This window comes from Myotis nattereri (genome assembly GCF_964212035.1).
Source record: "Myotis nattereri genome assembly, chromosome: 6".
Taxonomy (NCBI): domain Eukaryota; kingdom Metazoa; phylum Chordata; class Mammalia; order Chiroptera; family Vespertilionidae; genus Myotis; species Myotis nattereri.
Genome location: NC_138081.1, coordinates 64247979 through 64536336, shown reverse-complemented (window position 1 = coordinate 64536336; position 288358 = coordinate 64247979). Strand labels below are relative to the sequence as shown.

General features: G+C 42.7%; 1 protein-coding gene and 1 pseudogene across 7 annotated transcripts; both read left to right on the top strand.

Annotated features, from left to right (window-relative positions):
* Positions 1–69855: 69855 nt before the first annotated feature.
* On the top strand, positions 69856–276415 carry FYN (FYN proto-oncogene, Src family tyrosine kinase). 6 transcript variants are annotated; one of them, XM_081094719.1, is made up of 14 exons: positions 69856–70365; positions 100698–100737; positions 168094–168163; positions 222854–223111; positions 227000–227096; positions 233949–234047; positions 236741–236844; positions 237765–237914; positions 240713–240877; positions 243919–244098; positions 245325–245401; positions 245498–245651; positions 263840–263971; positions 274808–276415. In XM_081094719.1, exons 4-14 carry the CDS (start codon positions 222865–222867, stop codon positions 275014–275016), a joined length of 1614 nt encoding a protein of 537 aa, XP_080950845.1. In that variant the 5' UTR covers positions 69856–70365; positions 100698–100737; positions 168094–168163; positions 222854–222864; the 3' UTR covers positions 275017–276415. The 6 variants fall into 6 exon arrangements, with proteins under 6 accessions (XP_080950845.1, XP_080950849.1, XP_080950848.1 ...); XM_081094722.1 differs by lacking the exon at positions 240713–240877 and adding an exon at positions 241296–241451 and having other exon boundaries at positions 69871–70365; XM_081094723.1 differs by lacking the exons at positions 168094–168163; positions 240713–240877 and adding an exon at positions 241296–241451.
* On the top strand, positions 172855–173370 carry LOC308520854 (U6 snRNA-associated Sm-like protein LSm4; annotated as a pseudogene). The gene has a single exon. The product of its transcript is annotated as a U6 snRNA-associated Sm-like protein LSm4 (transcript).
* Positions 276416–288358: the final 11943 nt, after the last annotated feature.

Sequence of the window (288358 nt, the reverse complement as noted above, 5' to 3'; positions counted from 1 at the left end):
CCACTTGATAAATAGCTAATGCCCCAATCAATTCCACTCTGAATTCTCCCACCAGCGCAGCTACCTCAGCCCCACCTCTGATATCTCTGGATGTTGGCATGACCCAAAACCTCAAGGGTTAGTGTTGGCCCAGCGGGGACCATGGTACCCATTGTGATGGATCAGTACCTGTGCTATACCAGTTGTTACATATTTTGAATACTCCCAACCCCTGCTTCTAAGTTAAAAACAACTACTCCCAACACCCTCATTTTAGACATTTCATCATTGCTAATTTATAGAGAAGGATGTAGTGGGATTGGGATTGGACCAAGGTCTTAATCCCATATAGAGGCAGGCCAGCCAACATCAGAATTAATTATTCAAGTGGTGATGCTATAAACATTTCCCTCCACTTTGAACATCTCTCCACCAGAGTGATATCCAATGATTCCCACAAGGAGAGAAATGTTTGTGTGGTATGTGCACTGCTATATTCCAGCATCCAGAGCAGTGCTCGGCACACGGAAAGTGCTCAGTGAATCAGTATAACTCTTGAATAAAGACATGAGCTCCTTGATCTGTTGGCCCAGTTGTTGCCTAACTTGACAAAGCTGGGAGAAGGTAAAGATTTTGGGGATTTCACAGTTTTGACATTTTTTTTCTTAATTATTCATTTGCTTTAGACATCAAGGCACAGGGGCCAGCATATCCACCAGGCACGCCACAGCTGAATTCCCCTATACACAGTGATGTGATGTTTGCAGCATTCTTCTGTGATCTGTAAGCCATTCAAGTTTCCCCAAGAGATTTTGATTTTCATTTCCAGAAAATTAGCCTCGCCTATGACATCACTCTGACTAATTCGGCAGAAGGCTATCCAGGATCTCAGCCAGCACAGGTGAAAACAAAGAGAGGACAGAGCACTCTGCAATCTCAGAGCTGTCACAGCACATCACTGTGGCTTCCTGTCCCACAGTGCCCCAGGGCAGTGGAATGGGGTCAGGAATGGAGGAGGTGGCTCTGGCGTCAAGCCTCTGAGAAAGGCTGTCTGGAGAGTGCGAAAGTGCTGCGTTTCCTTCGAGGGGCATGCCTTATCCCTACACCGCGCCCAGCTGCGCTCACCTGGCTGTGTTTCCTGTCAGCCAGATGTTTGCTGGGTTTGAATATTGAAGGAGCAAAGTCTCTGTAGGAAAACTTGAAATAGGTGACATTCGAGAATCAGCTGTCTTCACTGTTTGCAAAACTGCAGGGAAAAGTGTCAGCCGTGAACACACACACCCCGCGCAAATCCACATTTTCCTCTGGACTTCAGTTTGGGGACTCATGTGGCTGCTGATACACATTGTAAAATGGGACCCGTGCTCCGCAGAGCCTGTGTGCTAAGATAAATTCTGTCTCCTTCAACTCTAATCATGACCCAGACTGCACGTTTCCCTGCACAGGACACCACCCACCCTGCAGCACGATTGCACTTCAGTTTTAACCCCTTTCATCCCTGCATTGCCACGCGGTTTGCAAACTTTAATTAACACCCCCTTACTAAGTGGCGCGTATCATTATCCCTGTGTCAAGGCTTGAGAAGCCCACAGGCTGTGACCCACAGGCCACAGGCCACAGGCTGAGTCAGTGTGAGAGGGACAGTCCAAATTCCCGCCTACTAGCCGCTTGTGCCACTGGCGGGCCGCACACCCACCGCCGCCGTGCATTTCTTATTTGAGGCTGCTCCCTTTCCCCAGAGCCAGCCAGACAACCCGCCCTCCCCACTGAGGTCTCATTCTCATTCCCCAGCCAACAAGTACGTCTCTGCCCAGGAGTGACCAGTGGTTGAACACACATCAGAGAGCAGCTGAGGACCTCAGACATGGTCAAGAATCTAGGCCTGATCTGGAAGTTTTCTATCATGAATGTTCGGCCACAAAGCCCCATGTTGTTCCCTGAACCTTTCAGATGGCTCTTGTCATTCTCAGATCACACTGAAACAGTGGTTCTCAACCTTCCTAATGCCGTGGCCCTTTAATACAGTTCCTCATGTTGTGGTGACCCCCAATTTCATTGTTACAAATTGAACACAATTAAAGCATAGTCATTAATCACAAAAACAATATGTAATGACATATGTGTTTTCCAATGGTCGTTCGACCCCCAAAGGGTTCGCAACCCATAGGTTGAGAACCACTGCACTAAAACAATGCCTTTCTAGAGCCCCAATTTGCACTTCATTACCTCAATTCTGTATCATCCTTCTGGAAACTCCCTCCCAGCACACTCTCTCCTGCTGGCTGTCCTTGCTCAGAACAGAACTTGGAGCCTGGTCCCTCCCTGAATCTAGAAAAAGTTCTCACAGTCCATCCACCTTCATACATTGGAGGCAGGTAACCCACTAACATGGCAAGGCTGTTGATTTCCCCTACTCCCACAGACACCCTCAGTGTTGTTTTCCTTCTAACCCTACACAGCCAACCTTCTTCAACCCTCTCCTAGATGACCCTCTTACACTGAGTTGTTCTAAGTGACTAAATGAATGTTTTCAACCTTCATCCGTTTCTTCCTATCACCTGCTTGCAATCAGTCCCCTCCCTTTCCTTTCTGCGTTACATAGTACATGCCTTGCTTTCTCCTGTAAACCCGCAGACCCACACACCTTTGCCTAGAAGGCCTTGCCCCCCACTTACCTTCTGTATATGGGCCCACTCTGGCACTCTCTAGAAGAGGAGCCAGGAACCACTCCATAGTAACCAGCTCTCAGGGCATGGGAGATTCCTGGATACCTGGGAAAGTGTCTTGATTAGAAGTAGGGTTCCCAGATTTGCAAATAAGGACATGCTTTTTTTTTTTCCTGAAGGAGGAGAAACACAAGGAAGTGGAGTCCTGACAAGTTTTAATGTGTCAAGAAACAGTGTGGTGTAGTGACCAAAGAATGGGCTATGATTTAGCCAGTGTGGTTCAGTGGTTGAGCATTGACCTATGAACCAGGAGGTCATGATTCAATTCCCAGTCAGGAGATTGATTGCAGGCTTGATCCCCAATGTGGAGTATGCAGGAAGTAGATGATCAATTATTCTCTCTCATCATGGATGTTTCTATCTCTCTGTATATATTTTAAATATTTTAAAAAATATTTTTTAAAAAAGAATGGGCTATGAAGCCCAACAGCCAGAAAGCACATTCTGGCTCCTCATGGACCAACTGTGTGACTTACCCAACTTTCTTTATCATCTGGTGCTTCAGTTCAATCTTCTGTAAATTGGCTAAAATCGTACTTTCTCATCAGCATTGTTGAGATAAACAAATGACTTATGCATCTAAAATTCCTAGAACACTATCTACTTCTCAATCATTGTTAGAATCCAGCATTTTTTTTTTCAACAAAAATTTACTCGATGCCAAACACTGTACTAAATACAAGGAGTTGCGCCCTACCCCAGGGGCCTAGTAGGGGAAGTAGGTAAACAGATATTCACAGTACAGATATTCACAGTGAGGGGAATATGCACACGGCATTATGAGGCTGCCTTTATAGGAATTAGGAAAAATTTTAGCCTCGAAGGCACATGCTAGGCAGTGGAAGGGCTCAAATTCAGGACTTTATTTTGTCAGCTGGTGACATTGTGCAGTGAAAAACCTGCACAACTGCTGTACATGGTGCTACTGCAGAACAACATCTAACCCACCCTGGAAAAAAAAGGCATGGGTGAGAGGTAGGTTTGGAGAAGTGATGGCTGAATTTCTCCAGATTAGGGATTTATTCATTAAAATGGATAGGGGAATCAGTGGCATTCTAGGCAGAGAGAATAAAATAAACACAAGCAAAGAGGTAGGGAAGAGCACATTATACTATCTGCAGGGAAATATAAGTAACTTGGTCCTGCCTCAAGCAAGAGGCAAGGAACAGCAGTCAGTGTGTTAGACAGTGGCTAAGCAATATAGGGGCATGCCCACTATGTTAACAGCAGTCCACCTTGTCCAAAAGAAGACAACCACAGGTTCGCTTCTTTGTACTGTATTGACTCTGAGTTACTGACTTGAATATGGTTTTCTCCCCCTTCACTGTTCTGCACTGGGGTTTCAGTGAGTGTTGCTAACAGCTGGTATTCTGAGGATCAGTGATCTAACAACTTTGGGCTCCCATTCATTTTGGTTATTAGGATTAGACTGGACCCTGTGTCAAGAGAGAGTCTCTCTAATTTGTCAAAGAATACCAAATGAAAGTTTGATTATTTGTATCTTCTCTCATCTATAATTGCCTCTGAAATCCCAGAGGGGGGGGTGCCTCACTGAAATCACTTCAACAAAATGAAATGGAGACCTCTGAATATAGAAATAATACTGCCATAACAGTGTACATTTCTCACATGGTGCTATTCCACTGAAAATGAAACATATCATTTGATGGCAATGTGGGCATTCTTATTACAGCTTTGTTTTGGAGATCCAAGTCATATTTAGTGTTCTATTAATCTAATGCCATAGACTTAGTAAATATTTATTTTCTCATCCTGCAATAAGGGAAAGCAGAATGGATAAGTTTCCAGGGCAGCAATATACAGTTTATATGCAATACACAACCCTAGACATAAGAACTCCTAATTCATTTCAACCTAGAATTTGGGTTTTGGTCCTAGTGTCTTTCAATCATCTTATTCAATTACTTAGTAATTGTTTATTAAGTATCTCATGTGGGTCATAAGAGAGAAATGAACTCAGTTTCTAATCTACTAGAGAAGACCAATATGCAAAGGAATAAGTTAAACTTGCAGATGACCCATAAAGAGCTAGAAAAGAAATACGGGCAAAGCCTGTGGAAATCAGAGGACAGCTTGGCTGGGAGCTCTGGGGAAGGCTTGATACAAGAGAAGACTTTTGAGTTGACTCTCAGAGGTTGAGGAGTTTCTTAGAGAATGTGGAGAACATTTCAGACAGAAGAAACAAAAATTGTGAAAGAGTCTGGTGTTTCAGGAAACAACAATCTTCCATCAGCATGATGGTGGTGAAGGGTCAAAGGTCAGTGAGAGGAAATGAGCAATAGCTAGGTTGGAACTGGACTGTGATGAGTCTTGGAGTCTCGGGGTCAGGTCTGCTTTTTAGAAAGACACTTCTGGTGGCATTACACAGGGTGAACTGGAATTCAGCTCAAGTACAAAGATTCCATAGATGAAGCCATTTCAATCCCCTAGATCAGTGATGGTGAACTCATTTTTTTTGGTTGATTTTTCTTTGTTAAATGGCATTTAAATATATAAAATAAACATCAAAAATATAAGTCTTTGTTTTACTGTGGTTGCAAATATCAAAAAATTTCTGCAGAGACCGGTTTGGCTCAGTGGATAGAGCGTCGGCCTACGGACTGAAGGGTCCCAGGTTCGATTCCGGTCAAGGGCATGTACCTGGGTTGCGGGCACATCCCCGCTGGGGTGTGTGCAGGAGACGGCTGATCGATGTTTCTCTCTCATCGATGTTTCTGACTCTCTGTTTCTCTCCCTTCCTCTCTGTGGAAAAGCAATAAAATATATTTTTAAAAAAATTTCTATATGTGACACGGCACCAGAGTTAAGTTAGGGTTTTTCAAAATGCTGACATGCCGAGCTCAAAAGGTTTGCCATCACTGCCCTAGGTCAACAATGGTGATGGTCTGATCTAAGGTAGTACAGTGGGGATATTTATGAGGTGAAATCCCCTTACTTTGTGACTGACTGGCTATGGGCCTGAAAGAGAAGAGGAGTTCAAGAATGACTCCAAATTTTCTAACCTGGGAAACAGAGGAGGCGGTGACATCATAAACTAAGATTGAGAATACTCCAGGTAGAGAGGTTAGGGCTATAAGGGCCCAACTTGAGATGTATCAATTTTGAGGTAACTCAAAAGACAGTCCAGTTGGAAATATCTGGTTGATCTTTGGAAATATTTGTCTAAACTTGGGAAAAAGATCAGGACTGGAAATAGAGGTATGAGGAATTATTATGGATTGAACCATATGAAATTGCCAGCATTTTACCACATTTTACCTACAAAAATGGTAACTTCATTTGTAGAATCTTTCATATTGGAAAATATACAGAGTGAGAGAGAAGAGATGAGTACTGAGGCTAGAATATTATCTGGAAAACATTGACTTCTTAGGGAGGGCAAAAAAGAAGAATTTGAAGAAAATTGCAAAAAAAAAAATGGTAGAAAGTAAGATATACAGAGGAAATTCAAGAGAGTGTAGTGGTATAGAAACCAGAGTAGGAGCACTTATCAAAAAGGAGTGGGTGTTCAAGAGCCTCAGATGCTGCAGAGGGTACAAGTAGGAGGACAGAAGACAAGAATCTGGCAGTTGGGAGGCAACTGTAACCTCAGCAGGAACTTCAGCTGAAGGATGAGGCCAAAGCTCAACCACAAGAAGTCGAAAAAAGAGGCTGACCACAGGGTTTCACTTGTTTGTGCATTTCTCTTTTTTTTTTAATTTGGGGTGATTTTTACATATTTGTGATAAAAGGAGGGGGCCAAAGACAAGATGGAGACCAAAAGAATTATTGAGAGAGCCGGATTCTGGAGGTGGCAAAGGGAAAGGCTTAAGTACATAGGAGAGGCTCCAGACAGGGAATGGAGGTGGCTCACGAAAGGCAGTTTTATGTCCCTGACCATCATGTACATCTCCACCCAGGCACTCATAACAGGTCACACTTGTTAGGGCCATTATGTTGTCATGGGACAAAAACCTTTCTCAAAAGAAAAGATGGCAGAGATTTTAATGACCAGAACTTCTTCCCAGAGGTCAGTTCTAATGCATTTGATGCATTCTCAGGCACACCTATCTCACAGGCTGAAGCAGCACAACTAAGGCTTCCCCGGGGCCATCGGAGGCCGCCCTCACAAGAAGAGCCATCTCTTTAGAAAGACCTCAAAGTAGTCAGGTTGTTAGGGGAGACCAGAAGGAGGGTATCAGAATTCACTTTGCTTGTCAGTCTCTGGAGAGATGCTTGAACATTTCTAATGGTCCCAACTCCTATCTCTGAGGAGATTTGGGGAAAGGGCTTCCCTTCCAGTTTCTTACACAACCAAAAGGAGAAATTCATCACTCAGGAAAGCCAGGATTTGCTTAATGATGCATCACAAACATAGACGCTGTCTTAAAATTCCCAAATAAGCCTGTCATACTATTCATCACTTTGAAGCCAAAGCTCAAGGATTATGTTGTGTTCACCTAATCATCGTAGTAAGAGAAACAGGGTGAACACAAGTTTCCTCAACCATGGAAGTTAAGTGAAAGATCCAGCCCAACTCTCTAACAAAAGAGCTCACAAGCCGTGAGGAAAGAAACCCAAATTGCTGGATGAGCTGCCCACTGCTTGGGGGATGTGGGCTATGTTCACAGAGGGGTCCAGGTGAGAAACCTGGAAAATTTCCTTTAGGCTACTTATACATTACCCACATAGCGCGTACAGGTATCAAAATTATCACCTTAAGGCTTCGTCTCTGGTATGAGCACCCTATCTGTTATAAGAGATGCTCAATAAATATGTCTCTAATAAATGAGCAAGTGGATGAATGGAAAATGTTGCTAAGTAACATACTATTTATCCAAATAGAAGTTCAGCTTGTCTTAGTGCTTGTGTGTGGGTAAGAGAGAAAATGAGGTAAGTCATTTGAAATGTTATTTTGCTACCAGTTCCTGATCTAAGAAGATACCAGTTTTTTCAAAGAGCACAGATTTTCAGAGTGTGTGTCTAAAACTACAGCTTGGAATAAGATGGATCTTGATAGATTATGAGAACACAAACATAATTTACATGTAGAAGCATAAAGAGGACTTGGACTAGTCTTTTGAGATAAATAAATTAGTAATAAAAATTTCCCAGCATCCCAAGAAATTCTGACTTTAGCTCCTGTCTTTTGTTCCATTCAGATTTCCTCTTTTTTTCCCTATAATCGTCCACATGTTTCTTATACTATGAACTGATTTTGTTACTATGGAAACCAGAGGGTCTACATAAAGCTCAAATATGATGTCAACTTATAAAGTGATTTGGAATTTGTCCCATGGCTTGATAAAAAACATTTGGAGGAATTAACACACCCAAATATAGTGATGTGTCTATAACAAACACATATCTTTGAATGTCTTTTTTTATATGGGTGGGCAAACATGATTAATGAAGAAATATCTCACAGATGCTGTTCTGAGTGAAAATAAAGCTTGGTTAGGAAATTCCAGATTTATAAAATCACGGTAATTATGAGTTATAGCTTGTGGAGTTCATCCCTCATACCCAAAGCTTGTCTTGTTTGCAAAGCACTTAAGTCCCAACCTTCTGAAAGAGAGTTCCTAAAAATATTTGAGAACAGCACATCAACCATGTGAGGGAGATTTTTAAGTGGCTTTCTGCCTGGAGATAAGGAAGCTCACTTATTGGAGTCCTTTCTAGGCCAATGAAAGCCTAATATTCACCCCTGAATATCTGCTCTCAGTTTTGTAGGCCAAGTTCTGCCTTCAGATTCACACATATGTTTCTGATGTCATCATCTGGCCTTGAGTCTGTATGTGATTCAGTGGTAGTGGAATCTGCTCTAATACTCTGAAATCACTTATGACACTGATAACCGGACAGAGCCTGGGAACCCACAACCAAAAATCTACCTAGTTTATTTGAGGAAAAGCCACAGATCTGTGAGAGCTGTAAGACCACAAACACAGAATCAGTAGACTAGAAAGCAAGAAGGCAAGCAGCTCTGCTCCCCGCCTCCCACTCTTCCCCTCAGCCACCCTTCCCTCCGCCAAGTCACTTGCAAGCATATCATCACAACAACTCCTCAGAAAACATTCCTGTTGGGCAATAAGAAAGCCTAATTATATGCTTCAGAGCTGTGGAGGTTTTCTCTTATTTTCAAAACAATGACTATCCTGTGGAAAGATAGCGCCACTTGTGACTATGCTGAGATTCCTTCCCTTGAACACACAGACAGTGGTTTGGACAGTCCACATAATGGTCCTATGAATGCTTTCCCTTGGATCACCCAACCAGTTTGTTCTGTGGTGCCCTAGGAACAAACCTCTCTGCAATGTAATTAAAAGTGTAGCATCTTCAATCTCTCTCTCTCTCTCTCTCTCTCTCTCTCTCTCTCCCCCCCCCCCCCGATGGGCTAGCCACTGCTGAGAGAAATGGAGTTTATAAGTCATACTTTGCAAAACTCAAAACCAACATCCGCAAAGCACTGCCTTTGTTCACCTAGGGCAGTGGTTCTCAACCTTCCTAATGCCGCGACCCTTTAATACAGTTCCTCATATTGTTGTGACCCCCAATTTCACTGTTACAAATTGAACATAAAGCATAGTGATTAATCACAAAACAATATGTAATTATATATGTGTTTTCTGATGGTCTTAGGTGACCCCTGTGAAAGGGTCATTCGACCCCCAAAGGGGTCGCAACCCACAGGTTGAGAACCGCTGACCTAGGGATTCAGAATTCTCCCCTCCAATATGATCAGTGAAGAGATGGGAACTGTTTGAATGTCCTCTTGGGTTACAGAGTAGTCCTTCTGGGTGTGGAATCAGAGTGAAGACCCACAAATGTGCAGTAACAAATGGTTTCCAGAAGCAGAGGTTCTTTCCTCCAATTACCATACCAACATTCTTCAAAGTCCAGCAGAAAGTCACTGAGCACAGTTGTTGCTGGGGCTAAAGAAAACAGCATGTAGCATTTCAAAAATGCAAATCCTTTCAATAGTTCTGCTGACAAAGGATCCACATTTGATTTTACAGGTAAGAAACCAAGACCCGAAGAGAGTCATAGAAATGTGTATATCAAGTTCTTGTTCAGGCCGGACTGCCCAGAGTCCAGACTAAATCATGCTGTCCTTCAGAGAGGACATATTGCTTCTAATACCATGTAAGTGTGGTTATTTGTACCACAGACCACTAAACCAGTGATGGCGAACCTTCTGAGCTCGGCGTGTCAGCATTTTGAAAAACCCTAACTTCACTCTGGTGCCGTGTCACATATAGAAATTTTTTGATATTTGCAACCATAGTAAAACAAAGACTTATATTTTTGATATTTATTTTATATACTTAAATGCCATTTAACAAAGAAAAATCAACCCAAAAAATGAGTTCGCGTGTCACCTCTGACACGCGTGTCATAGGTTCGCCATCACTGCACTAAACTCACGGTTCCACTCAGATTGCCCTAAAGAGACATGCTTTCAAATAAAAACATCACACTGTTGCTTTTATAGGGCTTGGGTCAAGTTCTTTTGGCCATATGAACTCTGTCTGTCACGTGGAAATGAAAATTGCTGTTAACTGTCCGAAAATGTTGTCCCACAAGAGGAAGCAAAGCATTCTGGGCCTCACACAGCCACTAGCCACTGCCCCTCACAGACCGCAGCCTCATGGAGATTCTGAGGCAGACACGGGGCCGGATTCCTTCAAATACTTTAGTGATGGTTTGGGAAATATGATTTTTCTTCCTGAAAATTTGTTCTTGGGCAGTAAATACCAACCTTATGGGGCTGAGTCACCTTTCCTCATCTGACTTTGTGTTTTTCTTCTTAAACCAGTGGGAATTTTTGGAAAATCCAACTTTTATAAGTGTTCAAGTATGTGTGCGTGATTCTGTGTGTGTCTATGTGTGTGTGTGTGTGGGGGGGGTGGCTTGGGGAAGGAAATATATATATATCCTAGAGCCAATTTCTAGCAGATAATTCATATTCTTAGTCTGTGGCCTTGAAGAAGACTGTCATTCTATTGGCACAAATGACTTGCTATGCAGTTTGCTGGGCAAGTGTTTAAAAATAATGCAGGGGGAAAAAACCCCACCCAGCCATATTTGGAAAATGCCTTCACAGATACAACACATCTCCTCTGGAGATCATGTCCTTCACTACCGAGTCTCTTTCTTGGTGTTGGAGCCAATCACTGGTGGGAAAACAAATGCCAAGACTTTCCCAATAGCACCGCTGAGGATTTCTGAAATGGAGAGGAATCTGGAAACTGCTTCAATGAGCAGTAACTGAGGCTGAGCCTAAACAAAACAATGCTGCGTCTCCTTTGATTTGTGCTTGCTCTGAGCCTTGAGATGCAGGAATTCAGAGAAGATGTTTGTAACTAAACTTAACTTCTTAAATCTGAAGAGAGACCACATAAATAGGACTACACTTACAGGTAATAAGCATTTTCGTTTTGTCCCAAGAGCAGAACATGAGTTTATTTGGGAAACTTTTTGATTGCATCTATGGATGGGGACACGGTAAGGGACCTGCCAGTCCTCCTTAGCATCTGAGTCTCAATGTCCACAAATACTCAATTAACATGTACACATATACAATTTCTGTTCAATGTTTTGAATCATGTACATACGTTGGGGAGACAAAAACATACAAGATTCCTCATGCTGGTAAGTTGGCAGAGATTAGCATTGATACACGCGTGCATGGATAGCTGAAAATACAAAGGTAACCAGAGTGAGGTGTCACAACTCACCAGAGTCTAAACATATACTATTTTCCCTTTTAATGTATCCAGTCATTCAACAATATTAAATTGGCACCCATTACGTGTTAGGCACTGCTCAACTATGTCTCAAAGAAGCTCAGGGTAGCTTCTTTTTCTCTGAAAATAACTTTCATTGCTTTCTTTTTTTTCTTATAGCCAAAGAAATATTTGCTCATTGTAGAATAATACATAGAAAAGAGAAACATCTCCTAAAATGCTCCCCGCCCCCAGAGATTTTTTTCATCACATTGTGGTGCATTTTCTTTTTGTGAATATGTTAGTGTTCTTTGTCCCAAAATAGTATCCAACATTTCTTGTCATTTAATAATGCACCATAAAGAACTACCCACTGTCAGAATTGAGGACTATTTGGACCCTGCCTGTAGATAATCTCTCAGCCCTTCCAGGAATGGGATAGTTCTGCCCAGGCAGGTATGTTTGTTTGGCTCTTAATTTTCATTAAAAAAAGGCTCTGTTCTTATTCTCTACTTGACAGATTTTCCAACCACATTTCTCTGCTTTTCATAAACAACAGAGGGTATCCATACTCAGGGGCTTGCCTTGAACTCTACTTTCATACACTTTTCAAAAGCATGGTTGCCAGAAATAATATCTATAGAGGATTGCCTGAAGGACATGAGTCTATTTATTTCTCACTGGATTCTAAAATTTATCATTGTGGTATGCCAGGACTTGGAGAATTGCATACATAGAGCACACTGTTTTAGCTCCTTGAAAAAATGCTTTTACTGGATTGAACTTCAGCTGTATATCATCAGCTTTATTGAAGGGCATCATAAGAAACAGTTCTTTAAAGCTTATTATCATATCTTTATAAAAGTAGACTAGAGAGCATTTACTTACTGCACTCAACATTCCCCTTATGAGATTCCACAAAAGTGCTCAAGAAATGAACCACAATTTTTATATACTTCCTTAATCTCACACACCTCCCTACTCTTACTTGTCTCCATCTTTCCTTTGGCTGATAGGAAGCTCAGTAAAATGGTTAACCCAACTAGCACCTATGCCTAACCACTGTAGGCATTTAGGCATTTTCTCTTAACTCTGGCTTTACCTTACCTCCATCTCCTCATTTTCCTTCACTTTTTTCTCTTCAACTATTAATTTTAACTTTTTCTGTTGGCTATATTTTTCAAGTTTTTGTGGGATAGTGGAAGGGGCAAAAGAAAACAAGAAAGGTAAGAAAATATGAAAGGAGAAAGAGAGAGAGAGTGGTAGGAGGGAAAGAAGAGAGCAGGCAGAAAGACGAAGAAGGGAAGCCTAATACACGGTCTAACAGTTGTGCCACAGGGACTTTGAGGAGGAAGAGATCACCATCTGCCTCATCAGGCCGGTCCGCAAAGACCTGCAGAGGTGAATGACAAAGGGCAATCTCCCATAGAGAGCCTGCCCTCTGGGCCTTCTGCCAGGTACTTCACTTCTATTTATTTATTTTTATTTTTTATTGAGGTGACATTGGTTAATAACTTATAAATTTCAGTTCTACAACGTTATAATTCGATATCTGTATACTCTATTGCATGCTCACAAAAGTATAATTTCCATTCTTTAGCATATATGTAACCCCTTTTATCCATTTTTCCCTACCTTCACTCCTCCCCTCTGGTAACCACTATTCTGTTTTCTGCATTTGAGTTTGTTCTGACAGGTACTTTAAATGTATTATCTCATTTAGTACCTTTGAGGAAGGTACTATCGCCATACTCATTTCTCAGATTTAAAAAAACAACACACAAACAGACATATACAGAGAGGTGAAGTAACTAGCCCAGGTTTACACAATTTTCAACCCAGATCTGTTTGCTATATTCTACATCCAATAGTTTAAGTTTAAGATGATGCTTTAAAATGGACCATTAAAATCTTTTAAAGAAATTACAACTCCAGCCAAGAGACATTTTCTTCTATTAATAATCCCTTGCTTTACCATCATCCTGTGTGTATGCGTGTGCGTGTGCGTGTGCGTGTGCATGTGCGTGCGTGTGTGTGTGTGTGTGTGTGTTATGAAGGATAACTTGCCCCTTCATCCATTTATTTCCAACTCCCAAAGAAATGTAATTACATTGACAATGAGATCAGGAATGGAGGGAAATAGTACAGACTTGCTGGCAGGAAGAGCAAGCAGGGAAGCCAAAAGGGACAAAGAGAAAGCTAACAAGACCGAAGGAAAAGAGTGGACGCTCGAGAGCAGATGGGAAGAGATGCTTGCAAAGAACCAAAAACCGGACTGAAGGCCAGGAAAAAAAAACAAAGTTAATCTTGGCAGGAATCCTGGCATGAAAAGTGGCAAACTAGAGCTCAGATAACACTGACAGGCTCAGGAAAAGATGCAGCTCTAAGGAGAGAAAGAGGAAAGGCCTTTGTACCTCTCCTCCCGCCTCTGGGTCCTGGACACTGGGCAGGAGGTGGGCGAAGCCCAATGTCTGCCCAAAGCCCTCAACACTCCAATTATAACTCAACTCTTACATTTTAAAAATTGGAGATCCCACTATTCGCTTCTATTTTTAGGAATGAGATGAACCCCCCCCCACCCCCCTACCCCCCCACCCCCCCCGCTTATCTCTAATGATGCAGTTGTTCTGCAGAATCTTAACTTTCCAATTGCTCTAAGATCCAAGTAAAACTCAATATTTTTTAAAATCTCTAAATCCCCGAGGGAGCTTTCCACTAATGCACAGATCAAGATGGATTTGTGGACTCTCAGGTGCTGATGGACAGCTGTGCTGTGCAAAGCAAGGCCAGTCACAGATGCACCCATGCTGAGGACCTCGATCCGCGGTTCCAGTCACAGGAAAGGGAAAACTCATCCTTTTCCAGTGGATACAGGACAATCTCTATTGCACCTGGGCCTTTTGTAAATGATCCTAGTTACTACATAGCAGCCATAGAGTCAAAAGATGCCATTCAGGAAAGCACCAGAAGCCCAGCATTCAGAACCAGAAAGAAAATGATGACAACTCTTTTTTCTCCCCTCCATTGTTTTATTTTGAAAAATTTCAAACTTACAGGAAGGTCTCAAGAAAATTACAATGAATATCCATTTACCATTCACTTAGATTGATCAGTTATTAATATTTTGCCACATTTGTAACACATATACATACACATATAGACACATTCACTTTTGACAGAATCTTTGAACAGTTAAGGAGTTATTTGCAGATATTATAACCCTTCACTCCAAATACTTCACCATATATTGCCCTTGTTCATAACCACAGTATGATTATCATGCTCATAAAATTTCATAATTGATAGAATATTATCAATTGAATACAGTCTACATTCAACTTTCTCCATTTACCCCAAAACAATTTTTAGGGTTGCGTTTTTATATAATGTTATTTATATAATGTTAATAACCAGTGTTCCTTGATAAAAATTTAATTAATTTAATAAATAAATATAAAGCACTGGCAGCAGGTCCTGCAGTGGGCAGCTCCCTATAAGAGCTTGTTATTATCATTAACCTCTGCAGGCCTTTGCTGACCAGCCCCGTCCAGGATCTTACTTAGCAAAGAGCAATCATTATATTTGGTTGCCGTGACTCTTTAGTCTTCTCTAATCTAGAAGAGTCCTTCAGGTTTTTAAAAATTACTATTCTTTCATTATATTATCATTGTTTTAAGAATCCAGGCCAATTGTTTTACAGAATGCTTTGTTTGGGTTTATTGCTTATTCATGATTAAATTCATGCTAAACAACAGAAACACTTTTAGGTTAAATAATATGAAATTGTCATTTTCATAAATCAAAAACCAGCCAAATATCAGCAATTTCATATGATTCCATTTAATACATCACATCAGGACACATGATGCTTGTTTGTCCTATTATTGGTGATGTTAAGTTTGATCATGCGGTTAAGGTGGGGTTCATTAGCTATCTCCATTGTAGAGGTATCTTTTTTTCTTGGTAATTAATAAGAAATCTGAGGAGGATTCTTTCAGACTCTGTAAATATTCTGTTTCCCAACAGTCTTACACCCATTTGTCAATTGTTTCGTCATCCATTGATGATTCTTGTCTGACTCCATTGATACACTATGGTGGACTTAAAGTGGTGCTTTTATGCTTCTGTCACTGCTTCCACATTTACTAGCTGGCATTCTTCTGTAAAGCATTTTACTTCTCCTCTGTTTATAAATTTTTTAGTTAGTAAGGAGTCATAGACTCTTTTTTATTTTATTTGTTATAATTAATATTTTCCATTATTCATTATAATTCTTTCCACATTAAAGGTTTTTGGTTAAAACCTACCAAGTCACTCTTGCCTTTCTAATGCCAGTATACTTTCCTCCTACAACGTATGTCAGCTGCTTTGTTAAGTTTGATTCTACGTCTCCTGAAAGGCAGTTCCATGGAAGTGAGATTTTCAGCTTTTGTATTTGGTTGGACTTTCTCTCTTATAAACATTTTAAGTCAGTTTTCCAAATTGGATTAACTTTTATTGGGAGATTATTTTTAACTGTCACCATTTTTTAACTATCTGTAGTTATATGTAATGGAATCCTATATAATAAAAGCCCAGCGACCGAAAGGCGGAACAACCGGTCGACCAGTCGCTATGACGCTCACTGACCACCAGGGGGCAGACGCTCAATGCAGGAGCTGCTCGCTGGTGGTCAGTGCGCTCCTACAGTGGGAGTGCCGCTGGGCTGACCAGGATGAGTGGCACACCCACAGTGGGAGCAGCAGCTCAGAGGGTGGTCCATAGCCAGGATGAGTGGCACTCCCACAGTGGGAGCAGCAGCTCAGAGGGTGGTCCATAGCCAGGATGAGTGGTGCTCCCACAGTGGGAGCAGAAGCTCAGAGGGTGGTCCATAGCCAGGATGAGTGGTGCTCCCACAGTGGGAGCAGCAGCTCAGAGGGTGGTCCATAGCCAGGATGAGTGGTGCTCCCACAGTGGGAGCAGAAGCTCAGAGGGTGGTCCATAGCCAGGATGAGTGGTGCTCCCACAGTGGGAGCAGCAGCTCAGAGGGTGGTCCATAGCCAGGATGAGTGGTGCTCCCACAGTGGGAGCAGCAGCTCAGAGGGTGGTCCATAGCCAGGATGAGTGGTGCTCCCACAGTGGGAGCAGCAGCTCAGAGGGTGGTCCATAGCCAGGATGAGTGGTGCTCCCACAGTGGAAGCAGCAGCTCAGAGGGTGGTCCATACCTGGGATGAGTGGCACTCCCACAGTGGGAGCAGCAGCTCAGAGGGTGGTCCATAGCCGGGATGAGTGGCGCTCCCACAGCGAGTGATCCCTGCAGGCCACACACACCCCCACCACCAGTGTATGAATCCCGTGCACCAGGCCTCTAGTTATGTGATAAAGAGGAAAGTGCAGGCTTAGGAGGCACACAGATTTGTGTTGAAGCTGTGCAAGCTTGAGAAAGTAGTCTTAAATCTCAGCTTTCATTTCCTCAATTTTGTTTAAAAAAGATTTCAATCCCTGACATATAAGGTGGTTGTGAGTATTCAGGACAGTGATTAATTCAGTACTTGGTATATAGTAAGTGCTCAGCTAAGAAGTAGTTACTATTAACAGAATTTCTTTTGCTTGTTAGTAGACTAAATATATTTTAATAGAAGTGAAAAAGGCCATCTTCTAGAGGTGTTTGTGGTTGTTGCTGGTATGCTGGGTAATAGTTGTGGATGAAGTGTGAGCATTCACAGTTTCCCTCCCGCCCAAAATCAAACCCCACTAGAACTGACCTGCTTCTTCAGTGAGTGAAAATGAACCATCTGGCAGTACCTCACGGTATCTGAGCTTGTACCTACAGTGTCAGATTATTCTCAGCTGGGTCAACTATTATCCTGTTCAAGAAAATGTTGTCTTCGTTGTTTACAGAGCACATCTCAGTGCCACATTTAATTTCAAATGTAGAAAAGTCTATTGCTATCATTTATCTTTTCCATACAAGACCTGGGACACTATCTGATGTTATAAATACTAAATAAATAAATAAGCATCCTGGGTAATTTCTTCTGACCTATCTTCCAATTTACTAATTCTCTCTTTATCTTTATCGATTATTTTAAACCCATATGATGTGCTTTAATTTTAATTATGCTTTTTCTAAAAGTTCTACTTGGTCATTTTTCAAAATTGTCTAGTCTTTAAAATTTCTTATTCTATGTAGATGTTTTCCAGCTTGTCTTTTATTTCTTTCAACATAGCATGATGATTTTATATTCCTTAAGTAATAATCCATTATATGAAGCCTCTGTAGATCTTTTCCTCCCTTATGTTTTCCTATTGGGTTTACTTCCTGGTACCAATTTCCTTGTGTGCTGAGTTATTTTTTACTGTGATCTACTCATTTTGCATGGAAACTGTTTGTGGGACTTTTTATCTCCTGTTAAGAAGATGCTTTCATCCAGACAGAATTTGCTTTTCCTTCTACCCAGTTGCCTGAAGCTTATGCTAGCCTGCTTTAACCTAAAATTAGGCTTGAAGTTTTTTAACTATCCAAATTATATAAAATTTGATCTTAAAAAAAGATTCACAAGCGTAGATTTTTGTGGCTAAGATGTGTCAGGGCCAGTTTCCCCAACACTGGTTCTGCTCAGAACCAAGGTTACTTTCCTTACAGTTCATTGAAGGAGCGGGTGGTTAAGAATGATATGTATATTTCTGGTTGACGCTAGCCCCGAGGGTCTAGTCAGCCGTGGGCAAACTACGGCCTGCAGGCCGGATCCGGCCCATTTGAAATGAATGAAACTATTGAAAAAAAAGACCGTACCCTTTTATGTAATGATGTTTACTTTGAATTTATATTAGTTCACACAAACACTCCATCCATGCTTTTGTTCCAGCCCTCCGGTCCAGTTTAAGAACCCATTGTGGCCCTCGAGTCAAAAAGTTTGCCCACCCCTGCTAGCTCTTACCCTGAGCCTAACCTCAGTTTTACGAGTAGGGCTTCCCATCAGACCTCTACCTTGTTCAGGCCCTAGACTTTATTTTCTGTCACTTCAGCCCCTTGGACCATTAAAACAAATCTAATTTGCTGGGTTCAGCAGTTTGGGACATAATTTATCATTTTTTTTCCTTCCCTAAAATTAGCCTAATAATTTTTTACAAAATGTTAACCTTTTAAAAATATTTTTATATACATATTATCAATATTTTTAATTGCTTTTGATAAGAGTATGCCATCCCTAACTGGTTTGGCTCAGTGGATAGAGCTTCGACCTGTAGACTCAAGGGTCCCAGGTTTGATTCTAGTCAAGGGCATGTACCTGGGTTGCAGGCACATACCTAGTGGGGAGTGTGCAGGAGGCAGCTGATCGATGTTTCTCTCTCATTGATGTTTCTAAGTCTCTATCCCTATCCCTTCCTCTCTGTAAAAAAATCAATAAAATATATTTTAAAAAAATAAGAGTATGCCAATACCTAACCCACTGTACTCTATGAGATATAACTTTAAATCTATAGTAACTGTAGTAACTTCTCAGATACCATATGATCATTCTATTTCTAAAAAACAAAAAATTACTTTGCTTAAAATTTTTTCATCCATAAATATCTCAAGTTGTTTACTATCAATTATAAAACTTTTTATTTAAAATACATTCAATAATAGGTGTGTGTTCTGGCAAATTCTAGAAGATAAGACTTTAGACATTGATAGTTTATATGCTTTTATTTTTTACAATAAAATCTAAACTTCCTGGAGTAAATGGAGAATAAAGTATTCTGAGTAGTTACATTTTGGGTGTAATAACTGTCGATGAAAAAATTGTCACTTATTTTATTTTTATTATTAAAATCTTAATCATGCAAGTATACATTAGTTAAATGTACAAAGTACTGTTTCATGATTCAGATTCTTATAATATTTATGTTATTAAAAATTATCAGAGGTATTTAAAAATCTTTATTTACTCCAGAGTAGCCTCTAGAAGTTAAATTTAAATAGTATTCATTTAATACACAAACAGATCTAATGTGCATGTGCTATTTGATTGTCATCTAATTCTAATTCAAAAGGTGCGAGAAAGCAAATAGTGTTTGATTAATTCAGGGTAATAAACTAGGTGTGCTTCAATTGATTCTGGTTTTTATCCAAACAATTCTTACTTTTCAAACAGCATTGTGAAAATGGCCAGTACTATTCCGCTTCCACAGAGTGGCAAACAGTGTTACTGATTGATTCAAGAAGCAAATGACCAGTTCAATGTTTAGGTGATTGCTTTTATTTCCCCTGACACAGTTTTGGGGCAAAATTCAATCATTTTAAAAAGAAGGGTTGGCCAGAAAAGCCAACATATAAGCAGCAGTGGAGAAGGGCTTACAAAACCCTCCATCTCAATGGATCATTCAGTAATTATTTACTACGCACCTATCTGGAGGGCTTTAAAGTTAATGAAATCTCATGGTTATCCAAAGTTAGTGAGACCTGGGACATTCAGAACATGCGTTATCTTCCTGTCTCCAAAATGTAAATCAAAAAGAGAAAAGGGATTGGAAAATCCGCAGGAGGTCTTTTACTCTCTAATTCTCTCTTTTTTTAAAGCCACGTGACAGCGTTACAGTAGGGTGTGTGACAAGATTGCGTAGGCTCCATCCCACTGTGGGTCTTAGAGGAAAAAACTTGGTTAGAAGAGACAGATAGCATGGTTCCGGATAAAGTCAGAAGAAAGCAGGCATTGACTAGCTAAGAAACATGCCCACATATCTACGCCTGTGGAAGCCTGGACTTCCACCCCCACCTCCCACCTTCAACAGCACCTTGTTCCACCACCAACCCTACAGGCCCATGCTCTCCCCTGAATCCACCCACCAACTCCTCCTACTTCATTTTAAACCAACAACCAATTTACAAATTTTAGTATCATGGCTCTCAACCTTGGCAGCATATTAGAATTACCTGGGGAGCTTTTAAAAACCCCAATGCTCAGGCCAATTAAATCAGAAGTGAAACCCAGGCATCAGTAGGTTTTAAAACTCTCCTGGTGATTCCAATATGCAGCCAAAGTTGAGAATCTCTACTTTAGTAACACAACTGATTAATAATAAATTGAATACTGCCTAGCTTTTCATCAAAAGCAGAATGTCCAAGGAAAACAGACTGGCAGGAATAGGGCAGGGTGGACTGCAGAATATAGAATTTTTTATCAGGAGTGGAAGACAATGTGTGTATGTGGGGGGAGGCGGGGAGGGGGTGGCAATATGTGTGTATATACACATTCTATGAATAGTCCATTTAAATTTAGAACAAAAATATTGAGAACTTACAAAGGAAATGCACAAAGGTCATAAACAATTCAGATAGAGAAATTCAAGTAGACAAACATGGAAAAATCCTTTTTGCTAATAATCAAAAAACTAAATTAAAAGCAATCTTGAGATTGCATTTTTCTATCCACTAGTGTAAGAGGAAAAAGCTTAAGTGACTCTTAATTTTGATGAAATTGCAGAGAAACCAATATGCTCACAAGTTCTGATGGTATCATAAATTGGTTTTTAAAAACTCCTTCTGAATAGCAAATGGCCATAATGAAAAAAATGATAAAAGTGTTTAGACTCATGGACTACTAGAGCTTCAGGAGGTATTGAAACTGCAGCAAAAATATATGCACTTATAAACAATCTCTGCAACAAATTCTAAATAGCAAAAAATTGGAAACAACCTAAATTTGCAACATCAGGGTAATGCTTTAATAATTCATGGTATACCAGCCCCACAGAACATTATGCAGTCATTAAGCTGACAACTGTGAAGGCTGTGAGGAAACATGGGGGGAAAAACACTCCCTGGAGGGGGCCGTGCCCAGGCTCAGCACAGCCTTGCCTCTCCACAGCAAACTGCCTTCAGGGCCATCCAAGGATGAAGCTGTAATTTGACCTGATTTCCCAGCTTCCCTTGAGAGACCACCAGGAGAAGCTCCTGTCAGGTCTCACATCTCTGTTTCTGTCCATCACCACGGGGAGCCCAGCTTCTTGCCACCTGGGATCTTCTCCCCAGAGCTCTGAACATGCCCTCATATCATTGAGCCTTCCACCCTCCCACCCCCAAAGCCGCGCAGTGTGCCTCTGGAACCCGTTAGGTGGCATCAGCAAAACCCCTGTATCTCCAACTTTATCGCTGAGCCTTACCTTGTCACTCTAACTCAGTGATGAGGAAGCATTTTGAAAATTTGAAATGTTAGTCACCAAAATGATTGGGTTATGAGATTTGCTGCAATGATCCTAACAGCCCCTCATAATGAAGAATTGCTCTGTATCCTGACAGATAGTCACAGGATTTAGGAAACTATTTACAATGATCTGAAGCTAGAATTTACTAGTAACTCTACAGATAAGTCCAAAGTGTATTTCTCATGGCTTTAAAATACACTGAATTTTCCAGAAATAAATCTTCCGTGTAATAAGTGGAACATCGTGCTTTGTTTTATGCACTTTCTACAAGTTGTACAGCATTTGGGAAAATCACACTGGGGAAAGCTACACACCTCTCACGGTCTGCCTGCATCGCTAGCGCATCACACTGTTCACTTAATGGGTCCAAATAGCAAGCAACTTCTTTAGGCCTTTTATTTTTTTAAAATATATTTTTATTGATTTCAGAGAGGAAGGAAGAGGGTGAGGGAGATAGAAATATCAATGATGATAGAGAATCATTGATCGGCTGCCCTCTGCATGCCCCACACTGGTGATCAAGCCAGCAACCCAGGTATGTGCCCTGACCGGGAATCGAACCATAACCTCCTTTGGGTCATAGGTCTACGCTCAACCACTGAGCCACACCAGCCAGGCGTGGGCCTTTTAAAGGAATGATGACCAAATATTTTTCATGTCAAGATGAAATTATCTTAGTATAAATTACTTTGCTTTTGTCTTTGCATTGTATTACAGCTAGAGAGTTACAGGAGATTTGCTATAGAAAGGGAGCATAGCATTGGGTCTAATACAGTGGTTCTCAACCTTCTGGCCCTTTAAATACAGCTCCTCATGTTGTGACCCAACCATAAAATTAGTTTCGTTGCTACTTCATAACTGTAATGTTGCTACTGGTATGAATCGTAATGTAAATATCTGACATGCAGGATGGTCTTAGGCGACCCCTGTGAAAGGGTCGTTCGACCGCCAAAGGGGTCGTGACCCACAGGTTGAGAACCGCTGGTCTAATAGGAATGAGCACCAAGCCCCCATGTAGCTCTTGCAAGTGGAAATTGATTTTCCTCTCACCCTCTGGCACAGGGCCTCAGGCTGGTCCTCCATTGTTGCTTCCAGACCACGTCTGGTATCTCCTCTATTTAAAACCTCAGCTCTTTCTGAAGAATAGGCCATCAGACAATGGCACCATGACCCCTCTTCTGTGCTCTCACCACTGACTCCCAGGTCACTGCCTTTGTTTCCTGCCTTTCAGCATCTGGCTCAACCACCTTCCCTTTTTCTGATACTTCTGTCATCATTAATGGAAACTTCAACCTCTCTGAAAACAAGCTACCATCACCCTGGCTTTGCAGTTTCTTGATCGCCTCACTTCCAAAGACCTCTTTCTACAGCCCACCTGAGTCACCCACTAGCATGGCTATACCCCCAGTCTTCATTATCGCCAATAATGGTAACACCTCTGAAATCTCCGTTTAAAGCCTCCACCCTCTGACCACCACATTATTTCCTTCCAAGTTGCTTACTCCAGTATCCTCCCGCCAGCAAGTACGAGATCCCAATTCCTATTCATTAGTCCCAACGTCTTTCTACTCTCAATCCCCCTGCCTGCACTTCTACCCAATTTCATATATTTTACCTTTGTTCTTACTCTTGACTACATTCTGATGCCATGTTATACAATTTTATACACACACACACACACACACACACATCTATATCTATATCTATATTTACAGCTATATCTACATCCGTAATTCCTTAGTTGCTGGCTTCCTTCATTTTATTGTCTGATGAATCTCCCACCCCAGTTAAACACTTCACTTCCTGCTGATGTAGCTGAAATAAACACACCATCTGGCAAAAACTTTCAGGTATATGTTCAGCTCATTCAAATTAATCATACAATCCTAAAATATGTTTCAAAAAAATTGACTTTCTCACTTTCTAAGACAACTCTTTCACATTGTCTTCTTTCCTCAATCTTTCTCGTCTCACTCTCTGGTTTATTTGTTCACTGTTTGACAGTTTGGGTACCTCTGGTGGGAATGGCTCATCTCTGATCCACAGGCATCGGCTGGGGAGCTGGTCTGGGGCTGGCGGATCTACCTCCAACCTGGCTTCACTCACAAGCTTGGCAAGCTGGTGATAATCAGCTGAGATGTTCTTTACGAGGCTTCTCCCTGCAGCTTCTTGGATTTCTTCACAGCAGGGTAAGATCTAAGAAGAAGAAAATAGAAGTTTCCAGTCCTCTTAAAGGGTGGGTCTGAAAATAGCAAAAGGTCACTTCTATTGTATTCTATTGGTCAAACAGTCAGTGGATCAAGCAACATTTTAGGGGGTGGATAACAGATTCCAATGCTAGTGAGGGCCAGTGACAAAGCATTTCTGGCCACCTCTAACCCATACACCAGTCCTCTGAACTGTGGAACCGGCCTGTGGTTGATTTGGTTCTTTAGAAACAGAGTTGTGCTAGTAAATGTTTAACCATTGACTGGAGGGAAGGAGGAGCATGGCTGTTGATTTATAGTATTTGCCAATTTCCATGATGTAAACACTCCCACCATGGCTGATTTCAGACAATCAATGTGATATCTCCAAAACAACGTCAGAAAAATGCACAAAATCGGCTTTCACAAGCTTGCTCCAGAAATAACATTGATCGATTTTAAAAAGACCACAGAATTCTGCATGGTTGTCTGGACAATAAATGCTTGTTAAGGGCCTACTATATACAAGGCATTAGAAATATAGAGGTGATCAAAACAGACCCAAAAAATGCATCTAAGGAACTTACATTTTAATGGAGTCAGATAATAAGCAACAGAGTATCTATAATAATAATGGTAGGTGCTATTAAGAAAAATAAAATAGGGGGGAGAAACAGAGTGTGATGGATCATACTCTTAAGGCATTCAGAGAAGGCCTTTCTGGGGAGGAGACATTTAAGTAGGTTAGTAATCTATAATAGTTAGTAGATGCTAACTCTCATTTAGCACATGCTAGTTGCCACTCTTTGGATCAGATTACATGTATTAATTTATGAATTAGACTCCATAAGAAAATATCCAAATAAGAACAAATTTAATTCAACAGAACATGTTATGGCCCTTCAATCATATGTCTAGAGTGGAAGAAAATGTGACAAGGGCCAAACACTCAAAGAGAGAGACAAAAGCAGGCAACATGGGAAGAGTATGGTTTGCATTTGACCCTGACCCCATGCCATTAGCTGTGGTACCACCTTTGGCAGGGAAGCCAGTTGTGAAAGGATAACCTCAAAAAGTGTGTGTGTGTGTGTGTGTGTGTGTGTGTGTGTGTGTGTGTGTTGTGGAGGGAGGGTGTGGGGAAGTGGAGGCAAGAGTTACACCCATGTGCTCAGGCAGTTTAGGGGTTTATACTATCTTCAATTATGATGTCCACTGTCTTCCCAGCAGAAGCCATATTTGAGAAAACCACCCTAAATGTGTGGTATATTGGTATGGTCCAGGAACTCTCACATTTGTCCTCACAACCATTTCATGAGGCAGCTAGAGCAAGAAATAACACCCTCCCCATCCCCTACTCAGATTAGGAATCTTGGGCTCAGTAAACAAGAGAGTCAGGACAGGTTTTCTGGCTCTAAATCAAATTAATTCAATAAATATGTATTGCATGCCCACAAGGACTCAGGCGTGGCACAAGTGCTGGGGTGAGATTCATCCCTCCCCACTTCCCCACTATGCATCCACCGCCTGGGGGTTGTGATGCCCCACTCGCACTGGCTCCCACACATGTGCAGGGGTAGCGCACCCCGACTGATATTTCAAGCAGAGGAGGTCAGCAGAGAGAGATGAGACCCCTTCCATGCGTAGCAGTGGATATAAGATCTCGCACTTCCCCACCTCAGCCCCTTCCTTCAGCAAGAAAGAGCAGAGCTCATCTGTCCCTGACTTTTCTACTTACCCATCTGTAAAGCATTCTCAAAACTAGTTTCCCTCATAACTAAAAATCTTGCCAAAATACTATACACCAAAATACAGATTTTGTAATCCCCGCATTTTAGATCCTAAGAGATCTCCTCTCCTTAAATACATGCTCTCATTGCTGGAGCAGGCAAGAGGAACTGTGCTCCTGGCAGAGCCCTGAGCCTGATGAAAGGGCTGACTCAGTGGGTCAGGAGAACATGTCCCCAGAGACACCATCTGAGAGCGCACTGAGAAATCCGAGTTGAACTAGGTGTCAGAGGGCCCATTGAGAATTTTACATGGTTAAGGGAAGGCTGGGATCAGTGGAGCGAAGGGCTGCTGAAAGATCAAAGGCACGTTAGAGCAAGAGACTACCCAAATCAGCCGTGAATAATACATTTTCTTCCTTAAAGAGCAAAACATGCTAGGGCGAAAGCCAGAAGGAGTATTTTCAGGCTCCATCAAATATTACAGGAAATGCGTATGTGGATATGGGAGTGGGGGAAGGGATGCAGTAAACAACTAGTTTCTACGGTGCATAAACCTTCATTAAATCTCCTTTGGAACTGTGAAGAAAATGATTAGAATTAAACTTTTCATTTTGCAGTAAAAAGAGCTGATGTGCCGAAGCCGGTTTGGCTCAGTGGATGGAGCGTCGGCCTGCGGACTGAAGGGTCCCGGGTTCGATTCTGGTCAAGGGCATGTGCCTGGGTTGCGGGCGCTTCCCCAGTGGGGGATGTGCAGGAGGCAGCTGATCGATGTTTCTCTCTCATCGATGTTTCTAACCCTCTATCTCTCTCCCTTCCTCTCTGTAAAAAATCAATAAAATATATATATATATATATATATATATATATATAGCTGATGTTACAGGAGCAAATTGTTGAAACACTATTAAGCAGATGAACAGAAGCGGGGTGGGGGGGGGATCCCAAATATTTTATTCTCCTAGCCCAGTGGTCAGCAAACTCATTAGTCAACAGAGCCAAATATCAACAGTACAACGACTGAAATTTCTTTTGAGAGCCAAATTTTTTAAACTTAAACTATATAGGTAGGTACATTGTTATTAACTTAATTAGGGCACTCCTAAGGCTTAGGAAGAGCCACACTCAAGGGGCCAAAGAGCCACATGTGTCTCGCGAGCCAGTGGTCGGCAAACTGCGGCTCGCGAGCCACATGCGGCTGTTTGGCCCCTTGAGTGTGGCCACGAAGTTTCAATCGCACTGTACATGCGCACCCGCACATGGTATTTTGTGGAAAGAGCCACACTCAAGGGGCCACAGTTTGCCGACCACTGCCCTAGCCTATCCATCAGAGAACATGCCCTTTATCTTACACGATGGTTATCTAGTTACTTTCAGTTTGGAGAAAGATTTGAAAAATAGCAAAATGCCTAATCTATAGGCTCTCTTGGGAAAAGAGCAGGGGAGATAAGAGGTTTTCCTATCAATGGCATACCAAGACTGACTTTCAGCTAGGAACCCAGCCAATTTATTACTCCTTTCCCATTGTGAAGAAAAATAAGTGAACATCCTAAACCCTAAAGAAACTGGTTAGAAGAGAAAGAAAAGCCAAAACCGAAGTGTAGAAAGGCAGATAGGTAAGATCAGTTTGTGGGGTTTCTATCCAAAACCACCTAACTATGCGTGAGGTTTGGCTGGCAGCTTGAAATCAGCTCGACTGTCCCCAGGGTCCCAGGCTGAGCCTGCTCGGACAGGGAGCAGAGCCCCACACCAACCTTCTATAAGCAGCCCGGGTTTTCTGTCCTTGTGCCCAAAGGAGACCCCCCCAAAACTCTAAGTGGATTCTTTCTTTTAGAATTGTTTTCTCTGAAGAATGTCCAAGACCCAGTTACTCTTTGTTCCTGCTTACACACAGCTTTTCACAGTCCCTCCTCCCTGCCCTTGGCCTTATCCTCTTCCTTTTCCCACTGACTCCACCCAGAAGGGACTGTATTTCATTGTCTGTAACCAACGCAGTCATGCTTTCTGCACCAAGGACATTTTAGAAAGAAAAAAGATTATGATACTATAATAAATTTATAGGAGCAGCTGAAAAGAAATCTTGTGGACCTCAACCTTACTGTACACTCTGAGCAAGCAAAGCCAAGAACACCTTCTCCACTGTGGATACATTTTAAGTGGATGCATCTTCCCTCTGCTAGTTCTCTCTCCTCTACTTCTGTTTCACTCCTAGCCCCAGCCTCCAGCAGCAGAGTGGAAAGGGAGCTTGCTGTCCATGCCTTCCTCCCCTCTGACTGACCCTCAAGGGCAGAGGGTGACACTCCTCTGCAGACTGGGAGTCCAGGCATGGGCAGATTCCCAGGCTCAGGATAGTGTTCCTGGCCTGCCCCTCCTCTTCCTCTGTGTCAATCAGCCGCTTCTCCTCTGCCAAGCCAGCTGTCTGCACCTGGATGTATGTCTCTGTCATTCTGCTCCCTCACTCTGCCTGGCCAGAAGCCAGGTTGGCATGGTCCCTGCGGGGGTCTGGGCTCCACTGTGGGCAGCCAGCTGGAGCTGGGTGGGGGTGGGGAGGACTCTCAGGGAACCTCTGGCCTCACCAATGCCTGGAGCAGCAGGCCATGCTCTGGCTTCACCTAGCTTTTCACCCAGTGTAAACTAGCCTTCAGGCTACCAGAGCTTCAGAGCCTGTTCCCCGACCCAATGAACAGGCCTATTGCAAAGTATTTCTACTAGTGAACAATGTAACTGGCTTTATATGGATGGGTGGGCATATCTATGGATCAAATTCGATATTGTCATCACCTCTAAATAATGTCTTTAAAATGAATAAATTCTCAATAAGAATAGTAGATATTTTTCAATAACCTTAATCCACTTAAGGTTCTGAGACTTCCCAAAGTTCATCTACTCTCTCATGCAGCTTCACAGAGCCACAATTCCAGGTACCAGGTTGACACTGTGATACACATTATAGCAGGACACCCAAGTCTGCACTTCCTGATGTTAAGCCTTTTTGGTAATAAGCAACAGAAAAGCAAATTTACTGACTTCAGCAGAAAGAGGGAATTTTATTGGAAAATACTTTTATAGCCCATAAACCAAGTAAAGAAAGTGAAGGAGGGAAGGAATGAGTTTGTGCTGAGGCCCTGGGCTGCAGGAGGTTGCCACCCTCTCCAAATGCACTGCCGCCTCCCTGTGCATTCATTGCCTCCCTGGTGCATTCGTTTCTGTTGCTGCCATTAATGTATTACCATAAACACAGCGGCTTAAAGCAACATAGACTTCGTAGCTCACAGTTTCATAGGTCAGAAGTCTGGCATGACAACTGAACTCTCTGCTCAGGATCTCCTGAGGCCAAAACCGAGGTATGAGCCAGGCTGGGCTCTCTGGAAACTCTGGGGGAGAGTCCACTTTCAAGCTCATCAGGTTGATGGCTAAACCATGTTTTTGTGATTGTAGGAGTGAGTTCCCTGCTTCCTATCTGGCTGTCAGCTCTTAGAGGCCACTGTGGTTTCTGCACATATAGCCCCTTCTTGATTCTAGTCAGCAGTGGGGTGTCAAATTCCCCTCTCTCCTGTTTCAAATCTCCCCAGCTCCCGCTGCTTTTAAGAGACCAGATGATTAGCCGAGGCTCGAGGCTCACCCGGATACTCTCCCTATCTTAAGGTCAACCCTGCCACATAACAAAGCAATCATAAGGTATAGATGTGTTATCATCTCGCCTATTACAGTTTGGGAGACGGGGATTAGAAATTCTGCCTGCCACACTGGGACGTAGCACCAATAACTTTTAGTCCCTATCTATCTGGGTCCCATTGCAAGTTCTCAGGAGAGAAACTCAGATTGGCCAGTTTGGGTCAGGTGTCCACCCCCATCACTCAGCTGTGACCAGGGCACAGGCGCATCTAGAAGAGGGGCCGGCACCTGGATATCAGCGGCTGCTCTGAGAGAACGGGAGATGGTTGGGAGAAGGGCAAAGATCACAAGAGCATCCTTCTTGAAGAGGGAAATAAGGGAAGTGAAAGAAAGGAGAACCCCGTGTTGCACAGCGGCAGACAAACCCGCTTGCTAAATATGGGCAGAGCCGAAGAGGAGCAGGAGCGTGCTCTGTGTTCACATTTTGTCCTGGTGTTTCCCACCTGGGTTAAAAATCTGTGGTGTTGACACTACCAAAAAAACAGACCTGTAACTTGTCTTAGTTAACAATTACATTGCTGAGAGTTATCTGTTTTTCCTCTGAAGAGGTAAGCATTTGTGCGCCCCCCCACATGACCTTCCAGGGGATATGGTGTGTAACAGGACCCCCATTAACAGGGTCAGTAGGGAGCAGTCCAGAACCAAGTAGAAACCCTTTGGATTGATTAGGGTATTTCCAAAGCCTGTTTGCCACTCCCAAGAAAACCAGGATTTGGGGGAAATCATCCTTCTGATCTTGAAAATGTCACAAGGGAAGTTGCTGCCCAAATAGCAGTTCCCTGTGAGGTGAGTCAGCAAGGCTCTTGGAGCAAAGCCCTCAGGAGCATTTGACAGAGGCCTTCTCTGTGGTCATGGTGACAAATGAGTGCCCCACTTTTGTAGGGTAGCATTCTTACTTTTCAAAGTCAGAAGACATTGTCGAATTATATGCCTTGTTGGACTCATTTTGGGGGAAAATGTTCAGTTGGTAGCATTTGCCAAGTGCCACTTTGTGCAGAGGTCACGGGGAGAGCTGGAGAGTAGGAAAGAACTGGAGACCTTGGGAAATAGTGGAGGAAACAGACCCAATGCTAATCGTTTCTGAAGAAATGAAACAGCTTCTTCAGAAGTGATTCAAGCCCTCTGAAATTACCAAGTCAAATGAATTATTTTTAATCACTTTAAACATGTGCATGTCATACTGCACCTAGTGATTAGGATAAGTGCCAATGGAATCACGGCTCCAAGACCTGTGGGAATGACTTTCTCTTCGGCATTTACCTCTCTGATCTCAAAGGTAAATGTTCCTTCCGTGTTCCTTCCTGTCTCCCAAATTTTTCTGAAATGATTTATTCCTTTGCCCCTTCCTCTGCCTACTTATTCTTTCTTATCCTCGCCTCCCCAATTACTGTCAGAGACCAACCATTGGTCACCCAGCAAGAAAATCATGTACCATCTCATCTTGGGGAAGACAGACAGAACAGCTCCATCCACCCAGGCTTAGTCCCATCCTGTGAGATGACCAGAGGGTTATTAAACATGCCTTTTTCAATACTGGGTGGGCATTCTGTTTTGCTTTGAGGTTTATTTTGCCAACTTGAGAGCCCAAAAAACATCAACTTATATATTACTAGAGGCCCAGTGCACAGATTCGTGCACACTGAAAGAAAATTAATTAGAAGAAATATTTTAGAGGCCGGGGAGGGACCGCGGGAGGGCTCCAGAGCATGTCTGGCCTGTCTCGCCCAGTCCCCATTTGCTGGACCCCAGCAGCAAGCTAATCTACCAGTCAGAGCATCTGCCCCCTGGTGGTCAGTGCATGTCATAGCAACTGGTCAAACGGTCGAACAAACAGTTGGACATTTAGCATATTAGGCTTTTATCATATAGGATATTTTCTAGTTCTTCTGTAATAGACAGATATTGCTGTTATAACAAAGAAATTTTTTGTGTTTTTAAAAAAATATCATTTCAGGAACCTCAAAGTGCAAACAACTTTTCAAGTTCCCTGAATGGGCTATTTTGCAACCTGTTTTATTTTCTATCCCCTTGCTGGATCTTCTATAACAAATTCCATTCCCATAATCCCACACCCACCCATGTACCTCCTTACCCACATTAATTATTTTTAAGTGATTGTTTATTAATATAACAATGATACAATGAGCAAAAAACACTACAAATAGGCACATAACACTCCATTTCAACAATATAATGACAAAGAGATTCTGGAGCTCATTACCTAATGTTGGAGTAGAGTTTTGCAAAATAATCACTAAAGACAATAGCAAGCATTTGCTAAGTGCTTTCTCTATGCCAAACACTAGATTAGACTGAGTCCTTAACTTACATTAGGTCACTTTCATGTAAAATACACTATTTAACAAAGCAATATTCCCTTTGCCAACATAGCATTCTTACTAGATTCTATCTTTTCTGAAAAACAGATTCTTTCTCTTCCAAGGACCTCAAGGCATTCCATTCACATCAAGTATTACATTTAAATGCTCTCACTATTCCTAAGAGGAAAACACAGGATTGGATATTCATTTTTCTGTAGAGATGAGGAAGCTAATGAGATTTAATTTCCTCAAAATTTGCATGGCTATCAGAGGTATCTGAACATCTCTCCATTTATTGAGCTGAATGCATTGAGAAAACAATTATTTTGTTCAATAGACATATTTTGTGGTCCTACTTCGTGTCAAGCTTTGGAATTCAAAGACTGACTCCCTCATATACATTCATACTGTGTGCCAAGGCTGTGTCAGTTACCAGGAACAAGATGGACACAGTTCCAGGCCCCACAATGCAGGGGTCTTGCCTGTTCTCAAGGATTTTAGTCAGAGGATTAACAGGGGAGCATTTGCAAGTGAGGAATGTGGCTGAAGAAATAGAAGTGAAAGTTATGATCTCACACTGCCTCAGCCAAGGAGGGAGGGTGTATATTGATACAGCCTAGATGGGTCAGCTTCCTAGGCTGAGGGCAGGGTAGAAGAGGGTGGACATGAATCTGGAGGGTAAACAGAGGCTATCCAACACTTCCGGTGACGCTGCCAATTTGTGTTCTTTAACCAAGTCCTTTGGCCCCTTTTGACATCCGTTTCTTTAGCCTTCACAGAAGACCTCGTTCAAGTCATCTCTAAGGCATCTCCCAGGATGGGCACTGTACGAAGAAAGAAGCGTCATCCATCTGAGCCAGTCTCGTACTAAGAATTAGGGGAGATTTCCTTCTACCACCTACCAAGAGGCATTCTTTCCCCCCACCTGAGGCCTATTTGGTATTAAACCTGCTTGATAGAAACCCCTTCACTGGCGAATGGAAGAGTCTATGTGGACTGTGGACTGAAGCTCTGGGAATGTTAACTTTGGTGTGCATCTTGGGCGAGTCAGTCCTCCTGCCGTAGCAGCCAGTAAGCAGAGTTAGACACAGAATGTCATATCTTCCCTTTCAATGTGAATGCTGTTTTAAAACAAAATAACTGAAGAGCAAGGAGATGAGAGGGGAAGGGGAGATTATCATCATCACTATTGAAAGTGACCTCCACCAGCTCCTCTACAGATGCGAGGTAGTAATTAATACTGAGAAGTGTAAGACGCAGGCCAGCCCGCCACCAGACAGGACTGAGAAAAGGGATTGATGCTTAAATCAGGGAGCCTGCATCCAGGGGAAGCCCAGCAGATCTGATGGGCCTGCTACTGTCCAGTACAAAGCACAGTTCATTAAGCAATACTGTTTATTGAAGAGGACAAGACTTACCAATGTAAAGAGAGGGAAGGGCTGTTTCCCCCATCAAAACCAAAAAGACATCTTGGTTCATTTTATAAAGAGCTAATGAAGTTAATATAGGTAGTCTAGTAACTAATACATGAGAAACGCTGTATGTGTCTAATAAAATAAATGTTTCAATAGGAGGGCAAAGAATAGAATCCAGAAACCCTCTAACTTAAACCTCTGGTGGATGGCACAGGTGCCTAAATAAAATGGAAAAGAGCAACGTAATTCCTATTTGGTTTAAGCAAGTTCCCAAGTAAATTTGAGAGGGAATTTGCTATTTTTAAAAAAGTTTTACAGATGTTAAGAATTATCTTGCCAATGATTTTCACCTATTACAATTGCTATTCATTTATATTTATGTGTGTATAAATAGAGAGGTATACACATGGGCCAAAATTATCCAAGTACGTAACCTATTCTCTGAGGAATGTTATTCATTTGTAGTGGAAGCAATAATAAATCTGAAAGCACATTAGCGTTTTGGTTCTAGGTCATTTTGGGGAGACCTTAGATAAACCTAGCTTTGGGACATCTTTCACCATTCAGATATGAGGTGATATCTCCGAGTCTTATGAAATGAGTTCATACAAGCAAAGCACTTACAACAGTGCTTGGAACATGGTGAACACTTGAAAGTGTTAGCTATTTTTTTTATTATCTTCAATGTCCCTTCCAGGGTCAAACGGTGTCAGGTCACTTGTTCCTTGTTCACAAAGGAAAAGATTGGCTGGAGAAATCAGCTCAATGGACACTTCTTCCAGGGCTGGGAAAACAACGCCTGCTATAACCATGGGAAATACACATAAACAAACAAAACAGAAACAGACTCATAGATACAGGGAACAGACTGATGGCTGCCAGATGGGAGAGGGGTCGGAGGCTGGGTGAAAAAGGTGAGGGGATTAAAAATACACATTGGGCCGAAACCGGTTTGGCTCAGTGGATAGAGCGTCGGCCTGCGGACTGAAGGGTCCCAGGTTCGATTCCGGTCAAGGGCATGTACCTGGGTTGCGGGCGCATCCCCAGTGGGAGATGTGCAGGAGGCAGCTGATCAGTGTTTCTCTCTCATCGATGTTTCTAACTCTCTATCTCTCTCCCTTCCTCTCTGTAAAAAATCAATAAAATATATTAAAAATAAAAATAAACAATAAACACGACTATTTAAAAAAAAATTAATTAAAAAAAAATACACATTGGCAGTTACAAAACAGTCACAGGAGTGTAAAGTACAGCCTAGGGAATAGAGTCAATAATATTATAATAATTATGTATGGGCTCAGGTCGGTACTGGAGTTATCAAGAGGAAAACTTCATAAGTTATATAAATGTCTAACCACTATGCTGCACACCTGAAACTAATATAATATTGATTGTCAACTGTAATTGAAAAAAATATATATAAATATAAAAATTATTTTTAAAAAATAACAAAATTTTAAAATCAAAAGAATTGCTAGTGAAGAGCCTGCTGACTGACCCCTGGTCCCACTACCGTACCTGGGCCCCTCAAACGGGTGCTGCAGCTAAGGGCTAGGTTGCCTCTGCTGAGTGGCAGCAGGGACCCAGAAAAGTCACCATGATGGACCCTGTGCTCTGTGAATATTTAGCCCCCCCAAAATCACATGACATGCTCAGGTTTGCAATTCCAAACAGAATTAACCAAACAGAAATAGTCCCTGCCCTGGAGGCAGTCACAGTATAAAAAGTCTGAGGTGTCAGAATCATTTACTTATGATTTCTCATTTGTTGAGCCGTTGATCTAAAGCTAGCCTTGTCCAGACGTTCTTTCTCAGAGAAACTTGGTTGCTGCAATAGCTGCTGGCAGCTTTCCTTAAATAAATAATAATAATCATCTTCCTGATTTCACTCTTGGCCATCTAAGGTTGCTGCATTGCATTGCATTTTTGTTTTCTATGCTGTTTTGTCCTACATCGCTTTGACTTAATTTAAATAAATGCCTTGTTATTAATTTAAACTAGTTGGTGTATTGTTCTTGATTCTAAGTGTTTTGAGAGTTAATAATTTCTCTCGTTTTTTCTTTTTTTCTGTTAAACCAGTCAACCTGTTCTTCAGTTTTCATAGACTGGAAGGCTTTGGGAAGTAGGCAATAATTTCAGTGTCATTCAGGCTAAGTCAGAAATATACTCCTATACAGACTGAGAGGAAACTTACCTGTTTTGAACTTAACACTGAGTAAAATGGGGGAATACCACTTGAGAATTCATACTATGACCTGATTCTCACCTACATTTTTTAACCCCAATTCACACTACCAAGGTGTCTGAAAATCCTTAAGTTGAAACAACAGTCTATTAAAATATAACCAAGCATATTTTTAAAAGAATACATATAATTTCTATAAATAAAAATATAACAGCTGAAGTTATAAATTTAATAGATAAGGTTAACAGCAGAAAAGACAAAGTTGAGGAGATAATTAAAAAACTGGAAGTGAAATAAATTATCTAGAATGAAGCTCAGAGATATAAAGAGATAGAAAAAAAAGGCCGAGTATGGAAAATACAGTAAGGACACCTAACATAATCAGAATGAAAATGAGAGAGAGAGAGAGAGAGAGAGAGAGAGAGAGAGAGAGAGAGAGGGAATTGTGGGGCAGGGGCAATATTTGAAGAGATAATGGCTGAGGATCTTCAGAACTAATAAAATATGCTATTTATTCAAGAACCTCAATGAAACCCAAGCAGAATAAATAAAAAGAAACATGCACCTAGAAATGAACACTGAAACTGCAGAACACAAAATTTGGTTAGTTAAATAAACATGTGAAAGTGTCCAGGGTAAGTGCTAAAATAATAGAAATACAGTGTTCAGCCCTAACCGGTTTGGCTCAGTTGATAGAGTGTTGGCCTGCAGACTGAAGGGTCGTGGGTTAGGTTCTGGTCAAGGGCATGTACTTTGGCTGTGGGCACATCCCGAGTAGGGGGTGTGCAGGAGGCAGCTGATTGATGTTTCTAACTCTCTATCCCTCTCCCTTTCTCTCTGTAAAAAAATCAACAAAATATATATTTTTTTTAAAAAAAAGAAATACAGTGTTCAGTTTCCAAATTCATAGAGGAAAAAATGGAAAGAGAAAAAAAATCAATTCCAAAGAAGGCAAGAAAGAAGAGAAAAAGAAACATAGAAAATAATGAGATACTATAAAGTATAAAATAAGATTACTAATAACTCCAAATATATTAATAATTGTATTAGACAAAATGTTCCCATAAAAAGAAAAACGTAGTCAAACCAAATATTTTTAATTCCACTTATATACTTCTAACAAGAGACCCCCATCAAATTCAGGAATACAAAAAAGGTGCAAGGAAAGGAAAGAAATGTATACCAGGCAAATGCTTATCAAAAGGAAGCTATGCTATTAACAGCACCAACATATAATTTAAGTCAAAACCATAACTAGTTATAAAGAGACTCACTGTATTAAAAAAAGGTTAAATTTACCTGGAAAATATAATAATTATAAATATACACCTAATAATATTATCTTAAAGTATACAAAGAAAAATTGACAGAATAACATGGCATAAAAAGGTACATTTACAGTCATGATAGAACTTTTTAACACAATTCTCTTAGTAATCAATAGATCAAGCAAACAAAAAAAATGAGTAAGCTTAGGAAAGATTTGAACAAACAATTGGGAAACCCACCTATAAAACACTCAACCCAACAGCTGTCTTTTAAGCACATAGGAGGAGCAGTTACAAAATTGAACACCTAAAGGGCCCTTAAAGAAGTCTCAAGAATTTTCAAAGGACTGAAACCATACAGACTATATTCTCAGACCAAAATTCTCTTCCTCTTTAGTGTGGGCTAGACTTAATGACTCGTTTCCAACAATCTGGAAAAAAAGTAATGGTATGAGACTTTGAGGTCACATAAGGCACAGTGGCTTCCTGTGTTCACGCTGCATCACTCTCGGGAGGAAGCCAGCTGCCATGTTGTGAGGAAACCTGAGAAGCCCCGTGTGGAGCAGGGACATGGTAAGGCCCTGAGGCCTCCAGCCAACAGCCAAGTGAGTGAGCCTTCTTGGGAACAGATCCTTCAGGTGACTGCAGTCTGGCTGACATCTTGAAAGATTCTGTACTAGAAGCACCCAGCTAAGCTGCTCCTGGATTCCTGACCCATGAAAACTGTGTGAGATAATCCTTGTTGTTTGAAGCTGCTAAATTTGGGGGAAACATGTTGCATAGCAATAGACAACTATACAATACTAGGCCCAGGGCACAAATCCGTACACCTTGAAAGGAACTGTGGGCTGTAAGGCTGCAGTGGGCACAGGGGCGGGTCTTGGCCCATCCTCCGTTACGCCCCCCCCCCTCCTGTCATGCTCCCCTCACCCGCTCTCTCGCCTGCCTCCCCTTCCCCTGTCTGCTGGCAGCCCCGCTCCCACCTTCATTCCTACATGCTGACGGTGCCGTCCCGCTCGCACCCACTGACGGCACCCAGCAATTGGGACCAGCTCCGCCAGCAGGTGCAAGCACCAGGCGGGACCGTGGCACCTGGGAGCAAAGAATTTTCAGTAACCATCAGAAGCTCACCCCGATGACAGTGACTAGCCCCCCAACCTTGACATGGCACCCCCAGTCACCTGCTCCACCATCCCACCACAGATGATGCCCGCCATGCTCCACATACACCCCCTAGTGGTCATCACACGTCATAGTGACCAGCTGTTCCATTGTTCTGTTGTTCGGTCTATTTGCATATTAGGGTTTTATATATATAGATGGGTAAAGTTCCTGGTTTACCTATACTGGGACTCTAACAAGATACAAACACACATTAAAGAATAAAACCATAGTAAAGAAGGTGTTAAACTATATACTATAGAAAACAAGACTGTGTACAATGAAGTGGCAATTCTAAAATGAGAAAAACCAGTTAGAGAAGGAAGACATCAATTTTTCAAAAAGAAAGTAGAGTTGGAACTTACCGCTTTATTCACACACACACACACACACACACACACACACACACACACAAATTGAGTATTAAATGTGTTCTCTTCACTGAGGTAGGAAATTGAGACACAAAAAATAAATGTCTTAGCAATGTTTCCTGTGCTCAAAACAATCACAATTTAATGAAGAAGAGACAAATAAAAAATTACAACGTGGGTGACGAGTGCTATCTGATAGTACCCTACAATTTTTGCAGATTAGGGAAACCTTCCTAGACTAAGTAATCTCTATACAGAAACATGAACTTGGAGGTTGCATTAGCTAAGCAAAGAGGAGGAGGTGAGGGACAATGACCTAAGCCAAGGAAACAGCATGTGAAAAGACAGGAAGACAAGCGGGCACAGCACATTCTAGTATTCAAAATAAAGTTCAGGAAGTCTGTAGGTTTGGATTGAGAGAGTCCAGAGTGGGAAGAGATAAGGTTAGAGAGATAAGAGAAACTGGATCCCGCAGGCCTTGGAACCCCTTTAAAGAGTCTGTGCTACATCAAGAGCAAGGGGGAGCCACCAAAGGGTTTTAAACTCCAAAGTTTGGGCAGAATAAGAGGCAAGAGCAGCACCATGGGAAAGTACAGTTCTACCCAGTTTACCAGGCCTTCTAAGACAGGACTCCATCTCCTTAGTCCTAACAATGGGCGGACCCCCGGGTAGGCATAAGGAAGGGGTAACCGAGGCTCCCAGAGCTTTTGTGCTTCACACCAAATCCCACACTAGTTGTAGGGAGCAGGGGCAGGGCTTAAAGCTAAAGAAGAAAAGAACGAACAGGGAAGTAAAGAAAGGGCCAACAGCTAGGGAACCAGTCTGGCAGGGCAGCATAAAAGACAGTATTATATTTTAAAAGCCAACTTCAACTGTCTATTATTGTAATAGACTTTCTTTAAGAAGCATGTTGCCTTTCTGTAGGGGGAGTGAACATATGGGAATGCGTGTTAGACCCACTGTAATTACAGAGAACTGAAAGTAGCTCTGACAGGTTCCTGCTGCTTTCTTTATGATAGCATGTACCCTGTGATGTTTATCAGTGTCCCTGATCTAAATTAACATAATGACAATGCACAAGTGGTAAATACCACTCAGACGCCACTTTGCGCCATTCATTGATTCCACCTCAGCTGAGACCAGCAATGCCTCCACCCTCCTTGAGAAGGAGCCCCTACCCAGCTGGCCTGCCTGCCTCCAGACTGCTGCCCCCAACCCCCCCCCCCCCCACCACCCCCGGTCCCATGTCCCACCCCCAGGAGTGTTCTGTCTTGTTGTGGAGAGGAAACAAAAGCAGAAGCAGGCCAGCTGAGCAAAAGGACATTTTAAAAATCCTTAACTGAAAAGAAAAAATCCTTAGCTGCATTCCTGAGAGTGCTATTTATCATTTTTCCAGGTTCATTTACATAATTTACCTACGTATAAATTCTCAATTACTTTTAAGAATTTCCACCAAGAGGCTTACAAAACAGCAATGTGAAATTTATTTGTATCAATAACATTGAAATGAGCATCAGATTGTCCTTGCACCAAATCAAATGTCTGGGTATACATTTGAAGGTGTGGTGTTTTGTTTTGGGGTTGTTTTTTTTTTGTGTGTGTGTGTGTGTGTTTTTAAGAATACTGCTTTTCATTTTTCTTTAATTATTAGTGGTGGAAGAAGAAGAAAATGAGTATCTACCATGGGAAATAGGAAAAGACTGAAAAAGATGAAAGAGACTATGATAAAGGCAGATACATTTTGCTCTGTTGGCATGTAGACTGAAGAAGAGTGCAAATAAAAAATGACTATTTATAATGGAGGTCTCTTTGATAATATCTGAACCTTCTAATCAATTCTAGTCTTAGGATCACCAAAAAATGGCCAATCTGACCGTATGTGCCTCAAAATGTGCAATAGAAAGTACTTGGCACCAGCTATAAGTTAAAAAATTGAACATGGATCTGATCAAGCCTCTATCTCTACCTACTGATTTATAGGAATACAGAGGAGAGAGGTACAAGTAAAAGGACAGCACGAAGCAATCAGCTAACTCCAGAATATGAGACATTCTCCGAGACAAATGACTTGTTTTCTCCTACAGATCAATAGCGTGAGAAGAAAAAAAGAGCTAGAGGTGAGATGATACAGACTGAACAACCAAATACAATGTATGGACCTTGTTTGCATCCCTATCCAAATCAATCAACTATAAAACGACATCTTTGAGACAGTCAGTGAATTTGAATACATACTAGTAAGGAGTGAATTTTGTTAGGTGGGATATGGCATGGTGGGTTTTTTCGTGTATTTTTTTAATTCCTATCATTTAGAGAAGCATACCATGCTAAAATTTGTATTGGCCAATTAGTAAGATATCAGGGCTTTACTTTTTAAAAACTGCAGGTTTTTAAATTAAATTTTAAAAATATATATTTTATTGATTTCAGAAAAGAAGGTAGAGGGACAGAGAGATAGAAACATCAATGATGAGAGAGAATCATTGATCAGCTGCCTCCTGCATGCCCCCCACTGGGGACCAAGCCCACAGCTTGGACATGTGCCCTGACCAGGAATTGAATCATGACCTCCTGGTTCATAAGTTGATGTTCAAACACTGAGCCACGCTGTCTGTGCTGGGTTTTTTTAAATTAATTTTTAAAACATTTTAAATTACAGTTTTCATTCAACATTATTTTGTTTTAGTGTCAGGTGTACAACATAGTGGTTAGACAATCATATACTTTACAAAGTGTTCCCCTGATATTTCCAGTAATCAACTGGCACCATACATAGTTATTACAATGTTATTGACTATATTTCCTATGGTGTACAAAATACTGCTGATTTTTTAAAAGTCCAGAAGAAACAAGATGGGCAAAATGTTGGTCAGTGTTGAAGCTGGTTTCTGGGCTATGAGGGTTTATTATACTACTAGAGGCCTGTTGCATGAAAAGATTTGTGCAATAGGCCTTCCCTTCCCCTGGCTGCCGGCACCGGTTTTCCTCCGGCACCCGGGACCCAAGCCTTCACTCCAGCTGGAGCCGCCTTCAAGCCTTCCCTGCTCCGGCTGGAGCGTCCTTCAGTCTTTGCTCCACCACTTTGCACCTACATATGCAAATTAACCACCATCTTTGTTGGTGGTTAATTTGCATATCTCACTAATTAGCCAATGGGAGGCATAGCGAAGATATGGTCAATTACCATGTTTGTCTATTATTAGATAGGATTCTCTCTACTTTGTGTGTGTTTGAACATTTTCTGTCATTAAAATTAGGGGGAAAAATGAACTCACTTAAGGATCAATTTTTGTGCCAGGGCATGGCCATATGAGATTTAATCTCATTTAGATCACTTATAAACTAAGTGACCATGGAAATAAAGACTCTTGGAGCCCAAAAAACCTCGGGGATTATTTTTTCCCCCTTGAACGGCAGATGAGAAAGTTGATGCCAAAAGGGTGACATACAGCCAGCCTGTGGATGACCAGGAATGAGATCCAGATTCTCTGTCCAGCGTTCTTTCTTCTTCATCGTGTGGCAGACCAATTACTGAATTCTCCTGGAACTCGGTGTCTCTATCCCTAAAATGAGAACAACACAACTTTCTAATTCATTCAGAACTACCCTGGGGGGAGGTGAGAGGGCTTTGCAAAACTCTTTGCAACTGTAAGAAGTCATTATTTTTAAATAATAAATATTGTTAAATTTACCCAGTATAGAATAGCAAAATTTAGAGTTCACTGAAGAAGTTGGTGTGGGGATAGTAATAAAGAACAACAAAACAGCAGACTGCCTTTTATGCTGCCAAGACACATTCAGTGTAAACCACTTCCCCACCCCCACCCACCCATCCCCCCAACCCCCAGGGAATGGAGCAAGATGATTGGAAGTGAAGCAACAAGAGCTTCAAATTAAAACTGAGAAAAAAGACAGCTCATCTTGCCTCTTTACCTGAGAGATGTTTTCAGAGGGGGCCTCCCAGCAACTGGAGTTGCCCTCAGGGGTACTCCCTTGTTCCTCCCTGGCAAACCCTTTGCCCGAAAGCCATATGGCTCCCAGTGGTGTGCCTGCCAACCAAGAGGTGTGACTTCTCTAATTGGCAAAGTCTGTTCAAGTGTCTGGCCACCGGCTGACAGATGCCAATGTTGACAGTGGGGAGGAGGAACCTGATAGAGAGCAAGGGGGGAGGGGGAGCGTGTGATGTCTGAAAGGCAGAATTCTCCCATTACATTGACTCATCTTTTTCCCTCCCCCAGCTTTGGTGTCCAGGGACGTCGGCAGCATAATGGGCTGTTTGGGTAAATGACATTATAGAAAGAGATGCTGGATGCCCACTCAGGGACACCTGCTCTCAGACCACCTACAGTCATAACTCTGGGTTCGTGAGGGAAGGGCTGGGGTCAGTGAGTCCCAAAGAAAGGGAGAAGGAGGAAAGAAGTGCAGAGTTAGTTACCTGTTAACCACACCTACCACTCTCTGTGGCAAGTGATGGGCTGGTGGTGAGCGGGCTGAACCATGTCTCCAAGGGCAGCAGAGGAAGCCTTTCCGTGGAGAAGATCTGTGCCATGATTCAAACACTTGCACAGAGAAGTCCTCCGCGGAGTGCAAAGAGCCCGAGGGTGGGAGTCCAACAGCTTGGTCTCTTCCATTCATTTTGTCATTCCACAAGCATTTGTTTAGCATCTACTCCATGCCAGCGGCCACATTTGGTGCTGGGGACCCAAAGATAATGTGAGGTCTGGGAGGTGCAAGGAGTTTACTGGCTATTGAGAGAAACAGAAAAGAGCAGGGTTTTTACAGTATAACGAAACCCTGGTTTCTGCGGAGGCATCCAACTCAGACATGAGTATTTGAATGTAGGCTCCCCATGGACTTGCTGGGTGACCTTGTTTCAGCATCTAATCATCCTGAGCTTTTGTTTACTTACCTGTAAAACAGGAATAAAGCTGCTCTTCTCTTTTATAGGAGGCATAAGGGAGACTGTATCTATGAGAGGTTTGTAGAGGTTCATGTAAGGTAGCTTTACTAATGGCCGTATCTTTTTCTATGTAAGGAAGGCATTACATTTCCTGAAAATTATGCTTCAGTTTGGTCTCTATTTTCTGAAGTGTGTAAGACCTCAGAAAAGAAAAAAATTACATGATGAAGATGCCTCACATGAGGGAAAAAACAATTTTTCCATTGATGTGCCCCAGTTAAGTACATGATACACAGCATGGCAATGGCTGCCATTGGTTAGCATTTACTTCATGCCAGGCACTTTGCTCTGTGTCTCATACTCAGAAACACATCTCTTTTACTAGTAAGTTACAAAATAGTTCAATAAGAGGAAATTAGGACCCAGAGGATTAAGCAACTTGCCCAAGGTCATTAAGCTAGCAAGTGCTCCAAACCTACCTGACTCTGAAGCCCTTGTTTCTACACCCCAGACGGCACCATCTCAGGTCACAGAACAGAACTGTGACCCAAGGGAGCCAGGAGAGCAATGCAGGGAACCATGGACAGCAGGGCTGGAGGAGAAAGGCAAGGCCATTTGCTCTCCCTCTCCACCCCCCACTTATTTTATGGAGGATAAAAATGGGTCACAACAACGTGAAATATGCTGCTGGGGAAGGTAAATGTTCCATTTTCTGGAACATTTTCCATGGAAAATGTTTCCATTTTTCGCATGATCTTCCCATCATAAGGGATGGCCTTGGCTCTGGGTTACTGAGAGGAGCCTCGGTAAGAGGGATTTACAAGGGGGGCCTTCATTAGGACTGAAGCAGAAAAGGATCTGAAGCTGACCGTTTCTGCACCTCTCCTTGACTCCTATCCTCTTCTAATGGCCAGCCTCCCCTCTGGCTTTTGGGAAAAGCATACTCTAGACCAGGGGTTCTCCAGCTTTATCAGGCACCTAGGCTTGTTAAAACCCAGAGTGCTGGGCTCCACCCCCAATTTCTGATTCAGGAGTCTTGGGAAGGTGGAGTATGAGAATTTGAATTTTTATCAAATTTCCAGGTGATGCTGCTGCTGCTGGTTAAGGGACCTCACTTTAAGAACCACTGGTGTATAGATCTTCAGGATGGACAGAGGACTAGTGTTTGATAGAATATTTAGTCAAAAACACTAGTTTCTCCCTAATATCTATTTTCCCCTTCCACAGCAATAGAACCTTGATTATTTAGCTGAACACATAGCTGACCAAAAAAGAGACAATAATTTTTAGATCCTTTGCAGCAGGTGGTCGCTTGTAGACAACATGATCTAGTTAAGGCTCATGTGAGCAGTAGTGATGCATGCAGCTTCCAGGTGGTGCCCTTAAAGCAGTGGTTCTCAACCTTCAGGCCCATTAAATACAGTTCCTCATGTTGTGGTGACTCCCAATCATAAAATTATTTTCATTGCTACTTCATAACTGTAATTTTGCTACTGTTATGAATCATAACATAAATATCTGATATGCAGGATGGTCTTAGGCGAACCCTGTGAAAGGGTCATTCGACCCCCAAAGGGGTCGCTACCCACAGTTGAGAACCGCTGCCTTAAAGGGATACCACAGACCCTTCACCTCCTTCATGACTGGAATACAGCCATGGAGGGAAAGCCTCTTAGACTACTCAGAAAGAGCAGGAGCCACTGATAAGTTGGTGGAACCAGGTCTTTAACTATCTTGAACTTTTATATGAAAGAAAAATGAACTCCTATCTGTTATTTTGGGTCTCCATCACTTGCAGCCAAACCTATATCCTAATCCTAACACATAGGACATATCAACCAATCTTAGAATGCCAGAAAATAAGGTAGATGGGTAGATCATTAGAGTGGCTAAACAGATAGATAATTGAAGGAGATTATTGTTCAATAGTCAGAGACCAATATGTAATAGACATTTGATCTGTAGAGCTAGATAGTTACACACATATATTATCTATCAACTCCAGTTGGTTTGACCAGCGTTTAACTTTGCCAAAAGTCATTTAGCTGTTTCTAAAGATTTAATTTTCATCTACAATTGTAGAAAATGTCTTCTATTCATTTTATTATGTTTTTATTGTTTTTTATTTTTTATTTCTCTCTATTGTTGAAAGTATTACAAATGTCCCTCCCCCCCACCATTGACCTCCTCCACCCATTCCTGCCCCCTCCCCAAACTTTCCTCTCACTATTGTCTGTGTCCATGGGTTATTCATATGTGCATATAAATTCTTTGGTTAATCTCTTCCCCCTGTCACCCTTCCCTCTGAAATACATCAGTTTGTTGCATGCTTCAATGTCTCAGGATCTATTTTGTTCATCAGTTTATGTTGTTCATTAGATTCCACATATAAGTGAGATCATGTGATATTTATTTCACTTAGCATAATACTCTCCAGGTATGCTGTCTCAAAGAGTAAGATTCTTCTTCTTCTTCTTTTTCTTCTTCTTCTTCTTCTTCTTCTTCTTCTTCTTCTTCTTCTTCTTCTTCTTCTTCTTCTCCTTCTTCTTCTGTAATGCCCTGCCCTACATTATACCTATAATCTTCCTAACTTGGATTGTTATCTGATATACAATTATGTTTCTAGAAGACTAGAATCTCAGCAGATGATTTAAAATAAAAGTTAAATGGATATAATTTGTGGGTTTTTTTTGTCTTATTGAAACAAAATAGTATAGAATTGACCGTGTCTTTTTCACAGGGATGGTTTGAGCCAAGTAGATATAGTTTCCCTTTAAATAGCATCTTTGAGGAAAGCATGTGGGGATGAGACTATAAGTGTCCAAGGGAGGAAGAAAGGAAAGGGAAAAGGTCAGTTCTCACCCTGGCCAGATTGTGTCCCTGCAGATTTATTTTTACCCATATACTATTTTCCAACACCTTGGCCCCTATATTAATCTTTGACAAAATTCAAATCAAGAGTCAGAAGAAACAGCAAAAATCAGAGCATATCAATGTTGATGAATAACAACAAAAAACTTTATACATTTCTGTAGCATTTCATAATTTGCACAGCATTTCATAACATATTATTGTATCCTCAGATAAAAGAAGCCAGAATTTTTTTCCTTTTTAAATAAATTTCCAATTGTGATTGCACATGATTACATGAAGTTGCTGGCTGATGGTGCTACATGGAAGTTTTTGGAGCAATAAACTTATTCACAAGATTGATTGCCAGCTCCCCTTCTGTAATATGTGGCCCATCTTGAGTTGTTCCAAATTGAGGGTATTGGTTAATTGGATTTGGACTGAAAATTTTGAGTGAGCTGTTTTCTGACACTTCTGCCAATTCTTAGAACCTAGAACAATGCATGGTGTACAGATATCAGGAAGAAAGAAAAGGAAAAAGTGGAAGAAGAAAAAAAAGGAGGAGGCAGAGGAAGGGAGGGAGGGAGACTGAATAAACATACAAAGAAACAAACAAGAATTGAGATAAGCTTGAAATTTTAAACATCCCATAATGCAATGTACTTTATAAAGGATTACAGAGCTGTTTGAAAGAATCCCACCCTTTCCTTTGTAATTAAGTCTTTGGCAGAGCGGTGCAGTGATTAAAGGTGACCATGGACGTGGCTGGCATTCAGTTACTTGGAGTAATTATGAAGCAAATGTGTATTTACAAAAGCCACTGACAATACTCATGATATGACAGTACATCCATGCTAATTATAACTCATAAGCAGTACATAGGAATATTTAAAAGAATACACTAACTAAGCAGTTTCAAAATAATCTTCAAATTTCTGTAAGGGTGTCTCTTGCAATACCCGCTATGATTTCATCAGATTCTAACTGTTACTTTCAAATTAGACTGTGACCATGAACCTCCCATATCTGATGTCATCGATGGCAGATCATTCCCCTGCTCTGTAAATGTTTACCTAATAAACTAAAAATAAAGTATTTTTAACAACTTTGCAAATTACTGTGACTGGATGCCCTCCCAGAATATTAATCATTCTTGCTGAATATATAAATCTGTTTTTATTAAGGTTTAGAGAAAATAAATTAATGAAGGAAGAAACATAATTGGTAGTTAAGAGAAACAGGGTGAGTTAGGGTCAGACTCATGGAAAGATGACCAAGCCCTCCCACAATGCATTTCTTGTTGTGACAGTGAGAGATGAACAGGGTGGGCTGTGGAGGCACCTTTAAGGAGTTTATGTGATTATAGTATTGTTAAGAAAGTAAGTTTCCCTATAAACCAATGTCACTCCAATAAGTTTAACAATAAAAAAGTAAGCTCCATGAGAAAACACCGCTGAAAATTATTTCCAGAAAGTACTAGTCCATCACGAGTTTTAAATAAATTAATTAAAGGTTATTTGGCTAGAAGACACCACTCTCTTCACATATTTCTTGATCATTAAGCAACACGCACAGCAAAGCGCATCCTACTCCAAGAAGATGGAAAACAAGAGGGATAATTACAGGATCTTTCAAGAAATAATACTCAAGCAATTTTTTTATTTGTCAACTTGATTGTAAGCCATAAAAAAGTGATTAAAATACTTATTGTGCTGTAATTTCTGTATAATTTGGTATTTTTACAGTCATGTTTCCAAATGATGGCATCTAAGCGACTCTCAGAAATGAAATGCAAAATTAAAAAGCACTTTTACAACAAAACAAGTACTTACTGTTGCTGGTTCTTATCAATACAAAATGAAGCAGGTTTTGATTCTCATCAGGTGATAGGCAGTTAATTATCTCAAAGCAGGAAAGCTTTGAATGTGGTGCTTTTAACCAGGCTTCTAAATAAGTTGGTGACCAGCAGCCACAGGAACCCAACATCTGGCTGAGCTCTTAGATATTTACAAGCTGACAGAGACCTGGTGCTGGTAGGCACTTCTAAATGCTGAATGAATGAATGAATGAATGAATGAATGAATGAATGATCAGATATGGCTCAGAAGTCACTGACCCAAGGAGTAAAGGATTTTAGAGACTTTCTATTTGACTGGTGATGGATATTTCTACACTTATTTGCAAGTCTGACTTTAATGTCTAAATTTTGAAGTGACCCTTTCTAAAGTGGATCCTCAAACTCCCCCTAACTGGGTGCTCCTCCCCCAAGTGTCACAGTCCCCCTCCCCCACTCCCCCCCCCCCGCAACCCCCCCGCCAATCACTATAGTCATGCACTAAATGTTTATGCCACAGGATGAGCTTTTCTTCCTTCCACCTGCTCACCTGGGTCAGGAAGTTGTTCTGGCATCAGAGCCTAAGGGAGAAATTTGCAGGATTGTCCATCCAGGCTGGTGAAAGGCTGATTATTTTGCAGGTTCAGCTCCCTGAAAAGACATCATATAGTTCAGGACCCTCTACATTCTCCTGACACCAGACAGCCCCGGGCCACCAAGGAGAGGCCAGATGGAGCCACTGTGCTCTTGGGGGGAGCGGGGGCGGTAACCAAGGACAAAAGGACAGATGGATGCAGGGATGCAGGTGGGGGTAGGGAATAAGAGACAGGAGTTGGAAAGGAAAGAGAATGTTCCCTCTGCAGTCCTGAGACCAACTAGCAGGTTCATAGTAAGTTAAAATGTTTGCTTTAAATCTGAGGAAGTGGCCATTTCATACATTTTCAGATTCTTTCTGGGGGCTGCCCATTCCCTCCCTTCCATGATATAGGTTGAATTCTGGGGCCATGTTCAATTGTTAAAAATGCACAAATGTTCACCCATTTGAGTTAACTTTTTATAATAAATGAAAAGTCAATGTTTTCTGAAATAAATATTGGAGATACTGTAGTGGGAGACCCAACTGTAACACCAGTAAAGTGCTTTAGTCTTGGAGAGAGCTGCAAGACACCTGTTTACAAAGGAATCCAGTAGTTTTGAATTTCATGTAATCCTCCCAGCCAAGCTGTGAGGTAGGTATCATTCACTCCCCACCCTCCCACCTCCCCCCCACCTCCACCCCGCTCCATGCCCCTCTCACACACACCACCACTTAATGGAAGAGAAAATGCGAAGACAGAAGCCCAGCTAGGTTCAACGGCTTTCCTAACCAAGACCACTCAGCCAGCTCTGGCCCAGTGGTTCAGTTGGTTGGAGCATTATCCTGTGCACCAAAAGGTTTCAGGTTTGTTTCCCAGTCAGGGGACATACCCAGGTTTGGGGTTCATCCCCAGGTCGGAGCACATAGGGGAGGCAACCAATTGATGTTTCCCTCTGTTTCTCTCTCTCTCTCTCTCCCTTCTCCTTTCTAAAAATCAATAAAAACATATCCTCAGGTGAGGATTTAAAAAAAAAGTTTTAAAAATGTTTTCATTGCTATAGAATTTCATTTAGTCTTACATTTAGCAGCATCAAGTTACCAGTTAACCATAAATGACCTCATTGTTTTCACTGAATAAACTATTTAAATATATATTTTTATAAATAGATTTATTATTACCTTTAATTCATTGTTAACTTTTATGTTTTAATAACATCCTTTTGTTTTCATTAACTTGTTTTTACAGTAATGAGCTATCTTTGGCAAGTAACACTGGTTTTCATTCGTGAACATTATATAAACTTTAATTTAAATGAAATTATTTTAGTTTAAAAAGATAAGTCTATGTAAAGAAGATTATCAGCTAAATAATCATACAAAGGAAATGCCACTAAGTCCAAAATTATGGAGCTGCTACAAAGACTGAATTTTGGAAACAAACTAATTGCTTCCTAAGCCTGCTTTCCTTTTGCGCATCCTAATACTTCGTCTACTATTTCCCTTTTCTCCCTTGAGTCATATGTCCATTCATATGTTTACAATCTAACTATAATCAGAAACTAGTATTGTAAGTTTGCATCAGTTCCTCTTAGCTTCTCAATCCTAAATTTGTTTCCATCATTTTTATGACAGATGATTTTGTTTCCCTTCTGTTTCTTTCCTTTTTCTGAGGGCAGCTCAAATGACAGTGAAAGGGTTAAAAAGCAATATTTATTAGAAGGTAAAATGATGCACATGTTCCTGCTCAACTGGGAATCCGTTGTCTGCTGAGGCCCAAGTCAGGAAGGTATGTTTCCTATTAGAAGCTCTCCCTGCTGCCCAGAGAAATGGCAGGACTTGGGATCCAGGGGCAGCAGCATGGGAACCTGGCATAAAGGACATAAAAAAGCAAGCAACCATTGCCAGCATGCTAAGTGCCTAGCGGCAGGCATTTTGCAGCCCATACAGATGATCTCCTACTGTTACATGTAATGCATTCCTGAAAAGTCATTGAATTTGAATGTCTGAAAATCACGTATTAGGGCTTATGTTATGGATTTGGGGAAGCTGGTTTATACTCAAGGAGAAAAAAAAAGTGAATCTCTAGTGCTGGGTCCCGGAGGCATTGCCTGTCTCAAGCCCAGGCCATTCAGTGGACTGAAGAGAAAATATTGAGTCAAGTGTCTCCCCTTTCTTTGTACCCCTTCCCATGGTCCCCAGCAGAGGGTTATGAAGCCCTCAGTTTTTAGACTTGAACTCTGGGGCACACCAGCCCTCTGGAGCAGGGGTGCTACACTGCTTTCCTAGCGTGGAGACAGGCGCAAACCAATCCAAGCAAACAAATAGGCATGACACATGCAATAAAGGAGACAGAATGATGTAAGAAACAGCAACTTGGGGTGGTGCTATTTGAGATAAGATGGTCAGGAAGCGTGTCCTGGGGGATACAGCCTCCATGCTGGCAGTTTTCTGCACACAGACAGTAGAGAGATCGTTTTTCCCCCTTGATTTCCATTCCCAGAAAAGGAAAGTCTATTTTAGGCCTTCAGTTATATTCAGTGGGTGTTTTATATTAAACATTGAGGTCAGCATTCTGCAAGTGTTAGGGAGAATTACTATGTTATTATTACCCTAATGAAATATTATGAAAGTACAGTGTGTTAGGATCAAATTAAATATTAGGGGGAAGTACGCTGTGCTAACGCGGCAGAAAAGAGAAAACACTGCAATTCAGGAAAATAGGTCAAGAGGGCATATTTGGGGGGCCCAGGAAAGGGCCCAGAAGAACTGTTTGGCACCTTCATAACTTCTAGTGAAAATGAGCAAAATGATTCAAAGAATGCTTACAAAATCAACTGACTTGAAGTTCTCCACCTATATGGCAAAGGGTATCAAAAGAAATCTTCCGGCCCTAACCGGTTTGGCTCAGTGGATAGGGCATCGGCCTGCTGACTCAAGGATCCCAGGTTCGATTCTGGTCAAGGGCATGTACCTTGGTGCAGGCACATCCCCAGTAGGATGTGTGCAGGAGACAGCTGATCGATGTTTCTCTCTCATCGATGTTTCTAACTCTCTATCCCTCTCCCTTCCTTTCTGTAGAAAATCAATAAAATATATTAAAAAAAAAAAATCTTCCGAAAGCCAAAAGGGATTCCTGAGTTTACATTTAGTCTCCAATGTGACTGCATCTTCCTATAAAACTTGATACTAAGAAATTTTTCAGAATAGTCTTATGAATGTCAGTGAATAATGTGAGCAGACGCTTTCCTCTTTGGTGTCTAATTTGTGTTGAGTTTAGGTGCCTTGACTACATCGATGATATTTTTCCCCCTGGCTGCACACCAGATTCATGTACTCTAGCAAAGGTTGAGTGACCCAGTCAAATCAGGAAGGAGAAGCAAGCTGCTTATCTTCGCAAGCTTGTTTAGCACAGACTGTATTTAGACACATCTTTAATGATAATTTTGCCACTCCAGAAACTGGCTGAAAATGCATGGCAGCCCCACAAAACCCCACATGATGTTTGCAGTTTAGCTCTCATCTCTCGGTCTTAGTATTTCTCTGAACTGCTCATTGCTTATGCCCTGGCAGTTTCAGCCTCCAGCTGGGTCCAGTGCTTGCTTTCTTCTCGGGGTCCCACCATTCCAAGGAAGGAAAAACTCAGACCTTGATTTCTTGGCATGATTTCCGTTAGCCCTGCTCAAGCCCAGCTCGCTTTAAAAAAAAAAGTGTAAAAACATTTGTAAAGTTTCATTTGAAATTTAAATTTAAAAAATATGTTTCTAATCCAAAGTTGCACATGTCAGAAAGAATACAGAACTGTCAGAGGAACTGGATCCTGTCCTGGGGCTGCAGTGAGTAGCAGCTGTGTTACCTTCGGCAAATCACTTAGTGCTTTGGGGGCTCATGTTTTCATCTGTAAAATGGTGAGTCCCTACCAATTCTATCATCGACACCCACTCATTCACCAGCAGTTTGGGTGCCCACTGTGGGCCAAACTCTCTGCTGGGTGCTAGGAAAATCACAGAGATGACAAAGGCATGACTTATGTGGTCATGGAATCTTCATTCCTGGCTTCACGGGTCCCTGACTGACCTCGAGCTCTACTGAAACAAAGCAGCCAGAGCAACCTGCTGATTATTTTTACACACACACACACACACACACACACACACACCAAAAAAGCCATATTTGGAGAGAAATTTTTAGCCTATTTTTCCCAATTCCAAGTATAAATGGGGCCATATGCTAATCTATTATTATATCATGCATGTCATATACAAGGATGCTGGATCAGATTTAGGGAAGGGAGCATCCCATTATGAATCCCAAGCATTCTGCTCTACTCCCCAAAAGGCCCATTTGATACCATTTAGGGGCAGCTTTTCTCTAGATGTGTCCCATAGTGCACCAGTTCCTCATCATGTTGGAAGGTCCCAGCATTATAGAGGCTGGGGGATATAGGCATACAAATTAAGGAGGTTTCCTTAGCATAGGTTTTCCTGGTGCTTTGTTGTGTGATGTGACTCTAAAAGAGCACAGAGATACGTCTTGAAACACTAAGGAAACCTATTTGACCACAGAACGTGTCTGTTTTGCAGAGCATTTCATGGGGCCAGTCCTCTATAGGACCAGTCATTAGGACACTTGTGAAAATAGTTATTTATTTTAAAATGCATGACCTTCACACAAAAACTTGTACAGGAACATTCGTTAGCATCTTATTCATAATAGTCCAAAAGTAGAAACAACCTGTTTCCATCGGTTAATGAATGAATGGATAACTAAAATGTGATACAGCCATGCAATGGAATATAATTCAGCCATAAAAAGGAATGAAGTATGGCTACAAAATAAATGAACCTCAAAAAAATGGTAAGTGGAAAGATGCCAGACACAAAAAGCCACATAGTTGATGAAATGCCAAATCCATAGGGATTGAACATAGATTTGTATTTATTAGGTATTGGAGAGGGGAGAGAATATGAAATAACAGCTAATGGATATGGGTTTTTTGGGGGGGCGTGGGTGCTGAAAATGTTCCAAAACTACATTGTGGTGCAACTCTGAGTATACTAAAAACCGTTGAAGTGTATATTGTAAATGGAACATGTTATGGCATATGAATTGCACCTCGATAAAGCTGTTAAGTACACGTTTTTGTGAAAAAAGATAAGCTGAAACAGGTTCAAGCTTGTCTTTTGGGTGCTAGCCATTCCTAGTTATGATTTATCTTCTTAGATGTTTGCTGCTGTAGTGGAAGGACTGGTTTAAAACCCACTTGTATCATTTCCTGATTCGGCAAACATGGAAAAGTCCTAACCTCGCCCCTTCCTTACCTAAAAACAGGAATAATGACAGAACTGTTGTGAGACTAATGCAATCATGTGTATACATTCTTTTGAAAAGTGTACACATTTTATAGATGCACATTTATTATTTAACTGTAAATAGTAAATAGACTGCTTAAGCGTAAAACCTGTGAGACATTCAGCAGGTTCCTGAACCTTACTAGGGCTCAGTATTTTCCTCTGAGATAATAATCTTCCTCACTGAGTTATGAGAATTTAATGGGTTAATTCAGTAACACTCTTGGATAGTGCCTGACATTTAGTAAGCATTCAATATTTAAAGCTTAATTTCTTATTTTTCCTGCTAAGCTATTTACCAACATAGTTTTTATACATTACATTTTTTTTATTTCATTCTTCCCTTATCTTGACTTTATCTACTTGATCATTTCTAATATATCATTCCTCTCTCGTTTTTTAGTGGCTCTTAGTTATTTATAAATCCCCATATCCTTGTTTTCCTGCCATTCTTCTAAGTTATGCATGCCAAATTATTCTTGTTGCTTCTTAAACATAGGCTTTTTAACTGATATTGTATTGGGGGTTTTTTGGCTGGTCTCCAATGTGTTAGCAATCTCTCTGCTCATTGATTTGCTTCTCTGGAAGATGTGATGATGATGAAGATGATGATTAGGAAAAAAAAGACTAAAAATAAATGGGAAAAGAAAAATGAAAATTCTACCTGGGAAATACTCATTATCTGCTCTTTTTTAAAATAAAGAATAGTTCTAAAATGGTAATATCACCAAAGAAAAGTGGCATGCTAACTACTGGCAGGACATCCTGTGTATTTATAAAAATGAGCTAAACCTAGAAGAATAGTAAGGATACTATGCATCTCATCTAACAGTCACTATATTTATACCTTTGGATAACTTTGGTCACTTCCTAGTTAAAACTTCATAACAAATATATCTAACTTTAATCAGTTGAGAAATATGAAAATACAAATTTCAGAAGTAATGAAAAGGAGATGAGAGCTACATGCTAGCTTTAGATTTTTACTCTGTAAAATAGATATTCAAGAAGATTCTTTGGGACATTACAACTCTATGATTCCAACATAAATTAGGAGATTATGGTCACTACTCATTCAATAAACACTTTTTGAGTATCTATAGCAGTGATGGCGAACCTATGACATGCGTGTCAGAGGTGACATGCGAACTCATTTTTTTGGTTGATTTTTCTTTGTTAAATGGCATTTAAATATATAAAATAAATATCAAAAATATAAATATTTGTTTTACTATGGTTGCAAATATCAAAAAATTTCTATATGTGACACGGCACCAGAGTTAAGTTAGGGTTTTTCAAAATGCTGACACGCCGAGCTCAAAGGTTCGCCATCACTGATCTATAGTATATACAGGAATATAATGTATGTACTGAGTCCTATGTGAGAGGAAACGTCACAGCAGGGAACCTCATTCAGACTGATGGTTTAGCAAGATTTCCTGGTCAACATGACACTGAGTTAGCTCTTCAAGAAAAAATGGGAATTAGACAGTTGAGAAGAAGAAGAGCATTCCAAGAAAAGGAAGATTTTATGCAAGGCACAAGGCCTGAGAGCAGCTAACATGTTCTGGGGACACATTAGTACGTATTTATAAATATGCACTACAATATGGCAGGTATGTAAGTTTGTGAAGCACAGAACATCATCTGTTATGTGTGCCTAGTATGTTGCTTAACATGTCATGCTTCCAAGTTTGGGTGTTGTCCAGCAAGCAACAGGGAACAGAGGTTTTTAAATGGACAAGTGATGGGATTACACTTGCCTTTCAGAACTATTTGGGAAACATATAGTAAAGAAATAAGAGGATAGACATAGAGGCTGGAAGATGAGTTAGGAGGCAAGAAATTATAAGGGTTTAAATGATGGTGGACACATTGGGATTGGAAAGCATTAAGGGCAGATATGAGCCATGCTCATAAAGATACAACTGACCTGGGTGACAAAATGGATGCAAAGGCTAAAGGAAAAGAAGGAGCCAAGAAATTTTCTCCCAAGTTGCCATTGGTGACTGAGTAGACAGCCACCAACCTCTAAAAAAGAGAGTGTTTGGGTAAGAATGGAAAGAGGAACAATTCTATTTTAAGCATGTTTAGTTTTAAATGCTTGAGTCATGCAAGTAGAAATGTCTAGCAGGTGTTGATTCTATGAGTCTACAATTGAAAAGAAAGGTCTGGGCTGGATTTCTCATCCTACTGACCAATAGCACATCCTATATAATAAAAGCATAGTATGTAAATTGTTCCCTTGACTGAGAGTTCATCCGGGAGTTTGATAAGGGGGCAGGGCCAACCAGGGGAAGGGAGGGAGGCCCTGGCCAGAAACGGCAGGTGGCCAGGGGAAGGGAGGGAGTACTCAGCCGGCAGCCGGCAGCTGGCAGCTGCTAGGGACCCTACCAGTGCACAAATTTCGTGCACGGGGCCTCTAGTGTGTAATAAAGTCACTATCACTAAACTGTAAGCTGTGAAAGGGAGGAGACAGGGCAAGAAACATTTGGGGAAAAGGGTTCTTTTTTTGTTTTAAGATAAAGTTGTCTATTTGATAAGAAGGAAAAACGAGTAGAATGAAAAATTCTGAGGCATATAAGAGAGAAGAGAAAACTAATAAAATGAGTTTTACAAATACATTCCTAATTAGAGTCTTCTAAATGGGAAGTTCCTCATGGAACTTCCTCATGGAAGTTCCCCATAAATCATTATATGATTTTCAAAAGAAATATATTTACATTTCTTTTGAGAAATACTTTAGTTGTAGAAATCAAAAAATGCTTGCAGTATTGCTGTGTTATCTATGAGAAATATCCATATATCTATTAGAGTGTCCTATGTTTAATTATAAAATGAGACCATGCCCATTAATTCCATCTATTATGCGTCCCTCTCTCCATGTTGTCCTCCTCAGAGCTAACCAGCATTTGTATTCCCAGTGCCAAATGGAAGAAGATGCATCTATTTCCAGTCTTCTGCATCTGAACCCACAGGCTTTTTAGTTTTCAATTTACATGTAGAAACTGGAACAGAAAGGAGAAATCCAATCGCAATCAAGCATGCAATCCTGTGAGAGGAAAGCTCCAGGAAACTAGTGAAACAATGGGATTCTAGAGAGCAAGACTCAAAGCTCCGTATGTTTGTAGGAAGGCTATATCACTAATCAAAAGCAAATGGAGAAACCTCAGAACAGAGAAAGAAAGAAACCCAATACAGTGCATTCATGTTTGTAGCACTGTGTTAAAGTTCAAATCCCCCTGCTTCTATGTACCACCGTTCTATTGTCCATCTTTCTACCTGAATGGACAGGTCTGGTATTTCATTCTTGGGTGGGGGGAGGACTCTAAAAAACGGAATTTCTTTAGTTCCTCTTTACTTCTCTTTATCTTTAGGTTCCACAATAAAGTAGTTCATGTTTAAATATCTTAATAACTTAAGTGTTGAATCACTATGTTAAAAAAAAATAACATATGGACTGTATAACAAGCTCCAACAGAACAGAGGATATTGAGCAAAAGATAAAAGTTCCTCTGCTCCTTCATTGCCCCATGCCTCTCCCCAGAGGTAACCCTCGACAGTAATTATTGGGAGCAAAAATATGATTACATTTCATGTGAAAGGAAGATGATGGCAGTGATGATCACCTGGACCCTATGTTGCCACAGTCCTAGGCTTCTGTCTAAATCTGCAAGTAGGCCTGTTTTTTTCCCTTTCCAACAGGATTAACTGAAATGTGCATACCAACTGTGCATTGTAGGTAGTCTTGGTTTGTTAGTGATAAAGTCCTCAGTAGGTTTTAGAAGTGCTGGAGGAAATTCAACCCTCTGATCCTCTGGCTCCTCCAAAAGGGACAAGCAACTCTGAAAAGTTAATCCCACACTAAGGTCTCTCTCTGCTTCCCCCTAGGGCTTCTCTCTAGCTCTGTCCTTTTCCCAGTAGGAGCCGCTTCCTCCTCAGATGCGGAAAGCATCCTGCTGCTGACTTACCTTGATTGAGAATCAGTTTAAATAGAAAACCCAAATCCTCCTTCCTAGAGACTAGAGGATAGACCTGAGCTGGCAAGGACTGTGAACTAGAAAGTAAAGGAGGAAGAATCAGAGTTTTGGTTAAAATAACAATTCTTTAAAAATTTTCCGAATGGCACTAGCTGGTTTTGCTCAGTGGATAGAGCATCAGCCTGCAGACTGAAAGGTCCCTGGTTCAATTCTGGTCAAAGTCATATGCCTGGGTTGCGGGCTTGACCGCCAGTAGGGGGCGTGCAGGAAGCAGCCAATCAATGATTCTGTCTCATCACTGATGTTTCTATCTCTCTCTCCCTTTCCCTTCCTCTCTGAAATCAATAAAAATACACATTAAAAAAATTCTCCGAATGATTTCCATACATACTTTTCATGAAACAGCTATCTGAGAGTGCTCTTTCGTAATATTGAATAGTTACAATACTGCTTAAAATGTGCACACTTGTGTGTTTGTTTGCTTATATTGACAAAAGATAACCCTCCTATGTTTTTTTGGCCTCAGACTTTCAAGTCTTCAGTGATCTGAGCAAGTAAATGAGCAAAGGCAGGGGTCTCTGGGGGCAGGGGGAGGGGGAGAGACAGGCAGGCTCATACTTTTTGGCATCGACCCAATTTTCCAATCTTCAAAATTCTCAGCCAGTTTCCCTCTCATCATCGTTGCATTGTGCTTCTTGAAAGACACAGTGGAAATAGCTGTGAGAACACAAAGAAAGAAAGAACACACACCATGGGGTTAGCAGAGAGGAAACCCTTTTAATAGATTTCAAAAGAATAAAAAGAGCAATCCTGAGTCTTTAAAGATTTACCAGAAAATGTAGGCAGAATTCCAGGATCCTGATCCTGGAAAACTTACAATATTGGGCATGTAAGATAGAAAATAAGGAGAAGAGAAATTCCAAGTGAATTAATAATTAAATTCATGCATGGCTCTTTTGTTAACAAGTCTCTACCAGGAACTGTAAGATCCAACCTTGCTGCTTTTAGTTGGAGTAAATATGGCATAGTATTTGCTAAAGTAATTTGCATCACCTTATTTCTAAAATAATTTCACACACTCTGGAATTTTCAGGCAGTCAAATCCTGTGCAAAGTAAAAATTTTTCAGTGTTTCGTTTTGTTTTTTAAACCAAGTATTTCCTATAGGTATATTACCTGGCCTGCCCTAAGTTCTGACTGCACTTGCCCAGGAATGTTGAATTCTATAGCTTGACTGAACCATGGCGGTGCCCTCAGTAATTACTCTCTATCTTATGAACTCATGAGGAATATATTCATAGCAAAGAAAACACTAAAAATTGAACTATAAGAAGAATTAACATTAATGATGTCTCAAAAATAAGTTGCATTCAGAAGTATACGTATTTTTCCTGTCTTCCAGTGGGCTTTGGCAGCATTTGGGGGCTTTTAATATGTAATCTTTAAAGGTTGCAAAGATAGATTCGTTTTATGGGTGTGTGTGACCATTATACACGTTTCAATAAACTTCAAGTTGCATTGAAATTTTAAGAGCTTGGCTGCAATCCAAAAACGCTCATCAAACATTCAGGGTTTACTTGCTTTTTTGGTGTTTGGAACTCTGGGGGTAATAAAAAAGGCATAACAGTATTTTTTTTATATATTGGCGAGCAGATTTGTCTAGAATAGGGGCTCAGTAATCTTGTCTGCAGAGTTCCTGTCAGAAATGCTATGGGAAATAGTCAGATTAACAGAGCATAGCAAGTTGTACTGGGGGACAGACAGGTGTCAGAGCAGAGAGACATCAGGGGACAGGGGAAAAGGTGCAGTGGCTCAGGTGTCCTAGATGGGGACTCTGGCAGACACTATAGTTGCTTTCCCAACAGCTCCTCATTTTGTTCGGCTATTGGCAGAGAGCCTTTGATACCAAGAAACATAGTTCTACCCTAACCGGTTTGGCTCAGTGGATAGAGTGTCGGCCTGGGGACTGAAAGGTCCCAGGTTCGATTCCGGTCAAGGGCATGTACCTTGGTTGCGGGCACATCCCCAGTAGGGAGTGTACAGGAGGCAGCTGATCGATGTTTCTCTCTCATCGATGTTTCTAACCCTCTATCCCTCTCCCTTCCTCTCTGTAAAAAAATCAGTAAAATATATTTGGGGAAAAAAAGAAACATAGTTCTGGCCTCTGGTCTGGGGAGAGATGAACATGTGATCTCTTTCCCTCCCAATGATATGTAAGGGGACGTTTGCTGGGCATTCTCCTCCTTCTAAAAGGCTGAAGGTGTATGAGTAGAAGGTTGCTTTCTGCCTGGCTGACCCTAGGCTAATTCCCCACCCATCCTCCACCATTTCTGACCTCATTGAGTTGATGAACCAATGCCAGCAACTGCCTATCTCCAGACTTCTTGAAATGAGAACAATAAATCTATTTGCTTTAGCCACTGTTCATCAGGTTTTCTATTATTTGTAGTTGAAAGCATTCCTAATTACCAAAGGAATTAAAACCAAACCACCACATGACCTTCAGCAAAAATAAATGAATTTTTTTTAAAAAATAAAATAAAACGAATGACCTCACAAATCCTTGGTTTCCTTATTTGTAACGTGAGGAATAAGAAACCAAAAAATCACTATGCTTTTCAAGATAAACAAACAGACCACATTTTTGAAATAATTAAAAACACATATTTTGAGCTCCTACCTAACAGATTATGAAGTCTTTCCTGGCTGTATGCTAAGGGTTTAATCTACATTACCTCATTTAGTTTTCCCAATAACTCTTGAAAGTGAGTGCTCTTACCTCCATTTTATAAATGAGAAAGTTGTGATTGAGAGAGGCTGAGTAACATTCCCAAGTTCACACAGCGACTGAGGTGCAGAGCCAGGACTCATTTTTTGCCTTGGAAGCCATTTACTACCCAGAGAAATACAGCGTACATTCATCCTAACACTATCCCCCACTGGGAGTGAACACTTGGGTGAGGTGCATTGTTTTACATTTCAAGAAATAGGACTTGACCTCTGATGTAAACAAAGCCATGTAATAGTTACCCCATCTCACCACCATCTTCAGAGATGGGCTGAAGTTGCCCACGGGGAGGTCAAGATGATCTTAAGGAAATAATTTTGAACTTTTTCTGAAACATACACAAACAAGTCATTGAGGCACTTAAGTTCTGTGCCATAAAGTGTTATCTTTAACAATTTTAGTTTGGAAGAACTTTGAAAGCAGGAATAGTCAAAGCCTGCTTGTGTCTTATAAAGAACCCTCAGGAAATCCTCCCCACATAAAATGTCTGCCTTTGATGGTCTTTCTTGGTACACAGTTAAGATAAACTGCATAATCCACACTAGATAAATGAATGAATGGACCGGTGACAGGGGTTATTAACTACATCAGTGAGGAGGGAGGGGAACCTGAGCAAAAAAGATGACTTGGAATTATAATCAATTATCATTAAGGTCACTTTTTTTTCTGGCAGAAATTAGACCACAGGTCCGTTTGTCTATTAAGGCACGTCACAATTCATGATGTTAAAACCTTGTCCTTTGCTCATTCTCTGAAATTATTTTTCTTTAAATGATTAAAGCAGTATACATTTTTGTAGCAAATCTACAAAACATAGACAAGAAAAAAATACAAAAAATAAAAAAGATCACTCATAGTCCCACCACAAGAAGTACCCAATGGCAACATTTTTGTATGGATTTATTATCTCATTAATGCATGATATCATTGTTAGTAAAAATGGGATATTAGAAAAACAGCAACAGAGTGCTGGTTCCGTTACTTACCGGCTATACAACCTTGGGCAAGTTTCTTTAACCAATCTCAACTTGGGTTTCCTTACTTATAAAGTGAAAAGAAGAATAATATCTATTTCATAGTTTTTTAATGAGGTTTAAATGAGTTAATTTATCTAAAGCACTAAGAATGGTGCTGGTACATGCTAAGCACTGAATAAATGTGATCCGTTATGATATATTTTGTAATATATACTGTTATCTCTTCATATTGTTTCACAATCTTCAACAACATAATTTTTAGTAGCTGCAAAGATGTTTAGTAGCTGCAATTGTAAAGATCTATTACAATTTAACTAATTTCTTATTGTTAAATATTTCCATTGTTTCCAATATTTCACAATTTTATATGCTTTACACTGTGACAAAAACATTGATAGCCTAATTTTTGCACACTTTCCTGATTATTTCCTTTCAATGTCTTGTTAGGAATGAAATTGCTGAGTCAAATGGTTAATGCAAAGCTACATTTTCAGGCATCTTATATGAATTTACAACCCCTTCAGTAGTGTGTGGAAGAGTACATTGTCCCCTCTCCACCACCAAACTTAGAAAATACCTAGTATTTTGCCAATTTGATAGTTTAAAAAGATTTGCCTTTTTTGTTTTCATTTTTTTTCATGGGTTGCTACCGAGTTGAAATGCTTTTTGATTTGTTTACGGACCTTTGTGCTTAGTCCTTGAGAGTTGCGATTCCAGCGCTTTTGCAGGGCCACATTTCTTAGATATTGGATCTCTACCTTGTGTTCACTCACCTCTCAGCCCACTCCCATCTCCAGTAACCTACCCTTCACCAAATTCTGAGATCATTTTCCTGATCTCATTTCTCTAAACCTTTTGGTGATATTTGACGCCACTTACCACTTCCTCCTCAAAACCCTCCGCTGTCTTGCCTTCTGAGATCCCACCTCTTCCTGTTTCTCTACCTTTCCCTTCTCAGTCTCCTTTTCTCCTCTGCCTCATCTCTTGTGGCCTAGTCCCCAGACTGCTCTCAAGGTGATCTCATTCACTTGCTATATAATTACTGCATATACTTATTACCATATTTATAGTGACAACCCAAATCTCTACCCCTGTGCCTAGCTCCAGAATCAGACATTCAACTGATGGTAACATTACGACTTGGATCTCAAGTTTCACATATTCTTAAATAAACAGTCCTCCCTGTCGTAGAAAATGTTACCACCATTTTCAAAGCTAATTAGGTAAGAAACCTGAGGGTCATTTATTATGCTCTTTCCTTTCCCATTCATAAGCAAGTCCTATTATTTCTCCTTCCAAAATATACCTTCGTTCCTCTCTATCTCCTTTATAATCTTCAATCTATGTCAACATCGCCTAGCTTACTCTACACAAACACAATAACCTCCCAGCTTGTCATCCTGTTTATTCTCTTACATGCTTCTAGTCTGTTGTTCATAAAGCCGTCACAGGACATGTTTCATAACTGGACAATTTGATCACGTTATTTTTCTGCGTCAAGCCCTTCATGGGAGTCCCGTAAATTTTCCAGTGAAGTCCAAACTAGTTATCATGATGTAGAAGGCTCTGCATGACTTTATCCTTGCCTACCTCTTCCACTTCATTCCTCACCACTTTTTCTGCCCCTCCCTTACCACACGGGCCTCCTTCCCATTCATTGAAATTACTAAATGTTTTGCCATTTCAAGGCCTTTGCACATTTAACTTGTCCCAGTAATATTTATAATTATTACTTTCATTTATGGCTGATTTGCAATGCCATATGTAGTATATATTAAATGCTTATAAATGTTTGGGTATGTTCTTGTAATCTTTAGAATTTTTCCCTATGTTTGTCTCTATTCCTGCACAAGTACCACTCTATTTTATTAACAGATAAGGACAGTACCCTTTCATTAATTAAAGGATTTTTTAAAAATATTTTTAAAGATTTCAGTTGCCTCCTGCACACCCCCTACTGGGAAGTGAGCCCACAACTGGAACATGTGTCCTGAAAGGGAATCAAACTGTGTTCTCCTGGTTCATGGGTCGATGCTCAACCATTTAGCCACACCAGCTGGACTAATGGATTTTTAAGGGTAGTATTGACTACATGAAAGTTTTTAAATTTTTAAAACTATTCTCATTCATTTTTTCTTTCCAGATAAACTTAAAGGGAAGAAAAAGCCCCAGTAGAATTTTAATTGGAATTGTATTCGATTTATAGTTTAATTTTGGGGAAATTGAATCTTAACATTATTAAGTCTTTCCTCTCAGGAATATACTCCATCTTTCCATTTAAATTTTTATTCATGATTCTCAGTAGAAATGTGCAGTTTTTATATATAGGTCCCTTTCATTCTTTTTTTTTTTAAATATATTTTATTGACTTTTTACAGAGAGGAAGGGAGAGAGATAGAGAGCTAGAAACATTGATGAGAGAGAAACATCGATCAGCTGCCTCCTGCACATCCCCCACTGGGGATGTGCCCGCAACCCAGGTACATGCCCTTGACCAGAATCGAACCTGGGACCTTTCAGTCCGCAAGCCGACGTTCTATCCACTGAGCCAAACCGGTTTTGGCCCTTTCATTCTTTTATTAACATGTGGTAGACACTACCAGTGTCCTGCTCACCAAATACCTTTGATATTCCCATCTACTTGCCAAGGGATATTTACTGGACATCCCTTTGCCTCAGTGAGTCCAAGAAGAAATTGACTAAACCAAGTTAGAAGAAGGTAAGAAACCAAAATGCTGGAAGAGGCTCAGCAGCAGGGCTTTGTAGATGGTCTCCCCAGAGCACTGCTCAGTTTTACCATCTGCCAATTTAGTACGCTTAACGAGAGGCTACATTTCCCAGCTCCTTTGCATATACTAGTAGGTGTGGCCATATGACTATTTGTGGCGAATAGAATGTGAGCAGAAATGATATATTTCAGTTTTAGGTCTAGCTTCACAATTCATTCTCTCTCTCTCTCTCTCTCTCTCTCTCTCTCTCTCTCTCTCCCTCTCCCTCTCCCTCTCCCTCTCCCCCCCCCCCTCCCTCTCTCATTTCCCAGTGGTATGAAAATAATCCAGCAAAATCCTGGTTTAAGGGAGGCTGTGGCCTGTGTCCCTCAATCATTTTGTCAAAAGTTCCCCAACAAAAACCCAATTGGACTACTATTTGAGAGAAAATCTCTGTTGTGTAAAGCCACAGAGATTTGGGGGTTCTTTGTTTACAGCAGTTGGTTTTTCCTAACAAATACACCCAGGTCTGTATATCTCTGATCAAATTTTCAAATTCCTGGTAAATAATACTTGACTCATTCTGGAATAAGTGTCTACCCCTGATCATATGGCTATGGCTAGCTTGGGGTGTTAGAGGGTCACCCCACATAGACATGGCCTCCAGACACTCCCTCATGGGCATTGGGAGCTGTTTCAAAACCAGGAATCACTGTGAGCTGGGAAGCCACTATAAGAGTTCTTATACCTGAAGGATGATAACACACAGGAAGAGGCCAAGACTAGCAGAGCCTTTATGCTGGCTCTCAAGGTAGAAAGGAAGAAGGGTAAAAATTTCATCAATCTTCCTATTCCTCAGGAGCTTCAGATCTTATAAAACCATCATAAATCCTTCTCTGTCAAAGAGAATCAACTCTCCCATGGGAAATGCTGAATAAAGGAAAGTTAAACGATCACTCATGTGAGACATGTTCAAGCAGATATTGTGTACCTTGCTGTGGGACCTAGCATGTCATACTCTTGTGGGGAACAGAATCATTTCTGGAAAGGAAGAAATTCCTGTTAAATGAGTGGTGACAATCATGGAACATTGGTGTCCGCAGAGGTATGGGTGAACAATTGCAGAGGGGCATTAGTCATTTAAAAATTCTGGCCTACTCACATCCAACCTTTCCTCCTATTTTGGAAAGAATCCTATTACCTGAGTTGGTTGGGGACCAGGTCTCAACATTTTTTACAGAAACTGAAGAAAAACAAATACCCTCCCCCTCCTCTGCCTCTGGTTCCCCAACCCCCGCTGACTGCTAGAGCAAAGGAGAGGAGGATGAAGAGATAGCTTAGAATTCACCTCCAATAGTGGCAGAAGCCAATGAGGTCTCCACAGAGTGTTCTAGTCACTCCTCAGATATATCTCTGGCTATATCTGAGCCTGCTTATTTTCTGAGCCTGGGCCTTAAGTTTTCCCATTGATTATATAAGCCACTAATATCCTTATAAGACATCCCTTTCCTGCTTAAATTAGACATAGTTAGTTTCTAATGCTTGCAACCAAGAACCTTGACTGATATAATAATTTTCTCTTCCTTCTGTTTGTTTTTTCCCCTTGACAACCTGATAGATAGGTTATTGGAATTCTTTTTTTTTTTTAATATATTTTATTGATTTTTTACAGAGAAGAAGGGAGAGAGATAGAGAGTTAGAAACATCGATGAGAGAGAAACATCGATCAGCTGCCTCCTGCACATCTCCTACTGGGGATGTGCCCGCAACCCAGGCACATGCCCTTGACCGGAATCGAACCTGGGACCCTTCAGTCCGCAGGCCGATGCTCTATCCACTGAGCCAAACCGGTTTCGGCTATTGGAATTCTTAAAAGTAGTAAGACTGCCCTAGCCTCGATCCCCCCCACCCCCACCCAAGTAGGGGACATGCAAGAGGCAGCCAATCAATGATTATCTCTCATCATTGATGTTTCTATCTCTGTATTTCTCTCCCTTCCTCTCTGAAAGCAATAAAAAAATATATTAAAAAAACAAACTAAAAAAAGTGGTAAGATAATGTTATAAAATCCACGTCTCATACAGATGTAGATCCCTAAAATAATTAGAAAGCTGAAACATTACCTCTTTTTAATTTTCATTAGAACTACAATAGACTACAACCAGAAAAACATCTGATCACCAAGGGCAGACTCACACACACACACACACACACACACACACACACACACACCACCTGTTGGCCTCATTGCCTCATTGTGTGGCTCTTGAGTATCTTCCCAGGGGTGGCAAATCAGGCTCCCCTCACTCAAATAAGATAGGGCCTCACCAACCTACGCCTCCAAACAGGGGAATCTGAAGGCCTCTGGTCAAATTATCTGCACAAGGGTGGGGCTTTCTTATGTCTCAGCCGCACAGGATGAGTCTCAAGCACCATTGCTGCATAGAGTGGAGCCAGGAAGTAGATAAGAGTGGGTAGTCAAGAAAGGGTCAGAGTGGGAGGTACAACTAATTAGAATGTAAAGGAAAGGAACAGGCCATCTTATGACAAAAAAGCCTCCTTTGTTAGAATCCCACAACGATCCCTGTGAGATCTGTTGGAAGATAACTATTTCGTGAAATTAAATAGTATTTCTATGTATACCCTCAAAGTTGACCAAGTCTCATTTCCTGACATTAAAACCATATCAGGTAATAAACCAGGCCTTCCCTGGGAAGTCAGGCAAACAATCAAAGATGCCCATCGTCAATCACCACCATCTTTCCTACTTTCCCTGTGGCCTGGTTGGGATACAGGCCTCTTGTTCTGTAGGTCCAATCCTTCCTGACAGCCCGGCTTGCCCAGTATGGACACAGGCATGTTGAGAGCACCCACCAGCAGAGGTCCAGTGGACTTTGGCTCTAAAACCATGTTCATAATCACACTATTAAGTCTATTCATCTCAGTCTCCACCTCTTTAAAAAGGAAGAAAGCTGGAGAGCCACACAACAAGTGGTCTCTGCTGTGGCCCCGCCAGGAGAAGCAACTACCCAGTTTGGCCAAAATTTAATAAGAAAGAGCAGGTATGAAAGCAGTACCAGAATCCCAGCTTCAGACACTCTGCTGGGCCTCTTCCAAAGGCAGTTTTAACACCATCTACCCCTACCTCCTCCCAAGCTTGCACTGGGGTGGTGAATATAAAGGGTCCTTCTTTTTCCACATGAGATTTTCCCCAGATCAACTCCTTCTGGTCCAAGGCAAGAATTCCAAGGAGGTGTATATCTTAAGGGTGGTTTTCTGAGAATACCTGACAGTTCATCTTGAAAAAGGAGGAGGTGTGCACAAACTGCTTCCATGGCCATTTAGTCTTTATGAAAGTAGTGTGAGCTCCATCTCGCTATCTCCCCATGTTATGTATGTGAACATGTGATTTGCCTCATTTAGTGCTCTGAATAGTTGCACTGTGGAGCGGGAATCAAAAACTATTCTATTTGCATTTGATTAGGTACTGATTCTATATTTATTGAAAAAAATCAAAGAAAACTTGTCTTCTAAAAATTGAAAATCTCAGTACCTAATCAAATGATAATGGAGGTCATTGAGATCCAGTGCGATTCAGATTTGAAGGCAAAATTCAGTGAGGTTGGAATGCCTGAATTTTACAAATATTTACCTGCCAGGTTTGAAAATACTCAAAAATTCACATATGAAATTATTTCCATGTTTCGAAGTACTTATCTGTGTGAGCAGTTATTTATAATTATGAAAGGAAATAAGTCTTCTGTCAGATCCAGAATTAGTGACATTTACCTTGGGTCAGTTTTGTAAGTAATCACTGCGATCAAGATTTCCCCGGAAGCAGGAAAGACAGTAGAAAAGAAGAGATGCCAAGTGTCATGAAGAAGACATTAATTTTATCATTGCTCTTGTTCTTTTCAAAATAAACCTATGTTTCTATGAAAAAAACAACAACAAACTACTCTAGACCAGTGCTACCCATAGAAACATAAAGTAAGCCACATATGCTAATTTAAATTCTCTAGTAGCTTCATTAAAATTTAAAAGAAATAGGTGAATTAACTTTAATAATATATTTTATCTAGCACATTATAGCCAGACTATTATCTTCTTAGCATCTAATCAATATAAAATGTAGATGTTTTCTTTTCATGCTAAATCTCTGAAACCCATATACCTATTATGTTTACAGCACATCTCAATATAGGCTATACAAATACTCAAGTACATGTCAAATGCTTAATAACCACGTGTGGCCACTGGCTACCACATCGGACAGCCCGGTTCTAGACCAGTGGTTCTCAAGGTGTGGTACCCAGACCAGCAGCAACAGCAGCATCACCAGGGAACTGTTAGAAGTGCAAATTCTTGAGCCCCATTCCAAACCTACGAAACCAGACCCTCTGGAGGTGGGACCCTCCAGGCTGTGTTTTAACAAGTCCCATGGGGTCATTCTGATCCACACTAAGGTTTGACAATTGCATTCAGAAACACTTGGCTAGCCATGGCAGGCTAGCACTGAAGAAGAGGAGTATCTTCTTTTTAAACAATTCTCTTCTGTGGAAATCTGCTAGTCCTAGTTTTGGTTCCATTTCTTGGGACTATGGAATGAATTACCAACACATAATTTCACTTATCATTTTATTTAAGGAGAAAACAAAACACAGTAACTACCCTATGCTATCACCTTAAGTTCAGTTACTAACTTCTCTTGTCCTCGGTTTCCTCATCTGTAAAATAGGGATCCTTTAATATGTTAGCGACTTTTTAAAAAGTACTGCGTACAAAAAAAGACTCAGCAAAAGTGACTGATATTTTTAAAATACAGTTAAAAATTAGTGGGCAGGAAAGGCAATGTTACAGATATTGAGCACAGACAGAAGCCAATTCACTTATATTTCTCAGGACATTAGATTTGCTGGGGGGTGAGGGTGGGGGAGAAGGGTTCTTGCCAAAATCATTAAGGAGAATGAATCTGAGCATGCCTTAAAGCAGAACTTTCAGTAAACAGGAATTACCTATGAAGAAAATCAGGAAGCCAAAGCGTTTCTTTGTATGAAGTTACATCCTGCCATAGAAAAGCTGGATAGGAAATAAAGACTGATGCACTCCCAAATGTATGCAAAACTAGCTATTATTCCATCAAGGAAAATCTGAGCCAAAGCTCAGATTCAGTGAAGGGAAAAAAAACGTAAGAAGACATGAGAAGCCAAAGACAACCAATGGCTGCAATTAAACATGATTCAGAAAAAACTATACAAACAAATCTCCACTCAATGTTACAGATTCCTTAATCAACGCCTGTCTTCTCCGCCTTCTCCCCCCATTTCAGTACTAATTCCTCCAGACTTTTTGCTTGAAAATAAATATGTGTGTGTGTCCACGAAAATAAGAGACTAATAAATTAACCCTAATTCCCCCCTTCTCGTTCTTGTTATTAATCATATTAATTGTGCGTTCCCAAGGTTCTCTTCGCTTTTTCAGGGTTCTGTGATGAGATTCCACCTTGTACTGTACGCTTCAGTTTGATCAGAGAAAACACTTTCACCAGCCTAATACTTCCCCAATTTATCCTTCCACCTTCAAATAAAAAGACACCAGAAAGGCAAGCGAGCCCTTCCTCAGGCAGAGTCCCATGGCTTGAGGGAATGGCAGATGTCTCTCTGCAGTGACAACTGCAACCTTCCGCAAAGCAGAAACTGCAGTTCACTCTCGCCCCTCCTTCTCCCGCCCCAACTCCCTAGCTCGCAAGTCCACACAACCCTGAGGAACACACACACACAACTCCAGCCTCGCGTCTCTCCCCAAACACTCAATAAGCCAGGATGCCGGCTGCCACATAACGCTCTACCCACTCGGTGGCCCCACCCACTTCAGTACCGCCCCCGCCCCAGCACCAATGGTCGCCGCGCGAGGCTCCCGAGGGGCCCGTGGATAGGGTAGCGCTGCCTGCCACTCCGGGGGTGTGTCCCGCCCCCTTCTCACAGGGCTGAGGCTGGAGGGGCAGGCGCATCCAGCGCGAGTAGCTGGGAGCAGCCGCAGCAGCGGCAGCGCGTCGTTGCAGTCGCGCCATCTGTCAGAGCTGAGCCGGCGGGGAGGGGGCTGCCGCGGGTGAGGAGGAGGGGTCGTCGGGAGCCGAAGATCGTCGAGACCCGCCCGCCGGCCGGCCGCGGGAACGGAAGCGAAGCTGCCCTCGGAGCCGCGCGTCCTTCGCCGTCCCGGCGCGCGGCGCTTCACCCCGCGCCCCGAGGGCTCCCCGGGCGCACACAAAGCCGCCGCCCGCACCGCACCACCCGGCGGCCGCCGGCCGCGCCTGGGAAGGATCCGGCCTCCGGGCCGGGGAGACCCGGCGCCGCCCCCCTCAGCGCCCTCGGCAGGCCCACCGGCTCCCGAGCCCGCCGCAGCCACCGGATCCTCAGGAGCCGCCGCGGCCGCGCTGGAGGAGGGCGGAGAGCGGACCATGTGAATGGGCTCCGGAGCCTGAGTGCCGCACAGGTGAGCGTCCGGGGATGCGCGGCGAGGCCGCGGGGATGCTCCGGGGACCCGGCCGCCGGCGCCCCGCGCAGCGCTGCCCCCGCGGCGGGGCCCGGCGCTCAGGTCTCCTGGCCGCCGCCGGGTCCTGCGCGCCCTGCGGGGCTCGGGGAGTTGGCCCCGCTCTCGGTCTTCCCGCTGCCGAGCGGGAGGCGGGCGCTGCGCCTTCGGTAGCGCAGGAAGGGGAGCCCATTTTCCCGTCCGCGAGCGCGAGCGGGGCGAGAATGGGAATCGGCTTCGGGGCGAGGCTGCCCCAGACTCCGCCCCCGCCCTCCTTTCGGGGCCCCCCGCGGGGACCCGGGCTGTGTGTGTTGTTTTAATGTCAGGGATGATGTAATCACTTAATAATTGATGCCCCACGCTGCTTCCCTCGCCACCCCACCCCTGCCCCACTCCTCCACCTTTCGGCCTCCTCCTCCCTGGGCCGGCGCCTTCCCCAGCGCATCCTCCTGCCTATTTCTGGCACCTCCCTTGCACTTCCCCCATCCTCCCCTCCACTCTTCCTGTGCCGCCACCCACCCACCACCCTTTCCCTGTCCCCAGTGCCGGAGCCTTCGCTCCTCTTCCTCCGCTCCCCACTCTTGCTCCCCCAAGCTCCTTCCTCCTCCCTTCCCTGCTCGATGGATTTCCTCTCTACTTCCCTAGGTCGATGATTGTTGTTATTTGGTCACCTCCCCTCTCTTATCTCTTCGGCCACAGGCGGAGGGGACTGGGCCAGAAAGAGGCCACAGAGCTTGGGCCCAGGCGGAGATTTGCTGGGACTCAGTGAGAAGAGGGATAATAAAGTCACCCTTCTTGTCCCTCCTCCCCCAATAAATCACGCAGACTGCGTGTGTGTGTGTGTGTGTGTGTGTGTGTGTGTGTGTCACACAAAGAGCTCTTTCAGTGCCCAGAGAAGAGACGCACAAAGTACCCAAGGATGGGCGCAATGCTTCTTCTTTCTCTTGCTTGGGGCTTCCCTTTCTCTCAGATAAAGCAGTCTTTCCTGCCACATTTACCAAAAAAAATAAATGGCCCCAGATGCAGGGTAGCAGGTGCTAGCATTTTGCTGTAATCCTGGACTGGCAGTGTTGACGGGCAGCTGCAGTTATTTCTGAGATTCAAGGGGGAAATGATTCCAGCCATCTTAAGAGTTGTTTTACTTTCAAGGTAGCCCTCCCTACCCGTTTTAATCCCGTCTCTTTAGGCGCTAAGAGCTGAAGTGGGATAAATTAATGTGGGGGCAGAAAATGTTGTTACTGAATCAGAGAATTAAATTGGTGTTTGATAGGAGGGGAGCAGCCTGACTTGCTGCTGCTTCTCCAGCCTACAGAGTGCTGAAACTGAAGTCTTTTGAAATGAAATCTTGTCTTCCCAGTGTTTTTTGCTTTGCCCTTATATTAAAACAAGTTCTTGGGGCATTGATAACAGCATTGAATTGGTATTTGGAAGGTATTTGGAAGACCACTAGAAACTGTCTCTTATCTCGAGGTAGCCTTCAGAGGCCCACATCCTTCCTCTCCACCCAGGTGACTGCAATACTTTCCACCCTTCATGTTCTCTTTCTCCTGATCTCTGCCCCATGGGGACTGTGAGGAAGGGATTCACAGACTTTTGGAGGAAGTGGTTTGTTACTATCTCAAGGTTTTGGAGGCACTTAGCTTATGAGCAAAGGATGTAAAGAATCTTTTTGACTGAACCTTGAACCATCTGCTTGATGTTCCTCTTAGAGAGGAAATTGTTAATGTAAATCTGGGGGCTTGGTGTTACATTTTGTAAGCCAGTAACTATTACATGCTTAATTGATAACTGGTTTCAATTAGGTTGAAACCAGTGATTCCTACAAGCATGTTTCTTAAACTGTTTTAAGTAATAGAACTATCTCGTTTGCTCTTCAAGAATTTTATTAGAAAAAGGTTAAGATTAATATTAAACATTTATTTCTGCATTTTCTAAGGACATTCACTGTGGAACTTTTTATATTAAAAAAAAGCAATAGGGTTAATGAGTGTACTAGAAAAACAAAGAGTTGTTTGTTTGATGCCAGACCCAAGAAGGAAGGTCAGTGCACAGTAAATATGCATTCTGTTGACCAAGTAAGAGAGACTTCATGATAAGGCTGAATGTGAACAAATCTACATTCAGCTTTCTGTGCCTTTATCTGTGCTTTCTTCTGGGTATGGAATCTCCAACCCCATCTGATTTGCCTGGGTACCATTTAACCTTTAGGGCCCAGTTCAAAAGTCATCTCCTCTGTGAAGCTTTCTCCATCCTTTCTCCTCCAAAACACATCATGCTTCCAGTTTTGTTCTCAAACTTCAGTAGCAGACATTATGTTTGGCATGTGTCTGTTTCCATCATTAGTTGAGAGAAGGGACCTGGTCTTATTTATCTTTTCTCAACAAATGTGAGTTAGGTCTTTGATATGTGCTAGACATCTGGATTAATTAGGCTAATTTTAGTAGCTGTAACAAGTAGACCTGCAAAAATATAATGGCTCAACAGCAATAGATATTTATTATTCTTCATGTAATAGTCCAAAATGGGTGTTTGTGGTCGATGGGTGACTTTCTTCCAGGTAGTGATTCTGGGATCCATGTTGTACCATCTCATAGTGCTCCATTGTAACCTGCTTTCAGCTGGCAGAAAATAAAACAGGGAGTGGAGAGGGTGCACCCACTTTTTAAATACCTTGGTCTGGAAATGACACCCATCACTTCTACATACATTCTTTACATGAGGGCTAGTTCTGTGGCCACGTTTACCTGCAAGGGAGCCTGGGAAATATAGGTTAGCCATGTGAGTAGATGAAAGATCAAGAAGAAATGTATTTTTGGCCAGAAGCTTTGCCATATGCTGCCACTCAACAAGACATAGTCATGGCCCTCAAGGAGTTTGTAGGCTGATGACAAATTAATTGGAAACCTGGAGTCTATATCCATCATTGCTTTTGTTCTTTTGGTTTTAGAAGCTCAGATCATTTCATTTTGAACATGTTTCAAAACACTTTGCTTTTTGTCAGTTCAAGTGGCCAGTTTCCTTACAACAACCCCTTGTAATACACTGATGTGACAGCTCCTGTGTTGCCTTTGATATTTCATTTTTATTTTTTACTTCAGTAGCACCTTTCTTGGCCTAGTTTTTTATCTACTCATTTTAGAGACTCCCAAAGGGCCTGGGGCGGGGGGCAGTCCTTAGAAATCAGAGTCCTACCTTCTGTTAATTGAGAGAGGAAATTAAGCAGACTCCAAAGGAGAAACTTCTTGCCCCACGTCATGCTAATGGGAAGGGAGCCTCAGTCAGTCTAGCTCTTCAGTCCCACCTGAGTCCCCTCTGTCATACAGCTACCCTGACTATGTGACTGTGAGCCTTGTGTATTCCAAGGAGGCTAAGTGAGCTTCCAGACCTCCAGGAGCAGGGTGATCTGCTAATGTTCTACATAGTAGAGTCCCTGTTCTCCACAGGCCTCCAAATTATTGGAGCAATTCAGTCTATACTAGTCATCATACTTAATAATGTACATATTTTTGCTATGAACAGTTCATTATTTTCACCTGTTCAGCAAACATTAGGCCAGTATGTTATTGTGTGCAAGGCACTGGGAGATAAGGCCTTGAAAATGAATACATCTGCTGTCCTTGCTCTTCAGGAGCTCACAGTCTACTAGAGGAGATAAAAATGATTGATAATAGCTAACTTTTACTGAGCAGTTGCTATTGTCAAGCACTGTTTAAATTCTAGTCCTAACAATAATGATGTGAAGTAGTTTCATATATAATCCCCATTTTACAGATGGAAAATTGAAGCAAGGAAAGTTAAGTAACTAACTCAAGATCATATAGCCAGTAAGTGGTAGAGTCAGGATTCAGGCCTAATTAGTTTGGTTTCAAAGCCCTTGCTCTTAGCTGCTAGGCAATATGCAAAATACTATATATGGATGTAATGATGATATTAATTAAATGTGTTACATGCCATAAGGGGTGGAGAGGGGTGTAAATGCTTTGGAAATTAATACTCTGGTTGGGAATAGGACTTTATATTTCAACTAGAGGCCTGGTGCACAAAAATTTATGCACTCAGGGCAGTCTCTCAGCCCGGCCTGTGCCCTCTCACAGTCTGGGACCCCTCGGGGGATGTCCACTTGCCAGGAGGGAGCAGGCCTAAGCTGCAGTTGGACATCCTTAGCACTGCTAAGGAGGCGGGTGAGGCTCCCGCCACCACTGCCTTGCTGGCAGACATCAGCCTGGCTTGTGGCTGAGCAGAGCTACCCCTGTGGGAGCGCACTGACCACCAGGGGGCATCTCCTGCATTGAGCGTCTGCCCCCTGGTGGTCAGTGTGTGTCATAGTGACCAGTCATTCCCAGTCGTTCTGCGGTTAGGTTCAATTTGCATATTACCCTTTTATTATATAGGATAGAGGCCTGGTGCATGGGTGGGGGCCGGCTGGTTTGTCCTTAAGGGTGTCCCGGATCAGGGTGAGGGTCCCACTGGGGTGCCTGAACAGCTTGGGTAAGGGGCTGATGGCTGTTTGCAGGCTGGCCACAGCCCCTTCAGGGTGGGCAGGTCCCACTGGGGTGCCTGGCCAGCCTGGGTGAGAGGCTGATGGCTGTTTTCAGACTGGCCAAGCCCCCCAGTGGGGACACTCACCCCATGGGGGTGTGGCCAGCCTGGGTGAGGGGCCATGGGCCATTTTCAGGCTGCCCACAGCCCCTTCAGCGTGGGGGTCCCCACTGGGGTGCCTTGCCAACCTGGGTGAGGGGCTGATGGCCATTTTTAGGTTGGCCACGCCCCCCGGCCACCCACGTTCGCAGCCTCTCCTTTTTTTTTCTTTTTTCTGGGATTTATTTATCTTCTATAATTGAAACTTTGTAGCCTTGAGCAGAACCCAGGGCCGGCCAGGGAAGGTGAGAAGCTTGGCTTCCTCCATCTCCAGGGGCAACCCAAGCCTCCTGCTTGCTCCAGCTCCCTGGCTGCCACCATCTTAGTTGGGTTAATTTGCATACTTGCTCCGGATTGGCTGGTGGGCGTGGCTGGTGGGCGTGGCTGGTGGGCGTGGCTTGAGCATAGTGGAGGGACGGTTAATTTGCATGTTTCTTTTTTATTATATAGGATAAAAAATAAAATGTTCATTTCCACCTCTACTCCTTCCATTTAGACCAGTGGTTCCCACCGTGAGGCACATGCTCATGGGGGGCAATTCAGGAATGAGTTATTAACAGTTAATTTTTTGCATTTCTTACGGTTCTAGGGTCATATATATAGTATATAAATATATATTGTGACATATTTATGCATTTCAGTTCTCTATTCTATGTTTTGAAACTTTATATGCTATTTTTTCATATCAATTTATATTATTATTTTTTAAACAATTTCTTAGTGATTTCTTCCTCAGTACTTCAACTGTCCTTTTGTTCTTTTATTTTTCTCTTTCATGGAAGCCATGTTCTTTGGAAGCTTGTTTAGACTGAGTTAATGGCCTTTTAGGCTTCCTCCACATGAATAGGAGTTCACTTTTTGAATAAGAATTATATGTCACAGGGGGGCATCAGGATATTAGTGATGCTTAGGTGGGGCATGGCCAAAAAAAAGGTTGGAAACCATTGATTTAGATCCTCATCTGTTGTTCACCTAGAAAATAGAAAATAAAATTTTTAAATGAGAAAGCATAGCATGTTGATACTGGAAATACTTTTACTCAGTGTGATTATTTTAAGCTGGGTTCTTCTAGTGATCCACAGATAGGTCTCTGTAAGATTGTGGATTGTCCTTCTTACTTACTCATTCAGTAGCATTCATTTATTGCATCTACCACTTGCCAGGCATTGAACTAGATGATTGAGGGGCCAAAAGGTATGATCCTGCCTCAAGGAACTTACCTGCAGAAGGAAAACTCTGCCCACTATGATAATCTGCGATTCTAGGGATTCTCATAGGAGCATGGGCACATACAGGAGGGAGCATGGCCTCCACAAAGAGATGGTGGAGGAGGTGTCTTCGAGATGAAGAGTAACAGTCTGAAGAGTAGGAGTCACCTAGTTGAGTGTTGTGTGAAGGCTGTTGCCCCAGAAGGAGCAGCCCAGAGGGCCAATGCACAGACCTTCTGGGAAACTTCAAGAAGTTCAGGGTAGGTGGGAGGGAGATGGACAGAGGGAGAAGATGGGGCTGAAGGAAAAACTGAGAATGTTCTTGTATTTTTGTCAGGGATGCCATTTAAGAGTTGTAAGTGGAGATACTGCCTTGATCTGATTTTATTTTATTATTATTATTTTTTTTAATATATTTTATTGATTTTTTTACAGAGAGGAAGGGAGAGAGATAGTTAGAAACATCGATCAGCTGCCTCCTGCACATCTCCTAATGGGGAGGGAGATGGACAGAGGGAGAAGATGGGGCTGAAGGAAAAACTGAGAATGTTCTTGTATTTTTGTCAGGGATGCCATTTAAGAGTTGTAAGTGGAGATACTGCCTTGATCTGATTTTATTTTATTATTATTATTTTTTTTAATATATTTTATTGATTTTTTTTACAGAGAGGAAGGGAGAGAGATAGAGAGTTAGAAACATCGATCAGCTGCCTCCTGCACATCTCCTACTGGGGATATGCCCGCAACCCAGGTACATGCCCTTGACCGGAATCGAACCTGGGACCTTTCAGTCCGCAGGCCGATGCTCTATCCAGTGAGCCAAACCGGTTTCGGCCTGATTTTAATTTATAAAGATCCTTTGGCCACAGTGGGCTATTGATCAGTGGTGGTAAAGATGGAGGAAAGGTAATTATGGAAACTCAGATAAGCAATAGATGAGGGTCTGGATGGAGCAAAAGAGGCAGAATAAGATAGGGTGAGATAGACATGGAGGGGCCAGAAGAGGGGTCCTTGGGAATTAGGTGAAGAGAGACACTGAGACCCATCAGTTCAGTAAGAAAAGCTGGAGTATGTAAAGTGATGACTTTGCCATTAACACTTCTCACTTTCAGGTCCAGGTATCTCATTGGCCATTGAAGAGATGGGTCTGGAGTGAGGAATAAGACTGAATTATAAATGTATTAGCAGCAGATTACAAAATATTTGAAGCCCTAGATGTGGGTGGTATCACTCAGAGAGAGTGTAGAGATAGAGCAGTTAGGGCTGAGAGAGAGCCTGGGAACAGGAGAAGGGGAGGAGAAGACCAGGCCCTGAGTGGGAGAGGGACACCCGGAGGATTGGGCAGGCCCTGGGGAGAGAGGTGTCCCTGATCCCCAGGGGGAGGGGGTTATGCCCAGACATTAAGCAAGATTAATAGTGACAAGTACAGTTGCATTTAGCACCAAAGATCTCTGAATCCAGGCAGAGCAGCATCAGGAGAATAGGGGATGGAAGTCTAAAACTCTACTGCACCCCAGACCAAGGTAGAAATAGATGTCAAACCCTGCAGAACATACAACTCTAAAGGGCTTAGAGATCATGTAGTCCAACATGTCCATTTTAATTATGAGGGAAAGTGAGCTCTAGAGAGCTAAGTGACTTAACCAAGGTGGCAGAGTTACCACTGAGAGCCAGATTTCAAGCCTTTCAGCCCAGGGCCATACCCGGAGTATGGTCCTGGTTCAGTCCCTCTCAGTTCTGTGACCTGGATCAAGTTACCTAATTTCTCTGTGCCTCCCTTTCTTCACCTTTAAAATGGGGATAATGGTGTCTACCTCAAATATTTGCTGTTAGGATTCAATGAGTTAATAAATATAAAGCACTGAGAATAGTACCCCACACACAGGAAAAGCTGTGTGTTTGCTACTGTTGTTAAAGTGTATGTGTGTGTATACAAAACATTTACATATATACACATACATACATATAACATATATGGCCCCTTTAGGGAAGGGAGGATGAAAATGAATTGTGTGCATAAAAAGAAATTTTGAATATTTTAGAAAGGGATATGGGTGATTGCCAATTCTGGATCAAGAGTTATTGGGAAGCCAAAACCGGTTTGGCTCAGTGGATAGAGCGTCGGTCTGCAGACTGAAAGGTCCCAGGTTCGATTCCGGTCAAGGGCATGTACCTTGGTTGCAGGCATATCCCCAGTAGGAGATGTGCAGGAGGCAGCTGATCAATGTTTCTCTCTCATCGATGTTTCTAACTCTCTATCTCTCTCCCTTCCTCTCTGTAAAAAATCAATAAAATATATATATATATAAAAGAGTTATTGGGAAAATGTAGGAAATTAATTTATATGGTATGCTTGAAAACAGCATTTTTTTTTCTTTCTTTCTTTTTTTAATTAAATCTTTATTGTTCAGATTATTACATTTGTTCCTCTTTTTTCCCCCCATAACTCCCCTCCTCCCAGTTCCCGCCCCACCATCCACCCTCACTCCCACCCACTGTCCTCATCCGTAGGTGCACGATTTTTGTCCAGTCTCTTCCCGCATCTCCCACACCTCTTTCCCCCCCAAGAATAGTCAGTCCATTCCCTTTCTATGTCCCTGATTCTATTATAATCACCAGTTCATTCTGTTCATCGGATTATTTATTCACTTGATTCTTAGATTCACTTGTTGATAGATGCATATTTGTTGTTCATAATTTGTATCTTTACCTTTTTCTTCCTCTTCCTCTTCTTAAAGGATACCTTTCAGCATTTCATATAATCCTGGTTTGGTGGTGATGAACTCCTTTAGCTTTTCCTTATCTGTGAAGCTCTTTATCTGACCTTCAATTCTGAATGATAGCTTTGCTGGATAAAGTAATCTTGGTTGTAGGTTCTTGGTATTCATCACTTTGAATATTTCTTGCCACTCCCTTCTGGCCTGCAAAGTTTCTGTTGAGAAATCAGCTGACAGTTGTATGGGTATTCCCTTGTAGGTAACTGAGTTTCTTTCTCTTGCTGTTTTTAAGATTCTCTCTTTATCTTTTGCTCTTGGCATTTTAATTATGATGTGTCTTGGTGTGGTCCTCTTTGGATTCCTTTTGTTTGGGGTTCTCCGCTCTTCTTGGACCTGTAAGTCCATTTCTTTCACCAGGTGGGGGAAGTTTTCTGTCATTATTTCTTCAAATAGGTTTTCAATATCTTGCTCTCTCTCATCTTCTGGCACCCCTATAATTCTGATGTTGGTACGCCTAAAGCTGTCCCAGAGGCTCCTTACACTATCCTCGCATTTTTGGATTCTTTTTTCATTTTGCTTTTCCGGTTGGGTGTTTTTTGCTTCCTCGCATTTCAAATCATTGACTTGATTCTTGCGCTCCTCTGGCCTGCTGTCGGGAGTCTGTATAATATTCTTTATTTCAGTTAGTGTATGCTTAATTTCTAGTTGGTTCCCCAATATAACATCGAGGGTCTCATTAGTTTTCTTGTAGATCTCATTAAGTTTATCGGCGGCTTCTAAACAGTTCTTGAGAGACCTTAAAAGTGTGGTTCTGAACTCTAGATCTTCCATTGACAATTTTGTTCTGTTTCTTTGTCTCCGCATTTTGTTATGCTTCCTTGGTGCACCCCCTAGTGGTCTTTGTTCGTGGTCTTATAGTTAAATCTTGATTGTTGTAGCTAATTCCAGGGAGGGTTTGACCTCCAGGCCAAGTGGCTATGAGAATCAGCTGTGTCAGCAGTGAGAGAACTTCTGTCCTCTAGGGAGGTGCTAATCTAGCCTTTGCCTGAGGCTATCCGGCAAATGCCTCTGTGCAGGGCTTGGGCGGGGCGGGTCGCACAGGATCAACAGGGTGGGCCGGAGAGAGCAGTTATGGCCGCTCTCAGTCCTGTCCCCAGGGGCTCTGCCTCTCTGAGTCCCAGAACCCGCTGCAAAGCTCGGAGAGAAAGCTGCACTCGCTCTGACCGAAGCTAGGCAGTCCTGCTTCTCCCGTTTGAGTCTGGGTCCCTAAAGACTCGCCCGGATCTGGAGCTCAGAGTCTGCGACTCCCTCCCGATTGAAAACGCCCACCGCGCCCTCCGCCGCCAGCCCGCTCCGCGCACTCCGCACCTCAGAATTTGACTTCAGCACTGCGCCTCCTCTGAGTGTCCGTATGCGTTTCTCTTTCCTCCTAGTTGTAGGACTTCCACTCAGCCAGCGTTCCAGTGGTTTTGGGTGATGTCCGTTCCGTCTTTTAGTTTCACTTTTGAAGTAGTTGTTCAAAGCAGCAAACTCCGGCGTTAACCTATGCCGCCATCTTGGTTCTCTCGAAAACAGCATTTTTAGCAGGTTGTCTTAAGAAATGCAGAGCCTTCTTATTTTTGAGAATAGAAAACAAAAGCACTTTGAAGTTAGCCCTGCAAAAGGGTTTCTTTATTTTAGTCAGATAACTAGAATTTTAACCTATTTATAGTGTAAATCACTTGAGTTGGATTTTCTAAAGGTGGAATAAACTATGAAGTTGGAACTGTCCACCACCACCCACACGTTATGATTTTCATGTACTTGGTTCCTATAAAACGGGTGATTGGGTTATTTAGGGGAATATAATCTTTTTTTAATGTGTCTAGTTGAACAAATCTAATTATTAGCTGCTAAAACACATGAGGAGCCTGAACAGTATTATCCAAATGGACTTGGGTGACATGCAGTACACATAACTTAGGAATAAGTGGCACTCTGGACTTGATTAGAACACAGTAATCCTAGAAGGATATAAATTGAACTGGATTTATGGCCCAATAAAAACATGGGAAGAAAAGATAATGCTTACTGACTCATGAAACTTTAACAATGTTTGTAAGGCTCTGCGTTGTAGTATTTGGGTGAGAGCATTTTCCATTCATCTGAGCCTGCTTCCAGAATGACCTGCGTTGCCTCACTCCGAATGTGAGACAGACTTGGGTCCTTTTCCCGGGTATCCTCGGGAAGCCAAGAGCATCCTTACAGACCTGTGACCCCAAGCAACACCCACTTTGTTTGGGCAAATATGTATTGAGTGCCTGTTAACTGTAAGTTTTGGGGAAAATTTTAACGCATTGGTTATTTCAATTCAGAAAGCTTTTTCTGAAGGGTACTTATTTCTAGCCTATGGACACCACAGCTGCTCATGCCTCTCTAAGTACACCATAAAAATAATAATGCCTACCATTTTTATTGAGCCCCAGAGGCCTTAAGTGCTTTACTTAGAGTAATTTACTTAGTCATAACTCTGTGAGGCAGGTATTATTATCCCCATTGGTCAGATGGGAAGACTGAGGCTCAGAAAGGTAACTTGCCCATCGTCACACAGCTAATTACTAGAGAAGCCAGGTCTGTCTGGCTCCTAAGCTCATGCTTGCTTTTGTTCCAAAGCTGTGGTTGCTCACTCCCTGCCTGTTTTCAAGCCTCTTTGCCTTTGCATTGCACTTCCTTCTGTGTTCAGTGTTGGTGGTAGAAAGGCACCTTCACCTCCTGTAGAAACCTCATTCCTTGTGATGGCTCCATTCAAGGCTTACCTTCTGGAAAGTCCCCCCTTTGGGCTCCCATGGCACTTGGTTACCACCCCATTATCACCCTTGTCACAGGCTGACAAAGTGAAGTCAGCTGGGTAGGAGAGTGGACAGACACTTGTCTTTTTTATTATTACTTGTGGTGCTCTTTGTAAGTCAGGTATTGTATCTTTTTCTTGGTTTGATTTTCCCATCACAAAACCAGCACTTTTTGATGAGGTACTGCCATTATTATCCCCATTTAACAGGTGGGGAAACTGAGGCATGGAGGTTAAGTGATTTAGTCAGGGTCACAGAGCTAGTAAGCAGCAGAGCTAGGATCTGAACCCAGGCGATCAGTCTGGCTCCAGAGTCTGTGCTTTTAATACTAAATTTGTTCTGTCTCTCAAATGAGAGTATAAACTACCTCGCCCCGTACCTCATAGTCCACACATGGTAAACATCAGCCTTGGTACAACGACTAATAATCTATTGAACCAGCTCATAATAAGGAAAGAGCTTTAGGGTCATTGTTGCATGAATATCCTCTGAGGACCTTATAGAATGCATATTCCCAGACCCTATCCTCATTTAGTAAGTATGGAGCTGGCAGGTTGAACCCCAAAATCTTGTCTGTATATGAGAATGGCTGAGAGACGAGGAATGAAGCAAATGTAGTGAGTCTCAGCCACAGTGATGGGAGCAGGCCATGGAGTGGCAGAGAATCATCGATCAGCTGGAGCCAGAGGGAGCAGCACCCAGGGGAGGCTGGGGATTAGAAATCCATCACAGAAAGACCCCTTCCCTTGTATTTTTAAGATTTCTAAGTCCCTGCTCCTTTTGAATGTGCTGGTGGGATATTACCTGATGAATTTAAACACTTTTATTTTCTTCAGAGCTTCCATCTTTGAGGTACCCAAAAATAGTAGGCTTTTTTTGTGGAGTCGTATAAGGACTCCATCTGCTTTATACTGAAAAGCAGGACTTTAATGGAAAATTAAAAATGATCCAGATTGCCTTTCTCACAACAAAGCCCAGGGCACTTTTCCCAATCCTTTCTTCTCTGATCCCTAGAAAAAGTTACTGAATCTGGATTTCTGTGAAATCCTGCCCAATTTAAATTCTACTGAAGAGGCAAATAAATATGAACAGGTTCCTTCATTTCCACACATTGTAGTATCTATTTTAAAGCAATAACAATTTTAAATACTGTCACTTGTAAAATTTGATGTTAATTTTATTTTAGAAATTGTGATATGTTGCCTATAGCTAGGCACATGCACACAAGATAATTTGGAAAGTGCTGATTTCTCTTAATGTTTTCTCTTGTTTGCTCTCAGAGTTTGGAGGGTTTCACATTTTTGTTGCCTAGTTTATTGTCTAACCTCCTAGAACAGAGTGAGCACCTCATTATTTTCAGATATCAGTGAACTCTAGCATTCTGTCATTATGTATCTTTTATTATTGTCTCCTTGAAAATGTCAATTCTGTGGCTGTCCTCTATATATACCTTTGCCTGATCTATATTCTCTTGATATGTTATGTCCTTTAGGCTCCCCCACGATTTGCAAATAACAATACCAGTTGCTAAAAAACAAAGCGTGCACATACACACTCAAACACACACACAATTCCTGCTGTTACTCCTATATTTTCTAGATTGAGTGAGGAGGTTTGATCCATGTGAAAATGGATGTGCTGGCTGGTACTGGATATTGGTTCTTTTGCCTTGTTCCTTTATTAACAACCCAATGAATAAGAGAAAGACCAAATTTCTTAACTGGTTATTCAATGCCTCCCACTGTCTACACATTCTTAGTCATACCTGGCTGACATCATTCACCATGACATTAACACTTGATTAGCCAGATGTCAATCTGCTGTAACATTAATATGAATTATGTGTTCCAGCCTTTGTGCGGTTTTTTTTTGTTTTGTTTTTTTTTTTTCCCTCTTGGAATTCCCTAACCCTTCTTTCCCTCAGAATTCTATCCATTTTTCAAGGTCCAATTGGAAGCCCAACTCTGGGAAGATTCCCCTAGTCTTCTCATTCTCTTGCATTGAACATTTGTGCCTCTCAGTTACCTCCGAATATGTGATGCCTTATGTTGTTAGTTAATTCCTGGTGTGAGGAATCCAAGCTGTAAAGAAATTCTATGACTTGCCCATGGTTATACATCCAGTTATTAACTTAGTTTAGACTAAATCTAGGTTTCCTAGAAATATATATTTATGGGTCCTGTTTTCTCAAGAGACTGTTGGCTTCATGTGTGCAAAAATATTGTTTGCTGCTCCCCGCTTCCTTTTTTTTTTTTTTTTTTTTTGGTCCCCTATAGCATGTAGCAGGATGTCTTTCATAGTGTAGACAGTCAGCAGATGTTTACTCAGACAGGCCCTGGGGCAGGATACTGGAATGTATAGCTGGTTTCCGGCCATCTGAAGCTAGGCTGGCATCTCTTCAGATATTGAGCTTCTGTAGTTTCTGATGGCACCAGATTCACTTTCTACCAACCCACATGATTTAGGTTCGGTGATTGTCCTAGACTGTTTTAGGACCCATCATTGTGTTTCAGAATGGTATATGTTTAAAGATTTTTTTTGTTTATAATACTGAGCTTTTTGTTAAAAATTTAAGGTGGTCAAGGAAATAGTTACTTATTTGCCCTGTGCTGTCGGGCATTCATTAAGATTTTCACCAAAAAACAATAGGAAGTCACCAGTGCACAATAACATCTAAGACCAGAGTAAATGCAGAATATTTCAAAATCTGGCGGAAACTGGAAAAATACAGTAATGAGTGATGGGAAAGGGACCACCAGTGTATCCTGGGGGTATGAGAGAAGGCAGGTACTCACCTCTTATGTACCTGCCCATTTCTGGACCTCTCAAAGTAGCATTTAACTGCATTCCTCAGCCATAAGAAACCCAGCTTTGGCTGTGGGAGTGCCTTTCTCTCCATGCATTATTTCACTTGGTAGGAGCACCATTTGAAGAATCTCCTTAGCAGGGGAGGGGAGGGTTCCATCATATACATAAGGTCCTAAAAAGTAATTATTTCACAGTATATCCCCCAAAATATCACAGTCTCTGTTTATATATCCTTCAAAAGAATGATTGAAAATAAGCCTTATAAAATGTTTTCCATGGTTGAGGGGAGGCACTACTCAAGTAACATGTGTAACAAAAGACACAGCAGCACAATATGCAGTGTTTGCCAGCCACTCATTAAAGGTCTTCTTACCTACTTGGGAATAGCCCTCTGTGGTTCCTCTTTAATGGCTTCCCGTGCCCAGCCCTCACCTGGATGCCAGAGTTAATGTATCTGAAGGGTGGAGACCAAGAAGAACACTTTCTGAGGGTGTAGAGACCAACTACCTCCACCCAGATGGGCAAGGGGGTACCATTATGGTCTTTGGGAAGTAGTGGTGAACGGTTTTTCCTTCCTTAACCATTCACTATCTGTGATTTCAGTGCTTTTTCCACCCTCCTACCCATTGCCACAACCACTGCCTTAAGTGTAGGAGATCACATGCTACTGACAAAATGCTTTTTGCCCTTGGCTGGCATGTAATGTCACCACTTTTTCCAGTTTATTTATGTTCACTCACTTTCGTACATGTCAGCATCAAAATTGTCCATTTTCAGGAGCAAGCTACTAGAAGGCTAGAAGCTCACCCCATTTAATTTGCTTTGTGCTCAGTGTAATACTGAACTGTGCAAACTGGGAGGTTTCTCAAGTATTTTCAGTACTTGTAGAATGAGATGCATCTTGAATAAATTTTCTTCTTGTAGATAATACATTGGGTCCTCTGCACTGATAGATCCTCAAAGTCATGTTTAAAACCCATATTTTGGTTGTGCATAATATTTTAGGTTCCACCTCATATTACACGTCCTTAAGTTGAAATGCAGTGATCTCAAATCCTAGTCCTATCTTCAAGTTGGGTTCAAAGCATAGATTATGTGCCATACCACACCCTTTTCATACTAATGTGGTTAACCATACAATTCTCACTGTCTTATAGTCATTATTCAACTGATTCTTGATTTTAGAATGCTAAGAGGTCAAGAATTGCTAGTAAAAGCCGGTGAGGTGTGTCTGGGAAGAACCTCTAAGGACTGTGGTATAAGGAGCAAAACCAGATGCCTCTGTGGGTGCCAGTAATTCCTGGGAAGTTCTGGTTAGTTTATAGCTGGGTGTGATATAAAGGGGATTGCTACTTGGAAAACTGTAGCCCCAAACATTCTCTGATTGTACCTTGGTCACGTGGGGAGAGTCCAGTATGGGAGGCCCAAGGCAAGCCCCATTGCCTTCCCTGATCTCACCTCCCCAGATGTGACAGAGTCTGTTTCCAGGGATGAAGCATCCTGGCCTCTATCCCCACAGTAGCATTCCTGTGCACTTGAGATCCAGAACTGCTGCTGTGGCAAGAGCCCTGCTCCATGTCTCCCAGAACACCTAACTGCACTCTCAGTGTCTCCTGAATGAGCTAGAACATATGGAAATTATTCCCTAAAGAGAGTGATGTTGGTAAGGCTGGAAATAGAGGGAATAATGGATGGAAAGGAATCAACGAAGAGTTGTTATGGGCAAGATGATGGTGAGTATAGAAGGAGTCTTTGCATTAGTTTTCTGTAGCTGCCAAAACAAATTTTCCCCAACTGGGTGGCTTAAAACAACAACAAAAACTCTGACATTGAAGCCAGAAAGCTTGAAATTAAGATGCTAACAGGGTTGGTTCCTTCCAGAGGCTCTGAGAGAGACTGTTCCATGCCTCTTCCCTAGCTTCTGGTGGCTACTGGCAAACCTGGGCTTTCCTTGGCTTATAGACCAACAGTTTCTGCCTCCATCTTCATATGGCATTCTCCTCGCATAAGAGTACTTGTCAGTGAATTTAGGAACCACCCTAATCCAAGATGATCTCATCACTAGGTTCTTAATTACATTTTTAAAGACCCTTTTTCCAAATAAGGTCACACTCACAGTTTACAGATGGACGTTTTTTGGTTTGGGGGCGGGGGGCGTGGAGGAGGACATCATTCAATCCATGATAGCCCTCAGAGAGATAAAAATTATCAGCTTGGAGGGAGAAATAATAGAAGAGAAAGGTATTTATAGGTTTGAATGCTGAAAGTGAAGGCCCAGTACTTTCTATGTGTGATTTGTAACTATCACTCTGAGATAGATGAAGATACAGTGACATTTTTATGTGAAAAGAAAGAAGTTTGAAGGTGTGGAGTTTCCTGAACCTTTTCAGTAAAATTAGAGGCTAAGCCATCATCTGAGGGTCACAGATTTAGAGATGGGAGAGAGGCTTGGAGAATGCAGAAAAACTCCAGAGTAACAAAAATATAGGATAATCTGTTAATAAATAGATAGAAGGTATTACAGAGAAATTATGAGGTCCCATTGGAATCTGTAGGTATTTTTGATGGTTCTATTTAGCCCAGTTTTGTGACTTTGCCTGAAAGTTATCATGTTGGAGTGGAAAATCTGACTTTGGGGGTGACCTAGAGTTGAGAATTGGTTTAAATGGTCTTGTGAGGAGGATGTTCTAAGAGACTAGAGAACATATCAATTGAATCAGCTGAAGGTAGGTTCAGGTTGAATAGGGATTTGAGCTGGATTTGGGATGATGGCTAAGGTAAGGAAGGCTCTGAAGTTTAGGAATGTGATGAGTAAACATAGCAGGTGTGGAGGAGGAGAGACAGATGAGAAGGTCCTAGGAAGAGGGAACCCATAGAATTGGAGAGATCCAAAATGATAGTGAACAAGGGTCACTTCCTGTTGAATGGATTTCCACTGAACAAAACAGAAATTTAGGACTTTAGATATAAAGAATTCAAGAAACTGAAAGGCATAGGCCCCTTTAGTCCTTGATTTAAATAGGTATAAATGGTGTCTTCCAGAAGAATGTCTTGTTTTATGTGGCACATTTTAAAAACCCTGAATGAGTGTTCTGGGACCTCTGAGACCTTTTATTATGACCAGCCAATTTATTGGGGCTAACATTTTGAACTGGTATTCAATTTACTTTACTTTCCTCCTAATTCTTGTTGCCCTGGGAGTCTCCCCCATGGAGGCTAAGGATTCTATTACTTCAGGGAGAGAACAGACTATAGACTAGAACAAAGAAGACATTGTTCAGTTGTGGACTTTCAAAACAGGCACTTGAAGCATGTTTCAGAGATCAGAGTTAGCCCAGGCTTTCCTTTAAAAGAGGCAGACTTTGTTAGAAAAAAATTATTCCAAGGAGCCAGATCTCAGAAGGCCTGGTATATATTGTACAGTCAGCCATGCAGGAGGGAGGCTGCAGGAGGCAGGAAATACTTTTCTGGATTGGAGGATGGAGCTTGTAGAGATTTGGATGCAACTAGAGATGAGAAATGAATGGGTGGCTGGAATCCCCCACTCTAGGTGGGTGGAGGATAATCTGCATGCAGACAGCACTTGGACCCTGCATCCTGTCTGGAACTCTTGAAGGAAAGCACCTTGTGGAAACTAGCCCTGAGATGCTGTCCCCTCCTGGTTCCCCTGTGCCTGCATGTGGCATAGGAGAAATCCTGACAGCACTGCAGGCCTCCTCAGTTAGATGTGGAGGTGCTGAGAGAGCCGGGTGGGAGAGGCCTGGGGTCAGAATGAAGAGGGCACAGAACGGACTGTGCCAGCCTCACTGCTGAAGGCGGGCTGGAACCATGACTGCAGATATCCACCAGTCCCATCAGCAGAGCCAGGCCAACATTCAAAGACAAAGGGATGGCACCTCCCAAGGAGACCAGTGGGGGCTTGCAGGGCAGCACCTGGACCAGGTCCTCTCTCCATCCTGTGGTGGTCTGTAATTTTCCCCTGGGGAAGGAGGGAGAGAGAAATGAACACAGCCATGAGAGGCAGTTTGAGATTAATTAAATTTGACTGATTACCCTGAAGCAGCTCAAATTTTAAATCTGAAGAGATTAAGTTATCTGGAAGTAGCAAGATTGGTTTTTTTTCTTCATAAGCAGAAATGCGATGGTCATGAACAAGTTGAATTCAACTATAGAGAAATGAAGTAACATATTTAGTGTATATACTGCTAAGTAGTGAGTGTAAATTTCAAACCTGCCACACTGCATTTGAGCTATGTTTTAATAGTATGCTGCTGCTGCTGCATAGTATTAGTATGTTTTTTTCTTTGAGTAAGTTGTGGGTTAACATCCCTATGGTCAGTTCATCTTGGAGAAGAAGTGGGGCGATCTGCCTTTTGGAGGAGCAGAGTTGTCCACCAGATATTCCAAAATATAGTGGGGATTTGGGCTTCCCTCGTTTAGTAAAAGGCAGTCCTTCCTGGAAGGAAGGATCTCAGTTGCTATGGAGCCTCAGGTCAGAGGAAAGTGTTCGAATTTCAGGCCTTTCTCTAGTCAATATCCTGAGATGCTGGAGATAAGAATTTTCACTGGGTGTGACCCTTCAATTCCATATTTTAAAGGTATCAGGGTGAATACTAGGAATTGTAGTCTCTGACTGTGATGGAAGAAGCTCTTCATTTTTTTTTCCATCCTCATGGACTAAATAAAGCATGAGTTTATGAAAGGATTCATTTTCAAGTGTAATTCATAAGTAGTTACTAGAACACTCAAATGAGAGAGGTGGGGAAAAACCAGTTAGCTCTTTTTAAGTACATTTCATTCCTCTTTGACATTCATACAAGGATGATATTGCATTTAAGAAGATGTTTTCAACCCTGTTGTTTCCTGAAGTGCCTAGTAATTTTGGACGAGAAATCTTTAGTCTTGTTTAAAAAAGCGTGAGTTTGGCAGGGTGGAGTGAGGTGGGATGTTGCCTATTGGGATACCTACTATGTATTTTCCTACTAGAAAATTACTGTGATGTTTTGAGCACATCTTCTCAAAAGGTAAATACATTTCATATGTTCCCTCATCTGTCAGTGGGAGCCAAGAGAGCTAGAGATGGGGGACCATAACATTTTTTGAAAGGAGCCACTCAGCTGTCAGAGGGGAGGGAGGAGAGGGAGCTGGATGAAAGAAGGTGAAGGGATTAGCTAAAGAACAGAGTGTCCCCCAAATGTATACACACTTTAACAGCTGATAGCTCAATTTTGAAAATGAAATGTATTTTAATAAACATGCCTTTCTAATTATCCAAAGTGTGTGTATACATTTTTGGGGACACCCTGTATATATGAATAGCCCATAGACACAGACAACTGTGTGGTGATGGCCAGAGGGAAGAGGGGGCAGTAGGGGTTTGGTGGAAGTGGACAAAGGGGAGGAAAATGGGAACTTCTGTAATAGTGTCCACAAATTTTAAAAAGTAAAATAATTAAAATTATAGAATTTTTTAAATGTTGATTTATTAACCGACATCATTTTATAGTATTTATAGGTTTATTTGAAATCTCAAAAATAAAATTTCTAAAAATTATAATCATGCCCATATACATTAGAGCAAAAAAAGAACTATTTAGACATTAAAAAGAACATAAGACTAATTATTCTTGGTACATATTCACTCACCTTACTCAGCTTTTTAGCCATATGTTTCTAATATTCATGTCACTGGTTCTTTTTTGTGAAGAATGGTTTTTTATTTTTTCATAGAGCTGCTGTAATTTCCAAGTTGTGTTTTATAGTTAATATTTGAAATTGTTACTGTGTTCCGTTGGCATTTGTGTCTATGCCATAATATTCTTAACTGAGAAAGTAGCTCTTTCTACAGATACACTTCAGCTGAGAGCAAGTTCTACTAAGTGGAGACCTCTTTCAGAATAATTTTTTTTATATTGAAATTTGTAAATATTTTAGCACAAATATTATCACAGGTCTTTTACCCCATTCAGAATTCTTATCCTCCGTATTTTTACAAGACAAAACTTATGAAAATAAGTTCCCCTATTGTCCTTTCAGTTTTTTTTAATCACAGTTAGATGATACGAAATCATAGATCTTCATAATTTCACTCCATTCTGGTACAGAATATAAATGTATTTAATTAAAACTGGGAGCACCGCCATGGCTGGTGTTGGTTCAGTTGGTTGGGCGTCATCCCGTGCACCAAGAGGTTGCAGGTTGGATTCCTGGTCAGGGTACATTCATGCCCCGGTTGTGGGGTCGATCCCGGGTAGGGGGCATGCAGGAGGCAGCCTATCGATGTATTGCTCTCTTTATCAGTGTTTCTCTTTATCTCTCCCTCTCCCTTCCTCGTTCTCTAAAAATCAATAAAAACATTTAAAAAAACAAAAACAAAAAACTAGGAGCACCATCAAAAGATCACCACAAGTTGAGATACTCCAAAACATAATACAATTTCAGAATTAAATCTTGGACACTACTTGAGTTCTCATAATTTAGTGTGTTCTGTTCCTCCTTTGCTTTCTTTGGGATAAATTTCAACATCTTTCTATTAGCAAGTCTTGTTTTTTAATAACTGCTATTGGCTAAAGGCTTTAGAAGCAAAAGTGTCACTGCTTTGAACAAAGATTTCAACTGTTTTGGCACAGAATGCACCCAAACTTTATAGAATGCATCTATCATACCATTATGATACACCTACATTGATTCAGACATTTCTCAAACATTTTTAAAACCTGGTTGATGCTGACAGGCAGTAAAACAGAAGGCATGTACGAACATGCTGAATATTCACAGAACACTGCCACAAAAATTTTGTAGTTCAATATTTCTAACTTGTCAATTTCTTCATCTAGAGTTTATTTTTCATTTGGTAGGCTATAACCACTTGTTTGAATGCAGTTATGAGGTGTTCATATGCCATACCCAATTCCAAGTAACCTTTTTCTCCATAGGCTTTTTTTTTTATTTAGTAAGGGCAACTGCTTTTAGCATCACACATTTGTATTTATGGTACACAAAAAATTTCATCTCTTGTGTTAAACTTTTCACAAGTTAAGAGTAGCATTCACAATAACATGAGATGTTTTACCTGTGACAGGATGAACCTCCACTGCTTTATTTTGCTCTCAGGAAATAGAGAAAAATAAAACTATTATTAGAATTGATTAATTTTTCTTTTTAAAATACCTGTTAATACTAACACAAAGCTGGAATCACTTAACTGTTTGCTAAGTGTTTCCCTTCAGCTAATAAAATCAACACATTAAAGCTATCACTTCACTTTCCATATAAGCACAAAAAACCTGAACTCAAAAATAAGCAGAATCAACCCGGAAAAGCAGCCATTCGATCTAAAAGAAGAGTCGGGTTTCCTAGAGTGCGATTAGTGAGCTCTAAGAACATGTCATCCTCAGACACAGTGCTACTTACAATTACTGTTAACATTTCCAGTAGTTGCTGCTGCTGTTAGAGCAGATGTGTGACTTATGGTTTATTTAGTAAATGACATCACTATGGCTTCCATGGTAGATAATAAATATCAGTAAACATTTTGTGCCAGTTAGCATTCATCATCACCTTTCTTGAAAAACAAATTCAATTTTTCATTAAATATTGCAGAGTAAAATAGCATAACTATCAATAAATGACAAAAACACTGTAGTGAGAGCATGCACACCATTCTTGAGAAGGCCTGTTTCCCACAAATATTTCATGTAAACCTAACCTGTAACTTCCTATAATTCCTGTTGGTCGCTCTGCCTCGTGATTTCGGACATCTCAGGCTGCGGCATGGGTCATAGCGCAGCTGGCCAGTAGCATCCAGCGACTGGTAGACTTGACAGTTGGAGGAGTTGGCTGTCCTTAACTGCTCATGTCCAAGTGCTTTTTGTTTTATTGGTAAGCATCTTGCATGTTGTCCTTGAAAGGGGGTGTTTACTTAAGCCAAGGTTGGAAAGGACAGAAAAGGAGATGGATTGTCATTGGTCACCTTTCAGACTTAATCACATGTTATGGTGAACATTCTCTTCTCCATGCAGTTGTCTCGCCCACTAGTAAGACTATGGCAGAAGCTGGAAGTGCATGTGCACCAATGGTGGTACATTTTAATGCAACTATTAATAATATTGGTTTAAAAAATGAAACCTCTGGACAAATGCTTAATCCAACTGGCTGTTGGAACAATAGGTGTAAGCTAGCACTTCCACAAACAAGCCAAGGTGTAAGGCTACCCTAGTTAGAGATCACGTTTCTCCATCTCCTTTGCATCATCCTTTATTGTCTGGACTATTCTGATGACATTACTGTTCTGCCTTCCTTTACTGTTGACTTCCAATCCCACTCCCACAACAGCTGGGTGAGCTTTTAAATATCTATGTGAGATCACATTGCTGGGTAAAACCCTTCATTGTCTTCCTATGACTTAAAGTCCAGCTCCTCACTATGGCCCAGAAGGCTTTTCATGCTCCCACCCTCGTCCACCTGGTCCCACTGGATTTTAAGCTGTTAAGGGCCTTCTCCTTCAGTTTTCTTTGCCAATATTTCACAGGAGAGCTGCTCAGTATATTTTCTCAAAAGAATGAGCATGGTTTACTTTGAATTGATGAAAGAAAAGGAAGTGTCTTGCTAATCTATGGCTTTAAGGAAATTCAAGTCCAAATCTCTATGTCCTAAGTATCATTTCTATCTCTAATAACAAAGTTGGACAGCAGAATGTATCAGGATTAAATCATCCCCAATAACGGAGGTGTTGTCAAGCCTACAAGCCATTCTGATTCTGTAGTCTCCCAGCCCCTCCCTAATGGGGAGGTAAGTGTGAATTATAGGGACTCTATTGTTTTCCCTAACAGGTCAGAGATTAGGTACCACTTGGTGTACAGGAGGAGGAAAATGCTTCTCTGATTGATGTGGGCAAAACTGGGAATATGATATTGGTGGTAGAGGAATACTTTGAAGTCATGATTTTGAGATCTCGTGTTCTTACACAACTGCTTTCTGTTGGATCTCTCTTTTTTTTAAAACATACCACTGTTCAGTTTTATCATGAATGCCTTTCCAAGGACAGTAAATGGTTTCACACACTGTAACATCGTTTCCATGGCAACTAATGTATTTTAGCAAAGAGAGACTGTGCTAGAAGTAGGCTAAAAAGGACAAATACGGAAATGGCACAGTATAAAATGTGGGGCAATGTGTGTTATAGTAAAGATTTTTTCTCTTTTTTTCTGACTTCTTGTGTAGGAAAAACCTATGTTACTAGATCTTGGCTTCTTAATGCTTACTAATACAATTTTTACTGCACCCCACACTGTCCAGTATTTTGCAGACACAATTCCTTCAGTTGGTACTCATATTTGTTTGTTTGCTTTAACAGGATGTATTCCATCAACATACAAACATTTAGAATTCCATCAATTTTTAAAATATATTATCTTCACCTTCATTGCATTCTCTTCTGGCAACCACCCCACTTCCCCGCTGCCTTCTGTGGCAGTGCTTCCAGAGAGGTATTGTCTACATTACCTGTCTTTACACAGCGTTTGTTTAAAAAATTAGAGCTATTCCAGCCAGGCTTTCGCCCCACCACTTGAACCAGTTGGTCACACCCTCATCCTCTAAGGATATTACAGTTTTCCTCTTTTGTTTATTTAGAAGCTAACATGCCTGAGTACATATTTCAAATAATTCTACCAAATGTCAAGTCCATGTATGAACATTTATATAAATCGTGGTTTAAAAAGGGGCGGGGGGGTCAGATCATGTTACGCTGCTTTTTATTTCTGAATGTACTTGGATTATTTTGTTATATGATAATAAAACCCCTTCTGTGCTTTTAAATAAACCCTGAGTGGAGGGCAGATAGCAGTCAACGCCCTATTTAAAAGAAAGAGAAACCATGGAATGGATCTTATACAACTTATAAAGTAGTAGCAAACCAGTCAGTCTATAGGGTGGATAATACCCTCATTTATGTTTGTTTGGGCCACATGGTGCATTTAAAGAAATGTAAACTAGAACTTCAAAATTGCACAGTTTTGTATAAAAACTGATATTTCTAGCTTCTCTTGAAAATATTGGAAGTTCTGGCAAAACTAAGCCTGTATTCTCTCCTGACAACAGCCTACCCAAGCAGCATAGCAGCTGTCTTCTTGCGGGGGGGCGGGAGGGGGGTGCGCATCAGCTCCATCGTTTATTCTACCTGCTGGCCTGGCCCTGTGGGTGTTTTAATATCTCTTGCTGCACCCGCTTCCCTCCACTCATTCACAGAGCAGATAAATAGCTAGGGTTGGAACTTGGTTTCCAAACCACCTGCTCCCTCCCTGGCTGTGGACCAGAATTCTGTGTTTTAAAACACAGAATTTATAAGTCAGTGGTGAGAATTTATAGTTCAGTGGTAAGAGGCACCCTTAGGTGGTAGAGCCTATGTTTTGCACTTTACTAATAGCAAAAGGTCATGCAGCTAATTGATAGGGTACATACATTGTCATATTTGGGGTGCCTCCTACTCTTGTTTGCTTCGCTTCTATCAGAAGTCAATTTGTACCAGTATGTGCTGCCAGGTGTGATGTGCAAGATGGGGGTACTGCAAGCAAGTGTGACCACTTCTTTGTGTATAGAAAACTGGCCAACAGGGAAAAGCTCCAGTGTCTTACTAGGGGTGCAGATTTTCAATGAGCATATGTTACCTTTCCAGTGAGGTAAATGAATATTTACAGACAAGAAGTAAAAACAAGGCAGTAGGACAAAGTTTATACAACATTGGCTGAGCCCGGTGATGTCCTCCCAGTGTGGGAGACTCGGGATGTTCCCCGGTCATCTTTGCTGTCCTCTTCTAGACTAGACCCTTTCCTTGGAATTCCCTTGGCACCATGTCAGTGTGCTGAAGATTCCGGTGGGTGGCATCGACTTGTTACCAACTTTGTCACTGCTCTGGGCCCCGCCCCATTTTGAATGTGCACTTATCACTCACTGCACCGTTACCAGGGGCGAGTGAGATGGGATGAGAGGTTTCAGCTGCTGCCATCTCGGGCCCAGTTAGAAGGTTCGTTTGTGCAGGGGGACACAGGATAATGAGTTAGCCTAGGCCCAGAAGGAATGGCTAGAGGAAAATGCATTTTTCCTAGGGAAACAGGGCCATGAGGAATACCCCACAACAAAGGGCCTTCTCTGAGCTGGGTCCTGTCTCTGAGTCCTGCCCCAACTGTCAGACACACAGGAGATTGTGGCGCCCCTGAGCGTGGCTGGTCCCATACACTGCACTTCGTGTCTGTGCAGCTGTGGAGGCATCTGGGCGGCCACTGTGAGAATGGGCCTGTTCCTGGGCTTCAGGCTGGGAGCCAGGGGCCACCCCGCGCCAGAGAACATTGAGGAGCTTCTGTGTGCACTCTGTGTGTATCCCAGCTTTCTTTGGAATTGTGGCAGAGTCTGGCCCTGCCTGGTCTTTTTTGTGCCTTAGGTCCTAAGTTAAGAATAACTGAAGGAACACTGCCTCCGTTGACACGCTTTATATAGAAGTTGCTATCAAATGACTATTTTATCCTCAGTCGCCACTGACATCACGCCACGTACAGTTCTGAAGATCTCACTTAAATTTTGATTGAATAGAGCCATGATCGTTGGAGCAGAAAGAAGCCATTCAGATGTGAATGTGTGAGGATATGTCTAGAAATGTGCAGATGTTTTTTGGCAGGTTAGTGAATATCTTAAATCTTTTGCAAGTAGTGAAAAGGGTTGAATTGGGAATAGAGAAGATCTGTGGCAAGAGAAAAGTATACCTCATTTCTCTCTCAGTCTTTTTTTTCTTAAAATAATTAAACAAAATTCAGACCATGATTCTACTCTTGGATTCATCGTGGCACCCTTCAATCTCCTTCATCACATACGAGACGTGACTGTGACCCTAATGTATTGAATCTCAGTTTCTCAGTCACATTTTAAAAATAAAACAGGAAACACTGGAGAATATTAAAAATACCATAACAGCAGACTCTCCAGATTGGATCATTGTTGTCTAATTATATCTAAAGACACAGGACTAAATTGAAAGAAAAGATTATCTTCTGGTTATGGATATGCTGTGTGTGCTTTGTGGGTATACCCTTTCTTCCCAACATGCACCCCTTCTCCTACATGCAGGGGTGAATGGGGTGGGCGTGATTTAGTGCAGTTTCACTCCTTTCCTTTCTGTCAGTTATTTCTTCATTAGTTACTCTGTCACGGCCCCTCATCACCCTCACCCTGCCACCAGCAGAGATGGCACCAGTTGTGTGGAGGCACAGTGCTCAGTGTGTCCTGGCCACAGATGGGCTGGCATTCAAGCAGGGGAGACTGTGAAACAGGTAGTGAATAAAGTGCTGTAAGAACAGAGGAAAGGAGATATAGTTCTGTATAGAAGTGGGACCAAAGGAAACAAGAGTGAAAGGTGATTTTTGTCCTGGACCCTGAAGACCAATTAGGAGAAAATTATACTGACCCAGCAGGGTTAGTGAGATTGACATGATGATGCTAAGTCCAGGAATATGCTGGGGCTACATCTATTTTTCTGCCTCTTCCTGGGATAGAGGCAGGTTGGAAATACCTGGTCAGAGGTAGCAAAAATGTTCTCCTATCTGGCTGACTTCTTAGCTGACATATGCTGCCTCTCATGATCTGGTCTCTACCTTAGTTTACGGCCTTTCTCCCACCAGCCCACCACCATCCTCTTACCTGTCTCTCGATCAGGTAGCATTACCAAGCCTCTCGCCGTTCTCTGAACATGTGGCTGACACCTCTTTCACGATCTCTTTATCCCTTTGCCTGCCCTGTCCAGTCATAAGGTGCCTTTGGTAGGTACCTATTGGAGATGTTCCCTAGGCATTTGGAAATACGGGAGTGGTGGAGGTTGGAGGGATGGTCATATTAAGAGTGAGCTCAAAGTTGAGGGTTTCTCAGTTTTATTTTCAGATTTTTCTCTAAAAATAAAAACCTTTCTATATTCTTCCAAAGATGGAGGATTTGATGTGATCTAAATAGTTAGGAATACAGTAGCCCCCCTTTATCTTCAGGGGATACATTCCAAGAGCCCCAATGGGTGCCGGAACCACCCCATATGTGCTGTTTCTTCCTATGCATACTACACTTTACATCTTCTCTTTTACATATTTGAATTGCCAGCACCACTACTCTTGCGCTTTGGGGTCATTATTAAGTAAAATACGGATTACTTGAATATAAGCACTGTCGATCTAATAACTGAGGTCACTGCTAAGTGACGAACAGGCGGGGAATGTATATAGCGTGGATATGCTGGACAAAGAGATGATTCATATCTCAGGCTAGACGGAGCAAGATTTCATAGGTTCCTCAGAATTATGCACAATTTAAAACTTATGAATTGGTGTGTGTTTTTTTCTGTAATGTTCCATCTAGTATTTCAGTACTGGAGGCAACTGAAACCTCGGAAAGTGAAACCATGTATAAGGGGGTACTACGGTAGTTCTTTTCTGGCCAGGGCCTTGTCCTTTGGCATTTATTCCTGCAGTAGATCACAAATCTGCAACGTTTATGCATCAGCTTTTAACCTGAGGAATCTTCGTCACTTCAGTTATGTTTCTCAAGCAAAACATCAGCACCACATCAGCAGAAAAAACAAAAGCATGGAAAATGCACACAATCTCACAATTGATTACATAGTCAACTATTTTTAATGTCTGTATAACTAAATATGCACATCTGTATCTGTACACACACACATATGGGGGTGGAGGAGGCCTATCTTGCCGTAAGCCTTGGAAACTTAAAACTTGAATATCCTGACCATCTAGATTTCAAATAAAGATAAAGTTGAGGACTAATCGCTCAATTTCTTAAAAATTATTTTTTAAAATGTAGGAGTCATTTAAATATACCTCTTTTCACTTGAAACACTTCATGACCAAAATTTATTTATTCCCAACTTTTCAGAAACACAACCTTTATTTAAGAAAGATATACCTGGTTTTTAAAACAAATGCCACTCTTCATTCTAGATGAGGTTGCCATATGAATTTTACTTTTAGGCAATTCTGTTTCATCCATCCCTGCACTCTTTGAAACAATGGAGCCAGTGCCTAAAAATATCTAAGGTCACATGTGCTTGCTGGGAGTCTGGAAGTTAAAGCTGTGACAGACATCCTTCTGGTTTATGGCTGCAGAATGATGTGTATATATATTGTTTTTGTTCATTAATTCCATCTGTTTAGCAAGCCAGAAACAGAATCAAATGATGCTGTATATACATATATGGGTAAGATTCCTTGTGCAGTGGCGAGCCAGCAGCTCCAAACGGTTTTCCAGTTTTCCTTTTGTTACTGTTCGCTAAAGTGCCTTGAAGTGAAGGCTCATTCTTTCACAGCCTGTTGTTGAATTGGGCATCCTGTGTGGTTGCAGTTATGCTGCATGTATGAGAGATGTTAAGTTCCCCCAATACTTTGGAAAGGGGTAATGATTCTCCAGCTGCTCTTTCTGTGGCCAGTGAAGAAATATTTCACCTTGCAAATAGAAAATTTTGTTCTACAAATCAGAATGACAACCTTCCTAAATCTCTGTGGAAGTGTGCAAGAATGGAAGTCAGACTTTCTCTGTATATCTGTTCCCTTTGGAGAAAAGTTCTCATAGTACTGTATTACTCTGTTCTAGTTATCGGGAGACCAGTTAATATTTCTGGACAGAGAGAATTCCCATTTTTTTTTTTTTTTTTTTTTTACAGCTTGGCAACACCTAGTTCCCAGTGGGTTAGCCAGAAGAAAAGGCATATATTGCCTGGTGACATCTCCTTGGTTAGGGCAGGACAGCGTGTCTCAGGAGCAATAAAGAGATGGAGTGACATGGGTTGCTAAGGTACAGGCTGTCATGGCATGCTCATTAGCACATTCTCTCCCTCCAGCCTCTTTGCTAGTTCTCTTGCATGTCTGCAGTGAGTTCATGATTTGAATGCCCATCTGCAAAAGACAATATATGAGTTTTTAATTCTCTTCCCTATGGTCATTTTCCCCCCCTACATTCTGAGTCATCTTTGATTAAACAAAACAAAGATACTACTGTTAATTATGCATCCTTTGAAACAGCACAAAAATTCTCTTTTGTATATGTGGGGGGATGCTTTTGATGGGGATAGTAATTTATGATGGGGGTGTTTGAAACCATGGACCAAGAAGAAAGAAGCTAAGAATCATATTTAGCAGAGTTTGAGTCTACTAAGATAGGAAAAATTGCTTCTGTTTTTTCTTGTTTTTCAGATTCCTCAAACCTTTCACTTTCTGCCCTAAACATATTATTGTCAACACAATTTCATTCAACCATTTTTATTGTTCTCTTTAGACACCTTACTAATACTGACATTTTTGTTTAAACAGCTAAAATTGCAAAAATAAATGAGGTACTATACTATTGGCAGGTTGTAGACAGAGTGTATGAGCAAACTGGAAATCTGCCACCCCCCTGCTAGCACTTTAAAGATTAATGTGAAGTGGGCATGGGTGCTGTCAGAATTAGCACTTAGCTTTGCCAGGGCCTTGGCATGAGGTTCTAAGGTAATCCTGGAGCTAGCATTCCATGGCGGGTTGGTACAGGCTGGTGAGTTGGCAAGCCTCCCAGAGAGGGGGAACCCCAGCTAATGAGAAATGGGGGTCATCTCAAGAAGGTTGTTTTGACAGTGAGGCCCACCCACAGTCAGGAAGTGAGACAGATATGTACTTGGGGTTGGGGGAGATTTAAGCCAAGAGGTACGTTGAACAAGACCATAGAAAACTCAAAAACTCACTTTTAGTGTTTTCCAACTATGGATGACTTGTAAATACCCTGAAGGAAGTGTATTTGTATGTGTGTGTACTCATTTAAGACCTCCATTCTTATCTTTCCTGGCTTTTGAAAGTTAAAATCTAATGCTAGCTTCTTTTGGTGGTACAGGACCAGTTCTTTGCAGTTTCAGGCAGGTGTTTGTGGCAACTATGACTTTGCAACAATTGTGTGAACAAGAAAAAAATTGTGGGCAAAATGATTTTCTGTAGCAAATGGAAATTTTATGGTCGTGTTTTGTGGGTGGTTTAACAGGCAAAGTGCTCAGCTCTCTTTTGATGTCTCTTTTTTTTCTTCTACAGTTTTTTGAAGAAGCAGGATGCTGATCTAGACGTGGAAAAAGTAAGTTGACAAGTTTCATACTGAGAGTACATACCTTATAAATGAAAAAGGGTTTCCTATTGGAACTCAAGACTTGGTCCACTTTGAACTTGGGATTGTGACTCTGAGTCTATAGGTCTCTGAGAGAGAGGTAGAGTTGGAGATGGAGCTGGTATACGAAATAGCAAGTCTTAGCTCACTTAGGTGAACCTGCTCGTTTCCCCTTTCCCAAAGTTGAGTTGTAATACTCAATTTTGCTAAGTATAAGAACATATGTTTTAGCTATTATATATGTCTCCTCATCCTAGTAATAGAATGGATCAGTTGTCCTGTGCTTGGTGAGTCTTCAGGCTTGGTGTGGGATGGGTAGCACTCTTCCTCAAACTGATTAAGGGAAGTCCTCTTTAGTCCGTTCACTGTTGTTTTTCTCCAGCCTCAGATGGCTACTGCTTAACTCTGTCCCTACTTGTACCTTTGAATTAAAAGCACTCACCTGGAGGGTGTGGCTCAGTGGTTGAGCGTGAACCAGGAGCGTGATTCCAGGGTGGGACACATGCCCAGGTTGCAGGCTTGATCCCCAGTGTAGGGCGTGCAGGAGGCAGCCAATCAATGATTCTCTCTCATCATTGATGTTTCTATCTCTCCCTCCCTCTCCCTTCCTCTCTGAAATCAAGTCAAAATATATTTTAAAAATAAAAATAAATAAAAGCACTGTGTAACAGGGTCATCTTTCATTCACTTACCATTTTTTGGTGCTCACTGGTGCAGACACCATGCTGGATTCTATTAGACAGATATGACTGTGACAGATGAGTGCTCAGGTAATTATTATACAGTGTGCTAAAGCTGTGCAGAGGGGCTCTGGAAGCTCAGACTGAGGGCTGGGCCATCTAGAGAAGCTCTTTGGTGGAGAGATTGTGTGAAAGAACCATGTATGCATTCATTCTGTGAACGTTTGCCATCTCCTCTGCTTGTACGTCTCTCTCATCTTCCAGGTGCTTTGGGTTCCCATAAAAGGCAGGATTTAAGACTCACTAGCCACCTATAGGATCCTTTTCTGCCCCAAGCTCCACTGCACAGTTCTGTTGCCTTGGGTATAATTTATCAGCAGTTCCGAGTTGCATTCCTTGATTTCCTGGCCACTCAGGGGCTGCCCCTTCATCATCTGAGAATGCCTTGGGGTTATTTCTCATTTTGAATTTGGGTGGAAGAGAGATTCTTCTCCCTGAACCAGCACTATTCCATATGCAGACATTCTGCCTTTAAGTTGAGGAAGTGTACTATTTGAAAACCCCTTCTAGAACAATTATGAGCATTCCTTGACCTTTGACCCATGCAACCCCCTAGCTCCTGCAGAGTGGTCTGTGATCTACTTCAGTCATGTAGCTCAGACAAACGAAGGGCACTCGGGAAAATAAAAAGGCTCTAGTCAAAGCTAGGCAGGGGGGAGCCTTTTTAGAATCCCTGTGCATTGAGGTTTTGGCTGTGGAAGCCCAGGTTGGCAAAGGCACTGCCTCTGAGGAAGGAGGGGTAAGCATTGTGTCCATGCTGGGCAGGCCAGACTCACAGCAGGCTGGAGCCTTTGGGTGTCAGGAGCCACCTCAGGTTGGTGTAGCACAGAACAGCTGGAACCTCTGCCGGAGCAGTCCAGGAAATGCCTGATGCAGCTCCAGGCTGCAGGGTGTGTCATGCCTGGAGCAGCTCAGGCTGAGGTGAATCCTGTAACCATGAGCGGGGGAGGTCCAATTGATGCAGGAGGCGGGCCCATTACCTTGCATTCCCTGTACAACCCAACGCCTGGCAGACAGGAGCGCTCAGTAAATGGGATGGGAAGCCCTGAGTGGAATGAATTAAATTCTTGCTTCAGCTCTGCTGTTCACTTGCTCTGAGACCTTATGCAAATCTTTTCTCTTCTCTGGGCCTCATTTTTCTCATGAGTAAAGTGGTCTCTTTTCTAGGACCAAGTAGAGTTCTTCATTTTTTAACTTAAAAAACACAAACCACACATATTTTTTGGTTTTTCTGATTTGGGCTTTGTGCCAAAAAGGATAAAAGACTGTTAGCCACCAGTCTGAAGAATGCTTAGTAAGGCCCACCACAGGTTGGCAGCTCCTTGAAGGCACAGGCTTGTGTTTTGTACCTGGAGGTACAGTGAGTGTCTAATGAGGGAATGAGCAGTGTGACCAGCCCTGTCATGTGGGTTGTGTGTTTGTAAGTATTGAGGGAATTTGGAATGAGAGAAGCCATAAATGGGGTGGGAAATGCTTCTTGGGCTGTGTGAATTTGAACTGCCTCTGAAGGGCTCTGCCTACACCCTCTCAGTAGAGTGGTTAACTGCCCAATGGGAGTTTGCTGTTTTAAAAGCTCTACTTCAAAAGCTCCAATTCCATAATCTTTTTCTAATATTGGTAGTACTGTTGAGCAGAGATGTGTCAACTGTTCTTTTTTCTCTGTTTATATATCTGCCATTGTACAACAAAATGATACAATTGGACAATCCAAGTGAAGAAAGTCACAGAAGTCATAGTGTGTATTTTTAATGGAATTTTGAATTTTCTCTTTCAGTTGAATATTTTTGTAAAGACAGAACTGAATGGAAAGTTGGCTTTATTTTGACATGCCAAAGTCAAACCTAAATCATAAATTGTGTAATTATTAATTATTGTCTATAGTTTATTGGACTTCCACTACATGCTGAGTACTTTACATGTGTCACACTTGACCGTTGTAATAATCTTGTGAGGGAACCATGTCCCTTACCGTTAGTTGCTCAAGGCACCATAGTAACAGAAGTAACAGATTTCTCTTTCCCATACCCTATCTTACCTTGGAATTGCTATAATATTTGAGACAATATATTTGTATAATATTTTAAAAAAAGTTTTATGAGTAAATAATTAAAAAAGCAATGTTACTTTCTAGAGAGGCCTTCCTTGACACTCCCCCTCCCTATCTGCATAGAGTTGCCCTACCACCTTCCACTTCTTCATATTTATCATTGTTGTATAGTTGTTTGTACAATAACTGTGAATTATCTGTGTTCTCTATTGAACTGTAAGCTTTGTCAGGACTAAATCCTTACAAGTGCTAAGCATAGTGCCTGTCTCCTAGCCTGCCTTCTTAAAAGGTTGACTTCAGGCGTGAATGAATGGCACCTCACCAAATTAAGGGGCAATGGGAACCAATGAAAGCAAGTTTGGTAGGTGGCAAAGTAAAAAATATTGTTTTGTATGCCAGATATCATGTTTCTCTTTTCCATCTATGGGTTTTATCTGTGGAAACTATGCTTGTTAATAGCATTTTATGATGATAAGACAATCATTCCTTGGCTTTCTCTCCAAAAATACAAAGTTTCAAGCAGACAAATGAATGGATAATTCTTTAAAATGAAGCAATCTGGGTAAGCAAAGAGAATCTGAAGATAAAAGAGGGCAGTAAGAGCACAAAGGAATATTAAAACTTCCTTTTTGCACAGAATCATCTAGAATTATTGAGGGATACACTTCTATGGTTCCATAAATCAGATTTAAATATATAAAGTGTATCTTCTAAAAGTGAAACTCATACTCAACTGAATTTTAAAGAATATGTAATCAGGTTAGGTCAGAGGAACAAAAATGCATTTTTTAAAGTAAAACATTAAATTGAATCATCCTGTTTAGTAATTTAAATCATAATTTAAATGGATTTGATTAAAATAACATCTACTTTGGCCATAACTACTCTCAAAGGGCTGAGGAGAGAGGTTTGGTTTTCCTGTATTATATATGGCCTTGGTCTAGTCTGATTAAAAGTGTTTTGGACCAGCTGGCGTGCTCAGTGGTTGAGCATCGACCTATGAACCAGAAGGTCACAGTTCGATTCCTGGTCAGGGCATATGCCTGGGTCATAAGCTCTATTCCCAGTGTGGGGCATGCAGGAGGCAGCAGATCAATGATTCTCTCTCATCATTGATGTTTCTATTTCTCTTTCCCTCTCCCTTCCTCTCTGAAATCAATAATATATATAAATTTTTTAAGTATTTTGAGAGAGGCCCCATCATTCCTGTAGTTTGAGTGAGACCAAGAATTCCTTTGTTGCTATTCTAACTGTTTGCAGGATTTAGATAGTTGCCTTTAGGCCACAACTATGGCCACAAATGCTACTGTCTATTTGATAGACATAGGCCTCCCCAAATAAAAATTGTCATTCAAATAGAAAACCAAACAGAAAAATCATCTCTTGCATTAGAGATGTTTCCTTTTTTTTCTGTGAGTTCCTTGAAATGTGTTAGTCTGTAAATGTAGAATGTATGTAGAAGTTGCTCAGTTTACAATGTTTATTTTGTTTTAATAAAGTCCCAAGAGAAATGATAAAAATATCCTTGATTCTTATTGTGGGACTAATAGTCTTATGAAGACAAAATCTGGTTTTAAACAGTTGAGGCTTCAATTTGAGACTGCATCTGGAATCAAGCTTTAAAGCCATGGGTACATGATTCCTACACAGCTGGTTTAGAGGTAGAAAAATTAATTCATACAAGATTTTTCCCAAGTTGGAAGGAATAGGATTTCCAGGAATCAGAAGGCCAGCAGTGCTTGCCTGTGTCCAAAGGCTTGAGAATGCTGGTCACTTGGAAGACATAGGGCTGTGTCTAGGTGGGTATGTGATGGCAGCATCTTACTGTGTGTGTTAGTTGCTCTATGGAGTTAAGGGGGAGAGTAAGAGAAGTAAGGAAAGGCCCTGGCCGGTGTACCCCAGTTGGTTGGGCATCTTGTGGTGCACCAAAAGGTTGCTGGTTTGATTCCCCGTCAGGTCACATGCCCGAGTTGTGGGCTGTATCCATAATAGGAGGCATGCCAGAGGCATGCAATCTATGTTTCTCTCTCACATTAATGTTTCTGTCTCTCCCTCTCCTTCCTCTCTCTAAAATTCTATAAAAATATTTAAAAAAGAAAAAGAGGAGGAAGGAAAAAACAGCATAGGCCAAACTCCCTGCCATCTGTAGAAGCCATTGCTTCCTGAATGGAGGGGAGGGCTCACCAGTACTTGTGGGGACTGGAGAGGGCAACTCCTATTCAGTGATGGGAGTTAAACTCTTTCTAGTTTTCATGCATAGGCCTGCCAGCCCCAGTGCCTGTGGGATATTAAGGTTAGCCCCAGAGCTTATAGGATGACAAGTCAGCTTCCATTCTTCATGTCCACTGCCCCAACCTTACACACAGATTGGCTCATTCTACTGGTGATCAGGCATCAGGAAAGACCAGCCTCTGTCACTGGGTAATCAATGAGTGAAGGCCAGGCTTCACACAGCCTGCTTCCCTAGTGACTGGGGATCAGGGAAAGGGAATGGCTTTGGGTTAGGGGATAGTGTTTAGGAAGGAGGAACTTGCTTAGAATTCTGTTTTAAACTGAAGAGCAAACATTTTTAGTCCTGGACCCAAAATAGTTGTTATGCATCATCCATAATAACTGACCAACTTTCTTTTACATAGATCTCTAGATTGTAAAATTAAGTGCGGCTGTCCAAGAAGAAAAAGCTTGCCTTCTGCCAATTCAGATTTCCAAGACAATTAAAGACATTTTTTTCCTAGACATTACAAACTCAGGGAGATATTTATGACCCTTGGAAGAGCTACAGATAACAGTGTTTACATTGTCATTCAAGTAAAGAATTGAAAAATTGGGATGACTTATATAGTCTGGATGCAGAACAGTTAAATCATTCGTTTCTCAAACAATGAATGCCTGTGGGCCAACTACTGTTCTAGTCCAGCGGTCGCCTACCTTTCGGACCTCACAGACCACTGGTTGCCGACCACTGTTACTAGTCTACATGCTATCTTATTCAGTTGCCCTATTTTATAAGTGAGGAAAGTAAAGCCCAACAGAAGTTAAATGATTTGCCCAAAATCTTACATCTAGGAAGTGGCAAGTTCCAAAAGTAGGCCTGGGACCTGGCACTGCCTTCTCTTTCCACTCCAGGATGGATGTTCTCTTGTTCTGAAGCTCAGCAGAGCGAAAGACAAATGACTCATCATCAGCTTCATGTATTTAACTGTTAATTTTATATGCATTTTTCATTTTCTCTTCACTTAATTTAAAAAGACTTTCTTATTTGTGGTTTTAAGGATGTTTTTATTAAGAAGAAATTAGAAAATTTAAAAGAGGACCCATCTCTTTGAACCTGATCTGGTTCCACCAGGTGGTCCCTTAGGTAACAGCATTAGAATGAGTTCCAAGGATGGCATTCTGTGGCAGTGGGAGTCTGGGGAGGCCTGTGGGACACTCATTGTCTTTCCATGGCTGGTTTCTAGTCTTGGGGATCATTTCATTTTATTCCTCATCTCAGTAACATTCATCATTCTCTAAGGTGAGCAGGATGTTGCCAGGAGAGTTTGGGGAGAAATACTGCCCACATTAAAATAGAGAATCAAGACAAGTTTCCACCACTCTGTAGGCTTTCTCCCGTAGCTGTGAGTTGCTGCATAATTTGTTCCACTGCAGCCAGGCCTGCTGGGTAGAGATTGGGATCATTTGGTTGTCTGCTTTGCATAGACTTATTGTCTGCTGAAATCGCCTGTGAAGGAGAGATTATTGGTAAAATATGTATGAAGAATGGCTTGAAAGATGCTTTTGTCCCTGCCCCTACACTCTTTTAAAAGCAGAGTTGCACTTGTTCTGAGACTGGTATGGAATAATCCATAAAAATAGATTAATTCATGCTTTTCCCTTAAAAAAGGTAATACTACCCACTTTTTGCCCACAACAAAATTTTATTTAAGCAGAAAACTTTCTGGATTAACCTGTGGCTGCCATAACAAATGACCATAAACTTGGAGTTTAAAACAACAGAGATGTATTCTCTTATGGTTTTAGAGGCCAGAGGCTAACATCAAAATATCGATAAGACTGAATTTCCTCCAGTGGCTTTTGGGGAAATCTGTTACTTGCCTCTCCAGCTCCTGGTGGCTACAGGTGTTCCTTGACTTATGGCCACATCACTCCAGTCTCTGCCTCTTCCTTCTTATGGCCTTTGCCTCAGAATGTCTCTCACATCTCCTTCTGCATCCCTCTTATAAGGCTGCCTGTGATGGCTTCCAGAGCCCACCAGGCAATCCAGGATGAGCTGGTCTTCTCCAGACTCTTAACTTTATCATATCATATGTCATATGTCATATATCATATATCATATATCATATACCATATATCATATATCATATCAAATCAAATCATATCATACCATATCATTATCATATCATACCATGCCATAGAAGGTGACAGGCACAGATTGCGGGGAATAGGAAGTGAATATCTGGTGAAGGAAGTGAACATTTTTATCCCTCCCACAACTTCTCCTAGGGAATTTCTGTATTTTTCATTTCCTGAAACAAAGCTTGTGACCACTTGTTTCACATACTACTTTAATGACTTTTATTTTCCTGGAAGGAGCCATTTGGAAGACCTAAGACCTGACCTTGTCTCTTTGACTTCAGAAAGGGAAGACCATGCCTATCTTCTTTCTCAGATTGGGGTTATTGTAAGAATGAAGAATTCTGGGTTCTGAGAGTGGGAAGGGCCTTTGAAATCAGATCCTCTCAGTCTTGGGGGGAACTGAGGTTAGAGATGAAGGGTCACCTGAGTCAAGAGCAGAGATAGGGCCAGCACTGACGGCTTAGCCCGCCCCTTCCTCTCTGTTCCTGCAGACAGATCCCTAAGCTGTCTTTCAGAATGTAAGCCACTGGGTCCTTCATATGAGAGCTCTTCAGCACCTGAAACCTTGCAAATCCTGCTTTCCTAGCACAACAGCCCTGGTTTTTACAAATATTCTTACTTGTCAGGAATTCTGTCATTCTGATAACTTCCTCCTATATGTGTTCCCTTTATGTCATTGCCTCTTTTAAAACGTGGCTCTCAAACATGAACAATTTTTCAGAGATGGCTTACCCAGGGTAGAGTAAGGACTCTACGTCTAAACTGTTAGGTCTTAGGAGATGCACATATTTTCCACATCATTATATACTTAACTAATGCAGACCAAGATTACATCTCTCATTTAACCACTCTATCACACCTTCAGCTTGCATTGAGCTTGTGTTCAATAAAAATTCTTAAGACTTTAAAATATGAATTGCTCTAAACCTTTCCCCTTTGCTCCTGCCATGTAGAAGAGCTGGGTTCCTGGCAGTAGGAGGATCAGATCAGCTTGGGATCCAGAATACAGTCCAGACAGGAATCCAGAGAAGAGGTAGATCCATGGGCTGGGGCATGCTTGTGGGAACAGTACCAGCAGCAGGCAGTAAACAGGAGGCAACTAGGACAATTTGGTAAGGCATAGGACCAGGAGGTCCTCCCACAGGCAGCAGTCTAGAGGGACAGATGTTTATCAGCAACACTGTTTGGCTGAGCAAGTCGAGGGCCAGAGAGGAATCCCGGTGTGCAGGAACAAGACTCTAGCCAGAAAGCTGATGAAAAGAGTTGGGTCCAGAGCAAGTTACAACTGCTGAAATGGGAGTGGGGCTCAAGACAGGAGCTTTAGCCCAAAGGATAAAAGCCCCAGGTCTGAAGCCAGGGTCATAACAATGATGTCAGTCTGAGTGTCCATGGCCTGGAACCTCAGCCACTCAGAGCCTGGGCCACAGTCTGCAGAATTGTGAACAGCGTAAGTTGTCTCAGCTAAGGTTGGACATATAGATATTGGATTTTTTTTACAATTAAAAGCAGAATTTTATCTCTGTTAATGGGGGGGGGGGGTTCTTTTGTTGTTTTGGTCAGTTTTGGCAGTTATTCCAGTCTGTTGATAGATTTTACAATTTCTATTCTTTCTTCCAATTAATTAACTATCCCCTTTCACCTGTGAATTACCTGTGATCATAAGCACACCCTGATGAAAACATTAACCAAGAACGATACTCCTGCTGTGCAAGGGCCTCCTTCCAGGTGGATGTTGCTTCTCAGTGATGTTGGTGCTCAGTCAAATCTGAGTTCACCAAACTGAATTGTCACTTGGCCCGGGATTCCCTATCTTGATCAGCTGTGCTTTCAGTGGCTATCAGAGGCTTTGCTGACATGCAAGTGCTCTGTGACCACAGCCTATCACTCTGATAGTTCTGAGAAAATGTCCCGAGGTGGGGGCAGTGCTACAGGAAGGGGGACTTGGTGGAATGCTTACTTCTTCACTGCTCTGAGGGCAGAGCAGAGCTACCAGTTCTCATTGATGTCTGTGGGTTTCACTCTGGGCATTAGCCTGTAGGTGATTTTTAAGGAGGGACAGAACCCCATATTCAGATCTGGAGTCATAACCTTTGTTTTAAGGGTTCATCTCTGCTAAAGACTGATCCTCCTGTGTGGCTTATGTGTGGTCTGTGAAGAGCGCTCAAAAGACTACATACGTATGAGTCACACTGTTGGGTGAATACCACCACTTCTCAGAAAATGGAAGGGTGTGTGTTAAGTTGTGAAATGTGTCACTACTGAATATAGTCAGAGGATAAAGTGAGGGAAAGGAAGTAACAATGCTGTGTGGATCATTTATGTTAACAGAAGAAGGGATTACACAACAATTTATTCATTTGCATAGTCCTTCCGAACAAGACTACCAAGAGAAAGTGAGATGGTTTCAAGGTCGATCAGAAGGCATGTGATGCAGTAGACAGAGTATGTGGGCCTCAGGGGCTTGAGTAAGTCCTGACCGTGCCACTGAAGAGCTGTGTGATGTTGGCTGTGGGGGAAGCAGATAGTCATCAAGTGTAATCTTGCAACTGTGGGGAGTATCTGAAGGTGGAGTACAGGGTGCTGTGAAATACATACAAGAGAATCCCAAATAGGAGCTAGATGAAGAAAGGACATAATTTACCAGCTTCTATTTGCTGTTCCCCCTTTGGTCAATATTGGCCAAGGATTGGATAACTTTCAGGTATGATATGGAGTAGATTCATACTTAATGTAGAAGACTGGGCCGGGGAAGAAGATTCCTTTCCATTATTTTATTTTTAATAATTATTTTAAACAAACACAATCTTTTTGTGTTTGGGGAAGATTTTGTCCTTCTTTAGAAGAATATTCTCAAAAATAGTCCTCTCATACTGGGGGTGGGGGAAATACTCATTTTTTAAAATCTTCACCTGAAGATATGTTTTAGAGATAGGAAGGGAGAGAGAGATGAAAGAGGAGAGAGAGAGAGAGAGAGAGAGAGAGAGAGAGAGAGAGAGAGAGAGAGAGAGAGAGAGAGAAACATTAATCAATTGCCTCATGTACACGCCCCGATTGGGAATCCGAACCCACAACCTTATGGTGTGTGGGATGTTGCTCTGACCAACTGAGCCACACAGTCCAGGGTGGAGGAAACAGTAATTTAAAAAACAAAGTAACTGCCACTGTGCCTACTGTACTATTATCAAATGAGGGGGAAAAGCTTGATTCATGTATTAAGGTGATGCTTATTGAAAAAAAGTAAATTTGATAATGGGAAAAAGTTTGTACACCCTTTTGGTATTGAAAATGGAATAACCTATAAAACCTATTTATGAAGTTTAGAAGTTGTCACAGTGATCCATAGTGAAGTTTCAGATGTGAGGGAGGCCTCATGAGCAAAATGTCAGTAGTGTTTTTTTTCATTTGTAACCCACAAACTGGTAGAACAAAAATCTTTGACAGTTACCGTAATATTTACTGTATTTTCTTGTGTTTGTGTTAATAAATATTGGCTACTAGCCAATCAAAAAACTTTTTTATTATTCAATTGTAACAACAGTGTCAGAGAGGAAAATATAATTAGGTTTTTGTGTTTTCTAGATAGTAAATGTAGCAACAGCAATAACAAGACATAGTATAATGTATTTTGAATTTAAAAAAGATTCAGAAACAGTCATTTCAGAACCAACAGAGCATGATTTGTCAGAGGAGAAAAAAGCGCTTGTTTGTTGTTGTTGTTGTTGTTGTCTTTTTTTTATAATAGACTTTAATTTTTAGAGCAGTTTTAAGTTCACAGCAAAATTGAGAAGGTACTAAGATTTCCATTATGTTCCCTACCCCCACACATGCACAGCTGCCCCCACGGTCAACCTTCAGCATCAGAGTGTTATTTTTATTACAACTGATGAACCCATATTGACACATCATTATCACCCAAAGCTCATAGTTTACATATGAGTTCACTCCTAATGTTGAGCACTCAATGGGTTTGAATAAATGTATAATGACATGTATATACCATTGCAGTACCATACAGAATATTTTCACTGCCCTAAAAATCCTCTCTGCTCCATCTGTTTATTCTTCTCTCACCCTAATCTCTGGCAACCAATGACTTTTTTACTGTCTCTATAGTTTTGCCTTTTCTAGAATGTATTTGGAATCATCCAGTATGTAGCCTTTTCAGATTGTCTTCTTTCACTTAGTTATATGCATTTAAGATTCTTCCATGTCTTTTTGTGGCTTGATAGCCCATTTCTTTTTAGTGATGAATAATATTTCATTGTTTGGATGTCCCACAGTTTATTTATCCATTCACCTCTATTCAACAAAGCTTGGTTGCTTTCAAATTTTGACAATTATGAATAAAGCTGCTATAAACACCCATGCACAAGTTTTTGTGTGACCATAAGTTTTCATTTGTTTGAATAAATACCAAGGAGTATGGTTAAAGACCAAGGAGTGTTTTTTGTTGGAAAATTTGGAAATTGTTTTTTATTATTTTGTGGGGGCCTAGGCCTATTTATATGTACATTTTAGGAAGCCATCACTTCACCTGATGCTTTAACACATGAAAGTCCATTGGTATATCTTGGTTTAAATTTGAGATGGTGAATGACAGATATTTGTATTTTCTCTTATATCACTCTATCTCTTGACCCCATGACCATCAAGAGCTCTCTTCACCCAAATTAAAGGAACTCACCAACTTGCTTTTCTGCAAAGGCCGTCCTTTTTTCTCTTCTTCTTTTCCCACAATCAGGTCTCTGAGTCAGGTTCTTGTCACCTCTCACTTTGGAATCACCTTCGCTGGCCTGGTATTTCAGACTTGTCTTTCAGTCTCCTTGTTCATTGCTGAATATAGACTTCTTGATAGAAGTTATGCAGTTAGCCTGGCCCCCTGACTGTAACACAGCATCATGCTCCTCCGGGGCTGAGTATGGAGTTGCTTCACAGTATCCTGTCACCTCTTTACATAAGCTTTCCTTGTGATTTTTTAAAATACTCTTTACTTTGGTATGTATGTCTTCTGTGGTCAAATGAAAATAGAGCTATTAAAGTGAAAATGGAGATATGCTATTCTGTTTTCAGGTTATGGTACAGGTAGAATGAAACATTTTTTGAAGAAAAATCTAGTTACCTAGACTTGCATCTCCAGGACAGTATTATAATCTGTGTATTTTTTTTTTCATAAGTAGTCTACTAAATGGCGGGGGGGGGGGGGGGGGGGGAACTGATGTAAAAAAAACTTTGCCAAATTCATTTGCTTTTGAAATAATCGTTTTATCAGTTTTAATTTCTGAGTAAAAAAAAATAGGAGGAGCTTTTAGAATAAGAATTCCTGAAATAGAATAAATCTAATAAGAACTCTTATTTTGTCTAAATTAAGGGTGTGGTACCAAGATCAGGGACTCTTAGAAGGAGTCTATCTAAGGTTAGAGCAGAAAAGTAATTTCAGAGCTTACACTTTTTAAAAAAATTATTACAGATGCCCCCCTTTTTTCCCCATTGACCCCCTCCACCCAGCCCTCACCCACCCTCAGGCCTTCACCTTACTATTGTCTATGTCCATGGGTTATACATATATGCATCAGAGCTTACTCTTAAAAAAAGGAAAAAAAGATGAAGAATTATGTCAAGATTGGAAGCCTGGGTGTCTGAGAGATGGGTGGACCTGAGATTATTTTATAGGAATGAGGAAGGGGCGGTTTGGGAAACTCAGGCTGGGTAGCAGTAATTTGATGGAGCATATGTGACAAGTTTCTTAGGACAGCAGGAGACCTTGCAGTTGGTTCAGTGTGGGAGATCCAGGCCAGCATTGCTGCCTACAGCTCCCTGGTGTAATTTAGCAAATAGCCATTGCACTCTGAGTGGCATTTCATGTCCCCTTGCAACACAGTTGGCACCACCTTCTAAGCAAGATGTCATGTAGAGTCGGCCACTCCATCAGTGGTGGCCTGAATGGATGCTCCAGGTGAGTCCATGTAGATAACAAAGGACATCATGTTGGGTCTTCAGTGGTCATCATGTTTGATTGGATCAGAGTGGGCAGGCACTCAGTCTAAAACAAGGGGCCACGCTGAGGGCTCTGCAGAGGTTCAGAGTGCTGGCAAAGAGGTGCTGAGGTGGGGCCAGGGCTCAGGGTAACATGAAAAATGATGATGATGATGATGAATACAAAAGAATACATATGCATACAAAGGAGTGCATGCGTGTTAGGAACATGCACACACACACAGAGTAGGGGGAGAGAGAGAGACAGGAGTGGAGGGGGAGAGAGAAATATAACCCTTCCCCACACCCTTTTGCAGCTTAAGAGCTAGAATCTCACTAGTACCTTGGAAGCCCCTATGTATTTCTCCCCAGCCAGACCCCTGTCCCTCAAAAGGAACCATTGTTCTGAATTTTGTGCTCATCATTTCCTGGCTTTTCTGTGTAAGTATGTTTCCCTAAACAATCTATTATTAAGTTCTGTTTGCCTTGGGGCTACAAATAAATGGTAGCCTTGTGCCATTTGCTTTTTTCAATCAACATTTGTTTTATAAGAGTCATCCCCATTGATGCATGAAGTGGCATGCATGAAATTCACTGATCTTCACCGCTATATGGTCTTGCATTGCATTGGTATACCACATTTTTTATGTATCCAGCCTCCTCTTGATGGACATTTGGGTCATTTCCAGTTTTGTGCTATTTAAACAGTGCTGCTATGAACATTCTTACATCCTGCTGTCAACAGTTTCTCCAGGGTAGGTGCCTAAGAGAAGGACTTCTGAGTCTTAGAGTATCTGCATCTTCAAGTTTACTGGATAATACCAAATAGTTTTTCGAAAGTCATTCTATTTAGACGTTCCATTTGACATTCGCATGAGTAACAGATTAACTTTTTTTCAGATTAAATTTTAAGAGACGGAAAGATGAAATGCAGGATTAACTAAATATTGGAGAGGAAAAGATGTCCTCAGTGTCTTACAACTTCCAATCAGTGCGGTAGAAAGAGCTAGGGCTATGAAGAGAAAAGTGCAGGTTTTAAGGAGCCACTGTGGGAAGGGAGAAAATCCCCTTGCATGAACTGTAGTCACATTCTCATTAGGGAGGAACTTTTATCTTAGTAGCAAAGAATGCCAGTTCTCTCCATTTTCACTCAGTTTTCTCTGATCAGCAATAATCTTTTGTTATTACTACTAATATATGTATTATTATAGTAATACATATAGTAATAACTAAAGATTATTATTTATCTGGGGAGCAGATAGATGCTGCCAGGCATGTAAGTGTGCTGTTTCCACATCAAACTGATGGTGGCATGGATTCTAATTAAGCTTCCAAAACAGATATCCACCCAGAGGCACACACATATTTCAGAGATTACTTTCCTCCAAACATGAGATTTTTCTGACAGCCATGCTTTGTGTTTATAAATTCAGTAAACTTACACAGGGTTTGTCATTGCTTTCTCTTTTACTTCATAGGGTTTTTGATGAGAACTTGAAGCTGCTCTGTAAATTGCTCATTCTCTTGACCTGAGAAAAATGGGATTTAGAATAGCAAATTAACTATGAAATATGACCCAGTCCTAGGGGGGAATTTTGGCTTTGTTTGTGAGTTCTGACCACTCTTACATGAAAAGCTGATAGGATTTGTTTTCTTTTCAATGAATTTTCATTCTTCCAAATCTAGATTTTAATGAGGATAATTTCTTTGGTTGGCATGCCTGTGAAAACGAAAGTAGAGCACTAAACCATTAAAAGCATGTGTGCTCTGGAGTCTCAGAAGTGCAGCTTTTTTTAACTTTTTATTTTTGGGTCACCCTTCATTAACATCATTCATCAGATTTATTTGATTCCAGGCCAGAGAGCTCAGCGGTAGGGGCATTTTCAAAATATTTCAATAATAGTTTTTCATCATCTGTTGATTGGTATTGTCTGTTTGAAACTTTTGGTGGTGACATTACATATTTGAGAAAGCAGCATGTATGCTGGAGGTAACACTTGTGATTTGCCAAAAATTTTTAAAGAAACTCAGTGTTCCAAGATTGAGATCTTATTATGTAAACTATGACATGTCTACTCAATGGAATATTATCTGTTAGTTAATGATTATAAAAATTGTTAAATAAGTTGGACAAATGTTTAAGTTGTTAAATAAAAGAAAAGCAGGATACAAAAATGTCTGTGGAATATGATCTTAGTTTTGAAAGCAAAATGCATGTATGGGAAAAGCCTACAAAAATTATGCCAAAATGCTAACAGTTGTATTTGAGATTATAGGATTTTCTTCTCAATGTTTATTAATGTGGTCATATTACTTTTATAATAAAATTAATTAAAAGGATTAACTTAAGAGAGATCAATCTGGATTTAAATTGCTACTCTACCATTAACCAGCTGTTTGACCTTGGGCAATCTAATTAACTGTCTTCCTGGGGAACTAAAGATGTTATATCTACCCCCACAGGGTTGTTGCCAAGTCAAATAAGTTAATATCCCTCTGCCCATGCAAGTAGCTTCTATAGTGGTTCCCACCCTTCCCAGTTTCCCCTTCTCTGATGAAATGAGCCTCTCCTAGCACACACCCAGCAGCCATGAGTGATGCTCTTTTAATGTCTCATTTCTATTTTGTCCAGTTGGGCCTTTCTCTGATCTCAGTAAACACTTTTGACCTCTTGGAACTTCTGTTTTAGTAGTGACAACTGACGGTTATTTTAGAGAAGTGATTGATGAGTAAAAATGCTTGCCCTTATGTGATAAGAAGGGAAGTTTGAAGAACTAGACTTCCTAAAAGGCCTATAATTTTCAGCTGTTCAAATATATGTATTTGATTGACAGAAATATGCTTGCTAATTTGAGAACACCCCTTGTTAACATCCCTCCGCTGGTGAGGAGAGAACATGTTATGTGCTTGCTAAACAAGCTGGTGACTTTCTTGGCTCTGCCACGTTCTTCTAAGAGACAGGTACAAATACAGTTCACCCTTGAATAGCACAGGGGTAGGTTCACCGAGTCAAAAATCTGTGCATAACTTTTGAACCTCCCAAACACTTAACTACTGATAGCCTGTTATTGAATGCAAGCCTTACTGATAACATAAAACAGTAAGACATTTTTTATCTGTATGTATTATATACTGTATGTTTACAATAAAGTAAGCTAGAAAAAAAAGAAAATGTTATTTAAAATCACAAGGAAAAGAAAATACATTTATAGTATTTATTGAAAAAAGTTTGCATATAAGTGCAGTTCAAACCTGTGTTGTTCAAGGGTCAACTGTTATAAGTAAGAGAAGAATTCAACCAGGACCCCCAGGAGCTGTGTGTGAACCTATGATGTTAAATTGAGCTTTTAAGACTTTGGATGATATGAGATGATTATGTTCAGCAGTTGGTGTAAACAGGGACAGAAATGTTCTATGAGGTCCTAATTTATTTGAGCATAAGCTTACTTCAAGTGGGGAGAAGAAAATTAATTCTGTGATAGTAACAGGGGGCTACAGATTGGCCAGACACTGGAAAATGTAATCTTGCCCTGTGTTTAGGGAACACTTTTAGCAAAAGTTCAAAAAAACGAACAGACTGTCAAATTACAGCGGGAAGGCCAGGGAGGGTTGGGGGTGGAGAGGGGGCGGTTGGTAAGAGATCAACCGAAGGACTTGTATGCATGCATATAAGCATAACCAATGGACACAAGACACTGGGGGGTAGGGGAGGCCGGGGGAAGATCAAGGGGGGGGAAAAAAAGGAGACATATATAATACTCTTTGTAATACTTTAAGCAATAAAATAAAATTAAAAAAAAAAAGTTCAAAAAAAGATGTCTATATGCACATGGAAACAAGTGATCCCATCTGCTTGGACCAGGACTCAGTATCTGAGGTCTCCCCTAGACTCTTAGACTTAGTCTAAGGCAGGAGTACATTCCTGACCTCCTCCAGGCTAGAACCCAGGTCTCTGAGCTCTCAGTTTATGTCTTATCCAGAAGAGTAGCCTCTGCCTCTGCCTTTGCCTCTGCCTCTGCCTCTGCCTCTGCCTCTGCTTCTGACAGGCATGATGCTAGTCACTGGACGTATTGAGCCTCAGTTTTGTTATAAGATGTTTAATCTCTAAGGGCCCTTCTAGCTCAAAAGTCCAAAGATTCAGTCATTCCTTTTTTTTTTTTTTAATGTATCAGTATCTTGAGAAGTACAAGTATTTTAACCATAGGACATCGACTATGAATTCTTTTCCCTTAAAAGTTTGAAGCTCTGAATCAGGCCTCTGGTCTTCTGCAGATGGTTTAGTGGAATCAGAAACTTTCTGCTAAAGTCCACAGTTCCTCATGGCCGTCTTATAGCCCTACAAGGGCCCAAAATGGCATGAGATAAGTTGGAGTGCAGCGGCAAGAACTTTCTTGCCAGCGAAACAGGTTGTTATAGCTAGTAGTAAGAAAGGGAGAAAGCAAGGACAAGAAATGAAAGGCATAAGGACTTCATGGGAAGAAGTAAAGTAGTCTTTATTTGCAGGCAACATGACAGCTTATGTAGACAAATCCTAAGGAATGTGTAAAACCACTACCAGAAAGAACTAATAAGTGTACTTAGTAAAGTCCCAGGATACAAGGTCAATATACAAAATGAATTGTGTTTCTATGTATTAGCTGCTAATAGGTGTAGCCAGAGAAGCAATTCTATGATTAATACTAACAGAAAAAAACAGAAAACAGGAATACACTTAACAAAAACCAGTCAGGTGGTGCTATCTCTGGGGGCAGTGGAGAGTGGGTGGACGCTAACAGTCCCAGACAGTTCCCCAGAGTGGACTCTATTTTTGTATCCCTTACCACTTTTCAAGGGGAAAAGCTATATCAACTTGTATAACTGTTGCTTAGCATCATGAAGACATGAATTGTAATGTTAATTTATATTCAATAAGCCAACAGCACTCCTAGGACCATTTCATAATTTATCTGATACCAAGCATATCTTCTTTCCACTTTGGGTGTAGGATGAAGTTCTGACTGATTTACGGGGTTGGATTAAATCTTAGGAATAAGATGTTCACTCAGAAAGTTGTGATTTTTCTTTCTTCTTTGTTCCTACTTCTGCCTAGGGTGTGACGAGGCATTTAATCAATCAGATAGCAGGAGGATCTCTGTAATGAATTTTTACATGCCCTGGTCATTTTAATGTAATCAACCTTCTTTTAAAAGGCTTCATTAAGTCTATTGTTAGGATTGTAAAACTGCCTGAGAGAGACAGGAGGGCTTTTCCCATTTTCAGAATTCAACAGACAGTTTTTTAATTGTACTGCGTTAGGTGAACGGCAATTAAATGGGTTGGGAGAATATGCAATATTTTTTTATAGCAATATAGGCATGTCATGTATTTATAGTCATTACTGCACAGCCTACTTGATAACCTCCTTTTGGAAAAAGAATGTCATGACTGTTAAAAGGAACTCCTGTTTTTGGCAGGTCTTTGAGTCTAGTTGTGATATTAGCAGATTCAGATTCCCTTGTATTGAAATACCTACCATACATACTAAGCCTTTTGCAAGGAAGCTGTATTTGCAAAGTTCCAAATATGCTTTTAACATAACTTAAAAATGTTTGTGTTAAGTATGCTGGCCAATGTCCGTAGCCTTTGGAGTGTTAACAACATATCTTAGTTTTGACAAGATGAAAGGAGAATAGCTTTCATAGTCCCTAAATTTGGTAATAAATTCTATCTTAGCACCTTATTCTTAATGTGCTCTGACATGGCAGATTTGTCAAGAGATAGGAAATTTCTTATCAAATGTTGAAGATCTTCATACCAACTAAGCCACTGTTCTGGGGCCATTTTGAGGCCCAGATAAAGGCTTGGAATCCTCCAACCAGAAAAATGTCTGGATACATCCACACAAATAGATACAGTACGCTACTTTAGGGGGGCCTCTGGAGCCCTAAACGCTGCTTCCTGGACCCAAAGGCGTGAACCCTTGATATAAATGGAATTGCACAAGCAGCCCCTCATTCCCATCCTTACCCCGACTCCACGCCTAGTCTCTTTCTTGCCCATGTCTATAAATCTATTTTTATTTACACTTTTTTCTCCATTGGGCATTTTTACTCAATATCCTCATTTAGATATTTAATCTAAATGTGACAGAAACTGAAATCCCTTTTTTACCAACACTGATTTCTAGCTCCTCTCATTATTTCCTTAGCCATTAGAGGTCATCATCAACTTCTCCCTCTGCCCTGTCTCCCCAGAAGCTAAGAATAACATGCCCTCTTACTCCATGCATCTAATAGATTGATAATTTTTATCACGTATTCTATCAAGAGCTACCTCTTCCATCTCTTCTGTTTATCAGCACCACCGTGGTGCACCCCTTAAACGTCTGGCCTTTCTTTAAACTGTCCCAACCTCCTCTCCCCTGCACTCCCTCCCCCCAGAACCACCCTGCCACACATTTAGACTCTAGTCTGCCTTCTATGTGGTCTGGTCACAAGAGCACACTTTTACCTTGCCCCTTACCTCCTTGCCCACCTCCAGGAGTTCTTTGTCACTGCACACAGCAAATTCAAAGTTGCCCGCTCCTTCATGTAGGGACTGGCTCTCCTAATCCCATTTCCCACAGAGATTGTTTCTTTCCCTGGGTTCCTTGAATGCCCCTTTCCAGCCACTCCTCTCCCAACTTTCTGCACCACTGACACTCTGCCCCTCCAGGAGGGTGTCTAAGAGAGGCTGGCAGTGTGTTGACAAACAGTGGCTGGGCTTCTGACAGTTTCTGTTCATAAAGTCACTGAGCCTGCAGAAAGATGCACTTCTGCATTTCATCTTCTGATGCTGGTCTGGAGCCAGGGACTCTCTATTTGCTTACCAGTGACTGGCCCACTCTGTGTTGTAGCACGGAGCGAGCCACAGGACAGGCCCTTAAGTGTCCGACGAAGGAATTGTGCAAAGTACCATGGCACATCTATTTCAGTATTTCGTAGACTCAGCTGGAAGTGACCTTTGATCTCCAACTACCTCATTTGACAGCTGAGCAAGCTGAGAGTCAGGGAGGTTAAATGACTTGTGCAAGGTCAGACAGCAATAAAATCAGCTTTAGAACCTGTTTTCTGACTCCCGGCCTCTCTTGTTGTTACACTGCAGGTGCTCAGTGTATGGTTCTTCTTTTCCCCTTCTCTTTAATCTCTATGCGTATTAGTGCCCAGTAGATATTGGGGCTCTTAACACTTGCCTTAGGTTGTCTGCTGCACCTTAATAAGCCTAAATACTTAATAACTACCTAACATTTTTGAGGCGCAGTCAGTACTTTTCATGTCTTTTCATGTTTTAGATTTCACCACAAACCAGTGAGATAGATTGAGTGGGTATCATTCTCATATATCAGAGGAGAAGGAATAATGACTTGGTTCGAGACCATGCAGCTGATAAGTGATACAGGTGAGGAGAAAATGCGATTCTCCTCTATCAGAGGATGATAGTGAGTTAAAACTGTTTTGAAAATCTGGCTTGAGGCTCTGAAATCTTGCCTTTCTTTATGTAAATGTAAAAAAGCAGCTTTCCTTTTGTCTACCAGTTTCCAGTTTAGTAGCTCATTCTACAGTGTGTTCTGAAGCACACTGGTCCCATGAAATGCTCTGTGAGAAATGAATTGTGTGGCAAGATATATCCCCCTCTGGGGGTTCCCAGTGCACATTAGCATTTACAGGCTCTGAGAAGTCCTACTGGAAAGAAGACTGCTGGATGTAGTTTACAGTTCAGCAATGCTAAGTATATTCACATTGTTGCTCAAACAATCTTCAGCACTCTTTTCAGACTGCTGGTCAAATACACATAACACAAAATGTATTATTTGACGATTTTAAAGTTTACAGTTCAGCAATGCTAAGTATATTCACATTGTTGCTCAAACAATCTTCAGCACTCTTTTCACTTGAAAAACTGAAACTCTGTACCCTTAATCAACTCACCCTTCTCCCCTTCCCCACCTTCTGGCAAACACCATTCTACTTTCTGTCTCTATGACTGTGACTATTCTAGGTACCTCATATAAGTGCAATCATACATATTTCTCTTTTTGTAGCATAATGTTCTCAAGACTCATCCATGTAGTATCATGTCTTGAAATTTTTCTTCTTTTTAAAGACTGAATAATATTTCATTACATGGATAAACCACATTTGTTTATCCATTGCTTCCAACTTCTGGTTATTGGGAATAATGTTGCTTTGAACATGGGTGTACAAATACTAGTATCTCTTCTACCCTATTTCACTAATTTGGGATATATGTCCAGAAGTGGAATTGCTAGATCATTTGGTATTCCAATTTTTAACATTTTGAGGAACCACTGTTATTTAACGTATTTTTCTACCCAAGTTTCACAAGCTCACTTGATCACAGAATTCCTTTTTCACACCATTCCTTTGAGTATCACACATATGGGCCTCTTATAAAACACTTGGGGAAATTCTGAGCTCAGTAAGGATTTCCACTTGTTCCAAGGGGCCAGGCAAGGTTTAGGATGCTGGCCAACAGTTCAGCCACAAAGCTCCCAGCCCAGGGGCAAGGTTGGCCAGGATCGCCCCAGGAACTGCAGAAGCACACAGGGTACACAGCAAATGGTAACGGGGTTCTTCTGCTTGAGCCTGATGCTGGAAACTCGGCACTGGTGAAGAGGCTGCTGTGTAGCAATGCCATTTAGCTGCACTGGCTGGACCGCCATGTTTGTTTGACAAGAGCATAAAGAAGAGTGAGCCCTCTTGCCTCTATACCATAAGGGATGAGAATTACTAGAATTCAGAAATCACTGTTTCTTTCATCTCCCTAAAGAGGACAGAATGCCACCTGGTCAAAATCTAAATGGGCTCCTCCACAGGGCTTGTTGCATTGACTCAATCTAATTTGCCTTTAATGTGGTTCCTAAGTAATTGAGGGGTAATTGTAAACACTATAATTGTGTGAGTAGGTAAAAATTCCAACAGAGTTGATTTACCTTCCACACATAGAAAGCTTATGTGGGGCAATGACAGTAAACTGAGGAAAGACAGTAATCTGTGTACCTCAGATGTCCTGGTGGTCTGCCTGGCTCTAGGACAGGGGTGGGCAAACTTTTTGACTCGAGGGCCACAATGGGTTCTTAAACTGGACCGGAGGGCCGGAACAAAAGCATGGATGGAGTGTTTGTGTGAACTAATATAAATTCAAAGTAAACATCATTACATCATTACATTACATTTTTTTTTTAGTTTTATTCATTTCAAATGGGCCGGATCCGGCCCACGGGCCGTAGTTTGCCCACGGCTGCTCTAGGACCAGCTCAGCGAGCCCCAGCCATTGGTAACTCGGAAGGAGGCACTGCATCCTTGAATACCCGCAATGCCCAGTGTCATTTCTCTATACACTGACTGATTCTAGGGGTGCCTAAAAGAGGACAAACTGAGGAGGTCACTGTAGCAGCTGGAGCTTTATCAAGCTGTTTTTGGTGTTGATAAGGTTGAAGATACGGAGGAACAGAAAACTATGGAGTGGATATGTAATCCCAAAGAGCTTTGAACCACCCTGCAATAGGCCACAGGACACCCAGTCTCTTAGCTTCCTTGACTGAGAGCAGATAATGATACCTCACATTGTGGGATGAGAATTTCATAAGCTCTCTGAGATCCTTAGATGAAAGCGGCTACTGATGCACAAACTATTATTATTATATGAGGCTTTACTCTTCTGTAAATAAATGCTATAGCTTATTTTCTCTGACTCTTGCTTTAATGGGTGCAGATTGGCCACCGCCCACCCAAGCCATTTCCCCAAGATCGAGTTCTTCATGGAGGTACTGAGGTGAAGTGGAAAGAACACGAATAAGGGCTTGGGAAACTAATCCCTGGCCAGCCACTTCCCCTCGTGGGGCCAGTTTTCTCACTTCTGAAGGGCCCTTTCTAAGTATCTTCTGGCTCTATCAATTTGTGATTTCATCGAAGGTTAAACTAAAAAGAATTCAGCTTCCAATTATAAATATTTACCGAGTGCCTGGTGTGAGCTAGGCGCTATGCGAGGCGCTTGGGTAAATCAGCGCACAAAGCAGCTTACTCTAGTTGGGGGGAAAGGAGAAGAGACAATAGCGGTATATGTTAACACATAAGTTAATTATTTACTTGTTAGAAAGTGGCATGCTCTGTGCAAAAACAAAATAATGTGGTAAGAGGAATTGGGAATACAGGCAGGTGTTTAAAATGTAGCAAAGAGGAGCTTTCCCATCATGAGACTTGCAGGGGTCCTCAAACTTTTTAAACAGGGGGCCAGTTCACTGTCCTTCAGACCGTTGGAGGGCCAGACTATAGTTTAAAAAAAAAAACTATGAACAAATTCCTATGCACACTGCACATATCTTATTTTGAAGTAAAGAAACAAAATGGGAACAAATACAGTATTTGTATTTGCATGTGGCCCGTGGGCCGTAGTTTGAGGACCCCTGTTAGAGTATCAGCTACATCATTGTTGGGAGGCTGTACTTGAGAGGCATCTCCTGTGGAGATGTTTAGGGAAAGTTTGCTTTTCTTTTTAGAGTCAGGGATATCCTCAATACATGTAGAGGGATTGATCAGGTGATCCTTTTGAAGGCTTTCTTTTTAAACGATTTAGTGGTTTATGCAGGGGTAGCTCCAGAATGTGTGCATGCATGCACATTCATGCATATACACACACGTAGGTGTGTGTGTGTGTGTGTGTGTGTGTGTGCACGCCCACACATACTTCTGAGGAGCAGTACAAGCCAGAGTTGGAAGGACTCAGCTGCTGGCATACTTCCCAGCTCGCTTTTAAAGGGCCAACTGGTGTGCCATAATAATATAGCCCCCTCCATCCTGCCACTTTACAAGGGAAGAACTGAAACCCAGAAATGCTAGTGACTCATCAGAGTCAGTGCATCAGGGATGGATAATGGGACCTGGCTGCCCACCTCACCCTCTGACCATCAGTCACCCGCCTCCCTGTGCCTCCCTGCATTCCTTTCACAATGGGCCACTTCCACTCCCAAGTTTGTGTAATAATAAAACTGACGTAATACCCGCTCTAACCCATATGCATCCAGACCCACACAATCCAGTTTCAGAATGATGTTGGAGTCAAACAAACACTGTCCAGTGACAATAAGTTCCAAATAGCGGATTCTTTACTTGTATTTCTCAGCACAGAGGGGAGAGACTCTGCAGCAGCACTGCAAATCCCTCCTCTCCCCCCTCCCCAGCTTTCCTCACACCCACAGTCCTTAAGACCTTATGATGTTTCCCCCTGTGGCCCACTTTCTCTTCCACCTTTCCTCCTTATTCTGCATCATAAAATACCCCCCAGCCGGGCCAGGATCATGATTGTCCCCGGACGGTGGGCGAGGGGAAGAACCAGGAAGGCAGAACCAGAGTCCGCTTCTGCAGCTGAGGGAACAGAGCCTGGGAGCGCATGTTCTTCATCTCCGCTCCTTCGCGCCCTGGTTTACTGCTGTGCTGGGCTAGTCTTTCTCCTATACTACCTCCCAGAATTTAAGCCTCACAGAAATCCTGTGTGGTAGGCCTTGATATCTTCATTTTACTGGTGGAAAAGCTGAAGTCAGAGAAGTCAAGTAACTTGCCTGGTCCCCTGCTATACAGAAAGAATGCTAGGGTTTGAGCCAGGTCTGTCTAGTCATACAGATGTGCTCTTTCTCCTGTGTGATGCTGTTTCTAAGAACTCCACCTCCCAGAGGCTCCATGTGATTTCAGTTGCCAAGTATGTTTGGGTGGGAAGCATAATTGTAAATAAGCTAACTCTCTGGTGTTTGTTTGAGACAGTTAAATCTGTTTTCAGCAAGGATCTTTAAAACATGGTAGATAAATGGAAAAGAAGATGTTCTCCCAAAGATTTGTGGAGTGGAATTTTTGTCTTGTTGAGAAGCACAGAGAACAGTCTGGATCTTGCTCAGAGAGATCCCGGGAAGTTCTGTGGACCACTGTTCCCACACATGAGACTATCGCTTCCTGGCTCTTGATCTAGCAGGTTTACAACCGGCAGGGCTAATGTGGGGCTGGTCATCTGAGGAAACGCCTGCGATGCACAGAGGTGGGAGCTGGGAGGAGCTTTCAAGCATACAGGAAACTTAGACAGTTCCTTTGTCACAAGTCTAAAATACAGAGCCTTTATGACAAACACGTTGGTTCAGTGTGTGAATTTGTGAACTTGATACAAATTAGAACCTTAGGGGTCAGGGTATAATGAGTGCCTTTTGTGGCCACCTAATTTTTAGGGCAGGGAGGGGAAGGGGAAAGAACAAGAGACCATAGATTTATGTAAAACAACTAAACCCAAGCAAATACAAAGCAAAATCCACAGTAAGAATGAGAGGGAGTAAGGCAGAATAGATGAGATAGAGAGTGAACAGGGAAGACAGGCTGGAGCAGAACTATGTAGGAGCTAAAGATAAGGAACATGAGACAGAGAAACGTTCTATAGACAGAAAGACAAAGACACAAGGAACCACAGGCAAGAACCTCACGCAGTGCTAACAAGATGCTGTACAGGGTTCTGTTCTAATCCCTGACAGGGTCCAGGCTTTACCCCAAATTTCAATAGACAGTTAAGCCTAGTGTGTGGAGAGCTTTCACCTGAGTTCCCTTTTCACATGCCTGAAATTGCATTAGTTGGGTCAGGAGGAAAATTCTTTGAAAGTGGGAACACTAATATCTGTCATCATCCAAATTGCCCCTTAATCAACTGTGAGGACCAGGGCAAAATGAATGAACTTAAAATAGATTCTATGGCAATGACCCCCCCCCCCAATGATGTTATCACAAATGAGTCATCACCAAATAGATTCTTCGAATCTTATAATAGATGTTTTTCAATTTTCAGAAGTTTGCAATAAAATTTTTTTAAAGACCATGCACTCACATAAGAAAATTGCATGTTGATACCCTTCCTTTGTGGAGATGCTATGATTTTCCAGCTATTTTCCCAGTTAGAAATGGCATTTGACTTCTGAATGTTCTGTACCATAGTTGGTGACTTTATGAACTTCTGGCTTTCAGTTCTTGAGGCACAGTGATCTGATGAACTGATTAAAATAGCATTCTAATGCAATTGTTGGGTGTGTTGTTATAATATAAGTCAGCTGCAAATGGGAAGTTCTTTCCGGAGGAAATTTGATAAACTGAAAGTCAACTTGAATGTTTATATATTTTCCGTGAGAATTTCTTGTCCTTCCTCATGTTTTTATTTTTTAAAATAACCTCTATTTTGTGCTTCCCACCCAAACACATACCCTTGTAACAGTTAGCTGAGTTCTGTTATGTAACATGATACAAGAGTTTCAATTAAATGTTTAGCAGCAGAGTATGTGAGTGCATCAACTCTTAAAGGAAAGCAAAATCAGCCCTTTTTAGTTCAAATATTGGATATTTAAAAAATAAGGAAGATTTCATTATTTTATGGCCGAGTAATATTCATTCCATTGTACATATGGACCACAGCTTTTTTATCCACTCATCTGTTGATGGGCACTTGGGTTGCTTCTATATCTTGGCTATTGCAAATAATGCTGTGATGAACTAATGCATATTCTTTAGAGTTCATGTTTTCAGCTTCTTTAGATACATACCCAGAAGTAGAATCACTGAGTCATAAGGTAGTCCCATTTTTAGTTTTTTGAGGAACCTCCATACTGTTTTCCATCATGGCTACACCAATCTGCATTTCCACCAGCAGTGCACAAGGGTTCTCTTTTATCCACATCCTTGCCAACACTTGTTGTTTGTTGATTTATTGATGATAGCCATTCTCCTAGAGAGCATTATTCTAAGGAAATAAGTCAGTCAGAAAAGACAAATTCCACTTATATGTGGAATCTAAAGAACAATATAAATGAACAAACAAAACAGAAACAGACTGATGGTTGCCAGAGGGAAGGGTGCTTGGGGGATGGGGTGAAAAAGGTGAAGAGATTGAGAAGTACAGATTGATAGTTAAAAATAGTCATCAGGATATAAAGTATAGCATAGGAAATATAGTCAATAACATTGTAATAACTATGTATGGTACCAGGTAGGTACTGGAAATATTGGGGGGAATACTTTGTAAAGTATATGATTGTCTAACCACTATGCTGTACACATGAAACTAATACAAAATAATGTTGATGTAAACTATAATTTAAGAAGTATTTTTTAATAAAAATTAAGAAAGAGAGGTGGTCTTTATCCATCATTTCTTTGCCCTTAGCATGTGAAAACTTAAAAAGAAAGAGAGAGAGAAAGAATAAAATTCTTACTTGACATTTTCTCCTCAATTTCAAACTTGTAAAGAGTCACAATATGAGAGGTGGCCCACAGACATATTTTCCCTATTCCAGTGTTTTTTTAAAATTCAGTCTAGTATTTGAAAGTCAGAATATTCACATTTTTAAAAATTCAGATTTATGGCTTCTCTTTAAAAATCTTTGCCTCTTATTAGCCATTGGTGGGGCTGGAGCTGAGAAGCACTCATCCCGTCAGTGGTTCCTAGGTGGTCTGTCTGGTTCTTCATGGGTCCCCAAACCCACAGTCTGTGGCCACAAGTGTTAGTTGTAATTCATGATCACTTTTGTACTATTGATATTTGCAAAATGAACAAGTATTCTCCTGTACTCATTTGGCAACATGAAAAACCAGAGACAGCAACATAATTTTCTTGCTCCCAGTTCACTTTGCTCATGCAAGTTGCCTATCCTGTGGTATTTAATCTGCACTCCATGCTCACCCTGCTGTAGTCTCCATTCCACTGAGACAGCCACATGCCAATTAGAAAGTCCTCCTGCTTCCTAACATTCGCTTTCTTGCGTCCTCCTCCTCCACCTCTGTTAAAAGGTCTTGATGGACTAGCCCTCCCTCTCAATACTTCCCCAGTGGCTTTCACCCCTTTCTGAATTTCCTTCTCCTTCTTGCTCAGTTTTCAGTCCGCTTTGCTGGCTGCCTCTCCACTGTCTGCTTCAATTAATATTATTTCTTCCTTATTGAAATACTAGAGGCCCAGTGCACAAATTTGTGCACCAGTGGGGTCCCTCGGCCTGGCCTGTGGGATTGGGCCGAAACCAGCTTTCCAACATCCCCCGAGGGGTCCCGGATTGCAAGAGGGCACAGGCCAGGCCAAGGGACCCCCATCAGTGCACGATCAGGGCCAGAGAGGGGCACGGGAGGTTGGCCAGCGGGGGAGGGACCACAGGAGGGCTCCAGGGCATGTCCGCCCGTCTCACTGAGTCCCAACCAGCCAAACCCCAGCAGTAAGCTAACCTACCAGTCAGAGCATCTGCCCCCTGGTGGTCAGTGCATGTCATAGTGACTGGTTGACTGGTTGACTGTATGCCCCCTAGTGGTCAGTGCATGTCATAGCAAGCAGTTGAACGGCCTTAGCATATCATTAGCATATTATACTTTGATTGGTTGAACAGATGACCAGACACTTAGCATATTAGGCTTTTATTATATAGGATTACATGAATATATAGATATGTTTTAATTCGGATGGTAACAAAGGTATATAAAGTAAAAAGATAGTTTTTATTTCATTTATTTATTTATTTATTTATTTATTTATTTATTTATTTATTATCATTGTCCTTTCCACTCTTCTTCCCAGAGGTAACTAATCATGGTTAACCTCTGGATGAGCCTCTTTTTCTAACCCTTTTCCATACAATCTGATCTGTTTGTTGTTGTTTAACATACATAAGATCATTTTGTAGATACTGCTTCTTGACCGGGAGATGACCCTGGTCAGTATAAACAGATCTTTACCTTGTCCATTTTATGATCCTCCAGCTTCTTAAATGCTGTTGTTTTCTAGCATAGCACATTGAATAAGTACAGCACTTGACAATGTTGTTTCTATGGTTGTGTGTGTGTTTTCCCTAAGACTCTTAGCTGGTAGAGACGGTGTCTTTTCATATTCCGCTATCTGTAAAAGCACCCTCAGTACATACTTAGTAAGTGAATGGTTGAATGTTGGTATTTTTGTCTACTCCATTATATTGTTATAATTTATGTTATACCTTAAGTTACACCATAGTTTAAATCCAAGCTAAAATATCTTAAGCTCTATAGTAAATATGGTGTTAGTTTAATTACTGTAAGGTGCAATTAATCTATTTCTCAGGTCATTTCCTAACAGTAATATTAATTTTTCTTCCTCCATTAAGATTACTCTACTATGCAAAAGAGAATTCTGTATACCTCTTGTTTTAGTTGGGAGAAGTATTGGTGGCTGGTTATTTTTGTTTTGTGTTTTTTAAATACATGTGTTTTGGCATTTTTCCAAGGCAGATAGTATTTTGTGTGCAATTCATTCTTCATAAAGAAACAGTTATCTCTACAGAAAATATAAATGTATAATGGTTGTATAAACAGAATTGACTTAATACAACATCTCTTCAGTAGGAAAATAGTTGGGGTTTATGAAGTGAGCCTTGTATGATACAATTTGAGCTCTTGGCTGAGGTCAATTTGAGCATGCTGCTGCTCATAACCCCGATTTAAGGAGAAACCAATGAAAACAGCTATCATCTGATCACTGTGGAATATCACCCAAGCTGTGCCACAACTGTGTAATGTTCCTGGGTTTGTGGGATGAAGAAAATAGCATTTGGTGTTTGGAATTTATTCTTAAGCTGTTTTTGTCAGGGCTGGATGAGTTTCTTGCTTCTGAGTTGAAATGAGACTTTTAAATACTCTTAATAACTCTTTCTTCAGCAGACCCTCTGGAGAAGACACCCAGGGTGAGTGTGTGGAAATGTTATTTTAACGTTTTAATTGTGTATAAAAAAGATGGGAGAGGTAAGACTAACCTATCATTAGTAATGCGCTGAAATCAGTTGGTCACTAACTGTCCATATCATGCCATGAACTCATGCAGTTGGAGAAATGAGTAAACAATACAAATTAGAAAATAAAGAAGCAGGAAAATGGGAATGGCATAAAAGCTCTGCAATGCATATGTATCTGTTAAACTAATTAAAATTCTTCCCAGGGGGTTGCTGGGATGGCTAAAACTCAATTTAATCTGGGTAAGGTCTTGGGGAAGGTGGTTCAAGTGCTGTTTTAAAGGAAAGGTTCAGAGGGGAAAGAATATTTAAATTCAGAAGACTGTCATCAGACAACAATTTATGATCTAGTCGGAAACTGAAAGTGAATTCAGATAATAGGCTTTAAATACTGGCATAAGAGTTTGAATGACTTTGACAGGGAACAGAAATTAATTAAAATGAATGGACCCATACTGATATATTTGTAAATGGTACTATAGTTTACTGACTCCCTTTGAGGATGTTATTTTTCCTGTATTAAAACTTGATGAGCTATAAGCCTTTGTGAAGACCGAATGAATCTCCAGGGTTGGTGGTGGTAGCCTGCCTAGATGTAGGAGATGAGGGAGGAGAGATGAGACAAGACTCATTCTGAGTGTCTGGGCCTGGGAGGATATCTGTGCCTCTGACTAAAATGAGCAAGCAGAGAGGTACAATTTGGGCAGAAGATAATCAAACATAGCCAAGACTCAGGGACAACACTGACAGTGTTAAACTCTTGAGAACAAGGGAGGTTACTTGGTGGTGAACTTTACAAGAACACTTTTGTCGCCTGATGAGTTTGAGAGCCAGAATCCTGGTAGGGAGTTGCGGGGTGGTCCGAGAGGGACAGAGTTAGGCAAGAGAGGGAACTGATGGACGAAAGGTAAAAGCAAGGGAAAGAAGTAACTGACAGGGGAAAAATGAGTATCAAATGATGTTTGTAAAGCATGGTGCTGCCACGATGCTACAATTTAGAGAAACAGGAGCACGACAGCATGAGATCATGTTTTGAACTGTTTATTTGCAGTTTGTTGAGTTTTATATCCCTCAGGAAATAGCTGTGGCTCAGATACAGACAGCTCTGGGTAGACAAGGCACATGACAGTAACATCAGGGAAAACTAGTCATCAGTGGCCGCAGTACTCGGGGCCATGGTCTGGGCTCCTTTCTCGGGAGGCCCGTGGGCATTGAACAATACAGACCCTAGGCTGGCCGTGCATCTTGTAAATGAGTGGTACAGCATCCAACAAACATGATTACAAACTGTCACCACCACTGAAAACACAACTCAAAGCTCATCCCCAGTAGGGTTGTCTTCATATACAGGGGTGGAAAAAGTAAGTTTCCAGTTGTGAGTATGTGAAACAGAGTTTATTCTTGTATTATTTATTATTATTATATTATTTATTTGTATTACAACTGTAAGTCTACTTTTGCCCACCCCTGAACAATGGCACCTTTTTAGAGGGTTTGCAACATTAAGGTCATAATTAGCTTGATCGGGGTCAAGCCAGCCGCTCTCATGCCTGAGATATTTAGAATGCTTTGCATGTTGGGTGGGTGCTGTTGCTGTCCTCAGAGCCCCCCTGAATTCAGATTGAACCTAAGAATTGCAAGGAGGAAAGTAACAGATGTATGTCTTATTCCAGCGTTCTGGCTCTTCTCTCAGCCCTCCATCTTGCTCTCACTCTGTGCATGATTATTTTGGGAAAAATACTACAATACCAAAATATGTAGCTTATTTTTGAGTTGATGAACCCATGCTTTGGCATGGCATGAGATAAATCTCAGCAAATTTCTGTAATTCAGATAAATGGCATCCAGAGGAGGCAGCTTGTCAGTCATCAGCTCATATGTGCTCTCTCTGCCATTCTCACAGTTGGCTGATTCTTCAGAGTACATGTGCGTAGATGTAACGTCTGTTGGCCCTGACTCCTGCTTTCAGAGGCTGGCCAGAATCGCAGCCCAGTACTGTTGTAACCAAACAGTGCTTCTCTTGCTCGAACCAAAGAGAGACACTTTGTCATTTGTTTATAGGGGATGCTTGTATTTTCTCCTCAATTGAAAAAGAAAATTACCAGAAACTATTTGTTATTAATATAAGCTGTCCACTTTTAAACTCAACTCAGCATTCAAAAAAGCAGTATTTCTTTACCAAGTAAGTTGAGGTCTTTGTGCATGGGGCTGACAGATGGAGTAGTCCATTGATGGTGAATGCACTTGGATGCACACAGCCCAGGAGAGCACCCTTGGGCTATGAGGGTCGGCCAGAAAGTTAACAAGGCTGGGTTCAGAAGGGTCCTGTACAGAGAAAGTCAAAATAGTGAACTGTCATGCACTCACATTCTTTCTTCAGTGTAATGGGTACCAAGGCACTGATTACAAGTGTTTTAAAACAGATGTGCCTCGTGTCCAGTCTGTGTTGGGCATGTTGTAGGAGTAAGTGACAAAAAAGAGAACTTCTAGCACAGCAATATTTGAAAAATCAACGGTAAAGAAATTGTCTTAAATATTATCCTCTCCATACCTTGAGTGGTTGGGATAAAAATTTTAATAGGATTCTTCTCAACCAAATAGACACTATATAGCTATTACTTTTTTAAAACCAAATAATACAAAAATATAAAAAGTGAAAAATTTCCAAATCCTACCTATACTATCTTTCCAAACACCTACACATGTATATACATAGGTAGACATACACACAATTTTATGCAAATGAGATTGTACTATATAGGCCAGTCTGTGAATCTGTTTCGATCACTTAATGAAATGATAATGAGCTCTTTTCTATGTTTTTGCAAATAACTTTACATTAGAAATGTTAATGCTAGCATAAAATTCAGTTGTATACCTATATCTTTTTAATTTATTCCTTGTACCATTCATTCATCAGATATTTATATTTAGTCCTACATGTAGTAGACACTATGCTAAATTGTGGAGATACAGCTGCAAACTCCCCTGTCAGGGGATATTTAGATTATTACTGGTTTTATTAGTACATTATAAGCAATACTGCATTGAGCAATTGACACTGCAACATGTATCTTTATATACTTAATTTTCTCCTTAAAATAAGTCCCTAGGAGGAGAATTGGCTGGTCAGTGAGTTTGCACATTTTGAAATTTGATCCATATTTAAAGCCTAACCACTCTCTAGTAAAAGTTTTCAATGAGACCAGTTTTTCAATACTCTTGCGGTAATACTCTTCATTGGTTATCATCTTTGTCCAAATTATAAGTGAAAAATGATGCTCGACTATTTCAACTTAAACTTCTTTGATTGGTAGTGTACTTGGGTTGGGAATTTTAACCAGTAAGAAATTGAGGCTTCAATGTCATCTGAAGTACCATTTTCTTTGAGACCTAATTTTATCTCTCTCAAAAGGGAAGGCTCTTTTTTTTTTTTTTTTTTTACTTTCGTCTTCAGGATCAGGTTAGAATCAATGAGGGGTTGTCTGTTATAGATAACTGAGAGGAAGTTGTGTAAATATGATTAGTGCTTTAAGCCTAGTGTGTTGTTGGTTTTATCATATAAGATTTGATTAAATTCCTTTTATTTTCAAATAAATAGATACCATACTTTTGAAAACATAAAAAGAAATCATAGAGGCATGTTAGGAGTATGTAACAAAAATCTTAAACATAAATGCCTAGAGGTATATCTCCTTTGTTTAGCTCTTCACCTGGCTATGGGACATTTTAATTTATTTTAAGGTGTTTTTTTTCTGGCCACAAATGAAATTCAGAGTTGTAATAGAATGATTATGAGACAGACATGTCTGAGTTCAAGTCCCTACCCCTCAAATATGAGTTGCCTTGGCCTCCACTTCCACTTGTGCAGAGGTAATAATACTGTCTTACCTCCTGGAGCAGTGAGGATTCTGTGAGAAAATAAAAGCGTCTTGCATACTGCCTGTTATGTAATATGTGCTCAATAAATACAAAATTTATTATTGTAGGAAGCTAATTAGCAAAATCAGAAACACTAAGAAAAGGTTATCATTTCTTTGCTGAAATTCCACCACTTAGAGATGACCCATTGTCTCTGGTTTGGGGACTATTTTATTCTAGTATTTTTTCCACAGATACATATTTTAGCATACTAAAACTGTACAACATGTTGAATTTCAGCAAATGGGAGCACTTAATTATTCATCAACGAGAAAGAGTGGTTACCCAGATTTATTTTTTATACTGGTTTAATGGAGAATTTTGTTAGGTGTTAATGTTTATTTGTAATAAATTTTTTATTAGAATGAACATTAGGTTTAATTGAAAGACATTTTGGACAATTAAAACCATAAATTTTCAGTTCCTCCTAATCCAGTGTGCAAGTCTGCTTCTTATGCAAATAAAAACAACATGGTGGTTTTCTCTGTTATTTGATAAGGTATTTAAACAGTTTACAGACTGCAGGAGGCACAGCTCTACACTGCTTCCATTCCCAGAACAGCAAGGTGATCTTGCCCTGACCGACTGTGGACTGAATCATTCTCAGTTTTCTAAGTCTCATTCCGAGATAGTTGTGTTACTGAGTAATAACTTTGTTTATTAAATTCTGGTTAGGGCAGGCCAACTCTTCAAAGAAGACTCATGGTAAATCTTTTTAAAGCTCTCACACACATACATACACACATGCAAAACTGTGAATTCACCAAGTTACCTTCCTTGCATGTTAAGATTGTCCAGGAATTATATGTCATATATTTTCAGAAAGTAGGGAACTCAGATATTCTCAGCACTCATAATACTAGTATTTAGCAGTCAAATCCTGGCTTATAGTTCTGCCACCTAGGATTTGAGTGTATTATTTTTAGTTGAAAAATTGTCTATTTTATTGCCATTTTTCTTTGTTATAAAAAAAGTTGGAATTGTTTTGAAGGCTCAAACCAAATAGATATTTTTAAATATTTATTTTGTTTAGCATTAATCTTTTTTTTTTTATTGCTTAAAGTATTACAAAGGGTATTACATATGTGTCCATTTTTATCCCCCCGCCCTAGACAGTCCCCTAGCCTCCCCTATCCCCCAGTGTCTTATGTCCATTGGTTATGCTTATACGCATGCATACAAGTCCTTTAGTTGATCTCTTACCCCCCTCCCTCCTGCCCCCCAACCCTCCCCAGCCTTCCCGCTGCAGTTTGACAATCTGTTTGAGGCAGCTCTGCCTCTTTATCTATTATTGTTCAAAAGTTTATAATGGTCTCTATTATCCATGAATGAGTGAGATCATGTGGTATTTTTCCTTCATTGACTGGCTTATTTCACTTAGCATAATAGCATTAATCTTTGAATACATTTTTGTCACCAAGTGAAATTCATAATTTGGGTTTCTATTTTCTTAATTTAATTCTTCACATAGTACACATTTTTATGTACTATGTATATTCAGTTTTGCATAAAGATTTTATATACTATGTATACACAGATTTTTGTATGAATTTTTTTCCATTTCGGGTTCTTAATTATTTTCAACCTTAAGTTTAAAGGGAAAATCAAAATTTACCTGCATTAAATAATCCACAGTTCTAGTTACATGTTTGTCCTGGAAATTCCAAAAGCTTGCTGTGAAAAAAATATTTCATGTTTCAGCTTTACTTTGTTTTCTTTTTCTTTAGAGTCTGGACAATGGAATGTGGCTGTGTCGTTCTCCTTCCCACTTTTGTCTTTAGAAACAAAACCAAATTCATTTCTGAAAGCTTAGGTAATAGTTAGGATTTGTTTTCTTCCCACCATTTTGACCTGTTTATAAAGTTTTTAATAAGAATAGGGTTGAAAGACATTGTTGGAGTGCCATATTTCCCCTTAGCTTTTAAACTCCTCCAGAGCCAACCTTGTGCTTCCTCTTTACCGCTAACGTAAATCAAGATGGCATTGAGGCACGCTCATGTTGCGATGTGATGAGAAGTGAAGGTTTGCTAGAGCTGCTTCCAGGTCAGCCTGCGCGCTCTCCCTCAGCTCAGATAAGAAGGCCTATCCGTCTCCCTCAAGTGTCTTGGCACCTCTGTGCTTTCGCATAGCAAGCTTGGCAGAGCTGCTGTGGGAACTTGGAAGTATCCAGGTCTCCCTTCCCATCCCCAGCCCATGTTCCAGTTCCAGTGACACCTCTTTGGTGACACTCTGGCTTCCATGCAAATTCCATTACCACACAGTGAAGATCTCTGTAATAGCTAACATTCATTGAGTCCTTACCATATACTAAGACCTTTACTGTTTCAGCTGACACTTCCCGAAATTCTGTGAGGTAGGTAGTATTATCTCTATTCTGTAGATGAAAAATGGAGACCTAGAGAGGTAAGATAACTGATTCAAGACCTGCTGTTACGTTATGGTGTAGGGGTTTGTCTGAGTCCAGAGCACTATCTCTGACCACTACACTTATTACCTCTTCTTTCTTCTAAACAAATTCTGAGAGTCAAAATTCATCATCCTGAAACATAGTTTGTAAGTGGACTTACTAACACAGTGTGATTCTTTCAAAGTTGCATTTCACAAACCAGCGTGGTTAGCTCATGCTGTTTTAGAGAGTTTTCTTTTTTTTTTTAAATATATTTTATTGATTTCTTACAGAAAGGAAGGGAGAGAAATAGAGAGTTAGAAACATCGATGAGAGAGAAACATTAATCAGCTGCCTCCTGCACACACCCTACTGGAGATGTGCCCGAAACCAAGGTACATGCCCTTCACCGGAATCAAACCTGAGACCCTTCAGTCCACAGGCTGACGCTCTATCCACTGAGCCAGACCAGTTAGGGCTAGAGAGCTTTCTTTACATTGGTGACTCTCGGGAGTGTGTATAATGTCTCTGTAATGTTGCTGCTCTTAGGCTTTGGGAAAAGTTCTTCCAGGTTAGGTGAGGAGGCTCCTTGAACTCTTTCAAATCACTAAACTTTAGATAATCACAAATCTAGAATTTCTAATAATGTGAACTGTTTAATGTTGAAAACACAAATAATTTCCAAAAAATAACAGTTGAATTTGTGTTTTCAACATTAAATTGCTTGCAAAATATTCCTTGCTTTTAGAACATAATTGTACTTGAATGTAATTATTCCAGGATTTAGAACATACTATATGCTCAGTAAATAGTTGTTTCATGAATGAATTAATTACATTATTTACATAATTTTAAGAAACTAAAAAAAAAAGAGCAATGAGCAATCTCAATGTGTGTATGAGGCCAACAGTCATATGTAATATATACCCAATACTTTATAGAGGGTGTGACCAGCTCCATAAAAACATTTAGTATAATCATGATATCTTTTAGCTAAAAAACTTCGTATTTTAGACATGAGTTCATACTACTCTGAAGAAGGTGAGTGACACACGCCTCATTTATAGATGAAGAATTCGTGGCTGAGACTGGTGAAGTGTGACTAACTGAAGATTGAATAACTTCGGTGGTAGGAGACTTGTCTCCAGCCCCATTCTGTGCCCGAGACCTGCTTTTTGACCTTTGGAAAGCTGTGTGGCCTCCTACTGTCCAGCACTCCCCACCCCCAATAAAAAGCATTTTAAATTTAATTACCCACTTTAAAGGAAATGTAATAATTTAGCTGTGTAAGCATATTTGGTTCCTAAGTATACAACTAAAGTATTTCCAGCCATTTGGCCCCAAATGTTTTTTTCTCTTCACAGCTCCACAAAGTGCACACTAAGCAGATGGTGCAGACAAGCACATGGTTTATTTACAGCCAGTACAGTAGACAGAGGCATCTGCATTAAGCCCTCTTCTACCCGCTCCATGGGAGCCATTAACACATCCATTTAGGTGAAAGGGTCTTGGGGTTCTGCTGTGGGCATTTCTGTTTGCTCCCCTGAAGCATCACCATCTGCCCTGCCTCCTCCCCGAGGCCCTGGCACCCACCCCGCCTACCCAGTCAGTCACGGCCTGTTCTTCAAAATTCCCTTTGTTCGCTTAGATACAGTGCTGAGAGCAGCTGCTCTCTGTTTTTCACTAAAACCAGTTCAACTCTAAGCCTATTGACTTCCACCCAAGGCTGCTCTTGGGCCAAGTTCAGTCCCAGAGAGCTTCACAGGCATGCTTGAGCACCTTCCACACCTCAAGCTGGGGCTTGGGGTGCAGAGGTCTTGGGACATGATCCCTGGGAACTGGCACATATGTTTCTTCCTTTGTGCTCTAGTTTCAAGGCTACAGCTTTTGCTGTCACCTGTGATGCCTGGAGAGCCAGCAGCTGTCAGGCCGTAAGGCTTCATGCATCAGATGGACCAAACACCAGCCTCTACTTTCTGCACCACTCCCCAAGGAATTACATACATGCATATCTTTCTCAAATGTTCTCCCCCGGTGAATAATATGCATTATGTATTTATAGATCAGTCATTCAGAAATGTTCTACCCAGAAATGTCTTCTGGGAAGCAGAAGGTTTTGTGGATATCTAGTCCAGCTATTTCTGCTTATTACTCCCCCAAATTTAAAAAAAAAAAAAAAAGCATTGCTGCCAATTTAGCAACCCACAACTTAACTGGTAATCACCTCCCCATTTTTTAATTTCCAATTCCTCGCAGAACTTATGATTGGTTTGTTTCTTTTTAAGCCAAGCCAGACAATTTGTAGGTACCTAGCCAGCATATAGGGGTGGCCCTCCTTTGGTTGGTTGTTGACTCTGTCCAATCATATGTTGCTAGATAAGTTCTGGTCACATGGCTTGTTGCTGAGCTGTTGGCAGGACAGTTTCCAAGAAAAGGGAACAGACACCCAAAAACATGTATAATACAGGTATGATTTGAAAGACCCTAAAACATAAATACATATTTTGCCCTTTCTCCTCAAATAAGTCTCTGTGAAACTAGAGTCTCAGAAGCATCTTGACCCATTTTGTCTAATGTTTGTTACACTTACATTTATAGGTTCAAATCCAATGTTGTATGAACCTTCTACTCCTAAAATCAGCTCTTATGGCATGTTTAAAACCATTCCATTTGAATATAAACTTTAGGACTTGAGTAAAATTAGTCTGTTTACTTCCTATAATTCTAGCAACTAAGTAAAAATATTTCACATACAGTATAAAATAGCATGCCTCTACCTTATGTGGCTAAAATGAGAATTAGCAAATGCTGACTGCTTGCCCATCTAGCAAGGGCAGAAGGCTGACGACTCTATGTTTGCCGCATACATCAGCTGGTGCTGGGCAAGGTCTGCTCCCTGTGCCAGGCAACTCCGATTATTCTTTTGTAAACACACTTTTATTCATTGAGGAGCAGTTGCTTGCCAGTGTATCATATAATTATATAGTGAATGGAGAACAATAGATACATTGTGGGAATATTTTTAAAATAAGTAAACAACAGACAGTGCATAGGAAAAGGGCCCAGCCCCAGAAAGAGGTCTGCTGATATGTGGCATTTAGCAAAACACAAGCGTAAGTAAGGGCTCAGAAGCACAGAAGGCTTTGTTTCAAACATGTCTTTCTGGAATGGGCTGGGCAGCATTAGTTCCCAGCTCTGCCCACTGGGTGGGTTAGGGGGGTGGGGCTATAGGGAGCAGGGACATGCAGTTGTGCATGGAAGTGGGTGCAAGTGAGCGCACCCAAGCACTCAGCTTCCTCACTCGCATATTTGTAAGAAGAAAACGCACCATACCTTGGTTGATTTCGTGTTTCCTGGGGCCTTGACTTGAATGGAACATGAACATAAGTGTAAATTTTTCGAGAGGATAGAATTTGGGGTGACTTGAGATGAAAGAGGGCTGAACTAAAATGTCTAAGAGATTTACAGTTCATGTAGGAGATGATTGTTGACAGTGTTTTCCCAGATCAGTACGACAGAATATGCAATATTTTTACTAGACTGACATCAAAAGGGTTCATGTACCGTGACAGATTGCCTTTGTAATTTATTCTGCCTGGACGGCCCTGGATCACTCTCAATGAAGGGCTCCTGTAAAGGTTTTTCTCTCCACATGTCGGTGACTGCCAACCGCCCCCTCATTAGACCTGATGAAAGTACAGCGTTTAGCTTATCTTCCTCTCACTTCATTATTTATATTCTCCCAGGTTTTCATCCTACATAGTATATTGTATATAAATCTTTAGACCTTAATTTTAATAATGTATCACAAGCATCTCTGTTATTCTATGAACAAGATAGGATTCAGATTACAAAGCAATTTGACTAAATTGTTTTTATACCCTTTGCGCTGCCACTTTCAGAAGAGCTACTACCTTCAATGAAAAATTCTTTATTTACAAGGCAATAAAATTAGTCATTATTGCCTATTTGAAAGCAATTGGAACTAAAACCTTGGTTTCTCTGACTCATGAGGTATACTTACCATTAGATCAATGCTTTCCAAACTTTAATCATGTGTATACCACCTGTACAATTTTCACCGTATCTATGTGCCACCTATATTATTTGTATATTTCCCTAAAATTGATTTTTTTGTTCTAAACCAAATTTGTTTTTTAAGAGAAACTTTATACGACCTCCTTAAGTAGTAAACCAGTATCACTTGATATAAATACATGAGAATCATTACAATATATAAGTAAAAAGAAGAGTGTTACCACATTCTCATAGATGCCCTTGGCTGTAATAGACTCTGGCCCAAAGCTGTCCCTCTCTGATGAAGAAGGGTGTTAGCAGGTGTTAAAGAGAGGGCTTTTGCAGACATTCGACATCCAGCTGAGTGGTGTTTGAGAGGCTTGAAAAGTATTAAAAAAGGAGTAAGGTGCTCATTTTATAATTCTACCTTGTGTGTCTGAAATCACCTGGGGCATCTGTGGAGGCCCACGCCGCTGCCCCACATGGACAGCCAACGCGGCCAACCAGAGAGCCCAGGAAACGGCTGCTTTGAAATAGGTGTACTCGGAGACAGCCAGGTAGAGTTAAAAGTCAGTTACTGGGCACCCACTGAAGGTGACCATAGTGTAGAGCATGGTGATCAAACATAATGCCTACTGAGAATTTCTTAAGTTTAGTGGAACTAACAGTAGTTGGTGGAAGTTGAAAGATGGAATAAATCCATCCCTCAACCCATTTGTTTCAGGCCACCTGACGGCACATTATGCATTTGATTGTCTGCTAATATGGAGGTAAAACCTAATTGGAAAATCAAGTATTTTATAAAGAAAAAATAAGGGTCATTTCTGCTGTAAGGCTATGAATGCATGCAATTAAATGTATTTTTCCACTTAAAAATCTGAGATATTTTTCTTTTATGTCGTATAGTTATTTTGGCTTCTTTTAGAAAAAAGATAGTGATAGGGTGCTTCACTAAACCTGATGACCCCTTAGCAGTAGCCCTATTGAGTTTAACATAAAAGACTGCAGGCTAAAGTAAAATGTCGTGTCTTTTATGGAATCGGTGTTCAGTAAATATTTGATAAGTGAGTTTGTTTTTGAAAGACTTCCTTGGGTAAAGTTGTAACCTTTCTGTAGTTACCTGTACCACCGGATGCTTTCATGAGGGGGCGTGGCAGGCACTTCAGCATTTGCATGTGGAATGCTGCTGTCTGTGGTGAAGGTGAAGGTTTGACACTCCCTGGTATAGTTTCTTTAGAGATATTGCATCAGGCATCTTCCCTTTGGTCCTCTGGCTCCAAATACTCTTCACCCTTCTTTGCTTTGCTCTGATCCCAGAAACCTGACTTCTGTGCTCTGCCTCTCAGCAAGGGGAGTGCCCACAGATTGGAGGGAGAGAGTGCGAGGTTAGGATACTATTCCCTGCAGGGTCTCTCAGACTGGTCGTGGCCCTTACGTGATGCTCACAGCTCCTGTCAGGCAGTGATACCCAACAGCACTCTGTACCAGGGTCAGGTATCCATCCCTCACCTTCCTCTGTCAGGACTTGGGGCAGGGAGAACCTGCCCTACCCAAACCCCCTCATTACTAGCCCAGAGGACTGCAGTAAGCCTTGTGGCTTTTCTGTGCCCTGCCCACCTCTTTGTAAATAACCCCTTTTTAAAATTCCCTTCAAGTTATCGTAATTGGCGTGCCCTGTTTCCTGCTGGTACCTTGACTGACAAAAGTTGCAGGTTTCTTTGCAACACAGCAAAGCTGACTGGTTCCTGAAGGACTGACTTCTGACTTCAGCTATAATAGCAATGTGTTCTATACCAGTCTGGTTCCCAAATTTAGGAGTGCTTCAAGATTACCTGGGGAGGTTGTGAAAATGCAGGTTCCTGGACCCCGCCCCTTTACCTACTGACTTCGAGGTACAGAGGACAGTTCTAAGGCCCTTGCAATGACTGATCTTTTGTAGTTCACTAAACACAGAATATAATTTATACGACCCCAAGCCCAGATAGCCTTCTGAACAGATAACTAGTTAAAGGACACTGGACCCCTACCTTTTGTGCCATGATTTATTGTTAACTGGGGGATGAGTGAGCGAATGAGTGAAATACCTAAGATTTAAAATAAAAATTACAATATAATGAGATAAAACTAATCTGAAATAGGTAATAGCTGCTCTTTCAACTCCTTGTTAACTCATGAATTATTGGGAGTGACCAGACTCCTCCTGACTCACTATGCAAGATTTGGAAGAGTAGAGATGGTTCCCTGTCATCCAGGAGGGAAGCCCAGTGTCTGATAATTTGATAATTTGCCATAGAGTTCCTCATTATCGTCTATTAAGAAAAAAATTCTTGTTGACTATGAAAGTGTAACTCAAGATATGAAATGTAATTATGTAAATACTGGACACTGTTTTTCCTGCCAAGAAACAGTTATCAATAATTCCTATCCTATATAATAAAGAGCTAAAGTGCTAATTAGACTGGACGCAGAACAACCTTCCAGAACAACCTTCTAGAACAACCTTCCGGAACAACCTTTCGGAATGACCAGTGGGCGGGAGGCGGGGCCGCAAGGGCCAAGGCAGCCGGGGCTGGAAGGGTCAAGCCCCTTGCACGAATTTCGTGCATCGGACCTCTAGTGCTAAAATAAATGCCTTTAGCAGAGCTGTTGTTAGAAGCCCATAAAATATGTAGTCCATCCCTGTCAGTGACCACAGTCTGTAAAAACAACAGCATTCCAGTCTCCCAAGGGGAAAGTGAAATCAGTGCTCAAAGCCTTGGATGAAACAGGGTATGGTAGACAGTGGACATGAGATCAAATTCTGCTTGGACCAAGAGGCCCATTTCTCGAGGACTACATAAGATTGTAAAGCTCTTGGGACGTGATTCTCAGAGGGTGTTACTCCTTGCCCCCCGCCCCACTCCCACCAGAACTCTGTTATTATCTTAAAAAATTCACATCTCTGATCTCATGGTAGTTACAAAGATATAAAGATAATTGGAAAGTGTATTCTGCTGAGTCAGTAGAGTACGCCCCAGGGGCCTCCAGCTACCCTGCAATGGCTGTTGCAAAATTATAAAACAATTTCTCAATCCGAAATTAATAGTAATTCATCTCACCTTGAATAGTGAGCCAGAACATGTGGCCATTTTGTCTTCCCAAAAGGTTGAGTGAGGGTCACTGTGATGAGGGCTAATTGCTTGAAAAGGAGAGTAAACAATCTGTTATATAACATTTTGCCATTTTATTCATTTTAAGCCTTTTTTCTTTTAATGCTTTGGTGAAGTGCTTTTAACTGATGGGCAGTGAACATTAAGATAAAGGGTCATCTTGGATAGATGTCCTTCCCAGAGGGCAGAGCAGGGCCTGAGGGGAATCCAGCTGACCCAGTTGGAAATGCCTGAGTAATTCTGGTTGAAATGTATCCCACCATCTCAAAGCAATCCCTCTCCTCCTCCCGGTTCGCTTTCAGAACCCCCTAGACCAGTGGTCGGCAAACCACGGCTCGCAAGCCACATGCGGCTCTTTGGCCCCTTGAGTGTGGCTCTTCCACAAAATACCACATGCAGGCGTACATGTACAGTGTGATTGAAACTTCGTGGCCCATGGGCAGAAGTCGGTTTTTGGAAAGGAGATTGACGAAACAAGTATACAAGACGAGTGTGGATGGGAGAGTTAAAAGGGGTCGACCTCAGCGAATGTACCTCAATCAGATTGAGGACGTTTATAGCAAAGGCCAGCTTAAGAGTACCCTAATTAAGTTAGTAACCATGTACCTACCTATATAGTTTAAGTTTAAAAAATTTGGCTCTCAAAAGAAATTTCAATCATTGTACTGTTGATATTTGGCTCTGTTGACTAATGAGTTTGCCGACCACTGCCCTAGACCAGCGGTTCTCAACCTGTGGGTCGCGACCCTTTGGTGGTCAAATGACCCTTTCACAGGGATTGCCTAAGACCATCCTGCATATCAGATATTTACATTACGATTCATAACAGTAGCAACATTACAGTTATGAAGTAGCAATGAAAATAATTTTATGGTTGGGTCACAACATGAGGAACTGTATTTAAAGGGCCAGAAGGTTGAGAACCACTGCCCTAGACTGATCTGCCCTATAAAGATAGAGATGGTTCTTAATGGTCCCTGGAGTTATTTGGCCCAGCATTCAGGATTCAGGGAGTATAAACTTATGCAATTGTGTTTCATCTCTGAACACAAGGTACTCAGCAGTTCAGTCTGGCCTTGTGTTTTCCAGTCTAAATCAAGATGCTGGAGCTGGGGCACCCTAGGAACGGCACTGTTTCAGAGTGATGACCAGTTCACAGGTAGACACCCACTTCCTACTCCAACCATGCCACTTCCTCCTTTCACTTGCCCCTTTTCCATGAGTCTTCTGCTACCGTGGGAACTGTTGTTGTGGGCGAAGAAGAAGATGAAAGGAGAAGCAGAAACACTTTAGAGAAACTGTCATGAGAGCCAGCTCCTACCCCCACAATGCTTTCCTTCCACACAGCCTACTTGTTTTTCACTTCAATTTTTTGATGGCCTACAATTTGATCATTTTAATTTGAGGGTATAAATGACCTTTTTAAAAAAAAACAGTAGCTTCAGAGGAGGTTGATGACTCATTAACCTCATACAGTGGCGCATGTATGTGAATTAATTCCATCAAATTGATTAGCCCAGGGAATGGGGCTGTGATTGGAAAAGTAGTCAGTAGACAATTTGGGCACCTCTCCAAAGGGATCCAGGCAGGATATGTGGTGATATGAAGCCAGTAGGAGAACTTGAAAGGGGGTGATCTTAGGAGGGGAGAGAGGCTAAGGAGACATAAACTTGAACCATAAGGGCTCTTGTTCCTAGGGCCCAGAAGTCATGCCATTGGTGGTTTTATTCTGCATAAGTTTAGTGTGGCAGCCTGGTACCTACCACTATCAACAGCAGCATCTACATGTGCCAGATTTAGCAAATTACAAAAACAAAACAAAAACCAGGATACTCAATAAAATCTGGATTTCAGATAAATAATAAATATTTGTTACCATAAGTATGTTCCAAATTGTTTGTCCAACATTCAGATTTAACTGGACCTCCTGAATTTTATCTGGAAGCTTTGAGAGTGGCTAAGCTCCTGACATTCTCAGTTCTGGAGAAAATGTTGTTTGCCTGACTCTGGTGATGGGAAAGCCAAGGCTAAAAGGGTTGTGGTTTTCAGCCTCTTGGTGAAAAAGCCTCCAGAGCTAGTGTTCCTAACCCCTGAACTATCCATGGAGAACTCACCAAAGGACCAAACAGCGGGCTGTAAACACACATACTTTGGGCCACCTGGTGTTTGTTGTGGATGGCAAAAAGGGCCCTAGAAGGAGGTGAGATCGGGGGGCGTGGCGGGGGGTGGGGTGGGGGAGAGGTCCACACTGACCCTACCCAAAGGCGCGGGGAGTTCAGAGGCTGAAGCAGGCTGGCAGAGACTCCGGGAAATGAACCCTCAGTGGGGTTAGAGCAGAGGCCTGGAAGGAACCTAACGGTCACCTGGCCTACCCTCTTTATTTTATGAGAAAACCGAGATCTAATGAGGGATAATGACTACTCAAGTCACAGAAAAAAATCATCAGTGAAGCCTGTAGAGAATCGGGTTTCTTAAGTCTTCACTGAGTTCTTTCCACTGCGTGGTGCTGACACAGCAGCTTCTTATTCAAGCCTCCAAGTTTCCACCCAGTCCTACTTTATGTACACAGTACCCACTTGGGCTGACTTTGTGGGAAGGACCACGTTCTGCTTATGAGTCAGGCACCACCCTCATTTTCTTTTCTGTTGATGTAAGAACCACCTAGGCAGTCCCTGGTTACCAAGCGTTATGTTTTATGTCCCACTTCACAGAGCCAAAAAAAATCCAGATTTTGCCATTCATTGTATTACATGCTTTTTTGGGACAGTTAGGTATGTTTCCAAAATCTGGCTACTCAGTAGAAAGAAAGAAAAACCTAAAGTTGTGCTTCCTGCTGTCTTAAAAATATGTATCAGTGGTTTTTTAATGTAATATTCAATTTCTATAGTCAGCAGCAGTCTGCTAATGATCGCCCAGAGTTCTGGTGTCCAGTAGGGAAGAAAGGAATGCTCAGGGTAGAGTGAAGGAGGGAGGGTCCCTTCTGAGGTGGAGAAAACCTTCCCCCTGACTCCTCAAGGGACTGAGAGTTTAATGGTAACAGAAAGTATGGATATTCCCCAAAGCCTAACATTGTTGTTTTCTGACTCCTTGAGCATGGTCTCTCTGTATTGTCAGGACCGTGATGCCTCTTCCTGGCTTTCAGGCATGTGGGAATGAAATGTTCTTTTTAAGTTTCTTTGGTTTATTTTAGCAGTTTTTGATGTAAATTGTGGATTTAAGGATAAGAATTCTTCAGTGAAACCAGTGCTGTGTCCACACTGTCTTACCCACTCAGAAAATTAGCACGTGGGAAAACTATTTAAAGGGGAGAAGGTCGTGTATGGGAAAGAAGGTCATTTCCTTCTCCTCTATTCATGTGGTTTGCTCATTCCTGACATGATGAATATTTGCAATTTTTTCTTGGAAAACAAAATATTCCACATTAACATCGTGGCTTCTTTGGGAAGCTGAAATTCCACATGTTCTTCAGGTACTTCTACATTTGCACTGTTTGCAACAGAGATGAAATTAGCCTCAGCACATTGTTTCCCAGAAATGATAATGCTAAACATCAGCCAGCCAAAGCCATAGGCAAAGTCACTAATTGTCATTCAGGTTCTTGTATTATCCTCCTATACAACCTCTGTGCTCTCCATTCTCCTCCCCAGGAGTCATTGGCTGAAAACATGATGAAGTGGATTACATACTTGCCTTGATGTTAACAATTGTAATAAACTCTTCACAGATTGGAGAATGTGAAACTAAAAGGCTGAGGATATATGATGAATGAAACTGGCTGGGTTATGATCAGCTTTGAAATTTGTGATCCTCAATTCAGAGTAGCTGGAGAATAGGAAAACCTCTTGTACATGTATTAATGTTATCTATCAACTTTAAAAATGTGAAACCTCACTTCCAGAGTCAAGCCAGAAAAGCAGCATTGTTTGGTAAAAAAATTTTTAATGAAGCCCAAATATTTGAATTAATCCCCTTAAAACATTCAAATAAACGTGTGCGCCTGAAAGGTACCTGGTTTAGAATATCTAAAAAACTAGCAAATTAGCCCAGTGCTCAGGGGATGAAGCAGCAAAAGGATGAAGTGGCAACATGACTTTGAAACTCCAAGTGGCCTCTGAAGGTCAGCGGAAAGCTACTCTTTTGAAGCAATTGGAGGATCCTAGGAATCGTATTCAGAGTGGGTAGGCCCTTTTTCTAGAGACAATGGGTAAACAGTCTGTTAAGTTTCCATTTTTCTCACTTTGAGGAACTTCATCTGGTTTCTGGTCATCTTTTAATCCCAAATTTTAGTTTGCTAGCCAAGAAAAACGTGCATGATTGGGAAATCTAGGTGTTCTACCCAGTTTCTTCAAGACCCATTCTGCATCTGTCTTGGTAGTCCATGTGTTGTTAACTTGGCATGTGTATATAGCTTATCTGCCAAGTGGGCTGCTAACATCTTGAAGGCTGAGATGGTGTCTGATACTAGCACCTAACAGCATCCTGTTCAGTCACCTGTCCAAAAGGTTCATGCCAATCATTGTGGGGAGCTGAGATCTGGGGCAAGGCCTTTTTCTCAAAGGCTGTGCTCTCATAGAGGCTGTCTACAGAGCACTGCTGTATCTCTAACACCAGTGGAGGCGAGGAGAGGAGTAATCCAAAAACAGTGCACAACCCAGGCACCATTTTCATTTGTCACAGTTTTGGATGCACTTGGTGTTTTTCTAATTGGCTTATTTTTTTAGTATAATCTGGACCAGTGGAGAGACCTGTTTTTTGATAACTCATAGAGTGAACCATCAGTGCATTCCCAGATATAAAGAGGCTGATAAATTCTATTGAATTTTTATATTCATTTCCCTAGCCAACAAATCACTCTCCCTATTAATATTTGTTCAGTTAATATTTGTCATAAGAATTTCCATGGATTCTGCTTCAGAGTGACTAGGCAGGTGTTTCAGGAAAAATAGGGAACTCCCTTGAAAAGCCACATAATCCTAAATAAAACGCCCTGCCTTGGTCATAATGGAAATGGCTTACATTGGAATGCTTAGATGCAATGTGCCATAAACTCAAAGTGCTCTGAAATCTGCCGAGTGGGAGGTAACCACTGAGCCAAACAATCCAGGTGCTGCCAGAGGTTAGAGGGCGGCTTGGCCATCTACAGCACTACAGGTGATGCAGATGGTGTTCCCAAATCTCTCCAATATGAAACTGGGCTCTCAGCAGCTAACAGCAGAGACCCCCTACATCTGTCATTGTGTATCTAGACTTTTAAGCTGTGGGGTCTTGTTACTTGTAAGCAGAGTTCTTCACACTATCTGCAAAGCATTAGGATAAAAGGTCAGGAAGGATAAGGTGATTAAGAACGGAACAGAAAACACTGAAAAGATTTTTATATTAAAATGTTCATCTGTTCTTTTATCAAATCATGGAAGTTTGGCATTTGCCATTTATATGCATCTCTGCTGCAGCTCCATGGCAAATCTCCTGTCCTCAGAGGATATCAATCATGTGGCATTTGGTTCCTATGAGAAGAGTTGAGGAGAGAGAGACCTAGTCCTGCAGGCCAGGGCAAGAGAGGGTTAAATCTGAAGCTGGGTTTCCAGAAAGTGGAAGTAGTACTTTGTGTCATTGCAAAATAACCTATGCATTAGGAATTCTGCTGCATCATCCTTGCAACTTAAATTCCTATTCTCATCTTGGTGGGTATTTTTGGAAGTCAATGAATAGTATTAACTTATGCTCTGAAAAGATGGAACCATTCTGTGACGGATTTAAGAAGCACAGTGTCAGTCAGTCGTTTCTGTCTTAGATTATGGTAAATTCCTTCTGCATCAGGCTCGCTTTTGTGAGTTTTCTTTTCCTCCCTTCATCACATTCATTATCCCTTGGGCAAGTTGTGTCTGTCCCTCCTGCTCTACTCCCACGCACTATGCAGAGGAGTTCATCTGCAGCCCCAGGCAGGCCTCCAACCAGCTACAGAGCTTCCTTTCTCCCACTCCCAGGTCTTTCCCACCCAGCGGTGAGACCTATGCCTGATTTTCAGCTCTTCTGGGTAGTGTGTCATTACTTGGAACAAAATTAGAAAGCATTTTACGTTGCTTATTACATATCATTAATTGAAGTGCCACTAAACCCAAGGAATTTATTGTTCCATTGATGTGTGCATAACTCCTATTAACATTAACAAAGTTGTTAAGAATCAAAGAACCAGCAAGAACCCACAACAGAGGATCCATTTTGATCCTGCTTTACAAGTGACTCAAACCCACAGAGCATCAACAAGCATTTTTAATATAATTTTTACAACTCCTTTTTAAAAAGTAGAGCAATTACTGAATATATCATAGCACACATGTGTCCTTCAGAATAAACAATGGTTGCCATGTGTACAGTATTGGATGACTCCCCCGCCCCGCCCCACCCCCGGTTGGAAATTGCAAGCCCTGTCCCTATGTGCAGGCAGTGGAGATGTTACCTGTGGCTACCACTGGGGGCAGGAGTGTTTGGACTCAGCAGTAACAAGGCTGGTGAAGGCGTGGGAGCAATGGTAAGGGGAACATACCTGTTGTCACCCCCAAGACAGAGAAAAGTATATAGAGATGTTTGCTTCCTCTGAGCATTTGCACCCTACCTGTGTGGTTATTGACAGGTAACCACTGAAATGAAGATTTGAGGGGTAGGGGGGATTTAGTTCAGATAATTGTAAAGCTATCAGAACACTCCATTCACTAATCCTTCCTGTGGTAGAAAGATCACAAAGAATCTGAAGATGTAGCAACAACCGGAAAATACCCTTAACCTTTCTTGTCAAATGTGAGCACTAGGAGTTAAAGCCTCACCTTCTCTCTGTGTATTTCTAAAGTGCTTATTTATTCACCTCACTAGCCAGTAAAGGGGACTTCTCTCCTAAATGTGCTCCATTTTTAGATCTGTTTGTTTTTCCTTCTCACTTCTCCCAGCTCCTTCTCTACCTCCTCTTCTATCCTATATAATAAAAGGCTAATATGCAAATTGTCCCCTCGACCTGGAGTTCGATCAGGGGGTGGGGCCAGCCAGACAACCACCCACAGCCCCTCCCCCTAGCCGGCCCCATTGGGGCAGGCTGGCCAGACCCCACCCGTGCACGAATTCGTGCACCGGGCCTCGGGCCTCTAGTCTATAATAAAGGGCATTAATTTATACATATGTTCCCATGTTTGCAAAATGTGTTCAGTTTGGAAGAGAAGATGTTCATATTTATGTCTGATTGGGACATAATGGTTGGTATTCTTTCAGTGTCCTTTAATCTTTTTTAGAAAGGTTAAATTTACTAACACTTAGTTTAACAGTTGTTTGTTTTTAAATGTTGCTTTTCTAAAATCACCCTTCCTAAAAGAAAGAGGTGGGGGGAAAGTTAATTCTATTAGATTTTTGAAGTACTGATTTTAATTGAATTATTTCCCTAAAGATTTGCAGCATCTCACCCAGTTTTGTCCTTGGAATGTTACCTATCCTTGCGGGAACTTTGAGTTCCATCTGCTCTTGTCTGAGGCTTAGAAACAGGTATTTATTTCTGTAATTGTTAATTTGGATATTCTGAGGAAGAAAAATACAGAATATCCCTTTAACCACTGAACCTCATCTCCACCCCTTTACTTTTTCTTTAAGAATATGCAATTTCCTACGGAAGGAAGCAACACTGATTATTACCGGGTAGAATCCATCTGGCACTGAATAGATTAAAACAAGCCCAGAATGCTTTTCACTTATTCTTCACCACAGTGCTGCAAACTGGGTCAGGATTATCCTTGTTTTACAAATGAGGTGGCTGGAACTAGAAAGGTGAGGCCAGCCTTTTTCAGGGCCACAGATCCAGGCAGGGTCAGAGCCCAGATGTGGTTGGTATGTTGAGGGCCAGGCTGCACAGATCTTGCTAGAGTCCAGGTGCATAGGCCCAGTGTCGGCCAATGGGTCATTTGTTCCCAGAGACCCAGTTTGACCCTTTAATATCTAGCAGAGTGCTTGGACCATGACAGGCACCCAGTAAATGCTTGTTGAACAAATGTATTGCCAAAGCCAGAATTCATTATAATTCATCCTGGTGACTGTCCTAGTCACTGCTGAATCTATTTTGAAACCTATTTCCTGGTGACTTTATAATGATATATAGTATATACACTGAGTGGCCAGATTATTATGACCACCTGACATGTGTAGGCAAATTAGCCGTACACTGCATCATATGGGATATGGAAGCTGAAGGCCTGTTCGAACACCTTTGCTGTCTGCAGTTACCAAGATAAAACATCTCCAATTCACACAGGAACACAAGAATTGGACAGTCAAGTATTGGAAAAAAGTCATGTGGTCCGATGAATCACATTTCCAGTTGCATCATGCAGATGGCAGAGTGAGAATTTGACAGAAACAGCATGAAAGCATGCACCCCACATGCATGAGTACAACCCTTCAAGCTGGTGGGGGCAGTGTTATGGTTTGGGGCATGTTTTCCTGGCGTGATTTCGGCCCTTTAATTCGTGTGGAACAGCATCTGAATAGCACAACATACCTAAATATCGTTGCTGATCAAGTTCATCCTATCATGTTGATGGCATATCCCAATGGAGATGGCTTTTTCCAACAAGACAATGTGCCATGCCACAGTGCTCGTATTGTGCAGGAGTGCTATCAAGAACATGAGGGAGACTTTACCTTGCTTAGGTGGCCCCCACAATCACCAGATCTCAATCCAATTGAGCATTTGTGGGACGAAGTTAAAGGAGCCATCAGGCAGCTGGTTCCACAACCATCAAATCTCACAGAACTGGACTGTGCTATTCATCAGGCATGGTGTCAGATTCCTCGCATCACCTTTCAACATCTCGTGGAGTCAATGCCAAGAAGAATCGCCACAGTATTGAAGGCAAAAGGTGGCCCAACAAAGTACTGATGGGGTGGTCATAATAATCTGGCCACTCTGTGTGTGTGTGTGTGTGTGTGTGTGTGTGTGTGTGTGTACACATTCAAAGTCTGTTAAATCGCGTTCTTTACCCATATCTTCAGAAAAAAATCACTTCTGTTGTCGTGGTAAACAACCTGCCTCCCTGTTTATAATGGTCTGGCCCTCTAGCAACTTCAGCGCAAAATTATAGCTAATTTGCTTACAAACGTCAGGTGGTCATAATAATCTGGCCACTCAGTGTATATAACATTATCAAAATTTGCCCCACTTGCCAGTGTGGTCAGAGGCCTCTGGCAAATCAAAGATGCACAGTAGAACTATATGCATACTATTCTTTAATTTAAACGTATTTTAAATAGTTTATATCTTTTCCTGACTTGAAAATATGCACTCATTATAGAATATTTGGTGAGCTATAAAGAAGAAAATAAAAATATCTCTTAATCACACCATATTGAGATAGCAATGTTAAGATGTATTTATTTTTCCTCTTTTGTGTGGCGGGAGAGAAATGTCAGTGATGAGAGATAATCATTGATCGGCTGTCTCCTGCATGGCCCCTACTAGGGATCAAGTCTGCAACCCAGGCATGTACCCTGACTGGGGAATCAAACCCTTGACCTCCTGGTTCATAGGTCGACACTCAATCACTGAGCCACACTAGCCAGGCTAAATTGTGATAATTTTTTAATGAATTACGTAGTGACTATGGAGTTTTCTATTGTATGAACAGACATCATTAATTTAACCATCCACCATGCTATTACTATGTAATCAAATGGTCTCATATTTGATATTATAAATAACATGTAGTAAGCATTCTGGTATTAAATATTTGCTTCCTTCCCTGATTATTTCTTGATGAAGGAATCAATAGACTTGACTAAGCAGGGTTGATTTCTTCTTAGGCCTCTCTCCCTGGCTGGTAGATGGTGTCTTTTCCATTCATTTTCACATGGTCTTTCCTCTGCACATGTCCTAATCTCCTCCCCTTGTAGGGACCCAAATCATATTGAATTCATGGCCCAGCGTAGGACTTCATTTTTCCTTAATTGCCTCTTTAAAAGGCAATTAAGACCCTATCTTTAAATATAGTCACATTCTATGGTGCTGGGGTTAGGACTTCAATATATGAATGGTGAGAGGGACATAATTCAGTCCATAACCATCTCCTTGATATTTTTCTTCTGCTTCATTAAAGAAAATGCTGGGCAACAACCAACTAAGTTGAATTTTGCCACCCACTAAATTGATTACCGGACCATAGATTGAAAGGCATTGCTGTAGTGGGCTGTATTAGTTTACCAGGTTAGTGTCAAATTGGCATCAGCCTTAGTACTTGCCTTTGACTCATCATATGTAGAGACAGTTCCAGAACAAAACATGTAGGGCAGAGTGAGAAAATCAGAGAGTATAACCTTCTGCAAATACATAGCAATTATCTTAATTAGGAGGTCAACAAACATTTTCTGTAAGTGGCTGTAAGGCCATTGTATGGCTTTGCAGGCTGTCCATTCTCTGCCGAGACAGTTCTGCTGTTGTATCATGAGAGCGACTAGAGACAATATGTAAACAAATGGGTATGACTGAGTTCCAATTCAACTTCATTTACAGGCACCGATATTTGAATGTCTTATAATTTTCACATGTCACAAAATAGTATTTTAATTCTTTTTTCAACCATTTCAAAATGTAAAAACCATTCTTAATTCATAGGCCATGCAAAGACAGGCAGTGGGCCCACTCTGACCCAGAGACTGTCGTTTCCTTACCTCTGCTTTGGCTGGGTAGCAAAAAGGCTCTCAATTGGCCTGGACGATTTTCCTCAGTCCACATAAATTCTTAACTTATTTTCATGTTTGACTCTTGTGATTTATCTGTATTTTCCGTTGAGAAAATCCCTGTGGCCACTCATAATAAACTATTGTTTACAAAGCAAATATTATTTTCTTACCAGAGAGAACTTTCCTCTTAAATGTCCCACAGAATCATTGTCAGATGGTGAAGTTAGGAGTAGAATTAGCATCAGAAAGTCTGGACAATAACAGCAGAGTTTGAATCTAAGGGGTCTCCTTTGGGAACTTAACAGGGAAATGGAGTGGCCAAAGAAAGACGAGCTCAGCTCCAGGGCCCTGTCCCCATACTCTCTTCTCAAGGTGAGGGGGACTGAGGTTTCCTTCATGGAAACTGCACAGCCTCCACAGTCACTCACACATGGTTCCTTTCCCAACTCAGAATGTAGGCCACGGTGAGCTTGGCCCTCTCTTGCTTCCCGTGGGGGCTGCCTGCCATGCAGGATGCTGTCTAAGTGCCCAGAGACAATCTTCCTACCAGAGGATCGGAGAGAACCCAGCTGTCTGGGGAAGCCCCATCTGGCCATCTAGTTCCTGCGCTCCAACGGATGAATTTCAGCGGTAGGTGCAGCAGTTGTGTGGAGCACACGTCAAATGATGATGGGCTCACCTCTGCACAGACTATGATCAGAAGCGGGAGAGGGCCTAGCAGAAAGGCAGAGGTCCAGCTGCCCCCAAGACTGGGGGACAGAATTCTCTCTCCGTCAGTGTGATGCTGGGCCCTGAGGTAGCTCAGGACTCTACCTCGTGACCAGGTGTATTTCACAGCGGGAATCTGAAGAGGCCAGAAATCGACAAAGGCAGGTATGGTGTCCTGGGAGGTATTTTCCATGTTTCAGACTTCCAGGTGAAAACTATATTTATCCAGGACAAGGCTGCAGAGGCAAGCTCAACTGTTGTGGCTTCCCTTTGCAGGAACGAGCAGATCTCACTTGTGACTCTGGAAGGAAAATCTTGAGTGCCTACTGTGCACCACAGAAAGAAAACACCTTTATCCCCAGGCCTTTCCCATCCAGGGATGCTGCAGGCTGTAAACCAAGGCCTTAAGGAAACATTTTTAATTGACATGAAAAATAAACGGACTTCAGTATCCAGATTTTGCTTTAAAATGATTTGTGTTATTTTATTTCAAAACTGTTGGCTTCATACTGTCCTGACATCTCATAATAAAATAGTTTTGGCATGACAGTCATCTTAAGTGAATAAAAAACACAATTAAATGAAATGGCACTTATAAGCTTTTAGCAAAGCAAATTTTTGAATTATCTTGCAGAGATTAAATTGCTGTACTCTCTTGCTTTCAGTTCTTATAAGAGCTTTGTTTTGTCTCTGGTTTCACGGCATTAACCACTGCGATTTTAAAAATTGAAGTATAATAATATTCATACAGAAAAGAGCACAAATTGTTAAGTGCACTGATAATGAATTTTTACAAAGTGAGTACTCTCCCCTGTAGCCAGCAGCCAGATGGAGAAAGAACATCACCCAAACACCAGAAGCCCCTTAGGCCCTTTCCCAGTCCCTAACCACCCTACTCCTACCAGAGGTAACTAATAGCATGATTTCTAACATAGGTTGGTTTTGTCTATTTTTATAAATAAAATCTTCAGTATATACTGTTGTGTCTCTTTTCATATTACATTTGGATGATTAATCCATGTTGTTACGAGTTGTAATTTGTCCATTTTCATTGCTGTGTCATGTATTGTATAACTAACTATACCAAAATTTGTCTAACCCTTCCATTGTACATGGCTTTTGGGTCATTTCCAGTTAAGTCTATCACAGATAGTATGACCAGGAACTTTCTTAAACACGTCAGTGGGTGAGCATCTGTAGCATTTCTGTAGGATAGATTTCTCAATGTGAGATCTTGGGTCAAGGGATATGGGTATGTTAGGCTTTAATAGATACTGCCAATTTTCCAAAATGTCTTTATCGATCTACACTCTCACCAGTACCATATGAGAGTTCCAGTCACTCCCTATCCTTACCAGCACTGTGGGTTTTGTCTCTGTCTGTCATTTCAGCTAATATGGTAGGTGTTTATTGATAATGCATTGTCATTTTAACTTTTCTCTGATGACTAAACTAGAGCATCTTTTTCTCTGTTTATTGGCCATTAGGATTTTCTTTTTTGAAAAACTTCTTCTCAGGTATTTGCCCATTTCTTTATTGGATTGTCGCCCTTACCTTAAGGATTTGTAGGAGATTTTGCTGGATAGATGTATTGCAATTATCTTCTCTGTTATGTGACCTACTTCTCACTTCTATTGATGTTATTTGATAAAGACATTCTTCATTTCCTTCATGGTTAACATTTTCTTGTGTTCAATTCTTTAAAAATCTGTATTTTTGCAAGGTTTGGAGATATTCTCTATCTTCTCTTCTAAAAGTATTATTATTTTACTTTGTATATTGAGTTCTATCATTCATGTGGAATTGATTTTTGCATAGTGATGGTAGAGATTAAGATTCATTTCTTATATAGAAACCCAGTCTCTTCATTTCTTAGGGTGGTCATACAAAGTACCAGAAACTGGGTGTCTTAAAACAATAGAAACTTGTTTTCTCACAGTTCTGAAGGCTAGAAGTACAAAATCCAGGTGTCGGCAGGGCCATGCTCCCTCTGAAGGCTCTAGAGCAGCGGTTCTCAACCTGTGGGTCACAACCCCTTTCACAGGGGTCACCTAAGACCATCGGAAAACACATATATAATTACATATTGTTTTTGTGATTAATCACTATGCTTTAATTATGTTCAATTTGTAACAATGAAATTGGGGGTCACCACAACATGAGGAACTGTATTAAAGGGTCGCGGCATTAGGAAGGTTGAAAACCACTGCTCTAGAGAAGAATGCTTCCTTGCCTCTTCAGCTTCTGGTGGTAGCGTGTAATCCTTGGTGTTCCTGGGCTTTGGGCTTCATTGCTCTGATCTCTGCCTCTGTTCTCACATGGTCTTCTTCCCCTCATGTCTGTCTGAGTCTCAATTTGCTGCTGCTTCTAAGGATACCAGTCATATTGGATTTAGGGCCCACCCTAATCCACTCTAACCTCATTTTAACTAATTACATCAGTAATGACCCTATTTCCAAATAAAATCATATTCTGAGGTACTTGGGGGTTAAAACTTGTATATATCTTTTGGGGGTACACAACTCAACCCACAACATAGTATTTATTGAACTTCAATGCCATTTATCACAAATTAGGAGACTATCTCTCTAGGTCAAATGTTGGACCTTCTCTTTTGTTCTGTTGATCTATTTTACTATCTTTGCACAAATACATTGTCTTAGCATTATCATTTTATAATGAATCTTGACATTTGATAGACTAAGTCTTCCATCTTTGTTCTTACTCTTCAAGATTATATTGGCTTTTGTCACTTTGCATTTCTATATACATTTTAGATTCTGCTTTTCAATTTTCAACAGGAAAAAAATAACCTTTTTTCATTGAAATTCATTGAAGATGCAATTTTGGGGTAGAACGGACATCTTAAAAATAACGAGACTTCCAGTCCATCTACATGATATAACCCTCTATTTAAATCTTCTTTAATTTCTCTCAATAATGCTTTATAGATCTCAGTGTAAAGGTCTTACACAACTTTTGTTGGACTTATTCCTAGATACTTGATATTTCCTTTATGAAGATTTGTTTTTGATGAAATAAAAAAGCAGAGGAAGAGAAGAAAATCTTGTACTGGGTTTACTACTTCACTTTATTAAGGAATTTTCCCAAGTTTACCAGGATTAAGATTGAAGTTGAGCTTTCACTAACTCTAAATAAGAACTGGGTAAATGAATTATCACTTTAAAAATGTTTTGGGAGAGGAGGTGAAATGGTTTAAAATGTGGGATCCTCAGAGGTGAATAAAATAGGTCCTTGGTAGAAAAAAGGTAGAAGTGTTGGGTCTCCCACATTGCCACATGTAGAACTGCATGCAGGCTGGAGGAGGTGTTAAGAGCAAGATGCAGATATTGGGTGGGGGAGGGGACTGAATCTGGGATTTTCAGTGTTCTTAGAATGTTAGGGTTCCCCAGAAGTGGGCCAGGAAGATGGCAAAGGTGGCAGTGTTTTGAGTCCTTTTCCCTTTAACCAGAGCTGTTATGTTCCACAGATATATAATATTTTGGAATTTAGCATACACCTTTGAAATGCATGCAGACGTGTGTATGCATGTCTGTCTGTCTCTCTCTCTGTGTGTGTATGTGTATGTGTGTGTGTGTATGTGGTATATGTGAATGTGATTGCAAAATTACTTAAATACTACCAGACTACATATTCTTTAACTTTCCATTCAGCCTCAGGATTCTGGGATTCTAACATTATAGCCCACTTCCACCCCAAGGGCTCTGCACGCATCATTATTAACCTTGATCTTGGCCACTTTGTGATACTGTGTGCATTTCATGGGCTTTCCCAGGAGCCACTACACAATGTCTGTTTGGAGTGTCTTGAGAGTGTAATCAGGTTGGGAGAGAGCAGCTGCACCTGCATGGTAGCAAAGTAGCATTTTAGACTCTGGATCGCAGATCCCTAGAAATAGCTTCATTACAAGAGCAAGTCAGAAGTAATTCAAGTATTCTACAAAAACAGAGTTGCTGTTTTATTTTACCTGCTGCATAACTGATGTGATCACTTGACAGAACTCATTGCCAGAAAGAAAAGACACAGTTATAAACATATATTTCATTCTCATTTATAGAAGCACAATCTTTTCTTTTTCTTCCTGACAATCAACTCATTATTCCAGTGGCATTTACTTCATTTATTTCTTCCCCAAATAAACTGGGCATCCTCAGCCTAAACGTTTATATACTCTTCAAGATTATATTGGCTAGAAGCATTATGTTGTTGTGGTGGTGGTGGTGGTTTTTGAGAAAGAGGAGGAAGAAAATTATATCACTCCTCTTTGGGGTTGATGGAGATTAAGAGGAGAAAGGAGAGCCTTAAAATTTCACCCAACCCCTCCAGCCACCCTTGTGACTCAGCCCAGCCCTCTGTGCCAGTGAGCCCACAGTGTACCTGTCTCTAGCCTGCTTCAGAGCTGGCCTCTAGGGCGGGTGAGGATAAGCTCATTTGGTGGCTTGGTGGTGGCTTGCTCCTTGGTGAGCCTCTTGTTCTCTCTGGTCCTGGCAATAGCTGACAAGAAAGGAGCAGCTAGCCTTTTGCAGTTCGACCTTCCTACTCCCTTATGAGTGCTTCCCATGCTCATCTTTCTGTTCGTCTCTCTTTCTCCTCTTTTCTTCTGCTCTTTACTCCACCTCCAGCAAATAATAAAGGAAACAACCACCACAAACTTATTTGAGTCTCCCCACCTTGTTGGAGTGAAGCCAGAAGGATTAGAGCAGGGGTCCTCAAACTATGGCCCGCGGACCACATACAAATACAAATATTGTATTTGTTCCCATTTTGTTTTTTTACTTCAAAATAAGATATGGGCAGTGTGCATAGGAATTTGTTCATAGTTTTTTTTAAACTATAGTCCGGCCAAAACCGGTTTGGCTCAGTGGATAGAGCATCGGCCTGCGGACTGAAGGGTCCCAGGTTCGATTCCGGTCAAGGGCATGTACCTGGGTTGCGGGCACATCCCCAGTGGGGGATGTGCAGGAGGCAGCTGATCGATGTTTCTCTCTCATCGATGTTTCTAACTCTCTATCTCTCTCCCTTCCTCTCTGTAAAAAATCAATAAAATATATTAAAAAAAAAAAGAATATTTAAAAAAAAAACAAAAAACTATAGTCCGGCCCTCCAATGGTCTGAGGGACAGTGAACTGGCCCCCTTTTTAAAAAGTTTGAGGAACCCTGTATTATAGTCTCTGCAGACAAGGGAAGCAGATGGGTCAATGATGCCTCCTCAGAGCCTCCCACCCTCTCTCCCATGAGGAGGGAAGGTCACAGTCAGTCATAAAGTAGGCTTGGTTTCCTAGGGAACCCTGTGTTTTCTTGCGATTGGACTTTCTGCACTTGCTTGTTTAATGTATTTTTCCACCACTTAGAACACTTTAATTTTTCAGACAATTGACTTCGGTCTTGCAGAGAATATTGTGGCATAAATGGAATCAGGACTATATTTTAATAAAATCTGTTATTTCTAACACAAGCTGCCCATCTAGTATTTCACATTGCACAGAACATCCATAGTCACAGAAGAGCTCTTGAGGGGAGGGGAAGTCATTTTTTCTGCCCCTCGCACCTCCCCCGCAATTCTCTGCTTTTGAAAATAAGACTCACACAGCTGTTCCCTAGCAGATGGGTCTCCAAGTGTGTGCTGGCTTTATCTTTAGCCTGCACAGGTGAGGGGGGGATTTGGAATCCCCATTGCAAAACTTATATAATTTAGTTGACTGCAACAAAATGACTAGAAGTGCTCCCTCTGTGCAAGGTGCCAATGGTTAAGAGACTAACGTAGAGTATATTCCTGCTCTCCGGGAGCTGGCCCTTTCCCTTGAAGCAGATGGTACTCTAAGTCCGATAGTAGATTAATTCCTGTGCAGAAAATTGGACAGGAACTTTAGGGAAGGATTTATATTAGAGTTGGGTGTGCAGAACAGGTTGGCTCTCCTATCTTGCAGGTGGAGGTAAGTGCTTTGGTGAGGCTGGGCATGAGGGAGGAAGAAGAAATGGAAGATAAGGCTGAGGTGGGTTTGGAACGATGGTGGGTGGCTCTGAGGGCAAAGCTGAAGAGTTAGAGTTTGTGTAAGTCCTTGGTTTTTCTAGTAGTGTCACCAAGCCCGGAGGTCTTGAGAAGGTGGCTCAGAGGCACTGCAGGGTCAGAGGTCCAGCAGCTCCTTTCTTCTCCATTTTGTGTACTGGGGTATTCCCTTTCTTTTAAAGAGAGTTCCACTTAAATAAAAAACAAACTGAAACCTATTGGTATATGCCAAAGAGAACCATTCGTTTATCCAATTAGTCAGTCAACAAATATTATTGGGTATCTCCTGCATACCTAGCCCTGTACTAGGTTCTGCTGAAAAAGTATTAAAGCAGCGGTTCTCAACCTGTGGGTCGAGACCCCTTTGAGGGTCGAATGACCCTTTCACAGGGGTCGCCTAAGACCATCAGAAAACACATATAAAACAGTGGTTCTCAACCTTCCTAATGCCGCAACCTTTTAATACAGTTCCTCATGTTGTGGTGACCCCCAACCATAAAATTATTTTCGTTGCTACTTCATAACTGTAATTTTGCTACTGTTATGAATCGTAATGTAAATATCTGATATGCAGGATGTATTTTCATTGTTACAAATTGAACATAATTAAAGCATAGTGATTAATCACAAAAACAATATGTAATTATATATGTGTTTTCTGATGGTCTTAGGTGACCCCTGTGAAAGGGTCATTTGACCCCCAAAGGGGTCGTGACCCACAGGTTGGCGACCCACAGGTTGAGAACCGCTGTATTAAAGGTTTTGAACTAATCGGTCACATGTTAGCAAGAGCCACTGAGTCAGCAGCCTGAGTTATAACCCTGCCTCTGCTGCCCACTAATCATAAGACCTTAGGCAAGTTTTCTGGCCTTGGTGGGACCAGTTTCTCACCCGGAAATATTCAGGGCTGGGCTGGTAAGTCATTCTCAGCTGAGACATTCTAGAACTCACATGACCAGTGCTGTAATCCAGAGCATTCATTTGTGTCAATAGAGGGAGTAAAGGAGAGAACTGAATCAGGCCAGTTAGAGGGTGATGGCAGGAAATTCTGTGAACCATCTTAAGACTCTGTGTGAGGCCTTTAACTTCTTCATTCAACAAACATGTAATACTCAGTGCCAGCCACTGTGCTAAGCATTGGGAATAGAGCAGTGACCAAAGCAAAGTGCTCGTCCTCGGGGTGCTTTCTATCTAGGGGCAGCAGAGGAACTGGGAGTGTGGGCAATAGATCTAAGGATGGTTTGAAACTCATGACAAGGGATGATGGTTGGAGTTGTGACAGTGTATTAGGTACCAAGGAAGATAAAGCAAAAAGGTTTGGAGAGAAAAAGAGACTTTAGATAATAGAATTTAAGAAATATTCTGTAGAAAACCAACTAACGTCCACTCCATGATAGCACATTCTTCATCAAGCCAACGCAAGCCCATCCCCCAAAATATCCTGTTGTGGCTAAGAAGCCATGACTCACTAAAGAGATAATGTCCATTTAGACACCAGTTTTCCTTGATGACATCACTCCTATATATGAAGCAAAATTACACCAAAGCCATATACGGTTTTATATAATAGTAGGTCTATTTAGTTTCCCTTAGATAGGTCTTTAATAAATACCAGTGGTGTGTAAAAATGGTATGGGTGGTTACCTAATCTGCTAGCCCCTCAAATCTTTTCTTAGATCAGCTGTCTGTCTCTCTCTCTCTCTCTCTCTCTCTCTCTCTCTCTCTCTCTCTCTCTTCTCCTTTTCCCCAAGTTTTTGGAGTGGATCCAGAACAGATGTTGAGAGCCTCAAGCTTTTCCTTATTTACCCTCCAGTAATTACATGTCACAGGTTGCCTTCCCTATTAGAGTGTGAGGCTGAGCAATTAGTCTCCCATTGTCTTTGCAGGAAATGACATCCATGTGACTTCTGGGGAAGGCAATTGTTGATCACTCTGGTTAAAATAATGTGGAAAGTGTTCAGCACTTAGTCTGGTTGATAATTTAGACTGGCCAGTTTGGAAAGCTTTTGGAAATGGGCAAAGTAAACAGTGGTTGTCAGAACCGGAAATACTAACTGGGTCAGTTCCCTCAACAAAAACAAGGCTCTTGCCAAAACCGGTTTGGCTCGGTGGGTAGAGCATCGGCCTGCGGACTCAAGGGTCCCAGGTTCGATTCCGGTCAAGGGCATGTACCTTGGTTGCAAGCACATCCCCAGTAGGAGATGTGCAGGAGGCAGCTGGTCGATGTTTCTCTCTCATCGATGTTTCTAGCTCTCTATCCCTCCCCCTTCCTCTCTGTAAAAAATCAATAAAAATATATTTAAAAAAAAAACAAGGCTCTAAACTGTCGCTCTGGTCCCTCGATGCACTGACTTGTCTGAACTCTTTAGCATGTGGTTGAGCCCACTGCCTGGGCATTCTGTCTCTTAACAATGCTTTATTTTGGGGTGTTTTCCAGCTGTAGATCATTGAAAACTCCACTCCAGGAGGCCTGAACAATAAGAAATTTACTGGCAGTTGGGTGATTCCACAGACTTCAGGGTTGACCTAATGCAATCAGCCCTACTATGCTTCCCTGTGGTTTTTCTGTCTCTGCCTTCCTCTTCCTCTTTAGGTGGGAGAAAGGTAGCTGTGGAAGTCCTAGGTGTCCCATCCCACACAACAGTCAGAGGAGGGATTTTCTCCCAAGAGAATGAGGAGATGCTCCCGAAAAAATTTTTTCACATTTCATTGTCCTGAATTGGGTCACATGCCAATTCTTAAACCCATCACTGGAAAGGGGTTTCTCTTAGATCAGTGAATCGCAAACGTTAGTGTGCACACAGGTGAAATGGGGATCTTGTAAAATAGGTTATGATTCAGTAGGTTTGGGGTGGGGCCTCAGAACTGACGTTTCTCAGATGGTCCCAGGTGATGCTGATGTGTCTTGTCGGCACACTATACAGCCTTCGACTACTCAGGTCCCCACCCTCCAGCCTGGGCTGCTGTCACCTATCCATGAGACACTGTGCCTGAAGGCATATGGAGCATCTGTTAGGAAAAGGAAGAGAGAATGGCCCCGTGCACATGGGAATTGTATTCAAGAAAACTTGTTCTCAGTGTGTATTGAGAATGTTCCCTTTAAACCGGGAGCCACACAGTAGTCTATGATATGTAATAAAAGCAAACAGTACATACAGTGCAATGTGTTGTGTGGGAGCCCCTTTAAACATCTTATTATTTATTTATGAGGATGAATACATCATAATTCCTGAAACAGAAGGTAAAGCAGTCATGCTACCCTCTCCATTATCATTTTTGTTTAGTACCACATATCTAGTGTGTCTCAAAAGGAACAAATTCAAATGAAATGCATTTAAATGTCTTTAAGAATAAAACTGTGTGCCAAGTCCAGCCTTTGTTCTCTGAGTGGAGATCTCATTAGTCTTGGTTACTGGGATGGGAGACTACACCCCACTTATCATAAGAGTCACTTGACATGATGTAGGGCTTGAAAATGCTGCCAGTGGTGAATTTCTGCCAAAGCAAATGGTCACAGTGCCCTTATGAATGGTTTCAGTGGAGACTATCATTATTCTCTCTTCATTTGAAAAGGATGAACTAGTCTGTTATATTTTTGTTTTTCTTGGCAAAGACACACAGGAGTCCTGAGCTGCAGCTATTTAGGAAAAAAGCTGATAGACTGAAGGACTGATATCTATCATGAGGTTGATCCATTATAGACTCAGTGGAGTTCACAGTGAACTATTCAGCCAGGTGCTTAGTAGACAATGCTGAGATGGGCACTTTGGTGGGGTTGCCATCTCCAACCTCATATGCAAAGACAGTATCACTCAGGAGAGGAGATGGAATTTCACTGCTCCATCTACTGGAACCGCCTACCCTGGTACCTGGGGTTCACATACTAGTATGTGAGACCAATGGGAAGCCATGGCAACTCTTAACTGGCCCTGCCGACCTGACTCATAAAGGCACCTGTACTTAGGAAATCACCAGCTATTGTTGTCTTTGCAAAGGCCTGAAAGGTTGAGAGATTCTCAAACTAACCCAGGAAAGCTGCTCGACTTGGAGCTCCACAAAGGTAGGAATTGTGCATTAGACAGGCAGCCCCTGTATCAGAAGAATGATTGAGGAGCTGGTCTGTTCCCAGATCTGTCAGTCAGCAGCATTGACTAAGCATTTACTCTCTAAAGAGGAAAAGTAAAGGACGAGAACATTTTGTTGCCTAATTCCAGTACGTTATACTCTAAACATGGAATGTTTAGGTGCCCCATCTACATACTTAGGACCTCCGATATTGCCAAAGAGAGATAAGATAATATTAATATTAGCTGAGTCTGTGTAGCATAAGCAGGATTGCACTGTTATTCACAGATTAATTCAAGCAGTGCTGCCTAATGCCTTCCTACTGTGCCTGCTGTGAGGCCACGCATTGTTAGCCAGGAGAGGAATTAAAAAATGGAAAAGCATAGGGCCTTCCCTTACACCTTAAAAGACTTACAACTTGAAAAGTAGGAAACAGTAAGTACATTTAAAGTATATCAATAATACAAAATTTTTAAAAAGAGAAAAACAAAGAGGGTAAGGTAATATCAAATTGGGAAAATCAAGGTAGAAAGAGCTCAGGAAGATGAACATTTGGCTTAGCCTTAAAGTCGGGATGCTTGACCTGAGTTCATGGATGGAACTCAGGGGGTCTGTGAACCTGGATGGGGAAAAATTATCTCTTTATTTTCATTAACTCTTTAACTGAAATATAACATTTTCTTCTATTATGAAAGTGGCATTACTATTTGTTTCCAATAGAAATTATGAGTATTTTCATATTACATTGTACTTAAAGATATCCTGAAATATCACCCCAACAGTACTTCAAAATTAGCTGTTATTAGACTTTTACTGGAATTTATTTAAACACCAAAAGAAGCATATAACAATTTTGATAACTGTATATCAATATACTTCTTTTCATTTCATGTGCTAATTTCAAGCATTTAGAAACATTATTCTGAGAAACATATCTCTAGATTGTTAGGGCACAGAAAGTTAGAGTCCCTGCCTTAGGGAGTGAATGGCTGGGCCTCCTACCAGCACGCATGGGACAGAAGACATTCGGGGAACTAGGGAACTGGCATGCCAAAAGGCTCAGGCGGGGACAGGTGACTGGATGCCAAAGCATTTGGTAGGGAGGTGTGGAGATAAAGCTGAGGTGAGCTGCGGCACTGGGCTAACACACTGTCACAGATAAAGGTGCAGGTGACAGGAAGCAATGGAAGGTGTTTCCACTGAGGCCTTACGTGGTGTTTAGGAAGGGTGCTTTGCAGAACCAGGAGTGTGGGATTGGAAGGGAAGAAATAGGAGGCCAGTGATCAGTTTCTGCCAGGACTAATGCCAACCAGAGAGAGCAGAGTGTAACCCCAGCGTGAGAATGGGGAGGCCTTGAGTGCAGCACGCCTGGGGCCTGGAAGGGCAGGCTTAGGCCAGGGTTTACCGTGAAGGTGAGGGAGGCCACGGTAGTTTTCAGGCCTGAGTGACTAGGAGAATGAAAATCGGTTTTCACATTCACCCACATTTACTGTGGACCAGGTGCTGTTTTAAGCCTTTCTATGTCATTTAATGTCATTAAATTTATATCATTTAATCCTCACAACAATCCTGGGAGGTCAGTATGATGATTCCTATTTTTCATAATAAAGTGAAGTCTAGAAAAGAAAGATCAGGTTTCACAGCCAGTAAAGGAGACAAGAATGTGTTACTGAAAGAAATAGGAAAGAGGAATTGGCTTGGGGAGAAAATATAGTTGAAATATCAACTTTGGATATTTTTGCATTCAATTCTTTTAAAAGGCTAAACATTCAAATAAAGTATTTATAAGCATAGTTTCTGGCTTGCTTCGTTGTCCAGATTTTTATTTATTTGTTACTAGAGGCTCAATGAACGAAAATCATGCAAGGGTAGGCCTTCGCAGCCCCAGCTGCCTCATGGCCCTGCCCCCCGCCCAATGGTCATTCCGGAAGGTCGTCTGCTATCTGGTCTAATTAGCATATTAGCTCTTGATTATATAGGATTATATAGGACAGTGATGGTGAACCTATGACACGTGTGTCAGAGGTGACACGCGAACTCATTTTTTTGGTTGAATTTTCTTTGTTAAATGGCATTTAAATATACAAAATAAATATCAAAAATATAAGTCTTTGTTTTACTATGGTTGCAAAATCAAAAAATTTCTATATGTGACACGGCACCAGAGTTAAGCTAGGGTTTTTCAAAATGCTGACACGCCGAGCTCAAAAGGTTCACCATCACTGATATAGCATTATATAGGATAATGCTGCATTAATTTGTAAGTTAGTTTTATCTTCCTGTGAAAACAAAGAGGAATCTGACAGTAAGAGTTTGGTACATTGATGAGAGCCCAAAACAGGAAGACGTGTGGTATCCAGGAGAAAAACACAATATTTACATATATTAAATTATGTCTTTAATGATGCATCTATCCTTCTGTTGTGGTATTGTTTTTCAGGACCACCCCAGCAGCGGTATTAGAAGACATGTGGTGTATATAAAGTTTGTGATAGTTGGGGGAAATTTTGGTAAGTGTCACTGCATTGTTTTCTAATACCCTTTTTTGTAAAATGGTGCTCACAAAGGGAAGCCATGGTCTTGTTCTGTGCATTTTTAAATCTGCACTAAACTCAGACAAAATGCAATTTTATAATTAAATGTGACATTCAGTTGGTGTTTTCTGACAGTATGACTTTTTTCCTTGTTATTGCTGATGTTATTAAACAACATGGGACTTTCTAAGATGTAATGAGGAGTCTAGGTTTAGGGAAGCTTCTGGATGCAGGGTAAGGAATACCCTTGACAGTTTAGCTTATGTTCTAAGCCACCTGTAGAATACAAGAGTAATAAACTTGCAGACCAAAAGAGTGAAATAAAATAAAAAGCCTAAAGCAGAGAGCTCCTTATGGCCTCGAGGTTGAAATGAGAGAGAACAGGCAATTGGCTGCTTGGGGAATCCAGCATGCCTGGGAGCCAGCCTACAAAACAAGCATAGTAGAGGCCTGAGAGACCAAGACATTAAGTTCAGCAACCACCCAGAAGACCTTGCTAGCAACCATAAAAAGTTCTACACTTACTGGTAGTTACATAACCTCTTTGAGCCTTAGTTTCCTCGTCTGTAAAACGAGGCTTATAATATTCCCTACCTCATAAAGTGGTTGTGAGAATAAAAGGAACTAGGTAGGGCTGTAATGTAGTACGTGCTCAATAAAGCAGTTATTCTTGGTAGCAGAACAGGCTTGTTTGGAAACTGGACATTTGTCATTGAGGTCAAGCCAGCCAAAGGTGTTCATATCTCCCAGTGGAAGGGCTGCTGGGGATGGGTTGGTCACGCCCCATTTGCTGTCACAGCTCACATCAGATTTGGTCACCACAGTCCCTCCTCCGTAACAAGCTGTGAGAACCCCTGAGACATTTGTCTTTAACCCTGTCGACCCATTCTTAGACAAACTTGGCTAATTTAACTTCCCTTCCTGCCACCTTTAGAGCCAAGTATGGTCACATTGTGTGAGCTTGGTTCAGTTTTGGAGTTTATGTTATTTTAAACCAAAATACCAAGAAGAAAAGGAAGGGTTGGTAGTAGATGGTATCCTTGATTTGGACCTCAATTGCCACATTCAGGCTTTCATTTCCAAACCTGTCTTGATTATTTTTATTTTATTTTTGTCTATGCTTATTATGTAGCTTTCATAGATATCCAATTATTGGGCCAATTTTATTGAGCTTTGACTAAAAGAATATGGCTTTGGGGTGGGCCTTTACCTGTGATTGGGGAAAATCAACCATATCACTGCAGATGGGTAATGTTTAAGATCGGGTGCCCATTTTCACGGAATCAGAGGGATGGACCCGGCCTCAGGGTTTGTCTGGCCCAATCTCCCACCAGCTAAACAAGTCTCTTCCACAGTATCCAGTAGAGGGAAGTTCACATTCTCTCAGAGATGAGCCTGCTATTGCCCCAAGCCATTTGCTACAATTTAAAAAACAATTGGGGCATAGGGAAATTTTAAGGGATGAGGAAAATTGTTCTTGATTTTTATTGTGATGGTATTTATGCAACTATATGAGTTTGTGAAAACTTACAGAACTGTACAATTAAAAGGCTGAATTTTACTGTATGTTAATTAAATCTTAACTTTTAAAATGGGAAAAGAAACACAAGCAGTTAGACAAATACCTGGGCATTTGGCTCAAATTGTTAAAATACTAGTAGAAAGAGGGAAGGTGGGTGAGAGGGGAAGAGATCCAGTCCTTCTATGGACTACAGTGTGCACTCCATAGGACAGAGACTGGGTCTTCGTCCTTCCTGTCGCCTCAGTGCCTGGGCAGTGCCTGGCCCCTGGAAGGCCTGTGTTAAGCATCTACTGAATTACCTACCGTTCTTATCACTTTCTCAGCAGACGGAAACAAGTCCACCCACTTTCCCACACCAGCCCACCAGATATTTAAGGACAATCTCCTTCCTCATTTGCCTTTTCTTCTCAGCTGAACCTCCCACCTCCCATTCATTGGCTCTTTGTCTTCTGAAGCTATTTTCCTATCTCTCCCCACCCTGCAGCTCTCGTTGAGGAAGCACCTGCTTTACCATGTGCTTGCTTACACCTGGCCCAGCTTTAGAACACTACCCCTGGAGTGGGCTGACTCTGGAGTTCAGTGGGCCGTTGATTCTATAGGTGATGTTAATAGACCCCCAGCCCTAATCCTCTTCCTTCATAATCAGTCCTGAGTGCCTGGTACGTATCTTAAGAGTAGTCTTCTAAGAATGGAGCGCCTAAAAGTAGGGGGGGCTAGCAATCCAGGATATCAGATAGCAGAGTTATCCTCTTAAATGACTGAAATGAAGCCAGGCCACCCTTATTTTGAGGCAGTAATGCTGTTTATAAATCTCTCAGGTAGTAGTGTATCGTAGATCCTGATCTTCATTATGAGTCATAGGAAGTTTGGAATTCTTAAAACTAAAACTTGTGGATGTCTTGAAAAATCTAGCTTTCCCTTTTTTGGCCATGCCGGGGGAGGTATCTGAATACATAAAGAGGACAGTGGTTCTCAATCCAGGTCAATTTTGTCCTCCCAGAGGACATATGGCAATGTCTGAAGACATGTTTTATTGTTACAACTGGGGAAGAAAGGGTGTGTGCTACTGGCTTCCAGTGGGTGGAGGCCAGGGAGGCTGCTAAATATCCTACAATGGGAAGGACAGCACCGCACACACTGAGTGATCCAGCTCAAAATAACAATAATCCCAAGGCTGAGAAACCTGATACAGAAGTAATAAAAAAACTTAATGTCTAAAGTACTCATTATTTTGAAGATTTAAATTTTAAAATATTTTGATATTTATTTTTACATACATATATATATATATATATATATATAAAACATTAAAACATTTATTTAAAGTATAATAGGTCTGAAAGGGCTCCTAAGAAGCTATCTCTTACATTAACTCTGACTTCAAGCACAAAATGGTGTAAGGCAGCCGTGGGCAAACTACGGCCCGTGGGCTGGATCCGACCCGTTTGAAATGAATAAAACTAAAAAAAAAAAGACCGTACCCTTTTATGTAATGATGTTTACTTTGAATTTATATTAGTTCACACAAACACTCCATCCATGCTTTTGTTCCGGCCCTCCGGTCCAGTTTAAGAACCCATTGTGGCCCTCGAGTCAAAAAGTTTGCCCACCCCTGGTGTAAGGAATTCAGACAGATGGGTGCCTGAAGACTTATACTGAAGACTGGCAACTAAAACTAAAAGTGAGGCTCACACAACATGATCCCAGCATTCACACAAAAGAGATTGTCTTATATTTTAAATTTCAACCCCAGCTTCTTCAGATATGTTTTTCTTTAGATGACATCTGAGATGAAACGGCATTTCAGTCTGGAGTAGTCCTTTCTTCTGAATCAGGGGTAGCGATTCTGGTGAGATAAAAATGTGCTTAGGGCGGAGGGAGATCTCATTACAAATGATTGAGATTGGTATTTTGGTACACAGGGCTGTATATTTGCATCATTTTCCTGGTGATACCACAGTCTGGCTTAAACGCAAGTAGTTTTTAGAGCCTCTGTACCCAGTATGGCTACATTTGCTGAAGCAGGGAGATTAAAGCAACATATGTCAGGTTGTGATATAGGACAATCCACTTGAAAAGACTTTAATTATAGGGCCTATTTTGGGAGGGTAACTGTGCTGTTTGTGTGGTATATTTTGGGATCCACTAACCCAGCTTCAAGACCAGTAATATCTTCCCAGAAAGGGTGTGGTGTGTGCTTGCGGACATAATGTTTTCCTACCAAAAGCTTTGGTATGATATTCTTTAGACTTTACTCCCCTTCATTTTTCTTTTTCTGATAATCTTGCTTCTTGCAAGAATGCTATGAAAATGCATTCTGTAAAGTGGGAGAAGAGAAGGATAAAAGATCTCATTTCAGATGGCCTACCCCAGAGATTTAGGGACTAAACGTTATCAATCTGCTGTTTTTACAGTGAATAGAATCTGGAGAAACTACCAAAGCTGAATAGTAAGCAGAGTCAAGTGAGACGATAAAAATACCACTTTGGCGCTAAATATTTTAATGAATCTAAAGGGAAATCACACATTTACAGCTACTTGTTTCTCAGAACCCCCTTTCTAATAATGTGTGGATAATGTGTGGGTCATTTCCATGCTCTTTCAGGAGTTCTGGTAACATAGAGTGGTTGTCTGCTTTCACTTCTGCTCTTTAAGACTTGTACCCTTTCCCTGCTCAGCCTCTGGTGGCCTCCCTCATTTCCCTGTTAATTCCTGAGGCCTTGGCCTCAAAGAGGGTCAGACTTTCTGCCCAGTCAGCATTTCCTAGTCCTTATTTAAAAGTGAATGATAAAGGAGAAATTAGATCAGCAAAACAAAGTTAGGGTCTCATGTGTGCAATGTGTTGGGGGGTGGGACGGAGAAGGGAGTGGAGAGGAACAGAGATAAAGAATAAGAACATTTGTCTCTGGATCTATTCTTGTTCATCAAATTATGTTGATCATTATATCCCATTATAGGAGTGAGATCATGTGATATGTATCTTTCTCCGACTGGCTTCTTTCGCTTGGCAAAATGCTCTCCAGTTCCATCCATGTTGTTGCAAATGGTAAAAGTTCCTTTTTTTTTGGCGGGGGGGTGGGGGAGGGTCAACCGGGGGAAAAGGAGACATGTAAAACTTTAGATAATAAAAAAAATTAGAAAAATAAATAAAACATAAATTGGATAAAAAAGAATAAGAACAAGCAGGGCGCATGAACGGAGGAGGCCGTGGTGGAAGTGACCGGCAGGCCAGGTCCCTGCCGCCACCATGCTCCCATTGTCACTGTTGAAGACAGCTCAAAATCACCCCATGTCAGTGGAGCTTAAAAACGGGGAGACGTACAGTGGGCATCTGGTGAGCTGTGAGAACTGGATGAACATCAACCTGCACGAGGTAATCTGCACAGCTAGGGACAGGACAAGTTCTGCTACATCCGCGGCGTACCTGCGCATCCCCAATGAGATCACTGACATAGTCAAAGAAGAGCTGGTGCCAAGGGTCATGGCCGTGGTGGCCTGCAGCAGCAGAAGCAGCAGAAAGGCGGTGGCATGGGGGGTGCTGGACGAGGTGTGTTTGGCGCCGTATTAGGGGCGGAATCTCAGACACTGGCAGAGGTCAGCCAGAAAGAAACCCGGCTGGCAGGCGGGCAGTGAGCCTGGCCCTGTTCTCCCAGAGACTTGAGCCTTCCCCTAAGAGACTGCGTGTCTGCTCCAGTCCATCAGTCTGTTCAGAACAGAAAAAAAAGAGGCAGATGTTGGGGAGACCTCACCTGTGCATTTTGTGGTCCTCTTTATGTTAAGTCTTTTTATTATGATTATTATTATTGATTTTTGATAGAGGAGGGGAGAGAGATAGAAACATTGATGTGGAAAAAAACATCGATCTACTGCCTCCCGCATGCACCCTGACTGGGATGGAACCACAACCTGGATATGTGCCCTGACCGGGATTGAAACTGCAACCTTTAGGTGTACAGGACAGTGCTCCAACCAACCAAGCCACACTGGCCAGGGCATTAAGTCCTTTTTCTTTAAAGCCAGCATTTTTACAGTTGGAAATGTTTTTTGGTGTTTTTGATTTTGTGAAGTCTCAGCCAACTTGATTCCTGGAAGGTTCTGTGTGTTAATGCATCTGTAGAGCCTTGTGTTAAGGGGGGCATTTTATAAACAGGTTTGTTTTATATCTCTTGTTGGACCCCTGGGTGGCAAACAGATGGGAACTTTTCATTTTAAGGTCTTTGCACTGAGATTGACAGTCCAGGGAGTTTTCCTGAAACAGACCTGAAATTGTCTTTACAAAACAAAACCGCACAGACATGTGCCTCAGAAGCTGTTGTGGGGCCTGGTTGGGCCCCAGTCCTTTGCCTCCTTTCTCTCTCTTTTGTGTTACAAAAATAAAAAACACAACTATAAAAAAAAGAACAAAAACAAGCAGTTTTGTAACCCAGAAACCAAATCGGTTCTAAGGGCACAGGAGCATTTTTACATAAATCGTAAGGCATGAAGGCAGCACAATGAGAGCCAGAGTGCTCCATGAGGGAGAGTTGAGAATCTCTGGAGAAGCGTCCGAGTTCTCCCGAGGCGATCTGCCGCCCCTCTGCAACCCAGCGAGCGGCTCCAAGGCCTACAGTTCCAGTTCTATGCGAGGTTGTGTGCAGCAGCCCTGCCCAGCCTCCTAGAGTCCTTTCCAGGAGCGTTGCTGAAGACTAAATTACCGAGCAGTCGTCATTTTGTAAGTCAGGCCTGTGCTTGCTGTTCCCTGCTCTGGTGTTCTGGGATGGTGTTCTGTCACTTGATTCTCTTGATCCTTGAAGTAATTTGGTGCTCATTCCAGGTTCGTTTTGGCGCCATCCTAAACCAGATTTCTTGGAAGCTACTTTGAGACTGCCATCCTGCTTGTCAGTTCCCATGGCCCACTTGTCTGCCATCAGCTTTCATACTAAATTCTTTCCCACTGTGGTGTGGTTTTTATCTGTAGCAACACTTATAAACCAAAATTTCCCACTTACAGAGGTGAAACATTTTCAGAATGAGTAGCTGTTGGACAGCTAACGCTGTGCAATAGAACCCACTTGGGAGCCAGGCGGTTGGTCCTGCCCCACAGCTCTGCCTCTGACTGGCAGGCTGCCCATGTCAATGCGTATTATGATATCACTTCTATGGGAGATGTGGCACATTTGCTCCTCCCTAACGACCACTCGGGTTGTGGAACAGGTATCCTCCCCAGATAAAATCTGAGACTCAGAGAATTTAGCCTATGTCTAAGGCAGGGGGCGTTTGAGAGTGCGGGGTGTTTGTTCTCCTTTCAAAGACTGGAAGCAAGGTTGGCATGTGGTGAGCTTGGAAGTGGGACAGAGATGGTTAATGCTGCAGTGCTACGTCAGTCCTGCGCAGCGAAGAGTTGTCCCCAGCATAGGGCCCGGTGACCACTGTGCCCCCACTGAGAAACACTGCTCTGAAGCTGTGCAGCTAATATGCAGGAGAGCCAGGTTCATCTCTGCTCTCTCTGAGTCTAGGCCCCTTATGGTCCTCTCCAAGTTAAAGGCACCCCAGTACAGGCTGTCCTTGGGTTACGTTGGACTCAACGTTGTTTTGTGGTTACATCGCCATCTCCCATTTATTTATTTTAAAAAAAAAAAAGTTCCGTCATTTTGACGTATGTACATATGTGCTTTATGTGTTTTTTTTTTATTTACCACAAGTAAAGGTCAGGAATTGTTATCTTTCTTTTAATTTTTTTTTTCACTGTTTCACTTAATTACTGCTGTGTATGTGCTCCATGTGAGTGACATAGGTGGGTCCCGACTTACGGTGAAAATCGGAAAGGATCTCCGACGTAACCCGAGGACCTACTGTAGTGATTCCCACGTTGTCCATTGTCCGGAGCGCGCAGGCATTACAATGAACTCAGAATGGCTGTTCTGCAGCTTATGCCGAGCTGCTCTCTGCACCAGAACTCAGGCTCAGCACACTCCATGTGGAAAGAGCCTCTAAAACTCCCTGTCCCCTCTGACCAGCATCCTGTATCTGTCATTCCTCTATCAACACCCAGTGCAGGTAGAGAGAGCCAGTGCTATCCTGGGAAAAGATCAAAGCCCCAGAAAATGCCCACCCGCAGCCTTTGATCCAGTCTTACCAGCTTAAAAACCATCTAGATAGGGAACTAGGTGTCAATTTCAGGAGGTTTTGAGATGATATCTTTGGCTTCATACCTACCTACCTGGTCCACTTCAACAGAGCCTGCTGTTGGAGCTTTGTTTAAAGTTTGGTTTTGATGTCAGACAGCAAAGAAACCGAGACGGCTGGCTACATCAGTTTGAATGAGCACACATGAAATTTATTAAAGTGGCAAAAATAAAACCGTGCTGAATGAAAAGGCACACAGTGAGGCTGACCTGAATATGAATGGTGAGGTGATTATAAAAAAGGGAAGTGTGATATTATCTGATCTGGCTTTTTTTTTTCTTTCCTGTTTTTTCTCTTTTTTTCCTTCTCTCTTCCAGTTTCTCTCTCAACTTTTTATTTTGAAAATTTTCAAACCTGCTGGTTAGGAGAATGATAAAATCAACACCTATATGTTCTAAATAAGCCACTTGCTTTTTTATTTCCTCTTCCAAATATATATATATTACATTCGGTAAACTTTTGCTGCACCATTTGAAAATTACACACATCTTGACTTTTTAACTCTACATATTTCATCATGTATCTGCCAAGAATAGGGGCATTCTTTTACATAACAATACTATGATCATACCTAAGAAATTTAGCAATGATTTCATAACATATTCTACTATCAAGTCCTTCTTCAGACTTGCTGGTTGTGGTGTAGAACGTCCTGCACTCTGGGATTGTCTGTTTCTTTACAGGGTTAACTTACGCCTCACTGCCTGAAAATTGTTAGATCTAGAAGCTTGTTGTTAGATGCAGGTTAACAGCCTTTGGCAAGAATACTTCATTGGTGGCATCGCATGCTTGATGTATCACATCCAGAGGTGGAGGATGTCAACTTGTCCTACCATCTGATCTCTTGGGTAAGACGGTAACCGGAGCTCACCAATGTTCAGGATACACTTTGAGTCAGTCAGGCATCTTTGGGCTGGTGTGTGGTTCCTTTGTGAACATCCTGTCCATTCCCCTCCCTCCCCCCACCTTGCAGTGCTCTGAATATCAGTGGATAATCCTTGCCTAGATCATCATTACTTTGGGATCATGTCTGATATTTTTTATCCTTTGTTTTCTCTTCTTCAACTACTTATAGTGAATGATCTAGGCCTTCCTAAGTTTACAAGAATGATTTTTTAGCTGCTTACCCGGTGGTCAGCTAGATTTTTTTGTGATGATAGATTGTGCCAAACATTTTTCTTTCTTGCCTGTGGGATAAGAAGGTGTAACTCTAGCAGAGCATTTACTACATACCAGGTACCACACAAGACCCTTACCTATAGAACTCTTTTCACTTTCTTCCCACACAGCAGTTCAGGCTAGTGAATGGACTTGCCCAAGGTCACACAGCTCCAGTATAACTAAGATCACTAGAGGTCTGCCAGGCTTAGAGCCAGGGCTTCTCTACTCTTCCATGTACCCTCTGATCCCCAACCCTAGCTGTGTCACTGCCCTAGTTCTTACCTTAGACCAGTGGTTCTCAACCTTGGCTGCACATTAGAATCATTAAAATCCTGATTTCTGGGCTTCATCCTCCAGAAATTCTGTTTCTTTGTTACTAATGTTGTGGCCCCACCCCATAACAAAGAAACAGAATTTCCGGAGAATGATGCCCAGAAATCAGGATTTTAAAAAGATTCCCAGGTGATTCTAATGTGCAGCCAAGGTTGAGAACCACTGCCTTAGACAAATGCCTACCTGATTTGGTAGGTTCATAACAAGGAAAGTCAGATAGGAGGGGGTGTGCAGCTGGAGAAACACAAGCCACACTTACTTAAAAGGGGCAAATGTTACTGGCTCTCAGGCAATGTGGGCCCAGCACTATCAGGAATCTTGATCTGTATATTAACCATTCCAACTTTTTAATATTGGCAACTACTCTATATATATTCTGACACTCGTCAGTCAAGTTACCAGTTTTCAGCATCCACACTGCTGCTGGAGGAGGCCTCCTTGAGTCAGCCCAGGCTTTGTTTAGAAATGGAATTCACTGCTTGTCTGTTTGTGCTTAACTTAAAAATTGATATTCTTGGGATTTGATTTCAGGGGTGTTTGAATTTTGAAGAAAAGGAAAGTTAGGTTTCATGGAAGTATTACTTAACTGGCATATTATTATAAAACCTGGCATTTATTCATTAGAAGGTTAACAATAGCAGATAGTTCATCTAGCTTTGAAAGAACACAAATACATTTCCCTCTGAATATTATCTGTAGAATTTTTCTTTTTGAAATTGTTCTCTAGATCCTTAAGACGGGGATGAAATCTGTCTGTTTTATCCATCCTGCACTCCTTGTTCTTTGTGTATATTTAACTGTGATAATGAGTCACCAAAGAGTCCCTAAGCGTGTTCCCAGGAGAGGAACTGAAGCAGAACTGACAGATAAATAGCAGTGCTTCTCAGGATGAGCCTCAGTTGTTGCAGTGCTGGCTGAAGATAAAACCTGGTGCGCTAATCCAATTGTTTTTAGCAGAATTATTCTCGAGTTGGGAGTGATGGAGAAGGGTGCAGGTAGAGTCCTCTGTTCTTGCTCTGCCATGAAGGAATCTGGTCCTGCCTTCCCGGTCTACAGGTTAACACCCTGAGGTGCAGAGAAGTTGAGTTGGGCCCAGGTCAAATCCAATTAGCTTGGGTCTCTCATGATCGATTTTCACTTTTCCTAAAGCTGAAGTTTTCAGTCAACAAGTAATAACCACAATCTTTCTCACAATTAATATGACGGAAAGCATGGTGTCTCACTTTTCTGCCAGTACAAAGGTTCTCACCGGCAGTGAACCTGCCACCTGGGGAGCATTTACAAAGCACCCAAGCCCTGTCCTTCCTCCTCCCCTTCACCCCACCCCCAAGACTGAGAGCACCCAGGGCCTCCCCAGCCCTGTACTGTTAACCCCAGTGTCATCACTTCTTATTACTTCCTCAGAGGACACATATTGCATTTTTCAAATACAGTGTTCCTTTTTTTTTTTCCTTGACAAAATCCAGTGACCATTCGTATTTTTTAACATTTTGTTGTTTTATTATGGAATTTAAAATTTATAGAAAGTAAACATTGTAGCATAATGGAGCCCATGGATCCCTCCCTCAGCTCCACAATTATCGACATTCTGCCATTCTCTTTTCATCTGTATCTGTATTATTGTCACTATTTTCTTTTTTACTAATTCAGATGTGTTTCATAGATCAGAAAGAGAGCTAGTTTGTGAACTAAGAATTGGTTACCTGTTCCTACAGGTGCCCCCCCCACACACACACACACCTTACTGTATTTATTCCTCACAGCACCCCTGTGCATTGTTACCCACAGTTTACGACTTAGGAAGCTGAAGCTCCAAGACATTACACACCTGCCTGAAGTCTCCCAGCTCAGAGCACTCAAGCAGGGATTCACACCCAGAGTTGTTTGAAAGGCATGCTTTCCCCCGAAGCTGCACTTTGGAAAAATAAGGACCATAAAAAAAATGTGTAGTTAAAACTTTTTACAGTATGGATAGATGGATAGCTATGTGATAAAAGCATATATGGTATAATGTTAATCAATGTTAGGAGTTAAGTGGCAGTACATGGATGTTCGGTGTAAAATTATTAAAAGTTTATGTTTGAAGTTTTCACCATAAAATGTTGGGGAGGAGCAAATTTTGTCTTACCCATCAAGTGGAGGACAAGTCACACAAGCTATTTTCAGATACCTATCCTGTTGGTACCTGCTCCAAAGAGACAGATTGGAGCTTTGGTTGAATTTTAATCTTAAAAATAGCAAGCCAGGGATAGAAATTGCTTGATGTACCCAATTAACATTAACCAGTGAGGTCTTAGAGAACTCAGAAAGCCAGCTGCAAAAGCAAAGCCTCTCCCAGGGTGGCCCCTCCACTGTGGACAGCTCAGGAAGCCTCGCTGTTGCCCTCCATGAAAGACCAGAACCAGGCGTAATAGTGGACAATTCTCTTTTCCAGTTCTGGCATCTTAGGTGGGATCCCATCATTTACCCAACAGAACATTTTGCATGCATGCAGCCTACATGTTGAAGCTGCTCCTGTGTGTGGAAGGGCATAATCAATTGTTTAAACACTACATCATACACATAGAGCCTTCCACACTACTCCACGATGTAATGCAGACCCTGCTTTGATGGTGAGCTGGCCCGGTCAGGAACAGCTAAGCAGTCTGCTGTGCTGGGGTTGCTGGTTGGAGGCAAAGATGCACTGTCCAGGGGATTCCTCGGGGCGTTTTGTTGCTGATGGTACAAGGAGAGCCTGGGTGGGCCCCTCTCCCACTCCTGTCAGAGCCCTGAATGTCCAGCAGTCAAGCTTGGCTGTCATTGCTACTACCCATCCTGCCCTTCAGTGCTTGAGGTCACATGCTTCTGGCCCAGGAAAAGCATTAGCTTGCTGTGGAGGAGAGGGCTGCTTAGGCATATGAAAGCTGCCTCTCCAGAATCTTCCAGGGTCCTCAGAAACTGCAAAACTAAGGTCATACCAGAAAATCAAGAAGTTTCCAATAATAATCATTCACACTAATTTCCAAAACTCTGATTGAATCTTGGGGCCCGTGTGACTCACTGGTGTTTATACCATTATGCTGTTCTTCTTTCACTATACTCTGAGCAGAGTTTAAAGCCCTTAAGAGGTATCTATCTCTTGAGTTAACTACTCCCTCAGCTTCCTTCACCCTGAAGTGCCAGGCAGAACAGGCTAGAAGAGCAGGCTTTGTACCTAGACCTGGACATGAATCCCAACTTCACCATTACTGGCTGTGACACTTGGGGACAGTTGCTGAATTTCTATAAGGCCAGCTCATACGTTCATTGTAAGGTTTGAATTCAGATAAAATATGTGAAGTCTCCCAACATAGTCTGGGGCCCGTAGCAAGTGGTTCCCTTTTCTGTCATATGTGTGATACGTTGTACTTGTGAGATGAGGGCTCGTATCCCTGCCTATAGCTGGGAGTGTGAACACGTCTTGCCTCTTGGCATCTGTGCACCACAGTTTTGTTTGGGGACTGCCTGTTATTCAAGAAGCTGTGATTTAAAAAAATTATACTGTCTAATTGCTCCTCAGGGTGCTTCCTCAGGAAGGTCCTAAGCATGGGGCAGCTGGAAAGGGTGAGAGCTGGGAGCCGACTGGAGACTGAGGGATTGGTGAGCTTAAGGTAGGGAGGGTCTGGGAGAAATGATCATAATGAGGCCAGAATCAAAAGGTTGCCATTTCTAAAAACAAAGATTGCCACCTGGGAGTTTGCCAGGGGCGGGCCCCGAGGGAGACTGAGCTACACCACACTGAGGAGTGTGGGTGCCTGTGCTCCCGGTCACTTCCCCACAGGAAGCCTAATTGCAGCCTGGGCCCTGTGACTCCCGCCTCGGGGAGGCTCCTAGGCTGCTGCGGACAGAGGAGTAGACCACTGCAGCATTCCTGCCCACGCCTGCTGCTGCGCCTTCTCCAAGAATGACTTCCGGTATCATTGCATGTGGTCTCAGAACCAGGGGAGAGTGTTTGCTCAGTTTGGCATAGCAAACATTAAGTCTGTTGCTCGATTTGCAGTTGAGCTTTGTTTGTGGACCTTCCGTCCTTGTCTGCTGCAGCCATCCAAGCACTTGGGGAGCATGTCCTATCTTCTCCGCAGCTGCCAGGAACCCAGTAGTTGGGCTTCCTTAAATGCAAGCAGATGGAAGCGAGCTGGAGTGTGGAGGCAATTAGAGGATTTCTTCCTCCAAGCAGTGTGGTTTTGCTTTCTTTGGGTGTAGCTGTTCTTGCTCATTTTATTTTCCATTTAGGTTTTGTCAGGCTGTCAGCTTTCCTGTTAGGGTTTATGTTGCTGCTGGTTGCAGGAGTATGCAGGATGGGGTGACTTGGTTGATTATTGTTTGGAATGAAAGTTTTCACACCACTGTATGGCTACGTCGTGATGATGATGGCACTCATATTTGTAAAATATTCTGCAACGTTAAGAGTACTTTTACATACATAACTGTCTCATGTGGTCTGGCCAGAGGCTTCCCCCCCCCCCAAAAAAAAAAAAAATGAAGGTTGTACTCCCTCTGCTGGAGTCTGAGTTTTTCCTTGTCTCAATATCATTTCTGGTCAAACAACACAGGGGAGAGAACTAGAATAAAAACTGTAGCCTTTTGCTTTGTTCCTTTCTCCTTTCTCGTATCCGTCAGTCAGTTTCATATTTTCCAAACACTGTATGAGCACACTACTAGATTCTCTGGTGACATTTAAATAATTGTAGCAGACAACCTTTGCCACAGGGAGCTTCCAGTCTAGTTGGGGACACTAGTTCTCCAACTGTGAGTTTAAGTTACAGTGCTGAGCACACAGAAGGTGCTCTAGAACTAGGAGTTGAATGAGTGGGTGAATAAATGAATGGATAATGTTAACCACCAAAGTCCTGAAAAGCAAGGGGAAGAAGTAAGGGAGAAACTGAAAGGTGCACAGTCCTCGATGGGAACAGGCCCAAGGAGTACAGCCCCCTTCGAGTGTCTGGGTGCCTGGGAGCCAGAAAGCAGGAGGCCTAGGCACCCTCGTGGATTGGCCATGTTGATGATTGTCCATTCGTTAGTGCAGCTAAATGAGAGCTGAAGATATGCAAGGAAACCATATGGATATAGGCTGAGAAGAGTGAGCAAGGAAAATGTCATTCTCTCTCTTAAGGATGGGATAAGCAGAAAGAAGGAGGGTAGGGAGCAGACTGACTGAAAGGGAGAGATTACTCTAAAACTGTTGTTGGGAAAGGCGCCAGCAAACTCACCCCACCTCAAAAAGTCTGTCTCCTGGATTTGAGGACCTACTACATTGCAGCCCTGTACTAGGAGCTAAGAGAGGGCAATGGGCAGAATCAAAGAGATGCAGAACTTGGCCCAACTCTTAGGAAACCCTGCCATGCCCAGGAAACACTGAAATAATGTGAAAGCCTCACCCTCACATGATCAACCCCAGGGGATAAGCCAAAGAATTGAGAGGCAGAGAGAGCGATGTGAGGCTGAGGAACTGAGAGGAAGGCTTCTGCCGGTAAGACTGGCTTGGGCCTGGCGCATGGATGAGATGTGGGAATTGTGTGGACATTTGTGTGGAGGTATATTCCATCCTGGATGAAGTTCGTGTTGGGGCCGTGGGGAACTGATGGAAGAGGTCTGGGGGCCCTGGGTGAATTCCTGGAAGCCAGGCTGGAGAGCTGGAGAAAGTTGCTAAGCAGAGAAGCGGCTTTATGAAGGTGGCAAACAGAATTTTTTGTTTATGCACAGAATTCTCATTAATTTCCTGCTACCTCAGATTCTGAGTTGGGGGGCATTGTCCCTTTGATGGCGGTATGAGATTAAGCTCAGGGAAGTAAAGGTCTCCTTGGGATGGGCACTGAACCTTTTCAGTGTCTCCTGGGGCACTGATGTACTGAAGCCCAAATATTACCGCTGCAGTGGTCGAACAGGAGTAAGAACAGAATAGAATAGCCTCCAGCAGGACTGTCAGTAGGACACTGTTTTCATTGATTGTTTTGGCTGCTATGAAACTGTACTTAGTGTTTTGGAGAGCTCCAGAAATTTGTGCTATATGAACTCTAGATGTTTTCATCGTGATGAACTCTTTAAAATAGTATCTGCAAAAATGCACACCCCCAGTGCAGACTACTTAGAAGTGCAGAAAAGCACCAAGGACGAAACAAAAGTCACCAGTTACTCCATCATTCAGAGATGATCACACATTCGTGTATTGCTTAAAGTCCTTTTCTGATGTGAATTTGGAAGATTTAAAAATTATTTCAAATTGAACTTAATGTTTTATATCTTTTTGTTTTAACTTGACAGTATACCATGAATGTTTTTGGTGTTACTACGTTTATTTTACAATATGATCTTAGCACTACATCCTATTTCGCTATAGGAATGTACCATAAGTTATTTAATCAGTCAAATAGGAAAGCAGTCTCCTATTTTTGCTCATTTTTGTTGTTTCCAGTGAGTTAGGTTTTAAACGTTTTTTAAAACAACATTATAATATAGTATTTTCAGATCATCTTGTTTTTATTGAGTGAATTGCCCAGTCAGATCCAAATGAATATAGAAAGTTCTCCATGAAGTTTTATCTCATTTGTATTATTACTTCATTGAAAGTGATAATTAATCAAACCTGAGTGGAAAAGAATTATAGGTGCCATAGTATGCTTCCCTAAGACTATTAAAAACAGGAAGACCAAGTGCCATGCTGATGGATGTATTCAAATATAGAATAATAATTTAGGGGTCTTAGTTGGACCTGGTAAATGTTATATTGTGCTTGATTGTAGTGAAATTTCAACAATCACAAAATATAAGTAGCCTTCAGTATTACCTTCAGGTAGATGAAGAACCAAACATTCAGGAACTTTCTTAACCCTCTCTCTCTACCGACCTCATGACAATGTCTCCCTGTAAGATGCCCGAATCCTTCCGGGTATGAGATGCATTTGGAGGGCTGGTTCCTGCTGACTTTATTAAAAGCTGAGTAGAAGAAGCCGATTTTGGTTTGCAAAGGTCTGGAACTTCTTGTTTGTGTTTCATTTCCAGTAAAATGGGTGATTCACCACAGTTGAAGGTAACCCCATCTACAGCATCTCAGTGTGTATGTTTTTTTCGGTGAAAAATTTTTTGAGGGAAACATAGAATAGAACTATAGACTCCTCTAAGTTTTCCATGAAATTATTTTCCCTGCCTGTCAGAGTTTTGTAATATCATTAGGTTACTTGTTTTTCCTAGTAATTATTATCCTATGATTATCTGAGTTAGATATGTGTTAAAGAAAAAGAGATGAAGGTCAAGAAGAATAAGTACAGTGATCTATTTTTTTTAATTTGTCTAACAGTTGCTGATACATAGAAACACAGTTTTTCATATTGAACTAACACTTGGCAGTTTGGTAAAGCCTCCAATTCTAATAATTTATCTGTATTTTTCTTAGGTTTTCTGTTTAACCAATCATATGTATAAATAATTATGTTTTAGTTATTCTTTTTCAATTTTTTATGTATTTATTTTTCTTGTCCTACCACTCTGGCTAGGACCTGCAGTACAGTGTTAAAAGAAAGTAGGGAGAGCACACTTTCTTAGCTTGTTCCCAATTTAAAGGGAAGGCTACTAACATTTCACCATTGAGCATAATGCCTATATTGCGTTTTAATAAATACTTTTCATCAGGTTAAAAAAGTCCCCCTTCTGATCATAGTGTGCTACAAGTTCCTATTTTTTAAAATCACAAGTAAGCGTTGAATTTTATTTAATACTTTTTCTGTGCCTATTAATAATATCATAGGGTTCTTTTTCTTTTAATCTGAGAGTGAGGTAATTACTATCATGAGTTTTCTAAAGTTAAACCATTCTTTGCGTTATTGGTAAAAATGCAAATTAGCCATGAACTATTTTATGAACTGTTGGATTCAGTTTGCTGATTTTTTTTTTTTTTTTTTAGGATTTTTATGTTTGTGTTTATATCTGAGATTGGACTATAATTTCCTTTTTTTTCCTACTGTCCTTGTCTGATTTTGGTGCTAAGGTTACACTAGTTCTTTCCCATTTTTTATCTCTGACACTTGCCTCTTTTTACTCTAAAACCATCTGAACCAGCTGTTACTGGTTTTATTTTCTTTAAGATGAATCCATTTCTTTAATGGTTATAAAAATATTCAGGTTTCTCTCTCTCATCTTGCTTCAGTAATAAGTGGTATTTTTCTATGAATTCTTCATTTCATTAAAATTTTCAAACATGGCATACAATAGTTCATAGTATGCTCCTAGTTTTTAATCTCTGCTAAAAATGTAGTTATGTTCTCACTCTCATTCCCGATATCATTATTAGTACCTTCTTTGTGTTTTACTTGATCAGTTTCGATGACTTATCTATTTTATTGATCTTTTGAAATAGTTTTTCCTTTGATAATCTTCTCTAGTGAATGTTTGTTTTATGATTTTATGAATTATTTCCCTTTATTACTTTCTTCTAATTTAATTGGATTTACTTTTGTTCACTTTCTCACTTCTTAAATTGGATACTCATTCATTTTCTTTTTCTTTCTAGGGTAAGACTTAATTATAACTTTAGCAGCATCTGACAAATTCTCATATGGAACATTTTTTATCATCACTGTGTTCTAAGAATATTATAATTATCATAATTATTTCTTCTTTGATTCATTAGTTACTAGCAGTGTGCTTTTAAATTTCCAAATTAGTTTTTTAGTAATCTTTTTTTGAAGTCTACCTTTAAAAAAATCTATTGTTGTCAGAGAATGTTGTTTGTGTGGTACCAGTATCACAGAATTTATTGATACTTGGTTCATGGCCTTAGATGTGATCAGTTTTTAAAAAACATTCCATGACTTTTTAAAATACATACTTTCTAATAGGGGCTGAGGAAATAGAGTTCTAAGTATACCCATTTGATTAAACCTCTTGTGTTGTTCAAATCTTTTATATACGTATTAATCCTCTCACTATGTCACTTTATCCTTATAATTCTAGTGATTTGCTTTATACCTGGTGAAATCCACTTCCCAGGAAGACTATTGAAGAACTGTTTACTGGCAAAATGTGAATTCCTTCCTTCAGCTTTTATGCAACCAGGAATCCAGTTTCTCAGAACCCTAGCCCCAAGGCTAACGTCTTCTGATAACCTTTCTGGCTTCAACACTATGGGCTATTTCATGGAAGAAGGAAAAAAAATATCATAAAATCTTAGAGCTGAGGTGCTTTGAAGGAGCCTTAAAGTTTGTCTAGTTCAACCAGTATCTGTGATAGCTAAGTTCTGCAAGAACATCAATAGTGTCAAGATAGTTTCTATCATCTTTGGGAAGTTCTCATTATTAAAACAAATCAGAAAATATCCTTCCATATAATACCCAACAGGTTTTTTTAAAAGACTGCTGAAAATGTCTTTTTCTCTAGGATAAACAATTTCAGGTTTTGTATTAGTTTCCATACCCACCCCCATAATTCCAGGTCTTCTTAACATCCTGATTACTGTTTTCTGAACAAGTTCTAGATTTTATGTAGTGACTTTCAAATTGCACACACACACCGGTATGTGTGTGTGGCGGTGGGGGAGGGGGGTGTAAATGTTTTAAGGAATATTTCATAGGATAATCATTAATGAAGCACCTCAGGAAAATATCTAATACTGAAGCTAAAATCCACTTACCCCGTCCTGTAACCATTTCTCTCTCTCAAGGGAAGCAGTCTATCTAATAATAGGGTAATATGCAAATTGGTTGGGATGCCATCACAGTAATGACCAATTAGCAGGCGCCGGTGGGCGGGGTTTTGCAGCACTGGGGACGAGGGAGGGGTGGTGAAGGCCTTGGTCTCCATGCACCTGTGCCAGGGGTTAGGCAGGCGTGCACAGAGGGAGGCCTCTGCTGTAGCCCCATCTCCGGGGATCTGCAGGCCTCCGCCGCAGCCTGCCCCGGGGTCGGCAGGTCTCCCCCAGCTCCAGCCTACCTCTTTGGGGCAATCCATTGAGGAGCCCTGGGTGGGTGGGCAGGGCCTACCTTTTTGAGGTGATGGATCACAGGGCTCCCGCACTGTGACAGGGCACAGGCCAGGCTGGGGGATTCCTCCCTCCCCAAGTGTATGAATGTCGTGCACTGAGCCACTAGTTAAGAATAAGAGACCATGACTCTTGCCTGCTGTTCATAATCATGTGCACCCAGATCCATGTGATCCTTTTCCTGAAGATCAATGGCACACTGCATGAGGAAGAACAACACATAGCAACAAATTTCCTGGGTTGTTTTTTTTTTAAATTCAATTTTGCTTAGAAATTATGCTGTTTTGCTTTCTGTATTTCTAATAGGGGTAGGGGGAAGCTTGCCCTTCATTTGCTGACATAAAACGTTAGTTTTGAGAGTGTCAGAGTCCAGTGTTAACACTGAGGGAAGGTAGTACTGTGCTTGCAGGGAGTTGACTGTAAGTCAAAGGCACTTCACCCCTTATCCTCATAATCCTCCCTAACCACCAAGAAAGCAAACCCCAGCTTGGGACCCAGAACTGTTCAGACATTTGAAGAGTCCTACCTTCAACAGACAATACAGGTAATAGCTTAATATTGCTTAGCATTGTATTCAGTAAGAAATAGAGGGACAGCCCTTTGAACTGGTCTCTGTCTCTTGGTGCCTAAAATTATATTATTATTGCTACTTAAAAACTCAAAAGTTCAGACTTGCTAAGCCCCAACTTAACTAAGGCCAGACCGACTGCTATATTTCAGTAAATACCACATTAGGTCACACTGGCTTTTAAGCAGCCAGGTTAAACAACTGACTCAAATTGAAATTACTTTCAGCCAACCTGCCCCCCCCCCCCAATCTTTTTCACACGTGCTGCTGCTAAACCACATGTCCCCCATCCTGTTCTTATGCAACAGGTTTTTGTTCAGGTCCTTACATTTCCCTTCACTAATTTTATCATCTCATTTCTGGCCCATTACTCTAGTCTATCAAGATATTTTGTCTTGAGATTATCACCTACAATATTTCCTATCCTTCCAAAACTTTGTTAAATCTGAACATTTTAGCAAGCAAGTTTTCCATAACTTTAGCTAAGATGTTGGCAATGTTGTTGAAGAGCTCAAAGCCCTGTTTTGTGTCCCTAAAGGTCACCTTCTAGGTGGACTTGGTCTCACTGGTCAGCCCCATGTAAATAATATTATGCACTCCATTGCCTTAGTATTCAACCCACATTTTCCTATCTTATTCCCAAAGGGTTGTGAGAGGCCTTCTTGGGTGATGCTTGCTGAAGTTCATAGAAGGCCACATTATTTTTCTGATCCCTATCACAATAGAAGGTGGGCTCACTCTCTCCTCTGCGACCACTCTCTATGAACCATCAGAGCAAATGCTGAAACACTGTAGCAGGATTACCCAGATTTGGTTTTTCTCCCCTCATCTAGCACTTTGACACTTTACATAAGATTTATTTTTTTTCATAAAACCAATTAATGTTGAGATTACAAATACAAAAATAGGACTGAATTTCACCCAAAGCTATTTTTATACCTGTTTTGTGGGCATTCAGTTTAACAGTTTCCCTCACTTATGCTAACCTAGCAAATACTAGAATATTAGACATAAACTATGTCCCCCAATCCAGTCTACCAGTCAACAGCCTTGTCTATCCCTCTATCCCACCCTCACCATCATCTCCCTAAAGATTCGTTAACACTGGCTTAGACTGCTTCCTAGTGTGTGTCCCTCTCTCAGGTGCTCCTTTGGCCGAGCCATCCTGTGTAGAGCTACCTGATCAAGTCACTTGCTCAGAACTCCTGCCACACTTCAAATTCAGTCCAGTATTCTCATATTCTCATATTCTCATTCTCATTCTCATTCTCTCTCTCTCTCTCTCTCTCTCTCTCTCTCTCTCTCTCTCTCTCTCTCTCGGCTGGCGCTGGAGATCTGCTCAGAGCAGCCACCTTCCCATTCCTCAGGCCCTACGCCACCTAGTGGATTCATCACTCTTCCCTAAAGTCTCCTAGGCCTTCCTGGTGCCCATCTTTGTCCCGAATGTTCCTGAGGACAGGAATGTCCCAATGCATTTCTAGATTTAGAAATCTTGCTCCTCTCCCAAGTGATAAACTAAATTCTTTCCCTCGTGAAGCCCTAACTGATCCCCCTTTTGGAAGTTATTTCTTCCACCACTAAGCTCCCGTTAGCACTACGTAACTTCCAAGTGACAGATGTCGTGTAGAATTATTTATGTACTTGTTGTATCTAAAGCTGTTCTGGTGCTGGAACAATAGCTTATTCACCTTATTAGCACACCATGGGCAGGCACCTACTAGAAAGTCAGGTGGATAGATGCTGGCTGACTGGCATTGACACTCAAGAGAGGATAATTTACCAAGATCACACAGTTTTGACTAATAGAATTAACAAGTGTCAGTTTCAAAAGTTACAAATAAGGTATTTGTCCAACACTGCACCATATTCTTTTCCATACTTTTGCTTTGTGCTTCATGTGGAAGTATTGGTAATAAACATTCAGTTTTAAGCATTAAAACAAAAGTCTCATATTTGATTGTTTGCTACATGAAAAATGCATTATCTCTTGACTTTACATGCTTGGGAATATAAATTTGGGGAGAAGGTATAATGAGCTTTTCCTACCACATTCTTCAAGCTTCAGAAGTTATTTGAAAGGAGACACTACCACTTGAGAACATTCGTCCCACACAATTGAAAACATCGCAAGTACATTGAAAACATTGCTCTTCAAATCTAAAAATCACAAATCTCTTCATAGAAGCGGACACTTGGGTTGTACTGTGTGAGCAGGGTTTTGTTTGTTTGGGGGTGTTTTTGTTGTTGTTGTTCTACTTATTTTAAGTGAAGGGTGGGCTAGGGATCTAATGTTAAAAATAGAGATTAAGGCCCAGGATGAAATGGTTACCCCACCTAGAGACTGGTGGTTCTGGCTTTCTCAGGCTTGATGTTGTCTACCTGAGCGAGGGCTCATTTATCTCATTTGAATCTGAAAGGGAGCCCACATCCTTCCTGTTGCCATGTAAAGATGCTGAAAAGAATTCGCAGAGAAAACAGTTGCACTAATGTGTTAAGTTTCCCAGACGTCCTATCCCTGTGCCCCGAGAACAGTGCAATAATTGGGAATGAGGTTGAACAAAGGAATAAAGGTATGAAATGCTCAGGAAAAGCCAGCCAGATGCTATTCTTTATTATTAGCTTCTCTTAGTATTTGCTTGTTTTTTTTTCAAATGTGGTTCTCTAGGTAGTGGAAAGGGGAAAGAAATGCAGGGTCATTTTTTCCTTTTTCAAGTCAAATTGCTATCTTGCACAGTAGCCCCACAGAGACTCGCTCTCATTCATGGGTTGACCAACTCCTACACCTCCAATTTCAAAAGCAAAGGAGGTGAATCTAGCCTTTCCTTGTTCTGTGATGTTGGAGCCCTCTCCTGCTTATTTTTTTAATCCTCACCTGAGAGCATGATGAGAGAGAGAGAGAGAGAGAGAGAGAGAGAGAGAGAGAGAGATCAGTTGCCTTTCGTATATGCCCTGACCAGGAATTGAACTGGCAACCCTTCAGGAATTGAACTGGCAACCCTTCAATGCATAGAACGACACTCAGCCAACTGAGCCACTCCAGATGGGTCTTTCTTGCTTTAAAAAAATAAAATAAAATAAAAATAAAGTTTCCCCAAAGTATGGAATATCTGAAGCACAAGCCATTTGTTTTGGCAATTCAGTCATAATTTCCAACTTACCTTCAATATTAGTACAAAAACAAAAATGACCTGAATTCTATTGGCATGATATGGATAGATTAGCTAAAAAAGAAAGAAAAGAAAGGAGGAAAGAAGAAGGCAAGAGAAGGGAAGAGCCTGCATGTCTAGCATTTCTTTTCTTACCAAGTATTTCTTGGGTTATTTCTAGTGCAGGCACGGCTTATCAATATTAGTGACATAGTCATGTTACAGAAGGTCACAATTGAAGGAATACAGAGCCATGGGACTAAAAGCAAGGACTGCTTCAAAATGAACAAGTATTTTAGTAGCCGTTGAACACACTGTCACTACATGGTCAGAAGTTCAAGATGTCAGATTAAAATTAGAAATAACAGGGAAATTCTACAAAAATAGGGATATAAAATATGAGATTCTTTCCAGGGGAGATCATGCAATATTTCTGGAAGTCTTACAATAAGCAAGATTATCATCCTACAGTATAGGCATTATTCACTACACTTTCTTAATTCCACATTTGTTTCCATCCATAGATTTTGAGAATACATTTACTTCAAGTATTTATGGGGTCATGAATGCTATTTATCTTCTATTATACTGAAACTTTACCCAATTAGTTATAATTGAGCTACCAATTGACATTTTTTACCCTTTAAAGAAAACCTTTAGAATCATAAAGTTTGCCTGGGAGATACAAAATAACTTCCAGCAGATAATTAGATGCTTTGAAAATAAATAGAAAAGGGTAGAAGCTGAACTAAAAGAATAACTGGTTCTGTTTCCACCCCCCTCCCTCAAGGATATTTTAGAACCTTTTTATTAAGTATTTTTTGGGTTTTTTAGGCGATCTTAAGTGTTTTCATGTTAGAAGTATAATCTTATCAACATAAAACCTACTTATTTGGGTGCACAAAGCAAATGGAGTCATCCTTTCTTTAGGGAGCCCAATCTGTATATCATAAACACGATTATTATTGCTGTTACATTTCAGCCGTTTCTCCAGAAAGACTTAATCAAAAGTGCCTCACATGTGAGAGATCAGCAGGCAACATTTGGGGCTGCAAATATTGAGCAAATACAGGGTGATTTTTCGTTCACCTTCACCCATGAGCTACCAGCCCTTAGGAGTTTGCCACAGACTCAAAATGTTAGTGCTAGAAGGATAGTCACGATTATCTGGATCAGTCATTATGGAGACTCAGCGCAGGAGGAGTGAGTGGCTGACCTGAGGTCACCAGTGGGTCAGGGCGGAAGAGCAGTAGGCACGGCTGCTTTCTATTAAATCATTGTATTCACCTCTTAGGGAACATATGTCACAAGACAGTTTATCACTTTTGATTAAATACCTCAACCCTTCAACTTGGGTTAATCTTTTCAGTTATTAAATATCTATTCCAGTGCTGTCCATAGACATATAATACAAACCATAGTGCAGACAACACAGTTGTTGTTGTTTTACTTTTTTAACATTCACTCAGCCACATTTTTTAAAAAAAAACAGATGGAAGTAATTTTAATATATTTTATTTAAAACAACATATCCCAAACATTCTCATTTCAACTTGCAGCCAATATCTTAAAAGTGATTAATGAGATATTTCACATTCTTTTCTTCAATCTACATCTTTGAAGTGCGGTTACATATTTCACATCTCATGTGGTTAGTGCTACATACCATACTGGACAATGAGGTCTGGACAGCTGAACGGGCCCAAGTTCGCACAAACCACAGGCCCCTCACCCTTGAAATTATAAATGTCTCTGTGTCTAGTTCACATTTCTTTTAACTTTTGCTCTTGATAGGCCAAGCTTATCTCCTGAAAACCCAGAGAGAGGTAAACAAGCATGAACTGCTATAAAATGAGTGTATCTATTGAAAACGTGGCCCAACCCTTGCCATGGAAGTGTTGCTATGTGATATATTACTCCTGCCTTCCTCGAATTCCATGAAGTTCCGTACTTCCTTAATGTCAAAGGTCCCTTAGCAGCTGCAGCTGTTTCCTTTGGATATGTTCTACAGGGCTTTTCTTTAAGAGATGTCTTCTACTGTGACTGCTACCAGAATGAATATACTCCAAAGCCTGTATCTCTCATTAACAAACTTCCAAGAACTAATTGTTCAGCTTTAGCTGTAGCTTTCAACAGTTCATCTCTCACTTTGACCTAATTATAAAATTTAATGTTAAGATATGTGAGGAGGGAGATCAAAGAAGGGGATATTTCACTTTCTGTTCATGCATCATCTTTCACATCTCCCAACCCCCACCTCCAACCCAGCTAGCCAAAGACAACACATGGAATTATAATGAATAACTGTAAAAGTCGAGACTGTGTTTTATTTTCCTTATCATTCAAATAGAAATAATAGTAGTGCCTACCCCCAACGATTTGTGAAGATGGAGCATAAAACATAGTATCTGACACATAGTTATTGCTCAACAAAAATGATAGTTATTTTTATTATTTACTTTGCAATTACTTCAGAAAAGGAGGATGGACAAAATAGAGAGCAAATAGGTGTATCTCTTCTGAAAAATGGAAAGGAAGCCTGCCAGTGTTTTTTTTAGGACATTATCCTTGTGATTCCTGGAACCAAACCAGGCTCCACCCAGTGCTGAGCGCTTTTTGATTGCAGTGTGTCTTCAGCATGATTGTTCGAACCAACCTCACTTCCAATGATAACGGGAATGTTGGAGCCAAAATGACTAGCTCCTGCAGCGTAACAATAGTAACAATGGCGGGGGAAGGAGCTGACCCAGATAGTGTGTTTCAAGTCCTCAGAGCACGTTCTTATATGATTTTCATAGTGAATTGTGACAGCTGTACTGGAGAAGGCAGAGTAAGTGTTTTGGGTGTCATTTGGGTTGCTACTTTAAACAGTTCCATGGACTAAGGGGAAAATATTTTTTTTTAATATAAGACTTTCAAGATAACGCCCTTCCTCCCTTGCCTTTTGCCTTTGCCTCTGCTGCCCAATAAACCCTTTTGGCTGGAGTTCATTGGCTCTCCCTGAAGCTCCCAGGTATCACTTTTTGGTTGAACAGAACGAAAGTCATGCCGAGTAGTGACTTGGCACTCGTGACATAGTACAGTTCTGCTACTGAAAACTGGTGAGCTCTTAACATATGTTTGCATCACTTTCTTTCTCTCAACTCCCTCAGTCTGCTTGTAAGAGTAAAACATTGACATTTAGGTGGGAAAACAATATCGAATCCTGGGCCTGTGGACACATTTTAATTCTTTAAAGAATATTGTAGCTATCTAAGTTGTTTGTCTAACCATTCATCCTGAGTACCTGAGTTCTCCGTAAGTTGGCATCTCTCTTTTGGGAACCATCTTTCAGCTGCTCCTGTGAGCCAGACGTGAGCACTCAGATAATACTAAGGATGGTCCCTCGCTTGGTTTTCCTGGTTTGCCTGAGGTTTTAGCCCCTGATGCTGTGGGAAGGTCCAGAAGATGAAGCCCACATAGAAAGTCACTGCCTGCCTCGTGGAGAGCAGCCGCCACTTCACCTGACCTGCACACTCACGCCTTTTCTTTTTTGTTGGCCTGGGGTAGCAGTTGCATATTTTAGCAAAAGAGAGAGCCATTAAAAACATACCAAATAGTGTTATATTTATACCATGGAATACTGCTTGGCAATAAAAACTACTATAATGAATAAAGCAATAAAAACTATACTACTCAGCAATAATGAACTACTGAAATGTACATTATCATGGATAAATAAAAAAATAAGTAGACTCAAAGAATATGATTACATTTATAGGAACTCCTGGACCAGACAACTAATCTATGGTGATCGAAGTCACCACTGTGGTCGCCCTGGATGGGATTGACTGCAAAGGGGCCCTGACGGATCTTTCTAGGGCGATGAAAATGTTCTCTTAGTTTACACAGGTATAGACATTTGTCAGGACTTATTGAGCTGTACACTTAACATCTACACATTGAACTGCATGGGAATGACACCTAAGCTTAAGAAAAAAAAACTACAAAGAAAGAGGGAAGGAACTGAAAAATGCATAATACTTACTAAACCTCCCCAAATTATCAGAAATTCTTTTTTATTTCTGAGGTATTTTTTTCAAAGCTGGCTACCAGCCTTTTTGTACCAGGTGCATAGTGGGACAGCAGTTTCCTGTTGCTTTTGGACATGGTCCACCAAGGGCAGCCACACTTAGAAGATGGAGTAGTACTACAGTACTTCCTTTCCACAGAGATTGTCCTAGATTATATGGGAAATCAATGTTTTGTAAGTTGTGCAACACAAATTTATAACTTGAAGAATATTTTTTGGAAGGCATATAGTCCCTCCCTACTTTATGGTTGATTGTGTTAATTTGGAATTTGCAAAGATTACAAAAAGAACCAGGACTTTTTTGTGTTCTGTGTTGTGAAATGTAAATGTTAACATTAAATATTAAATCACTCAGCCCCTCAACCTCTCACTCCAGTCCATCCTTCCTGCTGTTTAGTAATCTTTCTGAAACACAAATCTATTGTGTAACTCTGCTCAGAGGCCTGGGTGGCCTGCTTCCTCTTTCACAGTTAGGCCCCTGCCTAACTCTCTGCTTGTCCACCTACACACTTTTGGCATTTGTCACACCAACCCAGATTGAGGCACAGATTCAGGAATGCTCCTTCCTGACTCTGTGCCTCACGGAGTTGTTCCTCAGTGTGGGGAGCACTGGGCCCACCCCATTCCTTCAGCACCCTCCCCGCAATCCCAGCTAGGATGCCCATCCTGAGAATCCGTCCCAGTTCCCTCTTGGTTGGAGTGACCCACAGGTGCCTGAGCTCCTCAGAGGCCCACGTCTGTTTATTCAGGAGAGCACACTAGCCACACGGAGCAGAACAAATCCTTCCCATGACTGCCTTCTCCTGCTGGCTGTACATTCTTCAGCTACAGGGATGGCAGTTTGCATCTTTGTGTTCTGTGCACACTGCTGGGTACATAGTATTGGTTCATAAATGGTGGGTGGTGGGGTGGGTGGATTCATTCATTTGTTCATTCATTCAACACTGCAGTAGCCTTCTTTGTGGGACCTCTGAAAGGATACAGATAAGAACCAGAATGTTCTGGGGGCCTAGCAAACGCAGACTTTCTGGGACAATGTTGCCGTGTTCTGGTCGTGTTCTCTTTGCTTTCTTTGTCCAAGTGGGAGCCAGAACCTGACAATGCTCTCTTCCTGGGTTGCACTCACTCTCTACCTCTCCTTTTCTGCATGAAAGAATTCCTACCCAGTTCTGAGAAAGAAACCCCGAACATACCACTAATAATGTACACCAGGACAGGAAAAAAGTGAAAGACAATACAAATAGCACCACCAATAAGTTAGCTTTTTTACATTTCCTACATATCTTCACATATACCTCTTTGTTTTAGCTTCACAGGAATCCCGTGAATTACGCAGGGAAGGGATAATTGTCCCTACAGGCAAATAAGAAAACTGAGGTGAAATAAAGGCCAGATGATTTGCCCAAAGTCACACGTCTGGTTAGTGATAATGCCGAGACCAGAATAGAAACCCATGTGCTCCCGCCAGTCTGGGAGATTGTTCAAAAGTACGAGTTCCCAGGAAAGATCAAATAATTGCTGGAAAAGCACTTCCGATCTCCAAGGAAAACAAATCTTTCCAGCTGAGTGCCCTCCCTAAGGCCTGAAGAGCATTATCTGCCAAGTAGCTACTCTTTTGTCTTGCGCATAAACTACCCCAGGCTGAAGGCCACTGTGAACTCTGAGAATCAAGAGCGCCACACACTGCCAATATATGTTAGAAACCCATGGAATAGGTAACTGTCCATTCAGACAGGAATCAGAGAATGCCTTTTCTTAAATCCTTGCCAGGACACAGGTGTGGGCACTAATGTGGATGCAAAGCTTTGTCGCCCGTGTGTGCGTGTGTGTGCGTGTGTGTGTGTGTGTGTGAGAGAGAGAGAGAGAGAGAGAGAGAGAGAGAGAGAGAGAGAGAGAGAGAGAAGACAGCTATTTCTGCTAGGCCAGTGCAGTATTTAAAAGCAAACATGTAACAGTAGGATAACGTCTGCTGAACCTGCATTTGCAGCTGCTGCTGCATCATTCCTCTGGGGAAGGCAAGATGGCTATTCTCCAACTCTTCATAAAGGGCGAGCATCGGGAAGAAAAAGAACTGCTCACATTTAATACTATGAGGTCCAATCTCGTGTCCCGCATTAGATGCCTAACTCAGAAGCTGACTGCAGAGACCCAGGATTTGTTCTACAAGATCTTTCAGACTTTCTTTTTCCTGTAACAGATAAAATCGTGTGCATTTTAATTGGGGGTAATAGAGCCAGATCTCAGACATTACCAAATGAGAGGCTGTAAATTTGGTCTACCGTACTGATGTGCTACACAAAGAAGGCCACAGTCATTTCCAACCTTAAACGTGCTCTTAATTGTGTTTAGAGCAAGGTTGCCTTGGATGTCAAATTTTAACTGCTCTCAGGTACCCATCTCTGGGAATCTTGTGTCTTTTTATTATATCTAGTTTGCCCTGTTCCCTCTCCACAGTTTATCTTTCTTTGGAAGTCTCCACTGGCTAGCCAAAATGTAGACCTGTCACTGGTCACAGTAAGAACATGAGCTTCTGAAAGAGATACTAAAGGGCCCTTGGAGAGGACATGGAAAGAGACTGATCATGTGAGCTATCTTGGTTGAACCCTTGATTTATAGCCAGAATTACACAGAAAGTATTTCCTTTTATTTTCGTGTAAAACCTCTTTATGCAGCTGCTTCAGGGATCTGGAATAAAGCATGGAGGAAATCATGTCATTGAATAAGAAATAAGAGAGACAGGTAAAGAAAACCACATTTTTTGTTGTTCCTGAAATAACTCACTAAATTTTAACCTTATTCTTAATTTGGAATTCTGATCAAAACTATGATGTTAAAGAATGTCATCCAGCCCCTTTTCAATCTCAGTATTTACGGAGCTTTACCAAACTTAAATCGCATGTGACCATGATGTGGTCATGAGTTACAAATTTTAATTCATTAATTGTGTGGATGTTTGTAGATGTGGTGACCTTGTCACCAAGACTTCCTTGTCCCCTATTAATTTCCTCCTCAATTAAATAGAAAAGAAGCAATACGTAGTTTCTAGGTTATTTTTGACATAAAGTGGTAAATGACACATTCCCATATTTACATTTGGCTTTTGGCCTTTGAATTTAAATTTAGTTCCTCAAATAGTCGGACCATTCTGTTCAGCTACTGAGTCTGTTGGGTTCTTTCTCCACAGAGCATGTGTGATTCTCCCCTTTGTCAGAGGTTGGGATTGATAAATTCTTTCTTTTTTAAAAAACATTTTTTATTTATTTTTAAATATATTTTTATTGAGTTCAGAGAGGAAGGGAGAGGGAGAGGGAGATAGAAACATCAGTAATGAGAGAGAATCATTGATTGGCTGCTTCCTGCACACACACACACACACACACCTGCTGGGGATCGAGCCCACAACCCAGGCATGTGCCCAAACCATGACCTACTGGTTCATAGGTTGATGCTCAACCACTGAGCCATGCTGGCCGGGTGACAAATTCTCTCGTTTCCACTTTTTTCACAGATGGCTTGCGGGAAGCCAGGCATTGACACAAATCATCATAAAGATAAACCCTGGGGTTCTGGGTTTGGAAATTGCTGAATATCATGTAAATAAATAAACCCTGGCTTCAGACCCAGAGAAAAGGTTGGATGTTAATATTGGTGTATACACCTTCGATACCTTTGGGAATGGCATATTAATATTTCTTGGGGGTGTTTGTTTCTACGTTGGATTTGTTGATTTGCCACTCTGAATGCCAAATTTTGTTTTGTTCTGAAGGTTAGAGAATGAGCATGGACTTTATAAGTCAAATAGACATGGATTTGAAATCCGATTCCATCACCCCAGCTGTTTGCTCTTAGATAAATTCCTTTCTCCGAGTTTAGGCTTTATACAGTAAAACAGGTTAAACAAACTGTAGGTCAGCTCGCACAATGCCTGGTGTAGAGGAGACTCTCAAAATCATTTATCCCCGTGCCCCTTTCCTTCTGGGAGGAACCTCTGCGAGGGGGCCTGAAAGGTAGGGTTTTCAATGAATCCTTCAGTTGAAGGTATTGTTTTCATTACTACCATTCCTGCGAAAAGAACAAGACCTCTCTAAGGGAGCCATGAGAGGAAATGTGATATAGCCTCGTGGTTTTTAAAGTGTGACCCCAAACCAGCAACATCCGAGTCATCTGGGAACCTGTCAGGTGCAGGCTCTCACACCCTGCCCTAGCCCTGCTGACTCGGAGATTCTGGATGTGAGGCCCAGCAGCCTGTGTGTCCACACGCCTTCTAGGTGACTCTCACATGTGTGCAGTTTGAGAACTACTGATGTAGTGAAAGGAACACTGGACTAGCTTTCAAGTGTTCGGCTACATAAACCAGCACTCATTTCTCCATGCTGGGCCTAGGCCTCCTCATCTCTGAAATGAGAGGCGGGATTGAACCCAACACCCTCTAAGATCTTCTCCAGTTCTGACATCTCATGGTTCTGGCCTCAATCAAGCTGTGCCAACATTTCCTTAGTGACCATACTCTGAAAAGTAGATAGAGGGAAAACAACTTTGTTTTCATTATTTCAATGAAATGATGACATTATCATAGAAAATGAAAATAAGCAAATGAAGAAACTTAGAACCATCCATAATTTCAGTATCCGGAGATATTCCTTTGTGTTGTGCTATTTCATTTATTTCTCTTTTTACATGAATGCACACATGCGTACATTATTCTGTGTGTATGTACATGCACATCTCCTTACAGTCATTCAGCGTCTATCTACCGGGGTCTGCTCTATGCCAGGGACAGTGTGGGTGCACAGTGAACAATTATGGAAGCCTCTGTCTCCATGGAGTTTTCGTACTCGTGGGAGGAGGTAGACAGTAAACAAGAAAATAAGTAATTAAGTAAGATCATTTCTGAGAGTGTTAAGTGCTATGAAAGAAATAAAACAGGATGATATGATAGATAGAGTGACAGGGCAGTGGCCAACTGAGAGTCAATGCCAGGAAAACCCTTTCTGAGAAGGTGACATTTGAGCTGAGGCCTGAATACTGGGAAGGAGCCAGCTATGTATGTATTTTGGGGAAGAGCATTTCAGGTGAAAGGAAAACCTTGTGCAGAGGCCCTAACTGTGGCCACTATGGCTGGGGAAGAGGCATGACGGGGGGAGCTGTAGAAGATGAGGCCAAAGGGGTAGATGGGCAGGGGCCTGAGCAAGGATGCTGTATAGTTTACATTTATTCTAAGTCCAATAGGAAAGCATTTTAAGACTAGGAATAACTTTTTTTAAAAGGTCACTCTGATTGTCATGTGAGGGATGGGTATGAAGGGTAGGAATGAAAACAAGAAAGATTGGATCATATTTCCAGCTAGTCCTTTGTAACTTGCATATTTCCCTTGACTATCATGAACGTCTTGCAGGATTATTACTATTCTGCCACATTATCATTTTTAATCTCCATAAGAATCTGGTATGATTCTGTATTTTGTTAATCCCCTGTGGGTGAATACCTAGATTATTTCCCATTTTTTAATATGAATAACACTGAAATGAGTGTTTTAAATATTTGCACACATCCTTGTTGTTTCCTTAGGATAATTCCTAGAAGTAGAAATCCTTGGCCAACAGTAGAATGCACTTGAAGACTCTTTCTTGAGTATCTTAGTTGATTTCTTCTGCAATTCAATAACTGGGCATCCTCCAGTCATTTACTACCTTTAGTTGATGGACTTTTACCAGCATGGGCCCAGAAGGAGGCAACTGAGGCACTCTCCTTATGTACTTAATGTAAGGGCACCCAAAAAAACGTGAAGTGCTCAAGATAATACCTTCATGCTATCTTTTTTATCCTATTGAGCTTTTTGGCATCTCATTATATTTTGCTCCCAGGGCAAGTATCTCACTCATTTCATCCTAGGGCTGGCCCTGGCACAATTACTTAGAAAAACAAGATAAGTAATGATTTGTCTCTGGTTTTGAGTCTGGATTTTACTTATCCTTAATGATGTACAGGATTACATCATTAATTGGTTAGCTACATATTTGCATGTTTCCATTATCGTCTTCATTCTCAAGTAATTAGAAAACCCAGGTATGTCACAGGTAATGGGTCTTAGGTCCATGCTCATCACTTACAGGTGTGCGGGGCACAGCTATCTTAAGCACCGTACTTTTCCCTGACCTCATGAATGGCTGCCATCATGTCTGATGTGCTTCCTGGTCCTGCTCAGTTGACCTGGGGTTATAAGCAGGTCTTCATGGCTCCTCTCTGGGATTCACAGGAGCCCATTGGGCGTCAGATAGCCTAATCTTGCAGTCCCAACAGCGGTCAGTTATTTTCTCCATTCTGCTCAGACTCTTTAATGTTCTCTACCTTCTCAGGAAAACTGGAGGACTAAAAAGGAAAGTTGGAGCTTTTGTTGTGTGTTTGACGGAAAAGAGAAATTAGCTAGAATCCAAAGAGAAAACTCTTCAAGTGACCAAATAAGTTTCCAGTTCTATATTTTGGGTTCCTTCACTGACTCACCACTCCCAGCACTTGGTCTCCACCCAGAAGTCAGGAGCATCTTAGGCTCCTTTCAGCAATAATTGAAGGCAAAGAAGGAACCTTTGTGTGTTGTAGGAGCCGCTACCCTCCCATCTCTCAGCCACGAGGCTGTGTGCTCATGGTGCTTGTTGACCTTGGGTACACAGACCTCCACCCATGGCTGGTGTCAGCCTCAGAGATTCCTGGGCTGGGCCGCCCATCACACCACAGAACCAGGGCCTCATTGACACCCCAAAGGTTCTCCAGTCACTACTAAGCAATCTGTCTTTTTTCTCCATCATTTTCTCATTTTTTAAAAATATATTTTATTGATTTTTTTACAGAGAGGAAGGGAGAAGGATAGAGAGTTAGAAACATCGATGAGAGAGAAACATCAACCAGCTGCCTCCTGCACACCTCCTACTGGGGTTGTGCCCGCAACCAAGATACATGCCCTTGACTGGAATCAAACCTGGGACCCTTCAGTCCACAAGCTTACGCTGTATCCACTGAGCCAAACCGGTTATGGCCATTTTCTCATTTTTATTATTGAATCCAGTGAGCCTATTTGCAGCAAGCAAAATGAGTGTTGGGTATATAGGTCAGTAGGTAGTAGGTTAGCAGGAACAATTACCATCAGAAAAAGCCATAAGTCCAAAAACCGTTAACCCAAATTTTCAAAGCCACATCCTTCCAGATCATTCCGTTCTGGTCAGAGGATGAGTGAGTCTGTGTAGCAGAGGACTCTGCTCTTACCTTGACACAGGAAGAGGAGAAGGCCCAGGTGACCTCGCTCAGGTGACTTTGAGAAGGTGGCAGCCCCTGGCATCATAGCACCTACTATGTGGTCAGCAGCCCCTCTGGTCTGTGAAGGTCTCAGTGTGTCTGGGAGAGGCCCTGCAGTCAGGGGACTCCGGCCCTCTGGGAGCAGGGTCATGGGAGAGGCTGACAATGCTTCATGGAGCCACAGAAGTGATCCATGGAACCAGGATGTGGCTGTTCCTATTCCCTTTGAACTTTCTGATCTCGCATCATACCAGGCCACGAGGACTCTGCTGAAAATGCCAGGCTTTCAGAGCGCTCTCTTCATGCATTTGAGGAAGTAGTGGAGCTAAATATAAGCCCTTCTGTTCTGAGATCCAAGCACTGTTCTCAGTGTTCTCACTCGTCAGAGTAGGGCTTCTGAAAAGTCTGCACTTGAGCATTACTATTTACGTGTAATGGACATATTACATGCAAAGATGCCGCCTGATTGGAGTGCCTCATTTTAGTGGACTCTGAAATTGACCCTTTGACGGTATGATTCAAACTCAGTTTTTTAACCCAAGAGTTATACTAAAACCTCCTTTTCTTTCTAAAAAGATAAGCAACCCTCCACCCCCACCTTCCAACTAATACATTTCAAAACATACATATGGTATGACTATTGTGGTTCCTTTTGAAAATTATAGGCAGTGGATTCTTTCTGGAGTTAAAACCAAATAAAGGTTAGGCAGGAATTCAGCTATCTCACCTCCTCATTTCCTCTTTTATTTTCTCTTTATCAGAATAATTTATTTCACTGTCTTCTCAGTTAGACTTGTTAAGTGTTATCCTTAATCCAAGGTGATTAGTGTGGTGGTGCGGTCAGGCGCCCGTGATGGCAGACTGGCTGTCTCCTGGGCAGCCAGGACGTCAGTGGATGTCATCTGTGCCTGGGATAGAAAGGCCAGTCATGACCTCAGGAGAACCTTAAGGCTCCAGCATGCCTCCTGTCCTCACACACCCATGCCTGTTAAACCTTTGGTTTATTGAGCACCTATTATATGGCCACATAATGGTCTAGATCAGTGGTTCTCAACCTTTCTAATGCCGCGACCTTTTAGTACAGTTCCTTATGTTGTGGTGACCCCCAACCATAAAATTATTTTCGTTGCTACTTCATAACTGTAATTTTGCTACTGTTAGGAATCATAATGTAAATATGCAGGATGTATTTTCATTGTTACAAATTGAACATAATTAAAGCATAGTGATTAATCACAAAAACAATATATAATTATATATGTGTTTTCCGATGGTCTTAGGGCGACCCCTGTGAAAGGGTCGCTCAGCCCCCAAAGGGGTCGCGACCCACAGGTTGAGAACCGCTGGTCTAGATGCTGCCTACTAATTTGAACCATGTGAAATGGATGACCCCTTTTTTAGGGATGGTCAAAGATGGTTGAGTATCAGTAACTTCCTATTAGTAATTAATATTAGAATATGGCTGTTCTTATAAAAATTGGCATAGTGCACATTTTACAGGAAAGAAACCAGAATACATTTAGTCACTTACACACAATGTAAACCCTTCCCCTGGATCATGGCTTTCTGCCTTTCTGACACCCTAAGGCCATGAGAGAGAACGGGAAGAGGAGAGAAATGAAAGGAAACCCGTCTTGGAACTGAACGAGTGAAATTGAAACCATTAAAGAATAATCACTCCTGTCTCTGCCCACATGCCCAAATAATGAACGACCTGGCGAGGCCTCCGGAGACAGTTGGCTTGGCAGACGGCAGGCAGCTCCAGTGGGACCCCAGCAGCCCCACATGAGAGAGAGAACCCGGCAGGGCCCTGGGATGTGGAGATGGCTCTGTGGCCTCCATGATCACCATATGTATTTGCATCATACCATCATCTTGATTTCCTCCCAACATAGCATCGTCTCCCACACATATGCACCTTGCCAGAACCCCACATTATTATGAGTTAATAATTTACAGTAAACAAATTGCCTCCACCCTCAGTACATTACTCGTGCTAAATAATAGAGCAGATTTCAGGTGCCCAGTGGAATCAGTCGAGCTTTTGACACCGTGAAGATACTTTTAAACCTAAAAGAACAATAGCTACCTGATAATCTGTACTTTGCCTTGGGAATATTTTAGTTCTAAAATAGGAATATTATTAGAATGGACAAGCAGAGGGAGGCCTTCTAGCCAATCTGTGCCATTTCCCCATTTGTTCCCTTAGAGATGAGAGGGAGAAGGGGGACAGCGGAAGTCATTCTTGATGTCAAGAAGAGGAGAAATGAATGGAAGTGAGGGTGACAGAGTCATCCTTACACAGCCTCCCTGAACAAGAGCAGGCAGAGCACTCCGTCCCTTCACTTCTTAAAGGGAGGTCGACTCACTTTCTCACTTCCTGTTCACTGCCTTTTGAAAGTATTGATTAAAGGTCAGGTTGCACTGGCACTGTGCTTGTGTTCAGCCCAACCAGAATCGCACAGAGATACCATATAAAGGCCTGCACAGAGAAGGCACGCTGCCTGTGCGCTAAAGACGGTGGCTCCACCAGCGCTTGCCTCCCAGCCTCATCCCCGAAGCCTCGCCTAGATGTTTCCTGTTTCTGTCAGGGAGCACCACACTCAGAGCAGCGCTGCTGGGCTGGGATTTGTGTTGAAGATAAGGATGAAGATGATGTTGTGACTCTAAGATGAAGGGGGGCAGGGTTTGAGTGAGGAACACACAAGCCAAACCTCGCCTGGGATGCCAAGGGTGACAGAAGGGAAAGGAGAAAATAACAGTGAGTTCTCCAAGATTCTCAAACTAGCTGTCTTTGTCCAGGGATCAGAGCTCCGAGGATAGTCACACAACCACGTGCCTTTGCCCAGCGCTCCTCCTCAGGGAGGTTTCCCCTGGCTGCAGCCACAGACAGATTGGAGTTGTTATTGTGAGCCTGCAATCCCAGGCCCTTGCAGTAGAGTGAGCCCCCCACATTGCCGATGGAGCGATTACAACGCAGATTCCTGGACCTCCCCAATCCTCAGGGTGCACATATCCCCGGATTCATGTAGACATGTTCCTTTAGGGTGTGTGCCTAGGAGTAGAGTTAGTACTCATAGGAGAGATGCATCTTCATCTTTATTAAATAACGTAAAATTGGATTTCCAAATTAGTTGCACGAATGTACACCCACCAGCAAGCAGTACATGTGAGTTTTGTTCCACATTCTCTCCATTACAGCAAGTCCTTGAATAACATCCTTTCGTTATAACATTGATGAGATGCTGTAGGAACTTAATTCTTGCTTATGTCAATTAGCCTGTGGTAAATTAGTTTCGTTATAGCTTCACCACAGTTCCAAGAACCTATCGACGATGTTAAGTTAGGACTTACTGTACTTGGTATTGGCAGATTGAAAATTCTGCCAATAGCATCACCTGTCTGTGTTGGAATCACAACATAGAAACAAGGGTTGGGTTTGGAGTAGGTTTTGTTTTGTTTTGTCTTGTCTTGTTTGAAAATGTTTGACAGTGCCCTAACCAGTTTGGCTCAATGGATAGAGCATTGGCCTGCGGACTCAAGGGTCCCAGGTTCAATTCCGGTCAAGGGCATGTACCTTGGTTGCGGGCACATCCCCAGTAGGGGGTGTGCAGGAGGCAACTGATCGATGTTTCTCTCTCATCGATGTTTCTAACTCTCTATCCCTCTCCCTTCCTCTCTGTAAAAAAATCAATAAAATATATATTTTTTTAAAAAAAAAAAGAAAAGAAAATGTTTGACAGTTTTGTCACCTGGACTAAATAGGGAAGCAAAATGCTATGGTACGAAAAAAAAAGTGATAACATTTTATCTGTTTTTCAATGGGATAACTGGGCCAAAAGTAACAAAGGAGAAGTATATTTAAGCCGTTTTTTTAAGCTGAGGAAGAATCAAATGTATGAGACACAAAAGAAATAATGAGAAGAATGGAAGGTTAACCAGCAAGCTTGTTAAAGCAGAAACAGATTTAAAACAGTCAGTGGAGGAATGGTTAATAAAAACAAAGTTCGTAAACAGCTTCGTGGGTTTGGAAAGGCAAGGATTGGTATAAATCACCAGTTTGTTCTATAAGAGATTAATAGATTCACTACTTTTTAGCAACAGTTTAATTTTAGCAGTGGAACGTATATAGAAAATGTAAATCTTAAAAGGGAAGCAAGATGGCTAGGAATGAAGGGGGGGCGGGGGGTGTAAAGAAGACTGCATTCAGGGAAAATGTATCCAGATTAAAAATGAAACCTGGTAGAATCCAAGGCTGTGTAGGCTGCTTATACAAAGGGCCATTTTTTTTTTCACTTGGCTGATAATCAGCATGTCGGGTCAGCCTTTGTCAAGAAGAATTATGGCAAGCTGTTGCCTGGGCTCATTCCAGTGTGTACCATTGTTACTCCCTGAGTCAGCTTGGGCTGTATTCAACCAGAACTGGGGCAGAGTGTGAAGCCGCATTTGGGTCATTGTTACCTGGAGCTCAGCATAAACGCTGGGGACAGGCTGGTTCTGCTCAGTGCTGGGACGCAGGGCTGCTGGTTGATGACTGGTGCTGTGGATGAGCAGAAGTTTCCATCCTCTCACTGTGGGGAGCCTGTAAATGTGAACAGAGCTGTTGCGGCTAAAACATAAGCCACATTCTGACATTAGCTCAAAGAATTTGTTAATATTACATTCTTTATGCAAAACAGAGGTAACTGACACTTCTGCATCGTGAAAATGACATTCCTGTTCGACTTGATGGAATAAATGCCCCACAATTGGAGGGTGTTGGGCCCCTGTTTACCTTACACACCTCTAACTCGAGCTCCTTCAGGCTGCTCTGTGGCCATCAGAGGACATCAGTCCGTCCCTGGATCTTAGTTGTTACATACCCTTTTTAGTGGGCAGATGTCTTTTCCCAAATGTCCTGCATTGCAGTATCTATCTCTGTTGTTGTCTATCCTTGTCATGCTTCGGCAGCCAGCTACTCAGCTGCACACAGCCTTTATTTCCCCCTCCTACGAGCCCCAAAAGATCTGAGGCTTCTTTTTGCGACAGGGCTCTCGGAAAATGTAATTTACATAGTCCCATAGTAAGCCGCCTCTGCAGCAATATGGTTTCAGATCTTTATGCTCATGGGCAACAAAAGGTACAGCTTTGCTTCGGCTGGGGATGATTTATGAGGTATGAATTATGCATAAACATGTAGCTAGCATGGATAGAGTTGTTTGTCCAGCTGAGTAAATCACATCTTCCTCAGATGCCTCTCTGTCCACCTGCATGCAGTCGCTCCCCATTCTCTGCCTCCCTGTCTGGCTCCCCCATGCTTCTCTTTTCTCTTCCTGGTTTCAGTATGTGCCTGTGAGGACTCAGTTGCACTCCCACATAATACTGAATAAGTGTCAGCTGGCTAATGTACAAATGCTTTAGCCAAGGAGCACATGTCTTCGATTCAGCCAGGTCTGGGTTAAAATCCAGCCAGCCTAGCTGTGAGCCTGAGGCAAGTAACTTGACCTCCCTACGCTTACTTCCCCACCTGTAAAATAGTGCCGAGGATAGTAATACCTTGTTCACAAGGCTGCTGATGGGTGAAAGAGATATTTTGCTGATTGCACATAGCAGAGCGTCAGGTACCATAGTGAGTGCTCACTAGAACGTGCACGTAGTTGTTCATGGTCTGGCTTTATTTCCAACCACCTTCCCAGCTGTACGTATCCATTCCACTAAGCTGTAAGCTCCTTTTCAGCAGGAGCCTGTCTCCTTTGCCCTGCAAGCCCAAAGCTTCGCAGTATGCCTGGCACATGTTTCAGTGCCCCGTAAATATGGGAACAAATCGAATGAGCCTCCTGGGACTGCCATACCACACCTCTCTGTGCTCAGATGTGCTGTCTCACCCCCTCCTTGCCTGGGCCAATGCCAGTCACCTTCACAGTTGCAGACTTGGATGATTTGTGCTTCCTCTGCGTCCTCTTCCCACCCCAAGTCCACTGATTGACTTGTCTGTCTCCCTCCTAAGTACATATAAGCTCAAGGACAGGGGCCTTATTTACTTGACTTTATATCCACAGCCCTTTGCACAGTGCCTGTCACATAGAGAGGATCAAAATATGTTTGCTGAATGTAAATAAAAGGATATGTGCAGAGAAACAAAAATGCAGGGGAAATCACAGTTGAAAACTGGTGATTTGTTACTATGGTGATTTTTGAGTAACTTTTGGGGGGAGTTTCTTTGTTCTTATTGTTTTTTTAACTTCCTCATTTCCAGCAGTTCAGGAGGGGAACAGCTGTACTTAGCAAGCCTAGGGAAGAGCCTGAGAGAACGGGAGCCTCGCGATGATGAGGCTTTTGCAAAAGGAGCAAAGGTGATGGCTGGGACAGAGCATGCGTCTCAAAAGGGATCACACGGTAGTCGGAAGAGGATGTGATTGCGTTAGACATGGACTTGGGTCCAGGTCCCAGTGACTGGGTAGCCCTGGGCAAGTTACTTAAATTCTGTGAGTCCAAGGTCTCTTAACTGTGAAATACACTTTTAAGAATGCTATGAGGATTAAATGAAATACCATATGTGAAGTGCCAAGCAGAAAATAAGTTCTCAATAAATGGTAGCAATTGTTACGATTCGTTATTGTTGTTATCCTACTAACCTGCCTTAACCCAAGGTTGGCTGTCAGTATCAAAGGAGGTCAGACAATCTTATTAGGTCTAGAGGCAGGAGGGGGGTGGGTGGGGAGATAAACAAGTGACAAACTCAGCTACTCTTTGACCTCTGTGTTAAGTTTAATTCCTTTACTTCCTTCTTATGTTGGGGTACAGGCTACTTATTATAATCAAAAGACCTCACCTCACTTCCCCCAAAAACAGTGGTTCACACAAAATAGATGGTAGGGTCTGAGATCAAAGCTTTAGGGTGAACGAGCAGCTTCGTGAGGCCATCCAGGGCCCAGGTTCCTTCTGTCCTGCAGCTCTGCCATTCCCTGTTAGGTTGCTATCCTCGGTCTGGTTGAATCCAGTTCACCAGCACCACATTCACTTTTGTCTACAAGGAAGGGCAAGGAGAATGGAGTGTAACCCACTCCTTTGGAAGGATGCAGCAGATGAATAGATCACGCCTGTTTACTACCAGTTAGCAGGAATTAAGTGGCATGGCCACACCTAGCTACAACGGAGTCTGAAAAATGGAGTCTTCAGCTGAATAGCCATAGACAGGCCTTGTTAAAACTGTTACTGTACAAGAAGCTGGTGGATTTGATGAGGCAGTGAGCAGTCTGCCATACCCTTTACCTGCCTTCATCCTCCCACTACTCCTTTTCAGCGATGTAGATTTGGGACTCAAGTTTGCAAGCCTGTATGCCCAGGTTCAGAATCCTGCAAACCCTCGGCAAAGGGGAAAATAAACTTCTGTGCTGTCATCTTTAAGGAGATAACCTCAAGTTACTCTGCAATACAACACTCTAAAAAGAAATCATGCTCTGTCTCATTGATATTCCAAGGGGAAAGTCACTATTGAATTGCTTTACCGTAAATTTTATACCCAGTCAACCATCCTGGCCTCAGTGGGGGTAAGGAAAGTAAACTCAAGCAGAGACAGCCCTCATTTCCTTTAGGCGAGGAAGTAGTAGAAAGCGTGTGGCTTAGAGTCAGTCCTTCTCCCTGCTCCCCTATTCCCACCGTCACCGACCCTTGTCCCAGTAGAGGCCATGGAATTAGAGAAGGGTGTGTTTTCCCACAGTCTACTTCATCGGCATTCACACCTAAACAGCTGCCGAGATGCTTTGAAATTCTAAACCACTCCCAGGGATACAAAACTTATGGCTTCTGGTGTTGCTGGATTCCTTGCAACTTGAGAAAGTGCCAACATAAAGATCCAGAGGAGCAGGGACCTGGCTTCATGTCGTTCTTCAAAGAAAGGATGCCAGCCTCCGTTCCTAAAGCACAGTACAAGTGGCCGCACAACCAAATTCTCAGGGGAGTAGATTTTGATGGGCTCTGACTGCATAGCCAGATAACTGATCAGTGAAAAGGGGGGACGTGGGGGTCACAACACACACATGAGCTCAAGGACGAAAAGAAGAAAAATAACATTTCCTTATTCAAAGTCCATTCTGTTTCTTTAAAGGAATGGATCTTCTTGACGGGAACTAGTGAATTAAAGATAAAAAGAATTCACTGTTTTTTGAAAGGATGACGCCACATTTACAGAATCATCTGGCGAGGAACCTCTATAGAGACTGGAAAGATTGGCAGAGAGGGTTTTGTTCAGCATTGGAGGGTGAACCTCGTTGGCTTTCATTCTCAGCATTGGCGGGGAGGAGGCGTTGACGCCTATTCAAACAGCTGCTTTGTGCTAATGTGTTTTCTTGTTGCTGACACCCTGACCCTTGGGCCCTCAGCCAGTCCAGCCCAGAAAGCCACTGTGGCCCAGATGTGACACTGACTTTCCTATTTCTCTTTGCTACTTCATGAATAAAGCCCACATTTTTGTTTTTATTTTTGTTTTTCTCTGGTTGTTTTTGTAGATCAGGGCCAAGGAAAGATGCTTGACTGAATACCAACATTAGAAAGAAACATCTTTGTTGGATCTTTTGTTTCTGAAAAATTTCAAGTTGCATAAACCAGTGTTGGTACTATTCTATGCCCTGCTTGGATTGCCCCCAAAATCTAGGGACTAGGGAAAAAGTCAAAACATCAAAATGCTAGGCTGACTGTCATACCAACAAGCAAGAGGAAAGATGAGGAGAAGTACAGAATTTTTCTGCCTTCTGCCCTAAGCAAGTCTCCTTGTTTTCACCACCAACAAGCACCCAAAGGAGAACAGTGCTTTGCTTCATCCTCCCCACCTTCTTAGAGCCGTGCAATGTGTGGTCATTAGGCACTCACTCACTGAGAGGTCTTGCAAATGCCTCAAGTAGCCGGGGCTCCTTGACGGGTCCACGGGCGACTTGAATGAGTGCTACTGTCATTCTGAGTCTACTGGCTTTCCCCAGGTACCTAGGAGTTTTGGGCCCGAATGTTCTCAAAAGCCCATTAACCCAACCACCCCACTCCTGGTTCTGTAATCTCAGATTCTGACATTTGCCATCAACATGATTTTGTGAGCTCATTGTATATTCTGGCTTTGCTTAATCTGTGAACTTAATTAGATTCCTATGGCTGTTCATTTGTGTGTGTCAAACCCCTACCCCTAGCACTGCTCCCTCACTGCCCGCTACCCAGCACAGATGTTATAGAAACACACTCAGAAGTCCCTCTGTCCTTTGGTACTGTTACCATTCACACCTTCAAAGGAGAGATTACCTCCTAACAGGCTTTAGAATTCATCATTCTCCCTCTCTTAATATTTAAGTTCATGAAGCATACTTCATCCATATATGGTTGCTGTCAATTTATATACAAAATAGAGGCCCGGTGCATGGATTCATACACCATTGGGGTTCCACAGCCTGGCCTGCGCCCTTTTGTAATCCAGGACCCCGAGGGATTAGTAGTGCATGAAGTGGCAGGCGGCCGAGGAGGAGCCCAAGCCTGACCAGGCGCTGCTCATCCCGGGCCCTCCGCTGCGCCTGCCGCCACTGCTCAGTAGTGCTGGTTGCCGCAGCTGCAGCTGCTATCGCCAGCAGTGAGCCCTGCATCTGGTGTCTGCGGCGCTCCTGCAGTGAGAACACACTGACCACCAGTGTGCTCCTGTGTTGAGCATTTGCCCCCTGGTGGTCAGTGCATATCATAGCGAATGGTTGAACCGTTGACCAGTCACTTAGGATTTTATATGTATAGATTAAGTCAGTAACTGATAAGACTAAAGGGACCTTTCTTATTTAAAATGATGATTTATTCTTCTTATTAAAATGGTACGTTCTTGAGTTAGCTGGTTGTTCAGTGGTTAGAGCATTGGACGGAAGGGTCATGGGTTGGATTCCTGGTCAAGGGCATGTACTTTAGTGCCGGCTCAATCCCTGGCCCAGGTCATGTGTGTGCGGAAGGCAACCAATGGATGTGTCTCTCTCACATCCACGTATCTCTCCCTTTCTCTCTCTCTCTCTCTCTCTCTCTCTCTCTCTCTCTCTCTCTCTCTTCCCCCCCCCCTCCCCTTCCCTTCCTCCCCTCTCCCTTCCATTCTCTCTAAAAATCAATGGGAAAATATCCTCGGGGAAGGATTTTTTTTTTAATGGTATGTTCTCAGTATAGAAAATCTGAGAAATAAAGAAACAGAAAGAAGGAAGAACAGTCACCCATAGTCTTATCACCTGCATACTACCAGCAAGCATCTCAGTGTCTTTTCTTTCCAAACAATTTCTAGTCATAGAGTCTCAATCATGTGATCCTTTCTACTGTAACATGAGCATTTTTTCATATTACTAACAATATTCTGTAAACATAGGTTTTAGTTTCTGTTTAATTTTATATTACAGGCATGCCTTACATTTAATTTACTTAGCCATTACCTTTTTATTAAGCAATTGGCAAGTTTTCAAATTACAGTTCAAATTGTAAATAACACTTCATAGAAACTCTTTATATGTCTTTTTTTTTTAAAGTATCTCTTTAGCACAGACTCAGACAAAGACCAGACCAATTTTTAAGGTTTTTGTTTTTGTTTGTTTGAACCCCAACCCAAGGATATGTTTTTATTGATTTTTAGACAGAGAAAGAATAACCAATATGAGAGAGAAATATCAATCGGTTGCCTCCCACAGGTGCCCCTACTGGGGATAGAACCCACAACCTTTATTGTAGGGAACGACACTCCAACCAACTGAGCCACCCAGCCAGGGCAAGGTTGTTGTTGTTTTTTATAATATTGTCAAGTTGGTTACGAAAAGGTTTTCCACTTCTAGTTTCCTGTCATCAGTGTATGAGAATATGCATTTAAAGGAACCTTCATTACTATTGAGCAGACTTCTTTTTTAAATTTTATTAAGTTGGAGGTGAAAGTATCTCACTAATCTAAATTGTGTGTCTTTGATTACTACTGAAGTTAACATTTTCTGATATGTTTCACAAGTTGTTTTTTCTTTCTTTGAATTGCCATATTCCATTTACATAATCTTAGACTTTTTCGTATCTGTATAAATTCCTTATATATTAAAATATTAACCCAAGAGAATTGAAAGCATATGTCCACACAAAAGCTAACATGGATGGTCATAGCAGCACTATTCACAATAGCCAAAAAGTGGAAACAACCCCAATGTCTATCAACGGATGAATGGATAACAAGTGGTATATCCATACAGTGGAATACTTTCAACCATAAAAAAGGAATGAAGTACTAATTTGTACTACAAAATGAATGAGCCTTGAAAACATTATGCCAAGTAAAAGCAGCCAGTCACCAGAAGCCACATATTGTATGATCCCATTTATATGAAACATCTAGAATAGGCAAATCCATAGAGACAGGAAGTAGACTGGCGGTTGCCAGGGGCTGGAGTGAGAAGGGAATGGAAAGTAACTGCTTAACGAATGCATGTTTCTTTGGGGCATAATGAAAATGTCCTGGAATTAGGTAGTGGTAATGGTTTCCTTTGTAAATATATTTAAAACCACTGAACTGTACACTTTATGAAGGTGAATCTTATGGTGTATGAATTATCCTATCTAATAAAAGAGAAACATGGTAATTAGCGTACGACTGCTACCCTTCCCATTGGCTAATCAGGGCGATATGCAAATTAACTGCCAGCCAAGATAGCAGCCGACAGCCAGGCAGCTGGAAGCGAACATGAGGCTTGCTTGCTTCAGTGACGGAGGACTCCAACTTTCCCTGCCTGCCTTGCCGGCCTCTGGGCTTGCAGTTTGAAACATTGTAACAAATATAGAAGCTAAACCAAGGGTGGGCAAACTTTTTGACTCGAGGGCCACAATGGGTTCTTAAACTGGACTGGAGAGCCGGAACAAAAGCATGGATGGAGTGTTTGTGTGAACTAATATAAATTCAAAGCAAACATCATTACATAAAAGGGTACGGTCTTTTTTTTTTTTTTACTTTTATTCATTTCAAATGGGCCGGATCCGGCCCGCGGGCCGTAGTTTGCCCACGGCTGAGCTAAACAAAACCCCAGAAACCAGCTTTCAGCCAGCCAGGATCTCAGAGCTGGAGTTGATACAGTGTGTTGATTATAGAACCTAAGCAAACCAGATACCTGCTTTCAGGAGCAGAGGCCTCAGAGCTGGAGCCAGAGCTAAAGCTGGCCCGGAATAAAAAAGAAAAAAGAAAAAAGAAAAAAAGGAGCGGTTGGGAGCTTCAGTCACCCACCAGCCTGAAAACAGCCCTCAGCCCCTCACCCAGACTGGCCAGGCACCCCAGTGGGGACCCCCACCCTGAAGGGTGTGTGACCAGCTGCAAACAGCCATCATCCCCTCACCCAGGCTGGCCAGGCACCCCAGTGGGGACCCCCACCCTGATCTAGGACACCCTTCAGGGCAAACCACCGGTCCCCACCCATGCACCAGGCCTCTATCCTATATAGTAAAAGGGTAATATGCCTCCCAGCACCGGGATCAGCGGAGCCGAGAGGCCTCCCGGCACCGGGATCAGCGTGACGGGGCAGCGCCCAAATCCCCTGATCGCCCTGCGGCTCTGTGTGTGACAGGGGGCGGGGCCACAACCTCCCTATCCACCCTGCTCTGTTCGTGACAGGGGAAGGCGCCCCAGCCCCCTGATCAGCCCTGCTCTGTGCCTAATAGGGGGGAGCTCCCCAACCCCCTGATTGCCCTGCAGCTCTGTGTGTGACAGGGTGCGGCGCCCCAACCCCCTGATCAGCCCTGCTCTGTGTGTGACAGGGTGCGGCGCTCCAACCCTCCCCCGCCCCCCACGGGCCCTGCTCTGTGTGTGACGGGGTAGAACCATAACCTCCCCATCGGCCCTGCCCTGAGTGTGACAGTGGCAGCGCCCCAACCCCCTGATCGGCCCTGCTCTGTGGGTGATAGAGGGCGGCGCCCCAACCCCCTGATCGGCCCTGCTCTGTGTGTGACAGGGGGCAGTGCCCCAACTCCCCTATTGGCCCTGCTCTGTGCATGACAGGGGGTGGCACCGCAACCTCCCCATTGACCCTGCCTTGAGTGTGACAGGGGGCGGTGCCCCAACCCCCCAATCAGCCCTACCCTGAGCGTGACTGAGGGTGGCATCGCAACCTCCCGATCCGCCCTGCTCTGTGCATGACAGGAGGTGGTGCCCCAACTCCCCAATCGTCCCTGCTCTGAGCCCGACCAGGGGCTGCACCTAGGGATTGGGCCTGCCCTCTGCCACCCGGGAGCAGGCCTAAGCCAGCAGGTCGTTATCTCCCGAGGGGTCCCAGACTGCGAGAGGGCACAGGCCGGGCTGAGGGCCCCCCCCCCTTCCCCCCCGAGTGCACAAATTTTTGTGCACCGGGCCTCTAGTATCTCAATAAAAGGAAAACAAGATAAAAATTGTAAAATTACTAACCACAGGGAACTTCAATGTGATCCAAAAGGGGTGGGGGATGGCCTGAAAAGCTTTACGATATGGGCTCTAAATCTTTGTGAACCTTTGGCAGAGACAGTTAAAACATATCCCTGTTTTTACCACCATTTCACTCCGAGTAAAGTGAATGCAAAAACGTCCTTCCCTCCTTTTGGAGCCTTTCCATGGTTTGGTGTTAAACCCTCATTTGGCCATTTGGGTTTGGGAATGGTTCCAGCATTTCGTTGACTGCAATGTTAAATTTCACCATTGGCATCTAATGCTTCCATTTCCTTTTTATTAAGTGCTTTTGAATCTCTGAGCTTTGGGGAATGGAAGATGATACAGAAGGGAAAGGAGAACACGCTACGGGGGCGAGAGCTGCTGCTTCTCAGCCTGGGGGTCATTTGAACGAGGCAAGCCAGAGAGGGGGAGCCAAACATATATTCTAGGTGCCAGGAATGTGGCTTTTTCTTAAAGTAATATGACATTGTACAAGTGGTCCATATTAGTTCAGTTCCCTTGCTGTGCAGCGCAGAACAAGAACCATCCTCCTCACCCTCCAGGTCTTTGCAAGTTGTGCATAAATGATCACATGGCCCAGCTCCAACTCTTATTTTTGAAGCAGAGCTTTGATTTGATTTTTCGAATAGGCTCTGTTCTCCCATTGTTGCATGTGGCCCGTGCTGGCATCGTATTTATTTCTGCCTTTACATCTGTCTTCTTCTCACAGAGGTGTAGTGTTGATCACTTGTGTGGGAGTGGGGGCCTCGCCCTCAGAGGACTCCATCGAGAGTAGAAATCTGTTATTTTGTGCTTGGAGGTGGCATTTCGTGTATAGCTCAGTTTTATGCAGTAAATATGTTGCAGAAAGTTTTACCTGTAAACAAATCACGTTTTAAGTGCAGTAGGAAGGCTCACTTTTATACCAAGGCGACCGATGCTGACGCCTTCGTGATATATATAAATAAATACTCCACCATGTCTAGGAAATCTTAGGAAACTCAGGCTGCTTTACTGTCATTGGCTCAAACGTTCATTAAGATGTCAAAATACATCAAGGGAGCTAGTGACTCACCATGCCTGGCATGGTCCCAGCACCCCTACAGAGCCAGTCTCAGGGGGCGGGGTGTGAGTGTGGGGGAGTGAGGCCCAGGACCCGAAATCAGGGCCTTCATCAGTCATACACATGAAGTTGGGTTCCCTAGAACTAGAGGACCTACCCCACAGGTCTCTCTCACCCTCCCACCCACACGCTTGCGTGGACTGACCTGGATTCCATGGGCAGGAGGCAACTCCAGGATACCATGCTGACCACGGTATCACTCTGTCTGGCATCAGATCCCATTTTCACTCCTGACTGAGCCGTGGGCCAATTCCCGAACTTCTCTGTTCTTCCATTGTAACGTGCGGTAATGAGAATGCCTCCGTCTTAGTATTGTCCTGAAAATTCAGTGAGTCAGCAGGGTCCTGCTTGTCTCCAGCCTCCCCAGTCACCTCGGACCCTTCTGTCCTGCTTGCAGACCCTTGTGGGGTGTCAGGATCCGATGTCCTTCCAACGAAGAGGATTGAAAATCATCATAAAGGATTGAAAGTGTTAGAAAATCTGGGTGACAAGTCCTGTGTCCCAGCTGCCATTGCTAGCAATGTGGCACTCGCCTGTCACTAAACTGGGGAAACCAAGGCCAGCCTTCCCTAGGCTTGAAGGGATTCATTCTCTCCATTGAGAACGTAGCAAAATTTCTCAGGTTGATTCTTGTGGGTGTTCCCAATTTTGCAAGAATCAACAGCCCCCTGCCATGAATCTTCTACCCGGGCGTCATTTCCGATGTGTCTCTGCCACATGCTATTATCCTCTTGCCTCCTGCTGTCACTGTTGACTGGAAAAGGGTGTTTGCTTGTTAAGCTGCCAGTTTTTGCTTTTCTCCCAGGGAAGTGGGTGGAACTGTGTAGTAGACCTACAGTTCAGCTTTAAGTTCTTTTTCAACCTTCCCCGTCTCAGTTACTTGTGTTTGGTTTCTAGGTTCCCTGGAAACATGCCACATCAGAGTCCCGGCCAACGTGGCTTTCCGGTCACTCTCCAAAGCCTGGGCTGTCAGGAGCAAGAATGGTGACTGATGCCGAGGGGCTGTCACTCCTCCACAGACACCTAGGCTGGTGTCTGAGACAAAAGTGCTTATGCTGCTGAAATTAGTTAGTTATTGTCAGTTTCACCTTTCCTCCTCCTGCCATCCCCTCCTCTGCCTGCAAGGTTATGTGTCTCAAGAGAATGTAATCTGCTTTTGCAGAAGACTGCCAGTGGCCTTTTTCCATTTTCGGTATCTAGCTCTCACGCACACCTGTGAAATCTTCTCAGAAACCCTGCAACATTATACCCTGAGCATCCAGGTGGTGCTTTATTGACTGGCATGTGAGAAAACAGGAGCACATCTGTGTTTAATGGCCATTAGCAGAACAGACCGTGGTCTCTGGCCTCAGTGGAGGGAATGTAGTTCAAACAGACTCACTGTGGACCAGCAGCCTATGCCCAGAGGAGCAGAGAGATCCCATCCTTTATGTCAGTTTTAGTCAATCACCCGAGGGCTATGTGAAGACGGATTCTGGGGCTGCACATGTCATAGCACAGAAAGTGCTGAGGTCAACTGATGGTGCCTGCCATGTTCACGGGAGCAAGGTGTGGCCATTCTTGCAATCTCCCTTTAGCAACTCTTCCTGGAGTTACTTAATGCCGTTGGCACATATGAGAAGATCCACCAAACTAAAGTAATTGTAAGCAAGTTAGATTCTACATGCATTACAGAAACAGCCCCTCAGGTTGCAGGACTGGCAGATAGGGAGATCCGTGGCTATCATCTAGACACCTTGACCTCAGGCCCAGGATCCTGTTTGTCAGAGTGCTTACCCACCGGTTTTTCAAGGCACAGCAACATGCAGAGAAAGATGGCCACGAGTTCATGGTGTGTGATTTACTGATCAGAGTACCTCCAGGGCCCTAGCTCTTCCAGAATGGCATTACTCAGAGTTTCCCAATGCCCCACAGATCTTGAGCAAGTATAGTAGTGCATTAGTTCATCGTGGACCTACAGCGTTGGCCATAACATCCCCACCACAAAACTGCGTAATGAAGAATGTTTTCGTTTTAACTCAGATGCTGAGAAGTTTGCCTCGTGGCAAGGAGCCTAAAGTCACATTGAGACAACTCATATAGCATCTTTTACTCTTCCATCAGGGAATGGTTAGTCAGGCCACCCCAAGGGGGAGGAAGAAGACCACAAGCTCTTATACAAATATTTTCATTGTGATTAGCTTTTAATGGCCTGAGCTTGCATTTACTGATTTATTTCAGAGTCTTCATGTTTGTCAATGAAAGGAAAAGAATAAGCAAGATCTGTGCAGAAACATTCCTTATTCAAAATTCCAAATGCATGAAGTGGTAACGGAGCTGTCCCTTCTATAAAAGAGAATTGTTGTCCCTAACCGGTTTGACTCAGTGGATAGAGCGTCGGCCTGCAGACTGAAGAATTGTTTTCTCCAAGATGATTTGAGTTTTGTGTGTTTGTTTTTTGGGTTTTTTTTTTTTTTATTTAAACATTTAACAAATATTTATTGAGCTCCTGCAGCGTGCCAGGCACTGTCTTGGACACTAGGGATATAATAATGAAACAAAAATAATAATAATCCCTGTCTTTAAGGACCTCACTATTTACTTCCTTCCACTCTTTTATAGAATTATATGTAAGCTGTTACTCATTTATTTTAGTAGATTTTGAAAGACTGTTTTTTTCTTAGTTTGGTTAGATATAGGGTCCTATTTTCATATTTTCAGCAAGGTCCTGAAAATAGGGTTTGTTTTGTTTTGTTAGAGTTGGAAGAGTAGTTTATGAGAGTTCTCATTGATTTTTTTTTAATCCTCACCCAAGGATATGTTTTTATTTATTTTAGAGAGAGGAAGGGAGTGAGAGAGAGAGAAAAAGAAACATCTATGTAAAGAGAAATATCAATTGGTTGTCTCCTGCATGGGGCCTGACCAGGGATCAAACCTGCAATCTTTTGCTGTATAGGATGACACGCCAACCAATTGAGTCATACTGGCCAGGGCAATTTTAGATTATTTTCTCTATCACAGAGACAAGCTTCTAGAGAAAAATCAGAGCATTTCATGTCAATTTTTTTAATTGCCTTATTTTACCTAGCAAGCCTATTTTCCTAAGAAAGGCATTCTAGATCACATGCTAACCATATACCTGTAAGGGAAACAGCTGTTATACCATTTCAAAGATATAAACCTTTCCCCTCCATAAATCAGGATTTCTCAGCCTTAACACACTAACATTTAGAGCTAGGTAATCCTTTGTTGTTGGAAGCTATTCTGTTCATTGTGGGATGTTTAGCAGCATCCTTGCCTCTTCCCACTAGGTGCCAGTAGTACCTCTTATTCCCAAGATGTGACAACCAAAAATGCCTCCAGGCATTTGGTCTTGATGCAGAGAGAAAAAATATGTCCCTCAGTCAGTCCTGGCTGAGAACCACTGGTGAAATGGATGTTATTCTGTGATTCAGGTCTCACATCCTCGAGGTACAGTACATCAGTGAAATCGACAAAAAACACCGGGACAAGAAGTGTCTTCTGTCTGTCCTTTGTAGAAGCTTGGAGTAATTTTCCACCATGAAAGAGTTAATCTAAAGTGAGCAAGACATTTTTCAGTCTTATGAAGCAACACCAACAACAAATGATGAAATTTCTTCAGTAAATCATGCCTTGGAGATATTTTGCATTTCCTTCTGGAAACTTGTTAAAATCATATTCATTTACCGTAAGTTAGAGAACATGTTGGACACAGTATACTCTAAGTTAATCTCAAATGATTTGCAAGTAAATGTGTTCCAGATTTGGTGATCTCAGCTCAAGCAGTAGGCGGCTCATTTCCAAATATTTCCATTCTCAGGAACCGACATTCAATTCAATAAGTATTTATTGAAACATGTAATGCGAGAGGACTTTGGAACAATCTGAGATTGCTTCCATGGCCCCGTCCAGCAGAAAAGCAGCGTGCAGAACAGTGCCCCCGAGAGCCTCCATGTCGGACGTGGCACTCTCCACTTTGGTTTGCAAGATACTGTGGGAAAGCTGGCTTTTTCATTCTCCGTCACCGCACCAAGCCCATTCCCATCCTGTACGAGCTGTGCCCTCCCCAGTGAATATATGTAATTGTGCATGATGTCATGTGTTTTTTATTTGGTGCTTTGGTCCCAAATGGGCCACTTTTCACAGTTTTGCCTGGGGCATCATCCATTGCACACTCTACCTCCCCACTGTCAACCTGACAGGGTATTTTAGTCCATAGTGGGGTCATTTAATCAACTTGCCTTATATTTCTGAATCATCTTCACTTCTCACACACACCAATGGAGTAAAAAATGCAGGGCAAACTTCCGATAAAAGTCACTGGAAGAACGCTTGGTCTTGATGCGGAGAGAAAGAAAGGGTGAAAGAGAAACAAAGTGGGCTAGAGAATCTTCACTCATTGAATTGCTCGTCACTGATCACCTATTATGTGCCAGGCACTGGCAATATAGCTATGACGAAAATGGGCAGAGCCCTGCTTTTCTGGAACTCACAGTTGATCAGTTGATCGGGCAGTGAAATAAGTGAACAGGCCACGTTTTAATATGGCACAACAGGTGCCAATATGAGGCAAATCAAGATGCCATGGGACTGCTTTAAGAAGGTACCACCCCAGCCCGGGAGGGGGAGAATCAGAGAAGGCTTTGCAGAGGAAGCAGTGTCTTAACTTGGACTTGAAGGATCTGTTGCCTATCACAGAGGAGAGGGAAAGGGCATTCGAGGCCATGTTCCAAGGCCTAAAGGAGAGCAGAAAAAATGGAACCTTTGAGGACATGAGAAGCTCAGAATGTTTGGATAGTAGAGTGTGAGACAGGAAGAGGGAGAAGTAAACAAGAAAAAGCAAATAAGGACGCTTCTCAGGATTCTGACGAGCAATGGGTCGTTGCTGGTGCCATTTACTGAGATTAGGAGCTCAGGAGAAGTAGGTTTGGAGGAGGGTGGGGTGGGGTGGCGAAGACTCGAGTTTTTAGTCCACCACTATCCCTAGAACATGGGAATGGCTTTTTAAATGTTTTTGAAAGATGCCAAAAGTTAATGGAAATATAAGATGCTAAGTTGCAGCTTTTAGTTTTGTTCCTGATACAATTCAACCTCTTAGTTTCTGCCAATTTAGCTTTTTATCCAGCAACTATGGCTTCATTTTCATACTTATCATTATCATATTGCTTAAATTTTACCAAATGAGTCCGGAACAGTGGGTACCCTGAGTGAAGAAGTACAGTGAGGCATTAAGGGTCTGTATTCAGGCTTTTCCAACACACCTCTACCCTCTTTTAGAATATGTTTTTATTTATTTATTTATTTATTTATGAGAGAAAGGAAAGGGAGAGAAAAAAACATGATGTGAGAGAGAAACATCTTTTGGCCACCTCCCATATGCACCCTGACTGGGGACTGAACCCCCAACCTGGGCATGTGCCCAGACCCACCACCTTTCCAGGCATGGGACAGTGCTCAACCAATTGAGCCACACTGGCCAGGGCTCTATCCTCTTCTTTAAATGTCCTTTTCCATGATGGAGTTTTTTATTCTAATACTGTGTAGACTCATTTTCTAAAGCATACATTACTTTTGGAGACGACTAAAAATAGCATAATAATAAGTATTATTGGGCTACTTCCAGGCTAGTGTGTGATATCGCAGAATTTTAAGGTGTGCAGACCTCATTTGAGGAAAATTGCTGTGTGGTGAACATCACCTCTGTGTTGATCCCATCGCTCAGAGCATATGGGGAACAAATGTGATTGTCAAGTTAAGGGCACTGAGATTACTTCTAACCATCAACCCCAGCCACTGCTTTGTCTCATGCCCGCACAGGTTTGAGATATCCAAGGGCCTCTTTCGTAGTCAAGCAACCGGTAACGAAGGAGCATCCAAGTTCACGTGCCTCCTTTCTGTTTTTTGGCAGGAACTTAGATAATGGGCTGTGTGCAATGTAAGGATAAAGAAGCAACAAAACTGACAGAGGAGAGGGATGGCAGCCTGAACCAGAGCTCCGGGTACCGCTATGGCACAGACCCCACTCCTCAGCACTACCCCAGCTTCGGCGTGACCTCCATCCCAAACTACAACAACTTCCACGCAGCCGGAGGCCAAGGACTCACCGTCTTTGGGGGTGTGAACTCTTCATCTCATACTGGGACCTTGCGTACGAGAGGAGGGACAGGTAAGCCCCAACGGTGACAGAGGGCTGGAGGGAGGGGGCAGCTGCTCTTCATTCTTTTGGCAATTGAAGATTGGTGCTCCAGCTCCTTTTGACTAAGGACTTCGTGTTTAAGTTTTTATTAATTTCCACTTATCTTCTACCAGATAAGGGGCTGTAAAAAAAAAAAAAGTTTCACATACACATCAGAATGCTGGAGACAGCGGTGCGGGGACCCCGCGATCTGCTCTGCGAGGGCCTGCTTGGGTGTGAGGCACAGCTCTCCCAAGGCCCTGAAGGCAGTGGCTCTCCACCTTGGCTGGCTGGCTTGGACAACTAGGCAGCTTTCCCAAAATACAGATGCCTGAGCCTCCCTCAGAGCTTTAGAATCAGAAGCTCCAGGACTGGATCTGAGAACATTTATTTTGAGTTTTGCAGATATTAATGCACTCCTATTTCCCGGATAAAAGCCAGGGTTCAGCGTCTTCTCCCTCACCTTCCTAATTTTCAGCCTGCCTGTCACTGCCCAGCCAGTGGGTCATTTGGCAGCACTTTTTTTTTTTTTTTTGGCCATTCATCATCTTCGATTCTCTCTCTGACCTCCCTATTATGTTCATTATGACTGAGTTTATCAGCCCTTAAGTATTTCCATGTATCTTTTGTATTTTAAAACTGAATCATATGTATCCTTAAGGGATAGTTTTCTTTTTTTAAGTTTCCTCCTCTTTCCCACCAAGGGCTATGTTTCACAGCCATGTGCATTTGCTGACTTAGCTAATAGTTTGTAAAATATCTGGCATACATTCTCAGGCATATGTTTTCCAAAACATTTGCAAGTTATCTCATGCATCCTTAGTCTTCCAAATCTTCTCCCAGTGTGTGAATCATGGTAACTAGATAGGGGACCTTATTTGTTCCAAAATTGTTTTGTTCATTACAAAAGTTTAAGGAAATATACATCAACCATTGTGCTCTCAACTCATCTGGGAGCCAATGTCTTATATAAGGACCCATTGTGTCTTGTTACTGGGGGAGTTGGCGTTACTGAGACATTAGCAGGGGTTTTCGTCCCACTGCATGCACGAGGGCAGTGCATGTATATCCATGCGCCTGACCCGGAGTTTTGGGCATTGTGTCCTTGTGTTATGGCGGACCTAGCTTTCCCTTTAAAGCAGGCATTGCATGGGTGAATGAATGCTAGGGACACTTACTTGTCCTTCCTGCCTTCCTGAATGGCGCCTGGAATGGAGGGAGGAAGGAAAGAGGCTGTCAGGCTGTCTCGGAAAGTCTCTTGAGGATGCAGGAGAGAGAAAAAAGAGTCAGCACTGCACCCAGCCATCCACCCTGTGCCTGCTGAGTGCTCTGCCAACAAGACTCTGAATTCTGCTAATACAGGCATTGACTTTGTTCATTCATTCATCAGTGCTGGATATGAATCCCTGTGTCTGCAGGTGTCATTCATAAAGTCACTAGCGGGGTCATAAAGCTACTTGTCTTGAACGTGTGGGTCTATACCAGCCGTGGGCAAATTACGGCCCGCGGGCCGGATCCGGCCCGTTTGGCTGTTCTATCCCGCCCGCGGAGCCGAAAGAGCGAGGGTTCTCTTGCTCTCCCCTCCACTCCTTCACCAGCAGCAGTGTTTACATGGCAACATCGGGAAACACGGCCACAGCTCCTTCTTCTGAGTCCAGTTTAAGAACCCATTGTGGCCCTCGAGTCAAAAAGTTTGCCCACCCTGGTCTATTCTGTACTCAGAGACAACCTTAGTATAAAGGCCATCTGGTCCTTATAAATCTGAAAGTTAAAAACCTTATCCCCAAATACTGGCAGATTTTCGTGCCTTGCATTATTTGGCTTTATTATACATGCATGTCTTTCTTCTCACCACTGCTTTCAGAACATTAAGGCCAGGGACAGTGTCTGTGTGTCCCTGTGACCTCCTTTGACTCTCCCTTCCATTTCTAGAGGATAAATACCCAGTGAGCCCAGCTGGCATGGCTCAATGCTTACGCATCAACCTATGAACCAGGAGGTCATGGTTTGATTCCCAGTCCAGGCACATGCCCAGGTTGTGGGCTGGATCCTCAATGAGGGTCGTGCAGGAGGCAGCCAATCAATGATTCTCTCTCATCATTGATGTTTCTGTCTCTCCTTCTCCCTTCCTTTCTGAAATCAATAAAAACATTTTTTTAAAACACCCTATGAGAACTTGCTGGCTGGTGGAGAGAGAGAGTGGAGTGTCCATCCTCGTGTGCTTGTCTTCCACACAATGCAGCTTTGGTTTGTTTTTAAATTATGTAATGAAAGGCATCTGTTGGCCGAGTGTTCAATGAGAATAAATAATAAGCATGACTTTACAGGCTCCTGCTAGTTTGTTTTTAGCCAGTTCTTTTCTAACCTTTAAAAGAAATCTAAAGAAAGGAGGACAGTTGCCAAATGAGCCATGCTTTGCAGGGTTAGACCCTCTGAATGCCAGCTCTCCCATAGGAGATGGGATCTTACTAGGGATGGGGTAGAAAGATGAGCTCTGCCTCCCTCTCTGGTTCTTGAGTAGTCCCCTGGGCACATCTGTTCCCTTGGAACCACCCACTCAGCAAAACGGCAGCTTGGTGAAGAGTAGAATCCACACCAAGTACTTTAAAGTGTATAGATCAAAGGAGAAGCCAGAGAGCAGAGAAATGGGGTATATTAGTTATCAATTGCTGCATAATAAATTACCGCAAAAGTTAGCAACTTTAAAATGATGCACATTCATTATGTCAGTCTCTGTGGGTCAGGAACCTAGGAATAACGTAGCTGGGTCCTATGTTTCAGAGTCTCTCACAGGCTACAATCTAGGTGTGCTGGGTGGACTACAGTCACCTCGCCATCCAACGGAGAAGGATCTGCTGCCAAGCTCATGGCGTTGGCAGGATTAAGTTCTTCGTTGGTTGTTGGCCATAGGCCACCCACAATCTTTGTCGTGTGGGCCTCTCCAACATGGCAGTTTGCTTCATGAAAGTGTTGGAGCCAAAGTGACGATAGAATGAGACTGCTAGGAAAACAGAAGTCACAATCATATGAAGCCTAATCACTGAAGAGACATCCGTCATCTTTGCCATGTTCTATTGGTTAGAAGCAAGTCTCCAGGTTCGCCCACACTCAGGGGAGGGGGATTGCACAAGGGCATGAATACCAGGAGGTGGGAATCACTGAGGCTGTCTCAGAATCCCACCCACTACGTGAGGAAGTCCCAGGCCAAATGGGACACAGGACAGTCTGTGCTGTTAATAGCAAACTCCCGCAAAGCAGGAAAGACCTGTGTGGGAACTCAATCAGAAGAGAAGAATAGGGTGGTTATGAGGACGCGCAAGAACTACAAGTCAGTGTGAGGAGAGGTAACATCAAGGTGAGACCGGAGTTCCAAAGCAATTGCAGATGCAAAGGGCAAGATATCCTCTAATGAGGGAACATTTACAGAGGCTTCTCAGCCCCAGCTGCAGGGGTGTCCTACTACATCCTGCCCTACTGTTACGCCAGGGAAAGAGTGATGCATCTACCAGAACCTAAGGTAGGCCCCCGAGTGTCAGATAAAAGGTGTCTGATTGCTGCAGAGCTCTGCAAATCCGAGCGTCACACTGCTGCCGCCCCTTCACTATGGACGTGATATTCACATCTGTCTCTTCCCGAGGATTCATTCCGAAGTGCGTAGAGGAAAGTCCTTCAACTCCAGAGGAATCAAACAATGCTTCCCCACACGGACCGAGGCATAAGTCCAGCCTGGGACTCGGTTCACACGTTAATTATAAGGCCGCAGCATGTTGTCCGTGCTGATCAGCTTTAGATTTTAAGATTGAGGTTTTAGCAAAGATTTAATTTCTTGGAATTAATTTCCTCTTGTGATATCTCTCCCCTTTTGGTTCATTTTTCCAGGCGTGACCCTGTTTGTGGCCCTTTACGATTATGAAGCAAGGACGGAAGATGACCTGAGTTTTCACAAAGGAGAGAAATTTCAGATATTGAACAGCTCGTAAGTTTGGAGAGGAAGGGGAAGCGTGTGCCTTTCAGATTGGGAAAAAATCCTTGCTGCCAGTCTGTGCCTTTTCAGACATATAAAATGCTGGAAGAGCCCTGGTCAGTTAATTCATTCACACCAGTTTAACTTGAGAACCGAAGAGTCGTGAACCAGTGCCGTATTTTTTGGCACTGTCTGTGTGGGGAGCTTTCAGGAGGCTGACCATAGTAGCCGAGTTGATGGTTTTGGTTTAAAGGTTATAAATGCCCCCACATAACTCTCTGCAAATCTGCGTTTTCAGATGATTGGCACAGGCCTGGCTATCCCCTGCCTGGGGATTTTCTTCACATTTCAGATGTTGCACTAGCTAAACCAGGGGTGGGCAAACTTTTTGACTCGAGGGCCACAGTGGGTTCTTAAACTGGACCGGAGGGCCGGAACAAAAGCGTGGATGGAGTGTTTGTGTGAACTAATATAAATTCAAAGTAAACATCATTACATAAAAGGGGGTACGGTCTTTTTTTTTTTTTTTTAGTTTTATTCATTTCAAACGGGCCGGATCTGGCCCATGGGCCATAGTTTGCCCACAGCTGAGCTAAATCCTCGCTTAAGGCTGGCAGCAAGTTCCTTCTGTTTTCAAAACTGCTAAACATCCCAGTTGGGTGAAGCCTGTGGAGGCGTTGCCCCATAACGAAAGTTTGTGAGTGACTGAAATCTTTGTGAGATGGGAGAAGTGATCTCGCCCACTCTTGAGTGACTTCAATGTGTGCAGTTTAAATGTGGCCATAGGAACAACAATCAGCAGGCCATGGGGGAGGTTCAGGGGTGAGAAGCACTCGCTCTTCAAATACTACAATGAATACCTCCATGAGGAAGAGTAAATAGGGGTCAGTTCTCCCTGTAGTGTTTGAATATTGCTTCCGTCCGGCAAAGGCAGTGTGCATGCATGAGTGCCCTCCAGAAAAATCTGGGCACTGGAGAAGGTGGTGGTGTCCAACATTGACATGACAAGCCTTCTCTCCTGCACCTCAGCTTTTCCTGTGAGTGTTCCCAGTGGTGGGGAAGGAGTGGGGGCCTCCTGGAAGCTTTCCTGTGCCCCAAGTCTGGTTGCCCTGTCCTCTGCTCCCTGAGCGAACTGGATTTCATGATGGTGGAAGGACCTGAGGCCGGCTCTTCTGCTTCCCAAAGAACATGGGTGCAGCACACTCGGAGATCCTTGTGGGATGTGGCGGGACCGAGGTGCAGTCTCCTGTCCCAGCCACTCTCTCCACATCTCGTGGAGGGGAAAGGCCCCAGGAATTTTCTTTGAAATAGTAAACAGCTGCTATTTATCAAAGGCTCCTTATGTGCCAGCCATGTGCTAAGTTGCAAATGTTCACATTTATTCTCCACAACTGCCTGAGGTGTGTCTCATAGTCAACACTGTATACATGAGGAGCCAGAGGCTCAAGTTTGGAAGCTGCCCAGGTGCACAGAGGAGCTAGCAGGTGCCAGAGCCAAGAGTGACATTCGGGGATGCATCCTAAGTACAGTGTCAGGTTTGGTCTTGGAAAGGCCCAGAGGCTCCCATCAGAGGGGACTGAACCATTCAGGTTATATGAGGGTGAAAGGGTGGCTGGCGGTGAGGGAGGAGAAAATTTGGCTCTGATCTCTTCTGATAATCCAATACCTTATTGTTCGTTTGATTCTCAGATGAATGTTTCTTGTCAGAGTCTACAGACTTTGAAATACACTCCACTTTCCCTTCCCATTTCATGTAATATTCCCTCTAAGCCAGGGTTAGTTAGAACTTGTAACCAGATCCTGAAAGAGCTAAGGAGTGGCAGGGAGTACCGTTCCCGTTCTTCTGCAGGTTCTCTCCACACTGCAAGTGGGCTTGGCACCAGGTTGTAGGGGCCTTGCAAGCCAGTCCTGACAAAGTCACAGCCAGGACTTCTTCCTTTGTTAATGTGGATAGAATCTGAAATGGTGTCCAATTGGAATTTTGGAGAAACACTCAAAACAAGATCTGATCTATCTCAATCCATATTTTGTGATTTGCCTTTAATGTTTATGGAAGGCTTTGAGCCTCTGACCCTGTTCTCTTAGAAGAAAATATTACAAGGTTTTTTCCCTTCAATGTTTTTCCTTCTTGCCAGTGGAATTCCTCATCCTACATGCCATGTAAAGGTTCTGGGGGAAATAAGGTTTTTGTAACAAATGCAATAACCTGAAGTCAAGGGTAATAATAGGGAAGACAAAATCATGAAGGAAAAACAAAGCAGCAATACAGAACCAGATGGCATGTGTCTCCCCTCCCCCAGCCTCTCCCTGGCAGAGGGAGGGAAGGGCTCTGTCTCCCTGGGGCAGCTGCCACACCTCCCATTGTGCGTCTTCCCACTCCTTTCCCTGACTGGAGGCAGAAATGGAAGGCCACAGGGCTGGCTTTTGTGTTTTAAAGTGCAGTGTGAACTATGTGATCTGTGTGTGTGCATATGTGCCCACAGTTAATGGCACTACTGCCCAGCCCGGGGGTGGGTGGTCCTTCATTGACCTGTATTAAGTATTCAGTGTGGTATATTTGGACAGTATTAAACTTGAACCCATTTTTGCAAAACATCTTTGTTTAATTCATCTGTTTCATTCTCTATTTTCTCATTTCATGATGAGTGACTTACCACCTAGAAACAGCTATTCTTCAAAATATAATAAACAGAGTCGAACAGGAGTCATTGCCTAGGGTAGTGACTCTTTTCAAATTCTTTTCATCAGAATAAGAAGAAATCCTGGTTTAGAGCCCCACCTAAACGTTTGATAAAATTGTTATGGATCATGCTCTCTGAAAGTCAGATGGGCAGTGTCAATTTAGAAAGAATCCAGCATTTGAAATAAAACTGCCCCACAGCTGGTCAGATCAAGACTGACCTTCCTTTGCAAATACCACTTCCTGGCTCCATCAGGGCATCCAGCTCCTGGGACCACAAGCCCTATGAGCAGTTTTGGGGATTGGGCTACACTCTTAATAAATCTTTAAATTAGAAGCTGTTGTGAAAACTTAAAAGCTATTCAGAGCCAGGGCTGAAATCATGTATTTGGATATGTTAAAGAATAACAGTTGCCCTAGCTGGTTTGGGTCAGTGGATAGAGTGTTGGCCTGCAGACTGAAGGGTCCCGGGTTCAACTCCAGTCAAGGGCACATGCCCGGGTTGTTGTCTCGATCCCCAGTAGGGGGCGTGCAGGAGGCAGCCAATCAATGATTCTCTCTCATCATTGATATTTCTGTCTCTCTCTTCCTCTCCCCTCCTCTCTGAAATCAATTTTTTAAAAAAGAATAACAGTTAAAGAAAAGCTCATCAACTCTTAAATTAATGAAATATCTGAACTGTAAGAACAGTTTAAAGACATGCACCTTTAATAATGCTACTCACAATAACTCAAGTAAAGACATAAAAGGGCCCTGACTGGTATAGCTCAGTTGGTTGAGCATCATCCCATGCACTGAAAGGTCGCTGGTTCAGTTCCCGGTCAGGGCACATACCCAGGTTGCATGTTGGCACATACGGGAGGCAATCAATCATAGTTTCTCTCTCACATCAATGTTTCTCTCTCTCTCTCCCTTCCTCTCTCTCTAAAATCAATAAAAACATATTTTTAAAAAAGAAATAAAAGGTAGCACAGTAGTAGAGACCCTATTTTCCTAAATCAAGGTGAATGAATTATAAAGAGTATATAATTAATTTATAGGTGAATTGGGCTATTTAAAAAGATGACTTACTTATTTCCTCAAAAGACTTTCTTGATAGATGTTTTGAGTCTGTGCCAGCCTCTCTGGGCACAACATATTAAGTGTACTACCTAATACATTGTGTCCTTATCACCTCATATCTCCTTTGATAAAGACAGTGATCCTAGAAGGCCTAGAAAAAGAGGAAAGGATTTTATCTTTCTCCTGAGTAACTGGAAACTCTTATGAGACTAATGGAATCCTCACTTAAGAGAAATTCATGAATTCCTGTACATGACTTTAGAATGAGCTGATAGTTGGATTCTAATTTGTGCTGAACTCTTTAGGTACCCAGAACAGAATGAGAGAGTTAATGCTGGATTTAAAATGGAAATTACTTGATTAATAGAAGATCACCTGAATAAGACTGAGCTTGCCCCAACCTGCAGCAAAATGTATTGGCTTCCTGCCCCAGCTGGCATTACCAAGTATCCCAAAATTGATGCTATACTTCATTTTTGTTAATTTAAATCAATTAGAACTAACTTGATGAAGGTTTTCTTGCATTAAAAAATAAGTCTGTGCTGCAGCAGTTAATTTTTTTCTCACCATTTTGGAGCATTTCCCAGGTGAGTGTGGGGTGTGGGGAGGAGGAGGGAGAAGGGAGATGATAAGTATTGTTTTTTATGATGAAATGTCTCCATCTAGCGGAATTTTGGAGCACTAAGCATTGTCACCCTGTTAAAGACAGTGTCTCCAAACATAGTATCTTTCTTAAATACATGCAGTGTTTAAAGAAAAAAATAAACTCCCACGTGTTCTTAGATGATTTCTTTACAACTCCATGTATTTATTTTGGAGGATGAAGAAAAGAGACCAGTACAAACTGTAAATGTGTTGACATCTTTTAAATCATGTTTGAACTTGAAAGGCAGAGGGATGAGGTAGAGAAGCAGCACAAGGTAGATTGCACACAATTGATGATGATCTAGCTCTTCAGTTGGGTAATGGACTCATAGGTGTTCATATATAAACCTATTCTTTGTATGTATAAATTATTTTATAATAAAAATCTGCACATGAACTAAATTTAAGATTATTAAAGGACTTCCTAGGTATGAGAACAATTATTTCCCTCTTTTGACTGATTTTTTTTCTGTTTAAATTTCTTTAACACGGTGAGAAAGGAAAAAGACTGAAAAACTAATTCTAACGTAAGTTTTTAAAAACCTTTGCCAGCGCCCTGTTTTCCTGTGGGCTGTTCTGTGTTACTTGTGCCACCAAACACTTCCCACAACTGCACACATGTAGGCTTGTCACCATTTGTCTGCCGCCTTACTCAATCGCATATGGAGCTGTTGCTCATGGGTCATTTTACTCAGATTCCATCTTTAAAGAATGGGTCTCTTGAGTAAGGCTCATGTGTAATGTGCAGGTTATTCTCTCTCCTTAAATCAGGCTGGGGACGGTCCTGACCAGGGCCAAAAGCCAACTCACTTTCTTCCCTGGCCGAGGGCTTTGGCACAGAGTCCAGCCAACAAGTGATCTTAAGAGAGGCCTAGGGTTTCTCTTGCTCCCTCCAAGGGCCAAACAAGGAAGGAGAGAAGGCATGGGGCCTCTGGGGACAGGCTGGGCACTTCAGCTCCCGACTCAAGGGCAGCAATGCTTCCCCGCCCCGCACACTCCTGACTCCAGGCTGGTGGAGGGAACTGGGCAGTCGGTGCCAGAGCTACAGCCCCTCGCAGATCTGCTAACCACTGTTGACAGGGAGGAGCACACACTCCATCCCCGCTCTGTGCCGCACACAGCTTGTGAGTCGAGCCCATGAACTCTACCCCTTCAGTTTTCTCACCTGTTGTAAGCTGCGAGTGGCGTTACAAGCCCCCTTTCCTGTCCTTCAGCCCACAGCTCTGAGAGCTCCACAGACTGAGACCAGGCTATTGCATCCGTACAAACTGGTGTGACATGAATCTCACAAGTGTTGGTTCCCCCCGTCCCCGCATTTGTGCACACAGCTATGCCCACCCCCCTTTTCCCCACCAGACTCCAGTCATTGCTGTAAGTAGACAATAAAGCGACCTCAGCTTGAACCTGTCTGAGCAAGGCATACCCTATTGTATCTTTATTATTCTACCCATTTTCCTCAGCAGGCCAGACAAGTATTCATAATATGCTTCCATCCCTTACTGGGTCTGCTAGCAGGCTTCTTCTCTCAGATGATCTGCAGCTTTAATGCATTTCTTTTTCTTTTTCTGGTGAGTCTTTTAATGGCTGGCAAATTACACTAAAGCCAACAGCTTGCGTCTCTCCAGCACCCAAAGGATCCTGGTTGCCTGGGGTGGGGGGCGAAACAGAGACTGTAGGAGACAGTGTGTGCTTTACTTTTCTCCAGCTTTGCTGAGATATAATTGGCATAATAGTCTGTAAGTTTAAGGTGTGCCGTGCGATGGATTGATGCATATATATTGCGAAATGTTTACCATAACAAGTTAGTTAATACCTACTTCCACCTCACATAATTAACATTTTGCTGTTGTTACGGTGTTTTTCTTAAATAGCCTGGCTGAGTTCCCTTTCCCTCTGTCCAAGTTGGGAACACTTACCAAGCATATTGCACCCCCCCTCACTCAGAGAGCCCGCTCCTGGCCCGGGTCCCATATGCTTAACTCACAAATAAGACAAGAGCCCTGGCCAGTGTGGCTCAATTGGTTGAGCCTCATCCCATGCACTGAAAGGTCGCCGGTTCGATTTCTGGTCAGGGCACATGCCCATGTTGGGGGCTTGATCCCCAGTAGGGTGTGCAGGAAGCAGCCAATCAATGTTTTGCTCTTATCTCTCTCTCTCTCTCTCTCTCTCTCTCTCTCTCTCTCTCTCTTTCTCTCTCTTTCTCTCTTTCTCTTTCTCTTCTCCTCCTTTTTCCCTCTCTCCCTCCCCCTCTGTCTAAAATCAATTTTTAAAGAATAGCAAATAAGGCAAGAAATAAGAGACAATTCTGGATTTAACTCACAGGAGATCCTTTGACCCTCACAGAGGGCTGTGTTAGAATAAGAGAAATCAGGTGGTAGGATGACTAGGAGATAGTCATACACTCTTACAGCATTGAGTCTGTAACTGCAAAACATTGAAATGGTCACTGTGTTCACTTTGTCTTTTTTTCTCTGCAGGGAAGGAGATTGGTGGGAAGCCCGCTCCTTGACAACTGGAGAGACAGGTTACATTCCCAGCAATTACGTGGCTCCAGTTGACTCTATCCAGGCAGAAGAGTATGTTTCGTTTTTTCATTTCACTAACTCCTTAGTTGGCACAATAAAATGCCATTAACATTGTGCAGGAGGGAGAAGAAATTCACTGGCGTGATTAAGGGTGAGATGATACGGTAATGCCATGTTTCCCAGGCCTAAGCCATTGTATTTTGCCCTATCTGTGGAATACCGGTGCTATTATTAACTTACTGTTTTTCTTTAAGCCTGCTCACTTTTTAAGACATTTCTTTTGAAAGGAAACATTGTGTCAGTAACCTAAATGAAAACTCAATTTTACTTGCCATAAATAGAGAATAATCATAAAAATGTGGTGAAATTCTAGCTAGAACATATATTACTGCCAACCCAAGGTTCTAAGCCTACAGTCTACTGAAAAAAGAAAGGGAGAGGGAGAAAGAGTGGGAGGGAGGGAGTTGGCAAATAATTCTTACCAAATTGAGATTTTTGCTCTTCAATCTAATCAGAATATTAAAGGAGCACTAAGAAGACAGGCTTTCCATGCCACAGATCGAACTGTCTCACATGGGCTGTGTCCCACGGCTCGAGAGATCCTGTGGTGATGCATTTCAAATAGTCCTTTCCTTTGACTTGGGATCTCTGTTTTTTCTTTGGTAGTTAATAGTGACTAGCAGTTAGTTGGCCCAATGATCTCACTGCTAATAGTTTTGGACGGTGGCCCATAGTCTGGGGGCATTCTAGAAGGAACCAGCACTGTTCCATCTCCGGACCCGTGGGGATTCGCAGGCACTTGCAGCCTGGAGGACCATCTATGGCTTGTGGGCGACCCCAATTTCTGAACTGAGGGAAAGGGAGCCAGGCTGTGGTCTCCCAAAAACAGGAACCTGGCCCCCTCCCTGACATGCTGGGGACCTGCCTCCTGCTCAGTGGAAGCCGTCTTGCATTAGGAGAAAAGTCAGCCACAGAGCCCAACCATTGACCCTGATATTTGATTTTTGCCCTGGATTTGTATACATTTCAGAGAGCATTAGACTCCATGCCTCAGCCAGATCCCCAACTGGATCACACTCTTATATTTAATTCCTTTGTATTTCCTCTACGGAGACTGGTTTTGTTTCTCACTCTCAAATACTCAGTGGTTCTGAGCTCCTTTTTTCTCCTAGTGAGTGTGTCTCATCATCAGTGAATAATGGAATTTGTATTGAATTTTCATTTTAGGGCAGATTGGCAGACATCTTTGAGTTCTTTCAGCATAAAAGGTACCACCAAAATGTAGCTTTTTTTTTATTTAACTGGGAGCCTAACCCACTATATATTTAAGTTGTATTTATAATGGTCCATTTTTAAATATTTTGTTTTTAAAGAATAAAATAGCATTTTTTAAGTGCCTGTGGTTTTACATGTGCAATTAATTATCATTATCTATACTATTGTCTCAGTGAAATCCATTGTTCTAACAGTTCTCTTTTCACCACTGTTCGTATTTGCACTGCATTTTAATTGATACAGACCCACAAAGTCATTTCTCACAAATAATTGGTGTAATTCTCTTTATACCATCTAGTGTTAGGTTAGGATTGTTGCACAGTCTGGTGCCTTTAAAAGTCACTGAGGAGCTAGCATGCAGCGTGTCTTTTCTTATCTTCAGGGAAGCTCTTTCATTCACAGAAGAATTTGACAGTGAACATACAATAGCTATGTTCAAGTGTAATGAATTGAAATTTCATTTCTAAAGCTGGATCCTTTCACAGCTAAATATTCTAAAAATGGTTCCTTTACGCAGATTCAATGGGGTGCTCCCGAATTCTTGCTTGGGTTCTTGGAGCCCCTGCTGCTTGTTCAGCACTGAGCAAACTGAACCGTTAAATGATTGCCAGGCTGTGGTTAGGGCTAGAGAGTGAAAGGGGTGATAAAAGACAAATGACAAAGGTTGTGAGGTGCTTGATGTGATGCCTCCTAACATGACACAGGAGTGTCATCACAAAGAGAATATGAGATGTGTATGACATGGGGTCGTTTTCAAGGACACGCTCATTGACTCTGCACAGTCACCTGCCCTGCAGCTGTGCCAGAGCACGCGTGCAACACGTCCCAATCCAGATGCTTGGCAAACGCCTTTTACTGATCGGCTTCCTCACACCTGCTGGACAGGAAGACAATGCAAACAGCATCCCAGGGCAGACCTCATTGCAAACTGGGGCTAGTCTTGACCATTTTTCAGAGTTCGTATAGGTAGGCAGATACTGAAAATATTGTCTTTGTTCTTTATCCATTCTGGCTGACTGTTTTTTAAATGCCTGATTAATGACCTTTATGTACACTAAGACTATGTTTTTGTTATTTCCTGGGGATTGTAATTATGCTCAGAAATCCATGGTCTTGTAGATGTGAGTGGGAAGGATTTCCTGCGGTTGCCATTTTAAACAAGGTCTTGGATTTCTCGTTTTGTGCAGGCAGGTGGCAGTTTTCACACAAATCAGTTCTTGTCATCTCCAGAGGGAAGGAAAATAACCCATAATTCAAATCTGATTTTTTTAAGAGTGAAAGAGATGAATTAAGGGTGGAATCAGGAATAGATTGAAAGGGAACTAGATGAGGCTAGGAAAAAAATAGATAGGGAAAGGCTAAGGATGAAATTGTGGGTTACAAGGATCGGGGGGGCAAAAGAGCTTGCGTGATTCCATTTTTTAAAGTGATTCTTATCAAATGTTTCCTTTTCTTGATCTCATTTATAGGTGGTACTTTGGAAAACTTGGCCGAAAAGATGCTGAGCGACAGCTTTTGTCCTTTGGAAACCCACGAGGTACCTTTCTTATCCGCGAGAGTGAAACCACCAAAGGTAAGATAATAAGCCCAAGAAGTTCACTTGTCATTCAGATCTGTGGATCAGTCAGAGGGGATGAAAGGCTTATCTCTAAGGGACGGGTCTGTAAATGGCACAGACCCTCCCTGCCTTCTGAGGGAGGGAGTCCTATTTTCAGCTTTTCCTCCAGGCTCTGGAGCTACAGACAGCTCCACAAAGACTACAGAGGCTCAGAACCAACACCTTCCTCTTGTAACAGGGGCTGGGCAGCTTCCCTCCTCCGGGCGCACAAGATCACAGAATTTTCACAGATCCTTTAGAATTATGAATTTCTGAAACTTAGTTCCTCAGGCGCCAAGCATGCAGGTTGTTTTTCCATTTCCTCTGTGGCTTTTTTCATAAGTGAAGATTGCTCTTCCTCCAACTATTGGCGTTTTCATTATTTAACGTCTCATTAGAGCCCACAAGAGGAGCCCTGCCAAGGCAACGAGCAGAGGCCTCTAGCTTCATCAGCCAGACACAGGCTATCTACTCCTGGGGAAAGTACTGTGAAGCAGCAATGGGACGCTCACCCCTAGAGAAGCAGTCCCTACGCTTCCTTGCTACCCACCATCCCCTCCTCCATGGTGCTCCAGGGGCAAAAGAGCATGCACAGCCTGGAATGTCTGTGCTCCTCTCCATCTTGCCAGGGCAGGGGACGGGATGGGGGAGGAAGGGGTGTAGGGAAAACTCCAAATAGCCTTCATTCTCAAGGGTAAATCATTTTATTGCTAATATCTTCTGACATTTTCAGAAAAGAGGTGTTTTCTTCCTATGTTACAGAGTGGAAGTGTGTGTGTGTTGCAGGGGCAGTCTCTGCTTGATAATGTTTAATCAGAATAGTCAAGTAAATGAGACCTAAATAACAAATGGTACTCACAGAGATTGGAGCTGCTAATACTTTGCATATTTACCAGGTGCCTATTCACTTTCCATCCGTGATTGGGATGATATGAAAGGAGACCATGTCAAACATTATAAAATTCGCAAACTTGACAATGGTGGATACTACATTACCACCCGGGCCCAGTTTGAAACACTTCAACAGCTTGTACAGCATTACTCAGGTAACCTTAATTCTAACCAGCGACTGAACATTCGGATACTGGAGGGACTGGGTGGGCACAGAGCAGGAGAGGGGCAGGGAAGGGGGAACAGGTACAGCAAATGCATGCAGTTACTAGTCAAATACAGTTGACCCTTGATCAACAAGGTTTGAACTGCACAGGTCCACTTCTATGGGAATTTTTTCAGTAAATACATACAGTACTGTAAATGCATTTTCTCTTCCTTGTGATTTTCTTAATAACATTTTCTTTTCTCTAGCTGACTTTATTATAAGATTACAATACATAAATCATGTAACACAAAATAAGCACTAGTCAACCGTTTATATGTTCAGTAAGGCTTCTAGTCAACAGTAGACTATTAGTAGTCGAGCTTTTGGGGAGTCGAAAGTTATATGTGCATTTTTCACAGCATGGTGGTTGGAGCCCCCAACCCCCATGCTGTTCAAGGGCCAATGGTAGTTTTCTTTGCTACCCCTCACAGTGGCTAAATAGGATCTACTGATGTTTTTCTGCCGTAATTATAAGTTCCATCAAAAGATTCTATAATGTTTTAGTTTCCCAAGTGGAAAGCCATAGGTTAAACTTAAGAAGTTGTTATCTGTCCTATTCCCCTGCAGAAAAGAATTCAGAGGCTGTGAGAGGGTGAAGGAGCAATCTCTAGGGGGAACATACATGGGCCTCCTATAGGGGGGGTGTGTCTCTACCATCACCTTACACTCAGCTCTGTTGCAGGAATGACTGCTCGTACATTTTCTCATGACTAGATGAGTTTTCTGGCCCATTTATCATGCTCTCCTTCCCCACCAATACTTCTGTTCCCTAACTGGACTTAGACTTATGTGACCCACAGGTCAGTTACAGCTGCTGTGTTAAACTTTTAAGCAGATCAATCTCCATCCTAACACCCAGGTGTCACCAGTAGCCTGCTGTTCCTAGAAATGTATAAGTAGATGTTTAGGTGTGCGATTTGTGCATTTTATTAAAGAGTGTGGTCTTATGTGCCAGTGTTAAAATGATAGCTTTCTTTCCTAGATTAGCAAGTATATTCCACTATATAAAACATGCACACAGGCGGATATAGATATACATGTGCAGATATAGATCTATGTCCCAGTAAGCCCAGCAGTTTTTTGTGTGGCTATATGTAATTTTAAGTTGTTCTTCAGGATAATGCCACTACCCCAAAAGAGTACATGCCTTGATTTCAACTATTGCTGTGTGTACATTCATTAAAAAGTATATGTGCATGTGTGTGATTTTTTTAACAACCAACAAAAAGCAGTCTTTTGAAGATGGCAATAAGTAATGTCTATCTATTGATCTTAGGCACTAATGAACAAGTGAAAAAATTAGCAACACGGTGTATTTATTGATTATGGCATTGGGGAACTTTGATTTATGTAAATTCTAATGAAATATTTGGGAGAAAGGGAGCAGAATATCTCCCTGAGCTTAAATGATATTCTCAGAATGCCTGCACGTTGTAAGGGTTTTTCAAATACCAAAATATATTGCATTGCAGCCAAATATCAGCAGGATCCCCAGAGTTTGAATCATTTGAAAATATTGTATCGGAAAAGGCACCTTAATAACATCATAAAGCTGGAAGGAGAGAAGGGATGGAAAGAGCAACAGACATTTTTTTAATCTCAAAAATATTCATCTCAAGTTAGATTTGTTTTTATATAGACTTTTCCTCTTCCCTCATTTCTCTCACACAATAAAGTGCCTTTGAAATATGGACACATAAATAATTTCCTATCTAAACATCTTGGAACCTAATTATATCAAAAAGAAAGGAATTAAAAAAGTCACTGGTTCCTGAAGAAAAGGCAGCAATACTACATTTGATTTCCCCGGATCTGAGGGACTTCCAGTCGGGGGTTGGGGCTCTGTCCGCCTCACAGCCAGGCTCTGTGTAGCTTCTGCCACTGCCCTCATTCCTGTCTTTGGCTCCCTTTTCTCACCTGATTGGTGTGAACTTGGCATTTAGGCAATTTCCCCTTACCGCTGCTAGATAATCTTTGAAGAGAGAGAAAAAACTTCCAAATCACCTCACAGTGATAACTACTTCTTTCCTTTCTCTTTTTCATGGATAATAGAGTTCTTCACATCCTTTTATTTCTATAGATTTTAGTTTTTGTTCTTTCTGCTTTCAAACCAGTCTCCTAAATTATACACTGGAGATTGTTATAAACATTTTTAATAGGAAATACCAAGGAAGCAGGATGGAGTCAGTTAAAATGCCAGAGAAATCATTAGAGAAATGTGGCCAGTTTTGCCCCTGCCAGGTATCATCTTCATTCTTACTAGACTATAAGTCTGATGTTGTGTAGAAGGATCCTGTTCTGAAGTTACCATTTTAAATATAGTCCAAAACCCTTAATTTTGGCGGGGGGAGGACAATCATGTTGAGATTCTATAGTCCACCGTACCCTTGGAAATCAATGGAGGTGTTTGCAGGGTTGCAGAAGGCATGTCATTAGCACATTGGGCTGAAATGTTTTTCTTACTTCGTGAGTATAGAAACCAAAACAGTCTAATCTATGTATATGAATAGACCATATTATACCTAGGGATATGGAATAGTGCAAACTTCAGATGTCCTCTATTCTACCTTCAATAGACATGTTTCAGTGTGTGGTGTCTGATCTTCCAAGATGTGTGTAGCTCTCTGCCAGTGTGTACTGTTCGGAGTGATGCTGTGCGCTGGCTGAGTGTGTGCACCTGCAAGTGTTGTGTTTCACGTGTTCTGCTTTTCTCTCCCTCTCTTGCTGCTGTCCCCGCTCCGTCAGAGAGAGCTGCAGGTCTCTGCTGCCGCCTGGTAGTTCCCTGTCACAAAGGGATGCCAAGGCTTACCGATCTGTCTGTCAAAACCAAAGATGTCTGGGAAATCCCTCGAGAATCCCTGCAGTTGATCAAGAGACTGGGAAATGGGCAGTTTGGGGAAGTATGGATGGGTATGCTAAGCCTCAATTACTTTATTACTAGCATCCTCGTTTGGGAAGTCTCAAACATCAAAGATGGAAGGTGAAAGTAAAGACTATGAGCAGAAGGAAAGTTTGAATTACTAATAGTGGGGAATAATGATTTTGATTTTGGAATTCCGGAACTTCTAGAAAAAAAATATGTAAGTGGTCAAGATTGGCAAATGGCTCAAATTATACTATTATATGTGTTTCAATTCATAAGCCAGTAAATGGTACAAGGAATGATCAAACCTGCACCATATGCATTGCTCTTCATTTCCAACTGCAGATGTTTGTCCAGTGAGCTCAGTATTGCTCTCAAGGGCAAGTCACCTTCCATCTTTCCTAGTGCATGCATGATTATGGATTATAAGGACTGTGTTTTCTTTATTAATCCTCTTTCCTGTAGAGAAAGCTGATGGGTTGTGTTTTAACTTAACTGTGATTGCATCGAGTTGTACCCCACAAACTTCTGGATTGGCTAAAGATGCGTGGGAAGTTGCACGTGATTCGTTGTATCTGGAGAAGAAGCTGGGTCAGGGGTGTTTCGCTGAAGTGTGGCTTGGTAAGGCAGAGGGCACCTTTTGTTTTGGCTGCATCTCAAAGCCAATTAAATGGACGGTTTTGAACACAACACATTAACAGCCATTGGGACCAAGACACTTAGCCTGGATAGCTGGTACAGGCCACCCAGATTTTCAGAATATGGCAGTACCTTCCTGTTCTCTTCTGTCCTACTTCACGTGGTTAATTAAGGCACGCACAGTACAGGAAACCAATGCAATAGGACTCTGGGGTTTCTTCTTCCTAAGACCTGGGAAGGTAAGATACTATAGCTGGGCTACTGTAGGAGGAGACCCTGGGCTTTTTTGCTCCATGATCCTGGTTTTTTTGCTCAATCTTTACTAGCTGATTAACCATGGGCAAAGGGCTTGTTTAACCTCTTTGAGCCTCAGTTTCCTCATCTGTAAAACTGGAATGATACCTACTTCATAGAACTAGGAGTATTACAAAGGATAATATGTCTATTAAAGAGTCCCTTGCATAGAGTAGGTGCTCAGTAGATACAGGCAGTTCTCTTAATCTGGTTGTCATCTCATTGGTAAGGCCTTCTGCACTGGGCCTTCCCCATATAACTCCCTCTGAGGCAATTGCAGCTTTGCTTAGACAATCCATGGGCTTAGGCCCCACCCAAAAAATATTGCCAGTAAGGCAATATTAGTATTTATGGAATCCTCCTTCTTCCTTTCTTAGATTCAATGAAAAATAATTGTTGTTATGTGTGGCTGTAGGTATTTAGGTGTAGTCTGCACTAAAAGATTGAACATGGTTAAAGCTCTTGGAACAGAGCCTGGCAATGAGGAAGTACTGCATAGATCCAGAGTTAGAGGTAGAAATAGAGAGAGATAAAAATAGAGAGACAGGTAGATACTCAGTCAGACACATATGTATATATGTGTAAGCTAGTTTAATAAGAATTATCACTGTTATTGTTTTTCAGAGTCCACATTGTGATGTCCAATACTTTAGCTCAAGTATCGTAAAATATGTTTATATTACCTTCTCCTCCATCTGCCCAATTTATAATTAAAATTATGGGTCCTAAGAATTTTTATCCAATCACTAATACAATCAGGAATAATTGAACACTATACAAAATTTATTTACAAACATTTTAATTATAAACTTTAAATCATTACACATATTACTAAGATTTTGCTTCCCATTGAACATAAAACATAATTTTTTGGTAGTTCAGGATCAGGATGGAATGCCAATGTAAGTAACTGGGTTGTTATTAGACAAAAGATTTCTATTTAAAATTTTGGGGTACTAACACTCAAATAGCAAAGACCACTTACAAGTTGTCAAAGTTCCCATTTATGTTTAGTGGTCAGATATTTTGTAAGGTTTGATGAATATTCCTCTAAGCCACTTATTCTTTCATGATTCATATTTTATAGGTTGCATTTTAAAGTATATGAACCGTGTTTTTAAAAAGGTAACAAAAGTTGCCTCCATTTACAGAATTTGTTAATTCTAAATTCAGTTATATTAAATATAAAATTTAATCTTAATTTAATCCAGCATTTTCCAAATAGAAAATAATATAATCTAATGTAGAAGATCTCCCCCCTTATAAATAGTTTTAATTCAAAGTCATAGGACTAATAATGGAATACCCATACAACCTACATTTTTCAAAATTTGGGAGCTGAAAGAAATTCAAAAGACAATCCAGTTCTATTTCAGTATTTTGCAGATGAAGTAACCGATGATCATAAACCAGGCATGCCTCTGGACCTACTAGATTCTTTTAACATGTAAAGTTTAAATATTTCTGTTCCCTCTTAGCTGTTGTCTAATTTTTCCAGTCTAGCTGATAGAAGTCATTGCTCTCTTGTGGCTGACCATCAGTAAGCCTCAGGGATTTTCCTTACCTGGTTTAAGTATGGGCAAGAAGTCTGTGAGCTTGCCTCTGCTTATCAGCATAATTGCATTCTACTTATAGATCACCTGTTCAAGGACTCAGTCAAGTAGCTCATGCATTGCAGACAAGTGAAAGTCTAGTGGTAATTTCCAGACATCCTCAGCATGTTGCCATCTTTTTAAAATGGTATACCCCATAAAACAGAACTTAATCTCATTTCTTCCATGCTCACTGTACTGCCTATTGGATGGATATTGGATGGCCAGGCTTGTTCTACCCCTGGGCTTTTATTCTTGTAAAGAAGTGTCCAGAGCTTTTGGTATACATTTGTAATCACATGGCTGAACCAGAAAAGGAACGTGAAATATATCAAAATAAGAAAATAGTTCAATTATAAACCATAATATAGCCAGAAGTAAATACATATTTTCTATTGAAAATCCTTGACTGAGTCCTTACATTTTATTGTCTTTGTTTGACAAAAACTATATTAAATTTTTAACTTAAAATCTAACCTTATATAAATAGCTATTAATTTAAAAACTTTTTTTCCATCAAAAGAGGACCTTTTGTTTGACTTAATATTGTGGGATGTCTGCAGGTACCTGGAATGGAAACACAAAAGTAGCCATAAAGACTCTGAAACCAGGCACAATGTCCCCTGAATCTTTCCTCGAGGAAGCGCAGATCATGAAGAAGCTAAAGCACGACAAGCTGGTCCAGCTGTACGCCGTGGTGTCCGAGGAGCCCATCTACATTGTCACCGAATACATGAATAAAGGTTGGGCAAGGCCTCTCCAGGCTTCACCTCACAATGACCTACAGGCTTGTTTCGGAGAGAGGAGCGGAGTTGCCTGCTTGCTTCTTTCCCTGGTTTCTGCATGAGTCAAGCATGCCCATCAGGAAGTGCAAATTGTGTGCTCATTAGTGAAAACATTTTAAACAGGCCATGACCTCCAGATTGCCCCCCAGGTCCTTGTGATACCGGTACCTTTTGCATGCTGCACATGCAGAGTTCTAGCTCCTCTCCTTAATGAACGCGTCCATTTCTAATGTTGGTGATACAGAGGGCTGTGACAGTTTGCTATTATTTTGAATGCCATCGCTTGTATTAAATTTCCGTTTTGCAGGGCTGAGCAGTTAATATCAGGCACTGGTCTTTGGGCTAAGTTGAGTCTCCATTTTTTTAACATTTGTTTTTCAGCTCTCTTCTTACAATCAGATGAAGAAAGACATGTTTTTAAAGAACACATTTTATTCTCATTCTCTCTGTGTGTGGCTCTGTCTCTCTCTGTCTTCTAATCAAAGCAGTATTTTTGGGGATAAAGCCAAAGATCACTTTGTTTTGGAATAATAGATGAACCAAACAAAAAATGTCCTTAAAAGGCAATGCATTGTACATCAGAGGATACCAGTGTAATTTTTCCTTTCCATGTTCTCTTAAAATATATTAGGAATTTTTTTCCTGGCAGATTGTCCTTTGTATCCAGGGTTATTTGGTAAATAACTTTGGGATTCAAGCATGAAAAAAATCACCATGACCCTGTTGAGCCTCCAGCCTCTGCACGTGACTGTCCCAGCCCTGGTGTCAGTTCTGAGCTCCTCGGGCTGCGCTGTCACAGCCGCACTGAAGCTCAGCTATGTATATACAGGGCTCCTTGAGGCCCGGCTGGCCAGGATCTAATGGGGAGCTATTTGCCCCACCCTATATTCCTTTGATATTCTTTTCTTTCAGGTATTTTTTTTCTTGATTTAAAATCTGTAAATAAGCTAGGCCAGCCGTTCTCAAACTTGACTATGTGTCAGAATCACCTAGAGGGCTTCTTAAAATACAGGTTTCTGGGTCTAAGCTCCAGAGTTCTGATTCAGTAGATCTGGGGTGGAGCCTGAGCGTATGAACCTTTCTTTTGCACCGGTGTACTTCTAATAAGAAAGCCAAATATAGCCCTTTGTTGGACATTTTTATCTTTCAAAGTAAATTGAAATGGTTTCATGTTTTCTTCATAGGAAGTTTACTTGACTTCTTAAAAGATGGAGAAGGAAGAGCTCTGAAATTACCAAATTTGGTGGACATGGCAGCACAGGTAGGCCCCATGGTACCTTGATTCCAGCCTTAGATATTATGATGTGTAAATATATCAGCCAAGGTGTAACATGTTCCATTCTCTCAACTTCCACAGGTTGCTGCAGGAATGGCTTACATCGAACGCATGAATTACATCCACAGAGATCTGAGATCAGCAAACATTCTAGTGGGGAATGGACTAATATGCAAGATCGCCGACTTTGGATTGGCCAGATTGATCGAGGACAATGAGTACACAGCCAGACAAGGTAGGCACTTGGATGATGATGGCTCATGACCACATCGTTGAAAACAGCCCTTCCTCCCTCCTTCCCTTTCCTTCCTTCAGAAAATATTTGAAATGTCATTCTTCAGATAGGTTTTTTTTCTTTTTTATCTGGCAGGAATTTGACAACTCAGCTGGTGGGAGGCTGTAGTGGGTTTCAATAGATGGATGAGATGTTCCTTTTTGATGAGTGAGTGTTCACTGGTGTGGTCCTCCGGTTTGTGGCACCCTCACAGTGCTTTGCTTCTGAAGGAGGGTTGTGGAAGGCCAATGGATCAGTCAGGTAACAGCTCGTCATTCCACCAGAGTCTCGGCAAAAAGCAGAAGGCATGCTCGTTGGATAATGTAATAAAGGAGTTATTTATAAAGACATGGGCAGGGTTTCAGAAAACCAGCAGAGCATGGTACCTTCCACGGTATATTCCAAGGCTTGTATTAGCGGTGGACCCGAGGCCTGAAGGCAAAGGAGTATGGGGGGCAGCGGGCACCAGAACTACGAACGCAGCTGTGCTGAAAAGCCACCTTAGAGAGAGGCAGCAGGGTGGGTCTGGAGGATTCGTACCCAGGCTCACTCTTCAGCCTCCTCCAGACCTCCTGCCAAACCCAACAAGAAGCTAGGGGTCAAAGGCGCCCATTGATGAATTCAGATGGGTCCAGAGCAAGAACAGTAAAAAGGGGATTTAGAGAGAAAATAGAAGATAACGTGTAGTCACTTGAAAATAACTTTCCTTAATTACCTCCTCCTACCACCCCCTCCAAAGATTTGTAGAATTGGCCTCTAGAAAAAATACATCCCAACCAGCTGCCACTCTGGTGGGCAGCTTGTCAGGTGTTTTTAGAGCACCAGGAAGGAAATGCCCACGGTTATTTTCTGTCCTCAGACATCTTCACATAGCGGTCAACAGGTAAACATGCAGAGTTAAAAGGGCTGTTGGCAATTAAATGTAGGCTCCTCGTGTGGAATATAATGCCTATGTCTGAAGAAAGAGGTAACCTTCATTGTTGTTGTTTTAACCAAAGCTGGTTATTCTGAGCAAGGCTGAGTGGTGACTGGAATATATTACAGGGCGGTGCTTTCTGCTGGATTTCATAAAGGCCACCTCCAGAATTCTTATTCTTCTTTATTTCTCAATTCTTTCATTTCTTGCCAATTCTTCCCTGCTTTTATCATTCTCGGCAGTCTCCAGTGATGAGGAAAAATGTTAAACTCAAATCCTGGCTCGTACAGACACTGTCCAAATGCAAAATTATGTGTCGGTCAGACAGCTTGGCTATTTGAATTTCCCCAACATGTGGCAGTTCTTGTCCTGGAGCCAAATGCCCACACAGCAAGCATGCCCACACATTATACACACACCAGTGCGGGGCCAGATGGCATGCGTATCTCTAATCAAAGGCACACGGACAGCTTTGGTTGGCGCTGGCAGTCCTCAGAAAATGTGGACGTGATTTTGAGTCAAGGTGAGCTGAGAGGGTCTGAAGTACCACTGGGTCTGAAACCTGTCCCTAAATGAAAGCCTTTACCCAGAGGCAAACCTGTCAGATCTCAACTCACAGACCTGGAAGGAGAGGAGAACAGAGCAGAGCAGGCGAAGGTTGTGAGGCATGAATATCTGATTTAGGACGTGGTGAGAGAGAGTCAGTCTTGTTGTTTGGTCCTGTAAGCATCCTTCATGTTGCTGGAGGGATTGGTTCAGGACTTGTTTCTCCCCTTCTCCTGGACTTTGGACTTTATAGAATTTGTGGTCCTGAACCATCTATAAATGAGAGGGTTACAGGGCCAGAAGCCTGAGGATGCTGGCAGGAGTGCTGCTGGCAGGGCCTGGCTATTTAGCACCTGGAATGAGACCCCTCTGGCGGTGGCCCTGGGTGATGAGCCCCCGTGGGGAAGGCCTGTGAGGAGCCCTCACTGGTTACTGTCACACACGCGGCTGCTGTGGAACAGGCCCAGCAGCCAACCCAGCCCTGGCCTTCAAGTCCTGTCTTCTTCGGTGAGCTGTCTTGATTGCTTTCTGTGGCCCCTCACTTCCACCATGACCTTTCAAAGGATTGGCCTCAAACCCTTTGTGTACTATGTTTTCTTCACTTAATCTCCACAAAGAGTATTCACTCTTCCTTCTTAAAATTCTTTTTTTTCCATCACCATATATCCCCTCTGTGTCCTCTCCCACCTCCACCCATCCCCCTTCACCCCAGCAATCACCACACTGTTGTCCATGTCCATGAGTTATCTCTCTCTTGTTTTTCTCAATTTCTTCATCCCCCACACTCACCCCTGCCACCAGAGCTTTCTGCCTGCTCTTTATCTATGAGTCTGTCTCTATTTTGCTTGGTAGTTCAGTTTGTTCTTTAAATTTTTGTTCATTAAATTCCACATATGAGTGAAATCATATAGTACTTGTTTTTCTCTGGCTTATTTTGCTTAGCATAATGTTCTCCAGATCTATCCATGCTGTTGTAAAGGATAAAAGTTTCTTCCTTTTTACAGCAGAGTAGAATTCCAATATGTAAATGTGCCACAACTTTTTTTATCCACTTGTCTACTGATGACACTTGGGCTGCCTCCAAATTGTGACTATTGTAAATAATGCTGCAATGAACATCGGGGTGAATATATTCTTTCTAATTAGTGTTTCAGGTTCCATCAAATAAATTCCCAGAAGTAGAATCACTGGGTCTTCCCTTTCACAAAATATCTTTAGATCCATGCCAGAGACTAGAGAGAGATAAGTAAGACGTAAATGAACTGGAAAACTAAACTGGGGTGGGAGGACCACAAAGTCTGTGAGGCCCCAGGATTTTCAAGGAGAATAAAAGAAATGCTGCCCTACAGCAGAGGGAGTGGAAGGAGCAGGGGCATTTATGGAATATACTTACAAAAGCCAGGCCTGAGTGGGAGAATGTGAGCAGTGGGGAGGAAGCAATAGAGAAAGCCCAGAGGGGTTAAGTAACTCATATAAAGGCCCACAGCTAGTAAAAGGGCAGAAGCAGGATTTGAATCTATGTATGGCTGGCCCTACTGCCTCTGCCCTCTTAAGCTATATTGACTGCCTCTGATCCAGACTGATTAAAAGAACAGAAAATTAAAAATTGAGATTAATCATAAGTCCCTTTATCTCTTTTATTTTATGGGAAAATTTGGTGGGGTGTGTGTGTGTGTGTGTGTGTGTGTGTGTGTGTGTGTGTGTTGGAAAGACCTTCCTTTTCCGGCTCTGGGACAACTCAGCTGTTTATAGAGTTCCTCCTCCCAAGGGTCTGCCTGCCCTGGCCTCTGTGCAAGGCAGAGGGCCTGGTGTGCATCTGTGGTGTGCTCTGCAGATGGCATGCGTGCTGCGTGCTGAAGTGTTTGCTGGGAGGCAGCAGCTCCTCCACACAGCTGGCCCGTGTGCCTGGTAATGTTTGCAAGTTGGGTTTTATGATCCCACAGGCCGCAGCCAGGCAGCATCTTGATTATGGGACTGTGGGCAGTGTTCGAAGCATGTGCTGGACACAGGTATTTAGGGCTGGGAGTGACAGTTATTTTTCAGCACAGTTGTGACCTTCCCATTGAAGGGCACACGGAAATGCCTGTCCTCCCCCTGGATGGATGTGATGGCATTTCCCAGGGCACAAGCAGCACTGGAACGTGGACCTGTGTTAAATAGCCCTTCCTGCGTTCCTTCCCCCCCACCACCCCCACCCCACTGGACTGCCCAGAAGCCCCATATGAAGAGGAAGGTCAAGACTAGGCCAGAATCTGTGAGGATGATGCTCTGCCAACAGTATTCTAGAGGCAACTAGACATTACGTGGTGCTGCTCGTTCTGTTACCTGTCCATTTCCTCAGCTGCAGCAGATACATCTGTAGATCTCTTTAGTCATAAACTCTGTGCTAAACTCTGACCACTCAGGGCCCCTGAGTAATGCCAGCACTCGTTATTTGAGGGCCTTGTGTGTAAAAGGGACTTTGCTAGGAGCTGCTAATATTATGAAGCCTAAGACTGCACAGGGGCAGGGAGCAGGCATGGGGAGGGACACTGAAGTTGGGTAGAACCAGGTGTGAAACCCACTCTGTCCTCTGGGGTCTCGGACAAGCTAGTTAACTTTGCCACAGCTCAGTTTGCTTATTTGTGGAAATATATTTTACCTGCTTTGTGTTTTAATTTTTGCAAATATTAAGTAAAACAATAAATGTAAAGTATTAGCATAGTGCCCAGTGCATAGCAGATGGTAGATAAAAAATACTCTTGTTATGTTCCATATAGGACTAAGCTTTTGAATAATAAGCAAATGCAAGAATGGATTGTAGGCACAATGGAAAGGCTGAAACAGGAAAGGGAGAGAAGAATCAAACATAATTCCCAAATAGTCTAATGCAAGTAATCATGAGAATGGAGTTGCCCGTAACAGAAATGAGTGGTCTTATTTTCAGAGAAAGAGGGTGAGTTTGGGATTTATTGAGCTTGAGGTGGTTGTGGTACTACATCCATTGAGGTGTTGAAGCCCAGAGAGGTCAGTCAGGGTACCCATTGCCACAGGTCCTCACCTTCCAGCCCTCCCACATCACTGTGCCTCAGCTGACCATGGCCTCTCACCCCCATGCTACTTACACCCTCCCTAGGGTCTGATCCCAGCCACCTCCCCACCCCAGCACTGCACCTTCATCCCAGCCTCATTCCACAGCTGACCCCCACCATGCCCGTGCCAGGGCGCCGCAGAGACCAGCCGTCCGCCCTTTGGTCCTCACACTTGCAACCACACCTGTCTCCTGCAACCACCAGCATGGGCAGCTGTCACCCAGCTGCACTTCCAAGACTCACAGCCCCTCCAGCCATCCGACAGACAGGAAGCAGCAGGAGAATTCTTGACAGACTCCTGTTTTTTTCTTCATAAGCTTTCAGGAAACTCGGTGCTGACAGACATCAGTTTAAACCTAACAAGTTCAGGTACACCTGGCTTATGTATAAGAATGCTTTCTTTTCACCCTGGCCAGTGTGGGTCAGTGGTTAAAGTGTCAGCCTATGCACCGGAGGGTCCCGGATGCGATTCCTGGTCAAGGGCATGTACCTGGGTTGCAGGTTCGATTCCCAGCCCTGTCCGGGTGCGTGTGGGAGGCACCCAATCAATGTGTCTGTCTAACATCCATGTTTCTCTCTCTCTCCCCCTTCCTCCCCTCCCTTCCACCCTCTCTTAAAAATAATCAATGTAAATAATGTCCTCCAGTGAGGATTAACAAAAAGAAAAAGCAAAAGAATGACTTGCTTTAGTGGACACATGTTTTTTTGGAATCATAATATACAAACCATAAAATGAATAAATTTGAAGTGTGCAACTCAGTGAATTTTTACATCTGTATATGCCCCTGAAATCCCCCACAGATGACGACAGGGAGCACCCCCAGCACCCTAGAAAACCTCCTCGTGCCCTTCCAGCCAGTAACCACCCAGAGGTAGCCACTGTCTTCAGCTGTCACCATAGGTTCGCTTTGCCTCTACTTGAACCTCATACAAACGAATCATAGGTTATACTCTTTGTCTAGCTTCTTACCCATCATCATGTCTGTGAGATTCATCCATGTGACTGCACATAACCATAGTTCTTTTCTTTACAGTGCTGAGTAGTATTCCATTGTACAAATATATCAGTTCATTTACTGCTATTTCTAGTTTGGGGCTATTATGAATTAAGCTACCGTGGTGGTAGATGTACGTCCTCCTATTTATTGGGTGTTTTCGAAGGGGTGGAATTGTTAAATCATAGAGCAAGCCTAGCATTACTGTGCTGTTCCCAGTGCTCTGTTCCCTCTGGGCTGGTGAGGCAGCCTGGGGAGACGGGAACCTGCGGTTACAGGTTAGGAGCCAGGGTTTGCACTAGCTCTGTCACTTACAGGGGTGCTGTCCCCAGGCAAATCACTTAACCATTTGACCCTCATTTTAGCATCTGTAAAATGGAGATTAAAAACAATTACCTTACATACTTACCATGAGAATTAAATGGGCTGTCGGTAAAGGTTCTTAGAGGGTTCTGAAATATAAAAGCCACTCTCATAATCTGATTTTTGTATGTTTTATGTATATTTTTCTTGAAAAGGATCTTTGTTTTCTTACTTAAAAGTTTTTTAAGAAAATTACTATTGGTAATCAATACAGAAGAATCAATCTTTTAAGAGAAAAAATATTATTTCATTATTTGACAGCTCTCTCTCTCTCTCCCTCCCACCCTCCCTCTCTCTCTCATACACACAGTCACACACAAATGCACACACCTCCCTGGTCTTCCCTGACTCGCTCCCATCAGGGTCTGTCACTTACAGGACCTGCCTCCTTAACCCTTTCTTCTCCTGATTTGAATCATCACAAAGACAGGAACACAGAGCTGCTGTGTTTGGGGTTTACTTTAAGGTCTAAGTGAAGGACAAGATCGTTGTTGTGGAAGCAAATGTCAAGGCAAGTTAATCACTGGGTCTTCAGAATGTACATAGAAACGGGCATTCAGGACGTTGTATAAGACCTGCTCTAAGTTTCAATTTGTGTATGAAATAGAAAAAGAAAAACGCGTCTGTTCAGATGCTCTCAGTACTAAGGGTTTACGTTGAAAAGAGTATTATCTGGAGGAAATCTTACGTATAAATTAGGCTGCAAAGAATTCATAATTGTTGCAGTTTCATATTAATTATTTCATGTTAAAAAATTGTTACTGCATAAATTAACACATTCTTTCATGGAGAACATATTTTAGAAAGATTTGTTACTTTAATAACTCGTTGTGTATCAGATATCCCAGATGCCTGTACTAATTAAATATAATCAGATTTTGGATTCAAAAGCATAGTAGCCATTTAACACAAACAAGCAGGCAGCTAGGTTGACAAACACAGTCAGGAAAAAGCGGGTCCCTATTTCTTTCAGATGTTGAATTTCACAATTCAGAGCTCTGAATTTAGTTCCTGTCCTTCCTTTGTGTTACTACGACTGGGGATTATCAGACTCAGAGCGCCAGCTTTCCAGCTCAAGGGCTCCTGCAGAATTCTTAATCAGCTCTTCTGAGGCCCCTGTAATCCCACGGCAGATCAAGGCTGATCTCGCCACGAGGGGCCCTCCCTCTGCCCCTGGCCGCACATGCACTTCTTGTTCTCTGTCAGCAACAGCATTGCAGTTCCCACACAGTGCTGTGACCTGAACAGCAAATGTGTGTGTGTGTGGCGGGGAGGGGGGGGGGGGCTAATTATTGAATTTAATCTAATTCTTCCCATGCTAGAGAAGCAAACCATCCTTTAACAACAAGCAAACCCTTTCCAATGCAGCCATTGTTTTAAGTACTGAGCAGGAAGCGCGTTTGTTTGAACTGACCACACATGGGTCCCCAGGGGCTGTCTGGTGAGAGCTGGGGGTTCCCGCAGAACGCCTGCTGGTGGCCGGGTTGGAGCCATCATTCCTGCTGAGCGGACGGGTTGCAGCCTGAACCGAGCCTGGTTCTCATCAATCCTCCCAGATCTGAGTTTGGTACACTTCTGTCGCTAGGGAGAAAAGCGCCTTCATTTGTATTCTGCCGCTTACAGTCCCGGGCTTCCACCGCATTTCAAGAGAGAGAGCGACGCTTTGTGTGTCTACTGAGCCACAGCGGAGCTGCCGGGCCAGGTTAACCTCAGGGCTAGGGATCAGACTGCAGGGAGAGGGGGATGGATGGTACAGACCATCCTTTCCCTGGGAGAAAGGACTCAAAATGAAAAGAAAGGGATTTCAACTCACCCTTGCCTACCCGGCTCTCTTTTAAGCTTACCACTGTTGTGGGGGAGGGGTGGGCTCATTTCGTCCACTCCCACAGTGGGGCAGCTCCCTGACTGCCCAGGGACACAGATGGGACTGGTGTAAGCCCCGTCGCTGAGCAGAGCCTCTCGTCTGAATACCTTTCCTCTTTATCTGCCCTGGGCCATCCTCCATGTATTCCAGTGGATGCCTTCTCCTTTGTACTGTCTGGAGCAGAGCAATTTTGGGGTTGTTTGAGTGGTCAAGAGCAAGTCGTTGGGCTCTGCGTCCCACATTCCCTAGTAATCAGCAAGAAGGAAGCAGATGGTCACCCCCTGTGATTGTAAAGTGTGTACATAGGAACTGCAGACGCCATCAAACATCACAAATGTCACTCGGCTTCCTTGTCTTGCTTTGCTACAAAAGGAACTCCTGCCTTTGCATCGTCTGGATAAACAGGGACAGGCAGTGCCTAGGAAAACGGGCCCACATGTTAAAGCCTCTGTCGCTTCCTGCCAAAGGAGGGTGTACCGCAGCGTCTCCCTGGGAGAGGGGAGGGGGGAGGGGGCAGTTGGAAAAAGCAACCCAAAGTGGTTATTGTCTGTGTAGCCTGTCTCCCTTCCATATCTTCCTAACTCCCGACCAAACCCTCCATCTGACTACCAGCTGTTCCCTCAACTTCAGTGCTTGTCCTTGCTGCCTGGCACACTTTGCCACATAATGACAGATTGACCCAGGCCAACTGCCCCTTCCAGGATGGCTGGATTCTTAGAATCATTTCTGTGTTGAGCTCCATCCATTTACTACTTGGGTCTGAGTTCTCACCACTGTGAGCAGCAGCCTAGGGAGCTCTGCACACAGCTGCCCTGCCTCTCGTCCCGGCTAAATGTCCGCAGCGCTAGGTTCCCCTACTGGAGCTGTGCATCAGAACATTGCTTCTTCGGATTCAGCTCCACCGGACTGGATCCGTGCTAGCTAATCCATCTTTATCTTTGTACTATGCTCAGGCCTTGCCTCTGGTCCTTGGTTTTTGTCTACCTTGGCCCAACCTGTCCCTCCTCTATCCCACCTGTGGGATAGCACTTCTCCCTATTCCCTATCTCCTTTTTTGTCAGACACCCCGCTCACCATTGTGCATTTCAGATGAAATATCATCTCACTCCATTGTACCATTTATTTGTCATTTAGTTTTTATCTTTAAAACAGGATGCTAAAACCTTATGAACATAAAGTAGTTTCAGCAGAATGTGGCACCAGGAATAACTGAAAAACACACAGTTGTATTACTCCGGACACATTTAGAAAACGTGAAAGTCATTCCTTTGGCTGGTGTGAAAATTCTGAGTTTTGCCCTGCCAGGTTTTATTGGGTTTGAAATCATTGTTTTGTTTGCGTAACCACAAAGTTCCCTACTTTGATTTCACTTCTTTCCCAGGATATCCTGTCCTCATCCTGCCACTTCCCCATGTAATCAGCTTCCTGTTATTAGCATAGTTTGTGATTTCTTTTCCTTTATTCTCAGGGTCACTTTAAAGTTGAGGTACTGCACATTATTTAATATTGAATGTAATGACTTGCAGTCTGTGGCTTCATAATTAAAGGGGGCTCTGGGTGGGTCTTTGGCTCAGAGAACCAGTGTCTGTTATTGACTCTGATGCCTTTCCTCCTTGAAAATGCTGCGAAGGCAGCCCTCGTGTTCTCTGCAGGAAGGATTTGGTTCTGAGATCCTGCGCTGGTTTTGCCTTCCCCACCTTGGCCCAGCTCTTAGCCAGAGGGGATACTTTCTGAAACAGGGCTATGAAATTGGCCTGGTAACCAGGACAAAAAAAAAAAAAGGCTTGACAGCCCAGCTCTCCAGTAAGAGCCTGTATTGTGAGCTGGGCCCTACCCAGGCCTGTCCTGAGCCTCCCCCGGGAGAATCAGGGTCAAACTGCAGCATTTCCATGTGGCCACCTCACCCCAGGGCTCCGTGCAGTTCCTCTTCCTCCTCCCTCCTGAGCCTCTTCTTCCCAAAGCCAGCACCACATTAGCTCTCTGTTGGGTTTGCCTGTGAGCTTGGTCTGCCTGGCTGCCTGGGAAGTCCTAGGGTAGGAGGTGACCTCCCTCCTGCTGTGCTGAGGCCTAAAGACACTTGGTAAGTTCTCAGTGATGGGTTGATGAGTGTTTGGGGTTTTCTTCATCCTCTTCCCTCTCTTGAAGTTTGGAGAGCCTTTGCACTACTACCCAAAGAAAATAATATCTGGCATTTATTTAGCTATTACGAGTTGCCAGGTCTGTGCTGAGCCTCTCAAGTTATTTATAATTCTGACCACACCTTATGAGGGTATCAGCATCCCTGATTTACAAATAAGAAGACTGAGATCGAGGGAGGTTTTAAATGGTCACCCAGGAAATCCGGCATGCCAACCAGATCTGCTGGACCCGGAGCTTCTTTCCTAAATGAGTCCCCTAGACCTTCCACAGCCACCCCTCAGCCCACAGGAGGGCCTCTTTGCATGGTCACTGAAGGGCATCCGCTAGGGAGCCCTGTTCTCTGGCCGATTTACACACACTTGGTGGGTACGGGAGCTAGACTTGGGAGCAAAAGTCTCTGCCACCCTCCTTCACGCTTTTGAAATGCCACTGCCATCATCTTAATGTATGAAGGTGCATAAAGTGCAGCAAGTAACCGGTCAAGGGAGAACTGTTTCTGTGTGAGCAGGAGAAGGCAGATAGCCTGGCCATTGGGGAGAGAGGACGTTCATTAACCGCAATGGAGGGCCTGGGGGCTGGGATGAGCCATCCTGATCTAATAGGTTTAGCTGGTCATCCTGTTTTCACCTAAAAAATGAGAGCATCCAGCCAGACTGTCCTAGAGTGCGGTTATTATTTGTTACACTGCTATATTGTCACTCTTCTTTGTTCAGTTTGATTTAATCTGTATAAAGGAAGAGAATTTCTTTGTCCATCAGAGTGTTAGATACATTGCTAGGTTGACCCTTTAGCCAATTAGAACATCTGTTGAGCAGTTGTGATCTAACCAGCCTCAAGCAAATACCATGGAGAAACATAGTGTAAAGCATCGTCTCCAACCTGAAGGGCTTCCATTCTATTTAAAGAGATAAAATAACACATGTAGAGCTAGTAGGAAGACATGTTAGAGCATAGGAATGGCAACATAGTGTGTCATGTTTACGTGCTTGGGCTCTAGAGCCAGACTCCTTTGGTTCAAAACCCCATTCCACCATTCCCACCTATCCTGTGGCAGATCATTTTATCTCTGTGTTCGGTGTTCTTATGTATAGAACAGGACTGTTATCAGTATCAGCCTCCTATGTGTAAAGCACTTAGCATGATGCCTGACAATAAGCATTGAATACATGTTTAGCTATTGTGGCAGTTACTACGGTCAAGCATTCAACTGTTGTTTACAGTGTTGGCCCCAAGCGCGTGAGAGAGACCAAGGAAGGCAGGAGTAATCACAGATGACTTCATGAAGGAGACTTGAGCTGCATAGGTGTTAGTTAAGCAGGCGGAAAGAGAGAAGGCATTTAGAACAAGGTAATGTGTGAGAAGCAAGTATGATTATGCCAAGTGCAGGGGAAGCAAACTAAACTAGAATAACTGTGTTTGGGGTAGCAAGGACCAAAGCTGAATAGGTATGTGGGCCCATGAAAAACAGGTGGGGGTTTTGATTTAATGCAGTAAGGAGCCCACTATATGCTTGGGGGCAGGGGCATTATGAAGCTGAGGTTTAAAGCCATTCAGCTGACCCTGAACAACATGAGGGTTAGGGATGCGCACCTCCCATGCCATTGAAAATCCATGTATAATGATAGTCAGTGCTCCAAAACGCAGATTCCCAACTGTGGAGTTGACCCTTGAACAACCTGGGTTTGAATTGGTGGATCAATCGAAAAGCCCGCGTAGAGGCGGGCCTGTGCCATCATCTGTGGCTGGATGGACAGTGAGCTGAAGGCAGGGCACCACAGAAGGAGGGCTTTACGACGGGTGAGGACCCCAACCAAGTTTCGGCAGGGAGCTTAGCAAGAAAGGGCACATCTAAGGGAAGTCTCAAAGAAGGAAACAGTAGACGCTGGTGCTGGACCAGAGCAGAGGTTCAAGGACAGGACGAAGTCCCAGCCCACTCTAGGCTTTCACCTTGGAGCCTGGCAGAATGGGGATCTAACCCCAGAAGAGAGAGAGAATAAACTTGATAAGTTAGTCATTTAGTAACATTCTTTACCCAATAAAAGAATCTCCTTTATAACAAAGTATCTTATTCATAGTAAAATGATTTGATGAAAAGTCAATTTAGGTTCATAGTTGCCACGTTTGAGACTTTGTCACTTAGACATTTGCAGATCAAAAAAGAAGACTTCAGATGAGAGACAACGTGTGTGGCGTATCCAGCCCCATTCACATAGAGATGATGGGCAGGGTTAGTCACGAGAGAGGGTGTTCCTCGGGGAATAACCAATGAGAGAGAGAGAGAGAGAGAGAGAGAGAGAGAGAGAGAGAGAGAGAGAGAGAGAGAGAGGAGTCTGCAACACTGAGGTCCCTGGACACTTGTAATTAGAGGGGGAGAAGGAAGAAGAGCCTACAGCAGAACAAAGGAAATGCTCGCAGAGAAAGGAAGCACATCGGGAAGGACGTTTCTCATAGAAATGTCTGAGCTTCACGCAGGCCTGGAGGAGGCTATTTACTTTGTCCCTGAGATTATTAGTGTTATGCAAATGTGAAAGTGGGAGAAAATAGCATAAATATGTCTAGAGTCAGCACAAGTTAGACAAACACCATGACAGAAGTGACAATAGGAGTATAATCTACCCAGTTGCTAATTGCTAACAGACACCCATGGGCCCTGAAATGTCACGATGCTTTTTGAGAGTTTTGAAAAGTCAAAATGCTTTTCACATTCTGTCTCCTCACAAATCGTTCTCAAGGTAATAATGTTATGTTCCATGTTTCAGAGACAAGGCGAAAGGATGAGGTGGGATGTCATCACACTTCTGCCCACACTCTCCAATGGCTTCTCGTCACACTTAGGGTGGCAGCCCAAGGTTTTAGTGTGGCTTCAAAGCCCACAAAATCTGTCCTTGTAGCTCATTCTATTATTTTCGATGGCTCTTGTCGCTGTCTGACATACATAATGGCCACTCGTTTATTTTATCTCCTTCCCAAGCAAAGCTGCAGGTCCGTGAGAGCCGGAGGTTGGGTTCACCCAGCACTGAGTACAGGGCCAAGCATGTGGGAAAACTCCAGAAATACTGATGGTGGGGAGAGAGAGAACAAAACCGGCCCAGTTGGGGGAGGAAGGGGTTGTTGTTGTTTGTGGAAAAACTTTGATAACTAAATACATCCACAGCCCTCTCCTTTCTCTTGACGAAAGCATAGATGATTATTCACCTTTTTTTAAATGGGAGAGACCATGGCCCCGTGGGTTGACCGATCGATGTCCAGTCACCTGCTTTCACCCTAGTCTATTAAGAAAAGGATTTCCTGCTTTCTTTTGCTGTGAGCACTCCCAAGGCCTCTGGCCACCTCATCTTTCCACTGATACAACCACCACCCCCACCCCCCTCCCCCGCCCCCCTGGCTGCAGAGCTCACAGGGCAAAGTCTGGGGCTCCCTCCACCTCAGACAGTCTCAATCAGACCCAAAGAGGATCTAAACACTTCATTTGGCACCAAAAACACAGGCTTTTCCAGGAGTTTTCAGCGTCAGTAGTGTGCGACAGATGCTTTTTCTACTGTACTTGGCAGTTGTTAGCCTCTTAAAAGGGCTCCCAGCTGGTCACCGAGGACAAGGAGAGGAGGCCTCACCAGAGAGCAGGAAATTGGTAATGAGCCCTGTAAGGGGCTGGGGTTCTGCTGTTCACTCAGTACCTCTTCATCTAGCTGCTCCTGGGCACCGGGCGCCGGGTGCCGGGCTCGTCCTGGGGCGATGGTGGCCATCCAGAACGACCCGCTCCCGCTCTCAAGGACAGTATCTATCGGGAGTCACAGTTCAGGCAGCTCCAGGTTCCCCACTGTCAAAAAATGAAGCCATGTGTAAGCCTAAGTGGCGTAAAGCAAAGAAGCAGTCACCTCGGGACACATCTTGCTAACGGATGCACAGAATCGATGGAGATGAAGCACAGGTGCTCACAGACAGCTCAGAGCTCAGGCGGCGTGACGCTGAGATGCTGAGCGTAGTTCCCTGGCAAGAAGCTTGTCGGGGCGCTCCTGCTGCTCTGGGTGTGCGCTGCTTCCAAAACGCTCACGGCAAAACAAACAGGTTCGCTATTTTCGCTTTCCGCCTTTTTTGGTAAAAGTGAAAATGCTCCTCGGATTTCTCCTGGCTAGGGAAAACGGGGACTAATGTTGGTCTGACATAATAGCAGAGTGTGTTAGCTCAAAGTTTAAGAAGGTGGGGATACCTGCCACACATTGATTGCACTTGATAGTAACAGCTACAAAGAATAAGATAGTGTGGCAGCGAAAAGCTAAGGAACCTCTCAGTCCTGGTGCTGAGGCAAAGGTTCCCTGTGCAAGTAACCAGGAGGAGCAGGAGTTAGCCATGGGATGGGAGTGGGGTGAGGACTTCAGACAAAGAGAACAGCCTGTCCCATGGCCCTGCAGCGGGTAAGAGCAGTCAGAGGTCGTAGAGGTTGGGAGTGGGGCAGGAGAGCAAAGGAGGGTAGGCCCAGGATCACAGAAGAGGTGGAGAGTGGGGAGGAGAGACCAGGGGGGCCCAGTTGGAAGGCCACTGCAGGAGCCCAGGCGGGTGACAGCGAGCAAACGAGGATGAGCGTGAGGTCAGTGACGTGGACTCCATGTGGAGAAGGATAAAGCAGCAGGGGCAAAGGTGACTCAGTGAAGATGTGTTGAGCTCCTTCTCTAGGCGGGCTCTGGGCGGCTGCCTGTGTGCACCGCGAGGGACAGATGGACACAGCACCCAGGCCAGGAGGATGTCCGTATGCTGCTCCCATCAGGCAGGCAGTTTACAGCCGGCACCCTCTGAGAAAGAAGCAGGATTGTGGGGAAGGTAAATTTTGGATGTTGTATTTGAGAGGCCCTTCAGAGACGGCGAGGAGGTCGGGGACGTGGGAGGGAGGTCCCATCTGGTGTCGTTGGAATTAGAAGAGCCATTGAAGCCAAGAGAGTGAGTAGGGTCCCTGTTGTTATATGACGCCTATGACCACTCATTTCACATCTCAACAGAAGTTAGAGAAACAGAAGTTAGAGAAACAGAATAGAATTTAGAGAAACTGTGTGAAGCACTGGTATGTTTATCACTACAGAAAAGGATTCAGACTTAGGCTAACCAGTCCTCAGTACTATGACAGGGAGGTAAGCAACTAGAGGACAAAGATTATCTACTTTTCTGGTGGTTCCAGACGTGGGCCCAGTGACAGCAATGAGTTTACCGTGGGAGGCAGTGAAATGTGGAAACTGGCAAGTCCACACATAAATGCTATGTATCACCCATGGCCTTGTCTGTTGGCTTAAAAGAAGCCTGAACTGTTACCAGTACAGTAATTCAGTAAAAATTAAAAACTAGAGTGATAGTAATTCCTTTATTTTTTAGTTCATCATACCTGCTTAATTTGCTACATTCCCTCCAATAAAGTGAAGAGGAGAGGAAATTGTGTTGGCATCTGAACCCCCCCTCCCCCAACGGATAATTTCAAGAAGAGCGAATCAATATCAAGTTCACGGTAGTGTAGGTCTCCTGACGCTATCTCCTCTTTTTCTACAATCCATACTGCTTAGAAGACAACTTTGATCCTGGCGTTATGCCTGCCACGATATCTGGAAAAAAATCTGAGGGGGCAGACCTTTACTTTCAGGAGAAAAGCATTGTTTGCACCCAGGAGTCCTTCCTCCCCAGTGCCTGAGCTTCCCTAACTTCCGCCAAGGAGAGAACCCACCGCAGCCTCAGCAGGGCCACCCATGGACTCGCATAGGTGCTCACTGGACAGTCTCAGGGACGTTGTTCTCATAGACTGGGGTTTGCAATGTGCAACCTGCATGGCCGTTCACAAAGACACCTGCCCCAAACACCAGGGGAACTCCCCTGTTTGGAGCTACATCCGTGTCCTCAGGAAAGGGGGTAATGAGATGAATAAAAAAGTGAGCATAGACTCTATTTTGCTGAGACATTCATCAATGATTAACAGCTTATAGCGGCTTTAATTTATTAATCTTTATCTTCCTTGAAAAGGAAAATATGAGCTATATTTAAAGAACCTTCTTTTGTCAATCATACCTGCTATTTTAAGAAGGAAAAGAAATAAGAGAAATTGAACAAAGACATCCTTCATTTTCTCCCCTCCAAAATGTATTAGATATAAATACATTAGGTAGAAAGAAAACTAGTACAAAATAAATTTAAGTGAGCTCTTGTTATTAAGTCAAAACACCTATCTACAAATGATTTCCTATCAGATTCTTTACAGCATTTGTTTTAAATTATTTTTTGAAATTGTATATATTATAATTCTTGTTGTAGATATGATAATGAGAAAATAAAGCAGACTAGCACACCTGGCTGATATATTGAAATCTGGGATTTTTTTAAATCTGAAATTATGAAATCTTCTCCCAGAAAATCCAGAATGCCTTTCATCAAATTTTGAATAGTATACTTTCAGCAACACACACCTTCTCCAATGTCAGTGGTTCCAAGAAGGGAAGAAAGGCTCCTTAGCTTGTTTTATTTACAGGATTTGTGTCTGCACGTTGGAGAAGAATGTTCTGTTTGCTTCAGAGATGGACATAGATTTTCAAGAGATGGTTTAAATAGGAATGAATTTAATATACCTTTAATTCTCTGAAATGAAGTTTGGTCCAGGGCAAAGCCTGCTCTCGACACTGAAGGAAACCTATTCCATTAATCACAGCAGCTCAGAGTCCAAAGCTGTGTGATCAGAATGCTTAAAGGTAGGAAGGATGGGAAGAATACTTTGAAAGAAACTTTGAAAACTAAATGGCTGTTCAGAGAATACCAAGCCTCGTGTGGAGTCATGCAGCCCTTAAGGACAGAGATAAATAATTATGCTTGACAAACAGTTAATCACAAATAGTGCAGTGCATAAAAGAAAAAAAGTTTTAATGTGAAATGCCACATAATGAAATAGTAGGATTTTTTTAAAATTTCATTTCACACTGGCATAGAAGAGATAGGAAAGGAAAATTATATTGCCAGAAAATTCCAGTTAGATTTGCTAAAGATGTTATCATATACTGTGTTTAAAACAAAAATCTAACTGCTATAATTTATCATACCTCTGGTTATTAAAACCATATTAATTTAAAGATTTTAATCACTTGCCATTTTTGCACATTGTTGACTTTTTATAGAGGATACTATGAAAATTTCTGTTAACCTTTGTGTGGTTTTTTTTAGGAGCTCCTAAGTAAAGTTAACATGCTTTAAACATATAATTGTGTTTATACCAAATAAAACTCCTCGTGTTTTCCTTTTAGCTTGTTCAGTGAAACATGTGGAGCCATTTTATCGTTGCTGAGCCCGTGTGAGAGCACAGGCTGCGGGTCCATTCACTCCCTGTACACACATGGAGTCGTAAAGAGCAGGGTGGACCTGCCCTTCTTTTGGATTAGAGAGAGGATTCTTTTCATGATTGGGAAAGTTTAAAAGAAAAAGTTCTCCTGGCTTAGGCGTGACACTTGCTCCTTGGTCTTGAGAAATCAGAGACTCATATGACAGTCATGGAGGCAAGGCCGTTCTTTAAAAAGACAAACATTAGAGAGTAGCCTCTCTGGCAGGCAGGAGAGAGGTAGGGAGATCAGCAAGGGCTCTCACAGCCAGGAGGAAAAAAACTGTCCCAGAATTAAAGATGGCCTCTCTGCTCTCCGGGAATGGGGATATGAGGGAGGCAGCCGGAGGTCAATCATTTCTCTGCTGTGGTGAGAGGCCTTAAGGAGGTGGAGCCCATAGCACAAGGGCTGCAACAAATCGTCTCCACCCTGGTAGAAGCATGGTGGTTTGGTTTGGTTTTTATGCACCAGGTGAGAACTATGGTCTTCTATATGAAAGGATTCATGAGAGTAGCATTATGATTTAATGCTATGTGTAGTTATTAAAATACATTATTCTAAAGCAGTGTGTGTGTGTGTGTGTGTGTGTGTGTGTATGGCTTCCTAATTCACAAGTTAGATTCACCTCCAGACGAAACCTATGGCATTCAGTGTAGCCATAGATTCAAGTTCTAGAAGCCAGAGCTTAAAGGTGCTTTGAAGTGCAACCCTTTGATGGGAAAATTAAACTGACTTTGCTTGCGGTCACAGAGCCAGGACTAGACCCCACGGCTTTTCAGTCCTGGTTCATTCCTGCTTTCACCTCCTGCCCGTCCTCTCTGTGGACCTGCTCCTGGGAAAGCGGCTTCCAAGTGCCTTTCCTCCCCAGCCCATACTCGGTGGGATGCTCTTGGTTTGATGAATAACCAGGTGCTCTTTCTGCAGGTGCAAAGTTCCCCATTAAGTGGACGGCCCCCGAAGCAGCCCTGTACGGGAGGTTCACAATCAAGTCCGACGTGTGGTCGTTTGGAATCTTACTCACAGAGCTGGTCACCAAAGGAAGAGTGCCCTACCCAGGTAAGCTCAGGACCCAGCAGAAATGGGCCTCTGATTGGATGTTCTTTCAACACCATTTGGGGAAACCTCACCCAATTTGCCTGCTGAGCATGAGTCTGAATAACATGGACAGGTACTGAGCCAGAGAGGAACAGAACTGGGAGCCACTGTGGTATGTAGACAAGCAGCCACCATGAATTGGGTGCCAGGATTAATGTATTAGCAGCTGGTATGAGCGCTTCGGTCCGCCCCAATTTGAGGAATCTCTCCTCTCTCAGTAGGACTGTGTCTGTGTCTCCCAGAACAGAAATGTCACTGGCAGATCCTCTGCTCCACTAGTTTTCAGACTCTTCTGGGAAAGAGAGGAGAAAGCCCCCACTGCGTTTTGATTGCTCTGGAGCACTGACCCGTGGAGCCACGCTGGCAGGAAGATGCCAGGACCCGTTCTCTCAGCAGGCCCGGCTCCAGATGGCCAGAGAGGCACATGCGAAACGCAATTGGAGGCCACTCACTGCACATTTTGAAACAGTCAAAATATGCTATGCAGAAGCAAGTATAACATAAAGCAATTGGAGAGTCTGTTGTCCTGGAATTTTCCTGGGAATCAGATTCATGGTCTCCAAAGAAAGCCCAAGTTCAGGTTATTCACGCTTAAATTCATTAATTTAGACAAATGGTGACTTAAAGGACACTCATGCCATTTCACCTCCACGCTTTAGTGGTTCTAGTGCAGGGACGATCTGCTTTCTGAAATGTTAAGGACATATTTTTTTAGTTACTGCCAAGTGAAGAAAGAACACAGCTCCCCTCATTCCCTACCTTAAAGAGAAAAAAAAAAAAAGCAGTGATGAAAACGATAGTGGAGATTAATGAGGAATGGAGGTCTCTTGCAAATGCTTGATTTGTCATCGTATCTTTGCAGTCAGAGGAGCCAGTGGCCCCAGATTAATTTGTAATCCCTTTGTTCATTTCTTAGGATTGTTTCTGGTCATCTTCAAAATGCAGAGAGGGAAAGAGGTTCTTTTTCTGGGTTGGTGTGTCCTCGAGACTCCTGGGAGAGCCAGGCTGGCACAGAGTCAAAATTGACAAATGCCCCGCCTCCAAAGCGCCAGCACTGGGCGGTTAGAGTTGCTTGGAAGTCGGTTTTACTGCTGCCCCTGCGGTGGCTGCCCCTGGTGTGCACAAGTGGGAGGAGCCACCAGCGGAAGAAAGGGCTGCCCTGGAGGGCCTGGAGCACAGCAGGGGCGCCTTTGAGTAGTTGCTGGAGGGGGTAAATGTGCAGGTCTCGGGATTTTGCAGATGTGAAGGCCCCTCAGTTTTTATTGTGTGAGTTTTACACTCATTTCTCCCTGAGCCCCCCAGGTTTATAATCACCCGTGTTAAATGCAGCTGGGGGGAAAGGTTAACGTTGCTTTGCATTTCTTTGAAGCCTTTCCTTCCAGTAATACGAGCTGCTTTTTGTTTCTCTGGTCGCGCAGAAGCCCAGACAAAGGGGTGGGGGCGGGGCCTGGAGAAGGAAGGCAGGTGTGTGCTGTGCTGGGAGGGAGGGTCGTGATCAGGTTTGGTTTTAGCATAATGAAGATGGCCTCGTTTTACGCTTACACTGGGATTCCTTCATTCAGCATAGCGCCAGAAAATGTGAGCTGTGCCGGGCATTTTGCAATACCTGGGAAATAAGTACAAATAAGAACTCATATTCTCAGCAAACTGATTAAACAGAGGAGTAGGGCACTGTTTTAGGTGCTGCAGATAAAGCAGTGAGCAAAGAACTAAATGTAGTCCCTGCACCCACAGAGCTTTTGGTCACATGAATAAATATGCTTCAAATCCAGGAAGAAATCTTTCCTTTTTGTTACTTATTTATTATTAGAGGAAGTCATCACAAGGGATGGATTACTTGAATTTACCCTCTGTGGCCCCAAATCTTCATTCTGATAGTGGGGTCTGGGACACCCGATGCAGGGATCTGCAAACCACAGGTACTGAAAGGGACCCTTCACTCCTCATCCTGTGAGGATGGCAGAACAGTTTGACATGAGAACTAAGCCCACTCTGATATGCACAGCTACATAGGATGAGCAGCTGCTGATACGCAAGGGGCTTTGATAGCTACCTGACTGCGAGGGTAGCAGAGAGGGGGCTGTGTCTGGGAGGCTTCACATAGAAGAAGGCAAATAGGGCTCCCTCCTCCAGTCGAGTCGAAGAAGGAGAAGAGTCCCAGAGAAGGGTGGGCATGTGGAGAGGCGCGGAGGCCTGGGAGGAGGCGCCAGTTCAGGAGCTGCTGGAGAAGAGTCTGGGAAGAGGGCTGCAAGGCGAAGAGCTGGAAGAGCTGACTGAGCCCATCCTGAGGGGCCTCTTGCACGGCCCCGGGGCGGGGAAGCACATAGGCTGCCCCTCACCCTCAGAAAGCCACAGAAACTTGTTCCCAGGCCCGGTCCTCTACATGGTGCTTCTTGTTTTTGTTTTATAACATGGCTCTAATCAGATTTAATTGGACTCTGAACCTCACAGTAGACTCTTCTTGAGGGAGAGGCTTTTGCAGAAGGATTCCAATTATAGGATCATTACCTTAATGAAGGAGAGCAGTTCTTAAGGAACAGACAGTTTCATTAGCTTCATCCAGATGTCACTGTGGGAGGAAGGCCCTTCCTCTCTGCGTTGCTGTTTGTTGGGGTGGCCGAGTGTGTGCTGCTGGCAGGCGTTCTCTGCTGCACCGAGTCCTCCTGCCTGTGGGTGGTACCCAGCCAGACTCCCAGTCCCTGTCCACCATGATTCCATTCCTCGGTCTCCGCGTAATACCTGCTCAGTTGGCTAGAGTGTGTTCTCAAGTCATTCTTTCTTCAAGAAAGGTTGGTGGCGGTACACTTTTCTGAGTCCTTTCATACCTGAGAATGGCCTTGTGTTACCTTCACACAGAGAAAAGGTACTTGGCTGTTAGGTGAGGATGGAGGTCAGGGGAGGGGCTATGACTTATAAATGGGTTTTTAAAGCTTTCCAGGCATCTTCGCCCAGCATGAAAGAAGGTCCAAAGTAAGAATCAGAGAAGAAACTTAGAATGGAGTATGTAAGGTGTGGCCACATGAAGGGCGAAAGGTATGAGGAGACATACCTTTGTAAAACATTGGATTGCTTGGTTAATTAGCAAGTTTTGTAAAAGGAGTGGATTAAAAGGAAGGGGAGAAGGACAAGCTCAAATTGATTGAGAGCCTTAAAGCCAAATAAATAAATAAATAACTGAAATGTGACACTGAGAGGAACAGGGAGGAGCCACATCAGACAGGAAGGTTGCTTGCAAGATTTGTGACAAAAACCAGCTCCGTCTTACAAATTTCCTAGTAGCAGCCTGACCTGAATACATTCTCAGCATAGCAGTCCAGCTTGCTTTTCTGCCAGCCAAGGTTCAGAACCATTCTTTGCATCAAGGTTAGAGCTGATTTTGTACTGATGGATTGTTGTATATGAGAAATGCAAACGCAAAAAGTAGTTTTCTGGTGTTGATGCATAAAATCAACATTATGCATTTTACCCTGTCATTTCACCTTACGATATTTTGTTCTGTCCCTCCACTGCCACTGCCCCATGTCAAGCTGCCATCCCTCATGCAGTGACCTCCTCATGGAACTTCCTGCTTTGAGTCTCCCCCACCCCCTCCCCCACCACCACCGTTCTGTCATTGTCACCAACAGTTACTGTCCTAGAAAACAGACCCAGTTATCCTCCTCTCTTAGTTAAAAACGTCCATGGCTTCCCTTTACCTTCCAAATAAACCGGAAGCCTTAGTTTTGCACCAGGAGTTCAGCAGTGAACCAATGGACAAAAGCTCCTACTCTCGTGAACTTTTATTCTTCTTGGAAGAGACAAACAATAAACAAAGGTAAATAAGCCAAATACATTCAGTAGTGGCTAGTGGTAATAGGTAGGGAGAAAATTAAACAGGGAAGGGAATAGAGGGTATCAGGAAAGAGTGGCAAGGAGGGCCTCACCAGGAAGGTGGTATCTGAGTTAAAGACCTGAAGGAAGCAAGGCGCAAGCCAGGTGGAGATCTGGGGAGAAGCCCTCCTTCCCAGGGGACTGGGCACAAGGCCCTAAAGAGCTGCAAGGTGGCCGGTGTGGCGGGAGCAGAGGGAGCAGGAAGTCTGAAGGCCTCGGGGCACATCAGATAGGGCTTCCTGGGTCATTTTCAGGACTTTTGCTTTTATTCTTAGTGATATGGGGAGGCACTGAGGGACTTTGTGTGGGAGAGTGACAAGGTCTGACTTACGATTTTCTCCTACCACACCTCCACCCTTCACACCAAGAGATCACTCTTGAATATGAAGTTCCTCTTCTCAGCTTCACCGTCTGCCTCAGACTCTTCCAAGCCCCACACAAAAACATCACCTCCTTTGTGTAGCCTTCTCCATGTCCAAGTCGAATGGGTTGCCCCTCTGCTTGCTTCTCTGTTGAAGCCCCTAGGTGTGTACTTCCCAGTACCTCTGAGCAATTTAAGGGGGGGCTGCTTTTATGTGTTCCCAGTGCCCAGCACAGTGTCTGTCCCGTGGTGGACTGAACAAATGTGAGTGGTGGACGGATGAATGTGTGGGTGGGTGGGTGGGTGGGTGGGTGGGTGGATGGATGGATGGATACTACAGGGAATAAAAAAGATCATGCCTATGAGGTTTTTGAAACAAGATTTTTTAATTCGGCCAGTCTCAGCTCTGTTCTATCATCCCACACATAAATACAGCATGTATTTTCTCAGGCATGAGATAGACGCTGTCCTCAGAGTTGTGTGGGGAGACGGACCCTGTAGTGAGCGCATACACTGTGTTCCAGCCACCATTCCAGGCAGACTGGCCCTGCCATCCAGGACCCTGGCTCTCAACCCAACAGCTGCCTGTGCATTTGGCAGGATCTGGCGAAGCTGGAACATTCCTTCAAACACATCACATTTGTCAAGCATTTGAAGCACTTTCAAATCTTTTAGCGAGTGACAGCTGCCTGACTGCTGCACGGGCTGAGTCACTTGATGATGACTTACAGAAGCCAGGGAAATCAGTGAGACTGTAGCACCTTCCTTAAGAATCCGAAGTCCTGCCCTGTCCTCCCTCGGCCACACTCATGCTCCAGAGCCCTGAGCTGTGCTCAGCAGCCCAGCATTGTGGCCCGTACTCCTGCTCCTGCCATGCCCAGCATGCCTATAGGAGCAGCTTTTTCTTGGGGTAGGAGGAGGTTAGGACTCACCAGCCAGGAGAATAGGAAGCAGGCTAGAACCTCAGATCTTAGTCAAGACTGTTGTGTCCCTTGCCTTCTCTGCCCATCCACAGCCCCCAGGGCTTCTCCGTTCAGCTCACCTGGTCCCTGAGAGAGGACATCCTGCCGATGCCCAGGAGTCATGTGGGCACCTCCCCCAATGAGGTTCCTGGGGCCTGTGTGCTGGTGAGAGGAGGAGGGGGAGGAGCAGAGTGCAGGCGAGGAGGCAGCAGCAAAGAAGGGCTTTCCACTCTGTCCTGTGCTCTGTCCTGTCTGCTGCTCCCCACTCCCAGCCCTGCATTTCCCTGGCATTCCTCCTGGCACTTCATGATCTTTCTCACTTCTCCTCTGGACAAGGAGGTCTTTATGATGCTGTGTTGTCTACCTTACACAACCTTTGTGCATCATGGCACCTGTCCTTCTGTACTTACCAGCCCAGTGGGTTTAATAGAAGAGCTGCCCTGGGGTCATCTGGTAAGGCAGGGAAAGAGAAGCAAAGCTTGTCAGCATGTGCCTTCTCAGGGTCCCTCCTTTATTGTCATCTCTGTTCTTCGATCAGCATCTGTCTGCCCAAAATGTGTCCTTTGTCCAACACCAAAACCTAACTTGGCACCCTGCTTGTTACCCTGTACGACAGCCAGAGCCTACAGTGATGTGCTAGCAGGTGCTCGTGCTGAGCAACAACACAGCCTTAGTCCTGCTTCCTCCCTCCCGGCTCAACAGACAGCAGACAGAGGGCCTTCCACAGGGTCACGCCGCGAAGCCAGGCAGCCTCTGACGGACGCCTGTGCTCAGCAGGTCCTCTCCCCGGAGCGCGGAGCTCAGGTTTCGGATGTAACCTGGGTGTCTGCTGGCCTGAACGTCATTCCTGTTGTCGCCGTGCTCAGGTATTTGCATGGCACAGAGGTCCAGGCTCTTGCAGCCCACAGTCACATCCAAGTGCCGACTTGAACAGATAACACTTCAAGGTCCCAGACTGTGCGGAGGCGGCCCCTCCAAGACCCATATCAGGAAGCTGCACAAAAAGGGAACGTGTAAAGCAAAACATTCCTCTTTCACATGAGATATTTTTTCCGAACAGCTGAAGGCACAGTGAATGTTGAGGTGTTTTGTTGACAGATGGAGAAACTGAGGCAAGGGAGGTCAAGGCACCTAGTGAGACACAGTGAGAGATGCAGTTGGAAGTAGCGAAGTGGCTCTGCCCATGACAATGAGGGGTTTTCTTCCCTAAAGAATCTAAAAGGAAAAGGAGGAGGCACTACGGAGTTCATAGGTAGCTCAAAGAGGAGGAATAGGGAAATTTAAAAGCGGGGGGAAACCAAAAGGGAAGAAGGGAAAGAAACACACACCCGTGGAAACAGACCCTGCTGGCAACCAGAACGCAGGAAGGGTTGGAAAGTGAGAGTTGGAAACAACAGGCAGTCGGAAACCAAGAGGAAGCCAGGACAGGATTTAGAAGGGATAATAGAATCATAATGGCGGGAAGTGAGCACAGTCCACTTGGCTGGAGAGTCGGCTGCAGTGTTTTGGGCAGCCCAGTGGGAAATGATGCCATCAGATGACGTTTGAAGGCCTAACAACATCCAAGGTGACAGGAGGCCCCGGGGAATGTGGGGAAGAGGGACAGGGAAGCGGCCCCGGCACAGTCCCACTCTCCTGGCCGACTCCAGCGCGCAGCAGGAGGCCAGGTGCCGCAGTGGGGGCCAGGCGGGCCACGTTGGGGAAAGGGGCAGGGTGTCTGTGCTGCTGGCAGCCAGGCCCTCGCCCCTTCTCTGATGGACGTGGAGGGTGGGAACCTGGACACACTTTGTGAATATGGCACCTGCCATGGTCAGCACCAGGGGCTGGCGGAGACCACCCCCCTGCTGACCAGTGGTCTCTGTCGCAGCTCCCACTCGGGAACCTGGGTACCCCCACTGCTGATGAGTGTGTCCCAAAAGTGCGCCCACACACCGTGTTTTAAAGGTTCTATCTTTTCTATTTCTCCCCTGGCATTCTTCCCACTGAAAAAGGCAAAAAAGAAAATCATCCCCAAGCACCCTCCTCCCTCACTGTCCGCTTCGTCACTTAGAAAAGTGCGATGAAAGGATGCTTTTCTCCTGTGTCCCTGTGTCCCGCCGGCTCTGACCGCCCGGCACTCGAGCCCCTGCACATTCCTTCCCAGGCCCTGCCCTTCACTCCAGGCACCAGCAAAGCCAACGTCTCAGGGAAAGTGGCTAAAAGAGGAGAAATAACAGTTCTCTTTGTAACAAAAATATGAAACCATCTAAAACAGGAAAATGAAATACGCTCATCTTAAAGTAGTATGCAGAGTAAAATCCATTTTGGCTAAAAAAAATTCTTGAAATAAGATTTTTCAAAGTTCTTATAGCTGTATTCTCATGCTGTGTTTTAAATATGAACACAGTCCACTTAAACTGGCTATTGTTTGTCAAGTAGCAACTAGCCCAAGCCTTCTAAGTGGGCATCCCGTGGTTGTGCAGTTACTGTTGCAAAGGCCTGCAGTGGAGGCGCCAGGGCCGCAGGTCAGCTGTGTGGATGCTGCCTGGGGAATGGTTGGAAATGAGCCAGCCCCAATCAGATCTCCATTGTCAGCCAAGTGCATTGTCTCATCCCCACTTCTTTGGCAAAGCTGCCATTAGTGGGTTCTGTTTGGCCCAGTGCATGGAATTGGTGACATATGCTCTCTGCTTTGCGAGGCCTACGGAGAGAAGGCACAAGAAGAGAAAGGAGAGAAGAAGTGGGAGGAGTGTGCCCCGGAGCTGGCAGTGTGGGGCCGGCAGCGTCCTGCCAGGTTACTGCTCGTCCCCTGGCCACGTCCCCGGGGAGCAGGCTGCCTCAGGAGATGCTCCATGCTGAGGGTCAAGTTGCTGTGTGTACTGTGTCCCAGGGTTGGACCGAGCACTGGAAAAATAGGCCTGATCCAAGTGATCAATTAAACTTTCTGTTGGTGGAGATTGAATTTAGAGTTTTTAAAAAATACATGGAATCTTTCTATTTCAGTAGTGTTATTTTTAATGAAATGAAACATTTACTGACATAAGCTCCGCAGAGCAATTGAATGGCCAGTTAAACTCAGTGGTGCCATGCTGGACGGTCTCAGTGCCAGAATACAGCACTAGGAGGCGTGGGGGTGGGGAGGGGTGGGGCTGTAACTACCTTCAGAAGGCCTGTCAGGCCTCGGAGGTTCACCTTCTGCTGGTCTTTCCTCCAGTCCCTCCGGCTCCTGGCAAGGGTGGGACAGGGCGACTTCTGCAGGTCAGGCCATGTGGCTTCTGAGATACTATGAAACCAAGGACTGTACTGACAGACAAAGGAAACGCTCTGGAGAATGCCAGTCCCGATATGCCATTGCGCTGTCTTTCTAACCTTTCCAGGCTGCTGTCACTCCTGCCAGGACTTCCCAGCAGAAACCCTTGGGACTGGATGTGCTTCCAGAATGAGACTTTTTTTAAAGCCCATACAGTGCACAGACCGTACATTATATAACACCCTACGAGAGTCTAGGCAGCACTCTGTACTCAAACATCCTTCCTTCTGCAGCAATGCCTGTGAATACAGAAAGCTCTAAACAGCCTCCTCTCGGGCCAGGTTTTATGTCCCAATGAAGGCAGTTCAGATCAGTTTTGCTGCCAAGTGAGTTAGTTACCAGAACTTCGGGTTTCCAGAGCCGGTTGGGTTTGTGAGTTGTGGGTAAGGAAATGCTGGCCCTGCACCCTGCTGCTCCAGGCTCCTCCCCTTGCTCCAGCTCCCCGCCCCATCTGAGTTTTCAAGTGAATTTCAGCAATTGGAGCTAATTATGCTAATTAGCCACTGAGCTGACCAAACATCCAACAAAGGGGGGCATCTGTGAAGTCTGGCAGGATGTGGGGACGTGGGGACACGGTACCCAGATTCATTCACAGAACCTCTCTCACTAAAGTAAGGGTCACCCCGAAATGTGAGGGAGGTTATGTTACAATAATTAAAGTGAAGGCCTACTTCAGTACAGTGGAAATAACATGTGGATTTTATCACCTCAAGAAATTGGAGTGGCAGAATAAGAAAGCACCCTAAAAGCATTGGACAAGCATGTGACTGACAGGGCTGTGGTTGGCAGCCACAGGAGCCAGGATAAACCAGCTCCAACAGTAACAACAAAACAAAGAGAATTGGCAACAGATCCCGAAGTCTGGGTGTCGCCTCCGCAGGGAGGCAGGGCTGTGCACGGGGCCCAGCTCCTCTGGACAGGCTCAGGGCCCTGCTGAGGGCTGCCAGCCCCTCCAGAATTAAGGGAGCTGCTGCATGCACACCCTCTGTCCTAATGGTTATGCCCCTGAGAGACAGGGAAGAAATCTAAGTTTCTGTATGGCTTAAAATTCAGTTCTTGCTTTTGTCAATTATCAGGGTCAAAAGTTGGGGAGGAGTCCAGATTACAGGCTCAGGGCCAAGGAGCAGCCAAAACATACAAGGGCTTGGCAGGCGATGGCAGAACGTGATACGACACAAAAGGGAAGGAAAGCGAGAGAACGGTGCCTGGCGGTGATTGGGAACGGGGTGGGGGCATTCGCCTCACCCCAAGTGTGGTATTTCCTGTTCTGTCAAGAAGGCAGGGGGGCTGCTTTCCCCAGAGAGTCAGCGGTCTCTCCGAAGCCTCCTGCGAGCCCTGGGCAGCCTGGTGTTCCCCGAGGCAGCAACCCAGAGGGTCACAGAGGTCTCAAATGATAGATGGCCTGTCTGAGGTCATCGGGAAACACTGGCCCTGGAGACACCCCGTCTCCCCGTCAGCGTCACCAAACCCCCGGGTCACTGGGTCAGACAGGCCCAGTGTGGCATGATGGCAGATCTCGGACAGTGGGGCACCAATGCTTGCCCAGGCAGGAGGAAAGCTAATTTGTGAACTTTGTAAATGGAGCTTATAGATGCTATACACAAGAAACAGTGTGTTTTCACTCCATGGGCTTTTTTTTTTTTTTGGTCTGCTTCATCCATATTTCTTTGTCATCTTGATTGGAATGTAGTTTTACATACAATAGAATTCAACAATTTTAAGAATACAGTTAGTTTGACAAACATAAGCAATCACACCACCATATACAGGTTATAGGCCAAATGCTGTCCGGGGACCAAATACAGCTCCACCCTGTTTTTGTTATGTACATTTTTAAAGAGTTAAATACACACACACACACACACACACACACAGCCTGATTTACTCTCTGGCCTTTACAGGACTAGTTTGCTGAGTCCTGATGGAGAGCATTTCCATCACCCCTCAGCTCACCCAGGGCCCCTCTGCAGGCACTCCCTGCCCCTCTTCCTGGCAATCACTGATCTGCTTTCTATCACTGCAGGTTTGCCTTTTCTAGAATTCCATAGAAATGAGGTCATACGGTATGTTACCTTTTGTGTCTGGCTTCTTTCACTTATAACACTTAGGAGGCTCATCATCTGGGTTTTTGTGTGTACGGGTAGTGCGTTCCTTTTTTATTTCTGAGTGCTGTGCTGTCCGGTTAAAGGCAGGGTCCCCCCCTGCGTGAGGGGGGGACCTCGGCACGGTTTCACGTGCCGGCTCAAAATAGAAAAAGGGGGAGGGGCAGGGCTGGGGCCCGCAGGTGCCTGCGCTCACTGCCCCTGTCTTTGCAGGCATGAACAACCGGGAGGTGCTGGAGCAGGTGGAGCGCGGCTACCGGATGCCCTGCCCGCAGGACTGCCCCATCTCTCTGCACGAGCTCATGATCCACTGCTGGAAAAAGGACCCCGAAGAACGGCCCACTTTCGAGTACTTACAGGGCTTCCTGGAAGACTACTTCACGGCCACCGAGCCCCAGTATCAGCCGGGCGAAAACCTGTGAGACAGGGGTCAGCAGAGAGGCCAGTCCCAGAGGCTCCGCCCTCCCCATTAGCTTTCCATCCGTAGCCAGCTGCTGGGGCAGCCAGAACCGTCCAGGATCAGATTGCATGTGACTCTGAAGCTGACGAACTTCCATGGCCCTCATTAATGACACGTGTCCCCAAATCCGAACCTCCTCTGTGAAGCATACGAGACAGACCTTGTTATTTCTCAGACTTTGGAAAACGCATTGTATCGATGTTACGTAAAAGGCCAAACCTCTGTTCAGTGTAAATAGTTACTCCAGTGCCAACAGTCCCCGTGCTTTCCTTTTTTAAAAATGCGAATCCTATGTGATTTTAACTGTCTTCACCTGATTCAACTAAAAAAAAGTATTATTTTCCAAAAGTGGCCTCTTTGTCTAAAACAATAAAATTTTTTTTCATGTTTTAACAAAAACCAATCAGGACAGGTGTTTGTTTTTTTTTCCTTTTTTACAAATATGAATACATATAATATATATGTCCCTGTACATACACCATGTGGGTGCTAACGTGGAGACCATGGCCAACCTGGACCACAAGCTTCAGGACCCAGAGTGAGGATTTTACTGCAAAATCAGTAGAAAAGCACTGATGTTATTCTGAAAAACCAGTGGCCTCATTTTTGGCTTTCTCAAAGCATGAATTTTTTTTTTAATTTGGATTGCACTTTTTTGATTCATGACTATACCTACAGATGGCTGTTAGGTTGACTCTTTTCAGCAGCCCCCAAGCTGAATTCATAAAGCCTGTTTCCAATATTCGCTTCGACTTAACTGCGATTTGTTCTTGAAACTTAAAAGTGGGCATATTTAAGCCAACCAACGGCCAAACTACTACAAAGGGAACTGGAAGATGGATACCACGCAAACTTCTTGTATAAAAATATGAATGCTGAAATGTTTCAAACTTTTTTTATTTAATAAATCTTGTAACCACATTTAAATGGTCTAAAACCCATAGCATTGTAGTCATGGCAACCTGCTAAACTTTCTCATGCAACTAAAACTTCCAGGAAGGTGAGGGTGGGGGCTGTGCATTTCCCATTGTAAACTAAGTGTTTCAATGTCCTGTACTGCTAATGAAATGACTTTCTGTGTGTCCTAGAGTTCTCCAGTGGAATAACTATGCACTACTTGACATTTCATGGGGATGCACACAAAAAAAGTATTACATTTTTAGTTGCTGTTTGTACCAACCTTGAATTACATGTTTAACAACAACAAATCAAAAAAGCCTATTTCTATTGAGTTTTTAATACTGAGTAGCAACTCTGAAGTCTTAATTCCTTTTTTGTTATGATTTATTTGTGACTTTGCATTTTTAAATTGTTTAACTTTCTTAATTTAGTAATTAAAAAGAGAGCATTTTACATTTGAATTTTTTTTTTTGTTCATTTGTTTAAACATGGAAGGGACTCTGGTGGTGACATATCTGTTCCACACCAGGTGGTGAGGCGCCACCTGGGGAATGTAACCATTGTGCAGTGATTTCCAAACGACAGGAACATTCGAGACACCTGGAGTGTTTTTTTTTCTTTTCTTCCCCAGAAAAGCTAGGCTATTGTCTAGCTAATTCAAAGGAATGTTAAAGTATGACTAGGCATACCTTAACATTTTAATTTATCAGACATTTTCTTTAACTGGAATTTTCTGTGTCCCACATGTAGGGGAAAGAGACAATTACCAGGAAAATGAAGCAATTAACAGGAGAATTGTCCTTGTCGTGGAGTCAGTATATGTATTTCCCAGCGTCCCTCCACCTCTGTAATGAAGTTGCTAAGCAGGGACATAGGCTGGCATGCCTGGAGGGGCAGTGGGCAGACAGGCTAACTGTCCAGGCCTGGCTTTGCACGCGCTCAGCTGTGTTGAACAGCAACCTGGCTTCTCTCACTTCCAGGTCCTGTCTATAGAAATGAGGGGCTGGATGAGACTTGCTGTCGTTTCCTGCAAGGTCTGAGACCCTGTGCGTTAGGGTCACTGGTGTGATGTGGAATCACACAAGGAGGACTGTTTTCTTGCTGGAATAACCTTTGTGTTTAGAAAGGGTTTCCAACATTTTGTTCTAAGTGACACAAAGGGATTTTCTGGCGAATCAAGTCTTTATGGTATTGTTTTGGTATTAATCCAGTTATTACCACTGGGCAATTTATTAACATGTTCTAGATATTTGTAAAGATAACTTTGTTTTTAGTCTTCCCTTCTCACCAGTTTGGATAATTTGCAAATATTCTCTGAAGGATTTTTGTTTATGTTTTTTGACTCGGTCATTCAAAAAACCCGAAGAAGTCATAACAACCTGTTCGAAACAGAGATTCTTTAAGAAAAAAAAGTCTCTTCAAACCAAAGCATAGCCTTTAATCCATCAGTTGAGTTCCTTGTGGATTCTCTCCGATAAATCAAAACTAACGACTCGGGTTAACTTGAGGGCACGCTTCCCAAACGCCGCGCTGGAGCTGTTCTGAAACACAGGGCGGGGCCCCAGGATAAAAGTATGAAAAATTATGAGAGCAGTGATAAAGATGGAGAAATCAGAGGCGTTTCAGGCGTTTCCTTGCAAGAAGCTGATGTGCTGTCAGGAGCTAGTCCTGAGGTAGCCCAGCCCAGCAATGACACTCCCTCCCGGGGTCCCCACAGCCCTGGAAGCCGCCCTTCCTCACAAGTCCTAGAAGTCTGGGGTGAGGAAGTTGCATTCTCTGACCAGGAATCTCTCTCGTTAAGAAAGAAATGTACCTTGAAAGGTACCGTAGCGGTGAGTGGACTTTCTGACGATCACATAGCCCACTGGAGAAGCAACTTGACAAAGCCCAAAACGGTTCCTGCTCAGCCGGCTCCCTGTGGCCCTCGCCCCTCACACTGTCCTGGGGGTGCTGCTGGGCTGCGAGGCTAGGGAGCCCAGAGCAGCAGGGCCTCCCTGTGTTTGCTAGGGTCAGGGTGTGTAGACCCAAGCAAGGGCGTTTGGCTCTGCCGTGGTCCCAGCAAAGAAAGGTGGGTGGAGACCCAGGCAGGTCCACAGAAAAGTGAAGGGTGTTCCTCGTCCCTCAGAGACAGCCACACTACTGAAGATTTCCTGGCAGGCGCCAGAGGGTCCACGTGGGAGACGGGAACCCTCCTGTGGCTGAATCTTGGCACCAAGGGCTGTTCCAGGAGCACTGGAGCTACAGAATTTTGTCTGAAGTTTCCTACGGGACTTAAGGGTCTCTGTGGTATTCCCTGGGAGGGTTCCTTCGTGAGTCTTGAGAGAAGGCAAGGTCCCAGCCGTGTGCAGCGAGAATTCCGCTGAAGCCCGCTTTGTGAGCCCTGTCACCCGTCCTTTTGTCCTGGTTCAGGACCAGAACAGGCATTTGCTAACGAGCTATAGTGGATAAAATGGTGTTTGGTCAATGTGTGTTCCTGAAAGTTACTTTAATAGTTCTAAGTGATTTTTGTTGACTTTTTTTACCATTATATATTATTGGAGTTCAATTTGACTTCCCAAAGTACTTGCTAAAAGGCAGGGAGACAGAAGGGAGGAGGGGAATAGTTTGGCGCGGGAAGGGGGGCGGGGGGGGGGGGAAGGTGGAGGAAGCTTAGGTTTTTATTCTAAAAATGATATTGTGGGGTACAGATTTACTAAAGCAGGTACCAATATTATGTTTGTCTTATTCACTGATCAAAAATAGATTACAACTGCAGAGAAAATAATTAAAGATTAGTACCTTTAATATCTTTGAAATATCAAATGGACCTTCATCATTTATATATACCTGCATTCCCAGAAGTTGTTTTTTAATACATTTCTAAATTGTACCTCATTCCTTCCAGACATGCAAAATATTCAGAATCCCTTCGGTGGAGAGAGGGGGGTATAACCTTTATTCTGAAATTAATTTTGAGGAATGACAGTAAGAATAAATGGTTTTCCAGTAGAGACTCTTCCAAGGAGAATGTGATCAGGGACAAACAACAGCTCCCCCAGCATCCAGATCACTACGCTTTTTTCCCAGAATAGTTATTCCTCTTCTAATCACTTATTTAATAACACAACTCTTCTTTTCGTGCATTTTCCCTGCCAGATTGTGAGCTCCTTGAGAACAAACTGCCTAACTTGTTCACTATTCTCCCTGCACCTCGAGCAGTGATGAGCCGATGGTAGACATTACTGGATGGATGGATGGCTGGCTGGAAGGAGGATGCCATCCGACAGGGTGAATGGTTGGCCTGGGAGTGACACACTAAGAACCTGCAGAGCCCACCTGGACTCGTCGTGAGCTGCCGAGGCACTAGCCCTGCCGGTTCTCACTGTTCTCCATGTGTGGTCACCAGTCTGAAGAGTCAATACGTGATGGGAAGGCCCAGTCTGGAGCCTGAAGTGAACACCATTAGTGTTTCCCAAACCTTTCCTAGAAAGCACCCCAACACCAATGTACCCCTGAGACCTGGGGCCTTCAGGTCTCATTCTAACGTAGTAATTTTATGAACATTGGATGGATCATCTACTCCTAAGATATCCATCTTTGTCTTCACATGAAGTTATCTTCCCAGACCTCCAGGCTGTGCGGCGTTAACCAGCCTGTGGCCTGCCGTGTCCCTCCTGTGTGACCAGGAGGCCTGGGTCCTGCTTGAGAAGCACGGTGAAGATGCTGTTCATGGCATGTTATTGCTAACGTGAAAATACTATAGTTGGGAAAGGTAACATTATCCCCATTAACATGGATTCTTGTATTTGATTCCCTTTTTTTCACCAGCGAACAACAGCACTTTGAGAATGGAACAGAAGACAAGGGGGGCTGATGATGGAAAGAGGAAACCGTCCAGCGTCCACAGGCAGCACAGGTCCAGTCAGGTCAGCCTGCTTGTCCCAGATGGCAGCAAACAGAAGACAGGAGGGAGGTGGTAGACAAGGAGCCTGAAACCGGAGCTGGAATGAGAGGACTTTCGCCACCACTCTTCAAGGCAATCGGATGATGGTTGATATGGCTGTTGATATGTATAAGAACATTCATTCATTCTGCAAGCATCCATAGACTACTAATTATGGGTGAGACTCTGTACACTAGAAAGTCAAAGAGACCTTAATATTTCAAGTCCAGTGAGGACGGAGACCCGTAAGAGATCATTGCAATGAGCTACCTGCTAGGTGGAAGCTCAAGTGGTAGCAAAAGAATGCCGTTCAGGCCCTAGCCAGTTTAGCTCAGTGGATAGAGCGTCAGCCTGTGGATTGAAGAGTTCCGGGTTCGATTTCGGTCAAGGGCACATGCCCGGGTTTCGGGCTTGATCCCCAGTAGGGGGCGTGCAGGAGGCAGCCAATCAATAATTCTCTCTCATCATTGATGTTTCTATCTCTCCCTCTCCCTTTCTTTCTAAAATCAATAAGAAAATATTCTTAAAAAAAGAATGCCATTCACCCCAAGATAGGAAGTGCAAGGGAGGCTCCCTGGAGGAGGTGATGCCTGACCTCAGTCTTAAAGGACAAGCAGAGTATGTATTGCTTAATGGTAGCCCAGTGTTTTTTGCCTTTGAATGTGTTTCCTTCTACTATCCAACCTCCATTAGGGCCTAGCTCATGCTTTAAATATAGAAGATGCTCAGCAAATGCATTTAAGTGAAGAGAAAACAAAACCACGACATGAAAACTCTGAAAATTGACCCCCACCCCCCTGCCCGCTCTGACACACACCGCATATAGGCACATCATTTATTCTGATTAGTGGGCTGCTAACTGGAGGGTAGATGATACCATAAAAGAACAAAGTGTAATGTTTTAGACAGCTTGTTGGCGCCAATGTCCCAGCTGGAATGTAGTTTGAAATATATTTATAGAGTATGAGAATAAAATAATTGCTTGGGAAGAGACTGGAAATAACTCCTCACCACCTCTGTTAAAAAGGATTACTAGAGAGGGTTTTCTCTCCTTTATGGAGCTGTTGTCACCCTTTCCCTTCCATTTACTAGGCTATTTTGCTTCAATCATCATGCAACTGGTAAACTCATGAAAAAAGGTATATATTAGCAGTTGCAAGGTATTCTGGTTGTTTTGTTTTGGACTTTTTTCTCCTTTAGTTAATTATCAAGTGTTTGCTATATAATAATCAATGAGTAGCTAATTGGAAGCAAGAGAGAATGAAATGGGTATAATCAGATAGTGTTTTTAATGAAAAGCGTACATGTAATACTGTGGGGAAATATTACTAAACATCAAGATATATACATTTATTTTTTTGGTGTGTGTTTACAAAAGGATCCCTTTAAAGGCAATTATAAACTAAACCCAGGTATTTGAATTCTTTCATTTTGTAGATTCCTCCCGAGGGGCAAGCCCTGGAAGATACCGGGAGGGAGGCGGAGCCACTAGAGATCGCTGGGGAACCCAACCACCCTACACAGGGAGGTCTGTCAACTCCCAGAGAGCAGCGAGGAAATGGTGAGCAAGTGGCAGCAGTTGCCTGGAGAATTAGGGAATGAATAACAATGCTTTCTGGTAAATTAACCATATTACATTGTGCACAGCAAAGGGATGGAAAAAAAACCCTGTTAAAAACTGAATAGTAATTTGCCCACATCATTTATGTAAAATGCATAATTTTCCTACTTCAGTGGACTTTAGTTTGATTTAAAATATGAACAGCTCCGGTACTGTTCACCAAAGGACAATTTATGAGATAACTGGGAGGGGGAGAGGAAGGGGACTCAGACTGTAATCAGACACTCCTGTGTGAGCCGTTTCACCCACTCCTCTCACCTGCAAATTTCGGAAAATATTTGCTTATAGGTTCCCGAAGGTCTCTAAGTGAAAAGTGCGAAGCATTAATCACTGTCATTCTATCACTAACCATGACCTCACCATATTTGATGGGTGGAAAGCATGCTTCATTCTATTCGGTATTTTTCTGCTCTAATTCAAATAAGTACTTGATTTTGAATTGTAGGGGAAATGGCAGTGTAGCAAAGCTGTGCTTAGAACAGCAGGCCGAGAACAAAAGCACCGTGCTTGCAGCCAAAGGGGACCTGGGAAGATACAGAGATAAAACAAAAAGCTGTGCGCGGCTGCGATTCTGTCTCAGAACCAAATGCAAAATGGAGAGCATCGTTCCAACTGTGGAGATTTTGCAATCTACAATGCCTGAGAGAAAAAGGCACCCTTACTCCACCTTGACACTCAGAAGCTGTGTTATTGCGACGGATTGGATTATGCTGTTTGTTCATGACCAATGTAGGTTTTCAGAACCAGTGTGGTCAGAGGCGGGTGGAATCCCAGAGGTGGACCTGAGGCCCTTCACTTCAACAGTCACCGTTCGCTTTCCTTCCCCTCCCCGCCCATCCTCCTTACCTCTGCTCCCTACTCCCACTAGAACCATAGCATTTCTATTTAGATATTCACTCGTTCTCTTCGTCTCCATCTCCCCACAAAGGGCCATTGTTTACTTACTGGTGCCAGCCCTTAGATTTTTACCTTCCAGGGCGAATCTGTGGCTGATTCTGTCTGCGTCTCCTGGTGGCCTCTATAACCCTGCTGACCCCAAGAGCCTGAGCCTTGAACCCCAAAGCTCAGCTCTTCTTGTCTCTTTGGGTGTCTATTTGGGCTGGGCGAAGCAATCTCCCCACTGCAGCCCAAACCACACTGGGTAGGCTTGGGTGACGGGGCAGGTGGTTACAGCACTGACAGAGATAGAGACCAGAGGAGGGTTAGAAAATAAGCAGGAGATGGCAGATTCCGTGCGGTCTTGTGGCAGGTGAGGCACCTGCCGGCGTCCATGAGAGGCTGAGCTCCTGCCTGGTGTGGTGGAAACATCTGGGCTGAGGTTAGGTTAATTCACAAATCGCTACAGGGTGACTTGGGACAAGTTAGCTCATATCTCAAAGCCTCTTGGTCTCCATTTCCTCATACGTAACATGGGCTGTTATGAAAACTAAAGAAAGAAAGATGCAGACAGCGTCTAGGGATAGTGCTGGGTATGTGGCAGTCGTTTAGTCTGTGTGGGCAACTTCCCCTTCACTTTCAGCCTGCCCTTCACATGGCGGAGGGTAACCTGAAATCAACGCTGTGACTGTGTGATTCTCCTTCTTTAAAAATGTGATGGTTCCCACTGACCCCCAGTAGTGGAGGAAGGCGTGATTGGAAGGCCTGTCCAGCCCACACTCCTTTCTTTAAATTCCCCCCACACTATGCCTCTTGAAGGCCAGGTCTTCACCATGTGACATTCCCCCCGCCCCCCACCTCCCACCAAACAGCTGAGGATTCCAGGGGCAGACGCCTGACCAGGAGGAGCCAATCTGCTGACTGACCACTAGCTAATGGAATTGTCTCCCTTGAGTTGGAGCCAAGAATCAAGAGGCTCTGGTGATCGATGCTTGGCCTACAGGTTAGGCCGAGTCAGGGCCAGAGTGGGCCTGGTGGGGAAGCAGAGGACACAGTCTGCGGAAGAACCCATGGCTGGAGAGCATGGGCCACAGAGAGAGTGAGAGCTGAGAACCACTGCTGTCCAACTCCACTTCCTGAGCAGCATCTCCATGAGATCCCTCAAAGCCTTGCAATGCACTATCTCGTCACTTAACTAATTCAAGGGAAGTTAGGCCCCTGAAGTTGAGCCCCACTGTTTTGCCAGCCTCATCCGCCCCTCCCCTCTACCCTCACCCCCACCCTAGGTCCTGACTACATGACTTGTCTGCAGCTCCTCAAGCAAGCGCGGCTCCAGCCATTTCCCCTGGCCTGGATGTTCTTTGGCCCCGTCTCCTCTTCTTAACAGCCTGCCCACCCTTTGTGGCCCAACTCAAACATCTCCTCCTCACGAAGCCCTCTCCTATCCCCCAGTCGTAAGTGACGGCTCCCTCCTAAGAACTCAAGACGTGGCTTCTGGTCTCTCCTCGGCGTTCACTGCACGCGATTCCCTGAGGTTTCCTCTTTGCCTCTGTCCTCACTGCGGGTAGGAACTGGGCACGCATTAGGCTCGGACATTCCCCTGAATGTAATCCAATGGTTGGAATCCTAAAATACGATCTAAGTTTCTTCAATAAAGAGTATGATGCCAATATAAGGCATTGTTCATTAAAATGGAATTGCATTTATAGATTAAAGGGATGAAGATCAAAGGGCACGTTTTTGGCCAGGAGTTCCGAGTCTTAGAAACCCAAATAAATTGTAGACGTTTTATTTCCTGATTTGATTGGAACCACAGCACTGGATTTGGTGCTGTAATCTGAAACTGTTGGCCTGGTGGAAAATCTGTTGCCTCTTTACTGGAAGTGCTAGGATTGCTTTGGCGCACATGCCCGTGGCTGAAACCGGCTGGTAACCCGGAAGGCCAGACTTAAAGAAGCTTTCCTTGTGGACGCGGAACCTGCAAAGTCAGGCCCTCAGTTGCAGTTACAAGCACACCCGGCTTCAAATGTATGGGGAGGGGGTGTGGCTGTATTGCATGTGGCCACATGTCCACTCAGGTTCAAGATCCTATGGACTTGTGTGGAGAATCGAAAGCAGCAGTTTGTGTAGACCAAGCATGTCAAACTCGTGGCCCGTGGGCCACAAATATTTTTGTGGCCCAGCCAATATAACGGTATGTAAGAAACTTTTTAATAAAAATTTTGTAACTTAAATTTTACAACATCCTGTTATGCATAATTATTAATAACGAACTACAACGTTCACTAATGACTGATTACTATAACCGAGTTGCATTCATTTCCCTTACGCGCCTTATGCGCCGCAGGCGCACCATTTCTCTCCACTAATCTAGCCGCGAATATTTTAGCAGCCGATTGCCGCGTCATTAGTCTTGGACTGACTTGTTTGGTGTGCGCCACAGGAAATATTTTGCTTTCAGAGAACAAGAAAAATAGGTTTATTTGTGTTATGCTTATTAATTTATGCAGTTATTCAGTGTCTGGTAAGTTAATGTTCAAGAAAAAAGATTAATTTTTATTAAAGTGTTCTCTTATTTTATGTTTACAATTACTCACTTATTTCAGCCCATTGTATTCAGCATGTCTCTGTCTAAATAAACCTACGTTTCTATGAAAATTGAAGCTTTTGTTTTTTTTGCGGCCCACATAAACTTAAACCTTGTGTATTTGGCCCGTGTTAGCCTTTGAGTTTGACATGCTTGGTGTGTAGACAGTGATAGGCTCGTTCTCACGACCATACTCCCAGCCTGAGTCACTGTGTATCTGACCACCCCCAACTACCCCTGGGGAGCTGGGTTTGGAGTTCTAGGTCATGGGAGGAGCCAAGCCCTTGACCTCAAGACCAAGGAGAAAGGGAGGCTCCCAACTCCTAAAGCAAAGCTCACTTTCTTACACTGCCCTCTGAGCCTTCCCACACACTCTGAGCAATCCCCAGTGAGAGTGACCTAAAGCCACGGCTCCCACACCTGCCTGTGCGGGACCTAAGAGGATCTTTCAGAATGCAGGTTTCCAGGCCCCTCCCCAGACTTGCTGAGTCAGGCTCGCCTGGCAGGAGGCCCAGGACCCGTCGCTGAGTGTGTATGCTCTTTCCTCCCTGCACCTCTCCCCTGGAAGCTGTGCAGGGAACTGCATGGCCATCCTCTTAAGTCCCACTTGCCTCAGCCCTAGTGGCCCAGACACGGAAGGCTCCTCAACTCTGGACTGAGCAGCCCTGGCAACTGTGGCACAGCCTGGCTAGGAGGGACACCAAAGGGGTTGGAGGCAAGAGCACCCCAGGGCACAGCTGCGGGTGCTCCCCTCCAGGGAGGGCCCAGAGCAGTCTCGGCCCTGGTCTTCCAGTTTTTAGAGAAGCCAACCAGGCCAGGCCAGAGCAGGAGGGCTTGGCCCGACTCACGCCCTGAGAAAGGAAGTCCCTGTCACGAGGGAGCTGCGGGCAGGCTCCTGGGAGCAGCATGAAGTGGACTGGGCTTTGGGGAGCAGGATAACCTGACTCCATCGTACCAGGGAGAGATGCCCAGCACACATTTCTTCTCCCTCTTGATATGGGGCCACGAGGCCAGCTTCAGGCCAGTGCTGCCTTGTTGGGTTTGATGAACCTGACCTCCAGACAAGGGGTGATATTTCAGGGCAAGCTCCTGGTTTTATAGATGAAACTAGTCCAAAAATGCATTGAGTGTACACCTGAAACTAGCATAACCAATGTAAGATTGTATGCCAACTCTACTTAAATTTAAAAAAATACACTGGAAACTCCCATCGGCTTTATTGCTGTCCCTGGCTCATCCTTTTCATAATGAGAACGTCTCCATGTGAAGTGGCCTCCAGCGCTTGTCCCTGGGCTGGCCACGTGGAAGGGATGCCTCACCTCACTTCTTATGCCCTCTTTTGAGGACTGTAACTCCCTCAAGTGCCTCCCCTTACGGGGACCAGGGTGGATGCAGAAGCGCCGCCGGGTGGAGGGATTCCAGCAGCCAACAGGGACTTCCTCAGAGGCTGGGTGACTAGAGTCCTGTCCCACTTGGCATTCTTCAGGCTGAGAAACCCTCAGGCAAAGCTGTCCTGCCCCCCCCCCCCGCTGGCCCGGGAAATCCCACAGGGTGTCACAGACTCTGGTGACTCTGGCTGCTCAAGTTATCGGCTCGGACCCTGCTGGCTGCTGCTTCAGGCAGCTGAGAGAACAAGGCCTGAGGCTCTTCTGATCCTGGGCAAGACCCAGAAATCTGCATTTTTAAATATATGAAATTTTTCTTTTTGATGGCATAGGTCCAAAATCACATGTTGGAGCCTTAAATCCCAGGACCTGAAAATGTAACTTCATGAGTCAAAACAGAATGTGCTAGAATGTGTCTAACCCCATAACAATAGATTATGGGCAAAATAACTTTTAAAAATTTTAAACAGCTTTATTGAGACATAATTCATATACTACCATCCAATTCACTCAAAGTATACAATGTAATGGCTTTTTGTGTATTCACAGAGTTATATAGCTTTACCACAACCAATTTTAGAGCATTTTTATTACCCAAAAGAAACTCCACACCCCTTAGCCATCTCTCCCCATTCCCTTTTCATCCCCTTCGCCTTAGGCAACCACTAATCTATTTTCTGTCTGTATAGACTGGCCTATTCAATACAACTCATTTAAATATAATCATACCATATGTGGTCACTTCTGTGGTTTCTTTCACTTAGTATAATGCTTTCAAGGCTCATCCATGCTGTAGCATTAATGGTGCTTTTTTATTGCCAAATAATATCCCACAGTATGGATATACCACACTTTATTTATCCATTCATTGGTTGATAGACGTTTGAATTGTTTCTACTTCTTGCCTATTGTGAATAATTCATGTACAAGTTTTGTGTGGACATATGTTTTCAATTCTCTTAGGAGTGGAATTGGTAATTCTATTCTTAAGCATTTGAAAATACTAAAAGTTTTATTCAAATTATTGTTATTCAAACTAAATAAGCAAAGAGAGATATTGCACCCTCCTTGATTAGAAACTTAATGATATTTAGATGTCAGTTCCCTACACCAGTCTATAGAGTCAAGACTATCCCAATCAAAATCCCAGCAAGAACTTTTATGGAAACTGACAACAGGATTCTAAATGTGTAAGGAAAGACAAAGGACTTAGATTAGGTGAAACCATTTTGACTAAGAATAACAAAGTTGGAGGATTTACACTACCAGATTAAAGACTTACTATAAAACAGAGGGGTGTTAGGGCAAGGATAAACAATAGACCAATGGAACAGAATAGACCCCAGAAATAGACCCATACATACAGGGGAGGGCAAAAGTAGGTTTATAATCAAAATACAAATAAATATTACAGTAATAAATAATAATACAAAAACAAACTCTGTGTTTCAAGTACTTGAACCGCATCCAGCACAGCCAGGGGTGAGCCTGAGGAGGGGCAGTGAAGGATTAAACAAGACAGACAAGAGAATACAGTTGGGGCCAGATAGAATCACTGTGCCTGGATGAGGAAACAGTGACACAGCCTGTAAGCCGACGCTTTATTTCATAGTCAGATCACACAAAGAAAAACAAGGGCAAGATGTTTACAATGTTCTTGCGAGTTTCAAAGCTACTTCTTTCCTGTTGTTGCCATTCTCTGAACTCTATCAAGCTTTGTTTAGGCAGCACTGGCTGCACCTCCCGCAGCCCATATCCCTTAGCTACTTAGGACTGTAGGGTCAGACTATAAGGTCAAGCTTACAACCATAGCCTTTTGGCTATAAGCTGGGACTTGTATGTGGCTTGGCCACAAGTTGATCTGAGGCTTGATCTTGTCCAAATGCGGTAGCCGCTCTCCACAATACTCAAACTGTAAACCTACTTTTGCCCACCCATGTATATAGCCATTTGACTTGCAATACAGGCACCATTGCAATCTAACACGAAAAGGATGGTCTTTTTGATATGGTA

Coding starts and splice junctions, on each gene's coding strand:
- FYN (XM_081094719.1), top strand. CDS start 222,865: ATGGGCTGTGTGCAATGTAAGGATAAAGAAGCAACAAAACTGACAGAG. Junction 236,845..237,764: donor CGAGAGTGAAACCACCAAAG/GTAAGATAATAA, acceptor CATATTTACCAG/GTGCCTATTCACTTTCCATC. Junction 244,099..245,324: donor CACCGAATACATGAATAAAG/GTTGGGCAAGGC, acceptor TTTTCTTCATAG/GAAGTTTACTTGACTTCTTA.